Source organism: Callorhinchus milii, unplaced genomic scaffold (assembly GCF_018977255.1).
Source record: "Callorhinchus milii isolate IMCB2004 unplaced genomic scaffold, IMCB_Cmil_1.0 Scaffold19, whole genome shotgun sequence".
NCBI lineage: Eukaryota > Metazoa > Chordata > Chondrichthyes > Chimaeriformes > Callorhinchidae > Callorhinchus > Callorhinchus milii.
In genome coordinates this window covers 5,621,893-5,864,168 of record NW_024704760.1, presented here as the reverse complement: position 1 = coordinate 5,864,168, position 242,276 = coordinate 5,621,893, and the positions used below count along the sequence as shown (strand labels likewise).

The 242,276-nt window shown below is 40.5% G+C and overlaps 9 protein-coding genes and 1 non-coding gene across 17 annotated transcripts; 6 read left to right on the top strand and 4 right to left on the bottom strand.

Moving 5' to 3' along the window:
• Nucleotides 1-7,730: 7,730 nt before the first annotated feature.
• Nucleotides 7,731-12,261, top strand: LOC103179125 (peptidase inhibitor 16). Its single transcript, XM_007894237.2, has 5 exons — nucleotides 7,731-8,026; nucleotides 8,906-9,124; nucleotides 9,806-9,915; nucleotides 10,687-10,775; nucleotides 11,846-12,261. The coding sequence occupies exons 1-5, from the start codon at nucleotides 7,868-7,870 to the stop codon at nucleotides 11,941-11,943; spliced, it is 675 nt and encodes a 224-aa protein (XP_007892428.1). The 5' UTR covers nucleotides 7,731-7,867; the 3' UTR covers nucleotides 11,944-12,261.
• A 52,456-nt stretch (nucleotides 12,262-64,717) lies between these two features.
• On the top strand, nucleotides 64,718-64,789 carry trnav-uac. Its single transcript has one exon. It is a non-coding gene; the product is annotated as a tRNA-Val (tRNA).
• A 19,222-nt stretch (nucleotides 64,790-84,011) lies between these two features.
• On the top strand, nucleotides 84,012-103,501 carry LOC103179126 (crystal protein). Its single transcript, XM_042342254.1, is given in 18 exon segments — nucleotides 84,012-84,170; nucleotides 86,636-86,854; nucleotides 87,153-87,262; nucleotides 87,802-87,890; nucleotides 89,090-89,143; nucleotides 89,645-89,839; nucleotides 90,541-90,570; nucleotides 91,036-91,065; nucleotides 91,809-91,838; nucleotides 96,233-96,355; nucleotides 96,358-96,503; nucleotides 97,288-97,489; nucleotides 98,645-98,778; nucleotides 99,008-99,135; nucleotides 100,114-100,232; nucleotides 101,035-101,175; nucleotides 101,896-102,065; nucleotides 102,569-103,501. Coding segments are annotated over 18 exon segments (2,541 nt in total). The 3' UTR covers nucleotides 103,031-103,501.
• A 3,536-nt stretch (nucleotides 103,502-107,037) lies between these two features.
• Nucleotides 107,038-120,008, top strand: LOC103179127 (leiomodin-1). The gene is made up of 3 exons (XM_007894240.2): nucleotides 107,038-107,562; nucleotides 113,796-115,187; nucleotides 116,822-120,008. Exons 1-3 carry the CDS (start codon nucleotides 107,296-107,298, stop codon nucleotides 116,846-116,848), a joined length of 1,686 nt encoding a protein of 561 aa, XP_007892431.2. The 5' UTR covers nucleotides 107,038-107,295; the 3' UTR covers nucleotides 116,849-120,008.
• Nucleotides 120,009-125,515: 5,507 nt separating this feature from the next.
• timm17a (translocase of inner mitochondrial membrane 17 homolog A (yeast)) lies at nucleotides 125,516-131,231 on the top strand. Its single transcript, NM_001292526.1, is given in 6 exon segments — nucleotides 125,516-125,558; nucleotides 128,118-128,217; nucleotides 128,546-128,609; nucleotides 129,319-129,447; nucleotides 129,914-130,024; nucleotides 130,793-131,231. Coding segments are annotated over 6 exon segments (501 nt in total). The 5' UTR covers nucleotides 125,516-125,532; the 3' UTR covers nucleotides 130,864-131,231.
• A 1,641-nt stretch (nucleotides 131,232-132,872) lies between these two features.
• Nucleotides 132,873-143,613, bottom strand: rnpep (arginyl aminopeptidase (aminopeptidase B)). Of its 2 annotated transcripts, none has more exons than XM_007894242.2 (11): nucleotides 143,027-143,607; nucleotides 141,997-142,137; nucleotides 140,189-140,340; nucleotides 139,477-139,593; nucleotides 138,006-138,241; nucleotides 137,233-137,346; nucleotides 136,820-136,932; nucleotides 136,086-136,194; nucleotides 135,124-135,348; nucleotides 133,935-134,077; nucleotides 132,873-133,201 (listed from the first exon to the last, which is right to left on the bottom strand). In XM_007894242.2, exons 1-11 carry the CDS (start codon nucleotides 143,399-143,401, stop codon nucleotides 133,055-133,057), a joined length of 1,872 nt encoding a protein of 623 aa, XP_007892433.2. In that variant the 5' UTR covers nucleotides 143,402-143,607; the 3' UTR covers nucleotides 132,873-133,054.
• Nucleotides 143,614-145,319: 1,706 nt separating this feature from the next.
• inava (innate immunity activator) lies at nucleotides 145,320-184,331 on the bottom strand. 7 transcript variants are annotated; one of them, XM_007894245.2, is made up of 11 exons: nucleotides 184,207-184,331; nucleotides 180,270-180,342; nucleotides 165,519-165,654; nucleotides 162,999-163,123; nucleotides 162,366-162,485; nucleotides 160,394-160,619; nucleotides 158,369-158,422; nucleotides 156,852-157,113; nucleotides 154,473-154,622; nucleotides 152,486-153,218; nucleotides 145,320-147,584 (listed from the first exon to the last, which is right to left on the bottom strand). In XM_007894245.2, the coding sequence occupies exons 3-11, from the start codon at nucleotides 165,571-165,573 to the stop codon at nucleotides 147,498-147,500; spliced, it is 1,812 nt and encodes a 603-aa protein (XP_007892436.1). In that variant the 5' UTR covers nucleotides 165,574-165,654; nucleotides 180,270-180,342; nucleotides 184,207-184,331; the 3' UTR covers nucleotides 145,320-147,497. The 7 variants fall into 7 exon arrangements, with proteins under 7 accessions (XP_007892436.1, XP_007892439.1, XP_007892438.1 ...); XM_007894248.2 differs by lacking the exon at nucleotides 180,270-180,342; XM_007894247.2 differs by lacking the exons at nucleotides 180,270-180,342; nucleotides 184,207-184,331 and adding an exon at nucleotides 181,425-181,525.
• Nucleotides 184,332-200,362: 16,031 nt separating this feature from the next.
• gpr25 (G protein-coupled receptor 25) lies at nucleotides 200,363-201,669 on the bottom strand. Its single transcript, XM_007894305.2, has one exon. The coding sequence runs from the start codon at nucleotides 201,667-201,669 to the stop codon at nucleotides 200,539-200,541; it is 1,131 nt and encodes a 376-aa protein (XP_007892496.1). The 3' UTR covers nucleotides 200,363-200,538.
• A 4,735-nt stretch (nucleotides 201,670-206,404) lies between these two features.
• Nucleotides 206,405-222,288, bottom strand: LOC103179132 (protein FAM107B). The gene is made up of 5 exons (XM_007894250.2): nucleotides 222,077-222,288; nucleotides 214,376-214,412; nucleotides 209,384-209,552; nucleotides 207,807-207,951; nucleotides 206,405-206,603 (listed from the first exon to the last, which is right to left on the bottom strand). The coding sequence occupies exons 1-5, from the start codon at nucleotides 222,098-222,100 to the stop codon at nucleotides 206,484-206,486; spliced, it is 495 nt and encodes a 164-aa protein (XP_007892441.1). The 5' UTR covers nucleotides 222,101-222,288; the 3' UTR covers nucleotides 206,405-206,483.
• A 3,078-nt stretch (nucleotides 222,289-225,366) lies between these two features.
• Nucleotides 225,367-230,660, top strand: tmem167b (transmembrane protein 167B). Its single transcript, XM_042342271.1, has 3 exons — nucleotides 225,367-225,446; nucleotides 229,685-229,816; nucleotides 230,348-230,660. The coding sequence occupies exons 1-3, from the start codon at nucleotides 225,437-225,439 to the stop codon at nucleotides 230,428-230,430; spliced, it is 225 nt and encodes a 74-aa protein (XP_042198205.1). The 5' UTR covers nucleotides 225,367-225,436; the 3' UTR covers nucleotides 230,431-230,660.
• The last annotated feature ends 11,616 nt before the right edge of the window (nucleotides 230,661-242,276 follow it).

The following is a 242,276-nucleotide window of genomic DNA, read 5'->3' as shown; positions in this document are numbered from 1 at the left end:
TCTTAGCACAGACAGAAAATAAATTAAATTAAAATAAATTGGGACGTCCTCCCGACGTGAAAAGAGCTATATCAAATGCAAGAATTATTATTATTATTATAAAGGCTGGCACCTTCTACTCTGCTGTGATGTTGGACAGACCATGGAGGGAGGGAGGGAAGGAGGGAGGGAGGGGTGGGGGAGGGAGGGGAGAAACCCTGTCAAACTGTTTAGCTTTAAAGTGAAATAGTAAATTAATCAAATGTGGTGTGTTAGCTTGGCTCAGTGGTAGCACTCTTGCCTCTGAGCCAGAAGGTTGTGGGTTCAAATACCACTTCCAGCGGAACTTGAATTTGCTTAGTCTAAGCTGACGCTCCAATGGGAGGGGCTGTCCTTCAGATGAGATGTTAAACTATGATCTCGTCTGCCTGTTCAGGTGAACGTTAAAAGATCCCACGGCACTGTTCGAAAAGAGAAGGCCGCTTCTCCCAGCGTCCTGGCCAACAGTCCCCAAATAAAATTGGTCACTTGTTTCATGGCTGTTTGTGGGTCAATGCTGTGCCCAATTGTGCTGCTCCGTTTGCCTATAGATGCGCAGTTACTCCACAGTAAAGCATGTGAAGCTCTTTAACAAGTCCTTCCGAGGTGATAAAAGGTGATATCAAATGCAAGGATTATTTATATTATTAAATGGCAAAAGAAGTAAGTTGTTGTTTTTAACAGTTCAGGAACTACAATCGTTCCAACTCCAGCACCTTGGGATGTCCTCCTGAAGTAAAAGGCACAAAATAAATGTAATTTGTTGTTGAGGTACATACAGGGTGTTCACGAAGTCCTGCTACATCCGTATTTTTTTTCTACAGACCCAACGACTGAAATTTGGGAGAATGATGATAATTGTAATTAGAAGTAGTTCATTGTATTCAGTACAAGTATTTAACTGTATTTTGACGTCCAGAGGATCGGTGTGTGTGAGCGCCATCATTTTCATGGCAGATAATGATCCGTTGCCATGTTCGGTGTGACATCTTCCGTGGATGGCATAAGGAGGAGGTTATTGGTGTCAGACATTGTTACACTGGAATCATCTGCAAGAGAAGATAAAAATTCATTGTAAGCCAAGAAAAAATGATAATAATAATAATAATCCTTGCATTTAATATAGCGCTTTATCATGTGTTCGAGACATCTCAAAACGCTTCACAGAATGTAATGTCTGCATGCCCATGGAGCAGGCTGCCCTGTACACACTGGCGGTGATGATATCGTGACCAGGGAACCTGCAAACTCGATTGGATATTCGTTTGAACAGAGTCTCAATGTCTGTTAGAATGTTGCCTCCGTCTTTGCAAGTTATTGTTTCAGTCATTTACCCCCAACACGTAGCAGGAACTGCCTCACAGTTAAACTATGTGGTGGTCGTCCAATCTGATGAAAACTCGTTGTCTGTAAGAATGTGTATTTTGTGAGTGTGAGAGTACAAGGGGATAAAACATCATTCTATTCGCCTTTTTGACTACTGTGGTACAAAAAAAATTGTTCCCCTAATTGTAGCTTTGTGGGTGTTTCATTGAATTATCTTTACTGTAGCTAATAGAGAAGGAGTCACAGCCTCTCATTAACTAAAAGTACTATAATTATTTTTTGGATCCAACTACTTCATGTCTCAACACTGAATCATTTATTTTTTGTTACTTGGACACGCAATTCTCTGGTGGAGTAGTTGGTTACCTTTGTTGGACATGACAAGACTTAATTATAGCATGTAATTTTGTTCAGCACCTTAATTAAATCCGATCTAATTTAATTTAATTAAATCCCGTTGGGTGGAATTCTGGTTTGTAATGGCTTTAGTTGTTTGTCATAAAAATGTCTTGACAGGTGGGAACTACAACTATTCTCGAAGGCCAAATGTGAATGGTTTAGTTGGAGTATTGTATATACTATGATTTTATTTATCATATTGTGTATAATATCATAGTATATACAATACTCTATACAACTATGTATACTCTATATAATCTGTAAACTTGATAAATCTCTCTCTTCCGTATATATATATATATGGAGACATTTCAGATATTTATTTCTGTGGGTTTGCGATGGAAAGATCCCTATCTCCCAAAGAGCTCATGTGTCAATTATGAATTTCTGAGATTTTTTGTAGGCTTTTCACGCATGCCAGCAACAAAAGGTTCAGAATTGTGAATGAGTATTGTTTATTTCAAATAATTTAACACATTACCTTCCAGTCATATTACAGATTGTGTTTTGATCTAGTTTCTGTTGGTGAGTGATTCAGAGCTGGTAAACTGTAGTTTTGTTCGCCAATATAAATGATTAATAATCCTTGCGTTTGATAAAGTGCTTTATCGCATCATCGAGACGCCACAAAGCGTTTACATGACATCCAGTTCCGCACAGCAAAGTCCCACAAACAGTCGGAGAGTGAATAACCTTTTTTTTATTTGTTGGCCAGGACACCAAGAAAAACTTCCTTCTTTTTTCAATTAGTGGCATTGGATCCTGGGGTGGAGTACACATAAGGGGGTTACTGAAGAACTTTGATGAGCTAAATTTTGCAATAAAAAACCGTTGCACAACCAACTCTTCAATACTATAAAAATAATGGCAGTTACTGGGGGATGTGCACAGCGGTTTCCACAGACGTGCGCAGGATAATTTGGAACTGTAAATGTAAATCCAGTATCTTGCTCCAAATATGATAATCCTTGCCTTTTATACATCACCTTATCCAATCACTGAAACATCTCAAAGCTCTTCATAGAATGTAGTACAAAGTGACATGAGACCGTGTGTATTTTGTGGGTGAACGTGACAGCCAATTTGTGCACAGCGATGTTCCACAAACAGCCATGGAATGAGTGACCAATTTTTTTGGGGGGATTGTTATCCAGGTCACCAGAATAAATTCCTCTTTTTGAATAGTAATTTTTGCAGTCAATGAAATAACAGCAGCAATTTAAGGGATAATCCCTCACTGCCATTACTTACTGGGAGCTTGAGGAATGCAGGATTTTACAGTGAAATGAATTTTAAGCTAACAGTTTGTTGTAATTCCGCCAAATCATTGAGTTGCACAAAGGAAAAATCCACCCTTAGTATTTTCTTGTCCAGCTCCACTTACTCACAGCTGCACTTTATTATTGAGACACATCTGTGTCTTAGGGTTACGTGCACAAGGCGTAGTTATTTTTTCTCTTGTGATTTTTATGATCTAGTCACAGTCTGGATGAATATCTAATTGAAGGTATTGCATGTACCAAACTTACACACCCCAGAGCAAGATGTTCCAGTTGCACAGTTTTCAACAGGAAACATTACCTAAAAATTAGTTTCTACACTATGACTCTATCTCCAGGTCCAATTTCAAGTTTTAATCTATGAAAGATCAGAATTCATTTCCCACAAAGGAGGTTAATGTTTGTTGTCTATGCGCTTCTTTTTGCATAATTCACAGTCTTCACAGTTTTTGAAAGTGGTGTTACAGATTGCAGATTACGATGATACTTCCACCCACACGCAAGAAGTATTACACCATTCTGAACCTCACTACCTTCTCCCAATATAATAATCATCCTTGCATTTGATGCAGTGTCTTATCACGTCATTGAGACGTCTTAAAGTGCTTCACAGAATATATTGTAAAGTGGATTGACTGGGTATTTTGTGGGCAACACAGCAGTGTCCCACAAACAGTTATCGATTGAGTGACCCAAATTTTTTGTTGGAGGGATTATAATAATAATAATCCCTCAAGAAAATAAACAATAATAAATTGGTCACTTCAATCCATGACTGTTTGTGGGACACTGCTGTGTGCAATTGGCTGCCGCATTTCACCCACAGATAATACAGTCAATTCACTTTACAATATATTCTGTGAAGCACGTTAAGACATCTCAATGAATAAATGGAGTACAGGGTTAGAGCGCATGCCTTGCAAGCAAGAGACCTGGGTTCGATTCCCGGCAGGGCAAAACACTGGCCAAGTGTCCTTACTTCACATGCCTCAGTTTACCTAGCAGTAAGTGGTTGTTAGTCGATTGGGGGATCATTTTCCAGGGGTAATAATTCCATCAAAGAAACAAATAATATTAATAAATTGGTCACTCAATCCACGGCTGTTTGTTGGACACTGCCATGCGCAATTGGCTGCCGCCTTTCACCCACGACATATAAATCTGGGATTCAGATCTGGAACCGATTGCCAAGGAATATGCAGCCAAATGCACATGGAAACATAACCCTGACAGAGAATCTTCTGGGGAAAACATGTCTGTGGGAACTGGCGATTTGGACATCAAGGGAGCAGTCCAGAAATGGTACGGTGAAAAAACTGAATACACGTATGATACTATGAGCTGTACTAATGGCAAAAACGCTCGTCACAAAAACGATGTTAACCACATCTGATTCCACAGTTCCCCCTAAATTAGAAAATTAGAAACCTTTACATTGAGTCAGCAAATCCATATTAGTATTATTAATAATATTATTATTAATAATAATAATCCTTGCATTTTATATAGTGCCCTATCACATCTTCAAGACGTCTCAATGCATGACACAGTATGTACTGTAAAGTGTAGTGATTGTATTCTGTGGTCGAAACGCGGCAGCCAATTGCGCACAGGAGGGTCCCAAAAACAGTCGCGGATTGAGTGACGAAATTATTATTTATTTTGGTGGATTATTACCCCCAGAAAGAGAGAGAATGAGACTCACTGAGAGAGAGAGACTCACTCGGAGACAGAGATAGAGTCAGTGAGAGAGGGAGTGTTCCTGAGAGAAAGAGCCCGAGGGATACTTCCTGAGAAAGAATTCCTGCCGACTGATCCGTTGTAGATCAGGAGGGATGTGCGTGAGCTGGGAGTTCTTGCTTGCTTGACACTGTGTCCTTCCAAACAAAACAAACATAGAAACGAGGAAAAGGACCAAATATTAAAGTATTACTATATTAAAACAAATAGGAGAGGCCCCAGGCAGAAGTATTAAAATATGAATGTATTAAAACTAGTAGCAGAGATTCCAGGCAGAAGTATTAGGTATTAATGTATTAAAACAAATAGGAGGGGTCCCACTGCAGATCCCTAGGCACCCTGCTTAACACTTCCCCCGATTTCGAACTAGCTTCCCTAACAAATACCCTCAGCTGGTCTCTTTTAGGCCAATTGCTCATAACATTCATATCCACAGAGTACAATCTTCCCCAATAATGGGCAGATAAACGAATGGAGCTTGGGGAATGCGGAATTTTTACAATGAATTTTAAGGCAACAAGTTGTTGGAATTCCGCCAATTCATTGTGTTGTTCAAAAGAAAAATCCACCCTTAGGTTCACTTACTCACAGCTGCACTAAATGATTGAGACACAACTCTGTTTCAGGGTGTAGTTGTTTTTTTTCTGTTCTGATGTTTAAGGATCGAAAATTAATCCAAGGCATTGCATATACCAAGGTTATGTAATGCAGAGGAAGACATTACAGTTACAGGGTTTTCGACAGCTGACATTACCTAAAAAAAATTGTTTCTACTCTATGACCTGACATGCAGGCTGCCGGACTCAATTTCAAGATGTAGCCTACGAACAATGAGAATTAATTTTCCACAAGAAGTTTAATGTTTGTTGTCTGTGTGTTGTGTTGCTTTTTTATAGTTCACTAAATCTACACAGTTTCTTGGTATATTATAGATTACAACGATACTTCACAATACATATCCCACTGTTCTGAACCTCACAACCTTCTCCCCAATATAATGACAAGCCATCAACATATGTGTTTCCTCATGAGTTTCAAGTTTGACGCCAATAGCCTTCACCATGGATTCTGCCATTCTCCATACAGAAACTCTATCTTTCGAAACAATTCTGCATTTGTATTGCACGTTTAATGTTGCAGGGATAGATGATTGTAGACGTGGTCAGAGGTGAAGGTCAAACAGTTTCATACTGGCTCCATGACCTGGAGAGGTTGAGGTGAGAAGATGGAGCTAGCTGAAGCTGTGTAGGATAACCTTGGCTTTGTCACAGTTAACTTGAAGATAGTTCAGGTTCACGCATGGCGCGTGGGTTTGGTTTCTGAGTTTCAGGAGTGAAAGTTGAATGGCAGAATTGACGTCTGACAAATAATCTATCAGTGCAGCAGTTGCCTGGATAGAAAGATAAAGTTGGGTGTCAACTCCCTACATGTAGAAATACAAGTCCATGACTAGTTCTTTGTGGCTAGATATCCGACAAACAAATCCATTGCCAATTCATTTGAATTCTTCCAATTTGAATTTGAGATGGATAATAATAATCCTCGCATTTGATATAGCGCCTTATCAACGGATCCAGTCTGGTTGGGTGGTATGTGTGGTTATGGAAAAACATTTTGAGCTGGGTAATTGTTCTAATTCTGGCATGGATAGCGATAGGGGGGAGGTCTAACACATGTGGAAACCCATCTCATCACCATCTCATCTCATCACCATGCTTAAGAGTATCTGAACCAAACCAAAAATTCCATGCATCCCACCTACACATGGAAAATGAGTGATCTTGCGTTTGGAAGCCAATTCTAGGGATTGACTTAAGGAGTGGGCAAGTCAGTGGGAGTATGAGGAGGAAACTGTGCTGAATGGGTTATCCTTGCATTTGATATAGCGCTTTTCACGTCGGGAGGACGTCCCAAAGCGCTTCACAGAACACACTGCAAAGTGAATTGACTGTATATTTGTGGGCGAACGCTGCAGCCAATTGCACACAGCAGTGTCCCACAAACAGTCGTAGATTGAAAATGACCAATTTATTATTGTTCTTGGTTTTAGAGGGATTATTATTAGGCTCTGTGTGGAGTAAGGAAACTTGCCCAAGGTTTCGAACTCAGGGCTCTCGCTTGCAAAGCGAGTGCTCTAACCACTGAGCTACAGGACTCCACAAAATAGAGTTATGTTCAAACTATAAAGTGATCAAATGCATCACGGAGTGGCTGGATGGCATTGGAGTTGTTACCAGTGGAGTCCGGGCTTATGACCTGATTGAGTCAAGTGATTTGTTGGCAGCACATTGTTTCAGCGCAAATGGCACACCATCAACTCCTTTTGAAACCTGGGTTGAATAATAAAGATCCAGCTCAGCCTCTGTAGCCTTTGCTTGCCTGCTAAATGATGCAATAGATATTCAAGCTTTTATGCACTATTTTCCTTCTGCCACCAGCCTCCTTGCCCTCCAACACTCTCGATTCCAGCCCCCAGCTCACCGTGCTTGAGAGTGTCCAAACCAAGCTGAGAATTCCATGGATCCCACCAACACACACGGAAATTCCAGAGACAGATTGTTGGAATGGAATGGGCACTCTCTCCCTAGAGGGACGCAACCTGCTTACTTAATTCCGGAAAGTATTAGGCACAGGTTGGCAAGAGCCAAGGCTTAGGGACTCCAGAGCATGCTTTGGAAGTACTACTGGAGTCTAGCCAGTTAAAAATGCGTAGCTGGCCATTGATATCACTGACTGACAAGCTTTCCCGCTGATTGTTCAGTTAGGACCACCCTAACTGCTAGGACTTTGGCTTGCAGTGTTAACAGGAGCTGAGTGGGATGACTCCCTATCCCTTGTGAGTGCTCTGCCCTTTAAGGTCCTGCCAATGACTGCAGTGAACCTTGGCACGATTTGCCATAAAAATTTGAGTTTCCAATAGAGCCCTAAACTTTGTAGCGTGTTAATATTTAATCAGACTCGAAATTAATTGGACCAGTCAACAACTGGAAGGTTTTGCAATTTACAAGGTTGCTGGCTATTCGTTCCCTTGTTCCTTGTTTCCATGGGTGTGACCCAGTATAAGTTGAGCTGTGAGTTCTGCTCACATGAACTTTATTTGAGCGATGGAAGGCAGATCACTGATACCGACAGCTCTTGTGCTGCTGGTGTACTTGCTGACATTTCTCTCGTTTACCTACTGCCTGTCTGAAGAACAGAAGCAAGTCGTGAAAGTCCACAATAATTATCGATCACAGGAGGGTGCAACCAACATGCTTAAAATGGTAAGTTATTACCATGTAATAAATCAGTATACGATTTATTCAGCAGCCTTAATGCTAATCTGGGTTAAAAAAAACACCAATTGCAATGGTACATTGCAATTAATATTAATATTAATTAATTAATATTCACATTCACCGAAGCGGTAGAGTTTATTTGTAGATTTTTGTGGAAAAGTAAAGTCCTTACCCCACAGGACCCACTTCCATGCTAGTGGGTGAGAGCTGAGCAGAGGGGAATGCAGTGATACAGTAATTCTGAATAGACATGTTTCCATAAAACTGAAAACAAATATCCATACTTAAAGCTGTGCTGATCTCAGTCGTTGCGGCGCTAGAGGGCGCTGTGCGTTGCCTCAGCATCTTCAGCCAAAGTTAGATAAAAGTTTGGGTAGGTTTGTAAATATTTATTTTACATTTTTTTTTATGATTGGGTTTGACTGTATTCGTACGTTAAACGCAGCTCTCTCTCTCTTTCTCTCTCTCTCGCCTTTTGGATGCTGATTCAATCAAAACTGGTCTTATTCAAGCCTGAAAGATCCCATGGCCATATATTCAAAGAGAGAAGGTAGTTTTTCTAGCCAAAAATTGTCCAAATTACCAAAAAAAAAAACTGGTCATTCACTTAAAGGCTGGGTATGGAAACTGGCTGCCTCCTTTGCCTAGAAATACACAGTCACTACAGTTTACAGTCAATCTTGCAAAGTGCTTTGAGACATTCTTTCGGCATGTCAAGCAAGTAAGCGGCATATCAAATGCAAGGAATCTTCTTTGTTTTATTACAAATGAGTACATTTCAACTGTTATAAACATTTATACTTTTATACGTGAGTATTGATATCATGCATTTAACTAGATAACGACAAGGTCATTTGTTTTTAGTCCTGGGATTCAGGTCTGGAAAACATCGCCAAGACATATGCAGCCAAATGCATATGGGAACATAACCCAGAAAGGGGAAATGTGGGGGAAAACTTGTTTGTGGGAACTGGTAAATTCAACGTCGGGAACGCAATAAAGAGTTGGTACGACGAAAAGCCTTATTACACATTCGAAACTATGGGCTGTGCTGCAGATAAAAAGTGTGGACACTATACTCAGGTATGAAACTTCATCAAATTCTCTGAACCAATCATTTAACTTTTGTTTTGCTTAATGATCTGCAGACAGACCTTCTCCTGGATAGTTGACAGAGTTTATTCGCCTGTAGTCTGAACAGCAACTGGAGATGGACAGAGTACTATCAGTCGCTCCCCAATTGAAAAAAGTTATTTTATTCTGTTCTTTTCTTAACTTCTCTGCTTCCCTACAAACCCCCCTAATTCCTTCAAAAAAACAATAAGTGCTCTTTGTACTTGGCTGCTGCATTTCGCCCGCAAAAATATAAAGTCTGTGAAGCGCTTTGAAACGTCTCGAAGATGTGGTAAGAACTGTATCAAATGCAAAGATTATTATTACTAGTACATTAATATGAGGTGTGCTAGCAATCGGAGAATACCATTAGTCAGAGAAAGGTTCCTGTTCCAACACCACGTCATTTCATTCAAAAGGAATGTTCTGCAAAAACTTATCCTGTTCATATTTCAACTAACTACAAAAATATCAAAATATCAATTTGTACAGCGCCTTTCACGTCGGAAGACATCTAGGGTGATACTGGTGTGGACAGCAGAGTTTAGAGTGTATTCTCTCTCTGTTGGTTCTTAAATTCTGTGTAAAGAAAAGAAAAGCTTTTCAAATCCTCAACGAGTTTCGTTCACTTAATTTATGTGCTTTTTACAGGTTGTATGGGCAAATAGTAATAAGGTTGGCTGTGCCCATTACTTTTGTAAGACAGTGGAAGGTCTGGATTTGAAGGACGCAACTATTCTGGTGTGCAATTATTCACCTCCGTAAGTATAAGTATCAGTGATTTTTTTTTTTGGGTCAGCCGGGTGTCTGACTCCTGAGGAAACCCATCGCCGTGCTTAAGAGTATCCAAACCAAACTGAGAATTCCATGCATCCCACTTACACATGGAAATTCCAGAGATAGATTGATGGAATGCAATGCGCAATCTCTCCCTGCAGGACGCTTTGCCTAATTCCGTGAAGTATTAGGCGCAGGTTAGCGAGAGCCAAGGCTTGGGGAGCCCAGAGTGTGCGTTGGGGTAACTGCTGGAGTCTAACCAGCTAGAACTGCATAGCTTGCCATTAATATCACTGGCACAAGCTTTCCCGCTGCTTGTCCAGCTGGGATCTACCCTACCTGTAAGGGCTTTGGGATTGCAGGGTTAACGGGAGCTGAGTGGGATGACTCCCTGCCACCATTGACTGGTCTGCTCTTCCAGGTCCTGCCAATGAGCCAGGCTGACTGAGTTGTCATCAGCAATGCCCTGGAATACTGCAGACCCACCTGGCTCAGGAACCGGACTACCGAGACCGCCACAGATGGCTGATTCAATTCTGACATTCCAGTATCAGTGATGTCTTGATGTTTAGGCAGTTCTAGCCCTTTTTGACTGCAGAGCGCACATTATTCCGAATGATCTTCCATGAGATGTTTTTGTTTGATATATAACTAGTGTGCAGATTTTTTGTGGCATTTGGGTGACCTTGCAATACCGTTCAATATTTTGTTAACATTTTGTTAACCTTCCTACATTTTTGACTTTCCATTTCCAGTGGTAACTATAAAAACCAGAAACCATATAGAAAAGGGAAGTCCTGCAGTGAATGTCCAAAAGGATACTCATGTCAGGGGAATCTTTGCAGTGAGTATCTTTTCATGCAACAATTTGTATCTAAACATAGATTAAGTACTGTTTAATATATCTCAGCTCTGGGAATCTTTGGCCATTGAGTTTAGACATTAAGTGTTGTCATCTGTTTGACTGTGTCTTTACAATTGAAGCTACTTCTTTCCACTTATTGATCTGCACTGGTCAAGGAAGTAAACGTACACTAGAGGCTAACCAATAATCCAATATCCAATAATTTAAACATCTCAGTATCTCAACTGATCTAACTTCAATTTATAATTAAATCAGTCAGTATTGATTGTTCTTCATCTACAATGGTGTCTCAGTCCACTACTGTACAGCTCTCCAAGACCACTATCCTGCGTGAAAAGAGTTACATAAATGCAAGTGGTTAGGTCGGTGTACAGAACTCTTCAAAAACAACAATAATAATCGCTGCTTTAATAATCAAAAGAGCTTGGTCAAGACAATAATTATATTTCAGTTGAGCTAGTGAAAATAATGAGCCATTGCAAAATAGTGGAGTCCTGTAGTCTATTGGTTAAAGCACTTGCCCCGCAAGCGAGAGGACCCGGGTTTGATTCCCGGGCTGGGCGAAACGTTAAGCAAGTTTCCTTACTCCACATGCCTCTGTTTACTTAGCAGAATGTATTTAGGTTGTTAGTCAATTGGCAGATCATTATTCCGGGGATAATAATCCCTTACAAACAAAATAATAATTTGGTCACTGAATCCACGACTGTCTGTGGGACGTTGCTGCGCGCAATTGGCTGCCGTGTTTCACCCACGAGATATACAGTCAATTCACTTTACAGTATATTCTGTGAAGTGCTTTGAGATATCTTGAGGACCTGATAAGGCGCTATATTAAATTCAAAGACTATTGTTAAATAATGTACAACACTTTTAATTATAAAATGATACAGGTACACTGTGCAGTTTACTACATTTATATGTTTTAACACTAAAGACACCAATGGTGAGATTTGAATACTGATTACCAATTCTGTTCTGAAACTTAGTATATTTGTGATTGTGTGAACATAATGAGAATCTTACTATGTCATCACATGTTTCAACAGGTAACAACATGCAAGGAGGCTCCAATGGTGTGAATTTAGTAATGTTCTCTAGTACTACTCTGGTTGTTTTAATGTTAGTAGCTTTGTATTCCTTATGAAGCAAGAAAGCAGTGAAAGAGAGGTTTGGCCCACCTAATAAATTATATACATTTAACTTAAACCTTAAAAGGTTTACTTGGCTCCTGTTGAATCTGCATGGATCTCCATCAACAATGTTATCAAATCACTTCTCTTAGCCTGAATCTTGTTAAGTTGCTGTTAGTTCTTACATCAAAGTAATTTTCAACTAAGTTGAACTCTGTAGTACAAATGTTGAATAACATCTTCACTCTGTTTCACTTGATGCTTGATGACAATAGATTGTTGCCTGGATATAGATGTTTGAAATAAATAATAAATATTGTCAGTCTGCGGTATACATTGTGTTCCTTGATTTTGTCAATGCTCTGCTTGCCGGCCTGCCTAGCTCAATCTTCCAACTGATCCAGAACTCCACAGTCAAAATCCTTTCCTGCTCCATGAACATCAACCGCATTCCTAATAATAATAATAATAATAATAATCCTTGCATTTGATATAGCGCTTTTCACGTCTTCGAGACGTCCCAAAGCGCTTCACAGAATATACTGTAAAGTGAATTGACTGTATATTTGTGGGCGAACGCAGCAGCCAATTGCGCACAGCAATGTCCCACAAACAGTAGTAGATTGAAAATGACCAATTTATTATTGTTTTGTTTTTTTTGGAGGGATTATTATTAGGCTCTGTGTGGAGTAAGGAAACTTGCCCAAGGTTTCGCCCTCTGCCTGGAATTGAACTCAGGTCTCTCACCTGCAAAGCGAGCGCTCTAACCACTGAGCTACAAGACTCCACTGTGCACAAATTGGCTGCTGTGTTATTCACAAAATACACAGTCACTCCACTTATAATAATAATAATATATCCTGGGAAGCACTTTTGGACTTTCTGATGTGAAAAGCCCTACACCAAGTGCAAGATTCTTTACGGTATTATTCTCCCCAAGGTTTACGTGCTTTTTATTCCCCTGCATATTGATTTCAATCAAGATCCTTGTTCTAACTTTAAAGTGCTTCCAACACTCCTGCCTCCAAAGCTGCTCTCTTGAAACCCCTTTCATTCCCTGTCCATTCCCTCCACTTTGCCATAATGATTCAAGCTTGCCCCATGGATGACTCCCTAGTCCCCATTAATGGGTGAACTTTCAGTTTCACACTGGATATAACTGCAACTTGATTAAAAAAAAACGTTTGGCACTCCCAGTGATCTGATTTGAGATGGTGATAAGCTCTTGCATTGATGTGGTTAGTTGGGCGTTGGATAAAAAGGATTGGTGAGAGATGAGGAGACCCACTGGGGAGGATTCATTATTCTGAAACACTCTCATTACATTATAAAAGGATTGGAAACGAATTTGTGCTTTGATCAGGTCAGAGACTTGGGGCATTGAGAAAGCTTTGGGGTGGGGGGGTAATCTGTGAAAGCATTTAAAAATATTTTAAAGGATGCAACAGCAGCAACTCAGTTCAGTTTGCACAAACCACACTGGAATAAGACAAGATAAGATCAGGTGCACAGTTACTTCACATGGTAGCTGCTCAAAGCACGAGTTTATTCACTGTGTAGACTGTGCTGAAGACTCTGTTAACTAAAGTGTTAAGTTTCTGCTCCTCTTTCTGTGCATCTCTCTGTTTAGACTTGATCTCTGATAAAACACATAGATGCACATGGCATCTCTCTCTCTCTCTCTCTCACACACTCTTCCCTCTCTCTTCACTTTGACCCACAACATCAGGGCTTTAAGTGAACCACAAAGTCAAACCATTTCAGCATTAACATTTCATTAGATGCCACAATTGAAATGATGCATCATAAAGTGGATGCGTCATGGCTTTCACCAATAAATAAATATAGAGAGATATCTATATATATATATATATACACATAGAGAGAGAGAGAGAGAGAGATATCTCCCTGTTGTTGAGCTCTAGTTTGTTGCCTTGATTTATTTTTTTTTGTTTGGGGGGGTCAGGGAATCGCCAAAGCAATAAGAAAACAAAATTAACTCAAAGTCAAACTCCAGTGTTGTCACTGGATATTGGATTTCCGATGGTCAGCGAGTCACTGAATGCTGTGGCTCTCATCAGCACCATCACCATCCTCCTCCTGGTACCCCTCCCCTCGTCTGACAGCAAACTGCAAGCATTTGAAAAGAAAAAGCTGGTCAATGTCCACAACAAGTACCGTTCGATGGCTCCTGCCTCCAACATGATAAGGCTGGTAAGGATAAAATAAGATGAATTAATAACACCCCAGAAAGGTGGCTCTTGTTTGCAGCTGCAAACACCCAACGTTATATTACCTCCTTTTGCTACACTCCTGATGTTGCACCCATGAGCTGCCACTTTTTCCTGCAAAGGCACTCACTGCACTTTTTTTTGAATTATTACTATTATTTATTACACTTGTCAGTAATTCACTGCGAAGCACTTTGCAACCTTTCAATTTCCAAAGCCCTGCATCAAATACCAGATTATTATTACCACTCTCATGATGATTAGTATCACTGTGTGCCCATCTTTTCGAATTTCTTAATAGCTTTTCAGATAGTTTTACCCAGTTTTTTTTTTGCAAAATCACCTTCTAATTCTCATCGTGAATGTTCAATATTTGTGGTTTAGTCGGCAATGTGTGGCAGTGCCTCTCTAACAGCATTCACTTCATTTCTAATTGATCTAATTCTTGAAAGATTTTGAAATACTTTTCTGATGCGAAACGTTCCATCGTCACGTAGTTGTAATAGATTTCCATAGTTAAAGACAACTTATTCCAATCAATCAAAATATGAACAAAATCCGATTCTGGTCGTAATTTAATAAATTGCAACTGATTTATATTCCATTTATTATTAGTTTAGATTATTAGATAATATTTAGATAATGTTCAGCAACTCTATTCCTATTTATATATTATATGTTGTTTGTTTTTTAGAGCTGGAGCTACGAACTGGAAAATATTTCTAAAGAATATGTAGCCAAATGTGCATATGAATCTAATCCTAACAAAAAGGAAAACATTGGGGAAAATCTATTTACGACTTTTAATCGTTTCCGACCTAAAGCTGCAGTTGACTACTGGCACGTTGAGGGTGATAACTTTAATCTAAATAAGATGAAATGTTCCAGTGGCAAAGACTGTCGCAGATATATGCAGGTATGAAATATTGCTCTATTCTCAAAATCAATACAATTCAATCTCTGGTTTCATTGCTGAGCTGACCTGAACTACCACTGGTCTTATTTGTAGTCCAGGAGCTGCCACGAGACTGATAAAACTACTTTACAGTGGTCTGAAAAGCTTCACACATTTCATCAGGGTTGGATAAAACACAAAAAATCATTCCCTGGTCTATGTAATAGCAGTTAGTTTTTATTGCGGCCTTTTCAGCTTCTCTGTTGTTCACCAGAGCAGTTATGTGATGTGTCAAACGGTATCCATCAATGATGCTGTTGCACTGAGACTGCTGGCTTTCCTGGAGAAATGAAGGAGATGTTTCCCCCCACTTTTAACACCGTAACATTTTTCTACCGAAAACTCTTGGAAACAGCTACCTTAAACTAAGTCAAAGTGGGAAACATACGGACAAATCGTCATGGAGCTCCTCAGGAGCACACCAGAGTGCCATGTGCCACTTTAAAAGATGCTGTTCTACAATCCCTCTGTACGATTCACGTTGATATTTCTCTCCCTGATTTGACTGATAGTGAGCTTGTCTCTAGTGAACAAGATGTACCATTTGTGTTCATTACGTATAAATTTTCCATATGGGAGTCCTGTAGCTCAGTGGTTAGAGCACTCGCTTCGCGAGCGAGAGATCTGGGTTCGATTCCCGAGCAGAGTAAGTTTCCTTATTCCACACGCCTCTGTTTACCCAGGAGTAAGTAGGAACCCGCTTGTTAGTCGATTGGCGGATCGCTTTTCCCGGCGTAATAATTGTTTCATAAAAAAAATTGGTCACTCAATCCACAACTGTGGGATACTGCTGTGCGCAATTGGCTGCTGGGTTTCGCCCTAAAAATGTACAGTCAATTCACTTTACAGTATATTCTGTGAAGCCCTTTGAGACGTCTCGAAGATGTCATGAGGCACTATATAAAAAATAATAATTATTATTATATTAAGAATTAAGCATTCTAAATTAAGAGTTCCATATTCAAATATCAAGAGATTTTTAATCCATGATGGCACAACTATTTTACTTGGTGCCTGAACAAGTGATTGGGATAATGAAGTAATTACTCCTTCAAGACGATTTCTCCTCCATTTCACTGCTGAACAGTGTGAACAATTAACAGTAATTGAAAACATTTTAGCGACTGCTTTTTCAGAAAAAAACCTTTTGTAATTCATGCCCTCGATTTACAGTGGTGTATTACTTCACAGGTTGTTTGTGCAGCTACTGAAAGTATTGGGTGCGCTTCACTTTTGTGTGACACAATTAAAGGGACGAGCTTGGTGAAATCAACTTTGTTGGTGTGCTACTATTCACCTGGGTAAGTAAGAGCATGAATGATGCATCTACCGTTAGATATGAAAAGAGTGTGTAATATGAGCGTTCAGATAAGTTCTACAAAATACAGTTGTGATCTCGCACTGCTTGCTGTATGATCTCAATTAACCATATTTTGTGATTTGAAGTCATGTTTCCATTCTTCACTATTGTAAACCTACCCTGTGTTTTATTGTATTGAAGCAAATGAAGCACGCAAGACAAAGTTAAACAAGGTGTTCCTCGCTGGGCAATCAACGGGAAACGTGTCTGGCAATGCTCTCTCTGCGAAGCTATCCAGGGTTCAGCTGGCTAAACTCCAGCAACCGTTCCCAAGCCTTGGCTCTGACTGACCTAATAGTTTGGAATATTAAGCAAGGAAAGGGCACGTTCCATTCCAAACACAAGAATTTCCATGTGGAGGTGACATTCTCAGTCTGGTTACTCTTCAGTGTGGGGATAGGTTTCAGCGTATATCAGATCCAAAAGAAAACGTATTTGGTCCTAAGACTATGGAACTAAAATAATAATAATAAGCATTCTGTAAAGTGTCTGATGGGATATTGAGAGCTTACTTTCTCTGCTGTATTTCTATTTCCAGAGGTCACCAAATATGTGAAAAGCCATTTAAAAAAGGATCACGCTGCAGCAAATGTCCAGTGTCAAAAGAACTGTGTTTTAATCGTCTTTGTGGTGAGTGTTCCTTTACCCAACACATTTATATATCGGTTCAATAATAGTGTTTCCCCTGCCTTTAAGGAGATCAGGAAATACATCTAACTTTAGCCCGTAAGACAATTTAAGACCATAAATAGACAGATAGATAGATAGATAGATAGATAGATAGATAGATAGATAGATAGATAGATAGATAGATAGATAGATAGATAGATAGATAGATAGATAGATAGATAGATAGATAGATAGATAGATAGATAGACAGACAAGTTTCTGACTTGCACTGTCATGAGATTCCCCTGGCGTGTGACCCACTACAGAACCTTGCTCACATGTAAGCCAAGACAATTTTGGTTGGATATTTGATACTGAGAGGGCATTGAACTCAAGTCCAGTTGGGTTTTTACTGTACAGCATGGTTGGCTTTACATGCGTATTTCCTTGTAACAACAACAAAACAACAAAATTGTATTTGTAAACCATCTTTCATGTCGGCAGGACATCCCAAGGTGCTGAACCACCAATAACTTGTATTTATATAGTGCCCTTCACGTGGGATAGTGTCCTGGATTGCTTGGCAGTGGCAGAGTCTGACCCACCAGAATGTTAACGATTTGTAGAAACAGTAAATAAATTCTGTAAACCCACTCCTTATTTTTGACCTCAGTACATTGTTTTTTTTTAAAATGCTGCAATACTGGTAACCTTAATGCTTTCCTTCTATTTCAGGAAGGAGTATCGTGTCAAGACCTGCATTGTTTCCGATTTTTATTCTGCTGAAAGTCGCTGTTTGGTATTCACTATAAAGCAGCAACAAGATTGCAGTGATTACAACAAGAATGAATCTGCTCCCAACATGATTTTATTAGGCTTCCCTGGTGAAGGATTTTCTTTCTTCCAGAGAGAGAGTTTCCGCCATTCCTTTCAGGCTGTTTATGACATTAAAATATTTTAGATTATTAGAGGCTGCCTGAGAAATGAGTAGTCGTGATCTATACCGTGAAATGTTTGTCTTTACTCTGGCTGCAGTTATTTGGAAGTTAGTCCTCAGGTAATGCTAGTATTTTGGGACCAAATTTTTTTATTTTTAAGATAAAAGTATTATTATAAATGTTATTTAAATTAACAACTTCTATTATGCATTTTTAAACATTCCATGGTTATATAGTGTAGGATATATTATATAATATATTATAGGATCACTTTTCCCGGTGTAATAATCCCTTAAATAATAATAATAAAAATAATAATAATAATAATAATAATAATAATAACAAATCGGTCACTTAATCCACCACTGTATGTGGGACACTGCTGTGTGTAATTAATTGTCTGTAGCGTTTTGCCCACAAAATATAATCAATTCACTTTACAGTATACTCTGTAAAACGCTTTGAGACATCTCGAAGACGTGATGAGGCGCATCAGCAAATGCAAGACTTATTATTACTGTAGTTATCATAATGTGCAGCAAATCTACAATATTTTGCCTGTGTTTTCTCACAAATATTGTGTCAAGATGACACAATCTTGACAACAAAGGAGTAAACTTCAACGTTGGGGTGATACAGCTGTGCAATACTGAATGCAAATGATTTTGAGCTTCAAACTAGAGGCAGCAAGAAAAAAATTGATAGTTTTGTGACAGCCCCAAAATGACTGTTATAATAGCCCAGAACACAGATCGTCTCTCACAGACAAATACCAACCACACCGAGGGAATCCTTGCAGGACATTTCATGTTGAGAACATAACAATTCAATTATAAATTATAAAATTATAATTATAAAAAATAACACAAAAATTCAACAGATCAAAGAGGTCATTATTCCCAGAACCGAGTTGAACATTTCGTTTCTACAACAACAAGAACCAGAACAAGTCACACTATTAAGTTAACAGTTTGGTGTAATATACTCCAGTATACATGACTGGAGCAATGCAGATTTTTTATATATATATATATATATATTTCTTTCTTGCTACGTATGATACTTACAGTCTGATATTTGGTAGAGAACGAAAGAGCTGTAATTGCACAAAAAAATAACCTATTCCCAATGTGATTCCCAGATAATAATAATTATAAAAATAATAATAATATGGGTGAATATTAACAGGATGAAGTATTTTCCTTGATTTCATTCACTCCCTGAAATGCAGAACATTGTCACAAAGCTTGGGCTTTAATTATTATTAAGCACATATATATTCTCTGCCCAATGTTATTGATCTTGGGGCTTCCTGATCAGCAGGAGACTGGATACAAGGAATCGATACACGTATGGATCAATCGTGGGAGTCACTGGTCAGGTTTGATTCAACCCACCAATATTATTGGGAGTCCTCATTTTTTTTTCAGATGGAAGTGTTATTCTATTTTTTAAGATATAATAATCTTTATACGATATAAAGTTATACTCTTCCAAATCCCTTTGCTCCTTTGACCCAAAAAAAAGTGCTCCTGGAAATGATGTTGCAACTACCAGGAGCTGTTTTTTTTTTTGGTGTTGTGCTTCAAGAGATGACAAGAGAAAATTCCTCCTCGATTTAAGCCATTCGCAAACACTGCCATTGACCCTAACACTGTGCAAAAAAAAAAGATTACCCGTTGCAATACCCAAACCTATTGGCTTGAGGTTCCCCCCCCCCAAAAAAAAATAAATACCAATTTATACTTCAATTGCCTGTGTGCAAAAAAACAATCCTTAACTTTAGCAACGTTGCATGTGTCAAATAATTGGGCAGATGCATCATAAAGTGGTCACGTCACGGATCTGCAGGATATATAACATGATTTGAGGTGCACCTGCAGGGTTGTGGTTCAGATCCCCCTCTCCCCCATATGTGTGTTGCATTTAGAGATTTTTCTTTAACCCCACCACCCACCACCACTCTCCCCCCAAAAAGAAAGTTCATCCGTGTTCCAATCAGGAGACATTGGATGTGAATTATGCTGAATAAGCCATTGAGTTTCCCTGTCCTGGTGCTGCTGATATGCATCTTAGTCATCTCCTTGTCCAACTGCGGAAGAATGAATTGGAGAGACAGAGATGACCTGTTGGACAGCCACAACCTTTATCGTTCCTTAGCTGCTGCCACTAATATGTATATGTTGGTAAGTTAGATGAGAAGGTGAGTTGGGATCCAAATGACTTAAATCGGGACCAGAACAACATATTTGTTTGGCTGTACTTACCGCCAGGATCTTTGCTTGGATTACAACAACTCTCCAATGGATGGCTGACCAGGAATTGGATCCTACCATGAGATATTTAATGCTTACCTTGAACAGGCAATCCTGCCCTGGCTTTAATGTCCCATTCTAAGGACTCCCCCGCCCTGACCCTAACCCCCACCCCTATATATTTATTTGTTACAACAAGTTTTCGATCATTTATACAAATAACACATTGCCAGGATGGTGATTGAACCAACTGAATTTATTTATGAAAGAAATATGAATTCCTAATGAATATGTCAATTGTATGAATTCTCATTAATTATGTGCTCAACTATTTTAATAATTTATGAATTGATTTACTTCCAGGAATGGGACAAAACGCTAGCAAAGGCAGCTGAAAAACATACAGCCAGATGCATTTATGAATTTCTTGAACGACGTGACGTCGGACAAAATGCTGCTGCATTAAGTTCAAAAATATTCCTTCCAGATTCAATAATTGAAAAGTGGATGATCCAAAAGCTTGGATATAGTTATGAAAATGAGACATGTACCAGTTCCTGGCAAGTGTGTTTCGACTACTTACAGGTAATTACAGAATTCTATTCATAAAGATGTACATTTTGTATTCAATTTGATTGCTGGTCGCAACTAATGATCTGCTATTTTCCGTAGCTACATCCCATTATATCAAGTGAATGTTTAGCTGCCATTCAGGAAGAGGAGTAAACAAGAATTTGAGAAAGCCATTCAACCTATTGAGCCTGGTCCACCAGTTAATATTATTTTGGTCGATATTGTAATCCCAATGTCTCACCCATTCCTCATAACTTTCAATATTTCTACTGCCTAGGTATGCGTCTTTCTCTCTTTTAAGCTTTCAGCCACTGTGCCCCAAAGCTCTGGAAGGCTCCCCCTCAATCCCTCCATCTTGCCCCCTCTTTCCCCACTTTCAAATCCCACCTAAAGACCTTCCTTTTTGATTTACAGTATATTCCGTGAAGTGCTTTGAGACATCTAGAAGAAGTGAAAAGAGCTATATCAAGCGCAAGAATTATTATTATTATTATTATTATTATTATTATTATTATTATTATTATTATTATTATTATTATTATTATGCTTACGGTAACCTCCCCCCTCCCTTTCCCCTCGGCCCCATGTTTCGGGGTCAGACTCCTCCACTGTCAAGTGTTCTGGGATGCTAACCCACGTGAAGGATGCTTCGTAAACGCAAGTTGTTGTTTAAACATTCTTATTGGTTACTACTGATTGGACCGCTACAGTTGTTTTGGGGACAGAGAATTCCACATCTTCCCACATCTCTCTGTGAAGAAATGCTTCCTAACTGCAGTTACAACTGATTTTAAGAAATTTGATTTTACGAGACTATATTATATCTGAATGTATCCCTCTACCAAACCAAAAAATGTCAATTATTTTCCATTTTGAGTACCTCAATCAAGTCACTCCATTGTTCTAAGCAATACGACCCCAGTCTAACCTAGTCTCTCATCATAGCGTAGACCTTTTAGCCCAGCTTTTAGTCTAATGTCACTTGAAGGACTAATATAATTCTTCCTAAGATTGAGTTCCCAAACTGAAAACCCGAAACATACTCCAAATAAGGTGTTGTCTTCCCGTTACAGCATCAAACTGTTTCTCAAATTAATGTGGCCAGCCTTCCCTTTCCAATTATTAATTATGTAAATAAATGGTTCCCGATCCCTGTTCCCAAATTGCCCTTCACAACAATGATTCCTCATGCCCATCCTCCTTGGCATTTTTGGAATAATTATTTTAATTTTTTTCAACGCTTATATCTTTACTACTAATTATCCAACACAGTCCATTCTGAAACGTTGCAGTGTGGAGTCCTGTGGCTCAGTGGTTAGAGCACTCGCTTCACAAGCGAGAGACATGGGTTTGATTCCCTGCAGGGCAAGTTCCTTATTCCACATGCATTTTTAACCCCGCAGTAAGTAGGAACCCAGTTGTTAGTCAATTGGCGATCGCTTTTCAGGGGCTAATAATTCCATCAACAAAAAAAATTGGTCACTCAATCCACGACTGTTTGTGGGACACTGCTGTACGCAATTGGCTGCCACGTTTCTGCCCACAAAACACAGTCACTCCACTTTACAGTATATTCTGTGAAGCACTTTGAGACGTGATAAGGATTGTATCAAACGCGAGGATTATTCTTATTTCTTTTCACACTCGTTTATCTGGTTGTTACTGTTTTTCCTAAAATTGAGGATCTTCCACACTGCTCTCCTCTAGACTGTCTTTAGTGCCCGGGACATCTCCGTCATGTAACATCTGCGAGCACAGTTCCATTAGACCTTTGTTGTTGTGGTTTGATGTCATACTCCGCCATTATTCAGTGCTCCAAGTCACTGCCCCGAGTGTAGTGCACTATTTAAATATAAAATATAGTGCACTTCAAGGGATTTTAGTGTTGACCTTGAATGATGCTGTCTCGCAAGCTAATATTATTATAATTAGGTCTGTTACGAACAGTACTTAGACCTTGTTGGCAATTGAACTCATTTCTAGTATCAAACTTTTCTAGTTTCAAATTTCCATTCAAGGTTTAGTTCCGTAAATTATGTAATTATTTTTAGGTTGTTTGGGCAGCAACTCAGCGAGTAGGATGTGGTAAGACTTTCTGTTCAACATTGAAAGAGTCCAGCTATCGTAAAGTATTTTTCGTTCTATGCCTCTATTATCCTAGGTAAGCATGAACATCAACTAAGAAAACACCATTAGACCTTTTTGAACCTTAAGTAATTATAGAATACTTATCCACTGCATACTTTTAATAAAACTAGTTTTTGGATAAAATTTGTAATCGTTTGATATTGCTGCATGATATACAATTGATTATGATATCTTAACATTATAATTCGAAACACCGTTCCTCTTTGACTATTACAAGTGTTTAATATTTGATGCATCTAATGTCAGTAACACAGTTATAAGCTATAAAGAACTGTATTGCAACGTTCTTCCTGTATCATGTCAGACAACAGATTTGGCAAACAAATTGATATATTTGTGCAATATTTCCTTCTCAGGGCTAATTTATCAGGCATAGTGCCATATAAAAAAGGAGTTGCCTGCAGTGCATGCCCATCCACTTACACGTGCATTCGAAACCTTTGTGGTGAGTATCCAAAATGTTAAGCAATTGAATAATGCTTTTTGCCTGGACATTGAATAATCTGAGAATCTATGAATTGACATTAGTTTACTTCAGGGGTTTGACCCTCAATTGTCCTTTCTCCCCATATCCGTGCCATGACCTGCTCTGCCTTCCCCCACCTCCGCAACGTTGCCTGACCCCGCCACTGTCTCACACCTCAGGCTGCCGAAACTCTCATCCACGCATTCATCACCTCAATGCTCAACTACGGAAACTCTCTCCTTGTCGGCCTCCTCGACTCTTCCCTCCCCAAGCTGCAGATCATCCAGAATTTTGCAGCTCATGTCCTCTCTCACACCAAGGCTCCGTGACCCCAACAGCTCGCCCGACTCCACTGGCTCCCCATCCCTCAGAGGATAGAATTCAAAATCCTCCTCCTCACTTTCAAGGCCCTCTACAGCCTTGTCCCCTCCTACGTCTCTGACCTGTTGATCCCCTATCAACCCGTCCATTCCCTCCGCTCAGCAGGCTCTGGCCTGCTCCAGGTCTCCCAACCTACCGTCTGCGGCCGGGCTTTCAGCCTCTCTGCCCCCACCCTTTGGAACTCCATCCCACAGTCCCTTCGCCTTGCTCCCTCTCTTGCCTCCTTCAAGGCACAACTCAAGACCCTCCTTTTCGTCTTCAGTTCATGACATGACAGGTGTTCAGAAATTTATTTTTTGAAGCAAAGCACTCAGCATGATGATCAGTAAATGGGTTATAGTTCCCCCATTCATGGTTATAGTATTAATATCACTATAGGAGGCTAACTAAGACTTCTAAAACTGTAGTTTCTCCAGTTTAAAAAAATGTTTTTTATTCATATGTTATGAATGACTTGTTATTTTTGGGTCCCCAGAGGTTGCCATATATGCAATGGGTTTAATAAGCTGTACTACCAATCTACTGGGCACTTTGTTAGAAAATATCAACATAAAAATATTGCATCTCATTATGTCTTCGAGACGTCTCAAAACGCATCACAGAATATACTGTAAAGTGAATCGACTGTATGTTTTGTGCGCAAATATCAAAAATAGTAAAAGTAATGCTGGAAATAAATGTAAAATAGAATACAGTTGGAAGTGAGCCAGGTCAACTCTGCCATCTTATATGCAGAGCATTTTAAGAACTTATGCAGAATTGTTTTAATTTTAAAAAGGCAGTAGTAATATAAGGATATTACCACTTTTCTTTCCTCTTTTTTCCAGCAAGGGGTTCAGAGGACACAGACAATGTGGAGAAAATAACACCTTTTGTTATTTGTGTTTTGCTCTTTATGATGTTTGCTGTTTGGTATTCGGCTTAACTTGAGACGAAGAAATAAGCTGCAGCCTGTGTGATTTTTGCACAGTGAAGGATTTTGTGAATATTTATCGTTGTTAGACTGTAGCTTTCTGATTAGCATTACAAATCTTCAGATTCAGAAGTCCATCTGAAAAATTATCATCCTGTGAAATGATTGTTTTGCACTAGCTATTGTGCCTGTCTTAGTAATAATAAAACAACAAAATTACATTTTTGTATTAACTGTATCAAAGTGCTTCAGTTTTTTTCTGCAATATACAGTGTCTAATACAGCAATCAGTTTGCACACAGCAATGTCCCCCAAGCAAAATGTGAATGATTAATTTTACCTGGGAATTGAGCAGCCTGAAGGGAAAGGCAGTGGCGGAGCCGGGCAATGTTGCAGAGGTGGGGCAAGGAAGAACAGATCATGGCAGGCATGTCGGATAGAATGGACAATTGAGGGTCAAATAAGACGCCAAGTTTCCAGACCAGCTTAGCAAAGTGGAGTGCATATCCATGGATGGTGCTGCTGTTAGTGCCTGAGGTGTGGAGATGCTGACGGAGCCAATCTGGAGGGCCTCAGTCTCGTTGATATTCAACTGTAGAAAGTTGGCTCTCAGACATTCTGTCAGGACAGCAGTGGTCGAGGGCGGAGGCAGAGAAGCATAGTTGGGTGTCATCTGCATGCATGTGTAAGTAGACCCCATGTCTGTGGATGATGTCACCAAAAGGGAGCATGTAGATGTTGAAGAGGAGGGGACCAAAGATAGAGCCCTGAGGAACACCACACAAGACTTTGCGGGGGCTGAAGGAGAAGCTGTTCATGGAGAAAAAGTGGAGACGGTGCGAAAGGTAGGATTTGAACTATTCAAAGTCAGTACCATGAAGATTGAGGTGAGAGGAGAGGCGGTGGAGGATGATAGAATGATTGACAATGTGAAAGACAGCAGAGAGGTCAAGGAGGATGAGGAGACAGAAGGAGCTCTGGTCGCAGATGGACGAAATGTCATTTGGCACTTTGAACAAGGCTGTTTCTGTGCTATGGGCAGCACAGAAACCCAATTGGAGGGGTTCATAGAGGGAGTGGCGGTAGACAAAGGAGCTGGGAAGCAATGACTTTTTCCAGGACATTGAAAAGAAGAGGGAGGTTGGAGATGGGGCAGTAGTTGGAGAGTCAATTCACTTACCAGTATATTCTGTGAAGCGCTTTGAGATGTCTCGAAGACGTGATAAGTCACAATATCAAATGCAAGGATTATTATTAAGCACGTTGCACAGATATGTGATCAGAGGCAGTGGACTGTGGAGCCAGAGCTGTTGAAAAGACAGGATGAGATTCTTGAGTGTCGAAAATAGAATTTAGATGGTAGGTGAGTAGAGGGTCTTTGGGGGTCACTGGGTTGTGTCATCTAAGGTCATCACGTGAACGTGTGGATGGAATAGTGTGTGGAATTGATGATTGGGGCATTGTATTGCCATTTATTGCTTCAACACCATCATACACACACACACACACACTCAATACCAATTCCCCTCAATCCTGGTAATAATTACCATATTTTACATCAGCTTTACGTCAACACAAGTAAGAGTCGAGACAAAGTGTTAATTCTTACGCCAAATCCCATTGCAAACTGATGAGGTTTTATTTGGACTTGTGAATTTAATCTCTACCCCCCCTTCCCTCCCCACCACCACCCCCACAACCAACAAAAGACGATTTTTTGGGGGGATAACGTTTTTTTAAGAAAAAAACTTTTGCAGCACCATTCATTAGACACCACAATGAAATCGCCTAATCATAAAGTGAAGGCGTCATAATTTGCAAGGTGGTATAAAAACCTAACATTAAAAGGTCCGCTGGCAGTTTTGCTGCAGTTATGAAGAGGTTAATTTCCCCCACCCCTCCCCTCCTGCCCCAGTAACCTCCAGTGATTGAGACAGAACCTTAGTTAAAGTGATGGCATCCAAACCACTGAAGGCGTGCGTTCTGCTGGTGCTAATTTGCTGGTTAAACATATCCCTATTGACAGGATCCCTGACCAGGATTGAAAAGAAGCAACTGATTGAATCGCACAATATATATCGAGCCAAGCCTCCTGCCTCCAACATGCGGGAATTGGTAAGAAGAGTAATGTAAACCATGCGTTCAGAATTTCTGCTTCATTTTCGCCACGTATTGGGACGCAGTTGTCAGGTTTGATGTCTCTATTTCATTGTTTTCAACAACACTTTAGGTGTGGGACAAGGCGATGGAAAACGCTTCCACTGAAATTGCCCTCCTCTGCCCATCAAAGCGTAATCCTGGACCAACTGTAGGGGAAAACATCTTTTATTCCAGTACCAGATTGGATATAGAGATAGCAGTGGGCACCTGGTATGAAGAGTCAAATTACTATTCTTATCCGGAAGATCTTTGTGAACCAGACAAAAAATGTAGCAGTTATAAGCAGGTCAGAAACTCCATCCGCTTCTCAAATCAAGAGGTTTCTTTTGTTTTTCTGTTTGGTTATCAAATCTCAAGACAGACCTTCCATTTGGAGTTGTCTGAGACTCAGAGCTTTGTTCTTATTGTGCAGTAATCAGTCATCACAGTGAGTGTGAGTGAGTTTAACAGGAGGAGGGAAGAGAAAGTTAAAAGGCAAGAGAGAGTGACACCCCAGGCGAAGATACGTGAATGGATGGAGATACATAGAATGTATAATGTAACTAACAATCCTTGCATTTGACATAGCGCCTCATCACATCTTCGAGACGTCTCAAAGCGCTTCACAGAATATACTGTAAAGTGAATTGACTGTATATTTTGTGGGTGAAACGCGGCAGCCAATTGTGCACAGCAGCGTCCCACAAACAGTCGTGGATTGAGCAAACAAATTATTATTTATTTTTTTTTTGAAGGGATTTTTGTTAACCCCCAGAAAAGCAATCCGGCAATTGATTAACAACTGGTTTCCTACTTATTGCTAAGAATGTAACTGACTCAATGGGTGTGATGGAAGAGGTAGACCTGGAAAGAACAAGTGTATTTGCAGCAAACTGAAAGAGATAAAGACATGGACTAATGAGAGAGAGAGAGAAACAGAGTGTATGTGGGTGTGGGAGGTGGAAAGAGGGAGTGCATTTGTGAGAGAGAGATAAAATGATGGGCGCAAAGACAGAGTGGGAGACACAGATAGGGTAACCTCTCACGGCGACTGGATAATCTTAGAGAAGAAGACAAGAGGCAAGAAGTGAGGGAGAGAATTACAGAAAGACACACATAGACAGACAAGACAGACACTCATTCAGAAACAAAGTTTATCACACTCACAACCAACAGATCATTCCTACAAACCTTGGTTCTTATTTAAACCTCCTCACTGTTGCCCCTCCTGAGATTGGCCACTTACTTGTACAAGCATTTTCTGTAAATTATTTATGAGTTGTGGCCTTGCATACTATTTCGACCGTATTTTCTGTCGTCGTATTCTATTCCACAGAACATTTTAACAAGTTGACAGTGGAGATTTTTTTTCACAGGTATATGTTTTTTTTACAGCTTGTTTGGGCCGAATCTGAGAAACTTGGTTGTGCACATCACACTTGTCCGGCCCCAAATATAAATCTTCTGGTCTGCCATTATTTTCCCAAGTAAGTAAGATTAGCAACAACCTTGACCTCCTGTACACCAAGATATATAACATCCAGACTTGTGGTAGATAAAAAGAATACATCAACACTTGAAACTACAGGAGTTAATTACAAGGGGCAAGAGTAAAGTTGAGATATTAGAGGTAGATAATTGAATGGATTTAATAAGATGAGAAAGTAATAAGGGAACAAAGAGATGGGAGAAGAAAGGAGGAAACAGTCACCCATTATATGATCTTTATGTTAATTCTAGGAGCATTAGAAAGTAACTGTGGGTATTAGAAGCACGATCAAAAGAGCATTTGCTGCGCGCAATTGGCTGACGCATTTCGCCCACAAAATACACAGTCGATCCAATATATAGTGCATTCTGTGAAGCGCTTTTCGGCACCTCGAAACCATGATCGAACACTATATCAATTGCAAGGATTATTATTATTACCTGGTGGTATTCACAGAGGCTGAAATGAATGGTCCTGGGCAAGACTGGGAGATAAATATGTCAAGATGCGGAATGTTGAGAAGAGATAGGAAACCTGGAACAGTAGGAGATGGCAATACTAATCTAAATGAGGATAATTATCAGCTAAAACCACTATCGATATAACTCATAGTACAGAAATGGAAAAGAATATAACAGTTTCATCTGGCGTATTTTATTGATCTGAGTGATAACCTAGCGAGAAATTGTTATACAGTACACAGATCAAGTCATAACTAGCCCCGTTTTTCTGATAAATGAGGGGCAGAGAATTTGGCAACTTCTTTGACTTTTTCTACGATATTTCTGTTTTCAGGAGTGTTGAAGAACGCAAGCGGCCATATATAAAAGGATCTCGGTGCAGTGCATGTCCAGAGAATTATAAGTGTAAAAATGAACTCTGTGGTGGGTTAAAGAATCTGTTAGATCTAAACATTAAGTGAGCATTGTTGCCTCTCTGGACATTGAATACGCCTTGGGACGTCCTCCCAACGTGAAAGGCGCTATGCAAATATAATCTTGTATATATATATACCTGTGTGTTGTGTGTCTTCAGCTGATGTCTGAATTAGTTGGTTGTCATTGGCCATCGCTTAAAGGGTTTTATTTTGGTTCAAAATGTTTTTCTATAATAGAAATGCAAGCTTCCAAAGAATTTTGATCATCATTTCTTTAAAAAAATTAGTTTTTGTACCTAAAGGCTTAAAAATCCTTGAGAAAGATTTTTCCTCATGTGCCAGAGAATGGCTCAATTGTAAACTGCTTCAGGCTCAATTATGCTAGAGCCATCAGGTAAATTGATTGGGATAAAGTGATCAATTCCAAGTTGCATTCTCGGTGATAAAAGGTTATTTATTCTCCAAATTATCTTCCCTGCATTCCTGAAAGCATTGACTTGTGCTGCCAAGTGGTTCCATAAGGTGCTAGTGTTTCATCAACTGAGCTGTATTAAGAATCTACAGAGAAATGCTCAGAAAATGACAATGTAAACAATGTTAAAACAACTGGAATTGAATATAAGATTAGCATTAGTTAAAATGATAAAGAGACTGGAAGAGTATTGAGCTGGAGCAAAGAATCTCCTTTCGAGTCTTATGCTATCATTTCTACCAAACACTTTTGTTTTAATCTGAAATTTTTCTTTAAATAAAACCACAATATGAGGACCTAATCACTTTATTTTGTTTTGTTTTTCAGTATCGAAGAATAAGCCAAATGGGGCAAGCAGTGTTAGGAACAGATCAATGCAATTTGCTCTTTGTATTCTGCCACAAATAATCACAATTTGGTGTTCAGCATAAATAAAGCATTCATTGGATGAAGAGTGAAAATATTGATTGTGATTTTGTTATGCTTCCCTTGTGAAGGATTTCCTTGAAACAATTTACACTCTTACTGTTAGACTGTCTATTTTGACTGGCATTAAAGTTCCTATATAATAATAATAATCCTTGCATTTGATATAGCACCTTATCACGTCTTCACAGGATGTACTGTAAAGTGAATTGACTGTATATTTGTGGGCGAAACTCGGCAGCCAATTGCGCACAGCAGTGTCCCACAAACAGTCGTGGATTGAGTGACCAATTTATTATTTTTTTTGAAGGAATTATTACCCCCGCAAAAGCGATCTGCCAATCCACTAACAACCGGGTTCCTACTTACTGCTAGGTAAACAGAGGCGTGTGGAGTAAGGAAACTTGCCCAACATTTCACCCTGCCCGGGAATCAAACCCAGGTCTCTCACTTGCAGTGCAAGTGCTCTAATCACTGAGCTACAGGACTCAACAATCCTAGAAGTAGAGAAAGCGTTACTCAGAATTAGATACTCTGGACCTAATCTGATTGGATTTGAATGCCAAAAGTGTTTCACAAACTCACCTCATCTGATAAACTATTTAAAAAAAACACAACTTTTGGATCCCTCATTGAAGTATTTGCTAATACTCCAATATTATATGAAAGAATCAGTTACAAATAAAAATATCATAGTTTAGCGCCTATTTGCGATAATTTACTTTGTGATTGAACAACTGAGCCATCACAATATTACCCACTAGTATCACTTGGTGAACTGCATTCTCTTGTGAAGCATACTTGGGCCGAATTGAAAAGGTTCTTCCTTGTTTAGGATAACCAACACAATATCCTAAGAGATATTCATAGAGTAAACGTTTGCAATTTTTTAATTGTATCTTCTTTGTGATTCCTTTTCTGATCCAAGCACACAATATTACATTAGCCCCCTCCCCATCCCCACCCCCACATCCCCACCCCACACACACGCACACACGCACACACGCACACCACCAACAGCCCCACCCAAAATGGAGACAAAAGAGAAGATTTGTGTCGTATTTATAGAAATTATGAGGAAGTGGTTAGACTCCTGTGGAACCACGTGGCAGCATAATCAATGCCTTCGGGAATGCAGGGGAGATAATTTGGAGAAGAAAATAATTAATATGTTAATAAACTGTAGCCTTGTGTTGGTTTTAAGATGGAGGTATGAGTTAAAGCGTTGGGGGAGTGGGTACTTCATTCATCGAATGCCTCTGCACAATTGAGTGAATGGAGGATGGGTCTTAGTGAAGCTTAAGGTGCTGCATGAATGGAAAAACCATGGGGTCACGGCTCTGCGGGTGTGGAATAGGACACATGATTGGGTTTGGGGTGAATAGGGTGGATCTGGAGTCTAAGATTTTGAGGCGATTGAATGAGTGGGAGGATTACTTTTGGGGGCTGAAGATTTTTATGAGGTGCTCATAATGATTGTTAAATGAAAAATGTTACTCTATCAGCTTCTGGTCTCCTGAACTCTAATGTATCTGATTGTCCAGAAAGAGTTCCTCCAAGTTAGTCTTGAGCTGTAGAAATGAATACATGTTTAATTATATTTCAAGACTTCCTGGGAATTCACATTAGCAAAGACGGAACAGGTCTCAATCAGCACTGATGCTTTCAAATACGATTATATCAAGGGCAAACCATCATAGGGTTAGACACTAAATGTACAGCAAACACACAACTTAATGAAGTAGCAGTGTTTTTACAAGTTGTGTACCAGCAAAAAAAAATGCAGACATCATAAACAGGTCTCGTCATTCATTATGTTCAAACTTATAATGTTAATGTGGGTTTCCTGTGGGGAGGTTTTTTTTGCCTGATGTTTACAACTGTTTTTTGATAGCCATCCAACAGGAAATTTATTAGAGGATAATAATATTGATGTAAGCCATTTCCAGAAGGGTTTTTTTTGGCCTGGTGTTTGTAACTTTGATCTCCATCCAACAGGATGTCTGAGGATAATAAAATGAGTGCTATTCCACTACGGTCGGTTGCTGTATCGCTATTCATCTTGTTAGCATTCCCAACATCTATCTGGCCTCTATCTGCCGAACAAAAGGAGCAGATTGTAGCTCTCCATAATCAATATCGATCCTCGGCAAATTATGCTTCCAACATGCGGAGAATGGTAAGGAGAGTTGTCAGCTATAATATAATATAACTTTGAATTCTGTGTTTAACAATAATAATCCTTGCATTTGATATCGCGCTTCTCATGTCTTTTTGACATCTCAAAGCGCTTCACAGAATAGACTGTAAAGTGAATTGACCGTATATTTGTGGGTTGAAATGTATTCTAATGGTTTGAATGCTCTTAAGTATGCCCTAAAGCAGTGGGTTTCTGCATGTCTTAGACTCTGGGCTGACCAAAGAAATTACAACTTCTTGTGAATCAAGGCCAATGTTTGTTTAGGTAGGGTGGGAAATTCAATTAGATATTTATGGTTTTATTCACTCAGATTTTATAGATGGAAATTTCATTTTGTGGGGGTTGGTAAAGAGCAACATATTTGTAACAGATAAGTGAAATTACTTTTGAAAATGTTTTTATTTATAGAGATGGGACACAAGACTGGAAAAGATGGCGAGGAAACATGCACAAAAATGCATATGGGAGAGTGGCATTAACAATTATTCAACAGTTGGAGAAAACATGCATCTGAATAAGTGTAACCTTAATATTGAGAAGGCAATCCAGGTCTGGTACAAAGAAATTGATAATTATGCATTTGATTCAATGAAATGTTTTAATAAGAAAAAATGTGGACACTATAGACAGGTAAGAAAGACAGGGAGGAGTGACTATAAGCAGAGTACTCAACTTTATTTAGACCTCATATTAATGATGAATTATGATACTTGCAGGTTGTTTGGGCAAAAAGTGAGAGAATTGGCTGTTCTTTCAAATATTGTGAGGAAGTGAATGGTTTGAAGGCACAATACGGAAATCTTCTGGTGTGCAAATATGCACCTCGGTAAATATAAGTATTTAAAATTGTGTCCATCTGAAGTGTAAAGTACATTATTACATATTAATAATAATCCTTACGTTTAGTACAGCTATGCGCAATTGACTGCAACGTTTCTATAACAAAATATACAGTCAATTCACTTTACAGCATACTCTGTGAAGCGCTTTGAGATGTCTCGAAGACGTGATAAGGTGCTATGTCAAATGCAAGGATTATTTTTACTATTATAAGCACCTTTCATGTTGGGGGGATGTCTCAGAGCACCAGGATACTCTGTAAAGTTTAGTGACTGTGTATTTTGAAGGAAAAATGTGGCAGCTCACAGCAATGTCCCACAAATAGCCATGAAATGAATGATCAATTTGTACTTGGGGGATTGTTGGTCATTACACGAGAGAAACCCTCTTCTATTTTTGCTAGCTCCAAGGGATTGATTTTTGTGCCAAATCATTCTATGTCATTTCTATTCCCAGAGGTGATCTAATTGGACAGAAACCATATCACTTAGGAACTCCTTGTTCTCAATGTCCAAGGGAACTCAAATGTCGTGATAATCTTTGCAGTAAGTATCTTTTTCTGCTAACTTTTATTTTAAATTAATTGGGTATAATTTACCCCTTTCATTTCAGATATCTGAGGTTCAGGATTCTGTTGATTGTTATTTGCCTAGGCAGAGAGATTTCCTCATCAGTTAAGAATAAATGGAAAGCAGTCGAGTATATATTATACATAGTCTCTATAGGTTTATTTTTGGCTCAACAGAGGCTCCAAGGGGAAGAAATTCCATTATAATAATAATAATCCTTGCATTTGATAGAGCGCCTTATTACGTAGCTGAGACGTCTCAAAGTGAATTCATTGTATATTTTGTGGGCGAAATGAAACCATGTAAATGAAACTTGACTGCTTTCCGTTTATAGAGTTACTAATGAAATCTAAGGGCAACTAAATTCTGGAACACATACATTGAAAGTTATTGCAAGTTCAAGGAATTCTTTGCACGAAACAATGACTACAATCGCGCTGGCCATTTCGGAGTACAATTTACACCATTGTACAATTTAAATAGTTTACAATGTAAGGAGCTTACTGAGCTCATCTCATTTTTTTCAACAGGTCGGAACAATGGACAGATGTCAGCACCATTTTACAGGAGTACGTTTATACTTGTGACCACGCTTGTGGACTGGTATAAGACATAAAGAGTGAAAACAGATCGCATCAAAAACAAATGCTCACATGATGTACCGCTTTCCTGTGGACTTTATTCAAAGCATTTACTACCTGAAACCACGCTCCTATCCTTCCTGTTCAAGTGGACATTAAAGGTCTCAGGACCATTTTAAAGGAGAAGAAGTCAACAATTGTAGATCTAAATAAAAAAGAAATAACTAAAATAATAATAACTGAATCCACGACTGTTTGTGAGACCCTACTGTGCGCAATTGGCTGCCTCGTTTTGCCCACAAAATATACAGTCAATTCACTTTACATTATATCTTGTGAAGCGCTTTGAGATATCTCAGTGATGTAATAAGGCGCTATATCAAATGCAGGCATTTTTATTGTATTATTAAATGACTAAATCTCGTTATTATGACAATTCCCCAGATAAAATGGATCATCTTACTTCATGGCCGTTTGTGGGGCATTTGCTGTGAATAAATTGCCTTCCCCATTCATCTTCAGTTTGCGAAGTGCTTCCAAACGCGGAACTATGATTTATTATTCGCTAAAAAGGCTTCTTTTGGATGTAGGATTTGGTTCTGGTCATCCAAAGAGTCCTGGGCTTTGCTCTGAGGTTGTAAAAGTGGCTGAAACCTTTTCACTGGTTGCCAAAATGAGTTCAGTGACAAGAGCAAAAAAAAACTTTTCAGCCTTTGTGGTTTATTAGACCACAACAGTGAAGTCGCATCACAAAGTGACAGCGTCATAAATAAATCAGCAACGTTGTGGGGAGGCTTTGAAGTGTTCCCAAGGCATCTCTCTGGGGCAAATAAGTCACAGGACACTAGTCCAAAGGATGCCAACTGAGACACTCAAATTATCTGCTCTCCTGCTGCCTTTCATCTCTCTGTTGACATCTCCCCAGTTTTCCTGTGGCTTTCTGACCTACGAGGAGAAGGTTTTAGTGTTGAACATACACAATGAATTTCGTTCAAGAACACCTGCCTCCAACATGCTGAGAATGGTAAGAGTGCAAGAGGGAAATTCGAGTTGGATCACAATCAAGTCGTGTTTTTTTTTTTCCTCTCTTTCTCTCTCTTTCTCTCTGTCCAGTTGTACGATTGCAGCTGACAATACACATGCATTCACCTGCTGCAGAGTCTGTCTGTGTTTCAGGAGATTCACCAGCAAATTTTTGCAGTGGAATTGTAGTTTTCTGGGATAGGGAGTTCATTTTTTCTAAAAAAAAATGTGTAAAGTCAATTTTCACTATTTGCTCCACTGCAAATATAAATGATAAACCCCCTCAAAAAAAAATAACTTTTTTTTTAACTTTGAAAGAGAAAGGGAAATAGGGAATTAACAAAATATGGTTTTGGGGGTAATCTGGACATTTTCAGAACAGAAGGAAAGCAAATCGATATCAAACGACGATTAACAGCAATAAAGATTGGTGTCTGCTTTGAATTTTTCCATGTGGCATATCTCTGTAATTGTATTAACATCTTACATTCATTGAGTTGGGGTTTTCCATGCATTTTGTGCACCAGCTCTTTTTGACGTTTCCTCAATTGAAATAATTTTATTGCAATAAAATTATTTCAATTGAGGAAACATAGGCGTCAGATACATAACGAAATCACTCACTTTGTTTTCAGCCTCTGTTAACAAAATGCCACAGAGAACACCTCAAAACATCATGTGCTTTATAGGGGAGGTTCAGTGGGATGAATAATGTGGACAATGAATCTAATAGGTTCTCAATATCTACCCTTTACATTTATTTTAACAAGATTAAATATGCTTAATCATTTCCGATTCATCAAATTTAGACCTGAAGGTTATTCCAAATATAAATCGAAAAAATAAAACTATGCTTTCTCCCCCTCTACGCCTACAGTAAACCTCACATAAATCAAATCAGTTGGGACCATACATTTAATAAGATTTATGCAAAGTATGAGTTATGTTCAAACTTGTCTGGAATATAAAGTCTTGAATGTGATTTGGTTAGATGTATGATTTAGGCGATTATCTGATTTATACAGATCAGACCTAAGCAAATTTTATTGTATTTGTATATTGTACTAACCAATGCATTGATTCAATGATTTCTAGACCTGGGACAAAAAACTGGAAAAAGTGGCTGAGACATATGTAGCTAAATGCATATGGGCACATAACCCTCACAGAGGACTTGTGGGAGAAAGTATGTTTGCAATTACAGAGGATTTGAATATTAAGGAAGCAGTCAAAGCCTGGCATTCAGAAATTCGACATTTTTCATTCGAAGAAAATGCATGTACTCCAAATAAAGTTTGTGGACATTACACACAGGTATGAAACTTGATTCGGTTCTCAAAACCAGTCAATTTCTATTTGGTTTGTTACTGAGCACAAATAATCTATCATATAACTTATCATAATGATAATCCTTGCATTTGATGTCATCTTAAAGCGCTTCACAGAATGTACTGTAAAGTGAATTGACTGTATATTTTGTGGACAAATCGTCAATTGATGTGTTCGCTGATTTTATATGATCTTTACAGATTGTCTGGGCAGATACGGACAAATTGGCATGTGCTAAACATTTTTGCCTTAGATTGCAAAAAGTGGATTTACCACATACAAATGTGTTCCTGTGCAACTATTCACCCATGTAAGTACGGTCCTCTGTGCAAATCTCATTCTGTTCGAATGAATGACATCATATTTCACACTGGAGACATTTTTACACAAAATGCCTTTGCATAAATTGTGAAAGATAAACTAGATCTTGGACACAGGATTACAAAGTAACACAGGAACTAAACTAATGAATGAGGTGTATCCATGGATATAATTCAATTGACAGTTCTGAAAACATTTGTTAAAATTCCAAGTTTGGCAAGTCAAAAACATTCATGGAAGTGCAATAATACAAAATGTATTGGCAGTTGGATTGAAAAATGACTCAATAGCAGGAAGCAGAGGGTAATAAATTGCTAATGTCAACTCAGGACAGCATCCATTGAAATCCCACAGGAGTCTTTTCTGACTACTACTACAGTCAATTCACTACAGTATATGTGAAGAGCTTTGAGACGTCTTGAATTTGTGATTTGGCGCTATATCACATGCACGGATTACTATTACTTATTCTGTTTAGGAATGATTTGAAGTGGAGCAGTTCATGGAACAATATAAAATCTATTGATGATACAAAAACAGACGGAACTAAAGATTGTTATTATTTGCACAACTTATTTGTGTTTTGTTAACTTGCTATCGAAAACTGCTGGGTAAGAAAATTCTGTGAGCTTGAAGGTAAATAATACTAATCTTTGCATTTGATATAGTGCCTTATTACATCTTCGAGACGTCTCAAAACGCTTAACAGAATATACTATAAAGTGAATTGACTATATTTTGTGAGTGAATACACAAATACACGAGCTACCTATCAACCTATAGCACATCTGGGTAATTCCTATCCCATACTTTAGCAATTTCTAAATTTGAAATGGAAATGGCATGAAGCAAGAGTTATTTTTTCCAGGGTTTTACACTCCGTTATCTGGGAATAGAAATAATGGCCCCATATTTAAAATTGCAAAGATCTCAGGCAGGATCAGATATTGGATACCGAGCAAAAATATTTGGTATTAAATGCAATTTCTTGGTAAATAATGTCACATTTTTCACTTCATTGAGTGAAAATCTGGGATCCAGCATGAATCCATGGGGGACATTACTCATCACTGATTAATTTCTGACAGAGAATGTAACAACCTATTCTACCTGAATATCTATTTCCAGAGGTAATATAGCAAAGCAGAAACCGTATATTGAAGGACTTCCCTGCAGTGCATGCCCAAGGGAATACTTTTGTGAGGATGAATTATGCAGTGAGTATCTTCCTGTAGCAAATTGGTTATCGCAATCACCTCACAATTGGGAGGACCTGGGTTTGATGCAGGGCGAAAATTTAGCCACGTTTCCTCACTCCACACATCTCTATTTACCGAGCAGTGAATAAGAACCCGATTGCTGGTCGATTGGCAGATCGCTTTCTGGGGCTAATAATCCCTCCCAAAAAATAAATAAATAGTTTGGTCATTCCTGTGTGCAATTGGCTGCTGCTTTTCGCCCACAAAATATACATAAAAAACATACAAACCAAATCCTGCCTGTGGCTTGCCATTCAGAGTAAAAGCTGGAGTCATTAATGGAAACCTGCACAGAATCTGAGAGGTTAAGGTCAGAGGAAGATAAGAGAAAGCGAGGGGGAGAGTAAGGAAGGAGTGCATTCAAAGAGGTCATTGCGGAATAAAGGTTTTTCAGCACAAGACTATCAATTGAACAAGACATGTGGAAAATTGACAGAATCCGGCTTGTACTCCGTGTTCAGAGCGAAGTTGGACAATCTAAATTCCATTAAACAATCCAACAAACAAAACACATAATTGTACTACACCATTGTTATCCCTCCCCTTAGTCGCCTTATATTCTCAACGATCCCCTTTATTTATCCCCTTTTATTTTTATTCCTGTCAACCATTCCACACAACACTGTGTAGAAAAAAAATAGTCAAAATTGTTTGGGAAACTCCCACACAATCCAAATGTGGAAATGGTAGAAACTACACTCCAGTGAAAAAGAAAGTGCCATACAGAGCTCTAACTTAGTTCTGATCCGTCACAGAAACACCTCTTAAGCAAGTATTTCTTCGTGAACATCAAAGATCTGGAACATTTGTGGAAATATACTGTTACTTTAAAAAAAGTTCCATTGTGAGGATCTTAACACTTCCATCCTTTACGAACAGGTATCAACACGCCCATTGGTGTTATTGGTAGGTCATCTGTANTTTTTTCTTATTGGTTTTGTAATCTTAGGAGTTTAGCTTTTAGAACGCTAAGGGTTTTATTGACCTCCCGCATAATTGAACAGGAGAGTGTCGTGTACAGCTGTAGTTTTTTTAAAAGACCAGGCAGAATTAGTTATTACTGTATTTTATATAGAAATCCTCTAATTTACTGAAAAATCATACGGAGTTCATAATCATAATAGTTCAATTCTGTTGTTTAATAATGCTGAGAATATTTGACAATAATATATATTCATATATATCTTTTAAATATTGCACTCTGAGAATTTTCATACTTTCATTCTGTTTTTCTGCAGATCGCAATGCCACTCATGGTAATTCTATTGGATCTCTCTGTTCTGGGAATTGGAATGTTAGGAGTTTGGGATTCAGTATAATAATAATAATATAATGATAGTAAACTTTGCATTTGATATAGTGCCTTATAACATCTTCGAGACGTCTCAAAACGCTTCACGGAATATACTGTAAAGTGAATTGACTGTATATTTTGTCGGCAAAACACAGCAGCCAATTGTGCACAGCAGTTTCCCACAAACAGTCGTGGATTGAGTGACCAAACTAAATTATTATTATTTTTTAAAAATTTATGAAGAGATTATTACCCCCAGAAAAACAATTTGCCAATTGACTAAAAACCGGGTTCCTACTTATTGCTAGGCAAACAGAGGTGTATGGAGTAAGGAAACTTGCCCAATGTTTCACCGTGCCCGGGAATGGGTTGGCATCAGTCTTGTCAGATAGGCATTTCTTCATCACTGAAGACAATTGAGAAAGTGGAGTCTTATGCATCAATTTCTGTTTCAATTCTATTAGTTTTCTTATGGATCCGTCGTGCTTCTGGCACTGCCTGTGGATCAATGGCACGAAACCCGAATGAAAATGCCAGTTTTGCACCTCTGTGTAGCATTTTTCATTGTAATACCTTGGAAAATACAATGCTTCCACCAGCACTGCACTGGAATTTCACCCTAGACAATGAGCTCAAAGACCTAAAGTGGGGTTTGAACCCACAGCCTTTTAACTCAGAGGTGATGACTTGAGAAAACTGACACCAACCCAGTAATTTTGGGTTGGTGCCAGTCTTGGCAGATAGGTAATGACTGAGCCAGGCTAACAGGTTTCGTGGAAACATGTAAATTCTACATAATCAAGGTTTTTATTTTTTTATTGTGATATATACTTTTACTATTTAAAAAAAATTATACTGTGAGTATTTTAATACTTTTATCCTATATTTCAGATGGTACCAATCGCATGATTGATGGAAAATTGGGACCAATTGTTCTGGCATTCGTAATGTTAACAGTTTGGTTTCTGCCTGAATTAGAATATTGATTGCACGGAAAATGAATGTTACTCCAATGTGAATTCCTTACAAATTTCTCCAATTGAAGATTTTTCTTGTACATTGTTTACGTATATGCTGTCAAACTATGAGATCTTTACCAATATTAAAATTATTTGCCCGTAAAATATGAATTGGATTGTTCTAAATGTAATACTAGTTGAATTTCCACATTTTGACCGCAAAAGGATTATTAGGATTATTATTATTGACCAAAGCAATTGAAGAGCAAATTGCATTTTAGCCCTGTTGCTGAAACCATCACTTCCCGGCTGGACTATTCCAATGCCCTCCTCGCTGGTCTCCCCAGCTCCACCACACACAAAATTCAATTAATTCAAAACTCTGCCGCCCGGATACTCAACCCCACAAAACTCTCTACCCCCATCACACCAGTCCTTGCCAGGCTCCACTGGCTCCCAGTTACCAAACGGTTCAATTTCAGGACCCTCTCACTCGTTTTCAAATTCCTTCATGGTCTCGCACCTCCCTACCTCTCCAATCTGCTTCGCCCCATTCCACACTCCCTCACGCACCACCCACTGCCTCCGCTCGGCTGGCTCCGTCGTCCTGTTTGTCCCTCGTCCCCTCCGCTCCACCATCGGTAGCCGTGCCTTCAGCTACTACACCCCAAAACCCTGGAACTCTCTATCCCAATCCCTCTACTTTGCCCCCTCCCTCCCCACTTTCAAATCCCACCTAAAGACCTTTATTGATTGTGCTTACGGTCACCTCCCCCCTAACTCTCCCCACTCAGACTTCACCACTGTCAAGCGCTCCAGGACCCTACACCGGGTGAAGGACGCTATATAATTGCAAGTTGTTGTTGTAATAGTGAATTTGGTGTTACTCAACATTCCTGTGGGTGGAATGAAGAAAATTTAGCGATAAGCTGTTAAAAAGGAAAATCTGAAAATATTTAGATGCGATTGATTTGGACTTTTTAATACCCCCAAAATATTTGCAGTACAAATAAAACATTGATAATAACTTTGTCAGTTTTGTTGTTTTGTAAAGCACCACCATTATATGGACACATCATAAAGAGGACATGTCATGATTTTTCAGATGTTATGACCTAACCATTTCATCATTGGTGTTGCCTACAGTTAAATTGATATTGTCAACTCAGGTTTGGCACCAGGTCAAACTATATTGGGGGGAATAGACTGATTTTGGAGTTGGTGGTCAAGGCTTTATCACGTTTGAGAGACAGTCAAAGCATTCGCATATTTTGCTGAGATATTCCAATGCATATATAAAAAACACTATTATCCCCAGAATTTCCGCTAGCCATTGGATGAATAATGACAGTTAGATTACCACCACTAGCTCTCTTCCTGCTGTCCCTTTCCCTGTTGATCCTTTCCCACTTTTGCTATGGTATGGACAAGCAATTAAAGAAGAACATAGTAGGAATGCACAATAAACTTCGATCAGAAACTCCTGCCTCCAACATGCTGAAAATGGTGAGAGTAAGATAGGTTGCCTTCAGAGTTGCTCCAAAATATAAATACAGTAAATTACTGATAACAAGGGAAAAGGCATAAATGCACAAAAATTGAAACTGATACCTTCTCAATGATTTTATGCCTGATTAATATTGTATTGACTGTTTACTGATTTACCAATGCATCGTTCCATTAATTTCCAGCGCTGGGATAAAAATCTGGAAAAGATCGCGAAGGATTATGCAAGCAATTGCATTTGGGGCCATAACCTTTACAGAGGATTCGCAGGGGAAAACTTGTTTGCGAGGGCTGAAAATCCAAGTTTTATGGAAGCAATCAAGAGCTGGTACTCAGAAATTCAACATTTTTCACCGGCAATGATGACCTGTGACTCCGATGAAACCTGTGGACACTATACACAGGTGCAAAAAGTATTTAATTCTCAAAATCGATTTCTGTCTGGAAACACATGTATAAAACAGTCACTATACATATCAGTAATTGCCTGTGAAATATTTGGGACAACAACAAGGGCTTAAGATATTTTAAATAATTGAATGTGATTTTTACACAGGTTGTATGGGCAGACAGTGACAGAGTAGGGTGTGCTGAACAGCACTGCCCTGTAATGAAAAATATCGACTTGGAACCGACAACCTATCTAATATGCAACTATGCACCACCGTAAGTATGATTATTGGTGACAATTTCAACAATGACTAAGCCTAGCCCTTGTATATTGGAAATCATATGTCTAAGATTAATTTTGCACATTAATCAATTTCTGAAAGATAAACTAGATGTTTGGCATGAAATTATAATACAAGAGTTATATATAAACGTTAGCGTTATATTTAACAACAATAACCTGCATTTATATAGCGCTCTTCACGCGGGATAGTGTCTTGGAGTTGAGAAAACAGCTTAATGCTGTGATGGTGAAAGTTAATGCTGAGCTGGGACCTGAAGGACCTAAAAAATTTAAGAAGATACTAAAAATAACTGACACATACGTTTGGAGTTTCTCAGCTTGCTAGCTTGATATGTGGAGCAGGACAAATACTCGAGTTTACATGGGAGTAATAAATGCTCAGAGAAGTGAAAAGGCATTTCACTCGCTGTAGTCAACTGTGGATTTATAGATCAAAATATCACAAAATTAGTTCAGATGAACTCATCTAAACTTCCAGAATACTCACTCTACAGTTGTTTATTTCAGTTGAAAAATCACAAGTTTCAAAGTAACCAACAGTGATGAAAAGCAAACAATTACAGAAGTAAGATGAATCTTAGTTGATACGTAAAACAGTTAATACTTTACAGTCCTAAGAGGAATGAAATTGGATCACAATGCGGCTGATTCATTTTTATAGAAATGACAACAGAGACTGAAGAATTTTCTGTCTTTAGCCCCATTAGTTTATTGATTGCAATTCTTTATTTAAACAAATCTCTGAAAGTCTCACTAACTTCTGGTCTTCCCTGTACCTCTGATATCTATGCGAAAAGGAAGAACTGAAATGTCACTAGTTGGCTTTCTTTCTGCAAAGTGTCTGACAGATAATTTAGGAACCTATCAAATTTTCTTTTCATTTTCTTATTTCTAGAGGTAATATTGAAGAAGAGAAACCATATCTATCTGGACCTGCTTGCAGTAAATGCCCAAAGGGATATATTTGTGATGAAAAGCTTTGCAGTGAGTAATCTATCTTATTATAGGGCAGATAATCTAGGTTTATTCTATTTTCTTGGCATCCCTGACAGGTCAGAATATGGACAAATGTTAATAGCCTCAATTATTTATTCTTTTATTCCTATTTGGTAAACACAAAATCAATTTTGTTTATGAATATCATGATTGTTGTTTTGGAAGATGGAAATTGGAGATTCTGCAGGTAATTGTAATTAAGTTGTAATTAACATCTAACTGAAGCTGCTTTGAAAAGGACAGTCCTACAATGTAAAGCAAGAAGAAGACAAACAGATTTTGAGTTGGTTGTACTTGAGAACAGGAATTCTTCTTTGATACCAAATTCTTATTCAAGTACACTAACAATTTCAACATTTGTGGAAACAAAAGAAATTCTGCTGTGTAAATTAAGGAGAATTTTTGACTACAATATAATATATTATTTTCCAACACGATATCACTGTGACAATCCTAATAACTTTATAATGTGCGCAATTGGCTGCCGCATTTTGCCCACAAAATATAGTCAATTGATTCTACAGTATATTCTGCGAAGCGCTTTCAGACGTCTCGACGATGTGACAAGGGTTATTAATTTAATTCTGTTTTCCAACAGGTTTTAGCAAGTCCAATGGCATTGGTGGTGGGAAAATGGCACTCTTCGTTTCTGTTCTAAGCTTTATATTGCTTGCAGTTTGGGATTCTGTGTAGATCAAGGAATGCTGATTGCACGAAAATTAATGCTCTTTCAACTGATTTTTTGAGCACTTTCAAAATGAATGATTACATTGGTGTTACATTTGTGTTTTTTTCAAACAGTAAATTTTCAGCTTGAATGTTTAATTCATAACATCATTATTGTGTAAGCATCATAAAGTAGATGTGTCATGGTGTTATAATTATAAAATTGCTGTAAGGGGTATTAGCCTTATTTTACCTGGGTTTCCCACGTAGCCTGTCCCATTAGCCCCATTAAATCAATGATGGTGACCAATTCAATGAGATTGATTCTCACGTCGGTTGCTCTGTTAACATTGTCCTGGTCTTCGCACGCTTTGACTGCGAAGCAGAAAGAAGCGGTGAACTTTCACAACTTGTATCGATCGAAGGAAGGAGCCGCAAACATGCTGAGAATGGTAAGAATTAAATCAAATCAGATTTGCTGCACAGTTGCTCCCATCGCTGAACAGGGATTAAGGGTTGAAATATGCAAAAGAATAAACATGATCTAATTTGCTGCTACATTGTGGTGAAATGACATGTTTTTGCGAAGGAAAAGATTTGGATTTGGTCCATAGTAGCATCAAATTGATTCTCTTTTCCTCCCTCAAATGGTTATTTCCTACTTCCTACAATATTTGCATGTATGTGAAATACTGAAAGGAGTTTTTTCGCTGCTAAGGCCATCGCTCAAAACCTCTTTTTCCCCCCACATCTGATGTGGTGTTACATCATTGCTTTGTGAGTTGCCTCATGTCTGCTTATATCTTTACAATTTGTTTTAGAAATAAACTTAAAAAAAAAACTTTTACCATCTATCTGCCCCATGTTAGAAACAGAAAATATACTGCGATGCAAATACTTGTCCACTGGAGAGAAACTTAATATGCGAGTTATCAAGTGAATTAAAAGGCACTAATCTGATTTATTCATTGGGTGACTATTATGACTAAAGTATATTTTTTCAACTTCTTCCAGTGAGGTCTGATCATAAACAAGGTACTTCGGTGGGTGATGATGGTATCAACAATGATTTTTAATCAATTCTCTCTGTTCAGATCAGATAGATAATAATACAATTACAATTTGGAATGCAATTTCAAACAAATGGATAGATTTGTCAACTGCTGTGTTCTCACTGAATCTATGTTTATTTATAAATTGTCTTTCCTCATGCCTTGATACTTTTTATGTCTAGATCTATGATACAGATTTGGAACAAATCGCTGCTAAATATGCAGCAAAATGCAAATGGGAGCACAGCGAAGGTGATGCAGGGGAAAACTTATTTGTTAGTTCAGGTTTATCACATGTTACCGTTGAAAAAGCTACAAAATCCTGGTACGATGAAATCGTCGACTATACATTTGATACACTAGCTTGTACCCCAGGCAAAATGTGTGGGCACTACACACAGGTAAGAAACTTTATTTAATTCTAAAGATGAATACATTTCAGTGTCATGTGGCAATTAATAATAATCATTGCATTTCATATAGCGCCTTATCACGTCTTCAAGACGTCTCACAGAATGTACTGTAAAGTGAATTGACTGTATATTTTTATGGGTGAAACGCGGCAGCCGATTGGCCATAGCAGCATTGTGTTTTGAATAACCAAATTATTACCCCGGGAAAAGCAATCCTCCAATCAACTAACATCCAGGTTCCTACTTACTGCTAGGTAAGTAGAGGTGTGTAGAGTAGGGAAACTTGTCTAACTTTTCGCCCTGCCAAGAATCTAATCCAGATCCTCTCGCCAGCTAATACAGTAGCTTTTTAGTGGTAACTTGCTGAGATTGACAAAACATATTTCAAGTGAGGTCTCAATAACAGTGAGGACGGATGAGAATTTTTGGCAAGTTATATCTCACAGCATTACTGCATCAAGATGTTTATTAAATGTGTCTAATGTCCTGGTCTCAAGCGACCTTGATAACCCAATCCAAACATTAATCATCCCCTGAGTCAAGCAAAATTTCCTGCGAAATTATGTCTCTTTTGAAGAAACATCCACAGTCAAGATGAAAATTAGTAAAAATGTATTTACTGGTTTTATGTGATTTTCACAGGTTGTGTGGGCAAACAGTAGGAAAGTAGGGTGTGCCATACACAAGTGTCCTACAATGAAAAAGTTACCAACCTTCAAAGATGCAACATTTATAGTATGCAACTATCTCCCCCCGTACGTATGCATATTATCAAATATCCATATTAACGACCTCTAGTCTTTCTGGATTGTAAAGTATCAACATATATAATATATATATAATATGTAATTGAGACAGGATGTACTATAAAGTATAGTACCTGTATTTTTGTGGATGGAAGTAGAACAGCAATGTCTCACAAATGGCAATGAAGCCAATTTCATCTAGGGTCTGATGGTCGGGACATTGGGAGAAACTCCCTTCTCTTTTCAAATTATGCCCCAATGGGATCTTTAATGTCCATCCAAAAAGGTACAGGGGATCTCATTTTAATGTCTCATTCAAAGATGGCAACTCTGGCAATGCAGCATTCCCCTGAACTGGGAGTGCCAGTTTAGATTACATGAATTCCAAGATCCAACAAGGGGCTTGAACCCACAATCTTCTGATTCAACTGAACCAGGTTGACACATGAGCTTATGATATTATATCTAATTAAAACACAGTGAAAACCAAACATGTCAATATCAGTCTTTACTTAATAAGGTCCGTCATGGAATGTGCAAACTTATTTGAATTACTCTACCTTGTTTTCTATTTTCAGTGGTAATTATATTGGTATGAAACCATATAAGAAAGGAGCAGTCTGCAGTCAGTGCCCAACAGGATACAAATGCAAGGATAAGCTTTGCAGTGAGAGCTTCTTTATATTCCTTAATCAATAGTATAATTTAAACATTGGGTTAATAATACCACTTGCACTGTTTATTATTCTATCTAACAAGTAAGCAATTTGGGGCTAATAGAAGTTTTGACTATGAAGTTTTTCTTCCATCCGTTAAGAACAAATGAATAGCAGAAAAATGCCATTGCTTTTTGAATTTTATTTTATTAAATGGCTCAATTATACTATAGCTACTTTGTCAAACATATGCCAACAATGTTTTATGAACTTGAGTTATAAGAACATAAGAATTTGCTAGGCCAAAGAAGGCTCATCTGGTTCACTTTCCACCATCCTGGCAGTCAAATGACTTGTCATGTCAGAAACTATATATTGTATCTTGAGATATTATTTCCTAACAAAAACCCGTTAGAAACATCCCTCTGAACAAGATTACAAGATAAGAAGATTTGTGTGGGTGAACATGGTCATTTGGCATATCTAATCTAATTCCTCCAGAATACCCAATTTACCATCCTCCCATTGCAGTATCAAACTGCTTTTTAAATGAGTCCAGTGTCCTGGCCACAACCACCCTTCCTTGCAAACTGTTACAATCATTAATCTGGATGAAGGAAAGCTTCCTGGTATCAGTCTTGATATTGTCCTTTCCAACTCCAAATCTATGTCCTCTTGTACTACTGTCTTGGTGCGTTCTGAAGAATTGTTCTGAGTTTACTTTTAGTCAGTTGTTTGGTCATTTATTTCCTCTTGCTGCCTCAATGATTATATTTAACCAAACTTAATGATGTTGCGAATATCTAGCAGGAAAGCACTGCTTGCAGTCAGCTGTCATGAAAACTTATCCCAAACTACATGGAAAAAATAGCTAGGATGGAAGACAAGTTAAAAGAAAGAGCATCTGAACTAGAACGTTCCCTCCTTCATTGACTAAAACCTAATGCAAGCATTTAGTTGTAACACCCAAAATATTGGGCATTAGATAGTAAATTCTCTTGCATTATTGAGATAAGAATTTGTGATTTTAATAATGAAATAAAATGTAATAACTTGCAAGACTGCATTTATTCAATCTTTAAGCTTTCATTCTAAAACAGCTATGCCTGGTGATATCGAACACAATAACAGTGACGGCAAACATAATGGTAAATTGCAATTCTTTATTTTATTTCTGACATTTGTAATGTGGCCAGATGTGCATTGTTTATAAATCAAGAGAACAATGACAGTGTTGACAATACATACATTCCTCCTTGTCCCCCGGATCCTCCGCCCCCCCATCGGTGGCCATGCCACTACACCCCAAATGCTGTGGAACTCTCTACCTCAATCCCTTCGCCTTGCCTTCCCCCATCCCAATTTTCAGATGGCACTTAAAGGCCTTCGATGGTGCCTATGGTCACCTTCCCTCTCCCCTGGCTGGGTTTCAGGCTCCACCACTGTTAAGCGCTCTGAGACACCATCCAGCATGAAAGGCACTATATAAATGCAAGTTGTTGTTGCAATCAATTACCTGTGATCAATTCAAAATTCCCATGGAAGTGTATTTTAAACTAACTACTAAAAGTATGGGGAGAATCAACAACAATAACAACTTGCATTTATCTAGTGCCCTTCACTGCCTATAATATATGCCTTGTTATTTTAGCAACATTGCAATGTGCCAAACCTAATATTTTTATCCGATTTTCAACAGGTAATTCAGGCAACTTCAAGAGATTGGAAATTTCTATTCCTCATCTAATCGTTTTGGTTGGAATGTTAGCCGCTTTGCAATCTGCGTAAATCAAGGAACATTGAGGGAAAATTAATTTTCTCTTGCATTGGAATTTTCCAAGGCTTCCCTAATTAAATATGTTTCTCTTGTGGAAGGCTATATAGGTGTTGTCCAATAATTTACTAGTCATCAACATCATCATCATCATCATGAGTCCAGGCTCATGATGTCCGAAATACTGATTGTCCAGCGCTTTGGGAACCCTCCCAATGTGAAAGGTGCTATGCAAATATAATTGTGTTGTTGTCACTAGCAGTAATGCAATTTGCATTAGAAATATTGTTCGACACCACAAATGGGGAAAACGTTACATTGGAGCCAATCAACTGATAACGGGGTTCCTACTTGCTGTCCATTCAGGCTGATAAACAGAGACCTGTGGAGTAAGGAAACTTGCCTAAGGTTTCACCCCACCCAGGAATCGAACCTGGGCCTACTCACTTGCAAGGCAAGTGCTCTAACCAGTATGCTACAGGACTCCGTTCATTACCCTTTAATGTTAGGGAGTGAATTCTATTTAGCTCCATTCTTTATCGGTGTCTCTCAATTCTTCTACCATTATAGAACTACAAAAGAAATCAAAATTAAGTGAGATACTGTATAAAACAAAATTCTATCTTATATATAGGTGACAGCCTATATGGTAGCACTCTGGCTTCTGAATCAGAATTGTCGTGGGTTTGAGACCCAGCACTCAGCTTAGCCTGACACGTACTGCATTGTTCAAGACTTGGAAAATCTAAATGTATTGTTCGAGGTACCATCTTTCAGATGAGATGGTAATCCAAGGTCACGCCTGCCCGTTCAAGACGATGAAGATCTCAAGCCATAATTTGAAAAGAGGAGGGAGTTTTGTTTTGAGACATCTTGCCAATGTGAGAAGTGTAAATTGCATTATATTGTATTTAATAAGATGTCACAATCTCGATATTTTCATTACAAAAGACCACAACTTGGCTTACCATATCTGGCCCACCGATTTTCTTCATTCATATGGAACTCATGATCAAGATATACACTCCAGTAAATCCAGTTTGTTTGAAATTCCATCCTTCGAATGAGGAATTAAACCAAGTTCTTATCTTGGCTGTCCTGTTCACATAAAAATTCAGTCACTATACACTTAAGAATAAGAATTGTGAAGTGCTCTGAGATGTTTCAAAGTAATAATAATAATAATAATAATCCTTCCATTTGATATAGCACTTTTCATGTCGGGAGGACGTCCCAAAGCGCTTCACAGAATAGACTGTAAAGTGAATTGACTGTATATTTGTGGGCGAACGCGGCAGCCAATTGCGCACAGCAATGTCCCACAAACAGTTGTAGATTGAAAATGACCAATTTATTATTGTTGTTGGTTTTGGAGGGATTATTATTAGGCTCTGTGTGGAGTAAGGAAACTTGCCCAAGGTTTCGCCCTCTGCCTGGAATTGAACTCAGGTCTCTCTCTTGTAAAGCGAGTGCTCTAACCACTGAGCTACAGGACTCCACGATAAAAAAAGTGGTAAGGAGCTATATCAAATGCCAGTATTATTATTAATTTTATGAATCCTTGCATTTGATATGGCACCTATAACTTCAACACCTCTCAAAGGGCTTCATGAGGAATTATTCCAAAATGCACACTCACTCTGTGTTTGTAGCCAAATAGCAATTAATTTATACCCAGCAAAAAAAGTGAATGACCTATTCACCTGGTTGACCAGGACGATGGGAGAAACTCTTTGCTTCAAATAATCTCTCTGTGATCAGCATCCTGGATTCTTTAACTTCCACCTGAAAAGTCAGACAGTACCTCACAAAATAATGGCACATTTTGTAATGTTACAGTTCAAAACTATTTAAAACATTGAGTTTTGCTTCAACCATATTCCTTTGTGTGCGTGTGTGTGTGTGTCTCTCTCTCTGTCTCGCAAAACGTGAACTACTTTCTCTTTTCTTGTTCTCTCACTGAGCTGTTATTATAAGTACCCCTTAGACCATTGGTTAAGGGGGGAGCACTGCACAGTTGGTTGTACCATCTTTCAGACGAGACTTTAAACCCAAACTATGTTTCGGTGAAATAGGAAGATCTCATGGCATTATTCGAAAAAAGACGAACATGGTCATTCACTTCACGGTTGTTTAAGTGTACAGATTGATTGCAGAATTCTCTTACAGATCATCGATACACTTAATAATAATAATAATAATCCTTATGTTAACATATCATCAAGACGTCCCAAAGAACTTCACAAAATTTACTGTAAAATGAATTGACTGTATGTTTTGTGGGTGAAACACGGCAGCCAATTGCACACAGTCCCACAAACAGTCGTGGATTGAGTGATCAAAATATTTTTTTCCCATGAAGCGCTTGAGGCACCTCAACAATCAATAAGACGCTCTATCAAATTCAATAATTATCATTATTATTATTACAAATGACTAAATCTTGTAGGGATTGTCATTTTATTTTGTTGCAAATTACCAGTAAATGTTTAAAACTTTTGCAGCTTGAAAGTTATTAGCTATCATTTTTAACTGTAAGCATCATAAAGCAGACAATGTGTCATTGGTTTCCTAGGCTATGTATATATCATTGCTGTTAAGAGGTCATCATTTGCCTTGTTTTTTCCCTGGGTACTGTCAGTCTAATTAAATCAATGATGGTGACGAACTCAATGAGATTGGGTTTCACGCTGCTGTTCCTTTCTCTGTTAACATTTCCCTTGTCTTCACACGGTTTGACTGACGCAGAGAAGAAAATGATAGTCCGTTCCCACAATGAGTATCGTGCAATGGCTCGTGGAACCAACATGCTGAGAATGGTAAGAGTGACATCAAATCAGATTTGCTGCACAGTTGCTCCAAAACAGAACAAAACTAGACCTTGGTTTTGCACTGCATTTGCACAAGCACCGCTGAGCAGGGATTAAAGGGTTGAAATATACAATGGAATAAACATGATCTAATTTGCTGCTACATTGTGGTGAAATTATATGTTTTTGAGAAGGAAACAATCTAGATTTGGCCCATAGTATTGTAAAATTGATTCCCTTCCATTTTTTCTCCCACAGCCCTCCCCACCCCACCCCATACACCCTATTGTTGTTTAATTGTTTTTAAAATACTGAAAGGAGCTTTTTTTTGCTGCTCGGGCCATCACCCAAAACTTTTCACCCCACCTTTGATATAATGTCAACACTTGCCACTTCATTCTTATGTGAGCTTCCTCATGTCTGCTTTTATATCTTATGTAGTTTGATGCATTTTGCCCACAAACTACTCAGTGAATACACTTTACAGGATATTCTGTGACACGCTTTGAAAAGTTTCAAAGACGTGGTAAGGTGCTATATCAAATGCAAGGATTATTATTATTATTAACTTTACAGTTTGTTTTAGAAATAAACTGAACCCCGCTTACAATCTGTCTGCCTTGTGTTAGAAACAGAAAATATACTGCGGTTCAAATATTTGTCCACTGGAGAGAAACATGATCACAATGTGCATGTTACCAAGTGAATTAATAGGTTATTCTGTTTCATTGATTTATTGGGTGATTATTATGACAAACCCTGTGAGCAATGATCTAAATCAATCGTGGCTGTTCAGATCAGAATTAATGCTTTTCTAAACTACTGGTTAGAATTGCGACTGATGTGTTCTGACTAAATCGGTGTCTATTTAGATATAGTACTTCCTCGTTCATTGATACTTTTATTTCCAGAGATGGAATCCTGAAATGGAAAAACTTGCTACTGATTATGTCAAAAAATGTAAGTGGGGACTCAACCCTGATCGAGGAAAGGCTGGAGAAAACATATTTCTGAGCTCGGAGAAGATAGACTTTCCCGTTGCATTCAGAGAATGGCACAAAGAAATCCACGATTTTGATTATAAAAGCTTTAAATGTGCACCTAAGAAATCATGTAGGCACTACACACAGGTATGAATCTTAATAAATTCTGACGATAAGTCGATTTCCGTGCGATTCAGCAACTGTGGGGCACAACTAATGGATCTTCAGTGAAAAGCTAGGAACTTGTTGAGACTGACAAAACTTATTGTGGAGTCCTGTAGCGTGTTGGAGTAGAGAATTCGCCTCGCAAGCGAGAGGACATGGGTTCAATTCCCAGCAAGCCAAAAACTTGGTCACGTTTCCTTACTCCGACTGCTCTGTTTACCTAGCAGTAAGTAAGAACCTGGTTGTTAGTCGATTGGTGGATCGCTTTCTGGGGGTAACAATCCCTTCAAAGAAAAATAATAGTAATAGCAATTTGGTCACTGAATCCAAGACTGTTTTTGGGACACTGCTGTGCACAATTGACTGCCTCGTTTTGCCCACAAAATACACAGACAATTCACTTTACAGTATACTCTGTGAAGCGCTTTGAGACGTCTCAAATATGTGATAAGGTGCTATATCAAATGCAAGGAATATTATTATTAATATTATTATTTAAAGTGAGGTCTCAACAGCAACTAAGACAAAACAGAATTCCTGGCCAGTTATATCTCACATCAGGAGAACATCTCAAAGTGCTTTACATTGCAATTGGTCACCCGAGTTGAGAAAAACATTTCAAATCATATTCAAGATGTGTTTGATTTTATTTGTGTCATTTCCATAGATGGTGTGGGCAACGACTTATAAGGTAGGGTGTGCTCTGAAGGTATGTTCTCAAATCCTAATGCAAAACATACCAACTCCTGGAGAAGCTACATTAATAGTGTGCAACTATAGCCCTAGGTAAGTAAGATTTTCCACATTAATAACCTCTAATGTTGCTGGATTGCAAATGTTCCTAGAGCACTAATGTTTTGACCAATTGCCTGTCAGGCATCAAGTTCTGGATGACAACTAACTTTCTCCATTTGAATGTGTGCAAGACAGGTTTTCCTGCTTGGCTCCTGTAAATGCCTTCTCACCTCAGATCAATCGACACGGATGCACACTGCACCTCACAGAACCAGTACTGAATCTCGGTGATGTTCTGACCCACTTAGCATTCCCCCACCCCCACAACATTGACCACCTCCGCCACCACTACTTCTCCCCTCAACTCCCCTCAATGTATTCATCACATCCAGGATAGACCAACCCTCTACACCAAGTCTCTGCTCACCAGACTTCCCAACCCTTCCCTCTGCAAGTTGCAGACAATCCATAACAATGCAGCTCGAATCCTCTTCCACACTGGGCTCAGTGAGACTATCACCCCTATTCTCGTCCAGCACCATTGGCTCTCCATCCCCCAGAAGATCAAGCTCAAGATCCTCATCATCAATTTTAAATTTCATCAGGGTCTTGCCCCATCCTATCTCTGCACCCTTCTTAACTCATACCAACCCGCTCGGTAGGCACTCGCCCCTTCACGTCCCCCGCCCTGCCCTGCCCACCCTACAATGAGTGGCTGGGTTTTCAGCCGATCTCCCCCATTCTCTGTAATTCCATCCCAGAGTCCCTTCGCTTACCCCATTCCCTCACCTCCTTTAAGATCCATCTCAAAACCTTACTCCCTGACACCATCGGTATCATCCTTTCATTAAAAGGAAGTGAAAAAAGTGAAATTTTTTAATGAGCCGTGTTTGACAGAGAAACTTATTTGAATTTCTCTGCCTGATTTTCTATTCTCATAGGTTACGTGAAGATCGTGCACCATTTAAGAAAGGGAAAGTCTGCAGTGAATGCAAAGCAGCTGATCCATTCGAACCAGACCCCGTCACTCAAGCTCCAGTATCTCCAAATCCATTGCAACCAGGTCCATTTCCAGGTCAATCCAATCCAGGTCAAGTCCATTCAGTTCAATTCAAAAAAAAAGGTGCAAAATATCGTTGTCGGAATAATCTTTGCAGTGAGTGTTCCTTTATTCCTTATTTCCTATTCAACAGTTACTTTAATAATGGCGCTCATCTGTTGCTTATTGTATCTAATACATAAGTCATTGTTTGCGAGGAGGAGTTTAGACAATGAAGTTTTTCTCCCTCGCTTAAGAATAAATGAAAAGCAGAAAAGTGCCATTGCTTTTCAATTTTATATCATTTAATGGCTAATTAAGCTATATTATGTTTATGCGTGGAGGAGGTAGAGAGTGATGGAGAACAGCACTTTCGGGTTATTTTTGGCTTGCAGAATGGCCTGCGAATAGAAAGCAGAGTCACCCAAGCACAAAAGCCCATTACTGATCTGTGATTCCAGATGATTCATACAGTAATGATAAAATGATAAAATAGGGTTACTCGAAAGATGAGATCAAATGGGCAAATGGATGCCCTCCCTCTATCCTACTCTTGCAATCTTGTGATCATCCCACACAAATATGCTTGTCTGTAGCATTTTCAAGAAAAACAATGCATTGTTTTCTGCATTTGAGGTCAGAAATTCTCAAAGATGTCAGTCTTGAGATCACTGTCCTAAAATTAACGATCAGACATCATTTTTGAAAATTCTTAAATTTGGTCTTATATTGGTATTATTCTGCTGCTTTTAAAAGGTCTGAACGTAATAATTTTCCAAAATGCTGCATCACTTAATGGTTTAAGCTAATGGTCCAAAGAGTAAGACCATAAGAATTTTGAGGCCTCATTTGTGTCCTCAATTATTTGGTTATTTACTTCCAGTTGATGGGTCATTGATGATTTTATGCCAATGCCAAACTAAATGTTTTTATCAATATCTAATTTTTGCACTCTGTAATTGGCAATATTACAGTCAGTAATATTTTTATTAAAAATAAAATATACAAAGTATACAGTCAATTCACTTTACAGTACATTCTGTGAAGCGCTTTGAAACGTCTCGAAGACGTGATAAGGTGCTAAATAACAATAATAATAATCCTTGCATTTGATATAGCGCTTTTCACATTGGGAGGACGTTTATTATTTTTTTTGGTTTTTGGAGGGATTATTATTAGGCTCTGTGTGGAGTAAGGAAACTCGCCCAAGGTTTTGCTCTGCCTGGAATTGAACTCAGGTCTCTCGCTTGCAAAGCGAGTGCTCTAACCACTGAGCTACAGGACTCCACGTTTTATTTCTTTAAAACAACCAAAACATTGGACATTTGTGTAAGCAAAATAAATTCCAACTAACCGATATAATAATTTGTGATTGTACAATCATTAAATGTCACAATTTTCAAAAACGCATTGTTTCAATTCTAATTCTTTCGCTCCTCTACAGCTTTACCCACTGATTTCATCGACAAACAGGAGAAGAAATTTGGTAAGAGCGGAAATAGTCAATCACAACTCTTTGGTTTCTCTTCTGACATTCCCTCCCTCCCTCCCTCCCTCCACTGCTAAACCCCCTCATTCATATCCTCATCATGTCCAGCCTTGATTATTCCTGTGCCCTGAACTACACACCGGTCAAAATGGAACCTTATAAAAGGGTGCCAGCAAACTGTGTGAAGCACTTTAAGACATTCAACCGACGTGAAAAAGTCAAGTCAAGACTGAGCTGGTAATCGAGCACCTGTTTCTGATTAAAAAATCCCACGCAAGTATTTTTCCCCATCTACTAAATGTATGGAACAAAACTATGTGGAAACAAGTGAATTCTACTCTAATTCTGATGAGAATCGCTGACTAAAACGTTAAATACTATTATTTTAGTAAAGTTGCAATGTGCCAATCCTAATACTTTCATCCTATTTTCAACAGATTCTAAAAGCAGCATTGGGAAATGGAGACTTTCACTTACTCATCTGATTTGTTTGGCTGGAATATTAACAGCTTTGAATTCTGCATAAATCAAGGAACATTGTTTGTCGCAAAAATAAACGTTCCTCTCTTTGTAATTTTCCAAGTCTTACCTAAATTAAGCATTTCTTTGTGTGGAAGTTTATACAGGTGCTGTCTAATAACGTACTAACGGTAATGCAATTTGCATTAGAAGTATAATTAAATGTCTCACCTCCGAGATGCGTGCTGGGCGTTATATAAATGTCAGTTGTTGTTGTTGTTGTTGTTAAACACCGCAAATGAGGAATAAAACCTTGTGACTGCAGCCAACTTGCGCAACTGATTTCAATAATAAAGAATTTCAGTCTGCTTTGATACACTTAAGGATGAAGGCGGCAATCCACAGATGTCTGCTGACCAAAACAAACTAATGGGATCAAAATGATATGTCGCGGCTGTTAACACGCGGGATCGAATTTGCAATTTGCTTTTGCTAGAGCAATTAACTTCAGCAATAAAAACTGCAACTTACCAGCAGTAGTTTGCTTCCTGAACCAAACCGATCTCAAGATTCTCAAGGCACTGTTGATGGCAGACAGGCCAGCCTGGCTGATCTGGACTTGGAGGAGCAGACCAGTACACAGGGAGCAGGATTCTTCCATTCTTTGCATAAGGCAAAGTCAAAATGGTTTGGGTGGTACCAGCGAACAAGAAGTGGAAAGCCTGTAGTAACGGCAAGCAAGCTTCACATTTTTAGCCAATTAAATTTCAGGAGGATTCCAATACAAACTCTGGGGTCCCCAGCACCAAATCTGCGCCTCACGTTCACCCCACAAGGTACACAGTCACTCCACTTTACAGTATATCCTGTGAAGCACTTGGAGAGTCCTCCTGCCGAGAAAGGTGCTATGGTGAAATGCAAGGATTATTTATTACCACCTGTAACTCGTTGCAGCTACGCTTGCAACCAAAGAATCCCATATGGAATGTAAATTTTAGTGATACCACTCACAAACCATTGAACATGCCATAAACACAAATGAATAATCGCAAGACTTTTGCCACGTGAAAATGCCACAATTAATTGAAACAAAAATCATAACGTCTGCACGTCATGGTATTTTGCAATGTAATTGATACCTAAAACCTTGATGTTGAAATCCGGCAGCATATTTTCCTTAATCCAGAAACACGCATGGGGGTAAATAATAAGAAAGTGAATAATTTTGGTAGTTGCAAAAACCCTCCGCGATATAGCAAGTAATGTGTGAAAGGATGGGCTGTGATGGTTCTGTTAGTTTCTCTATTCTCTCAGTCTTTCTGCGTCTTTAATCAGGGAGAGAATAAAGAAATCCTGGATGCCCATAATGTTCATCGCAAAGTTTAACTTTTGCAGGTTGAACGGTTTATTAAATAGCATTGTTAACTGTAAGCATCATAAACTAGATGTGTCATCGATTTCCCAACTTATGTATATATCATTGCTGTTAGGAGTCATTTGCCTTACTTTTCCCTGGGTACTGTCTCATTAAATCAATGATGGTGACTAACTCAATGAGATTGGGTTTCACGCTGCTGTTCCTTTCTCTGTTAACATTTCCCTTGTCTTCCCACGGTTTGACTGCCGCAGAGAAGAAAATGATAGTCCGTGCCCACAATGAGTATCGTGCAAAGGCTGGTGCAACCAACATGCTGAGAATGGTAAGAGTGACATTAAATCAGATTTGCTGCACAGTTGCTCCAGAACAGAACAAAACTAGACCTTGGTTTTGCACTGCATTTGCACAAGCACCGCTGAGCAAGGATTAAAGGGTTGAAATATACAATGGAACAAACATTATCTAATTTGCTGCTACATTGTGGTGAAATTACATGTTTTTGAGAAGGAAATGATCTGAATTTGGCCCATAGTATCGTAAAATCGATTCCCCTTTTAACTCCCACCAAATGGTTATTTCACCATTCTTAAAATACGTGAAATACTGAAACAAGTTTTTTTGCAGCGAACAACACCACTCTAAATTTTTCACCCCACGTTTGATGTGGTGTCACTACATGTAACTTCATTATGTCAGCTTCCTCATGTCTGCTTATATCTTTTATACAAAAAGATGCGAAACGAACAAAATACACAGTCATTCCACTTTTCGATATATCCTGTGAAGAGGTTTGAGACGTCTTGAAGACGTGATAAGGATTATTATTAACGTTAGTTTGTTTTAGCAATAAACTAAACTCAGTGGTTAGAGCACTCACCTCGCAAGCGAGAGACCTGGATTCGATTCCCGGCAGGTCAAAATGTTGGGAAAGTTTCCTTACTCCACACGCCTGATAATAATCCCTCAAGAAGAAAAAAAATAATAAATTGGTCGCTTCAATCCACAACTGTGTGTGAGACACTCCTGAGTGCAATTTTGCCCACAAATATACAGTCAATTCACTTTACAGTATATTATGTGAAGCGCTTTGAGACTTCTAGAAGACGTGAAAAGCGCTTTATCAAATGCAAGGATTATTATTTATTATTATTATAAACCTCCCTCTGCCTCATGTTAGAAACAGAAAATATACTGCAGTTCAAATATTTGTATACTGGAGAGAAACATGATCATCATGTGCGAATTACCAAGTGAATTAATAGGCTATTCCGTCGAACTATGCAAACTCCCTGCTTGTCGGCCTCCCCAACTCCTTCCTCCAGAAGCTGCAGATCATCCAAAACTCATGTCCTCTCCTGCTCCAGTCTCCATGACCCTATCAAACCCATCCTCACCCAACTCCACTGGCTTCCCATCCCACAGACCACAGTCCCAAGACCTCAGCCCTCACTTGCCTCCTCCCAAGACCCATCTCAAGACCCTCCTTTTCGACAGTGCTTTCAATCACCTTCTTTGCCCTCTGCCCTCCACCCTCCCCAATCCCGACAGCCACTTCAGGTCTGAAACACTGACTGTCCAGCATCTTTGCACATCCTCCCGATGTGAAAGGCGCTGTACAAATGTAATTTTGTTGTTGTTGTTGATTTATTTATTGGGTGATTATTATGACAAACGGTATCAGCAATGATCTTAAATCAATCGGCAATGGCTGTTCAAATCAAAAGATATAGCATTTTCTCGTTCACCTATACTTTTATTTCCAGAGATGGGATGCTAAAATGGAAGAAATTGCTTCTACCTATGTCAAAAAATGTATTTGGGGGCACAATCCTCAACGAAAAGGGTCAGGGGAAAACATATATGTGAGTTCGGACAGGGTGACCTATTCCAAGGCGTTCAGTGATTGGCACAATGAAATCAAAGATTTCGATTATGAAGAAAATAAATGTTCACGTGGGAAAAGGTGTGGGCACTACATACAGGTATGAATCTTAATATAATTCTAGCGATGAATGGATTTCTGTGCGATTTAGCAACTGTCGGGCACAACTAATGGATGTCCATTGAAAAGCTAGGAACTTGTTGAGACTGACCAGACTTATTGTGGAGCCCTGTAGCGTGTTGGTCAGAGTATTCGTAAGTAAGAACCCGGTTGTTAGTCGATTGGTGGATCGCTTTTTGGGGGTAATAATCCCTTCAAAGAAAAATAATAGTAATAGCAATTTGGTCACTGAATCCAAGACTGTTTTTGGGACACTGCTGTGCACAATTGACTGGCCTGTTTTGCCCACAAAATACACAGACAGTTCACTTTACAGTATACTCTGTGAAGCGCTTAGAGACTTCTCAAATACGTGATAAGGTGCTAGATCAAATGCAAGTATTATTATCATTATTTAAAGTGAGGTCTCAACAGCAACTAAGACAGAATAGAATTCTTGGCGAGTTATATCTCATGTCAGGAGAACATCTCAAAGTGCTTTACATTGTGTCTCGGCACCCGAGCTGAGGGGGATGTCCATTATTAATTATTAGTAACCATTTCCTGTTCAACGAGAAAGCCATTTCAAATCATATTAAAGATGTGTTTAATTTTTGTGTGTGATTTCCATAGATAGTGTGGGCACTGGCTGATAGAGTAGCGTGTGATAGGAAGGTTTGTTCCTCTGTCAAAAACACACCTCTTCCTGGAGAAGCTACATTAATAGTGTGCAATTATCTCGCTATGTAAGTAAAACTTTCCACATCAATAACCTCTCATGTTGCTGGATTGCAAAACGTCCCTGCACAACTAATGTTTTGACCAATCGCCTGTCAGGCATCAAGTTCTGGATGAGAACTGACTTTCTCCATTTGAATGTGTGCAAGACAGGTTTTCCTGCTTGGCTCCTGTAAATGCCTTCTCACCTCAGATCGATCGACACGGATGCACACTGCACCTCACAGAACCAGCACTCAACCTTAGTGATGTTCTGACCCACTTAGCATTTCCCCCACCTCCACAACATTGACCACCTCCGCCACCACTACCTCTCATCTCACCTGCTTATCAATGTATTCATCACATCCAGGATAGACCAACCCTCTACACCAAGTCTCTGCTCACCAGACTTCCCAACCCTTCCCTCTGCAAGTTGCAGACAATCCATAACAATGCAGCTCGAATCCTCTTCCACACTGGGCTCAGTGAGACTATCACCCCTATTCTCGTCCAGCACCATTGGCTCTCCATCCCCCAGAAGATCAAGCTCAAGATCCTCATCATCAATTTTAAATTTCATCAGGATCTTGCCCCATCCTATCTCTGCACCATTCTTAACTCATACCAACCCGCTCGGTTGGCACTTGACCCTTCACGTCCCCCGCCCTGCCCTGCCCACCCTACAATGAGTGGCTGGGCTTTCAGCCGATCTCCCCCACTCTCTGTAACTCCATCCCGAAGTCTGTTCACTTATCCTCACCTCCTTTAAGATCTCGAGACCTTAATCTTTGACACCTTCGGTATTCATCCTTTCATTAAAAGGAAGTGAAAAAAAGTGCCTTTTTTTTAAAGAAACAGTGTTTGACAGAGAATCTGGCAACTTATTTGACTTTCTCTGCCTTTTTTTAAATTCTCATAGTAACCGTCGAGACCGTAAACCATTTACAAAAGGAAAAGCCTGCAGTGAATGCAAATCAGGTGCTCCATTCAATCCATTCGCTCCAGATCCATTCAATCCAACAAGTGTAAAATATAGTTGTCGGAATAATCTTTGCAGTGAGTGTTCCTTTATTCCTTATTTCCTTTTAAACAGTTGCTTTAATAATGTCGCTCACCTGTTGCTTATTGTATCTCATACGTAAGCCATTGTTTGCTAGGAGCAGTTTAGATAATGAAGTGTTTCTCCCTCGCTTAAGGTTAAATGGAAAACCATTCCTCTGCCGCTTTTAAAAGGTCTGAACATAAAAATTTTCAATAATGCTGCATGCTCTTAATGGTTTAAGCTAATGGTCCAAAGTGTAATAAGATCATGAGGAATTTCAGGCCTCATTGTGTTCTCTATTGCTGAGTCATTTACTTCCAATTAGAAAAAGAAAGAGCACCAAACCATTAATATCCTCTTCTCTAATTGATTAAAACATCTTGAACAAGTATAGTGAAATTCTGTGAATTAAATACTCAATTTGACAGCGAAAATTATTTAATAACCAAACTATTCAACAATTCGTTGTGGAACACTGTTGTGCGCAATTGGCTGCCAAGTTTCGTCCACACGATACACAGTCAATTCACTTTACAGTATATTCTGTGAAGCGCCTTGAGACGTCTCGTAGCATGATAAGGCCCTATATCAAATGCAAGGATTATTATTATTCGTATAATCAAACTAAACATAAGAGGAGACTCATCTATCTCCTGGAGCTCTAGAATCTATTCAATAAACCCAATTGTTCAATTATCTGCTATTCAATTAACCGAATTTAAATTTTTTTTAAGACAACCAAAATATTGGTCACTCGTGGAAACAAAATAAATTCCGTCTAACCGATATCATAATTCGTGATTCTACAATAATAACATTTTCCGAACTGCGTTGTTTCAATTCTAATTCTTTCATTTCACAACAGCTTTGCCCACTGATGAGGTAGACGAAGAGGAGAAGGAAGCTGGCACTGGCACTGGCCCGAGTAAATCACAACTCTTTGTTTCTCTTCTGACCTTCACAATGTTGCTAGATTTGCATTGCATTTGTTTACGAATCATTAGCAATACTTGCACTCCAGTGTGATTTGATTTTAAGGCTTCCCTGATGAAGAATTTTTGTGTATGATGTTACGTAGCAGGCCCGTCAACCTCTCAAATATCTGCTCTGATTTGCTACAAATTGACCTTCACAGATGTTCCAGCTCTTGTTTGACACCCAACTGTCTTTCAAGTCCTACAGGAATCCTGTAGCTCAGTGTTTAGAACACTCGCCTCGCAAGTGAGAGACCTGAGTTCAATTCCCGGCAGGGCGAAACCTTGGGCAAGTTTCCTTACTCCACACGCCTGATAATAATCCCTCAAAAAAAAATTGGTCGCTTCAATCCACGACTGTTTGTGGGACACTGCAACTGGCTGCTGCCCACAAATATACAGTCAATTCACTTTACAGTATATTCTGTGAAGTGCTTTGAAAGCATTATATCAAATGCAAGAATTATTATTATTACTATTATTATTACATCCAGCCCTCGATCGCTCGCTCGCTCGCTCGCTCGCTCACTCACTCAGCCTACCCTCACCTCAGCAAGGTGAATGAAATGCAGGTATTATTGCTATCAAAAGGGTGCCAGCAAACGGTGTGAAGCACTTTGAGACATTCAACCGACGTGAAAAAGTCAAATCAAGACTGAGCTGGTAATCGAGCGCCTGTTTCTGATTCAAAATCCCCACGCAAGTATTTTTCCCTATCTACTAAATGTACACAACAAAAACCATGTGGAAACAAGTGAATTCTTCTCTAATTCTGATGAGAATCGCTGACTAAAATATTAAATGGTATTAGTTTAGCAAAGTTGCAATATGCCAATCCTAATATTTTCATTCTATTTTCAACAGAACCGACAAGCAGCATGAGGAAATGGAGACTTTCACTTCCTGTTCTGACCTGTTCGGTTGTAATGTTAACAGCTTTGGATTCAACATAAATCAAGGAACGCTGTTCACAGGAAAAATAAATGTTCCTTTCATTGCAATTTTCCAAGGCTTATCTAAATGGAGTATTTCTTCTTGTAGAAGTTGATATAGGTGTTGTCTAATAACTTACTAACAGTAATGCAATTTGCATTAGAAATATAGTTAAATATCTCACCTCCGAGATGGGTGAGGGACGTTATCTAAATGCAAGTTGTTGTTGTTGATTAAGCACCACAAAAAGGGAATAAATTACAATGGAGCCTTGTGGCTGAAGCCGACTTGTGCGACTGATTTCAATAACAAAAGCTTTCAGTCTGCTTTGATACTCTTAAAGATAAAGGTAGTCTTCTGCGTATAATAATACTACTACCAATAATAATAATCATATGTCAGATACCCTGCTGACCAACACAAACTAATAGGGTCAAAATTTGCAATTTGCTTTTGCTAGAGCAATTAATTTCAGCAATAAAACTGCAAGTTACCAGCAGTAGTTTGGTTCCTGAGCCAAGCAGATCTCAGTATACTCAAGCCACTGTTGATGGTGGACATGCCAGCGTGGCTGATCAGGATTTGGAGGAGCAGACCAGTACACAGGGAGCAGGGACTCTTCCAGTCTATAAGGCAAAGCTGAAAGAGTTTGGATGGTACCAGCGGACAACAAGTGGAAAGCCTGTAGTAAGGGCAAGATATATATCTTTAGCCAATTAAATTTCAGGAAGACCCCAAGGCTTGGTCTTGCCAAACCTGCGCCTAATGTTCACCCACAAGGTACACAGTCACTCCACTTTACAGAATATCCTGTGAAGCACTTGAGCATCCTCCTGAGATGGCAGGTGCTATGGTGAAATGTAAGGATTATTATAGGTAAAGATTATTATCATGCATTCCTGGATAAAATGGGCATGTTATGTATCTGAAAGTTCCCGTTCAGATCTCACTGAGAATGAAGAGTAAGTAGAGTCCTGTAGCTCAATGGTTAGAGCACTCACTTTACAAGTGAGAGACCTGGGTTCGATTCCCGGCAGGGTGAAATCTTAGGCAAATTTCCTTACTCCACGTGCTCCTTACTCCTTAATCTCTCAAAAAAATAAATAAATTGGTCATTTCAATTCACGACTGTTTGTGAGACGCTGCTGTGCGCAATTGGCTGCCACATTTCGCCCACAAATATACAGTCAATTCACTTTACAGTATACTCTGGAAGCGCTTTGGGACGTCTAGAAGACGTGAAAAGCGCTATATCAAATGCAAGGATTATTATTATTATTAAGATGTGAAAAGTGCTGTATCAAGTGCAAGGATTATTATTATTATTATTATATTATTAGTATTATCTGTGGCAAGAGATAATGCACTCCATTTCAAACAAAGGAAAATTGCTGTGTGTATGTGAAAACAAGGTTTATGTTTATTATTAGTAGTATTATTATTATTATTATTATTATCATCATCATTCTTACAAAGGCTTTGGGGCTCCTTTAATTTTGCTACAACTTTATTTTTGCCACCCTTGAAACTTTTGCAAGACTTTTTTGCCACGTGAAAATGCCCACAATTAATGAACAAAAGCATCACAAAGTCTGCACGTCACTGTGTTTGGCAATGCAATTGATACCTTACTGCCTTGATGTTGAAATCCTGCAGCATATTTTTGCTTGACTTCAACCCTGATACACGCAGCCTGTGGAGTGGGAGGTGAATTAAGAAAGTGATTCAAATTTTTTTTTTAAAAAAAGAAGGGACTGCAAAGTAGTTGGGGAGGGAGGAAAAGAAGAAGCAACTGGGATATGGCAAGTAAGGTGATGGAGTGGGCTGTGATGGCTCTGATTGCTTCCATGGTCTCTCAATCTCTCTGCAGCTTCAGTCAAGCAGAGAAAAAAGAAATCTTGAATTCCCATAATAATCATCGCAGAAAAGCAGGTGCCTCTAACATGCTAAAATTGGTAGGAACATTTCCTTTACTTTCTTTCTCGTTTTGGACCCCTACACCCTCACCCCCCAAAAAAAAAAACAGCCCCCCACCCATCCCCACCACCACCAGCAATCTCTTCTTCTCTGGAGGAGAAATTGCTGGATAGAAATGAATATTAAATTATTTTTAATTTTTTTTGGGGGGTGGGTGGGTTTGTTTTTAATTTGCTAATCTTTTGCAGTTGATTTAATTGTTTGTTTTGGCCCAGAGGAACGACCTAACGGTTTAATTGCAATGCACTTGCATTTGACGCATAAAATGGATTAAAATAGCTGCGTAACACAATACATTTAATTCAAGAATTATCCCCATCAATAACTTATGTTGGGCTTACTTCTGCAGCAGATAACACGTGGAACATGATTAAAACATGGAAAGAAATATTCACTTTACAGTATATTCTACGAAGCGTTTTGAGACATCTCAAAGATGTGATGAAGCGCTATATCAAATGCAAGGATTATTATTATTATTATTATTATAATCTATTCAGACTGCTATTCAGTCTGGATAAATTTTTCCCCCAAAATGTATACCCTTTTTAAATGGTTACGAAGAGTAACAATTTCAATGCAGAGCTTTCAATGCAGATCTCTTTTAACAACGACAACCAAATGTATAGCGCTTTTCGTGTATCAGTGTTTCGGACCTTAGCTGGGGGTCGGGATCAGGGAGGGTGGAGGGCAGGGGGTGGGGGAAGGAGGGTGATCGAAGGCAGTGGCGGGAGAGGAAGTAGCGAAGCTGGGAAACAATGACAAAGGAAAGGGAGGTTGGAGATGGGGCGGTAGTTTGAGAGCAGGGATGGGTCCAGGGAGAGTTTTTTAAGGATAGGGTGATGATGGCCATTTTTAAAGGGGTGGGAATGATGCCAGTGGACAGGGAGAGGTTTATGATTTCTGTGAGTAGAGGGCTAAAGAGGTGGAGCTGTGAGGTAAGGAGAGGGGTAGGGATGGGGTCGAGGGAGCAGGTGGTTGGTTTCATGCTGGTTATAGTGTTGGTAAGAGAGGAGTGGGAGACATGTTCAAAGGTGTGGAGGGAGGGATGGGTAGGGGCCAGGGTGTAAGGGGGAGATGGGGTGGTAGACGGAATGGCAGAAGCAGCTGAGAAGATCTCCTTGACTTTGGTTTCGAGGAAGTCCAGCATCGCCTCACAGTTATTGGAGGAGAGGTTGGGCAATGTGTGAGAGTATGGGTGGAGGAGCCAGTGAAGATAGCAACAGTCGGTGAAGATGGCAATTCAATGTGAAGGTAGCAACAGTATTGATCTTAGTCTATTCAGGTACAAAAATGAATGGAGAAAATCTGTTCATTCACATGCATTTGTTTTACTATTCTCCTTATGCTGTGCCTACTATTGATTAATGCTAGGAACACAGGAACACGAGGAGACCATTTAGCCCCTTGAACCTGTTCCGCCATTCTATTCGATCATGGCTGGTCTGTACCTCAACTCCAATTAATTTGACTAATTTTCTGTTTACTAATTAATTGCTTCTTTTATTTACAGAAATGGGATTACAAACTTGAACGTGTTTCTAAGGGTTATGCTGCAAGATGCATTTGGGACCACAACCCTAAAAGGGGAAAATCAGGGGAAAATCTATTTGTCAGTACAGGTACAATACATGCCGAGACCGCAGTCATATTCTGGTACAACGAAATCTCCGATTACACTTTTGATACTAATAGTTGTGTTCCAGGCAAAATGTGCGGCCACTACACACAGGTATGATACTTAATTTTACCTTACAAAATATACAGTCTCTATCCTTTACGGTAAATCCAGTGAAGCACCTTGAGATTCCTCAAGGATTATTATTGTTATTCATTTCATTCTCAGAATGATTGTTTTCCAGTTTTGTTTCACAACTGAGGAATGCAACTAATCAATAGTAGTTTTGAAGTCCTGTGGTGTTGTGGTTAGAGCACTCGCCTCGCAAGCAAGACAACCTGGGTTTGATTCCCGGGGCAGGGCAAAACCTTAAGCAAGTTTCCTTAAACCACATGCCTCTGGTTACCTAGCATAAGTAAGAACCTGATTGCTGGTTGATTGGCTGATTGCTTTCAGGGGATAATAATCCCTTCCAAAAAAATAATGATAATAATAAGTTGGTGACTGAATCCACGACTGTTTGTGGGACACTGCTGTGCACAATTGTCAGCCACATTTTGCCCACAAAATATAGTCAATTAATTTGCAGTATATTCTGTGAAGCGCTTTGAGACATCTCAATGATGTGATAAGGTGCTATATCAAATGCAAAGATTATTATTACTATTATTAATGCACATGCAGATAAGGATAGCAACAACACTAACATATTCAGTTCTGGCTTGTCAAATGATTGGATAACATCACTACTATTAAGACTGTTGGGATTGAAAACTTCTTGAGGTGGTCAAAGCTCATCCCATATATAATATCAATAATAATTTGTGTTTAACTATTGTGGCATCAGGAACCTGCTGTGTAGGAAATCACTCAGGCAGAACTGTGGGTGAGCTTTTCTCTGGATAATTTTGCTTTTTATAAGATAAAACCCTTTCAAATCACAGGTTTATTGCTTTTAACATCTTTTTACAGGTCATGTGGTATAACAGCCAAAAACTCGCTTGCGCTAAACAGTTCTGCGCAAAAATGAAAAAGTTGAAAGTTAAACATGCAAATTTTGTAGTGTGCAACTACCAACCACCGTAAGTATTATTGAATCTCCATATTATATTTTTAACCCTTCTGTATGTTTATGCAACAGATATTTTTATAATGGATATATTCTTGGGTACATAACACGTCATTATTATCCCTTACTACTTCATATTGCATATGCTGTTCAGCACTGACAAGCAAGTAATTCATAGCCATTTATATTCCATCGTCAGGTTAAATGAGGTAACCCTTATACTGTGAGAAATATTGCACAGCTTGAACTACTTGTGCGAATTAATGGACATCCTGCAATAAAGTACACCAAAGAAATAGTATGAAATTCAACCCTTCCACCCCTTGCTGTTTACTCCCAGCTCTTTCAAACTTGCCTCCTCAGAGAGTTCATAAGCTACGGTGCTGAAAATCTACAGTTAACACATATTGCACTTCAACCAACTCTCTGGAAATGCATTTCTGTGGTATTGGTGGTAAAAAAAATCCTAATGTCTTGAGATCGTACTTTCTTCACAACAAATTGTACAACTATTTTGAATTTCTCAACCTTTTTTTTAATTTTTCAGTGGCAATTACATTGGAGTTAAACCATTTCATAAAGGAAAAGCCTGCATCAATTGTCCAAAGGAGTACCAATGTGACGATGGGCTTTGCAGTGAGTACCACAATATTCAGCATTTTGCCTTAAATATTGGTTGTACTGTCAGTTCTGTACTGTCAGTTTTGTACTGTCAGTTCCGGATTACATTCTAGATAAGAGGAGCAATAACCCCTCCCCCACTCTCCTGCCAACCTTCTGAATTTGTGACATATCCTGATTAATTGCCCGCACAATATACAGTCAATTAATTTTACAGTATATTCTGTGAAGCGCTTTGAGACGTCTCGAAGACATGATAAGGTGCTACATCAAATGCAAGTATTATTACTATTATTATATAACAGCACAGATGTTATGCCAGCATTTCTTCCCACCCACCCAACCCTCCCCCGGGCCGCCCCAAAAAAACATACTGAATATGTGTGGAAACAAATACGTTTTGTTGTCTGGTTCAAATGAAGATTTTTATCAGAATATTTTAGCAAGATCGCATTGTGATGATCCTAACACTTTCATTCTATTTTACATCAGGTACTGGGAATTCCATTGTCATTAAAGGAGGGAAATTGGAAATCTTTATTTCGTTTTTGACGTTCACCATCTTGCCGCTTTTCAATTCTTTCTAAATCCAGAACTGCGGCAGGAGAGGCAATAAAGATGTGATTCATTTAGTTCTTTCTTGATAAAGGATTTTTTTTAATATTCGTTTACTCAGAAGTTCATCAATAACAGCAACAACCGACATTTATATAGCACCCTTCATGCGGGTAGCATCTTGGAGCATTTAACGGTGATGGAGCTTGATGCTGAGTCTGGGAGAGGGGAGAGGTGACCATTGGCACAATCAAAGAGAAAGGTCTTCAGGTTTCATTTGAAGCAGTTAAGGAGGGGTGGAGGCAGAAAGTTCCATAGTGAGATGCTGAAAGCACAGCCACTGATGGTAGAGCAGGGGGGATGAGGCACATGCAAGAGGCTGGAGCCAACTTACCGAAGGTGGCGGGTAGGGAGTGAGGTTTAAGTAGGGAGAGGTAGGAAGATGCCAGAGCCATGAAATGATTTGTTCACGAGTGTGATGATCTCAAAATCGGTCTGTTCTGTGATAGGAGGCAGTGGAGCCTGGCAAAGGTGCAAAGTTTTGAGTGGGTGAGAATATGGTTGGCAGTGTTTTAAATTCTCTGGATTTTATAAATGATGGAACTGGGGAGACTGGTGAAGAGGGAATTGGAATAATGGAGGCCGAAGGTAGGAAAAGCAGAAAGTCAAAGCAGAACTTTCAGTCTCGTAGTTCAGTGGTTAGCACTCTCTCTCCCAAGCGAGAGGGAACTCGAATTTAATTCCCCGGCGGGGTGAAACCTTAGGCAAGTCTCCTTACTGCTAGGACTCTGTTTACCAAGCAGTAAGTAAGAACCCAAATGCTAGTCGATTGGTGGATCGCCTTCTGGGATCTTAATCCTCAAAAAAATATATATTTTTTGGATGCTGAGTATTTTAAGCCTAATGTGAGTTATCAGGAGAATAGGAGAATGTCATATAAAACGTCAGATGAATTTCAGAGTTCAGCACATCACTTCTAAGAAGTTTTAAGATACCCCAAAAATGAGTCAGTAATACTTGCGTTTGTTTTGGTTTTTTTTTTTTTAATATGCAGTCGATGGTCTTTCTCCCTCATTTGGGGGCTTAATTTAGTGAATCAACCCAAAACCTACAACTTGCACAGCATCAGAGTTTTCATTTCACACCATAATTGTGTTAACAGCATCATAAAGTGGACGTGTCATGGTTTCCTTGAGAGGTGTATAAACTGGTTGAGGTTAGGGTTGGGGGATTAGGTTGAGGTTATGAGTCCTTGTTTTGCATGGCTGTAGCCTCCTGATGCAAATAAAGTCATCGATTCCGAGAAGCGTCATCACACATTGGATGAATGATGATGATTAATGCTATGAGATTGGCCACTATCCTATCGCTGGCCTGTGTGCTATCATTGCCCCAGTCTTCCTCCTGCTTCAAGGTGATCGATAAAAAGGAGATTGTGAATATCCACAATAATTATCGCATGAAAGCCGGTGCTGCTAACATGATGAAGATGGTAAGAGTAGCAATAAGATTAAGATGTTCCTCACAGTTGCACCAAAACAGATTTATTTGCAAGAGACGTGTCTTTTACTTTTAGACATTTTATTTTTTATTTACAAGAGACATTTCATGACTCAATTACCATCAGTAATACTCTTGCATTTAATATTTTGAGTAATATTGGACTTTAGGGAGGGAGGGATCAAATCCATTTAATGGCTTCATTTGAATATTGTATCCTAAATTTGATTTCTTCTTCTTTTATCAAAACACTCACGTCACTAGAACCGGTCATACAACAACTCCATATAATATGTATGATGAAATAATCTATTTTTTCCCCCAGTTAACACCCTGATCCCACAAGCCATCTCCTATCAATAACTGATGACAGTGTCACCGGGTTTCTGCTTCAGAAAACATGCGGACCTGACCTCTAAGGTGTTCTGTTTCATATGAGGGGGAATCCAATTAGTTTCTTCCAAATACTTGCGAGGAACTTTTTTCATCCTGCCGGAAAGCTATGGTGTGGTTTAGTCCAAATGTTTCAGAGGCAGATATTCAGAAAGCGACATATTCTGACTTTAAATCCAATATTTTACCCTCCATCACCCCTAGATGTCACTAAGTGTGATCTAGTGGAGGCTGTGAGTATCAAAAGCAATCCAAGTTTAGCTAGAAACGCTAAAAAGAAAACAAATAAAAAAAACGATTTCTTTATTTATTTTTAATTGTTGTGTTCAAATTCGACATGTGCTATATTGCCACGCTTTTGCATTTTGCATGCAACAGTTTTTTAACAATGCACCTGTTTAAATTGCTCCAACTGGGATTCCTCTTAACACAGCACCCTCAATGGTTCAGGAAGCTATTAGCATTAATCTTAATTAACACAGCCTGGTCAAACCCAAACTAAATGTGATCTGAATTTAAATAGGGAGAATTACGACTGTTCTTTTGCTTTGATTCTGTGCCCATTTATATTTTTCTTTTTACTGGTACATAAATTCTCCTATTTATAGAAATGGGATACACAACTGGAGCAACTTGCTAATAATTATGCTGCAAAATGCATTTGGCATCACAATGCTAAAAGAGGAAATACAGGTGAAAACCTATTTGCCAGTTCAAGTACAGGTTCAGGTATCATTGCAGCTCGAAGCTGGCACCGTGAAATCAATTATTATAACTACGATAAAAATGATTGCGTTTGGGACAAGTTATGTGGAGACTACACACAGGTATGAAACTCCATTTCATTCTCAAAATGAATAATAATAATAATAATCCTTACATTTGGTGTAGCAACTTGTCATGCCTTCGGGACGTATCAAAGCACTTCATAGAATATATTGTAAAGGAAATTGACTATTATGTGGGTGAACAGATTTCTATTTTATATGGCTAATCAGGAACACAACTAAATCTTCAATTTACAGTGAAACAGATTTCTGAACCTGATACAACTTATTTCACATGTAATACAATAATAACAATAAAATTACATTTGGATAGCACATTTCACGTCGGGGGGACGTCCCAAGGTGTTGGACAGACAGAGTTACAGACCCGAGCTAAGGGTTGGGGTGGGGGAGGGTGGAGGGCAGGGGGCGAAGCAGGGAGATCGAAAGCACGGTCGAAGAGGAGGGGTGGGTCTTGAAGGTGGCAAGGGAGCGGGTGAGATGGAGGGACTGTGAGATGGAGTTCTAGAGGGTGGGTGCAGATTGGCGGAAGGCCCGCCCACCGATAGTGAGACGAGCAAGGTGGAGAACGTGAAGCAGGCCGGAGCCCACTGAGCGGAGGGAGCGAATAGGATGATAGGCAGTTAGGAGGTCGGAGAGGTAGGGGGGAGCAAGACCGTGGAGGGCTTTGAAGGTGAGGACCAGGATCTTGAACTGTATCCTCTGTGTGATGGGAAGGATGGGGGTGATAGAGTCGTGGAGCCTGGTGTGGGAGAGGACATGGGCTGCAGAGTACTGGATGGTCTGCAGCCTGTGGAGGGAGGAGTTGGGGAGGCCGACAAACAGTGAGTTTGCATAGTCGAGCCTCGATATTTACACAATAGAACACATATTTACTTCCACATCAATATGGGCTGGTCTTTCATCCTAATGTCTCTTTTGGTAATGATTTTCTGTGATACCGTCCTTCCAAGTCGCATTCAAGATGTCTTAACTATTTGTATGCGAGATTTACAGATGGTGTGGGCAAACACTACCAAAGTGGGATGTGGCAACCATTTCTGTCCTCAGCTAAAAAACATAAAAATGAAACAAGCAAACTTTATTGTGTGCAACTATTCACCTGTGTAAGTATGAGCGTTACTGAAAATCTCCACACCTCTAGCCCACTGTATTGCAAAATGTCATAAGCAAAAATTATACTGCATGTTTAAATGAGATCATTTTGTTCTTCGCTAGAATAAGTGCAATGTGACGTGCATTAACAAAATGGTATTATCCTTTACCATTTGGGCTCTGCTGTTGGTCACAAAACCCGATTGGGATTTATACCTGTGGCCTATGCATATTTCATCATCAGTGTATTCAACCAACCCTTAAGTAAATATTGCATTTCTCCCTAAAACCTGCACTGCACACATCCATGGTTGTTGGCGAAGTTGACAACAAATCACAGTTCCACTGGAAATTCACATTACTTCCCTCAGAGCCTTCACTGTTGATATTAGTGTGCTTCACAACTGAAATAGCATGAAATAAGTATTGTTGGACCATTCTTCCACCCCCACCCCTGCCCCACCACATACTATTTATTATAAACACCTGAAATCCTGTCCCTTTCCTTCAGAAATTTCATAAACAACAACTTGCCCCTCATACAGGATAGTGCCCCAGAGCACTTGACAGTGGCGGAGCATGATGCTCCTTGTATAAGCATACATGCACAAAAAATCTACACATGAACACATCACCTGCCTGGAGTGTCACATTGGAACTTTGTCCCACTGTTATTGATGGCAACAAGACAATGAAAAACAGATGTATCCAAAGCAGATTTTCTTTCTGTAGTTATCCATGGGGAATTAGGCGACTTGTTTGAATTTTTGTAACATATTGTCTGTTTCCAGTGGGAATATTATTGGTATGAAACCATTTGAAAGAGGACCTGCCTGTTCTGATTGCCCAACAGGAACCCGATGTCAATTAAAGCTCTGCAGTGAGTGTTCCTTTATTCAAGTGTTTGATGTTGAACATTGGTTGTACCACACATTTTTGCATTACACCCACATGCTGGGCAGAATGATATTCCTCCAACTTACTCCGCTATGAAGGTGTAACGTATTCTTGCATTTGATTGCATTGGAGTTACTTCATGCCGAAAAGACATTTTCATGTTTCATTTCAAACACTGATTGTTTTCAGGCTTTTCACTCACTGGACTGGTGGTGGGGGGGGCATGGGGAGAGGGAAGGGGGCAGCGAGTAGAGTTCCGAGCCAAGCAAAAGTTGGAAGCCAGTTTGGTTTTTCGCACGTTACAAAAATGTAAAAAATCCTTGCATTTAGTATCATTGGATAATTACTCAATTCTGATAGATGATCGCACCATAGAACTGCAGAAATCTACAGCACCAGAAGGCCATTTGGCCTACTGTGTCTGTCTTTCGGTTTTTTGTCAGTACCTATTTACCTGTCCATTCACCATACTCCGTACACCTTTTTATACATCTAAACGAAGTTTATTATTTCAGCAAGATAGTATTCTCCTACCTCTCTGACCTGCTGACTTCCTACCAACCTGCCCCTTCCCTCCGTTCAACGGCTCTGGTCTGCTCCATGTCTCCCGTCCAACGCGCCTTACCATCAGTGGCAGAGCTTTCAGCCTCTCTGCCCCCACACTCTGGAACTCCATCCCACAGTCCCTTCGCCTCGCTTCCTCCCTTGCCTCCTTCTCAGTCACCTTCCCACCTCTCTGCCTTCCCTCACCCCTCCTCCCCCATGCTCGGGTTCTGACCCCTGACTGTCCAGCGCCTTGGGACGTCCTCCCGACGTGAAAGGCGCTCTATAAATGTCATTTTATTGTTGTTGTAGTCTGACAATTCTAATATTTTCAATTCTGTTTTACAACAGGTGCTGGCAATTCCAATATCTTTGCTGGGGCAAAATTGGGAATCTTTATTTCTGTTGTGACATTTGTAATGTTGCCAGGATTAGGTTCCCTGTAAATCAAGAGGACGGTGGTGACATCAGAAATAAACAATTTTAATTTGATTTATTTTAAGCCTTCCCCAGGAAAGTTTGTTTCTTGTAGCGTTTATAGCGGGGCTTCAAACTCTCACATTGTTATTACAAACACATCCTCTCTTTAATAATAAGAATAATAATCCTTGCGTTTGATATAGTGCTTTTCATGTCTTCCAGACATCTCAGAGCGTTTCACAGAATATACTGTAAAGTGAATTGACTGTAAATTTTGTGGGCGAAACGCTGCAACCAATTGCGCACAGCAGCGTCCCACAAACAGTTGTTGATTGAATGCCCAAATTATTATTTTTTTCTTGAGGGATTATTATCAGGGGTGTGGAGCAAGGAAACTTGCCCAAGGTTTCGTCCTGCCAGGAATCGAACCCAGGTGTCTCGCTTGCGAGGCGAGTGCTCTAACCACTGAGCTACAGGATTCCACAATGCATGATTTTCAAGTCATGGATCAAAATGTACCTGTTTGACTGCATTTTTGGTAACCTTTACCCTCCCCACCCCAGGTCTCATCCTCAACTCAGTTCGCGATTCACCATTGTTAAGTGCTTTGAGAGGAACAGTCTTCCCCCCTACACAATACAATACAGAATTATATTTTTATCATAGGATCATAGAATCGTACAGCACAAAAAGAGGCCATTCGGCCCATCAAGTTTGTTTCGGCTCTTTGAATAGAGCAATTAATGTCAATCCCACTCCCCGGCCCTTTCCCCAATAACCCTGCAAACCCGTCCTCCTCAAATACCCGTCCACCACGTTTTTAAAAGTAGTTATCGAATCGGCCTCCACAGCCCTTTCAGGCAATGCGTCCCAGATTCGAACAACTCGCTGCGTGAAAAAAATTCTTCTCACCTCCCCTCTGCTTCTTTTAGACACTATTTTGAATCTGTGATAGTGCCTTTCATGATGGGAGGACATCCAAAGGCACTGGACAGTCAGGGATTTGACTGCCCCTTTCCTTCAGAAATTTCATAAACAACAACAACTTTTATTTATATAGCATCATGGTCATTGGACCCGAGCGGGGTAAGGGAGGGTGGAGAGCAATTGTCACCTGCTTGACTGAAGAAATCCTCCAGCCAGACCCCATTAAAGAAGCTGGGCTGGTGCCCAAAAGAAGATGAAGCAGAAAGCTGAATTAGGGTGTTAGTCTTTTTTAATTGTTCGTAACGGGATATGGAGAGAATCATACAGTGCTCTTGAATCTTAAGAGTACAGTGCAGCTTTTCCCCATTTCCGTGCTTAAAAGCACAAGCGGAAATTGAACCCTCCCTTTGAAATGTCCACAACTTACAAAGACTTCCTGTTCCAATTCAAGGTCTATACATGACTAATTACGCATGGTTTCCTACACAGTCTATTATCTGTATGTAAAAACGCCGCTACAAGCACACACGTTTTTGCGGAAATTTGGATTGTTCCTTTATATTACGAAAGGTGATTCCACTTAAATTTCACTGTGGTCAATGATGTACCGTCCACACAAAATTCGATAGCGCAGTCACCACACTCTACTCTGCTCTTGTACCTCCATAATATAGTTGGGGAGTGCTCTCCGGAAATTCCCGGTACTTGCCATCCATCTAGAGAGGGCTGATACCTGTGTTTCACGGATGTCAAATGACCAACTGGTGATCATCCTCCATAGCGTGAAGGGCGGGGAGGGGGCGTGGGGGAGAGGGCAGGCTATATAAATGCAAGTTGTTGTTGTTAGGCAAGGAAGCCAGGCTGCTATTAGCTTAGTGGAGGGAGCTTGGCCATTATAGTCATTGAAGATAAGGAACTTCTTCCTGCTATGCCTCATGGAATTCAGCAGGGAATGTTTGCTTTGAAAGTGAACCTTGCAAACATACTTCTCATTTGTTTCTTCCAGCGTCCCTGCCGCTTCCTCCTATTTCATGCCTGCCATTCCCTTCACCTCTCCCAATGGCAGTCCAACCGGCAGCCAAGCAAGCCACCTCAGGCTTGTGTGAGATTTTTAATGGAAGCCACCACCAAAAAAGATAATGATAAGTTGGGTCACTCAATCCACGACTGTTTGTGGGAACTCTGCTGTGCTCAATCGGCTGCAGCGTTTCGCCTGTAAAATATATAGTCAATTCACTTTACAGTACATAATGTGAAGCGCTTTGAGACGTCTAGACGACGTGATAAGGCGCTGTATAAAATACAAATGCAATATCGCTGGGTTAAAGCAGCAAAAAAAAACATGGGACACTGACTGTTCCCCCCCCCCCCCCCCACCTCCAACACACATTGGCCAAGACACCCAGAGAGAGAGAGAGAAAGAGAGAGAGAGAGAGAAACTCCTTTCTCTGCCAGAACTTAGAATGGCACAGATAAGGAGGGACATGTGGAGCTGTAAAAAAAACTCAGCCATTTGGGGCAGCAGTGTTTTGGATGGCACTTTCATTTGGTCTTGTGGTTTTGCAGTGAGTTTATTTTAGTTCAGTCTGTGGTCACTAAAAAAAAAACCTGTGAAATGATTCAGCACCAACGTTTTCTTGAGCAGCATAAATATGGGGGTGGATCATAAAGAGGTCCACGTCATCTCAATGTTGCACAAGAGGAGGGTGTGAGGGCAATGAGTTGGTATTTTGAGCTTGGTTGGTGCCAGTGTTGGACAGCCATCAAAAAGAAACCACAACTGCCACATAACCATTGGATTCATCATGACTTTGATTCCAGTGGGATTGGCCATCACATTTGTGCTCATCCTCCCCCTGTCTTCCTGTGGCTACAATAAAGACCAAAAGCAAGAGATACTGGATTTGCACAACAAATACCGCAGGATGGAAAACGCCTCTAACATGCTAAAGATGGTAGGAGCAAAGCAAAAGAAGAATAACATTGGAAATAATACTATTTTTTTTTTAAAAAATTGTAAAAAAAAAATGCATACCTTCGCTGAAGATTGGGATTGCAATCGATTTTTAATTTGTAAGAGACTGAGATGTTTTTGCTCACAGGATGGGTTGCAGATGGAATCTGATCTAATATCGAGAGCAGCATTTATTCCCCCAAAAAATTTAAATCCCTCCTCTCACCAGGAACTGATTTGAGTTTTCACTGTTGTGTTTCTGCTTTTGGAAAAAAGCAATTGACCTGACAGATGTTTGGAGAAAATAGATTGATTGTCCTCCAAACTTTCTTCCTCGTGTCAGGGATTTATTATTCCATTTGTCCAAATTCACAGAATAAGATGCATTTGTCGTTTTGTCCCAGTAGCAGATTTTCACCCCCTTCACACCCCCATCCCCCCCCAAAAAAGCTACTTCATCCTGAATTTTAAAACATTTTGATGCCAACACCACGAATGCAATTTACGAGAAGTCTGTGAGTGATTCCACAACGCAATTACTATCCAAGACTGAAAAAAGTAAACGATGTAAAACTTTTTTAAATTTTTTTTTTTTTTTAATGACTCCAATCATCTTTTCTGATGTTATCGCACGTTGCTGTGGTATCACTCACTCACTGTACACGACACTTCGTTGCAATTGTAAGTCTAACTCCTGTCTGCTGATTTTTACACTACAATTAGGAATAAATTAAAATCATTGTTTGTTTGGAAACAGAAAAGAATCTTCGAAGCAAATAAATATTTTTCCCATTTGGTAGAGACAACATCTAAACTGGAAGAGATCAAGTAGATTTATAATAGTGGTAATACTCCTTACATTTTGTTGCATATTAAATTTATTTATCTGTATTAATATATTTTTATAGGCACTGTTCAATCTGCTTTGCTTATTGGGTGAAACTTGCATTCAACAAACTATATTTTTAAATAATTAAAATGAGGATTGCTCCTAAGACAAATGTGTTGGGTCTTTAGATAATGATTCACGTTTTTTTTAAAAAAATAAAAATAAAAGAATGAGCAACTCCGAATATAAAAGCTGAAAATTTACAAACACTTGTCTTTTCTTTCCTGATTCTCTGTACCTTTCTATAGATTGTATTTAATGATATTCTTGATTCTTTTATGTCTAGAAATGGGAGCCGGCACTGGAAAGAATGGCAAAGCACTATGCAGGAAAATGTATATTTCAACATAATCCAAAAAGGAAGAATGCTGGGGAAAATTTAATGGCCATCCTGAGTTGTTCATTTTCTACAGGAAGGCCAGTCAGAGACTGGTACAATGAGAAAGTGTTTTATTCCCACAAGAATAAAAGATGTGATAAAGGCAGAGCTTGTGGTCACTACACACAGGTATGAAACCATTTAATTCTCAATCTGATCAGATGGATCTGATAGCTCAGTGGTCAGAGCACTCGCTTTGCAAACAAGAGACCTGAGTTCAATTCCAGGCAGAGGGCGAAACCTTGGGCAAGTTTCCTTACTCCACACAGAGCCTAATAATAATCCCTCCAAAACAAAACAATAATAAATTGGTTATTTTCAATCTACGACTGTTTGTGGGACATTGCTGTGCGCAATTGACTGCCGCGTTCGCCCACAAATATACAGTCAATTCACTTTACAGTGTGTTCTGTGAAGCGCTTTGGGACGTCCTCCCGACGTGAAAAGCGCTATATCAAATGCAAGGATTATTATTATTATTATATGATTTAGCAACTGAGAAGCACAGCTAATAGATTTTCAGTTTTCAGCTGTTTCCTGACCCTCACAGAACATTCCTCTTTTGCCTTGAGGATGTAATAATAATAATCTCTGTTAAGTTAATCATTATGCTGCTATATTGCTATGCATTTTGTCGATAAAGGGAAGTTACTGAATATTTAGTACCTCTGTAACATTTTCTGTTGTGATATGTGAGTGTCAGCAATTTTTTTTAAAAAAATGTCTGTTTGTGTCTTGTAATTACTTTAACATCCTTGAAAATGTCTTGCAATTGGATTAAAAGCCGTGTTTGTAACTAGATGGTCTTTGAATGCAGAAGTAAGCCAAAAAAATGGTGTCTGTGTGTGATAACCAGGCGGCTTTGTAGTTATAATTGAACAAACATAGTAAATAAGTTGGATACAAATATAACCCAGAGTCGATTTTGCTTGTTAGAGCATATTTGAGAAGAAACCACAGTAACTCTGATTGTGTTACTTTCTTTTTGTGTCTTTGCTGTGCCGAGAAAAAATAAGTTGAACTCTACCGTTGTTCTGACCTTGATTAACTAGTGTCCGAAACTCTTAGAATCAAACTTCAGAGTCAACAAGAATGAGGAGCTGTTCCTGTTGTGCATTATTTCAACAGGGAATGTATTCTTTGAGAATGAACCTTGCAAATGTACTTCTGATTTTTGGTAAACGTTCTTTTTTAAGCCTCAACTCTCCCAAGTAAAATTCAAAATGTGTTTACTGTGTTTATGTAACTTTTACAGATGGTTTGGGCAAATACTTCTCAACTGGGATGTGCTACAAAGTTTTGTCCCACACTTAAAAACGGTGGAAAGAAATTAAATATTGTGGTGTGCAACTATCGACCTCCGTAAGTATGAATTTTACTGAAAATATCCATTTTTGTCAGAGCTTACCTTAAGACTTTCCTGTTCGACTGTAACGTTTCCCCTTTCTCCCCTATTCAATGGCAAACTGCCATTGTTGCATTAAGAGCACTATATAAATGTGAGTTGTTATTGTCTAGAGCCTCCAGTTTGTAAATACCATGGAATAATGTCCATGGGGATGGGCCCTGAGGTGCGGAGCCAAGGAGGGAGGACGAGAATAAAATGGAAACCCTTTCCCTTCTTGGGCAAATTATCACAGCTGCTGTGATTAACTAATCTTATTTTGCCACTGAAATGGAGTGAAATGATGATTGCCAAACCTGTCACGCCCAAAGTTGTTGTGCTCTGCTCTTTCAAACTTCTCTCTTCAGAGAGATTGCAAACAGCACTGCTCACACTAAAAAGTGACTACATGTAAAACACACCAGGTTGATCCCTCTGGTATCAGTGTAGAAGTACAGAAAAAATTGCTTCCAAAGCAAGCTGTCTGTGAAGTGACTCAAGAGAATTTGTCACCTGGTTCGCTTTCTAACATTGTGTCTATTTCCAGAGGTAATCTCAAGGGGAGCGGCCCATATAAGCAAGGACCTTCTTGCTCTGAATGTCCATCAGGATACACCTGTGAAAACAAGCTTTGCAGTAAGTTCATTCAAGATTTTGCCGTTGAACATCAGTCCAAACAGAATCTATGCATTGAACACATGCCGATCAGAACATAATCCTCCAATTTTCTCCCCTTTGAAAAGTGGGGACATGCTCTGACATTTTGGTTTGCAATGTCGCCAATGTGGAAAGACCATTTTTCTGCTTGGGTCCAAATCCCTGCCTGTTCAGCACCTTGGGGCATTTCTCCTGACGTGAAAGGAGCTTTACAAATGTGATTTGTATTGTATTGTTTTCATGTGTCACTCCAGACAACAATTATTGTTGGCCTATTCAAATGAGGGGTTCTTTCTCATTTCTACAGTACTCATCATTCCCTTTTAAGTGCAAAGATGAATCACTAGAATTTAAAGAAGAATAATTTTCAGTAGCTGAGAGAAGCAAAAAAGTAATGCTTCATTATCTGAATTTGAGGCGTGGAATTTCACATGCTCGAGGCTAAAAAGTCACTCTCTTTACAGTGGTTTAAAAATTGGAAAGTCAACTGTGATAAAATTCTACCCAAGACTGCAATTATAGGAATGAGGAAAACAAAGCTCTGAGTTGATTGTTATTGAGCACAGGATCTTACATGAATGATTACAAGGTCTTTTATGCAAGTGTTTCACCCACAAAGTATAGTCAATTCACTTTGCAGTATCTTATCTGCATCCACTGTACAAAAATTACTGAAACAAGTAAGTTCTACAGTCTATTTGAGGTTAAGATTTTTTGATTGCAATATAAAATATTATTTTAGCAAGATTGTACTGCAGCAATCCTAACCATTTTATTCTATTTTACACCAGGTTCTGCGCATTCAGATGTCTTTAATGGAGGAAAATTGGAAATCATTATATCTGCTCTGGCACTTGTACTTTTACCTGTTTGGGATTCTCTGTAAATCAAGAGAACTGGCATGCATTTCCAATAAAAAAAATAATTCGATTGTGATTCACTGCAAAGGATTCCCTTGTGAAGGATCATTCTTGTTCAAGTTCATAGATGCTGTCAAATGTATAAATAAATCTTTACCACGTTGTGCGATTTAATACAAAATGGGCAGCGTTAAATTGGGATGAGCATTGTAATTGGGGAGCAATTTGCACTGTTGAGCGGTTAAGGCATCTGGAATTGCAATATGCCAGTATAAATGTAGCCGTGTGAATTCGTTTCACTTCTGTTCCAGAGTTGTCTTCATCTCTAAAAAGATAGAATTTTCAAGCGTTAATCTGGATCCAGGTTGAATTACACTTCACACAAATCCAACAGAATTCGACAGCACAGTCGGAAAAAAAACCTCTGCCACGACCTCCTTATAGTTCTAATGTAACAAGCTAAATATCTTCAGTTCTAACAACTTGCATTTATATCACACCGTCGATTTGACAAAAATATCTGGAACCAGTCGGGAAAATGTCTCAAGGTACTTGGCAAAGACAGAGGAAGATGGACAAAGGCGCAGTCGTCTTTGAAGCTGGATTTCGAAAGACAGGAAGAGAGAAGACATCCGAGAGAAGTCGGATGACAACGGGAAAGGGTTACACTGCCCAACAATCCTGTATTTTTTTTAAGAAATTGGGTCTTTAACGTTCAGATCCTGGAATTTTGATCACAGAATGTCTATCCAGATCCTGTTCAGAGTTGGTGCTGGTGGGGAGATCAGCTCTGGCACAATTGATGTGATTCTCCTTTATCTCCAAAAGATATTCCAGAGCTCCTACTGCAACTACTCACTGGAAAAATGCCTTGATTACTTTGATCCCTGAACTTGTATTTCAATTACAATTCTGTGTGGTTCCCTGTGAGCTCCCAAGTGAGTAAATTGGCTTTGTGTGTGTGTGAGTGTGTGTGTGAGTGTGTGAGTGTGTGTGTGTGTGGGATCTTCCAACAATTACTCACATTCATTTAAATCTTTTTTGGAAAAAAAATTCCAAATGGTCCAAATGCACCAATTTTTTTTCTCTCCCCCTCTGCAGATGCACCAATGCTTTAGTCACACAACACCCCCCCCCACCCCCCCTTACCCCCCCCAATATATGAATGTATCTATTTATCATAACGTGGAGTTATCCCTCAATTTCAGTGTTTCCAGCTGCGATGTTGAGCTCAATTTAACGAAACTAGAGACTGGTATTTTTTTTTTTGCATTTATTTCAACTTATTCCTTTGGGGGTTTTTTTTTAAAAAAAAGAGATTGCCACCCAAAAAAAATAATATGTATATATATATATATATACATATTATTTTTTTTGGGTGGCAATCTCTTTTTTTAAAAAAAAACCCCCCAAAGGAATAAGTTGAAATAAATGCAAAAAAAAATATTTTATAAATATTTTATAAATATTAATATTTTATAAATATGTATATATATATATATATTTTTTTTTAATTTTATTTTATATATATATATATGCATTGCAATTGCCAGCTAAGCTCTGCAGAGTTATTGTGCTATTCAGACACTCAAATAAAGTGCAGGCGTCATAAAGTAAAGCGTCACAGTTTCCACGGTTATATATTAACACGTCTCCTGGCTCTTCCCTCGGGGGTTATTTTTTTTTGCACACAGAGAAGAAGGGGCATCACATCAGCTCAACGTTGACTGGATGAGCCATGGCAGCCAACTCACTGAGGTCGCCTGTTGTGCTTCTCCTCTCTCTGCTCACCTTCCTCCCCTCTGCCTGGGGGCTGAGCAAACAGCAGCAGAATAAAATAGTGGCTGCCCACAATAAATACCGCTCTGAAGTTGCTGCCACCAACATGATGAAAATGGTAAGAGTAGGGGTGCTGGCGGGTGCTGGCGGGTGGGGGAGGCTACGTTACCCCCACGCTCAATTGTCATTTATACAGCGACGCCGTCACGCGGGGCGGTAGGGTCCCAGAGCGCTTGACGGTGGCGGCCCGAGACGGGTGGGTGGGGGTTGGCGGGGTGGGTGGGGGGAGGGTTCGGGGGGGGGTTCGGGGGGGGGGGGGGCGGGAGAGATGACCGTAAGCACGGTCGAAGAGGAAGGACTTCAGGGGCGATGGGGGAGGAGGTGGTGAGACGGGGAGGACGGGGGTGGGAGAGTGTGCCCGAGCTTGGGGCTCGGTGGCTGAAAGCGCGGCCATCGCTTGTGGAACGGAGGGCACGAGAGACGGGCAGGTTTAGGCACGAATGATTATCCATTTTTTAACAAAAAAGGCTGAATGAGTAGATTGGGAATGGAATTGGAGGACGTAGGAATAAATGGATTAAAGTGAGGCGTTAATAGGATACAATGGTTTCTCCGCTACAAGGGTGATTTGTGAAATCGGTGATGGAGAAACCTTGAGCTAAATTGTTCCGTGCTTTCTCATGATCTTATTTACAGTAGCTAACTCATTAGGTATTATTTTCAAACAAAATGAACAGTTTATCCAAGAACGTTCCTAACCATCTCAGGATCATTCCCCATCCAAAGATCACCACTTCCTGCGATCAGGGGGAAGTGATGTTCCCTCGGGTGAAGGTTGAATCGAAACTTTACGGTTTAGTTTCCCAGGATTTTGTAGAAAACGGGTGAATTTATTGCCACCTTTTGAGAAAGAGAAAGATAATCGTACCCATAATAGAATGCTCAAGTGAATCAACATTCAAAAACTAACAATAAATAAACATTGCATTTTACAGACTAAGAATACCAAACCCCAGCAATTCTTTATTTGTAAGTCACTCTTTTAAGTGGGGGAACATGATTTCTTTACAGAGAGTAATTAAGGTTATGTAAATGCACAGGATTTTTGAAAAGGAAAATGGCACATCAGTATTTACTGATGACTTGTGCCTGGAAGTCACAAAATCACCAAGTGTATTTGATCAAACTTGCAGAAATAAAATGAGGACTGTGATTAATAGAATCACAGCTCGACGTTTCTTTGAAATTAAAAAAAAACACACAGCTGTGAGACAGAATTACAGTTAATGGGAATAAAAGTAGTCGTTTGGAGATGGATGGGAATGAGCATCCGAGATATTTTAAATTAATTTTTTTCTTTATGCCAAAGAATTTGTAACCCTCTTCTTTGACCGCACCTTTGGTCAACCTCCTACCCTCCACGCCCTCCATCCCTCCTGATCCCAACCACCGAATCAGGTGCGGATCACTAACCATCCAGTGCCTTGGGCATCCTCCTGACGTGAAAAGCTCTATACAAATGTAATTTGTTGTTGTTGTTTGTGACTAAATTTATCCCCTAGAGACAGGTTTTCAGAATTTTTTTTTTAAAAGTGTGCTTTTGATATTTCTATGACTAAATGTTTCTGTGGAGACCTTTTTTTTGATTGAGGTTGTAATCAATAACAGTATGCAAGGGCAGAACAAAATGGTAATCAACTCGTTCAACAGTACTGATGACCAGAAAAATGTTTACATCAAGAGAAGAAAACAAGCTAAAAGAAAACAGTTAAAAATCAGGGACTGGCAAAGTTCTGTTTTCTTTGAGGATGATGTGATATTTTCCATGACATTATGATGTCGCTTTGTGTCACATCCTTGTCAACTTTGGCAAGATTGTCTCACACCTGTTTATTCACCTAACTTGGAGAAAAGGCTCATATCATAATATTTATCAGTCATTTATCAGACTGATTCATCAATAGGGTGACTGTTGTATTGAGCACATTCCCCAAATAGATCCTTTAGATCTGTTGTATGTTTCTGTCAGCTACAGTTTCTTTCTTGTATGAGAATATATATATATAAACACATATAATAGGGTGGCATCTTGGCTCAGTCATAAGGTTGTGGGTTCAAGTCCTATGTTGGAACTTTGAACTCACAATCGAGGTTAACACTCCAATACAGTGCTGTAGTGTGCTGCGTTGCCGTTGGTGCCAACCTTCAGAGTAGACGTAAAACCAAGGTCCCATCAATCTGCCTGTTCAGGTGGACGTTTAACATCCCAAGGCACCATTCGAAAAAAGAGAAGGGAGTTTCTCTGGCTAACGCTCTCTCCAGATAAAACTAGTCAATCTCTTCGTGGCTCTTTTTGGGACATTACTGTGCGCAAATTAGCTGCCATGTTTGCCCACAAAACACACCATCACTACACTTTACCTGTGAAGCTTTTTGAGACGTCCACCCGATATGAAAGGTACTATAGCAAATGTAAGGATTATTATTTATTATTTTAGAAACTCATTTATATTCGGCATTCTATACTTAATTAGCGATATTCTATTAAATTATGTATTTATTTATTAATTTGCTTATTTGTAGAGCTGGGATGTGAACCTGGAAAGAATTGCTAAGGAATACGCACCAAAGTGTGTGTGGGTCCACAATTCTGGAAGAGGACGTACAGGAGAAAACCTGTATGCGACCACTGAGAAATTGAATGTGGAGGAAGGAGTGCGAGCCTGGGCGAGAGAAGCAAATTATTATACTTATGAAAGCATGACTTGTGAAAAAGGCAAAATGTGTGGGCACTACACACAGGTATGGAACTTTATTTCGCCCACAAAATACACAGTCAATCCACTTTACAGTATATCCTGTGAAGCGCTTTGAGACAATACAATACAATGCAAAATGGGGCGGCCGGCCAGGGGGATGTGGAGCAGGACGGAGCCTGCTGGGTGGTAGGGAGCGGACAGGTTGATATTGGGGCGTTTCAAGAAGCAATAACGTAAGCAACTTTAAGCCAGTGAGTTTAAACCTCTGGGATTTCCACGGGTAGGAGGGATTCATGGAATTCCTAGTTTGGTTTAAGCACGGTGATGTTTTCGTTTTACAGGTTATATGGGCCACGACTGACAAAGTGGGCTGTGCTGATCAGTTTTGTGAAACAGTGAAAGGCCTGCCTTACAAAAAGCTCTCTTTTCTGGTCTGCAACTATTTACCTCCGTAAGTACGAGTATTGGTGAACACTTTTGCCATTGCTGCTTCTTGCCTGCAAACATTACATGTGGTAATGAATGATAATGTTCAATTATATCCTTTAAATTCATAAACTACAGGGTATCGCTCTGACTGATGATGGGTTTGATCACTGTGATGATTCGGGAACGGGATTTCCCATAACGGGGGGTGAATTTAGGTAAATTCTGGAAGCTTAGAAATATCGAAACAGGACTAGGCTATTCAGTCCCTCAAGCCTGTTCCACCGTTCTATAAGATCATGGCTGATCTGTACCTCAAGTCCAATTATCCAAACTTGCCTCATATCCCTTAATATCCTGACTTATCAAATTCTGTTAGGAAATGTCACAAATGTCTCCCCTAGAAGCTCACATCATAAAAGTATACTAAACATATCATCCTGCTGTAAGTACCGCAAGTAAATATTGCAGAATAAAGCAAAGAGGTAAGGGTACACATTCACCCTGCAAAGTCCCCCTCTAAGGTTGGCAAAGTTTTTTGATTCTATCATATTTCTATTTCAGAGGTAACATATTGTACCATAAACCATATAATAAAGGAACTCCCTGCAGTGAATGCCCAGATGGATTTACATGTCATAGAAACCTTTGCAGTGAGTATCCCTTTGTGCAACACTTAGTGTTGTTTGAGTACTGCTGTGTTCCTTATGTGTTAAGAATCATATTGAAGATGTTCTAGATTGACTATTAGTCATTTTCCCATCACTTAAAATAAATGAAAAGCAGTGAAGTCTCCATTATGCAACTATTGGTGGTTTCAATCCACAACTGTTTGCGGGACACTACGGTGGGTAATTGGCTGCCGTGTTTTGCCCACAAAATGCAGTCACTGCACTTTACAGTATGTCCTGTGAAGCACTTTGGGATGTCTCAAAAGAGGTTTTCAGGCACTATCAAACGCAAGGATTATTATTATTATTGTCATGGCTCAGTTGTACCAGTGATTATTGCCCGTGGTAAAATAGTTTGTACATACAATTATTCTGCTGACATTCTGATATTCTGCGACAATCTGTTGCCTCTGAAATAGAAGTGCTTTGAGATGCGACACTGTGTGGAGGGTGCTATATAAGTGCAAGTTGTTGTTGTTGTTGACATTGTGTACTCATTTTGCAAAATGTAAATAAATTATGAACTGGCATCCAAATGCTAGATATCATTTCATGTTAGATTCTTCACTAACCTTACAAATCGTAAAAAACATAGATATGTGCAACATATTAGGAAGCCACATGGTCTCTTTTTAGATGTCAATGTTGGCTCCTCCATCAAGCCACCCATGCTAATCCCAATTCCCTACTCTTTTCTCATACCCCAAAGTACCATCTTCTGCGGTGTGATTGACCTTTTATATATATATAATACCCCAATTGACTCTTCTTTACAATTTAACTATATCATAGAACTTTACAGAGCAGAAGGAGGCCAATCAGCCCATCAATTGACAGTGGCTCTCAGAGAAAATTGTGCATTTAAGCCCATTGCCCATTCCTATCCCCATATCCCTTCACGTCTTTATCTTTCAAATGCTTTTTCACTTTCCTCTTGAAACCCACAATGGACCCACCATCTTACTTACCGTGGCATTCCACGTCCCAACAACTCTGTAACTGGCCAAGTTACAAAGAAATGTGTTGAACTGACCACCTTTCTTAATGTTAAACATAAATTAATGAACGTTATTCGAGTAACTTCTACTATTCCGCTAAGCATTTTAACGACACTCCCCGATTTTGTTTATTCAAACATTTTCAATGTGACGACCTTAATACTTTCGTCCTATTTTTAACAGCCGTTGCAAAGAAAGGGAGCAAGGGAAATAAGGAAAAAGAAGCCAACAAGAAAGGTAAGACTTCAACAACAACAATAACAACCATTTGCATTTATATAGTGCCCTTCACGTGGGGTAGCGTCCTGATGCACTTCACAGTGACGGAGTCTGACAATGAGCCAGGGGGAGAAGAAGGGGGGAAGTGATTAAAAAGGAAGGTCTTTAGGTGGGATTTGAAGGTGGGGAGGAAGGGGGCATGGCGGAGGGATTGAGGCAGAGAGTACCAGAGTTTTGGGATGTAGTGGCTGAAGGCACGGCCACGGATGGTGGAACGGAGAACACGAGGGACAAATGGGAGGCTGGAGCCAGCTGAGCGGAGATAGTGGGTTGTGGAGCGGGGGTGGGGGGTAAGCAGGTCAGACAGGTTGGGAGGTGCGAGGGAATGAAGTGATTTGAAAACGAGGATCAACTTCAACACTGTTCTCCAGTTCTGTCCTGATATTGATGAGTTGAGTATATGTGACAGACTTGATATTCCTGTTTGGTATTCCCTTCAAATCCGGTTCCAATCAAAAGACTCTGCAGTATACCAAGCCACTATTGATTGTAGACTAGCCAGCGTGACTTCTCAGTGGGACTTGAGAGGAGAAGACCAGACATTGGAAGCTCGGGAATCCTCACACTTTGCTCCTGTTAACCCTGCAAACCACAGCCCTAATGGTTACAGTGACCTTAGCTCAAGAAACAGCAGGAAGCTTTTTCCAAGATTGGGTGAGACCAGACAAATAGAAATTTCCGTGCAGTTGGGTTTGGATACTCAAGCATGGCGATGAGTTTCCACGTATGTTAAAACATCACCCAAATAAAACATAGCCGACATAAAGCCAAAGCAGTGTGGAACAATAAACTTGACGTTGTATCCTTGTGACCTCTCATAGCCCAGGCACCTTAAACTGCAGCTGACATGTAGTGTTTCCACCGGTTTCATCTGAAACTCGGATTGAGTTTTATGTAATTATGCTGAACATTTTTTAAATACGAAACATAATTTAAATATTTTGCTATAATTGAGGACCTTACACGTTACATCTTATTTTGTTTCACCCACAAAATGTGCAGTCAATTCACTTTACAGTATATTCCCGTGAAGCGCTTTGAGACGTCTCGAAGAGGTGATAAGGCGCTATATCAAATGCAAGGATTATTATTATTATTATTATTTTCAACAGGAAATAAGGATCGGGAAGAGCATGGTAAGAATTCATCGCTGTTCTCTTGTTATGTTCTAATCCTTGTACTATTAACGGTTAATATCTGTGTTTCAAGCAATAGATTGGTGATTACTACAAAAATGATTGTTCTCTTGGTGTAAACGTCAAGCTTCCTAGTGTGGGAGTGTTTTTAATATCATGTTAATTTTCTTTTTAAAAAGTTACAATATGAGGAGCTTATAACTTTCATCCTATTTTCAGAAAATACTGAAATAGAAGCAACCATCATTGGTAAGAATTAAGCTCTATGTTCTCTTGCAACTCCTTTAAACATTGATCGTTCGAGGAAAATATAAATCACATCTAATTCCGTGTACTGTTGAACGTGTTGAAGGCTGCAGCATGAGCATCCTACCGGCCGGCCAGGTCCCTCACACTTACTGCCGCACCATTGGCGGTCGGGCATTCAGCATCTCTGCCCCCACACTCTGAAACTCTATCCCGCAATCCCTCCGCCTCACCCCCTCTCTTGCCTCCTTCAAGTCCCATCTAAAGACCTTCCTCTTCAACAGTGCCTTCGGCCACCCTCCCACCCCCACCCCCCCTTGACCTCCACCTTTCCTGACCCCAACTCCCAGCTCGGGTCCATAAACCCCCGATTGTCCAGTGCCCTGGGATGTCTTTCTGACGTGAAGGGGGCTATACAAGTGTAATTTATTGTTGTCGTTAACACCCTTATGTTTTTTTTCAAAACAGAAGAAGGTGTACATTATACTACCGTCCAAGGTAGGAATTCTCTCATTCTGCTCCCACATTCCTAATTCTACACCAATTTGCATTTTGGCTCAAGTTAAGAGAGCATTGATTGCAGCAGGAACAAACACACTTATTGTGATGTTGCCTTTGTGTTGCCAAGTCTTTGAGCTTAATATTAACTATGAAAGCAGTTAGGAAGGAATGTCGAGGTTGAACCCAGTTCAAAAGAAAGAAATGTCTGGCAGAGCGCTTGTTTCGCCCACAAAATATACAGTCAATTCACTGTATGTTATGTGAAGCGCTTTGAGGGGTCTCGAAGATGTGATAATGTGCTATGTCAAATGCAAGGATTATTATTGTTGTTTGTTGGTTGATGTTGATTTTTCTGATTAATCCTGGATGAAGTTTCGCACAACGTTCTTACTTCTTTGTCACGACCATAAAACATTGAACGTGGTGGAAAGTGTAAATGAGGCTATCTTTTTATTTATTTATTTTTAAATTTAATTTTTATTAATTGTGCGCAATTGTCTGCTGGGTTTCGCCCACAAAATGCACAGTCCATTCACTTTACAATGTATTCTGTGAAGTGCTTTGAGAAGTCTCAACAACGTGATATGGCTCTGTATCAAATGAAAGGATTATTATTATTATTATCATTATTATAATCTTGTCTTCTATGGTGCATATTGCTGGCTGTGTACCATTTTCTTACTATAGAAGGCTACAGTGTAGAATCTAACTAACTACCTTCATCGTTTTTGTTTGAACAGCAAAAAAGACACATGATGTTACCATCAAAAGTAAGAATTCTACACTGTTCTCCAGCTCTGTTTTTACACTGTCTATTTTATGGAAACATAGAAACAGGAGTAGATTATTCAGTCCCTCAAGCCTCTTCTGCCTTTTTATAAGATCATGGCTGATGTGTACCTCAAGTCCAGTTACACACCCTTGCCCCATATCCCTTAATACCCTGACCTAACAGATATCTATATAAAAACATCAGTTGCAAAGAATCGGTGTGATTTTTACCTTGTTGCCCTGATGAGAATTCTTCTTCCTGCAATTTAGTGAGGTATTACTAGTACCAATTCTTGTACTAAATTTGTACTGAATTGGAGAAAATTAGTGTTGTGTCAATCAGCTCTTTACTAAGTATAAAGTACAAAGGATGATCCATCGAACTTTCTGATGCCTATTTCATTTTTACCTTTCAAAATGTTCCATTAGCACGGCTTTAATTTAATTTAATTTAATTTGCACGATTCAGCACCTTGGGATACAAAAAGGCGCAATACAAAACTAATTTGTCGTTTGTTGTTGTTGCTGTGTGAAGCCAAAGCCAGATGAGCCAACACACCTGATATTTTGTCACCTATTTTTCTCATCCCAAATATGTGGCCAAAACGTCCTTACAGTTTTATAAGACCACGTTGTCTTAAAATGTAAGATCGCACAGGATTGTAGGCAAAAAAATCTTACATTTTGTCTTGATTTTTCCATAGTTCTTAAAAAGAACCAGCTTCCATATTAGCTTGAATTCAGGAATATTGCCCAATTATGTGCACTCTTAATTGAAAGACGACAGATAAACTGCTGTAGAAATACCTATTTAAGGCTACTTTATAGAGATTTCAGTGTGAGGAACTCACCTTTCATCCTACAGGATTCCTGTAGCTCAGTGGTTAGAGCACTTGCCTCGCAAACGAGAGATGTGATGCCCGGCAGGGCAAAACCTTGGGCAAATTTCCTCACTGCACACACCTGATAATAATCCCTCAAGAAAATAAAAACAATAGTAAAATTGGTCACTTCAACCCACACTGCAATTGGTTGCAGTTTCATTTCGCCCACAAATATACAGTCAATTCACTTTACAGTATATTCTGTGAAGCGCTTTGAGACATCTAAAATACGTGAAAAGCGCTATATCAAATATAAGAATTATTATTATTTTTCCACAGTTATCAATGGAAACGGAAGTTACTACACATCTGCTGGTGGGAAAAGGGTACCATTCTCCGGTTCTGTGCTGATACTCGTACTGTTAGCAGTTCTGAATTCTGCGTAAAGCAAGAAAAGAGCAAGAACATCAGCAGCAAGAACGAATGTTCTCTCAATGTGACTTTGTCAGATTTATCTCTGATCAGAGTTACTGCTTGTAGTAGTTTACAATGGTGCATCCATCAGTAGGAAATGTAATGATCATGACCGGATATTCATATTCTAAAAGTTGTATAAGAGAATGTTCATTTCTCAAGTCTGCTGGTTGTATTACTTAGTTTACATGGTTATTTTACTTAGATCCGAATGTCGTAGGTTGCAGTTTAATATTCGTACATCAGGTCTCCTCTAAACCTCCGAACCATAAACAATAGCTGGTGCTGTGTACACAGGAACATGGGAACATAGGAACAGGAGGAGGCCATCCAGCCCTTCGAGCCAGTTCCGCCATTTAATTAGATCATGGCTGATCTGTACCTCAACTAATCCTTTCAATCCCAATTTCCCGCTTTCTCCCCATATCCCTTAATACCCTGACCTACCAAAAATGTAGGTCTTTGAATAATGTGTACATTGAACACAGTGATTGCTCAAACTTTAATTCTCTACCATCAAAATCCGTACAATGGTGGGACTTCAACACAGCCAGGAACACACGTATTCTCTAGGCAATACCATAAATGTTTTGTCTACAGGCCAATGATCAACCACTCCAAATACCAAGTGTAAAATCTTGAACACAGCATATATTAACGATAATGTTAAAAACATGTTCAACATATTGAAATCTGAGAAAAAGTGCTGAATTTTAAACATGTATAATTACGCTGAAAGTATGATCGCGCACAAATTTAAATTATCCATCGGTAAGTCTTCCTACATTGTAGAGAATGATTTGAAAGCAATATGTAACAAAGTTTTGTGGTATTTTATCAAAGGTTATTGAAAGTCGAAGTACTCTTCTGCATCACAGATCTTAATCACCATCAATTTGGGGATATCATCTTAAAATTTCTATTTGGAGTAGGCAAAGGTGTATTTCTTGTGAAGCTGTGTTGGTTGTCATTTAGTTTATTTGATTTTCCAATGACTGAAGTCAACCCAAAGGCTCCGTGATTGACACATGTGGTTTGATCACCATTCCTGAATAGGGGAACCACCATTGCTTGTTTCCAGTTTGGTAAAATCTCCACAATGTTAATTGATTTGCTCTACATGACTGTCAAATTCACGACTGTTTGTGGAACGCTGCTGTGCGCAATTGACTGCCACGTTTCGCCCACAAAATATATAGTCAATTCACTTTGCAGTACATTCTGTGAAGCACTTTGAGACGCCTCGAAGATGTGATGAGACTTTATTATCCAAGCCAAAGATTATTATTATCGTTTTACATATATCTTTCCTTCTTCTCTTCCCAAGTAGCCTGGTGAACAATCACATTGTGCAGGAATTTTTTTTCAATCCGTTAAAGCCATTCAGAATGGCTTTACCGAGTTAGCAAGGTAGTTAAAACCTAAAATTTTGCCAAGATTAATCCTCATAAAATTCAGCTTTAAACTCTTGAGTACTAAAGCACTTCCTGAATGCCTTTAAAACCCATCTGGGATAAAACATAGAAGTAACATTTCGAGCCTCTTTGACTCATTCGGATATTAATGATTTTGTAAAGGAAGGTTGTGTGTGCTCGTTGGCACAAGGTGTGTTGTTTTACAAACCCAATCAAAAGGCATGTGGCCAATACCGAGGGTCAGCCTGGCACATAGATGGCCCTCTTGTGTCAAACGGTTGTGGGTTCAAGCCCCTCATCGGGACTTGGAATCACATAGTCTTAGCTGGCGCTCCAGTCAGTGCTGGGGATGTGTTGCATTGTCAGAGGCGCTGTCCTTCAGATGAGATATTAAACCGAGGTCCAGTCTGCCTGTTCGGGTGGACAATAAAGATCCCATAGCACAATTCCTGGCCAACAATTCCCCCAAATAAAATTGGTTATTCACTTTGTGGCCGTTTGTGGGACATTGCTGTGCGCAAAATTGGCTGCCTCGTTTCGCTGCCAAAAAAACATACTCTAAATCGGTTTACAGTATATCCTGTGAAGCATCTTGACGACATGATAAGGCGCTAAATCAAATGCAGGGATTATTATAACAGAATGGTGCAGCTTTTTGGGGAAGGCTATGTGGAAGAAATAAACCGACATGCTGCATGTGGGGAGAAATAAATACTGTTACAATCAATAAATGTTCGAACGTGTTCTTTTTGTCTATGTGCAATTCATTCCGTGAGATGCAACTTACACCGCGTAACACTGGCTACATTTCCGAATATTGTTTCGAAGTTAACAGTGCTCTGGTAACTTGCCCAATTCCAATAATCTATCTCTGACGTTTTCATGCGTAAGTGGGATACATGGAACTCTCAGTTTGGTTTGGATACTCTTAATCATGGTGATGGGTTTCCCCATGTGTCAGACACCCGGCTGTCCAAAGAAAAATTGTCATTCCAGGCTCAATAGGGTGAATGCTTTTTCTCAGCACTTTCGTTTCTATGATTCTCAGTGCAAACCTGGATTAAACACCAGGTGATATTTCCCTACCCTTTCCTGGATTACTAACAGCAACTATAACACACTATCTTTGCCTTGACTGCAAGTCACTGTCTGCAGAGACCGGGAACACAATCTGCAAACATCAGAACTGTATTGTTTTGTGCTGAAAAACGTGATCCTGTGAAACAGTTAATGTTCTCTACACTGAAGTGTTCTTTTTCATTGCTCAGGAATGAATCACGCTTCTAATCTCATTAAATGCTGAAAATTCCTTACTTTGAATATATCTGCTCAGCTTATTCTTCCGCACTACTTGATCTTCTTGTTTGTCTGAACTATGTAGTGCAAGTGAACCGGTGTACCAAGACAGTGTAACACCAGTCTGCAAATAAACAGGTAAAGAAATATCTTTTAAAATATTTAAAGTACTTAATTTCACAAGGGTGTGATTGAATGACTATTTAATGAGTTGTTGATGATTTATTTTCTGACCAAACCAGTCTCGCTTATAAATCTACTTCGCCTGAAGATTTGTAAACGGTACCCATCTTTTCTCAAATCGCCATTATTTTCTTCTCGTTACCCATTACAGGAGGGGTTTGCGTTCAACACACAACATGTTTAGCATCCATTTGCTCCTAGTAATCATTGGGACAACAGCCCTTCCAAGTGTCGGGACGTTTCAGCATGCTAAAGGTCCCATTGTGCGAACTGCCTTTGGCCTTGTGAGGGGCACTCAGAACTCCAGGTCACAGAGTTTTTATGGCATCCCTATGCAGACCCACCAACCGGCCAGTACAGATGGAAGTATCCTCGCAAGCTGTCACCGTGGATAGGAATATACAATGCTCTGTACCCCCGAGCAGGATGTACCCAAGTCTGCAATCAACCTCCTTTTGCATGCCCTCTGCAAGTAAGTGGCTTTCGTACCATTTGTCTGAATATGACCAAGTGAAATTGGTCTCTTCAATCCACGGCTGTTTGTAGGACACTGCTGTGCGCAATTGGCTGCCGTGTTTCGCCCACAAAATATACAGTCAATTCACTTTATAGTATATTCTGTGAAGCGCTTTGAGACGTCTCGAAGGCGCGAGTGATAAGGAGCTATATCAACTGCAAGGATTTTTATGTTGTTTAAGGGGACATCACTTTTACATTGTAAAATCTGGTTCACAGGATTTTAACTTTTTTAAGTCACTTCAGGCAATGGCATAGACAACGGCTGGGGAATGAGGGGGTCGCTAATAACAACTCAATTACTTTTTTGTCTGTTTGTTTGAAAGCCTGCATGATACTTCTAGAAATTGTGCATAAGAGAACTTGGGGATTGGTATGATAGTTTTAAACGCTTGAAAGTAGAAAGGTCTTGTTAGAAATTATGTAATCGGGTCAATGTTGCCTATTTTTCTAAATATCTTTTAGCCACAAAGTCTTCAAATTCATGTATATTGTATGTCATTAGTAGGGATATAAAGCATCCGGAAAGCAATTGACAATTTCCTTCGGACCCAGGAAGAACTCCAAGTTGGTTCTATCCACCAGGAGACACTTAGTGAGATAGAATCCCAGTCTTTGGTAAGATCAGTAGAGAGACAGAGTGAAAAGTGATGAAAGTTGTTGTATTTGTCAGTCTGTACCGATTAATATCATTGATTTCTGATGACCATGTCTACAGTGTTTGCTTCTTTCAAACCTAGATCAGTGAAGACTGCCTATATCTGAATGTCTTTGTGCCCTTGGCCGTGAATGTGTCTTCCCTTCCTAAAGTGCTTCTTCCAGTCATGGTGTGGATTCACGGGGGCAATTTCAAAGATGGTGCGGGCTCAGCTTTACTGTTTGACGGAAGGTTTTTTTCTAACCTGACTTACACCATTGTGGTCACCATTAACTATCGACTGGGTAAGACTCTCCTCGTTCATTTCAATTTAAATTCTTTAAATTAAATTCACTTCACAGTATATGCTGTGAAGCGCTTTGAGACGTCTTGAAGATGTGATAACGCGCTATAGCAAATGCAAGGATTATTATTATATTATTATATTGGTCAGATCTCGATCTGCAAAAAGCATCATTACACTAGAATTGTTGAATCCAAGGGATTGTTTTGTCCAGTGTCCGAAAGTCATGGACTCTTTTATCCAACATTTAGGTTTGAATGTGATCCAGTGAGAGAGAGGCTACTGTTTTTGTTAAAATGTGCCTCATAATTCCTTTTTCATTTGTTTGACAAACAATGTAGTGCCAGTGATCAATAGCGTTGAAAACTATTTTCCGTAACATGTTTAACACAATTTTACGTTGGTTCATTACGTGCACCTTGAACTTTGTATTAATTCCAAAGTGTTTGCACATCACGGGATCCTTTGCAAAGATAATAATCCACATTCCTGCAGCTTTGCATACTTCCTGGTATTTAGTTTATTCTGCATTTGAGAAGTTAATGGCCTTGTACCAGCTCCCAGCCATGCAATTTTTGCCAACGTCCCACAAACAGTCGTGGATTGTGCGACTAAATTATTAATGTTGTTATATATGCAGGTTCTACCCCTTCTGTTCATTAAGTGCTTCCGGATTTAAAAAATATATATTCCCTTTTCGTTATGTCTTTTTTCCTTCCTGCAGCACCAAGGTTTTGTGGTGCAACAGTGTCTGCGAAATTTTTTTAATTAAAAGATCATGACATTAGTTGGCAGGACGGGATGCATTCCTTTTTTATACAGAGAGGGACATTTATTTCATAGACCTTCACAAAATAAGATTAGTCCAGCAGCAGAATTTGGATGGAGAGAGGTTTGAGGAATCCCATAATTGGCAGCGCACAGTAATAGTAATCCTCACATTTGATATAATAATAATAATAATCCTTGCATTTGATATAGCGCTTTTCACGTCGGGAGTCCCAAAGCGCTTCACAGAATAGACTGTAGAGTGAATTGACTGTATATTTTGTGAGTGAAACACAGCAGCCAATTGCGCACAGCAGTGTTCTTGTGTATTATAAAGAATTGCAATGTACCTTCGGGAGGATAATCAAGTCGTACTTTGCTGTTTCAGGAGCCCTCGGCTTCCTTGTCACAGGAAACAATCCGGAAACATCTGCTACTGGAAATTATGGGTTTTTTGACCAGCAAACAGCACTCCTGTGGATCCAACAGAATATAATGGCCTTTGGTGGTGATCCAAACAAGGTTAAGAAGTGTATATGTGTGTGGGGGCGAAATCTCTGCAGTAAATGTTACATTTTTGATTTGAAGATAAACCAGGAAAGGTGACACATTTTATTAACATCCTGGGAGTACGTGAGATGAGGTTCTTTTCTCTTTGTTTTGTCTGACTATTCAGATCATCAGCCTTAACGTGAAAATAAGAGTAGTGCAAGTTCCTGTGATTTCTTACTGTTGTATCATTGCACTGTAGGTGACACTATTTGGTCAGAGTGCAGGGGCTCAGTCTGTGGCTTTGCACCTCACTGTACAGAGCAGTGAGCTGCTATTCCAACGAGCTATTGTGGAGAGCCTTCCATTCTCACTGCGTTTAAAAACAAGGTACACTTTACATTTCCTAAGACAGTATGTCTGACTGGCTCATTGTCAATTTCTCTTAAGGACAACATCAATCCAAGCAGAAGGTGCTAAAAAGTCTTCTCCCTAAAAAAAACAATCTAGATCAATGAACGAAATGTAGAATGGGACAATATCCCTAAATTATTATTATTATTATTATTATTATTATTATTATTATTATTAAATAATGGGTGTTTATGTTCATACCAATGATTTCATTCAACATTTAATAGTCTGGTCAAAAATACACAATTAATTATAAATTTCAGTACTTCTTGCTTGACTTATGTTTGCTCAAAGGAGGTAGAGCATGAAAATATAGAACTAAATATTTATTATGTTAAATTACAGGCAGATTGCTTGCTAAAGTCCGCCACTGGAGGTTCCCACTGAGCTAACAACATATTGCAGCGTCCTCAAGTGACAGAAAAGTAAACTGCAGTAATGACATTTGCTACAGTAATTGCTGTATTTTTTGTAGCTCCCAAATAAAGGGGAGGTTGGTTTCAAACTTGTGAAATTTTCAATTAAACCAAACAAGTAACTTTGACGAAAGATGTGATTGTGTTACAAGCAACTGTAATAGTACAAGCAACCAATGTGAGTGATCGTTTATTTCTGATAAGAAAGAATAAAATTTGGTTTCATTGAAAATACACTGAATTGAAAATATGAAAACTGTGTTGGCCAAATATCTCAGTTAGTTTGGTGAACTGAGATGTGGGAATCATAACCTATTGTTCCTTTTAATAAGGTATCAAAAAATAATACAGAAGCTTTAAAACCCTTAATAAAGCACATGCTCATTATAAACATGCTGCAAATATTCCCTTGTGCAAGTCTATCCCCAACGCAATAGTAATTCTATACACAACATTTGATAACACTTGATATAAATGAAATTGCCATATAGGGAAGGTGAGTTGTAACACACCGTATTTTTTTTTTCTCTTTATCCAGGACAAATGCTATTAAACTGGGAGAATATTTTTCAAAACTCGCAAATTGCTCCACACAGGGTCTGGCTTGTTTAATGGCCCTGACACCAAATGAGATAATTGCAGCCCAGATTAAAGCAGGTAAACTCCATTTCACTATCAGACATATGATTTGAATAGGAATCACACAAAAGGTAGCCAGCCCATTATTGCCCTGTCGAGTTCTACTTGTTAGAGCAGTAATCCCACCATTGAGAACAGGGGACAAATAGTATATTGCGCAGGCGACGTTTGGAATCAAAGTATTGATAATAAGGCACTGCCATGATATTTCTTCTTAAAAGAAAATCAGTGCTTTGAAAGCTTCACGAAAAGGGATGCTGTAAATTGTAGACATTGAGGGAGAGGGAGTAGAGATTAGGAGGGTTAGATTATAAACACTGCACAGACTAGTCAGATTATAAACACTGCACTGCACAGACTACTGTAGAATCCAAATGCAAGTTCAGATAATTGATTCCTAATTGAAATACACATCAAAAGCCTTAACCCTGCCTATCACTGTCAGACACTGATTAACCTGCTGTGGATTTCCCAATAGTTTTTTCAGATTTCTAGCATCTAATAATAAAATAATAATTTGGTCACTCAATCCACGACTGTTTATGGGACACTGCTGCGCGCAATTGGCTGCTGCATTTGGCCCACAAAATATACAGTCAATTCACTTTACAGTATAGTCTATGAAACGCTTTGAGACATCTCAATGACGGGATAAGATGCTATATCAAATGCAATGATTATTATTATTATTATTATTATTATCTGTATTCACCTTTTACTTTTCTTCTGTTAACACGGAGTATATGAAATTGTACAAATTCTATAAAAAGTGTCAAAAGGTGTTTAATGCGTAATTTTGGGGGTTTACTTTCCTGACCAGCGAGCGAGGACATAAATCCATTTGAGGTAGTGGAAGCATTCCAACCCTGGGGGCCAAATCTTGATGGAGAAACCATCCAAGAGGAAACTGTGTTGGCTTTCATTCAAACCAGATGGCAGAAGGGAAAACCCATTATGTTAGGTATGTGTACACAGGTATGAAGCTCTGGCAATTCCAAATGATGCATGCAGCACCACGACAGATTAGGAAAACAATGGAAAGAATTTCTGTTGTGCTTTGCAATAGTTTTCATTACAAAATACTGGTTGTCAGACCCGTGTTAGTAAACTGAGCCCTGATAGTTTGATTGTCTTGCATGGCGTTTGTTTTCTGGAATCTGACTACAGTACTCCCGAAATGTAACAGCAACTCTCTCCTTAAAGCAAAGAGGTAAGAGTTCAAATGAAGCAGAAATGAAGATATTCTTGTAACATGTCAGATTGGGTCATATGGGGGGGGAAAAAAATGGACCTTACTTGAATATATTGCCTATTTTAGAGATCAATATATTTTATGCCAATATGAACCTAAAATTATCAGTTTCAAACTATTTAATGCATCCTCTTTGAAATTTGTTTTTGACTGTTCTCAACCTTCAGGTAAAACTATTTGACTCTGTATGAAAAAAATCACTTTTAAATAGAATTACTTTAGAGGTGCAAGTTGTTGTGTTGTTATTACCGTATTACACCATCAAAACATTATCCCCAGTAATGCTACATTGCATGAATAAAAGCAGCCATCTGGAACCATTAATTAACCATTAGCAACTCTCAAACGCTTTGTGGGCGTCCTCCCAACGCAAAAGTCACTGCATAAGTGTTGTAAATTGTATCCTGCGTTGTATTGTTATTTTTTCAGGAACAACCACAGAGGAGGGAATCCTATTCATATATAAGGCTCTTTCAAGTCCCGTGTCTAAGGCTGCATACTTTGAATACTTATCACTTGTGTTCAATAGACACGCTCCTTGGATCGTTCTCGAATATCCCCCTCTCCAGACACATGATCAGCGCCAGCTCCTTGCAAAGGTAAGGGATCAAAATGCATCTTCACAGTGGCAGTCTTAACAGTAAATGTCATCTGAATAAAACTCAACCTTCTTTTTCAGTGTTGCTTTGAATAAATTTCAGAATAGTAACCTACAACAACAACAACAACAAATTGCACTTGTATAGCACCCTTCACATCGGAAAGACATCCCAGGGCGCTGGACAATCAGGAATTTTGGACCCGAGCTGGGAGTTGGGGTCAGGAGGGGTGGAGGGCAGGGGGTGGTGGGGTTGGGAAGCTGGTTGAAGGCACGGTTGAAGAGGAAGGTCTTTGGATGAGACTTGAAGCAAGGGAGAGAGTAAGGAGGGAGCGGACAGGCTGATAGGGGGTTCGGAGTCACAGAGGTAGGGATTCTAATGTATTCTTGTATTATAATATACAGTATAACCAATATACAGTATTGTAGAACACAGGATAACCAGTAACAAGAACTCTGCCTCCTATAATGTTCATCTTTAATTCTCTGATTTTGTTTTCTTAGGTATCCGCTGACTACGTCTTTCTTTGTCCAACACGGAAAGTTACTCAGTCGATCACTCGTGTGGGCAGTCCTGTTTGGCTTTACGTCTTTAGTTATAAGGCCTTTGCATCTAAGGCCTGGGGAAACAAAACATACTGTTACAATCATGTCTGTCACGGGTCTGAGCTGCCATTCGTGTGGGATACTGTCAGTCTTATGAACTACACTTTCACTCCTGAGGAACAAACACTGGCGAATTATATGATGTGTTTCTGGGGTAACTTTGCTCACCATGGTAATCCCAATTCCCGTAAGGATCATGGCAAGTTCTCTGAGCTCTGCACTCTCCAACCAGTAATAAACTGGCCACAGTACACACTTCAGAACTCCTGGTTTTACTTGAACTTCACATTGCCACCTAATGTTCAGGGAGACTTCCACAGAAAACACTGCGATTTCTGGGACAAGCTCAACATTTATTAGTGCGTGAAGTCTGCCAAATCTGATGAAAAAATATTTTAGCAGTGAAATATGCTTTTCCCTGCATCAGAAAATTGTTCGGCCAAACACAATCCATGCAAACTGAGCACCTTCAATTCAATGTGTTCCTTGACAAATAAACAGAATACAAGAGAGAGATTGTCTGGTGGCTGAATACAAGGTCTTGAATATTTCCACGTAATCTGAAAATTTGTGAAGCAATAAATCAGGATTTACATCCAAACAATATAGGAACAAGACTGGAAATGTGTGCAATGCACATTTAGTACCACTAGTCATATCTGATGCTTTTATAACTGCTCGTTTTTGTAGTCGAGAACAAGTAACACCACAACAAATCTTGTTTTGCTGTGTCTCTGTAGAGTTTTTATATTATAATATTTTGATTATTGTTATTACTAAATCCCAAAGTAGTTAGAGTTGCTACGGAGCAAGGACGGGTAATTGGACTTGAAGTACAGATGAGCCATGATCTTAAAGAAATGGTGGAACAGGCTTGAGGGACTGAATGGCCTACTCCTGTTTCTGTGTTTCTTTGTCTTAAATAGAGTTCACGAGTGCCTTGAACATAATTTTTTTTTAAATGATTGACATTTGAGCATAGGTAATTGGTGCATGTATGAGGGAAAAGGGGTTAGGAAACTTGTGGAGTATGAACAACAGCGCAGACTAGTTGGGCCAAATGGCATGTTTCTGTGATGATTCAGAAGATTTAAACATTTTATTTTTACCCACATGCATGGGTACCATTGCTTTATAAGAAAGGAATGACGGCATTTTAAATCTCGGGGTTCAAGCCAAGGTCTCTTAGATAAAGGAAACAGCTTTATATCCATTGTGTGTTTACATTTTCCATATAAGGTACAGTTAAGTAGTGGAATGGGCAGCTTTCGACCAGCAAAGTTTAACAGCATAAGTGCCTGTCGTATGGAAGAATCTACCTTTCACAGTCAAATGTCCTCTACAGTTCTTACGACAGTACTTGAAAGTCACCAAGTTCCAACCTCCTCAAATGTAGAACTCATTAAAATAGAACGCTTGAACAGCACATCAAACTTGATTTGCTTTTCTAAGACTTTGCTTGTACAAACAGCAAGGGGATTTAACTAAACCATGCAGAGCAACATCATAGCTCTGGTATTTCCAGCATAAGCAATCACAATATCCTTTTGCGAAAACGGTTTTCTTGCATCATTTACAGTCAATCAAGTGTAACCTTGTTCTTGTATTCCTAAACTAACACGATGTCAAAAACAACATCATTTGTCTTTGGTTTTTACTCATCGGCAAGTTTACTATTGACAGAATATCAGCAGCACGAGTTGGCTAAACAGCTGCACTAACTCTTCACCTTTAACAAACCCTGATTTGAATCTAGCCCAGGGGAAGCTGAACTGCTCCACTTACTGACAGCTGTTGACTGTCCTTCGTGAACCTAATCCGTTCAGTTCATTAGGCTGGACAGTGTAGAAACCTGTTCATGGGACTAAACCTCATTATGTTGGGTGTCAAGTTCTACCATCAAGTCCAGAACAAAGTGCAGTGTCCATGTTATTATCCGATATACATAAGAGCAAGATTGATTTAGCTTGTGTTTTTTTTGTGGGTTCTACGATACTTAATCCAACTTGCAAGAGAGTAATGCTATAGTACAGTGCAGCCAATGTATGTATTGTTCTCCTTGAATAATATGGTTGTCACAAGTAAAGGTGCACTTTAACATTAAGATCATTTCATCAGATTTTAACTACAATAAGACAAACCTATTGCTCATCCACTAAATGAAGAAGAATGTCAAGAGTAGGAAATAGGGAGGAGTACATAGCTCTAATGGGTGAGCAAGTACTGTCTCAGGTTTAGTGGGCTAAATAGCCCCCTTTTGTGCTATAATTTCTACACAGCACTGCCTCGTGCATCAATTTCTCAATATTGGCAGCAGCATAAGAGAACAGTGAGAGGAGAAAATAACCTGAAAACCAAGACATTGTCTTTCTTCACAACATGAACAGCCAGGAAAGTGATTGATAGTATCTTGATCTTGTTAACCCCAGCGAAGACTTGTGGACTGGAGTCTGCACCAAAAACCTGGATTAACTCCTGTTTGAAATTGCACAACATTTAGCTATGAAGATCCTTGAAGCCATATACTGTGTTTCCTCACCTCGGGTTCCTACAAACTCAGTCAACCATATCGGTGAGTCAAATTCCCCAAATTTCCAGATCATACAAAAATACAAAATTAAATTTGTAAAGCACCTTTCATGTCGGGATCATGTCGGCTTGCACACTTTCGCGTTTGGGAATCTATCCGAAATATAAAAGAACCCTTACAAATATATTTGCCCCAATGAATCGAAACAAGATTCATTTCTTGAATAGAATTATTGTGTAACGCTTAGACATTAAACCCGATAGATTTAAGAGAAAAGCTAAGACACATAATTGACACATAAGTCATGTATTTAGCGTTCAGATTTGGCAATCGGACAACTTTAAGTTTGCTTTTAATTTCTGCCATCTACTTTTAGAGTTACTAAATGTATTATTAAACAGAAGCATCAACTGTTGTCCCACCTCTCCAGGAAACATTCTGTCTGATCCCTTGTGAAGTTTATTTTCAATTTCATTTCTTCCTTCTCACCATTCTTCCAACCTGATAGCTCAGTTGCTATTCAAATGGGAAAGCTTCCCTTTTGGGGAATTGGCTCACTTTTCCCGTGCCTAATAAAATAGTATTCGCTTTATCCTTCACACCTCCATATACGTACTCATCAGACCTATGGACTTTGCTGTTGATTCACCAAGTTATCCATCACTTTAACATTTCCAGCCTTGTGCCATTCGGGAAGTTCATAACATACTAGTTCATAAATTCATAAGCTATTTTGAACCTGCAGTAAAAAACTTATGTTCAACAGAGCATTGAATAAGAACCCCCCACCCCTTAATGATCAGGTGAGAATAATGAATAATAATCTCTGAGGTGTGTGTACATTGGAGGTTTACACCTCAGGTCATGCCAGGACAAACACTAGGGTTATATTCTCCACACAGACTTCACCCACCTCCCCCCGCATCCCTTCCTAATAAGCACACACACCACACAATCCTCCAGATTAATTAGTCCTATATTCATAACTATTTGTGGGACTTTGTTGTTTGGAACAAATTGGCTTGTATGTGTGCATAAAAAACAGTCACTGCACGACAGTAAATACTGCAAAGCATTTTGAGATGCTTTGATATTAGAGTTACAATAAAAAATTCCTTTGGTTTATTCAACCTCTCTTAAGTTAATTTCATCTTCCTGTAAAAAACAATCACTACAATTTACAATATATCCCATGAAGCGCTTTGAGCCAGTTTCCAGATGTGAAAGGTGTTATCAAATATAAGGATTATTATTATAAGTTGAACAGTTCAAAAGTATTTCAGATAAACAAATTGGAAACTCCACACAAAATATTTTCTATGGACTTTTCACAATATATAGGGCGATGTAATAAAGATTCACCACAAGTATAAGTTTGGGTTAATATTGTTGGCAAAAACTCTTTACTTTGAATTGGATTTGAAAGAAGTAAGAATTGTTTAAACATCCAAGATATAAGCTTGAAGATGAGTGCAGTGACCAAATTTAGTGCTTTTGATTATGCAATGTTATTGCTTTTTGTTCTGCTTCTCCTTTTAAACATTTTTATAGTATTAATTAAACATTTAGTTCTGCCAACTCCTACATTTTTTTGTGTGATTTAGTTTTGCTGTTCTTCTTCCTATTGCCTTTCAAGGCTAAATCTGCTGGACTAAATTTGGTAATGCAACTGCTTAGGATTCCTTGGAATGTCCTCAGAGCACAACCTAAATTGATTGGCTGTATCGCAGACTCTTTCACTGCTCAATGGCTGTTCGGACGCTTAGTATTCAAATAAGGCTTGGAGCTGTGTCTAAATGGAGCAATCCCACATCAATCAAGCTTATCATTTCAAGCTCTGTTGCTACATCATATAAGTATCTCTTGCATTCTGGCTTGGCATTTCAACATCTGCTCTGTGGGACAGTCGAAAATAAGTCAGTCTTAAGACTCCAGCTATAAAAAGTGGCCGAATTGGAGGTTTAGAGTCATTTTTGGTTGCATTTTTTTGAAACGACAAGCACCGTTCACAACCGAAGATTTCAAACGGCACACGCAAGCTGCAATTTTACTTTTTTTTGGTTACTTTTTTTTTAAAAAAAAGGAAAGTAGAAAAATGTCGCGATTTAGGAAACAAGAATATAAGAGGCAGGTGAGCGAGGACCCAGACATCGATAATCTGTTGGCAAATCTCTCTCCGGAAGAAATGCAAGAACTGGAAAAAGAGTTGGATGTGATGGATCCAAATATGCATGTTCCTATCGGATTGAGACAGAGAAATCAGACAGACAAGCATTGCACAGGAAACTATGACCGGGAAGCAATGCTCCACTACTGTGAGAAAGCAACTAGGAAATTGATAGAACGAGAGATATCTATTGACGTGAGTTCATATAATTATATTCTCTACTCATCAACGAGTCTGTTTTTATATCTTCAAAAAAGAAATGTGTTGATTCTTTAAGTCTCTGCTGTTTCGAAACGTACTTGAATTCCTATCTGCTTTCAATACGTTCAACAAGTATTGTTTCCAAGGAACTATTCTTAATGCTGTATTCTTCATCTGCATTCCTTTAGTGATTTTTAACATTGTGTTTCTAATGTCATTTTTAACTACTCAGTACACTGGTGCATTGAATGCTGTGTGTATACATGGACATCCACCTGATGTGAAAGGCGCTATACAAACGTAATTTGTTATTGGTGTTGTATGTGCATGTTTATAACTAATACTGAAGAGGAATAATGATAATAATCCTTACAGTTGATATAGCACCTTATCATGTGTTCGAGACATCTCAAAGAGCTTCACAGGATATACTGTAGTGTAGTGACTGTGTGNTTTTTGTGGGTGAAACGCGGCAGCCAATTGCGCACAGCAGTGTCCCACAAACAGTCGTGGATTGAGTGATCATATTATTTTTTAAGAGATTATTACCCCCGGAATGCGATCTGCCAATCGACTAACAAGCAGGTTTCTACTTACCGCGAGGCAAACAGAGGCTTGTGGAGTAAGGAAACTTGTCTTAGGTTTTGCCCAGCCCGGGAATCGAACCCAGGTCCTCTTGCTTGCGAGGTGAGCGCGCTACCCACTGGAGCTGTAGTTTAAAAACCAAGAACTCACTGGTTCAAATCCCAGTCAATGCTGAGTTTGCTGGTGTTAACCAGGGCTGCTTAATGAGGTTAAATTTTCCCTGATCAATCACACTGGGTTCATGTCCCCTCTTCATCACCCTCTATCGGTAATGTACATGTGTGGCATCTGATGGGAACAAGTCATTCTCAACTGTGATGTCCTGCACGGTCAAGTGTTGTACTGAGGCTCACACATGAACAGCGCAACAGTTAATTGACTGGAGGGCAAACAATGCCTGTGGAACCGCAGAGAGGAACATTAGAGAAAAATAATCATACTTTTAAAAAGAGAAATAATATCGTAAAATGTTTCAAAACATCCGGTGACGTAAAGCTAGGGCAGCACTGCAAATATTGGAGCTTCAAGTTGATTAGGAATATGGAAGAGAGCCTGAACTTGATCTCAGTGGTAATGTGCATCCAACAACAACAACAACAACTTGCATTTATATAGTGCCCCTCACTCAGTGCAATGTCCCAGAGCGCTTGACAGTGATGAACAATAACGAGCCGGGCAAGGGGAGAGATGACCACAGGCACGGTCGAATAGGAAGATCTTTAGGTGTGACCTGAAGATGGAGAAGGAGGGAGCAGGTAAGAGGGATAGAGAAAGAATGTTCCAGAGTTTTGGGGCGTAGTGGTTGAAAGCCAGTTATCTAAACCTCATCTGCAGTACAAACAGAGGGCTTTGCCACTTATATTAACCACTAAGCAACTTATGAGCCTCAAATCCAACTCAGTACCAGGAAAATGTAGACACACCAGGAGCCGGACTTGATAGTAAAACTCCACATCCTAATTTATTATTGTTAATGTTGTTCCTGAATTACATCATTTCTAACTTACATTTGTTTTAAATATCAGTAGTGATAGGGATTAAACATTTGAAATTCAGAACTTCATTTGTAACCATAAAAAACCCACGTTTCATTCAATCTGGAGAGAGTCTCTCACAGTCAGAATAATAACTGAGATATACGTTACTATGAGAGAGACTGAGTGTCCTTGATTTGAGGCTCACTTCAGATCTGGCCAGCTTCTCAAGTAATGCTGAGTGAGCAAGTAATCCTAACTTGTTTTGTGGTTAATATGAGTGGCAAAGCCCTCTGTTTGTACTCTCAGGTTTACCAGCACAGGATTCCTGCAATCTATTTACTGAATGTAGACAGAGGCCAATGAAATAATACTTCACGCTAAAACGTCTATAACACCCAAGACTTCCTGTAGGAGACTTGATTGACAAGTGTTGATTTGGGTTTTCTCCTGAACGGTCCATGATAGAACCATTTCAAGTGGGTCTAAGTCCTTATAAAAAGGCAATGTTCCATAATTCCTGATTTGACACTAATTTTCTGAAGCACCTGACTGCAAAAGGGCTCAATCTGAACCTTAGAATGGCGTGGCCTTATCAAAATTATATAATAAATATGTGAAGCATTTTGTGATGTTAATTCTATGTGAAAGGTGCTACTCAACAATAACAACAACAAATTACACTTGTATAGTGCCCTTCACGTAGGAAAGATGTCCCAGGGCTCTCTAACGTCTCAAATGCAAGTTACTGTTACATTCTGCATTAACATGCTGAAATTAGCAATATGTTTGAAGAGAAGGAAAAGAGTAACTTGGACATGCTCTCTAAAACAACTTCTATTGTCTTAGAAAGAAAAACAATGTTTTTTTCATGGTCAGGGAGAAACCTTAGGCAAGTTTCCTTACTCCACACGCCTCTGTTTACTAGCAATAAGTTGGCACCCGGTTGTTAGTCAATTGGCGGATCGCTTATCAGGGGTAATAGTCCAGCAACAAAAATGTGATCACTTAATCCACAACTGTTTGTGGGACACTGCTGTGTGCTATTGGCTGCTGTGTTCCGCCCACAAAATACACAGTGAATCCACTTTATAATATATTCTGTGAAAAGCTTTGAGACGTCTCAACGACGTGATAAGGCACTATATCAAATGCAAGGATTATTATTATTATTATTATTGTCTTGATCTGAGCAACAGGATAGTGCAAGCAAAGAGTGGAAAAAATTGGAGCATGAAGGCAACATAACTAAAGCCTCATCTAAAACTTATCAGAGCTATCTGAATATTTAGATGTTCTAATAGTTGAGATTTGGGTGACCTGTTGGCTTTTATATACTTGAAAATACCTGCTTTATACATATATATTGCGCTGTCCTTGATTGTTTCAAAATTTCCTTCTTGCCAGATTCATATTAGCAGTTTCAGAAATCTTGCCCTTTCACGCTAGCCTTTTATGTCTCTGCTACTCAAGTATCCTATTTATCTCTTTTAAACATTCTGATTCTGCTGACTGTTGCTTTACACACTATCGCTTTTAAGGATATAGCAACAGGCTTCAGCGTGAACACAATAGGAGAGGCCATTTGGCCCATCAAGCCTCCTCCCACACACTGTATTGCTTCATGTCGTTTCGCCCACAAACATACAGACAATTCACTTTACAGTATATTCTGTGAAGCGCTTTGAGATGTCTAGAAGACGTGAAAAGCGCTATATCAAATGCAAGGATTATTATTATTATTATTATTATTATTATTATTATTATTATGTCAGTATTGGAATACTATCTGTTTCCATTATAGTTTCCTGGTCTCAAATAATGTTCATGAGAATCATTTCAACAGCTATTGACCTGCCGTGTAAACAAATACACAGTCATTGAACTTTACAGTATATTCTCTGAAGCACTTTGAGACGTCTCGACGACCTGATAAGGCACTATATCAAATGCAAGGATTATTATTATTATAATAAATGCTTCCTGGTGTCAGTCTTGAACGTGCTCTTCACAATTCCCTTGCCCTGCTGCCCTTTACTATACCCCTCTATCTGAATGTATTGTTCCAATTCACTCTCATAAATGATGTGCTTCTCCATGTGGAGACATCAGATATCCTGTATATGGCCTGAATTCTAACCTCCCTCACTATCCACTGTTCCCAAACTGGAATATTTGACTGCAGATGCGAACCTTGCATTGGTCTTGGTTTAAACTTGTGTATATATCTTGGCTTTTATAAACCTTTTCTCAAACAGAATGTTTTTGGCTGGCCTCCCATCAGAAGCTGTGTTTGACTGTGCTCTGCAGGGTTTATCCTAATTAGGATGGCTATTCTACGGCTGTGTATGTTGAACAGTCCATGATTAGTTCCAGCCAACTTCAACTTAAACTCTGCTTCTCTGAACCATTGTCCATTTTTTTCCAGTAAAGGCAGAGGAAGTACCAGGGAGAAACTTGAAGGCACATAAAAGGCTTTTACACAATTTCTCCTAAATATACTCCAGATACGTTTAGGAATCAAGAATACATATTCTGCTGATTGATACTAACATTTAGCGATATTCACTGATAAAGAAAGGAAATGGCTTCCCATTAATGTTGGGAACTTTTTTGACCAGGGCAATCTTACCTTGCAATTCAGGCTAACCATCTTCATAACAATAAAAATAATCCTTGCATTTGAAGATGATAATAATAATAATAATAATAAGCTTTGTATTTTATATTGTGCCTTGTCATTTATTGTCTCAAAGATCTATCAAGATCTAAAAAAAACTGGTGGAACAGACTTGATTAACTGAATGTCCTCCTGCTGTTTCTGTTTTGCCATGTTTTGAATTTCTGCCCCATCTTTAGTTTCCAAGTATTATGTCTCATTGCTTCAGAGGGAACGGCTAAAGTTACTCAGTAAACTTGTGACACCAAAACAGTCCCATCCCATTCCCTAGGCTAGACGGGATTGAGTCTCTGCCTTATCACGTTGCGATGTGTTCCTTTTGTCAGCCAACGTGCTACAATTCTGGGTCAACTAATATTGGAATATCTTAGTTAATTATAACTGATACTCGTTAACAATATCCCACCCTTCACCAAAGAATTCACAGGAGCCTTTGACTGGATGGAAAATGATACATGCCGAAGTCAAAGGAAAGATTGCTATTCCACAGGAGTACTCTGTTGGCAATTCATTTCATTGCCAGTGCCAATCTATATTTAGGTCTAAACAAAATGCCTCCCAGATGATAGTAATCTATATTTGCACTTGTCCTGGTCTCAGCTGTGTATGAACTTTAGGCGATATGAAACAGATGGGATTGCACATAGACAATCAAGCAACATTTTTAAGTCACCAACCATAAAATGTGAAAAAGTAATAATCGGGTATAGTATTGACAATGACTGGTGTCCTTACCAATGTAGCAACCAGCGCCTTGGGATGTCCTCCCGACGTGAAAGGCGCTCTATAAATGGAATCTTGTTGTTGTTGTTGTTGTTGATTATTTTCATGTTATACATTAGTGTCAGTGTGCACCACTGTGGGTTTCATTCAATTGAAATGGGTTCATCATGTTTCCAAAACTTTTCTTTTGTCAGGGAGAGAGAAATAGCATGCTTCATTTTCATCATTCTCTCCCTCCCTCCCTCCCTCCCTCCCTCCCTCACTCACTCACTCACTCAGATGGTACACTTGATGTGCTTTGATGAGTCTTACTTCTCCATACCCTCCTCTTATGCAAAGAAATAAAAAAAAAATTTTTAAAAAGATCTTCAGCTGGACACGGCATTAAAGGAAGTTTCTCCCGGTGTCTGAGCCAACAATCCCCCAGATAAAATGTGGTCATTTACTGTTTAATTTAAATTCAACTTTACAAGGGTCAGTTCCACTGTAGGTTCAACAAATCATAACAAACTATTTTTAACAAGTGGCTATTGTATTATGGAGGTCCAAAACGTATTACATTGGCTTCCCATGTCTGATTCTAATCTGTTTGTTAGCAACATTTAGTTAGTGTAGGTTATTGTATCCCACTGAAATGTGGGAAATCTGACATGTCACAGTATAATTACAAAGCACTGATTAGAATCAAGCTGCAGAGAAATAAAAGCTCCTTTATAAGCAACAGACACTACTAACAGCTACAATCTCCTCTACTCATATTCTGTTGATAAATAATGCTAAGTTAGAGACTTGGAGTGCTGTAGCTCAGTGGTTAGAGCATTCGCCTCGCAAGCAAGAGACCTGGGTTTGATTCTTGGCAGGGCAAAACGTTGGGCAAGTTTCCTTACCCCCCACTGCTCTGTTTACCTAGCAGTGAGTAGGAACCCGGTTGTTAGTTGAGTGGTGGATCACTTTTCTGGGGGTAATAATTCCTTCAAGAAAAAAAAATTGGTCACTCAATCCACGAGTATTTGTGAGGCACTGCTGTGTGTGATTGGCTGCTGCCTTTCAGCCGCAAAATATACAATCAATTCACTTTACAGTATATTCTGTGAAGCGCTTTGAGATGTGATGAGGTGCTATATCAAATGCAAAGATTATTATTAGTATCATTTATTTTTCAGCATGAATTACTTTTGGTATTCAAGTGTTGAGTGTGCAAATGCTGGGTTTCCAATGGTGTTGCCTATTTGGTTTTAAACTTCCTTTAAATTACATTCTTCTAGGAAGGGCAAGCTCCTGGTGAAGTATGCACAGAATCCACATCTACGGAAATCCACAACAAAACGGATACAACGGCAACCACAAACATGGGTGAAGAGAGGCCTGCGAGAAGATATGAGAAAGTGGCGAGTGAAAGAAAAGAGAAGGAGAAGGAAGAAATAGAGAAGAGCAAAGAGGTAAATGGAAAAGAAGGAAAGGAGAGCAGGAGCGCGGAAATAAAGGAAAAGGAGAAAGACCGAGAGGCAAAAGGGGAAGAGAAGGCAGACAAATCTACTCGACCCAAAGATGAAACGCCAAAGGCAACCTACAAGGAAGGAAAGTGCACGAGGACAAAGTGTGAGACGAAAGACAAGGGTAGTGAAAACTGCTCCGCCTCTTCCAAGGCAAACTCAAGCAACTGTTGTTCAACTCAGAGTAAGGATTCCCCCAGCAAAGAAAAACTTCAACGGGAGAAAACTGAACCGAAAGCTCCAGAAACACAAGCTCCGGCCTCGACTATTTTTGATGAACCAATAGAAAAAGTGATGAGCAATGACCCGGCAGTCACTGAGGTCAATTTAAATAACTCCGAAGGGATTTCCAATGATATCTTAATCCGATTTGCGGACGCTTTGAAAGAAAACACCTTTGTGAAGACCTTCAGCTTTGCAAACACCCGCGCTGACGACCACGTTGCTTTTGCTGTTGCTGGCATGTTAAAGCTAAACAAAAGTATCACAAACCTCAACCTGGAATCGAATTACATCTCTGGCAAAGGGGTCATCGCCGTCATGAGAGCTTTGCAGCAGAACAGTGTCTTAACAGAGTTCAGGTTCCATAACCAGCGCCATATATTTGGGGGTCAGGTCGAGATGGATATCGCTAAACTTTTGAAGGAAAACACCACCCTTCTGAAGATGGGCTACCATTTTGAGTTGGCAGGACCTCGGATGACTGTGACCAACCTGCTGAGTAGGAACATGGACAAACAAAGGCAAAAGCGTCTGCAGGAGCAGAGACAGGGTCAAGAAGGGGACAAGAAGCAAGGGCTTGAGGTACCAAAGCCACACGGGATGCAAAAATCACCAAAAGCGTCCCCTCAATCTTCTCCTAGAAGCTCACCTTGGCCATCCCCAAAACCATCTCAGAGAAAGGCCGCAGTTCCCACTCCACCACCGCCTCCTCCCCCTCCCCCTCCCCCAGCCCTGCCTGAAAAAGTCAGCTCGACGACACCCAACCACCGATCGAAAGGCAGGAGCACGAGAGAAGAAAACGAAGAGACCAAGAACCTAAGAAATTCCTTGACACCCGTCTCGGAGAGAAAGCTGGAGGTCAGAGGGCCAATTCCGGAGAAGAACTCAAGAGATCAGTTTCTGGCTTCCATCCGGGCTGGCAATATCAAAAAGTTAAAGAAGGTAAATAACTTGGTTTCCAGAATTGATTATTCATTTGTTTTAATGCAAATCCTGTAGCTCAGTGGTTAGAGCACTCGCCTCGCAAGCTAGAGGACCTGGGTTCGAGTCCCGGCAGGGTAAGTTTCCTTACGCCACACGCCTCTGTTTACCTAGCGGTAAGTAAGAACCCGGTTGTCAGTTGATATGGCGAATCACTTTTTTTCAGAAGTTAATAATGCCTTAAAAAACAATTGGTCACTCAATCCACCACTGTTTGCAGGACACTGCTGAATGCAATTGGGCACAAAATACACCGTCAATTCACTTTACAGTATATTCCGTGAAGCGCTTTGAGGCGTCTCGAAGACTTGATAAGGCGCTATATCAAATGCAAGGATTATTATTTTATATTATTATAAAGACATTCACAGTCCTATATATGCACTTGTATGAAAAAGGGGAAAAAAAGGATAGATACTTGAGATCTATCTAATAGGTGGTGATTTTTAATGAGATTCTTTGATAAGGAAACTGAGTGGAGAATCTTTTTAGTAGGTGGAAGTATGTCATGCACATCATCACATCAACTCCGAGCCACTTCACCCTGAAAGTACTTTGTGTTGGAGTTTGGTGTGACATACCTCTAGTCATTTAAAGTACAAGTACAGCTTCCAAAATAGTGTGTCCGCACCACAAGCAACGATATTGCCTACATTTAGAACAGTTGTGTGGAATTCCAAAGACATTTGTGTTACTCGTGTAATTGTTCAGGTGTTAAAAATGGAACGATCTTTTCAAGTCCACTCGCCATCCTCCTTAACTTCCCCTCACCACCCCAAATAGCATCTAAAATGTTTCTAAAAATATACTCTCTAATAATCTCTTAGGAAGATTGTCACTGTTTCTGGCTCTGCGTGTGTGATTCAATACAACGATAACAATATTTAGAAGCAACCAAAGTGATGCAGCTGTTGCTATTACTTGTGGTTCCCAGTGAGGGCTAATTTTACCACTACCAATAATGGGGTCTAATTTGTTAGTTGTGACAACCTTGTGCAAAGAAAATTACAGGTTAACTAATTATGTAATTAGCAACTAGGGCAAGGGAAAAAAGCAGCATGGGTTAATGCTCTTGATTGCTATCCAGAAAGCCTTGCTGAAACATACGTGTATGTAAGGATGGATGAGTTTACAATTACACAGTTGAATTGGCTGATGGCATGTGTTGTATGGGCTCACACACAAAAAATGACTACTGTACTTGGCTGATCAGAGTTTTTAGAGGAGTAATGGAAATAGTAACAGCTTCTATTTTGCCTCATCGGCATCAGATTAATACATATTAACTGGAGGAAATAACAATAATAATCCTTGCATTTGATATAGGCGTCTTTGAGACGTCTCAAAGCGCTTTACAGAATACACCCTAAAGTGCATCAACTGTATATTTTGTGGGCGAAACACGGCAGGCAATTATGCACAGCAGTGTCGCACACAAGTTGTGGATTGATTGACCAAATTATTATTATTATTATTAGTTTTAATGTAATATATTTAGTGGTGCTTAATTTTTTTTACAACGTAGAGCCACAGTGTTCATTATGGTATAATACATCAGTACAATTTCTAATAAGACTTATTTTCATTGGTTTTAGGTTGCGGTTCCCAAGTTACTGCAATGAGGAGAAGAAACTGCACCAATGTCCACTACTGGAGGTTTCCCAATAATCTTTTTGTAAACCCAAACTTATTACTTTCGCCAAAGCATCATTGTCGTTATCACTGATCATTCACAAAACGCATTTGCAGGCTCTGTGACTTAAAGATGGCAGAATTTCTAAGGGTTTTTCAAGTGCGTTTCATTTGATTGCCTCTTCTCTCCATATCTTCACGTCACATGTTGTGCACAATGACAGTGAGCAATTCTTCTTATGTTACCTTCCTATTTTCTGTGCTTTCTGTCATTAGAGGTTTGGCAGATTCCTTTTGATTAAATGTGGTTATTTCCTGATATAAAGTCTATCGCTATTCATATTCGACCACTGTTTTCCCTTCAGAGCTTTCATAAAACTTTCATCTCAGCTGGTTTCAGTCTTTGAAAGAGGTCTCCACTTCTGTTTCCACTTTTACCACAAGTCACAAAGAATCCAAGAACTATTAAACCCAAAATACCGACGTTTGCAGTCTTCAGTCCCTCGTTGACATAGGAAAATACAGAGAGCTGCAAAAGGAGACAAGGGAAATAATATAGAAGGCTAAGGGGGAAATATGAAGCCATTTGTTTAGCTGACATACAGCTTGGTCGATTTTCTCAATCTGAATCTATTTATCCTTCCACTTGTACAAATGATGCCTTATAATTCTAGTCATGTAGTGGAATCATCAAGTTAATAACCAGAGATAAGGTCTTTCACTGATTGTTAATGGGTACTGCAAACTGAAACTGCTATTATTGCCTGTGTCTTTTGAATACCTTATGGCTTTTCTTTTGCAATGATTATTTTTGTTTAAAAAATAAGCGCATTTGTCTCAATCCCAGAGGATTTGTAAATATTTGTGTCGTTCAGCGTCTGTGTAATATTTGAACAAGTATTAAGTGAACGTTTGTAAATGTATGCTGCACATGCTATCAACAGATACACCAGCCACACAATAGCCATGTACCTCCCATACTTGCCTGATGCATCATCTATTAACAGATCACTAAAATCGCAATAAACAGCACAATACAAATACTGACCATTTTTCTGACTACGAGCAGCATGTTAGTTTTTTTTTACATGATAAAAGCAATATTTGTACCAATGTATAATATGCCATAGTGTTGTCCTTTTAAATATTTTGTGATATGATAATGTTGGCACATTTGATCTCAAATGTAAATCCATATGCTTCACAGGAAATGAGAATTTTGAAGTTAACGTTACAATCTCTTTAGCAGAAGCTCAGGATTGTCGCTGTATGAAAATGTTGATGCTGGTGGAGCTGGTGAATTAGATTGGGACAATGGTGTAACTGATGATTCAGAGGGATACAGAGAGCAGCAAAATAAAACCAAGAAAATAACAGAGAAGATTAAAAGGGAATATGAAAAGCCATTTGCAGATGATATTCAAGGTAACAGCAAAGCATGTGAGAAAGACGGCAGTAAAGAAGGAAGCAATAGCAGACACATGTGACAATAGTAGAGGATAAGGATGTTCTAGAATTGTTGGACGAATATTTGGGCTTCAGTCTTCATGGTGGAAAAGGAGGACAAGATACAGGAAGTTTGTGAAAGGTTAGAGTTTAGAGAAAAGGGTGAACTTAAAGACTTAATTATAAACAGAAAAATAGTACGGAAACTAAAATCAACAAGGAAAAGAATCGGGGAGACTTAAATCACTATTTTCCCCAAATTCAATTTATTCAGAAATTGTTCCAGGTGATTGGATAGAAGCAAACGTCTCAACAACAACAACAAATTATGTTTGTGTAGCGTCTTTCATGTCGGGAGAATGTACCAACCCAAGGCGCTGGACATTCAGGGATTTGGACCCGAGCCGGGAAGGTAGGAGTAGGAAGCTGGCCGAATGCGCGATCGAAGAGGAAGGTCTTGAGGTTGGCTTGGAAGGAGGCAAGGGAGGGAACAAGATGAAGGGACTGTGAGGTGGATTTCCTTAGTGTGGGGGCAGCGAAGCTGAAAGCCCAACTGCCGATGCGGGGACATGGAGCAGGCCGGACAGAGCCTGCGGAACAGAGGGAGCGGACAGGTTAATATGGGGGGGAATAAAGCAAGCAACTATAAGTCAATGAGTTTCACATCAGTGGGAGGCAATTTATTGAAATCTATCATCCGGTGCAGAACAAATAATAAAGCATAAATAATCTGCAAAGATCAGGGAGAGTTAACACGGGTTTGTTTGATTTCAGTTTTTCTTCCCCACCATCCACCATTCCTAACTTGCAGACTGTGGTGATTTATGATAAGAACAAATATAATACGATTTATAATAAGATCAAAGTTGCTACACTTTGACAAGAGGCAATTTTCCCCCTCCCCTTCATTTCTATGTGACGCTTCATCCATTGTATCAGGCAAAAGTTGACTGAAACCACTGATCTGAATTAAATATGTTTGAGCAATAGCTACTTGGACTGGTATCTGACTCATGACATTCTGGTTAGCAGTCAAATCCCTCTCCAATCCATCTTGCAGTTATCTCCAACACTTTTCAACTAACTAACCAACTAACCAACTAACTCTCACATCAGGCCAGATGTGTTCCTGCATCGTGGCAAACATGAATGGAGGAGGATGGATGGCTTCTTACGTGGAACAAACACCAACATGGAAAAATGGGCCGAACGACCGCCTACTATATTGTACATTTCCACGGTTTTATGAGGAGTATTTTTAATCAACTTAGATGTCAGTCGATTGCAATGTAAATATATATTACCACCTATGTTGAAAGAATGCAAGCAACGGCCCTGGCATTGCTGCGGTGTTATTGCGTTACCATAGTACCAAGTGAACTGAAGAAAGAATAAAGTTGCTGAAGCTGCTGTTGGGAAAGATGAGGTCACTGATGTTTGCTTTAGAGAGGGGGAGTAAAAAATGGGAACATTCCACTGGCGGCCTGCCAATGATCACCCTTAAATGGCAACCATTCCTGCAAAGACCGTTTAATAATGGCTAGCAAATTGGCAACGTCAATCCAGGCTTGTTTATCTTTGCTGGTTATAAGGGCCGCCATGACACAGCTCTTGTTCATAAATATAATTATGATCCGGGCTGATGGAGAAGACATTTTTTGCAGCCAAGATTTACTTCAATAAAATTCCTTGTGTTTTGAATTATATGTTTTCAAAATTCGCAATTTGATTTCACATATTACATACACTCTTTGAACTGTACTTCAGTCATTCAGTGTCATTTCGCACAGAATTTTCAGTTCACGGCAATCAAATGCACTTTATTAAAGCAAATGATTCAAACATTCACAATTAACATCTCGTACGAAGGATGGCACTTCCAACAATGCAGCCTCCACTTTGTTGGAGTGTCAGACTAGACCGTGAGATCAAAGTCCCGATGCGGGCTTGAAGCCACAACCTTCTAGCTTAGAGGTGAGAGAATGCTACCAACAGGTGGGCTGATACCTAGAACACCTGTAGTTTCATGTAACTCTGGCCCATGTGCCCAAAATATTAATTTGGTCATTCAACCCATGACTGTTTGTGGGGACGCTGCTGTGCGCAATTGGCTGCCGCGTTTCGTCCACGAAATACATAGACAATCCATTTCACAGTATATTCTTTGAAGTGCTTTGAGACATCTCAAAGACATGATAAGGCACTATATCAAATGCAAGGATTATTATTATTATGTGCTCCAATTGACCTGATCAAAATAAGATATAGGTGGTTGTCTAGAAGATGAAAATCTATGGTGTAAGCTCATGAGTTTGAGGTCTGTCCCATCATTTCGACCTGTTTACTTTTGTTAAATAAGTTCTGTTAGATCTTTCATCAGATTCTTGGTTAGAGCTGAACACTGGAATATCCTTATCACTGGCGAGACCAGTTAACAACACATTAAGCTGAATTGTGCTTCTTGTTGACAAGACTTCGAACGACAGAGGTGATGACCAAAGTCCAGACCCTGTTTCTACTGGCCCTGCAAGCAGAACAGGCAACACATCGGATTACAGCAAGTGCGGACAAAATGGATTTCTTGTTCGGAAAAAAATCTTAAAAGGAGACATGCTTAAACAAATCTGTTGGGTCGTTTTTCAATTTGATGTGATATACCACTTCATACTAAGATAAGTAGTTGATTTTCCAGAAATTGCAGAAGCATTTTGGTATTTTAATTCTGGAATATCACACAGAGAGGAAAATAGGAGCGCATGCCAAATCCTCAGTACCACCAAAATGGCTATATTTGGGCATTTTGCTCTGTAAACTCCAAAGTTCATTCCTTTGCCATTCCAAATTATGGGATGGAGGCCAAACCACCGTCCCTTTTACTGCTGGTACAGCTTCACTGAAGCAAAAACAAAGAGAAGCAAACAATCTCTAAGACGTAAGCCAAGAGAAGAACCAGGCTTCAGGGGAGCAGAACAAAAAGCAATGGAAATATTTACATTCACGGCCGCGACGCAGTGAAACATCAGCAAAATATAATCACAAATTTGCGCTTCACGATGCGGAATTAACACGTAAAATGCTTCATTTTCTCTGTGGTGGTGTAGGTTTGCTTTAACCCTTTGTTTGCTTAGAGCCTGCGATCATTGCGAAACAGATTTTCTAAAAATTTCCAACATTGTTCTTGCAATGTGTTTAATAATTATCCACACGCCCACACTAATTAATCTTTCGTATCTAGGCAAAGAATCACTTGGACACCAGGTGTCAATGTCAATGAGTTTGGTGGCACTCTTGTCTCTGTTAGAAGGTTGTAGGTTCACGCTCCTCTTTGAATTCAGTCGAGGCTGACTCTCTAATACGGTGCTGTAGGTACCTTCCTTCAGAGATAATAAACTGAGATCACGTCTGTCTGTTCAGGTGGACATTAACAATTCTACGGCGTTACTCGAAAATAGAAGGGAATTTCTCCTGGGATCGTGGACAACAAACCCCCCAGATAAAACTGATTATTCACTTAATGGCTGTTTGTGAGACATTTCTGTGTGCAATTTTAGCTGTTGCATTCACCTGCAAGGTACAGTCAGTCACTTCGCAGAAAACCTTGTGAAGCGCTTTGAGACATTCTCTTCACGTGAAGGATGACATAGCAAATGCAAGAATTGTTATCCATGACAGTGGTTAATATTTGGGGTTTTTGTACAACAGTGCACCATAAGAGAAAGAAGTTTTCTTCAGCAAATATATTTCCCCTGAAAAACGACTGTGATGTTTATAGCTTATACAAAAGTTGGAAGTTAAGAGTCACATCCAGCCAATGTTCCTCATCACAACGCATTGATTTGCTTTGGTCAATACCAGGGAAATGTACATTTGTGGCATAAAGTACAGCTGATACTACGTTAAACTAACCAGGAGAATGGATCGTGAACTTAGATAAGTTGTAGTTCTGCCAAATATAACTGTTGTGTCAGTTTTAAACACAGTTACCCTGACAGCAGTGCCATAGAGTTTTCCGAGTGCACTCTCCTTTGCAGTAAGTTGAGAACAGAGGTCATGTACAAAATGCCATGTCTTTAAATATTTACGAAATAAGAAAGAATCAATTGGGTTGTCCAAGTTTCTTTCTATTTTGTGAAATGTCAGCATCAAGTGGACAAATGTTAATAATAAATAGGAATGTCTGTACAGTCTTAACCATCAATGCATTTGATCAAGAAATCACCTTTAAAAATCGACTTAATGTTTTAAATGCATGGCAACAGCATGTGCCCATATACAGACATGTGTTTGCATTTTAGGGCATACCATCTTTTGGTAGTGCTATCTCACAATTTCTCCTTTTTTTTACATTAAAAGCATGTTCTATTTCTTCTAGACCTGAGATCCAAAGCATAGTGGAGCTCTGACCAAATTACTCTTTAAGCTGCCATGGGTATCACCCTTCTTCCAGTATTTTATTAATCCTTTCAGTAAAGACTTTCCTAAAAAGGCTGTGAAATTATTTAATGTAAATAAAAGAAAGTCATATATTCCGAATGGTCCCGTCTCACATAGAACCAATTGCGCAATCATTCCTGTCATCTGGGCAAATAGTAAATTCATGAGAATATTAATTTTGCGATTTGGGTATTCGGTGTAAATATAATTTCAATGATTTTTCAGGAACAAGAAATGGTAAGTAAGTTGGTAGGCAGTGATTTACCGTACGCTCCAAGATATTGTTGAGGCAGACATCCAATCCATTGATTGCTTTTGTTATTTTTCAGATCACCCAACAGCCAGGCTCATCTCCTATTGGGAAAACAAGGGCAATGTATCTGCCTAACCTTTTTGAAGACTTTTTGTTGGGTGGGAGTTGGGGGGGTGGGGGGGATCAACCAGGTGTGGAAACCCATCACCATGCTTAAGCATCCTGCTTACTTAATTCTGGAAACTCCTTCGTAGTAGTAGTTCCACTCCTTCGTGGAAAGTATCAGTTGGTTGGCAAAAGCCAAGACATGGGGACCCCAGAGTGTGCGTTGGGGTACTGCTGGTGTCATTAAAAACTGCATTTGAAGACTAACAAGATACATGTTCCTGAATCCCCTGTATCTGGATGTGGACAGCAGAACTACAACAGCTATGAAAGGAATGAAAGCAAACCATGTGGAAAATTTTAAATCTAACCAACAGTTGGTTGGATGCGAGGAAAGCACCTCAAAACCACTTGATTGCATTTATCAAACGAAGGGATCATTTAAGCGACTGCTCAGGTCACTGAGGAAAATAAATCAATTTGTACAAAAGTTTTCGTTTGTCTTCTTCCAAGTCAGCCTGAGAAGCATATTTAAAAAAAACAGTTAATGAGTTAATTAATAGTTGCATTTGATATCGCACCACATCATGACAAAGTGTTCAAACTGCTTCATGGATAATTGCTGTAGCAACTTTGCACAGTATAGCGATTGAGGCAGCAAAGAAGTACCTGAATAAGATAAGTACAGTGCAAACTGACAAACACATATCTGTCTGCAAGAAACCTGCTTAAATAAATTGTAACAGCTTCATATTTAACTGCTTAAAAACACTTTGGTTCCGTGTTAAAGAAAATCAAAATCTGTTTACAGAGGCGGAACAAGTAAGCAAAGCTATTAAATGTGAAATAGCGCCATCATCGGGGAGTTTGAAATAAGAGCTATTCTGTACAAACGCCGCAGTAAATATTACAGCGCTGCGTCCAAAGTTTAAACCAAAGCGCTTCACAGAACACACTGTAAAGTGAATTGACTGTATATTTGTGGGCGAACGCGGCAGCCAATTGCGCACAGCAATGTCCCACAAACAGTCGTAGATTGAAAATGACCAATTTTTATTATTGTTTTGTTTTGGAGGGATTATTATTAGGCTCTGTGTGGAGTAAGGAAACTTGCCCAAGGTTTCACCCTCTGCCTGGGATTGAACTCCGGTCTCTCACTGGCAAAGCGAGTGCTCTAACCACTGAGCTACAGGACTCCACAAAATGACAGGTTGCGGCTCTCTTTTCTTTTGGAAGGAAATGTGGAAACGGTGTGTTGTTTATTGTTACTTTTAAGAACGATAATAACTTATGTAACTCGGTGGCATAGGAATTTGCTATCAGGCGAAAGAAGACCATCTGGTTCGCCTTCCACCAGTCGCTTGACGTGTCGTGTCCCAAACTTGTACACACCGTATCCCGAGATAAAGGTCTTCAAAAGGAAGAGGGAGGAGGAACGTTTTGCGGGTTTAAATCAAAATAACATCCGAAACAAAAAAAATTCGGATTTTTTTCGGCTTTTTTTTTAACCCACAAGTTAGTAATAATAACAATAATAACAGTAATAATCCTTGCATTTGATGTAATAGTAATAATCTATAATAATATTCGATAATAATATAATATTCTAATAATATTCTACATAATACATAACATTATATAATAATGCATAATAATAATGTATAATAACATCGTTAATGTATAACAATATAACAGCGCTTCGGACTCGCGAGACAAAGCGCTATATTATTGTAATATATCATAATATAATTGTAATTGCAATAATATGACGCTTTATCGCGCGAGTCCGAGGTGCCTCGAAGCGCTTCACGGGATTATACCGCACGGTGTAGTGACTGTGTATTCTGTGGGCGCGGAGCGCAAAAAAAAACGTTCACAAACCCCACCCAAAAAAAAAAACCCACACCCAAATCTGACCACTGCACCCGCCCCACCAGGACCCGGGAGGGACCTCACAGGTTGACCGCTTAACTCCACACAGAAAGTATCAGCCAGACTTGGTGGCCGGTGACCACCCGCCCGGCCACCCAGGACACGCCCACTCAACCAGGACACGCCCACCCGCCCACCCAGGACACGCCACTCTACCAGGACACGCCCACCCACTCGCCCAGGACACGCCCACTCAACCAGGACACGCCCACCCGCCCAACCAGGACACGTCCACTCAACCAGGACACGCCCACCCACTCGCCCAGGACACGCCCACCCGCCCAACCAGGACACGCCCACTCAACCAGGACACGCCCACCCGCTCAACCCCAGGACACGCCCACCCGCTCAACCCCAGGACACGCCCACCCGCTCACCCCCCCAGGACACGCCCACCCACCCGCCCGACTCGGCAACAGCGCATGCGCCCTGCCCTTCCTCGCCGGCTGCCGCGGTCGCGCAGGCGCGGTGGCGTCCGGCGCTGTGTGACGCCAGAGGGACAAGATGGAGGAGTACGCGCGCGAGCCGTGGTGAGTGAGTCAGGCTCTGATGGCTGGTGAGGCCCGTGACGGAGGGCGAGGGCGAGGGCGGCGGCGCCGCTCCTGCGAAGGGCTCGGACGCGGCTCGGGCCTGGTTATAGAAAAGAAGCGCCTTTTCCCATCCCCGGAGCCCGGGGCAGTGGGAGGCCGGGCCGGGCCTCGCCGGTGTGAGCCGCGCGCGCGCGCGCACACGAGCCGTCCTGGTGCCCTTGAGATGCCGCGGAGGCCGAGCGACTCGCTGCTGCCTGTCTGCCTGTCCGTGTAACTTCACCCCCCGAGCAAGTCACCCCCTTCTCTCTCTCTCTCTTCCCCCCCCCCCCCCAGAGCAAGTCACCCACTCTCTCTCTCTCCCTCTCTCCCCCCCCCCCCGAGCAAGTCACCACTCTCTCTCTCCCGCCCCCCCCCCCAGAGCAAGTCACCCCTTCTCTCTCTCTCTCCCCCCCAAGCAAGTCACCACTCTCTCTCTCTCCCCCCCCCCCCCAGAGCAAGTCACCACTCTCTCTCTCTCCCCCCCCCCAAGCAAGTCACCACTCTCTCTCTCTCCCCCCCCCCAGAGCAAGTCACCCCCCTCTTCTCCCCCCCAGAGCAAGTCACCCCCCTCTCTCCCCCCGAGCAAGTCACTACTCTCTCTCCCCCCCCCCCCGAGCAAGTCACCCCCTTCACTCTCTCTCTCTTCCCCCCCCCCAGAGCAAGTCACCACTCTCTCTCCCCCCCAGCAAGTCACCACTCTCTCTCTCCCCCCCCCCCCCCGAGCAATCCACCACTCTTGCTCTCCCCCCTCCCCCCCCCCAGAGTAAGTTATCACCTTCTCTCTATCCCTTCCCCCCCTCACCGAGCAAGTCACCACTCTCTCTTTTTATCTCTCCCCCCTCCCCCCCAAAGCAAGTTACCACTCTCTCTCTTTATCTCTCCCCCCTCCCCCCAGAGCAAGTTACCATTTTCTCTCTTTATCTCTCCCCCCAAAGCAAGTTACCACTCTCTCTCTTGCCCTCCCCCCCAGAGGAAGTCACCACCCTCTCTCCTCCCCCCCCCCCTCCTCCCCCCCACACACACACAAAAACCGAAAGTGAGGTCAAGGGTACTTGTAGCCTTGTCTGATAAATATAGTCGTCCTTTCATTATGTCTTCGAGATCTCTCAAAACGAGCGCCTAATAATAATCCTTGCATTTGATATAGCGCTTTTCACGTCGGGAGGACATCCCAAAGCGCTTCACAGAATATACTGTAAAGTGAATTGACTGTATATTTGTGGGCGAACGCGGCAGCCAATTGCGCACAGCAGTGTCCCACAAACAGTCGTGGATTGAAAATGACCAATTTATTATTGTTTTGAGTTTTGGAGGGATTATTATTAGGCTCTGTGTGGAGTAAGGAAACTTGCCCAAGGTTTCGCCCTCTGCCTGGAATTGAACTCAGGTCTCTCGCTTGCAAAGCGAGTGCTCTAACCACTGAGCTACAGGACTCCATAGGCTTCACAGGGATGTACCGTAAGCAAATTGACTGTATATCTTCCGGGTGAAACATGGCAGCCAAGTGCGCACAGAGGTAGCCAGCAAACAGTCGCAGTGCATTGAGTGACCCAATTATTATTATTATTGTTCATTAAATTGTGTAGAAATGTGAAGTGAATTGCAAATTGTATTTATAAAATGTAAATTGATGTATATTTTGTGGGTGAAACGGGGCAAGTAGTTCATGTGCAGCAATGCCCCAGAAACGGCCATGGGCTGAGTGACCGATTTTATTTGGGGGACTGTTAACCAGGACAGTTGGAGAAACTTCCTTCTCTCCAGTAGCTTTCTCTCCAAAAGCTCCAGACACCGAGGTTCCGTCTTCCTGTTTAAGTGGAGGTTCAAGATCCCATGGCACTGTTTGAAAAGAGAAGGGAGTTTCTGGAACTCTCTCCCCCAAAAGGCTGTGAATGCTGGATCCATTCAAATTTTCAAGACTGGGAGGTGGATAGATTTTTGTTAGGTCAGCGTATCAAGGGATATGGAGCAAAGGTGGGTAATCGGAGTTGAGGTAAAGATCAGCCAGGACCTAATTGGCAGATCAGACTCAAGGGGCTGAATGGCCTACTCTTATTCCTGTGTTTTTCTGGCAAACAATGCTGTGTGCCATTGGCTGCCGCGTTTCGTCCACAAAATATACAGTAGATTGACTTTACAGTATATTCTGTGAAGCGCTTTGAGACGTCTCAAAGGTGTGGTGAGGCGCTATATCAAATGCAAGGATTATTATTAAGTAGCAGCTTGGGACTTCAACACACAACCATTTGACTTGCAGGTGAAAGTGCTACCAGCTGAACCAATCTTATCTGTTCCTTCTTCATAGCTCGTCTATCCAAAACTGGTGCAAGGATTATTATTGTTATTATTATCATTCTCATTCTTCTCTACTGCTTCTGGAGCATGGGTAGCACTTATGTCACAGAGCTCCGGAAGGGTGAGAAAGTTAATAGAAAATTTGTAAAAATATTGTTTGTTTAAATTGTTAAATAAATGTTCTGAAGTACAACTTCCAAATAATATACATTTTCTCTGTTTTAGCCCCTGGAGAATTGTTGATGACTGCGGTGGTGCCTTTACGATGGGTGCCATTGGTGGTGGCATTTTTCAGTCCATTAAAGGTTTTAGGAATTCTCCAGTGGTATGTAATTTCCCTTTCCTGATCAAATTAAGTGCAGTAAATTTTATATTTCTTTACATGCTCTGCCGGGTATCAGGTACATTTTTAATCATTAGGTCTTTGCAAATATTAAATATAAAATGTTTGTTAGCGGCATCTACGTTTTAAATTAATTTTATATCATGTGCATTAAATGTTTAATATTTTCTAACTTTGATACCTCTGCTACATTAGCAAGTATTTTTGCAATATGTATTTATTTGGCATTTATTTTTAGTGTTTGTTGCGGTAGGTATTTATGCATCTTTTAAGTTGTTCTAAACATATGTTAACTTTTTTAAAAACACAGGGAATGCGTCACAGACTGAGAGGAAGTATGACCGCAGTTAAGACCAGAGCTCCACAATTGGGAGGTATTTCATTTTTTTTGTCTTTGTACAATCTTTGCATAAATTGTACTTTGTTTATAAAACTACAGATAGATCATTTTGCCAACCATCAGAAATGTTTGCTATTAGCAGCAAACTACCAACAATCCTATTGCTTCTATTGTTGAATATTGAGATGTGCAAGTAATCCTAGCTGCTACAGTAGTACTCAGCTATGAAATAATCCCACGAACAAATTGCTGTTGCACCATTACAGAACTTGATTGGGCCAAAGTCAACACGTCAGATGCCATGGGGAGAGGAAATCTACCTAGTTGTACATTCGAATGATCATCGTGTTTAGATCTCAGTGTTACTAAGGTCGGGTTCCTAATCCTCATGAAGACTTAATTAGTGTAAACGTTTGAGGATGAGCTAATCTAGTAATGGCAAATTGGTTTCATTTTAAATTACTTCAAATTATCTTTTAAATAATAGATGAAAGGAAAATGTTGCAGAGATCAGAAGTTTAATAACCTCTTGACTGCAAAATACTTTAGATATCCAAGCAATGTTTTTTTTGAGAAAAAGCACTGCTAACTCAGTTTAACCCACAACTAGCAAAGACAGAGCTTACTATTTTGAGTTCTAATGAAAAGTTGCTGAAGAATTTACACCCACAAATATCTTGTAACAAATTAACAACACTGTTCTGACTGTTTTCCGCTTTGCTTTTCTCTACCTGTGTATTTAGGGAGCTTTGCAGTTTGGGGCGGACTTTTTTCTATGATTGACTGTGGCATGGTGAAGGTTCGAGGAAAAGAAGATCCATGGAATTCTATAACCAGTGGAGCCCTAACAGGCGCCATATTAGCTGCAAGAAGTAAGTGTGTTTTTCACAGCTGTGCAAGAGTTTGACTGATGATCGATATAGGGCAAGGATGTATGATCAGTCAAGATGTATGACCCATTTTCTGGAGAAAATATATGCATCTTGTAAATAATGAAATGTGTAAAAATAGCATCGAGTCCCACTTGGAGACTGAGAATCAGTGGAACTTCTGCTTTTCTTAAAAAAACAAACTAAAATTAGAATTGGAAAAGCAAATTTAATTTTATATGAAGTCTGTAGGATGTGGCCTTGTTATAGATATGGAGTATTCCTAGAAGACTATTTCTAATCCAACAGGCTTACTCATCTTTTTCTGAGAAAATTAACAGCATACTGCTGAAAATGCTGTGGTGTGTGTCTGCCTTGTACAGAGATGGGTAATTCATGCTCAGAACGTGTGCACTCTTTTTTAAGTACATGAACACTGTATATTCTTAAACTGAGCATTTTTGTTTAGATGGTCCAATGGCAATGGTAGGCTCAGCTGCTATGGGAGGTATTCTACTTGCTTTGATTGAAGGAGCTGGAATATTGCTTACACGCTTTGCTTCAACACAATTTCCAACTGGTAAGTTTGAAGATGTAATATTATTTCTTAAAATGTACATTACAGTGCCCCTCTTTGGGTGAGTGTATAGAATTGATCCAGTTTGCAAACATCAATGGAAATAGCATTCAAACTTTAATAACATGGTAAAAGTTTCAAAACGGTGACAATTACTACAGTTTCAGATGTGCTTTCGACAATGCAGAGAAAGATGCTCAGAAATGGATTTCTATATAAATGTGCATACCTTGTTATTAAATTAAGAGCCTTGCCTATTTTCAAGCGATATATTAATTATTTGTGCACAGGAACCTGACATACCCAAAAAAACGATACGTCAGCCCCTTTTGCACTTTGAATTGCCCTTTTATATTTTATTACACTGTTAAAGAAATAGTACTTTAAATAGATATTAATGGTGACTCAATGTCATGAGCATTTTCTCCCAAAACAAACTAAGTCACATTTTTCTGTGAATAGTAATTGTAAAAATGTGAATTTGTTTTATATGTTGCAAAAAGACTGCTGTATGCTATGCCAGGATGTATCATTGTATCTAAACTAGGTTTAGTCAGCTGTAATTTGAACTGGAAATGTTACTTAACCTGCAAGAACCTGACATCCTCGGTGTGAGTGTGTGTAAAATGGGGAAATGAATCGTGCTTAAGAAGCTCATAATTGAATTGGAAGGGGGAAAAAAAAGAGGAAAGCAAAGAAAGCGATGAAATGACTGATTGCTGTTGCAGAGAAGCTTGAGAGTGCTCCAAAACTACTTTGTCCCTTCTACAGGTCCACAATTTGCAGATGACCCTAACCAACTACAGCCTCCACCATTTAGCGACTACAGACAGTTTCAGTGAGAAAGCTAAGATCAGTGTATTTGTGAATGCTGAAAGACTACTGTCATCAAGAAAGAAAACACTGGGAACTTCCTGTGAACAACATACTTGCAAATATGTAGTCATTGGATGTAACCTATCNTTTTTTTTAGCGCTGTTGTGAAGTATTGCAGGGTTAATGTGGTTAGCAAAGGCCATTGGAGCAAAGCTAGCATTTAAAATGTATAAAATGGTTTTCTGCCAGTGACCTTGTAATATATGTATATACAGTATATGCCATTATTTTATCTTGGTATAAAGGCCTTTTATCTGAGTAGAATTGTTACGTGGTCTAATGTTATTTTCTGTGCCTGAGTTTTCTCTAAAAGAGTAAAATTGTAAATTGAATGATAATTGCTGGAATTGTAGTGTGTTTTTTTCTGCATTTCAAATCCACCCAGAACAGCCAGTGACTCTTCCAAGAGATAAAGCTATCAAATTATATATATATATTAAAAATACCGAGCTTTACTAGGCCTCAGTTGGGATGGCAGCGTTATTCCATCTCAACACTCAACGCTAGTGAAGAAAAAAAACACATTTGAAGTGTAACTCAGAAGCGAATCCTCCCTGTAGGATTTTAAATGTCTTAATTATTTAACCAGAGTTTACAAAATAGCTGGCTTTTGGGAAAGACTCACAAGGTCTTAATTGTAAATTGCAATGGAATAAGCGTGTTAACATTTGAACCATTTATAGTATGAATTCAAGGCAATAGATTTGGGGAGAAGAAATGTTTCATGTTAGTTTCAAAGCCAAATTAAATAAAAAATAAAATAAACATTAGTGTTCGAATCTAATGTTATGTAAAAGATGCTGTAAATTTGAGTATCACTGTGGTGCTCGTTTGGAACTGTAGGAGGTAGGTGCCAATTCACCATGAAACCAAATTAACATGATGAATGAATCGGTTTGTGGCGTCAGTAATGTGGGGTTTGAGTTTATTTGAAACCGTCACCGATGATATGCACCTCGCTAGTAGGAGACACATGATGCATCCTTAAGAAATGATTAAATGTTTTCCTTTTTATGGGAGCTTCATTGTTCGGGCTGTCCATTCCTGTACCCGATGTCCATGTCTTGCTTTTGACGAATCGATCATTTTGTGTCTGGGATTGACTGCTCAAAATTCACTCCATAAATTTGACCTGAAGTTGAAACTAGATCCCAAAGGTGAAAGGATAATTGAATGTACTGCTACTGTACTTAGGATTTAAATAGTGACCTTTGCCTACACCCATTGAATATGATCAAATACTTCCTATCTACAGGTAGAATTGTTCTATTTTATATTGTGCTTGCTTTAGCTGGACATTTGCCAAGGTATTCATCTTTTTGCCCCTCAGGAAACTGGACCTGATCATAGAAACACTTCACTTATAACTGATCACTTAATATCGTACCAGAAAAAATCATGTCTGCAGGCCAGACAACGTCTCCAGGCCGACATTAATCAATTAATTAAATTGATCTATTCTAGTGCACGGCTGGCAGCGTGCTACATTGTTGGACGTGTTGTACTTCAGCCTCTTCAAGTGGATGTTAAGGATCCCATTATACTTCCAAAAGAGAAGGGAATTCCTGTTGTTGCAAACAATCCTCCGCATAAATTGGTACTTCACTTCATGCCTAGTTTTGGAAGAGTACACTGTGCAAATTGGGTGTCACTTTCTACAAGTTCAGCCACTACACTTTACAACAATTCCCCCCCAGTAAAGTACTTTGAAATAGTGATGTATCCAATTCAAGGGTTATAGAAATTATTACCGATTGACTAAATACCAAACTACAAATTGATCTATTCCTCAAGCTACTATTAATTCTATAAACGGACATCCACTTTATTATAATATGATTGCACAAAGTAGTGGTGGCTGGAATTATTAGGTTTAATTCATAAAATATTCTGAAAAATACCCATGTGTGTACACATAGGGTTCCTATAAGCACTGCCATCTGTGCTAAATTTATAGATGACCAATTCACAAGACAAAAGTGAATGAAAGTTTTATAAACATTGCTTACAAATTGCAGAGCATTGATCACCTTCACAACTGAAAACAAATATTCTAACTTTGTACAAGAATAATTCGAAAACGCCTGGCAAGCCGAAAATCAACATTCACTCTATCCTGAGCGTTAGGAATTGTGTTTGGTGCTGAGTGGATCCAGTTCAGACCAAAATTCTTTTCACATAATTCTGCACATTTGAATGGAGTTGGTTCTTTGTAGCTGTGAAGATCTCCTGTGCCAGTTTACGAGTCGTGTCAGTTCCACCCCACATGGCTCGGTAAACAGGAAGAGTGTACTTTTGCTTTCCCTGTCAAAATAAGAAAACATTTGCCAAAAGTTAATTTTATTAGCAAGCGTTCTTGTGGTTTTACCACCCCCTGCCCCATCTCTTTCGACAATTTTCTGCCTTGCAGGTAGGTAATTTAACTCCCCACCCCCTCCCCCCCACTCCTTCTAAATGTGGTACATCTCGTTTCCAGTACCTCCTCCAAATGGGAATTATATGAGCCTTGAGAAGAAGTGCCATCAGGCTATTTGACCACTTTATCACTGCCAAGCTTGATGATAGTTTTCACTCTATGTTCAGAGATGTGCAGAGGAACTGATGCCAATTTCACCATCCTTTGTCCCACGTTAGCTATATTCAGCTAACCCGGGACATACTAGAATTTTTTTTTAAATGTTAAAGTAACTGATAATTTGCAAAACTGAAACTGAAATTTAACACTAAATTTCACAAAGAATCATAGAGAAGTGATTAAAGTTGTCTAAAGGTCTCCTAAACATTTCAATTTCACAGTCTTTATTAGATCGGTTGCCAAAAAACATGATTTTTATCCTCCAGCACGCTTTGGCAGAAGCTGCTCTTTGTATCGTATCTTTTATAATAGGTTGAAAAAAAAATTGATCTTACAAACTGATGTCTGGTGACGCAAATGCCTGCTGTAATTCCAGTGAGCATTCCAGGTCACAAGTCTTTCATTGTGAAGGATTGTGATACATAAAAATGTGAAAAGGACGGTCACAAGAACATAACACACCTGACTGTGGAGGAAATTTCTGAGTTCCTCAAAACCTGGCTCGAAGTTATTTTTCACAACAATCTGCGCCCAACGAAGACGCAGTTCAGCATTCTTAGCCTGAGATATCTTTGGGTACGTGTCAGACAGCTTTGCCAAGTTTCCTGTGAAAGCAAACATATTCTACATTTTGTTCCCACTGCGAATTATCAGCATTTTTATTTAAAAGTATTAAACTTTTTCCTGACGATATTTGGTGGAAAAATATCGATCGGCAGTTATATGTAATGGAAATAACAGCAAATATGGTGTCACTGTAAATGAAAGGTATAATACACGATGCAAAGTAACTAGTGCTTTAGCCAAGTGAAAAAAGTATTACCGCATTGCAGTTGTCTATTTAACATTCCTAGTTGACTTATTATTCCTGATGTTTCCCATTGTTAGATGCAACATCCTCACATTTACCTGCTGAATTTGAGGTCAAAGCAGGTCAGAATAATCATTGAAGGAGAAGTGCAAGAGTACACAGGTAATCCACTGCGTTTAAGTCTATAACGGTAAACTCAATGACCTCACTCCCCCCAATGTAAACTTGTATGCAGCAAGGCACTACTTGATACTTTATAATAATAAAATGCAATCCTTTCATTTGATGTAGTGCCTTATCATGTCGTTTAGACGTCTCAAAGTGCTTCAGAGGATATATAGTAAATTGGATTTACTGTATTTTGTGGGCAAAAAATATAACAAACAGCATTTGGGTTACATTTCTGAAAGGTTATGAACTTTAAAGAAAGATTTACTTGTGCCCCGTTTATACTGCTGGAAATGAATTGATCAGCAGGGAATCCCAATTTACATTTATCCCAATTCATAATCATATTGAATGAGGACTGAGGAGAGTTTTGCACACAGAACAATAGAATCATAGAATTTTATGGCAGAAGGCTATTCAACCCATTGCGTCCGTGCCTGTGCTGGTTCTTGTAGAGAGCAATCCTTTCAGTCCCCTTTACCTGCACTTACCCCTAAAGTTTACCCCTTTTTGCATGTTTAGTCAGTTCCCTTTAAGAGAACAGCGTAAAGCTTAGGTAGGATAGACTTTGTCACTGCTACCCCTCTTGAGCTTGATGTCAAGTGTTATTTACGATATGCTTTGAGGACAGATCACGATTAATGTCAGAGGTGTAATTATCATATTCTTTACCTCGAGGCAGAGGAGATATTTCCACCACTTTATCAAGGAAGTGCACAATCTGGTAGGTCTTCCAAGAGGAGAGATCAATATCTTTAATAGCATCACTATTCAGATCTTCAGCTGCCCAGAGAGATGCCAAGGTTTCAGCCGGTTTCATCAGAGTAAGGCCAGGTGAAAGATCTGGGAGATAAGGTGGCCATCCAGGCTTGTTCAGCCAGCAATCAAATTCATATCCTAACATCAAAAAAGGCCATTAGACTGTTGGAATAGAGCAGCTCAGCATATTGTTAACACTACTATTCAAATACTCATATATAGCCACTCTTTAACCTCTATTTCCCTCGATTGACAAGTAATAATAATAATCCTTGCATTTGATTTAGAGCAATTCTTCAGAACGTCTCAAAGCTCTTCAAGCGCAAAGTCACATAAGCAAAACATGTGCCNTTTTTTTCATGGATTTCGACGAGGGAAAACTACTGACCAATACGTCAGAACTTTTTGTTCTTAAAAATAGTACCATGGGATTGTCACAACTTTCTCTACCCACCAGAACAGGCGGGAAAGATCTGAGCTCAAAATTTCATTTGAATGACATCGACGGCAATTCATCTGAGCTGGAGTATCAGCCTAGATTAAGAGCTCATGTGGGACCATTCTTATTAGGTATATTTATGATTTTCTTGCAAAATCTGTCTAAGGATCTTGTTTGTTTCTTCGTATTTAACAAAGCCATTCAGCAATCATTAATTACCAGAACATGGGTTTTTTCAGGTTAAAAGCAATGTGTTTTGAAGCCATTTATCACAAGTGTCATTTAAGCGATTGATTGGTAGCACTGTATTCGAAAGATCAATTCCTAACCTGGGCAAATGCTTTCATAGCAAGACGAATATCAAAGATATCAGCAGTTGGAATAATGAAATATATTTTGCATAATTTCAAAGCATTAGTGGAGAAATTTGCTTTACCTGGTCTTTTCGCAACATCCTTTTCCTTCAACTCTGGGAAATAATCTAAATAAAAACTCAAAGCATCTTCTGCTACAATGCTTTGAAACTTGAACTTGTTTACATACGCCTGCAAAGAGAGAAATACATTAAGCACACAAACAATTTTGTCATCACTTCGTAGAGTTAAAAGTGTGCAGGTTCTCAGATAAATTTGGACAATCTGAAAAATGCAAAATGATCAATTGATTTAACTAGTATTTTGGTAATGTAGAGGCTTGAGTTTCACCTAGAAATCAGATTTACAGTTATTTGGTATTATTTATAACTTAAATTATTCTAAAAGGAAAGACAAAATTCCCCTTTAATATTATTAGTAATATTGATATTCCTTCATTTGATACAGTGCCTTTCACGTCAGGAAGACGGTTCAAAGTGCTTCACAGGATTTTCTGTAAAGTGTAGTGACTGTGTATTTTGTTTAGAGCTGTCCCAACTTATGAATCAGTCAATACTTCAGGACAAAACACAGCTTGTAATCAGAGGGAGGGAGCCAGGGAAATAAAATTATTGCAAGGGGAAGAAACTTTAAAATAGGAAATCAAAAAGTGCAAACAGCATGAATCAAGCAATGGTTACAAATTTAAATATCTTGTTTGCCCCCCACATTAAATCTCCCTGCAAACCATCTGCTCCTGAACACAAACAAAAGAGGTGACCAGTTCATTCAATCATTCATTCATTGGCGTTCTTACCTGAAGGAAAGCATCAAATCTGCTCTGATCGCCCACGAGATGAGCTAGATATGATACAAAACAGTAGCCCTTCTCATAGGGAGTTTCGTTGTACGTGTCATCAGGATCAATACCTACAAAGAAAAAAGGAGTAACAAAATCAGAGAAGGTAATTTCTCCATAAAATTAAACTCCAGCATTAGGAGAACTCTCAATGAAATATTGATAAGCACATTCCAGTTGCACAACTCTTTTGTGCTTTCACAGTGAAAGATTTTTAGAAGTGTTCTAGTTAGATGGTTAGCACTTTTAATGTTGTGGAACACAATAAAGAAAATAACTAATTGGGCCGTGAAAACTATAAAACGTAAGTTTCACCAAAAAACGTAATTCAATTAACAGGCCTAAATGGAGTATAGAGTCTGAAATCTTACCCGGTTCAATTTTGACCTTGAGTTTGTTGAGTGGGTGATCCTCCCCAGTATTATTCATATGTTGACGGAGAAGAGCTCTCCCTGTGGCAGCCTCAAGGCTAGTGTACGCTGCCCCTGAAATATAAATATGTTCTTAGGATGTGGTGGTATCACAAAATCAGGATTAACAAACATAATGATAAAACTCCTTGCATTTGATACAGCGCCTTATCACGTCATTGAGACGTGCTCCACAGAATATATTGTAAAGTGAATTGACCGGGTATTTTGTGGGTGAAACACAGCAGCCAATTGAGATTAATCAATGACAATCAACTAAAAATCGATAGCGACCGGGTCAATGTGTGCTGCGTTAATAAGAGCAGTTCGACATCTTTGAGACGTCTCAAAAGCGCTTCACAGAATATACTGTAAAGTGAACTGACTGTATATTTTGTGGGCGGAATGTGGCAGCCATTTGCGCACAGCAGTGTCCCACAAACAGTCATGGATTGAAGTGAACAGTGTATTATTATTATTTTTTTTGAAGTAATTATTACCCCCAGTACAATAAAGGAACAAGTCCTCATTCTACATGGCAGACTCCATTACAGTAACCCACAACACCATCAAACCATATTCTGCACTGATTTCAACCTGTTGTCATTTCACGTAGAATATTAACCCTCAGAAATTGGAGGCTGTGCTTGCAAATTGTTCGTTTTAAAAAATATGTACAGTGTTTTTCTAAGATTTTAAAATCAGGATTAACAAACATACTCGAAGAGGCATACCGTATATTTCGGTGGTAATTCTCCGCTGAGCGTACATCGTAAAACCCTCATTGAGCCAAAAGTCCCCCCAGTTGGCATTTGTGACCAGGTTCCCAAACCAGCTGTGAGAAATCTCGTGGATGATGACGTTGGCCAGTGAGCGGTCACCGACCAGTAAACACGGAGTCAGGAAAGTGAGGCAGGGATTCTCCATCCCACCGTAAGGGAAAGACGGAGGCATGAAGAGGATGTCGTACCTTAGGGTATCACAAGAGATGAGTTACATCGAGAAGAATTCAATCAAAAGGTCAGGGTACCCAAGCAGGGTGTTCTAACCTTTTGGATGCCCTATTTGAGTCACGATGGTGGGCCACATAAGCAATACGTTTAATATTATTAATTGACGAGGTTCTTTTGCCCTCGCTGTGCCCTCCAGCTTGTTAATGAGCTGTGAAAATGATATTCAAGTCAACTGGAACCAAAGTTAGCAAGTGCGGTATTGTGATCTTCAGGTGGAAATCAGAATCACCAGGTCAAAAGTGACACCCTAAGTCAGCTAAAAAAATGCCTTTCCTCTTGTCTCACCCATCAGCTCTGTGAGCCCAGCCCATAGGTAAAACAAACAATCCCCTTATTCAGCACGAATCTCTCTCCCTAAGCAACACCCCAAGATAAAAATAAAGGTGGAAACATTGCTGTTAGTTGCAAAGGAATGGGAGTTCTTTAAAATCAACTGCACATGGTTGAGATGCAGTGATATGGCGTAGTTTGACTTTTCTGTCAATAAGTAGGTGCTAAACCTCAAGGGCATATTCTGTGGGTAGGCTTCAAAATAGGTCCTTAAACTGGATAACTAGTCGGCATCACAGTCAGTCTGATCCTTCCCATTATTTGTCACGCACCCAGACATGCACGCACAGGTACAATACAGCCTAAGGTTCACTTGAAAAGCAAGTAGAAGCTCCAGGCTATTTCCCTCCCTAACCCAGGAATGCTGTGGCCAAATGGTACATCTGAATAATAATAATAATAATCCTTACATTTGATACAGCGTCTTATCACGTCTTCTGGACGTCTCAAAGCGCTTCACAGAATATACTGTAAAGTGAAATGACTGTATATTTTGTGGGCGAAACCTGGCAGCCAATTGCATACAGCAGTGTCCCACAAACAGTCATGGATTGAAGTGACCAATTTATTATTATTTAATAATATTTATTATTAATATTATTATCATCATCAATGCCATCGCTGGTGAGGGCATCAAACCTACAATAAATGAGAAACAGCTGTTCCCCATCCAGTCCAAGGTTTGAGATTTGATAACACATTTAACGCAAACAAAAAAGAAAAATCCCAGATAGCCGTGTGAAGGATTTTGTCTTATCTCCGGGTCAAAGGGTTTATGGACAGCCACTCATGTCTCCTCCACTTAATAACAGTCTTACACAAGGGTATCCATTATACTAAATACATGATCAGAAAGATTTACCTTCCCCAGACATACGGTCCAAACAGCTTCTCGCCAACGGTCAAGAATTCCTCAATCACACCATCGTACTCCTCCTTCGCAAGATGTAACAGGCAGGGTTCCGTCCAGACTCGGCTCCTGTACCAAAAACGAGCTGCTGTTAAAAAGGTCTTGCGTATCAAGACTGACTTAGGAACATGTACCTTATCTTTTCCCCTCTAAATACTGAGGCAAATCTTTTTTTCCCCCCCCAAAAAAAAGTAATGTGTAATCGGGGTCAGTGCCTATTGATTCACCACGCTTCAAAACGTGCTGTGTTGGTGCAAGACAGACTAGTTTACATATCCTTTTAAACTATAGGACTAGTCAAGTGGTCTTTTTCTAGTTTTATACATTCCCATGTTCCCTTCTGTCTTTCAAATGATCTCTTCAAATTAGACTTTACTATAATAATAATCCTTGCATTTGATACACGTCTTTTTGATCTCACGTCTTCGAGACGTCTCAAAGCGCTTCACAAAATATACTATAAAGTGAATTGACTGTATAATGTAGTGCATTAGTTTCTCTGAATCAGACACACCCGTGCTGGATTACCATACAAGAGTGACTTCTTGCACTCTCTGGGCTGTTTGAACTGATTGCATGGGAAGCAGAGGACTTGCAAAAGCAGAACAGAAAGTAGACTCGAGATACTTGCTGTGCAGCCAAAATGCAGAGATGAGTCACTCACCTCGGCCCAACCTCTGCAGACACAATATCACCAACAGCTAAAGCAATCAGATAAGAGGGAACGGGCTGATGCATTTTGAAATGGAACGTGTTTTCCTTTGCATCGTGCTCCCATTCAGTTGCGCTCATGACAGCGGTAAATCCTTCGGGAACCTAGAATGGAAACAGTAAAGCGCACATCGAAGTTGTTAGAACAAATAATAATAATCCTTACGCCTGATATAGTGCCTTATCATGTCTTCTAGACGTTTCAAAGTGCTTCACTGAGTATACTGTAAGGTGTATACACTGTTATATTTTGTGGGTGAAAGGTGGCAGCTAATTGCGCCCAGAATCACTCCCACAAACAGTCGTGGATTGAATGGCCAAATTATTTTTTTTGAAGGAATTATTATCCCCGGAAAAGCGATCCGCCAATCGACTCACTAGAAGACGTGAAAAGCGCTATATCAAATGCAAGGATTATTATTATTATTATTATTATTATAACAGCCAGGTTCCTACTTACTGCTAGTTAAACAGAGGTGAGTGGAGTAAGGAAACTTGCTCAACATTTCGCCCTGCCCGGGAATCGAACCCAGGTCCTCTCGCTTGTGAGGCGGGTGCTCTAACCACTGAGCTACAGGTCTCTCAGTCAACAAAGGTCTGGGTCCAGCTTCCAAATCCACAACCACTTGCTTTACCTTTCAGGGACACATTTAAGGAAAGTTATATGTACGAAAGTTAAGAAAAAAACCTAAATAATTGAAATTGTGCTTCCTGACAAAACAATCGTGACACGCAATTATATTCAGGACACGATGACATACGTAAAAGCGACCCAAATGCCACGAATGGTTCTGCTTGTAGTATTTAACCTTTCGAGGGGTCGCAATCAACAACAAAAGGAAACACACCTTTAAACAAAAAACATACAATGTTACCCAACTAGACTGTGCCGGTATTTAATCTCCACGTGAGCTTCCATCCATCCTATTCTTCCCTCTTGCACCTCTCTATTCCCTTCTCTCTTTCTCTCTCTCTCTCTCATGTATATAACCTACAATCCTTCACACAGATTCGATAATTTTCTTTTAAGAAATAACATTATGGGATACAGAACATGGGTAGTTTGGGACAATATGTGCGAGCGACCGCCAGGAAGGTGGAAGGCGAACTAGATGGACCCTGCCTGGTCTTTTTTTCGTCCAGCATTTCTTATGTACTAAGTCTCTGCTTAAATCCGTTGGTACTTTCTGCTCCAAACCACAGCTTACAGCAGTCAAATTGAGAGTAATTTCAGCACGACTCTCCCTTCCAAATGAGCTGATTGATAACAGAAATATAACCGTGTGCACTGACTGAACAACCAAGATGGTTAATGCCAAACAGCATCGTGCCTATAAATACTGATTTAGGAATCGTCCCGCTCTGTTGATTTCATGACCTTTTCCATCGGTATTGGCTTTACAAATGCAACCCTGCAGCGCCATTATTCAGCATTATTTGGATCTAGCTGTAGATAAAATTACACACAACTATTATATTAACGGGCGGCACGATACTCCCGACGAGAAAGCAGGCATAGATTAACAGTTTCCTGAACAACAACTTGCACTTATGTGGCGCTCTCCACACCGGCTATCGACTCCAGAGCGCTGTAAGATGAAAGGCGAGACACCATTTCGCAATGTCCCTTTTAATTATTCTTTTTGCCGCGTTTTTGAGTCTTGTGACTGTAAATCAGCCGTTTGAAACGAAGGGTGGAGGGGGAGGGGGAAGGGGGCGGGGGGTGGGGGTGGCAAAAGAGAATCTTTTCACGAGACTTACCTTAACGGAAGCAGAGTAGGTGCTCTTAACAGCAGGCGTATCAAAGCAAGGGAAGAAGGACCTGTTGCAAACGGCCTGTCCTTGGGTGAAAAGATACGGCTTCTTCTTCCCTGCCGTCTGCTCAGGGTCCAGCCAAACAACCTGACGGAACAGACCGACGCGAGGATATTAAGACATTACCTGCGCTGCGGGAGAGTGGGTGCCGGAAGGGTGGACGCGTAAGGGGTAGGGGGGAAAGGGGGAATGAGCTGACGTGGACAGGAAAATCCAGATGTAAAGGAGGGAAAGGTTTCTCTTTCCGGGTGGTTTGTGGCCGACGAAGCCAGGACATCTGAAGCAACAAAAAGTATGATGATAATAATAATATTAATAATAATCCTTGCATCGGATACAGCGCCTTATTATGCCGTTGCGACGTCTCAAAGCGCCTCGCAGTATGTACCGTAAATCGGAACAACTGTGCATTTTGTGCAGCCGCAGCGTCCCACTAACAGCCACGGAGCGAGTGACCGATTTTATTCGTTGGGGTGGGGTGGGGGGGGATCGTTGCCAGGACACTGACCAGGAGGGCGGCCGTAGGCACGGTGGAAAAGGAAGGTCTTTAGACGGGACTTGAACAACAAGGGGGCACAGAGACAGAGGGTGTGTGTCTGTGTGTGGATGTGTCTGTGAATGTATGTGTGTGTGTGAGTGTGTGTGTGTGATTGTGTGTCTCTGTCCCTGTGTGTCTGTGTGTGTGTGTGGGGGTGTATCTGTGTTTGCATATGTGTGTGTGTGTGTGTCTGTGGGTGTGTGTGTGTATGTGGGTGTGTATGTGTCTGTGTGTGTGGGTGGGATGAATGTGTTTGTGGGTGTGTCTGTCTGTCTGTGTGGGTGTGTCTGTCTGTCTGTGTGGGTGTGTGTCTGTGTGGGTGTGTCTGTCTGTGTGGGTGTGTCTGTCTGTCTATGTGGGTGTGTCTGTCTGTGTGGGTGTGTCTGTCTGTCTGTCTGTGTGTGTGTGTGCGCAGTCGGCGCTGATGCTCTCACTCACCCCGGGGCCGTCGGTGGCGGTGTAGCGGACAGTGACCTGCAGCTGGTCCCCGGGGAGACAGGGGGTGGGGAAGGTCACCTCCAGGGTGGAGCCGTAGCCGGTGAAGGGGAGCGTCCGGTGCTGGAGGGGCACGGGCTGGGCAGAGCCCGGCAGCCGGGCGGACACCCCCGGGAGGACGGTCAGGCTGGGGTGGGTGTCCAGCCGGAGCTCAGGGCAGCCCAGCAGACAGCCGAGCTCCAGCCGCACCTCGCCCTCCAGCCGCTTCCCCTCCAGGTCCACCCGCAGCTCCAGGTGCAGGTGCCGGAGCTGGAAGTGTCGGCAGTTGGACGAGGTGGCCACGTCCTGGACCATCCGGGAACACAGCTCCGCGGCCATCGCTCCGGCTGAGGCCGCGTCTGTGTCTGAGTGTCTGTCTCGGTGTCTCGGTCTCTGTGTGTCTCTGTCTGTCTCTCTCTCTCTCTCTGTCTGTCTGTGTCTCAGTGTCTCTCTGTGTGTCTCTCTCTCTCTCTCTCTCTCTCTGTGTCTGTCCGTATGTCTGTGTCTCTCTCTGTGTCTCTCTCTCTGTCTCAGTGTCTGTCTGTGTGTCTATGTCTCTCTCTGTGTCTCTCTCTCTGTGTCTCAGTGTCTGTCTCTGTGTCTGTGTCTCTCTGTCTCTCTCTCTGTGTCTCAGTGTCTGTCTCAGTGTCTCAGTGTCTGTCTCTGTGTCTCAGTGTCTGTCTCTCTCTCTCTCTCAGTGTCAGTGGCTGAGCAGTGACTGCCCCCCGAGGCCCCGCCCCCTCTCTCTCTCTGTGTCGAGTTCCTGTTTCCGGCTTTGCTTTTACTGCTCTAATGTTACACACAACACTACACCCCATATACACACCATATACACAGCACATACACAGCACCATATACACACCATACACACATCCCCACATACACACCCTATACACAAATCCCATACACACACTCCCCCATACACACAGCATCACACACACACACCCATACTCCTCCCCCCCCATACACACACACCCCTATACACCCCCCATACACACTTCCTTCCCCCCATACACCTATACACACACACACCCCTACAGACATCCCCCCCCCACACACACTCCCCCCACTACACATACACATCCCCTACACCGCCCCCCCCCCCCCCCCCCACACACACACACACACATCGCCTACACACAGGCCCCCCAAAACACCCCCCCTATACACACGCCCCTGCATACAGCCCCCCATACACACCCCCCCTCCATACACACTCCCCCTATACACAGCCCCCCATACACACACCCCATACACACACACCCCACACACACACACCCCACACACACACACCCCATACAGACACCCCCCCCCATACAGACACTCCCCATACACCCCCCCACACACACACCCCCACATGCGCACACAGCCCCCCTATACACCCCCCTACACACCCACACACAAACCCCTATGCACAGTCCTATACACAGCCACCCATAAATGTGGCTATACACAGCCATTCCATAAATTCACTGCCCTCTGAGTGAAGAAATGTTTCCTCAACTCTGTTCTAAAAGGCTGACCCTTAATTTTAAGGCTGACCCCTGGTTATAGATTCTCCCACCGGGGAAACAGTCCCTCGGTGTCTATCAGCCCTTTAAGAATCTTATATGTTTCAATAAGATCAAATGGAAGGATTATTATTATTATCATCAGTAATAGAGGCTATTTTGAATTGCCAGCTCCGCTAAAAAACACATGGTGTTGTTCATCCGTGGCGGTCTCTCGTCTCCGCAGTATTCCAGGGCACTGCTGACGACACCGCAGCCCACCAACCTTTCTTGGTACCTGTGCACTGTGTACTTGTGCTCAAAACTGATAGGATTTATTGCATCCCATCACTCACATTCTTACCTTTTCAGTACTTTTACATTTGTTGGGAGCTCCCGTTGTGTCGGACAAATCCCTACACTTTCTCCCGCATTATGTTTGGCAACGTGCTATGATAAGACATGGAGTTAAACTACTTTAAAAGCTCATCGAAATGAAAAATACACAAGTGACAGCTAAGTAGAACAGATCATTGCGGACCCGTTAAAAGCTAAAATAATAAAAACAAGTTTGTATCATTAATAGAAATGTGTTTATTATGTTCTGTTGAGAGCCATTCCATGTTTTCCAATATTTTAAAATATCTTTTGTACAAAAAAACATACAATTCCGACCCCCTTCGTCTACAATTAGAATTTGAATCCGCTTCCCTTGATTGTGTGTGTGTATATATATATACATTATTAAAAATTGACTGTAACATACATTAAAGAATGATCATATTTATTTACTAAAAGGTCAGATATTTTTAAATGTTTGGCAGCCTGTTCCAAAGGTATACACACAACCGATAAACAGATAAAGAACAAAACTGACTGCTGTAACTCTCAAAGGTACCGCATAGAACAAAAAGTTGCAGTTTCATGTCAACAGCCGGTACATGGTTTGAGTTGAAGTGTAAACAAAGTCTTGATTAATTCATGTAAAGTAGAACGATGGGTAAACTTCCGAGTAAAAGTGTTTCCTGTCAAATCATTTGAAGATAGTTTTTGGACCACCTTCAAAGCACTCCATAACTTGGGAGCCATATAGTTAATTAGTTATTCAAGTCGAGGCTTTATCTGGGACCTTGCTCTGTGCCACACGTCTTCCCACAGAAAATAGTTTTCCCACAGAAAAATCACTACGCTTGACAAAAATGACTGTGAAGCATCTTGATGAACTTCGACAAACGTACAAAGCAATTTGTTTCCTTTCATTGTAAAATCTTAATGTTACGGATATATTAACCTTGTGATTACATTTATTGTTTTCTCAACGTGGAACCTAAGTTTCTCCCTGCACCGTAACCATAACCTTAAGCAATTTATTTTGTCTTGTGGTACAACTTTCTTCTTCCAGCTTCCAGCGCCCTGGGATGTCTTTCCGATGTGAAGGGCGCTACACAAGTGTAATCTGTTGTCGTTCTTGATTCCTGACAGTGGGAGCTGTGCTGTGATGGCCCTCACGTATACAAAAAGTGGATTTCCTGAAAGATTCCTGACCAGTCTTAAACCTTTTCGAGTTTGGGGCTCTTCTCGGGATGACAGGAATGCATTTTTAGACAACAGGAGCAGATTCTATTTAAGTGAATTGAAGTTCTCTCAGCCTATGTGCGATTGAGGAAATCTGAGTTGATAGAAACTGAAAGCTTAACATCTTATTTGACATTTTATTTACAGGTTCGTTCAGGTCACTGAGTGGGCAAAAGTCACTCTGTAACGGCCATGTGATCTGTACCTCATCCACTTGGGGAAAATATACACATATATATATATATATTCTTTTAAAATCTGCACTTCGACCTAAATAGAACAGTCTCGCCACTAACCAAACCGATCAGACTCGTACGTGTCAGAAGAATTCACTGATCGTCCAAGTTTAGTGTCCAAAGTCATTCACACAGTGGAATAACCAGACTTGTCCTGTCCTCCTTACCTCACAGTGGAAGAGTCTGTGAAACTGAAACACCAGGGAGTTTTATAATGGCTTCTCGAGCTGAACTCTTCCTCAGGTAAACCTGCAGTGTTCTCCTGGAGACTCAGCTCTTGCATAGGTTATCCTTTTGGGAGAGTTCATCAATGTATAATAGCTTATTCAGGTCTGTCAATGTAGCATTACTCACATAACAAATGCTCTTTTCTGCAGGAGGATGTGTTCTGTACTGCACCACGCACTTTCAAGTAGTGAATCAGTTAAATGTGGGTTTAAATTGCAATTCTTGCCTGTGTTCCAAGTCTTGCAAATTGTCCGTATAACACTATTCATAAGTTAAAATTGTAAATGCATCTTAAACATCTCCAGAATAAATTTACAAAACTGCATCAAAGGGAGAAGAATATCGATTAGTCCACTTCAATGAATTCACTCAGGATAACTCCTTTGATACGTTAATACATTTGGTGTTTAGTTATCTTTAATGGGATTGTAACTTTATAAAAGTACGCTGTCATTGATTAGGCGTTAAGCTTTTGTTAATAAGATAACTAAGGAGAACATAAATAAGAGACATGTTTAAAATGTACCAATAGGCAACGAGTTTGAAATCTCTGCAGACGTTCAATATACCCTCTCGGTATACTGAATAACCCAGCAAGCAGTCTATAAAGTTAGCACAAGAGATGCAGGAGGACTTTGGAGGGTTAAGACCAGGAAACCATCAGGTGTGGACGAAAGCTGATTTTAAATATTAATAGTTCACCTCGTGAATCAGACTCATGATCTGCAGTTTGAGTTCCCACAGCAAGCCTGGACTCGGCTTATTCCTGCCAATGGTATTGTGCAATTGAACAGGTTTGTATCAAAGGTTGCTGTTCCAGGAAATGTGCTCCCTCGCTCGCGCCAGTGATTGTTACGCTGACACACTTGACACGATCTGGATTTTCAACTGGCAGGAATCAAGACCTCAGAACTGGCTTGCAACCTCGGACTCTTCTGTCATGTACCACTTCCTCTGCTGCGGATGATCAGGGGCATTTTGAGATAAATGTCTCTGCGGATTCGAGGAGAGAGAAAAAAAAAAGTTCAAAATTAATGGCATTTTCTTCCGGGAACATCAATAATACCAGTAAAACAGTAATACTTTTCATAGGCGGATGTTGGGATCAAAATTGCAGCTGTGATGTGCTAAACAGCCTCGCTGTCACCACTCTCACCTGTTGGTTCAGAAGGTTGTGGGTTTAAACCTCACCCACATCAGGGACTAGGAGCTCATAGGTGAGGCTGACTCTCCAGTGCAGTGTAATGGGGGGAGCACTGCATTCACAGTGTCAGGTGTTGTCGTTCTGACTGTCTGCCCGTTCTGACGGATGTTAAACATCCCGTGGCATTATTTGAAAAGAGAAGGGAATTTCGCCTGGTGTCCTGGCCATCAAATACCAGCAGGAAATGGTCATTCACTTCATGGCTGTGTGTGAGACATCGCTGTACACAAATTGTCTGCCGTGTACACCTACACTTCAAGAAAATCCTGTGAAGTGATTTGAAATGTTCTGATGTGGCGATAAAGTGCTATATCAAATACAAGGATTGTTTTTATTCTTGCTTCAGGTCCAACCATTGCAAAGACCGGTCAGCAGAGCAGAATAATTAATCACGCGTTAGTTAGTGAATCAGTATTTTTGAAGTTCCAGAGTTCATTGACATCTTTGACCTCCGTATGTTGTAAGAATATTCAGCTTTTTATGATGGTGCAATAGTTGAACAACACTGTCGACAGTACTATTAGTGAACCTCAATGAAAACACTATGTTCTTCCCTCTATCCCTATTCTAATCTAGATATAGCCATCCAACTACAAGGAAATAAAAATCATCAAAATAGGTGATACAAGGACAGAATGTGAAAAATTAACTCATTTTCCTCTCTCCATAGATGGTGCCTGACCTGCTGGATGTTCCCAGCGCCTTCTGATTTTATTTCAGATTTCCGGCATCTGCAGTATTTTGCTTTTTGTTTTGGTGCTATCTGGGATGGTTTCTCATCTCTCAGTACTCTCCAGCTCAGAAACAGATTCCAAAGATAAACATTTACAAGGAGGAAGAGGACACTGTCCAAATATCAGCACTTTTGACATTTATAGTAATCTCTGAACTCAAATTGAACTGGACAAAATGTGTCACATTTTCGTTATATCTGCCTCAACCCGAATCAAAAGATATTCACCAAACCCGTGTGTTTTACATCCTACCCACAATAATCTCAGCAGTAAGTTGAATATACAGCAAGTCAATTTACAGTTTGGGTTGAGGATTGTTGTATGAGTAATAGTAATCCTTGCATTTGATAAATACTGGACATCTCCAAGTCCCGACTGAATTCCGATTTCAGACTGAATTCTTTTCCCATTGCGGTCTGATTTACAGAGCTCTTTTTTTAAACTGTAAGAAATTTCATTAGAATCAACCAGTGGATTGAGCTGGAGCAGAATTCCCGTGGGTGGATGTGGTGGACTTCCCATTACCGGAAGGAGTCTAGATTTTGCTCAACGCTAATCCCTCATCAAGGAAGCCCATTAAGACATACCGTAAATCAGAACCACAATACAGCGCTCGTCATTTCACAGCTTCAGCTGTTTCGAGCACATTCCAGAATCCAACCCTGTGCTGACTGGAAACAGCCACCGGGTGTCATCCAAAGGGACATCAACAGCTCCAAAATTGGCTGATTTCAGATTAAACTCAAACAAAGGCACTAACTAGGTGGGTTAAGACACTGCAGTTTCGTCCACTTAGACCTGGCTCTCAATCGACCACAAACCGACTGACTGGATCCTCCAGGAATCCAGTTTGGACAGTCTCAACCAGTTCCTCTTAAGGCACTGTGATTTGCAACAAATTGGCAAACACACTCAGTGACCATAATGTTGATTGATGCGGAAAGGAGAAAAATCTGTTCTGCTGAATTAGGTGGTGTTCTTTTTGAAGCCAGAGCACAGCAGAAGGAGCTTAAAACTCTGAGGAGGCGTCCTGTACTACTCATCTACAAGGGCACTTCGTTGGGATGCAGGTTGTGGGGGGTGGGGAGGACCAGTTAATTCTCGAATTATTGAGCAAAACAGTGCTCTGAAAATATTACGATCTTCTTTAGAATAAAACGAAAAAGAAACCGGCCTCTAATCTTAACAGGTGAATTCCTGAACCGCACGCAGCAAAGGGAAAGAGTAAAGTAAATGACCCTTGAACTGGAATGTGAACTTGGGATGTAGACCATGATATGCGCCAGTCACCTGTTTCAGTCGCCCTTCTTAGAACTGGTTAGTAAGGACCTCTGGCAGCATCAGGTTTGCTTTGTTCGTGTCGCAAAGGTGTCACCAAGAGGGTGGATCCCATTAGAGTGAGTGCAGCAACACAGCCCATCTACTGAACATCATGACCTCATTAAAGTATGCAAACCTTATTTTTCTCAATAAATTCCCAGGGTGTGGCAACACATTAGTTTTCACCCAGATTTCAGCAGCCTCTTTAATCCTGTGACAGAAACTACATATAAAGGCATGATGAGAGGTGCCTGTGAGCAAACTGTGTACGTCGAATCCTATTTAAGTCACCTGGGAATACACATGAAAGTAAAGGCCCATTGTAGTCTTTCTGGCTGATCATGAAATAAAAATAAATCATAAAACTCTTCTAAGATAAATTATAAATTTCTCTTATACTCTCCCACTGATGTTTACTAATTTGCAAAAGGAAATTGCCCGTCTATTCAGAGATAGCGGGTGAAAAATGCAGGATTTAAGGTGATAATTGGGACATGGGACGAGGAGAAAGTATTGTGTTTGAACATCAGCACTAATGTGCACTGCGCTTGCCAAATGCCATTTGGCTCCTTGTTATGCAGCAAATAGTTTTGTTCCACCATATCTGCAATCTTCTCCAGCCCTATATCCTAGCCAGCACTCTCTGCTTTCACCCCGATTGATTACTCCCTCTCCACTGCCACAAGTCTAAGCACGTAACTACCAGGATCCTATTTATGCCTCTCTTTCGTAACCACTTTGTCTTGCTATTTCTCCATCTTGTCGAAAAGTCTCTTTGATGAAGTCACCTCTCCCACGTCTTACTCTATGATCCCCACTGTTCCCACCGTTAAGGACTTCACCATGTTCTTTTACGGAAAGAAAAATATAATATTCCAGACAGTAGATGAAATAAACTGGAATTGGAAAATGCTGGAGAAACTATTGATTAACAGTGGCATGTTCTAACCTGCTTTTGCATTCTACAAGGCAAGGCTTCGAAGAAACAAAGCACTACTAGAACAACCAGTAAAAAACCCACATCATTTGAAGTGACGTGACAGCCTGTATCTGGCACTAACCTGCCTGAACAGGGGCATTTTCTCTACTTTGAAGTAAACTTTTGATTGTTCGACTAAAGGGTTTCAAGGTAGAACCTGTGCCAATGAAGTCTGAAACGTAGCATTTGTAAACGAAAGAAAATGTGCAGATAAACAACTCTATGAACCAAGGTGTGCTACAAATTTGACTAAAATACATGACGCATTTGTTTGCAGTTTGATTACATAGAATCTCCATATCTATAATTTATCCCATTCATGTTCTCCTCGAGAAACTGAAATAAAACACCAGCAACTCTTTCCTTAAAGGTATTATTGGTATCTAGTTTATAAACAGTGTTTATTATCGTAGGCCACAATCTAAAATCATAAGTAACAGAAAACTGAATAATGGAAAAGAACACAATACCAGAATCACACACATTGGGTTTAATTACTTAATTAATTAAATATTAATTTACTATTAGTTAAATAAATGTAATTAAATATTAATGAATTACGTAGAATCCATACATCTGCAATTTACCTCATTTATGTTCTATTTAAACCTCGAGGAGAACATAAATTAGGTAAATTACAGATGCATGGATTCTATGTAATTGAACTGCAATGAATGAATCTAATTTAATTGCATAGAGAGGAGGACTATTGCAATCAGGTACAATACCCTGGTCATAAGATTTAAGAATACAACTGTAAAAATGGTGGCTGCATTTTACTAAGCTTTCATGTATCAGTGTTTGGGTTATGTCAACACCTTGGGACGTTCTACCAATGTGAAAGGTGCTAATATAAATGTAATTTCCCGTTGTTGTTGTTGTTGTCCCTTTTCATCCAAGCCAATTCTGTTTTAAAGGTGACAACTCATTGATGGAGTACAGTTCAATGGATGCCGAGTACAATCCCAAAGAAGTCATTCTTCAAGTGTAAGCTTGGACGATGAACTGGGCATCTAGTACCTTAATAACATTTTTACATACAATTGTTTTTTAGCCTTAATCATGCAAATTGACCATTGGGACATTGTGCAAATAATTACTTTCAAATTGTGATACTTAATTTGTGGTCAATATTACACTGATTGCCCCCAAACTGATCTTTTAACTTCACACACACACATATATAATATATATATATATACACACACTTCATAGAGAGATGTTATCAGGAACAGGGAATATTTCAAATTGTGCCTTCTGGCAGCTCATTATCACTTCTAATTCATTATGTAGCATCCACACAACTGTAATTTACCCCCCATTTATGTTCTCCTTGAGGTTTTAGAACTGAACACCAAAACTAAGTCGATTACCTTTCCTTAAAGGCAATATTGGTTTCGAGTTTACTGATAGGAACGGTGTTTATTAATGTTGGGCAGGTCACAATCTATGATCTTGGGGTAGCAGAAACCGCATAATGGAAAGGAACAAGTGGGTGCTGGGGTATTGAAGAGCTTTGCGACGTCTCGAAGTCATGATAAGGCACTATGTCAAATGCAAAGGTTATTATTATTATTATTATCTCGATTTTGGTTCACTCAGTTGCTAAAACTCTTGCCTCGCAAAGCCTGGCTTGAGGCCTTGTGTGTAACCTCACCTGAACAGGGCGCACTGGCCATCGAATGTAATGTTCTCGACCCCTGCTCTGCCCGTGTGGGACGCGAATGGCATCGCGCCTGTCCAGCGAGTGGGGTCGACCATTCCTTCTCCTGCTCCGTTCGTGCCACGATTTCAGCTCCTCCGATACGACTTCCCTTATCAGGCCTCTGTTGGGGTATTCCTTCAGCGAAGGCGTTCGCACTATCCTGCAGTGCGACGGAGTTATCCTCTGCACCTGGAGCGATGCATTCTCATCGTTGTAACGGCAGTCCCTGTAGAGCGGATGTTGCAACTGTTGTGTGGTGATATACTGTGGCTTCGGGGCACCGCCCCACATATGGGCCATTGCATTTACATCTGGGTGTTCAACGGCCCTGTAATAGTGGAATGAGGGGGTTGGATCGTGGTAAAATCCATCATCATTCCTCAACTGTGTAACGTATCTTCCTGTGCCTGCAGGACAATTGTACATTTGCCAATATCTGGGTGCTCCTGGATCATACTCATGAGGCATTGGAGCGTAGTTTAGAGTTGAGATGCCAGAGCTATTAGACTCTGAGCTGGGGTACCCACTCATGGAACATGATACAAACTGTGGGCTATCAATTGGTTTATTCCTAGTAGAATAACAGTCTGGCACGAAGACGGTGTAATTTGAAGGTCTTCTCTGGGGCAATAGACTTCGACCTCTTTGTTCAGAAGGTGCTTGCAACTGATTCGCGTCCACATACCTGTTTATGGCGTCAAGCAAGAAAAATGAGGGACACAAGTAATTAGTTCACATTGACCTCATTGAACCAGTCCAGCCATTTTATTTATATTTTTTCTGCAACTATAAAGTACATTAGTAACTGCAGAAATTGCTGCGTAAGTGAGGGCAATCGCAAAACGGAGGCCGAGCGTATTATTTATACACTCGGGGTAATTAATAATTAGATCAAATAAATAATTAGAACACGGCATTTGCTTGATTACACCCCCATCCTAGTCCGTCAGTACAAAGACTAATTGTAAATTCAGCCTGAGATCTGCTAATTCAGCGCAAATCAGGGATTAAATCTCAATCCTTTCTGGTTTGAACACTGCAGTGGTTCCAACAGGCAGTGCAATTATCCAATGAGTCATGGGGGAAAAGAAACCGGTGTCTACATAACCTTATAAGATCCCCACAGATTTAATTACTGCTTTGTGTCTCTTTGGTAGCCTTATATTCACCTGTGTTGCCTCCTGTGTTTAAGGTGTTGTGGAAGTATAATTGTTTTTGGTTCGAGTACATTAGACTTTCACCAGCTGCAGAAACATCCATAAACCAAGCTGGCAGTTTGTTTACCCTTAATTGCAAAAGTTGAGAGTTTTGAACTAATCCCTTTGCTGGCAGGTGGTGTTCTTTTGATGTGTCTTGTGGGGTGTCTGTTTGAAGTTCTTTTGCAGGTGTACGTTTTTTTGAACACCTGAGCCCTCACTACTTTGGTGTTTTCAGTCTCAGTTATTCCATAGCTATTGAAAGCTAGTCCCGTCTTTGTGAAACCCTGCACTATATAAATGCAAGGTGGTGGTGTTGTAAATTTCATATATAAATTACTTTCGCCCACAAAATATCCAGTCAATTCACTTTACAGTATATTCTGTGCAGTGCTTTGAGACATCTCAGCAACGTGATGATGAGGCGCTATATCAAATGCAAGGATTATTATTATTAGTTATTAGTTTCATATATGTATGTAGATAATAATAATAATCCTTGCATTTGATATAGCGCCTCATCACGTCTTCTACACGTCTCAAAGCGCTACACAGAATTTACTGCAAAGTGAATTGATTGTATATTTTGTAGGCGAAATGCCTGTGTCAGGCCGTTCAATGTAGAACTCATCAACGATTGTGACTGAATAACTCACAAACACTACAGGACGAGTGAATTAACCGAGTCCCCCGCAGAGCTCTGCAACCAACACACACAAACAAACTGTTTCGCCCCCACCTACCTGGTTTGATGGTAATTTCGCCCCCTCAGGTCTGGGGTTGGTGGGGCACTGGATGAGTTGTGATTCTGGTAGGCGAAGCTCCTCATTGAATAATGCGGAAACATTGGAAAATCACCCATCAAAGATTCCGATGGAGTCACTGATGGGCTGCTGAAAATTTTAAAACAAACAGAACTCATTGGTGATGGAAACTCTCGACACATGAATTGTTCCGCGGGTGGAGTGAGAATTGTAGCATTCGTTAGACCCACATAGAGGTTGGTGCAAGGAACAACACTTGAGATCAATCATGCACATGGGCCTAAATGTTTCGATGACTTCACCAAGGCAACGCCAGGGAGTTTAAGTAATCAAAATTGTTTTCAAGGAGAAACACAATTTGTGGCACAAATATTAGTTTCCATATTTTTGGGACTAAACTCTTTATGAGCGCCACACATCAGAGTCAGAAATGTGAGAAATGCTTATTTTTCACAATCAAGACTTTCTTGTCACGTGTATAGCTCGTATTTTATTTAATCAGTAAAACCAAACCCTGTGAAAAGATTTGAGGCATTTCAACAACCCAACAAGGCGCTCGCTACATATGTAATGCGAGTATTACTATTTTATTGTTACACATTCTAACCTATTTGATAACAATCTTCTTATTATGTTCTCTATTATATGTTATCTTGCTTATGTTTGCACGAAAATGAATGGCTTGACATGACGCGAAAAAATAAATTAATCTTTTGAGCGAAACTAGCGTGGAATCCGGTAATTGTGAGCTCTGTTATTGCAGACTTTTCGTTAAAACAAGCTATTTCCAGAATCCAGAATCACTGTTGAAGTTTCTTCGCGGGGTGTAGAAGAAAGAGCACAGCTAAGATGAACCCCCATCAAAAAGAGAACTAGCTGTTGTTTAAAAGGACTTAATTTATCACCTGCTGGAAGCTGTCTTTATTACTATGAACCACTTTATACAGATTCTGCTTCCAGGTTTGCTAATGGAAACTTTGTTATCGCAAATTTCAATATTTGCGCAGTGTTACTGCTTTACAGAGTGTTCTGGAGAGAATGCTGGAATGGCAGATTCAAATCAATTGGAGTCAAAAAAAAAAGCACGAGACCCTGCAGTGAAGAATGTTAACCACGATTCTCTGTTATGAAATGTGGCATTTTTATGCCTCACTCGTGTCCGAATCTTCAACAAATCACTCGAAACTGGAGATTAAAATCATCGCAAGGGTTAGTTAGATGCTGAGCTGCTAGTCGTTGTAAAAAAAACCTACAATAGTAACTAGCCAGAAAGTAAATGTGGGATTGGTGTGGAGATAGTGTTGCCAAGTAACAGCTGCAGTAAATCTATCCGTTTGGCAGACATCAGGCTGGTCAGATGTCATTTGTTCTAGGATGTATTTCCAGACTCAATGTACCTTCTGTTTCGAATGGTATCTTACGTGAATAATTTGTTACCAATTGTTAATGTGTGTGCGTTGATCCTAATAAAACGCATTGAAGAGCAACATATCGAAGTCACGTTTGTTAGGTCAGACTCAGCCACTGTGAAGTGGCGCTATACAAATGCAAGTTGGCGTTGTTGCAGTAGTAATACTAACGCGTGACATAGCACCTCATCATATCGTCAAAACGTTTCAAAGCGATTCCCGGGATTAACTGCAAAGTGCAGTGACTGTGTAAGCTAACGCAGTAGCGCATTCTGCGCACAGCAATGTCCCACTCAATGGCCGATTTTATCTGGGAGATTGTTGGGTCGGGACACCGGGAGAAACTCCCTTCGTTCCTGAAATAGTGCCACGGGATCACTTTGATGCCCACCTGAACAGGCACAGGCGAAACCTCTCATCTGACCGACAGAACAGAACCTCTGACAATGCAGCATTGCATTGGAATGTAAGGCGAGGCTATGTGTTGGCTCACTGCTAGAACACAGCCAAGCGCTTGCAATCCAACGTAAAACAGCAGCATTACTCAATACTGACTTCACACACCTCTCTCAACCTGTGTCAGTGGGACTGAATCACCAGAGACATTTCAAAACTCTTGGCACATCATGTGCAACAGCTTTGCACACCATAAAACCAAAGGTGAAGGATTCCCAAGATCCTATCATTTTCAGATGCTTAGAAACCTATCACCCAAAACAAGAAGGATCCATAGAAAAACATCCCACCTTTGGTTTTCGATACTGAATTTCTCTTTCATTTCTCTTGGGACCTGAATTTTTGAACTTTGCTCACCAGTAACAAACACAAAGTCCACCTACTGATTGATTGATTGATTAATGGAATCAGATTTGAGGCATTACATCAACGACGTTAATAGAATCTGCCTTGAAATTGACCGATCTACAACGGTCAAAGATCCAAGCAATACCTTGATTTGCTGCTTGAAGAAGAACTTCTTTTTTCTTTCTCATAGGGTTCGTCAAGGCTAGATTCCTTCCACGCCTTGTTTGCAATGGGCGATCTTTCATAGTCACTGTTCCGATAACAGTGCTGGGCGATTCCTTCCAGATGCTGGGGTGGCAATGGCCTGAAGGGCGGCAGCGAGGGAATCGGTGAGCCGCGATTCTGTGGGAGTTGCACAGTTGATAAGTGTTCTACAGACGAATGAGGGCCTTGAAGACGCACGTCATCTGCCAAAAAAAAAAAATTATACATCAAGGCTACGGGACAGGAATGGTTCGTTTTTTCGGTCACGCTGAAACACTGAAGAATCGCATCACGATTTAACGTCTGCTGTGCGCAATTGGCTGCTGTGTTTCGCCCACAAGATATACAGTCAATTCACCTTACAGCATATTCTGTGAAGCGCTTTGAGACGTCTAGAAGACATGAAAAGCGCTATATTAAATGCAAGGATTATTATTATTATTATTAATACTAACGACAGACAAAAACTAATACTGCTGCAGTGAACTGCTTACAGAATAATCAATTCAGTGTTATCCAGTCTAGTCACATGGCAAAAATAATATAATTCCCTTCTCATAAAAGTCTATAGGTACTTTTTGGAAACTTTAAAGAAAGTCAGAGTTACAATGAATGTGTTCTTCACGCTAGATTTGTTCGTCCACGCAAAATACAGTTAATTTACTTTACGGTATATTCTGTGGATCACTTTGAGATGTCTCTAAGACGTGATAAGGCGCAATAAATAATATAAATTATCCTTGCATTTGATATAGCGCCTTATCACGACTTTGAGACATCTCAAAGCGCTTCACAGAATATACTGTAACATGAATTGACTGTTTATTTTGTGGGCGAAACGCAGCAGCCAATTGCGCACAGCAATGTCCCACAAACAGTCGTGGATTGAAGTAACCAATTTAATATTGTTACAAACCTACACAGCTATATCAAATGCAAGGATTATTATCATTATATTATTAAAATAGGAAAATGCATAGGAACGTCAACTGGGCAATTGACTATCAGGCTGTGTTCTCAAAGGTTTAACTAGGGTTTAAAATGTTGCAATCGCAATCTGGACTCACAAAGGAGTTGTAAAAATTGAATCCTGTCACGAGACAATTTCACTCAAATACACCTGAATCAAAAACACTTCAGAATCCACTTCTCGACAGCTGGTGTGACACACTTTACTTCCTTATTGAGGAATCAAATCGTTAATCACCGCACTTTAGACCCCAACGTTTGCATTAGTCTACACGTAAAAATTGGCACGAGCTCGTGCTGTACCCAACAAGAGTTTGGTGTGATTCCAGCCCCAAAGCCAAACCAACCGCATTCCAAAAGCACACGGGTTTCTCATAGTTTGGAAGCTACAAGTAGGGACTGTTCCACATGAATTCGGCTCTGCCTGGACTCGTTCAGCTCTGTATGTTTGCTGGATGTGAGACAACTGGTTTGTTGTCTATAACTTACCATCTTCCAGAACCGCTGCATCTGACAGGGAACTGTCATCGGAAGCACTCAATTCTAAAAAAAAAAAGACCATCAGGGTGTTAGGGAATTAAGGTTTTCGTACCATGAAATGAAATCTTTTCAAAATTGTACTCAAGCAACACAAAAATACCAATTGAGTTACAATTCGGAAAAATAACCTGTAAAGCTTTGCTAGGTTGGGAGAAATCTTGCCTCGGGTCAGAAGCAGAAATCCCTCATTGGGGCTTTGACCTCTTTGGCTGACAATCCGGTGCAGAGCCGCTTTGTCGAAGGCGCTGTTCTTTCGAATGAGAAAGTAATCCAAAGTTTGGATGCGATTTAAGATTTGACAATATTGGTCGCACGTCGTTTTATACTATTTGGGCCCCTCAAGGTATTGATTTCTTCACAAATGCTGATTGATGGCCAAGCTAACAGAGTGTAACCCACCTTGCTTCACAGATATGACTCTATCTCGACGACAATGTGACTGACCTTTTCTTTATTCCTTTACTCTAGTGCGTTTTAGCATTCCGAATCGCAGCGTTCAGTAATGTCTGTTAAGATGGCTTCGCTAGTGGTTGTGAAAAACACAGCACTGACACAAGTTGACTTATAAGAAGGACTGAAGCAAACTGCAGGTCTGACGCATTTCAATTTTTTTTTTTGGCCTGCTCGTTTTACAGCTAATAGCTCCACTCCTCAGTGGATTCGACCTGTGACATTACACTTTCTTGTTGAGTGAGACAAACGGAAACACTGGAGAACACGAAACACAGAAAAGAAATGGCCTTAGGACAGAATGGCTGATTGTCTCTTGCGGGGGAGGGGGTGGAGGAGTGTGGACTGGAACCCCAGGGCTCAAGTTGAGAAAGCTTTGTGATTCCACAATGTCACCACTGTGCAACGTTTTATTTCTGCGCAGTCCGTACGACTGAGCACTTGTGGTGCCCTGGTGATACTTTAAAAGACTCCAAAGCTGCACAGACGGAATTGTGGGAACAGCCTCCCGCTAAGATTTCCCACAAGTTTCTGGATGGGTTCCCGTGTATCGCAATTACCAAGACGAGAGGGATTCTTGAGCACCAGAAACTGAAGCTAATTAGCAATTGTCGGAAAGCGTTTCATGCCCGTTCAAATCGACCACGTCTTGCAGAAAATGAGAGAATCTCAGTAAACGTAAGGTTGCCAATCTTGTGCAAACATCGTGGGAACAGGAAAAGTAACCCAGCAACGATTATGAAGGCGGTAAGATCAGGTTCGATGATATGAAGTGTGGTATTTCCCCTCTGTTTAAACGATGAGCTTGGCACCAAACAAAATTTAGGCAAATATCGTGCGTGGGAGGGCAGCATTGTGGTGGGTAAGTTGCTCAAAGTCTTAAAACAACCACTCTGATGATTGCTTTACTATCAACTGGGGGTGCTTAAATGCAGAACGGTTGTCAAAAGAAAATTTGCTGAACAGTGTATATGGTTTTAAAAGCTTGGCGGAGAACAGGGTAAATTGAAGTAAAGTAACTATTATCAGCAAGATTATCCAGCATTGTTTCTCTTGAGTGTCGAAACAGATGGAGAGAAGATCTGTTAAATGTATTGTACTTATCGGGTGGGGTGGCTAGATTTAAGAGGGTGCGGTGGCCAGATTTAAGAGGCTCAGTGGGAATCAATATACAAACCTTTACCTTCATCATGTTTAGTTAGGAGGTGGAATGTCACCTACAGTAGTTATTTCAAACTTTCAGCTCGACAGCATAATGCAAGCGCTAAAATGACTAATTGTTCAGAGAATCAGTAGGATCGCTTCACCATTGTCACTTACAAAACAGTTCTTGCTCGTTAATATAGAATTCTGACCATATTTAGAAAGTACCAGTGAAGGTTGGCATATTCTAATCTACAGCGTGCAAGTTAATGGGCACGAACATAGTCTTTGCCGGTGTCAGCAAAATTTCACTGCTGACTGGTAGCTACACGTTTGTGGTTTATGATTTCAGGTTAGTCAGGTTTTAAAATTGTGTCAAACCTTCTAGCACGTTATTCAACTGGAGGGGACTCCCAACCCCCTTGATTCTGTATTCCTTTAACGTTTGCTTGATATCCTTGAGCTTTTTTTGTTCCTTCGTAAAGATGTTCTTTCTTTGTTTTCTTATCTGCCTGGTGAGGTTGTCTTCTTGGGATAGACGTTTAGCTGCTTCCACAAACTGTAATTGTAACGCAAAATCTCTCTCCAGGGAACTGAGTTCAGAATCCTGCAAAAACAATGACCCAAATTGAAACCAATGGCATTTGAGCTTTTCTTCATTCTTGTGCGGCGAGTAAATACTGTTCCCTGGAATAGCTTGCATCCCCCTTTACCTGGTCCTTCATGATATCATTTTGGGCTTCGCAAGTCAACAACAACAACAACTTGCATTTATCTAGCGCCCTTCACGAGAGGCAGTGCCTCAGAGCGCTTAACAGTGGCGGAGCCTGACACCGAAGTGGGGGGAGGGAGGTGACCGTAAGCGCGATCGTAGAGGAACGTCTTCAGTCATGATCTAACAACAACAACTTGCATTTTGTAGAGCGCCCTCCATGCCGGGCGGCGTTCCAGAGCGCTTAACAATGGCGGAGCCCGATGCCGAGCCGGGGGGAAGGGGAAGGTGATCATAGGCACGGCGAAGAGGAAGGTCTCCAGGGACAACCTGAAAATGGGGAAAGAGGGGGCAAGGCGAAGGGATTGAGGGAGGGAGTTCCACAGTTCGGGGTGTAGTTGTAGCCACTGATGGAGCGGAGGATTCGAGGGGCAAGGAGGAGGCTAGAGCCAGTAGAGAGGAGGCATTGGATAGTGCTGTGAGGAGAGAGGGGGTTGGAGAGATAGGGGGGTGGCCAAGGCATGGAGGGACTTAAACACTAGAGTGAGGATCTTGAAGTCGATACAATGCTCTGTGATAGGGAGCCAGTGGAGTTTGGCAAGGACTGGGGTAATCGGGGTGCAGAGTTAAGTGCGGGTGAGAAGGTGGATGGGGAATTTTGGATGAGTTGAATTTTGTGAATGGCGGAGGAGGGGAGACGGGCGAGGAAGATGTTTGAGTAGTCCAGATGATACGTGACAAAGGCGTGGACAAGGGTTTCGGCAACTTGTGGAGTGAGGTGTTGTTGGAGACGGGCAATGTGGTGGAGGTGGAGGAAGGTGAGGGGATGGAGGGGGCAAGGCAGAGGGATTGGTGGTTCAAAGTCAAACTAATCAAAACAAATCATTGCTTCCCTCAGAATTTGGCTTCAAACTAACCAAACTATAAATACCTTTGAATTTTGCATTCCAAGGTCAATTATGACTTCTGCATTTAGACATTTCTGTGTGAACGTTTGCTGTTTAGACAGAAACTGCGCAACTAAATAATTTCTATTTAAAAGGCACTCCTAAGAGCTAAGGTTCATCTCTTTTCCCTCTCCTAAAATTTAATTTAAAATCAAAGATGAAAGACACTAATTTGGGCCCTGTAATACCCAGAGGGTATTGTTTGTGTATTGAAGCAACAGAAGATAAGAAATATTGCATAATCCAGAGTTCTGTTCTGTTTCTTTGAGGCCCAGGGTTTTTTTGCTGAAAATAATTGCTATCAAAATTAATCTGTTTGATGTGCATTTACCATGCATGCCATATTGCTTTTAGTAAGAGATAGGTGTTTGAGCAATGGTGATTTGCAGAGATTCAAGAGCTAAAGTTCACTATGTTGTAATGAAAAATAATAATAATAATCCTTGCATTCGATATAGCACCTTATCATGTCGTTGAGCCATCTCAAAGCGCTCACAGAATACACTGTAAAGTGAATTGGCTGTGTATTTTGTGGGCGAAATGCGGCAGCCAATTGTGCACAGCAGTGTTCCACAAACAGTCGTGCATTTTGTTGGGCGGAGGGAGGGATCATTAGCACCACAAAGCGATCCGCCATTTGACTAACTTACTGCTAGGTAAATAGATAAAAAATACGTTGAAAATAGCATAGTACCTCTCCTTCAGGCACAATTTTCTCGTCCAATTTGAACGTTGTACCTATACGTCGTCGCACAATTGGTGGCTCTTCACCTTCAGCTAATGGGTACTCTTTAGGTAACTTCCCAGTCAGCTCCTGAGGATTAAATACATTTAACACATTAACAGTTAAATTCACAGCCATAACATAATATTTTTTGTGTTTGTGGCAACCACATCAAATTGGCATATAGAGTAATTAAGTAAAAAGCATCTCGAAGATGGAAGAAGCCACCTTGGAACATTTGCAGTGCTTTGGGGTAAGAGCGGGGGAGCGGGACTAGTTGGATAGCTCTTTCAAAAGAGCCAGCACAGGCACGATGGGCCGAATGGCCTCCTTGCGTGCTGTAAGGTTCTGCGATTCTATGGTTCAAAGAAGCCACATCACAAACATTTAATAAACTAAGTTCAGGGTTTGAGGTTACAGAAACAGATCAAACTTTGGTTTTGAAATATAACATGCAGAGCACATTTGCCCCAAATCGTACTTGCACTCTAATGACAGAGCTAAACATTTTGTCGTCTTGTTGTTAATTGAAGGTTACTATATAGCTATAGTGAGAAGAACATTTCAATCCAAATCCAGAGGGTGTTGTTTCTTGATACTCACAGCTTCACGCAAACACAGCTTTTTCAGCTCCTTTAAATAAGCCTCCAGTGTTTCTTCCAGCATTTGCTGACGTGAAATGACAGAACAATGCAGATCTTTCATCAGGGACTGAGGGCTGTCTGACCCTGTGAATACAAGGCCACAGTTAAAAAGTGAAGATAATGAGATCTAAAATGTAGGGTTGGGGACAGACGAGCAAAGACAGTACGCCATAGTGCGAGAAAACTCCAACTCTTCTGGTGATATAATTTGGTATTTTCAAGAGAAGAGGAAGAAAGAAATGAAGGGGAACCAACATTGGAACTGTAATTCAATGATCAGCAAAAGTCATCGAAATGTTCTATTCTATTTTGGGTCTGAAGTGACTCGCTGTTACTAAGGTGCCACTCCCCTGTCTGTACATTTCCATGTGTTCTGTATTTGGATAAGACTCAGCCATTACTCTTTCTATATGCAATAATTACAAGTTAAGACTGGATCCGTGGTGGGAAGAACAGAGAGAATCTGAAGTTTTTATTTGAGCGATTGTTAGATTAGCCTAGACGTTAAACTAAGAGGTCTGCCTGTTCAGGTGGATGTTAAAGATCCCTTGGCATGGTTTGAAAAAATGAGGAGTTTCTCCCCGTGACCTACGACGCTCAATGTAAAATTGTTTGCTCGCGGCTGTTTATGGGTCATTTCTGTGTGCAAATTGCCTACACGTAAATTGTACTTTTGAAACGTTACGAAGCACTTTGAGGCATTCTCAACATTGTAGCTGCTATATCAAATGCAAGGATTATTATTGTTCCTCCCACAAAATACACAGTCAATTTGCTTTACGCTATATTCTGTGAAGCGCTTTGAGACACCTCAACGATGTGATAAGGCACTATAGCAAACGCAAGGTTTATTATATTATATAATACAACAACAACTTGCATGTATATAGCGGCCTTCACACCGGGCGGCATCTTGGAGCGCTTAATATCCTGCGAATTTATATACGATAAAGTTTACATTGTGCAGCACGAAAGCCGCATCATTATTAATGAGGAAACAATGGGCTGCAAAGAAGAAACAAGAAAACGAGGATTGAAAAGTCGACGTGACTGTATAGGAGACACCATGTAAAATTGCAGTATTTACTGCGAAGCCTTTTTTAAAAAAAATACTGTGCAAATCCGGTCCTTCTAGGTGATTGCACAAGCCTCTCAATCTGCAAGTCCCAGCATGGCATTGACAGCTGAGGACTGCCTTTTAGTCACAATTCAACAAGGAAAAAGCAAATGCAGGTTGCCACTTGTTTTCCAAGTATGTTAAGTTTCCAAGGAATTTGCAAAATAATGAGGTCCCCTATTATTAGGTCGAAGCTAATGGAATTCTGTGCACCTGTGAGCATTTGACATCATCATGTATGTTGTCATGACCCGTGTAATGTAATGTAATAACATCATTGGTTCCGCTCGTGTAAAAGAAACCCAACATGAATGGGATGTTTCCACTTTGTTGGTGAGTCTATAACAAGCATAAATAATAACAATAATAATCCTTGCATTTGCTATAGCGGCTTTCAAGTCGGGGGAGCACTCCAAAGCGCTTCACAGGACATATTGTAAAATGGAGTGAATGTGTATTTGCAGACGAACGAGGCAGCTCAATTGCATACAGCAATGTCCAGCAAAAAACCCGAAACGAATGACCTTGTTTCAAAGGTCGGTGACAATGAGGAACTCACTTCCGGAAGCAGTGATTGAAGCCCAATTAAATTCCTTTTTTTTAAAACCGTGATGAATGTAAAGGAACAGCACAATATGCAACAGAAACCTGTTAATGATCACTTAATGGACCATTTGTTTAACGAGAGTGTTTACTCAGACACCAGCTCATTCTCTGCCTTTTCCTGTGTTTGCTTCGTGGGGATGAATGATTAAAAGGTACATTTCCCTCCGTTTGTGCTCACAAAGAAAGTTCTTCCACTGCACTCGGATTACAAGGCAAACATTTCTCAAAGGGTTTATCAAGGCCGAGGACTTAAAAGAATTCAACTCCATCATAAAATTTTAGCTTCAAAGAACTGAGGTCATAAGGTTTAAGCTTTGACTTTTTGGCCCTCGTCTGTAAATAGAATAGCATTTCATTTAAATGAACAAGATGCATTCTCGGATTCCTACTCTTTGAATTTTCATATCTCTGTGACCAAAGCCATGCCTAAAAGAAGTAGAATATTCAGTAAACTACAGGAAAGTGAAAAGTTGTATCGTTGAAAGTAAATTTTTGATATTCCTTGCTCTTCTAGGATGGCATATCCCCCGTTAGCATGACAAATGCTGTGAGCAGCATTTTGTAATTTCATTCACGCCACTTGATCCATCTGTGGTTGAATTTGTACAAAAAGTGAAAAGTAAATCAAATGCGTTCCACATTCTCACCCAGCTCTGCCTGAAGCAGTTCCTGCTAAATTCCCTAATGGATTTGAGTCAATCAAATCACGAATATACCAAGTAAATTAGAAAACAAAACGTGTAGAAGCAGGATTACCTGACTGGAGAATGACTCCACTGTCAGAATCACTGGCTTCATCTTTACTTTCCATCTTCAGTGTGAGTGCGTGTAATGGTCCACTCTTCCTCAGGCCCAGGAGATTATTCCAAGTAGGGTTTGATTCACCTGCCAGCTGCATAAAAATGAGAGTTATACATTGCAATACAAATCAATATTTATACAATGCCTGCCTGTCACATCCCGAGTGCTGAACAGTCGTGGCTTGGCACCCGAGCTGGAGGTGGGAGCTGAGGGATTTGGAAGAAATAATAATAATAATCCTTGCATTTGATCTAGCGCCTTATCACATCCTCGAGACGTCTCAAAGCGCTTCACGGAATATATTGTAAAGTGAATGGACTGTACATTTTGTGGGCGAAAGAGGGAAAGGTGGGACGAGGTAGGTCGAAGAGGTAGGTCTCAATATGGACCTTGAACGAGGTGGGGAGCGATTCGTAGGGAAGTTGAAGATTATAAAGTTTATCATTTTTTCACAAACATGCATTTAAAATAGAGAGTGATGCTCTACATTTCAGGGATATTGAGGGGGAAAGAAATCCCCTCCCACAAGTCACGAGGTTAACCAAATCCAGGTGAAACCCACAAACCTTCACCAATCCAACAACGAACCATGCAGCTGTGAGTGAACAAACCATGGAGTTAAAAGCTTGCAGATGAATAAGTCTGCGTGAGTGTAATATTATACTGAATCGACATGTCTCATCGTATTTCAACTGCATTGACTGAAATGCTTTGGGTGAGAGCCACATATTCAGTACTCCAGGTAGTGTGAATTTTGCAAGTAAGCACTCCACAACAGTACAAAACACACACTAAATTAACAGTTAATTTTGCTAATTTATTTTCCTGTACCCACATTTTGTCCTATCTTGTCTGCGGAGGTCTTTAAACATGGGTAGCATTTTTATGGGGAATTAACGACATACTTTTGCCTTACTTTGTGTTCAAAGACACACAGTAAAAAGTTAATTATGGTTAATTACGCAACGATTTGGGTATATTTCATGCACAAGATCCCTTCTCCAAACCAAAAATGTAATATTGTGCCATAAAAATGTCAATCAGCGTAAGTCACATATATGATAATTCTCTGAATAGCACCATTGTCTCCAACACATCGGTATCTCAACCACTGTGTCAGCCTGACAGAGGTAGAATCCGCATTAGCTTTTAAGTGGAAATTTGATAAATCTCTGAAAAGCAGAAATATAAATTGGAAATAACACTAATAATCCTCACATTTGATAGAGGGCCCTATCACGTCGACGAGACATCTGAAAGCACATCACAGGATTTTACTGTGGAGTGTAGTGACTGCGTATCTAGGCGAACAGCAATAGCCCACAAACAGCCATGAAATGAATCCTACCTGGTGGATTGTTGGTCAGGACACCGGGAGAAACTCCCTTCTTATTCTGAAGAGTGCTGTTGAGATCTTTAACGTACACCTGAACAGGCAGATGATACATCTGTTTAATGTCTCAGGGAAAGGGCTGCACCTCCAATAATGCGGGTGAAAACCCAGCCCTGCATTTGGAGTGTCAGCCTAGACCATGAGCTCAAAGGATTTGAGATGGGGCTTGAACCCACAACCCTCTGACTCAGACGTGAGTGCTACCAATCGAGCCAGGCTGACACCTGGCTCAGTCGGTAACACTGTCACCTCTGACTCAGAATGGTGCTGTGATAAAGGGGGAAAGGCAGGAAACTGGGATCTTTCAGAGATCCATCTTAGTCACGTTGGGCCAAACAGACTGCTCTGCGCTGTCCATTTTTCTATGACTTTATGAAAAGGAATCAGGAACGAATTACTCATCCAGCTTCCTGGCAATGTCAACTAAGGAGTGGCAGTTAAAACATTAGACATTTGTACACAACAGTTCATCGCAATCTCCCAATCAAGAAAGATAGTTGGTGGGAAGAATAAATTTGGTGGCCAAAATAATTCAACAACAACAACTTGCTTTTGTGTAGCACCCCTTAAGCAGCGTAGCATCCCAGAGTGCTTGAAACGAATTCTAGCAGAGCAAAAGTATAAGAAAACCACATTTGCTGAACATCTTCAGCGTTAGCTAGAAAAGCTAATCGAGGCCACCATCTCTGAAGTAACCTCAAACGATAATAAAAATAATAATAATCTTTGTATTCGACATAGCGCCTTTCACGTCGGAAGGACGTCTCGAAATGCTTCAGGTGAAAACCACACGTTTAATAACCGAAGTCATTCCTCACAAGCAGGAATAGCTAAAAAGGATGTGTGGTAAACGGAGTGAATTTGGCACACGTTTGATACACCCAAGCCATTAGATATTCAAATAGTTACAAACCGTAGAGTTTGCACACGGTGACAGTAAGCGCTGATAAAAACGCATTCATTAGATCCAACTGTTCCCCAACCCAAATAGTTGCATGTGATGAAATCTGATGCGCTGCTGTTCCTCGTGACACATGGCCCTTAAGACACGTCTGGTGCCTGTACTGGGTCACTTCAAGCGCTTGCTGGATGATCGTGTTGTCTCTTGTTTAGAATACTCCTCACAGCAGGCAGCTCGGCTTCTCAATAACGCTCTGTGCTTGTCCGATTTTCTTGGAAGGTGTAAACTGATCTGTCGGCTGCACCAGGAAATTGGAAGTTCTGATCCAAATCGTGACAGCTGTTTGCACCAGTCTTATGCTTGAGACAAGCTTATCATGGCCAGAGCGCTGAATTTCTGCATGAAAATGACTTAAGTGTAATAATCCTTGCACTTGATATAAGCCTTTCACGTCAAGAGGTCGTCTTGAAGCACTTCACAGGATATACTGTAAACTCCAGTGACTTTATATTTTATAAGTGGGTGCAGTGGCCAATAATGCAGCACACGCACACCCTGAGCATTGTATTTGAGTCTCAGTCTAGACCGTGAGTTTAAAGTCCCGAGTGGAGCTTGAAACCACAATCTTCTGATTCAGAAGCGAGAGTGCTACCGAATCAACCAGACTCACACCTGCACCTCCGTCAAGGTCAAAAAGCTTATTTCTCAGTCTGTCTTTCAAATAATTATGACGGGTCTCAGTGACTCTAAAGCTCACCACATTCCTTCTCCCTCAACACACACACACACAAACACTCTACACAAGCACACGCACACACGAACACGCCACACACACACACTCACACACATACACTCCACACACACACAAACACTCCACACACACACACACACACACACACACATTTGATGTTTTATCTTCTTTGAATATAAATCAGTTTATTTTGCCTTGAATGAAATTGATGTTTAATTTCCAGCTTGGATATATCTGCCATTCCTGAGTACTTTCGTTCATTTGTATGACTTTCAAACTTCAACAGAATGATGAATGAAAAGCAATTCAACTGCCGAAGTTGTTGACGGTTATTAAAGAGGTTGGGAGGTACTGTTTCTCTCTGCATGTTGAAAACCGGGATAATTTCAGCAGTCCCGACCATGCGATCTCACACAATGGCCTTGCTTCAGACATCAAACTGATGCATATCACAAAGATTAATGGTAAGCTTGCATTTGGAATAATATAACTAAGTCTTTCAATCAGGCACAGTGCCGATGTATAAAAGAAGTTAAGTCAACAACAGCCCCGTCAATCATCAGGCGAAAGACTCATAAATTCCCATCCCTTCTCACACTCAAGAAATTATACTGAGATGTCACAGCAAACTACTGCCGCGGATTATTATTGGCACGAAAGGAGATTATGATGGGGGAGGTATGCTGGGGGGAATAAGGCACAATAGTGCAGCTCTAGCTGGGTCTAATTCACAGGATGTCTGTCTGTGTCCATCAGCAACCTTACACAAGGTTGCTCCCTTCCAGCTCCCTGCTTGCAGTGACAGTGAAAGGTAAGTGAGTCGTTTTAATGCATCAGGAGTTGCTGACAATGTGATGGTGGCAGGAAGCATTCTTGCAGTGCTGACACAAGCTGGCTACAGGAGAATAGTTTCCGTCCATTCCCACCAACAAAAGCATTCTTGCCACCCACTCCACCAAATGCCTAGCTCCCTGCCACCCCCTCACCAACCCATTTCTAAGTATGTTACTTTCAACTACGAAATTCCTCCCAGACCATAAATGCATATTACTCAAATCTAAACGCAGAACACATCAAATGACCAGCGGTAATCATCTACTATAAGCACTAAAAATATTTCACTGTCAAGAAGTCTTTGCTGAAAACAGTTCTCATCAGACATTCAGTCCTCCTTTATAGTGTTTCAGTAAAACAACAACAAGATTACATTTGTATAGCGCCTTTCATGTCGGGAGGACGTCCCAAGGCGCTGGACAGAGTACTGCATTTCAGACCCGAGTTGGGGTTGGGGGGGGGAAGGGAGGGGAGGGGAAGGGGGGTGGCCGATGGCATGGTCGAAGAGGAGGGTCTTGAGGCAGGACTTGAAGGAGGCTAAGGAGGGGGTGAGGCGGAGTGACTGGGGGAGGGAATTCCAGAGGTTGGGGGCAGAGTGGCTGAAGTCTACAAGTCACCTAGTACTGGAAGCAACTATAAAATAATGGAGACTTGCCCCTTTAGATATTGTCAAGACGTGTGCAGCGTTGTAATGCCCTTATCGCTTTAGTTGCTGCCTCTTTGCTTGCCGATCTATCAATTTATCTATCTAGCACTCGCCTCACAAGTTATTATTGTTATTGTGAAAGGTGAGACCATTATAACACATTACCACTGAGAGATAAGTCTTGCCTCCCAGAAATGTAATCAGCTTAGTAACAGGATATGACAGGAGTGACACCTGTATTACATGTGACTTTATCAATGTTTAATCATTGACTTGAATCAATCTTTGGCTGGTGACACAATGATGCACAGAAGAACTATCATCACACAACTGTCTAGGCTTGATTCAGTGTTCAGCAATTTACACCAGCTCTTCTCTACACATAAACCAGCCATGAGAAGTGAGAACCAGAGCCGAGTATAATCATGTCCTCGAGCTTAACCCACTCTCGTACACACATTCCAACAGACTATTACAACAACACAACAACAAGATTGCATTTATAGAGCGCCTTTCATGTCGGGAGGACGTCCCAAGGCGCTGGACAGTTGGGTCGGGACCCGAGCAGGAGGGAAATGGTCAGGGTGAGGGGAGGGAAGGGAGGGAGCGAGGAGAGGGTAGAGAGTCGAGAGGGATAAGCTGGATAAGCTCATTCTGCTTTCAAACGCCAATTCTTGGACCCCTCAGCTCCCTCCCACCATTACTGTGGCTAAGGTCAATTACAGAGAGAACATGATTCACCTAATGGCTCACTTGAGAAAGCCACTGTCCATTATCTAAGCTATTCGCACTGGAACATCCTCAGGTTTGCGCTCAGCCTTTGCTGCGTTACTTTATACAATCTCAAGTGGGGGTATTCTTTCATTTGAGAGAAATACTTTTCTGGTTCCTTCCCCTCTCAGTGAACATTTCCATACAAATAACACAGGGGATAAAATTCTGTTTTGTAATCCAAGACTAAACATTTCAACCTCATCAAAAAATAAGCCATTTGCATTTTCATGTCTTATTTTCTTCAGTGTGCGATACCCACCCATATCTTGCTCGGTAACCGAATCGTCATAGAGGAGAAATTAATCTTTATGAGCTTAGCTCTCCCGATTTATCTACAACAAGCCATACAGCATTTGGAACGCAGATTCACACAAGGTGCAGCTCGGAAACAGGCCCTTTGACCCATCGAGTCCAGCTCGTGTTTATACTCCCATAAGATAAAAATCGCTCATTCACTTAATGACTATTTGTGGGATGTCCTTGTGTGTAAATTGACTGCCACGTTTGACTACAAAAATACACAGTCACTACACTTTACAGGGAATCCCATGAAGCACTTTGAGAGGTCTTCCTGAAGTGAAAGACGCTATACCAAATGCAGGGATTATTTATTTTCTAATGTCTGTAGCTCCGAGGGCTTGGTTGGTCACAGCATCAGCTTTGAGATTGAAAGCTGTGAATAAGTAATCTAATCTTTTTTCTTCATACTCGCCCTATGTGTCTTTGAAATACAGAAAAACCTGTAGATTCAGGAGCTAATACCTCAATGAGTAATTTTTAGTAATGTCTTCAACCCTCCCAAAGAAAGTTTGGGAGGGTTGGTTTGGTAGTAAGAAAGAGGATTAAAATGAATCATTTTGTTTAGGTGGACACACTGAAATAATTCAATTGTTAATAAAGGATTATAATTCAGTAATTATGTAAAAAAAAAGCATGGAGCGTCTCAGTGAATTGCCCAAACAACTTCAATTTGAGTGGCGCTAATTCAATTAATGTACTTCTGGTGTTTCTCCCCCTTCAAAGAATTAGAAACGTGAGGAGACCATTCAGCCCTTTGAGCCTGTTCCGCGAGTTTCATTGTCCATATCAGATCTTTTAATCCTTGCCTTTGTCTACCCCTTAATGCCTGTACATCCCCAGTATCTCTCTGCCTCCCTTTTAAACATCTCAATTGATTCTATCTCTAAAACCGCCTTGATGGTGTTTTGTTCATCCAGAAAATTGGATCTATTCCGATCATGGTATCCAATTCACTGCTCGAACAAGGGATGGAACTGTCTATTAATAACATCCACTTTTCTTTCCAAAACCCTTTGTCTTTCTACCTCTCTCGCTCCTTTCAAAAACCTTCTCCCATTAAAAAAAAAGGTGAACATCTTTTAATCTCTTATTTCCCTGCTTGGTCAAAATGATGACACAGTATTTATAATTCAAGCGCTTTGAGACATTCTTTTACGTGAAAAGGTGCTATTCATTTACAAGATGCTGATACCCAGTGGTCGAAAAAGTCTGCCCATTCATCGATCCTTTTCCTTGATGGTCAAATGAACAATTCGTTCACACTGTACAGTCCCTACGAATTGAGCGATGTTAATCCAACCAACATTCCAGCAAAATGCAAATCTGTCATTGAAATCAATTCAACTGATCACACAGGTAATTAATTCTTAAACTCAAGGAATATTCATATTAAATGCAACACAGTTTTACACAAGTAGTGGCGCCTCAATGCTTTCAATCTTGTTAAAACCTGAACGTTTTCAAGCAAGCGCAAGTCACAGTTTGTGACGGCCCAACCTACAGGTATGAACAATAAATGAAAATATGAAAATGAAGCTATAATTGCAATGTTATGCCAAACCTTCAACTGTGGTAATTACTATTGATTTTTTTTGGTGAGCTTTTTATTCAGTTTGACTTGAAATGGAAATATCCAGCACCGAAAAGCACAGATATGGCTATGAACAATTTGTTCCTTTCAATTGCCTGAAAACAAAAAAGCAATTCAAACAGTCAAATGTTCCCAAATCCTCACCAAATCCTCCCTTCATCCTTAAACATTTGTCAGCGAAACCCACTTTCCATAAACCACTCTTGTGGTAACTTTAATGATGTTTCCATCACAAAATTCATGTTTAACCTGCAAATACACAGTCAATTCACTTTACAGTATATCCTGTGAAGCGTTTTGAGATGCCTCAATGATGTGATACGGCGCTGTATCGAATGCAAATGCAACAGCAAGATTAAACACACGGTAACTACTTTGCAAACTGCCTGTCCCTTAAAATATCTATTCCTATTTTACCAACAGAAAGCAGTGTTTCAATCAATGATTTGAAATGGCAGGCACATAAAGAATACACTCTTAAGGTGTGTCTCTGAGATCAAACAGTCTGTAACATACACTTCAAATCTAAATGTTCTTACCTGTTTATATAATCAAGTCTTTAATCACAGACCTAGATTCACCAAATAAAGTTATCCAAGGAACCAACGGGGAGAAAATGAAAACTTCTTTTCTCAAGCGAAATCCTCGGGCAAATAAACAGCTGAGATCTTATTCACCGTCTCTTACGTACTGTCTTGAAAATCACATACCTGTTGCAACTTGAGTCTGAGGGAGGAGCAAAGCTTAACAACGCCTTCTCAACTCCAGATCGATTCAAGTAAAACTTCAGGATAAAACAAACAACACTACTAGAACGCAGCCAACAATATTTAACAAACTCTTGCCCCATCCGTCACTGTCTACAGTAATTAGTGAAAGAGTGCAGTCCGTCTTGCAAGTCCTTCTTAACTAGGTTATTTGTTCCTTTTTCAATTAACAACTACAATTTAAAGGTGTGACCCACCCAGTTAGTTCTGTACAATGTGGTGTGCCAATGCATTCCACACGGCACAGTAATATAACTTCTCTGTTACTCAAACCAGCCCACAAAAAGTCTTACGCAATTTTTTTTAAGGTGGCTGCAGACATTTCTCCTGAAAAAAAATGATGCCCTGCTACATAAAACCCACTGCGTGGAAACATATTTTCAGCTCGCAGTGTGTCCCTGCTGACTTGAAAACATGTTTTATCTTCTCGTTGACGCAACAAAACTTCAAAAGCTATTGTTAGTTTTTTTAACCTAATTTTTAGGCAGACACGATCATGAGATAAGGACCATGTATTTGTTTAGTGCCAAATACACACCCAATAATAATTATAAAAATCCTTGCATTTGATGAAGCGCCTTTTATGTCAGGAGGACCAACTGAAAACGCTTCACGAGATTTACTGTGAAGTGTAGTGACTGTGTACTTTGTTGGCCAACACAGCAGCCGCCGATTTGCGCACAGCCATGTCCCACAAACCTCCATGAAGTGAGTGACTAATTTTATCTAAGGGATGGCCAGGACACCAGGAGAAACTCCCTTCTCTTTTCGAATGGTGACATGGGATCTTTTGGTGTCCATCTGAAGAAGCAGACGGGATGATGGACGACGGTTTAATGTCTCATCCAAAGAATGGCACCTCCAACACTGTACCTATCCTAATGCTGCATTTGGAGTGTCAGTCTAGACTATGAGTTAAAAAGTCCCAACGTGGAGGCTTGAACTGACACCCCCATGACTCACAGTCAAGGAGCTACAGTACTAACTGAGCCAGGCTGACCCTCAAGTAACATCAGCTCAATTATTTCTGGTTGCATCCAATGCCTGAGGTGGGGCTTTGGGAAAAAAAACCAAGAGAATAGATGGAATCAGGATTAAATTCAGTCTTAACGCGGAAGCCAATTTTAAACAGTCCCCAAAAAATAACTTTGGAAGATTAAGGCGTGACCCTGAAATCCTTTCGAAGCACTAAACAATATCACGATTGTAATGTACAACACTGTGGCCCAACACAGCCAGCTCTTGAGAATTGTAAGACTGTAAAATACAGTTAATAGGTATACCTTGTTCTTCAGGAACCATAATATCTTGCATTGTATTCAGTGCTTGAATTTATTAAATTGGTCACATTTTCTGAATAATAATAATAATCATTGCATTTGATATAGTGCCTTATTGTGTCTTTGAGACGTACATACTGTAAAGTGAATTGACTGTGAATTTTGTGAGCGAAATATACATATATTTTATTATTTGGGTCTCATTTTTTTTCCCCTCCCATTGTAGGCCCCTCTCTTCAACAACAACCTCTCACCCCTCGCCCCTGCTATACACCATTCTCTGTCGATGAGATCAGGCAACTGACCTGAACTCAGACCTCTGCCAATCCATCTCTTGAACCGACTATTGGGACATTGTCCAGTGTGACTCACTGTCTGGTTTCCCTTTGCCTCCTATATTCAGTGCCTTGGCTTTTTTCGGTGCAGACAGTTCTGTGTTATAATTAGATTTGCTGAGGTGGAGAGGTCTAAGCAATGGTTACTGAAACAATGGACTGATTGAAGGCCATGCAACAAAAGGTTTGCATTGATTTTTTGACCATTGATTTGGGGTGCACATTTTGCTGTCTCCAACCAACTACTTGAACCATTATCTCAACGTCCTGTTCAACAATCCTCCAGATAAAATTGTTCATTGTCTGCTGGGTTCACCGACAATACGTACAGTCACTACACTTTGCAGGAAATCCTGTGAAGTGCTAAGAGATGTCATCCCGACACGAAAGGTGCTCGATCAAATGCAAGGAATATTTTATTATTACATTATCAGTTGTTCGGTGAAATACGACTTACCATAACCAGACCTCAAATCGTTTCGCCCACAATATGTACAGTCAATTCACTTTACAGTGTATTCTGTGAAGCACTTTGAGACGTCTTGAAGACGTGATAAGGCGCCAGGTCAAATGCAAGGATTATTATTATTATTTCAGTTGCGTTTCCTGAAAAAGGGCTGAAAGAGAAATCTAAATAAACAAAAGGACTTGACGTTGAGGATTTTAAAACATGTTTTTATCATTATGTTGGACTCCTCAAACATATAACAAACAAGCAAGCAAGCAAACAAAGTAAAAGGTAGGGTTTTACCATTGAAGAGACAGAATCAATAAAGTATCTCGATGATTTCAATGCTTGAATTGCGATGAGTGAAAATGAACTGAAACTGAACTGGGGCCGTTTGACATATCTCTGAAGTTCAGAATTTCACTGATGTTAGAAGCCAATCAATAACACAAGCACTCCATTCTGTTACAAGGACACTGACATTCTGCAAAAATACCTAGGGACATGCTGTTATCTTAGTCGGCTAAATTATCTCCTGTAAATATTCTGAGACTCATGACAACTGAGTCACACAATATATTCAGTAAATAAGAGGGCTGATTGTTGACCTCTGGTCACTCAGCTTTGGTTTAAATTGCATTCACTGGGATTAAAGCATTCACTGAGGTTCACACCAGCACCAATTTAGCACATTAATTCATATAGATTATAGGGCCATTAGGGATTGGATTGTGACCAGTTTTTGTGTCACCCTGCTTCTGTATTAAAACAATTTAATACTCTAATGCCCGATTACATCAGGCACACATAGGTATAGGTACTGGGATGAAAACCCACCCTTGTACGTAAACGGACAGAAATTCCTCATTTAGAAATCAGACAAGGTAGTATTTACTGTTATAATAATCCTGGCATTTGATATAACGCCTTATCACGACTTCGAGACGTCTCAAAGCGCTTCACAAAATATACTGTAAAGTGAATTGACTGTATATTTTGTGGGCGAAACCCGGCAGCCAATTGCGCACTGTTGGGAGGTACAGAGCCAATAAAACATCTGATGATTTCACTGGTTGAAATGTGACTGAGAGAAAACTAACTGAAACTGAACTGGGCAGTTTCACAAAGCGTATCTCTAAAATGCGGTGGATCAACTGATGGAGGAGCCAATCAATAAATAACACAACCCCCCCCCCCCACCTGTTTGTGGGACATTGCTGTGCGCAATTGGCTGCCGCGTTCGCCCACAAATATACAGTCAATTCACTTTACAGTGTGTTCTGTGAAGCGCTTTGGGACGTCCTCCCGACGTGAAAAGCGCTATATCAAATGCAAGGATTATTATTATTATTAAGGCCACTTGTATACACACTACCCAGTCAGGAAACAAAGGAACACAGATATGTGTCTGGCTGCTGGGTTCGCATTTCAAAAGCTATATTTGAAATGAACATAAAAACAGCAGGAACGAAAACAGAGAGAGCTGGGAAAACTCAGCAGGTCAGGCAGCATCTATGGAGAAAGGAAACTGAGTCAACGTTTCAGGTCCGCGACCCTTCGTCAGAAGGGTCTCTGTTTTCTCAGCTCTCTCTGTTTTTGTTTCGGATTCCAGCATCTGCAGTATTTTGTGTTTTGCTCATGAAAACAGCAGATATTGTTACATCTATTCATTTCGCCCAAAAATATACAGTCAATTCACTTTACAGCATATTCTGTGAAGCGCTTTGAGACGTCTAGAAGACATGAAAAGTGCTATATCAAATGCAAGGATTATTATTATTATAAATATCAAAACAGCAACATTGAAGTGCAGTTTACAGAACGTGGCTTTCTAGGAAATGAAATTTCTCCGAAACATCAGCAACAAGGAACCGATGCCCTTTAGTTACTCATTTGCATCTTGTTCTCACAAGATACTCTTTAAGAACTTTTCTTTCTGTTTGTGGCAATAGCAATGTCTCGTTGGTGGGGAGAAAGTGTTCAACAGAAGACACTCACTCCTTAAACCTCAAAGATGATGGGGATCTGAAAGTCAGATTTGAGTGATAACACATAAATTATTTGAGGACCATATTGGAACAGGTACATGTGCCATTAGTAGTCTTGTTGACCATCATTAAGAAGCATTACAAATGATGTGCAATCACTTTCATTGGTTAATTGTATAATTAAGAGCGCCTGTATGTGTTGAAATACGGCCCTGGGGCTATTAGCCCAACTCGCATTTTACATCCTAATCGAGCGAGAATTCACAATATTCTTCGACGGCTATTCTATTGAACCCTGGCCTCCTACCTTCCGTAGACAACACTCCCTCCACATGCACACACAATCCATTGATAAATTTCCTTTTAAATGTAGTCAGAGCCCTATCTTAAGCCAGGCTGGTCTCCAACTGTGTATTGAAATGGCATTCAAGGGAATGAGTGCGAGCTGCTCCAGTGGAATTTTCCTTGTTCAAACCCTGCCCTGAACAAGCCACTGAACTCGACTTCCTGCTGTCTCCTTGTTGATAACTTTAGATCTCTTCCCGTTCTAAGCATTGCCAAAAGAGTGTTGGCTGATCGTTTAAGATATCTTAAACTAGTGGGAAAATCAATCATTAAGTGCACAGATTCACTGCTGGTACAACCTGCAGAGAATGTCTAGGTAATAGTGCTTCAACCAGCAACTGTCAATGAGGGTCATACATCAAAAGAGCCATTGTAACTGGACTGATTTGCATCGTAACGTTTCAACACACTGGTTGGAATAACCCCATTCTCCCATTTATAGTCAATGAGGCAAATTCAGCCATAATGTAGTCATCATACTGTTGTAATCACTCTGCATTGTATGGCTCCCTGAGCAGTGAATAATAAATAGCCTGTTTTCGGTGCGACTTTGTGGGTTTTAGGCATTATGAAGGGGTCAACAGTCTGCTAGGAAGGAATGAATGGCATGAAAAAGTTAAAGAATGAGGAACGAGGAAATAAATTTCGACTGACTGCTTTCTTCCAGAAAACTAAAATGTCTAGTAGAGGCGAATTAGACTGTAGGGAACTTTGGGATCTCATTTGCAATGTTCCCTAATGGGTTTCCTTAGAATCCCGTTATAATGTCAACAATGCAGTTGAGCCGTTAGATTGAGGTCCCGTCTGTCTGTTCAAGAGGACATTGAAGATCACATGGTACTATTCACAGAGAGAAGGGAGTTTCTTCCTGGTGCCCTGGTTATGAATCCCCAGATAAAATTGATCATTCACTACATGGTTTGTGGGACCCCTAGTGCTGTTCCCAGATTGGCTGCTGCATTGACCTGCAAAATACACAGTCACTACCCTTTGCAGGAAAAGCCTGTGAAGCACTTTGACTCGTACAAGGTGCTTTATAAAATGCAAGGATGATGATTATTATTATTGGTAATTCCCATAGACACACAGGAACTTTGCTACTGAAGTAAATTGAGTCAGGGTTGGGTTGGTTAGCAGAAGAACCAGTTCCTGAGGGTTGGTTACCAGAAGAACTACCTCATTTGTGTAACTCAAGTTCCTTAATAAGGAATCCCATTAAAATTCTTTATTAAGGAATCTTAGAACTCAAATTGGACCCCGTTATAAACTATCTGGAGCAGAGCAGCACATGGGCAAATTCTAAATAAAACAGGTCAACTTTGAGTTAACTGTGATTCATGAAACATTTCATGCGCTGCATTTCTCTGTGACTGTGCAATTTCTGCCACTCCAATGTGTTCATGTTACCATGAGGTTAAGTTGTTGTAAATCTTTGCACGTTTCCTGCCGCTCTTATTGAGGAAATGCATATGTGTCCCTTGATATTACAATGTGTCTCTCTCAGACATAACTTTTAAGCACTTAAAGCTTAATACGTCAAAGGGTTTATGTAGCATCATAAACTGTGACAGCAACAGGGGAACAGTTTATGAATATCATCTCTTTAGCCCACAGTGGGCTGTATGTATCCTGGGAAAACCCTCCTCCATACGATTTACCCCATTTATTAAATGCAAGATTTACGAACAAGGCACTTGGCTTTCGATTTTGTTCAGGTCATAAGAACATTTAAAGCATGGAACAAGAAAGAGCCATTCATCCCACGTTCCATGTGTAATTTGCCTCATTGTGGACTCTTTCCAAACCATCCAATCTCCTGAGAGAGCCAACTAATAAAAGCTCCAAGTGAGCTGAAGCTCTTGTCAAATTGCTTCCCAAACCCCAACGGTAATTAACTGAAAGTTATGGACATTAATGCAACCACACAACCTGCTGAACTCAAGCTCAACCATTCACTCCTCTATCATCAAGAACAGGAAACTCTGCCGAGTGCTTGAGTTGCCAGTGCTGCAGAATTTAATAATAATAATAATCCTTGCATTTGATATTCCGCCTTATTGGGTCGTTGAGACGTCTCAAAGCGCTTCACAGAATATAGTGTGAAGTGGATTGACTGTGCATTTTGTGGGTGAAATTTGGTCTATTGCTGTGTAGGATGGATTCTACAACAACTGCAGTGACATTCAATGATCTGATTTCAGTCCGGATCACCGGACCTTCCGAGATGTGTTGGGAATATCTCCACAGGCCAACTATGCAGCACATAGGACATCGGCCTGTGTAGATGTGCTGAACGCGAGGCAAACATTTCTGTCCGTACCCCTCGCAGTCTCCCCAGAGGCAGCACTGTTACCTTGCTGAGAAGCTGCTGAGGTCAAGGCTGCTTTCCAAGACAGAGATGTGAAGGTAGGTGCATCATCCATCTACTGTGAACACAAGAGAGGTTCAGATGAAGAAGGCATTTTATCCACTTGATCTCAAACCCTCCTCCCATGATGGCATCGAGGACAACAACAACTTGCATTTATGTATCGCCCCTCAGGCAGGGTAGGGTCCCGGAGAACTTATGGTTTTCCAGGAACTCCATGGTTTTCAATCCCAGCACAGTAGCAGTGAGTTTGAACGAAGGATTTCATAGCGAATGAAAACTGGTTGCAGGGATTAAGAACCAAAAGCGTCCTGTGCACAAAAGAATTAGAATCAGATTAACTTTCATGGCATTCCAACTGCATGCATTCCCATGGTTTCCAATTGCCGAGCGACTACATACAAACTCCTACAAGCTTTGTCGCTGGTGTTATTTTAAGTCTTTTTTTCCCAATATATCCAAATGTTAAAATCAAGCCTGCAACGACAAAAAAATAACAGAGCGCCATTTAAAGGTTTAACGATTCCAACTCACAAATAAAGTCGACAAGGTACAGTGATAACATCCCCTGCCTCACACCGGCAATTCAAACCAATCACTTTGCGGTTTTGCTTCATTTAGTGAGCATTGTGGAGTGTTAAGCTTTACGTTGTCCCGTCCTTCAAGCGCTCTGAGACGCTACCCTACGTGGAGGGTGCTAGCTAGATGTGTGCAAGTTGTTGTTGCTGTTGTTGTAATTGCTTTGTGGCATCTGAACGAAGATGATACCCACTAGTGTGTCGCCTTACAGAGGGGGGGAATGTCTGTAAGTAAGAACGTGGGATGGGTTTTTCAGTGTCCAAGCACTTGCTTTCTTTCGATTTATTTGACGTTGAGTTCTGAGCAGCCCCCGAGGAGCTCCCTGTTCGTCCCTATCAAAATAAAACAAACTACAGGACTAAAGGCACAATAACAACTTTGTTGAACATTCACATTTATCTTAGAAGGTCAAATAGGCCATAAATGGCTAAGCCTTCAGATAAAGCAGCACAATCTGTATCTATGTGTACCCTGAGCACAAAGTCTCTTTGTCCAACAGATGAGGTGGTATGTTACATTTTATTTCTCTACAGCAACATAAGGAGACATATTCACAACTACCTTTGTGACTGGTTTGCGACAAATCCTCCCACCGGTCTAGATACTCGTTGTAGAGACAGCCTCCTGTCTAGCCTCCTGCCTCCTCCTCCCTCGCCCTCTCCACTCTACCATCGGCGGCCATAGTCCTTTCATTCACTACGCCCCGAAGCTCTGGAAGTCCCTCCCTCAATCCCTCCGCCTTACCCCCTTCCCTCCCCACTTTCAAATCCCGCCTAAAGACTTTCCTTTTTGATCGTTGCTTACGGCCACCTCCCCCCCCACTCCCTCTCTGCCCCTGGCTCGGGGTCAGACTCCGCCACTGTCGAGCCCTCCGGGAAGGGCGCTATATAAGTGCAAGTTGTTGTTGCTGTTGTTGAATCCGCTTCCAAATAATATCACAAACCCCGAAAAACAAACCTGAATTCTGAAAACCCCGTGATTGCCGTGCAAACAGCAACATTTCTCTAATAATAGGTTGTGCAGTTTCAAGGATCGTGCAATATTTTCCAATTGTTGATTCACTTCACGGCTATTTTGGGGGACGATGCTGTGAGCGAATTGACTGCCACTCTCGCCTACAAAAACGCGCAGTCACTACACTTCGCAGTAAACCCTGAGAAGCACTTTGAGCCATCCTCCCGACATGACTGGAAGGCGCTGTGTCAAATGCAAGAGTTATTTATAATAAAACCCTTTAAACTATGACAGGGAGTGCAAACGCTGGTGCAGTAGAGGGGGCCAAACTCAAACGAGCTGCAATGTGGTTCCTGGACTGTGATTATGAAGTTATTATTCTGTAATTACATTGCTATTCGTGGAATTTTTCTTCAAACTAATGAAGCTGTCAGAATGTCAGCTCTTGAAGGTGGGGGTGGGGGTGGGGGGGTGTCGAGAAGTATTGATGCATAAGGTCTAGGCACAGATTCGGATGAGAATTCATGGCAAAGAGGACAGAACTGCATCCATGTGTGAACTCCCCATTTTCCAGGTCAACTGATGTGCTGGGGCTAAAATATTAATACACATCAGCCATGCAAATGAGATTTGTGAGTGTTTCAAGCGCAATGACCTCAGGTCAACGATGCAAATAATATAGTTCGATTTCTATATTTATTTAAATTGCATTTTCGTTCCAACGTCTCAAACTGTATCCAAAATGCAGCTTTGAGATGTGTCGACAGTAGAGGCATTATATCAAATGCAAATATTATTATCACCATTAATAGCAATAATTACTATTATTATATGAAAATCATAAGCCTCTGTTCTACATTTTTACATAACTTCATGAAACATATGCAGCATGTGTTCAAGGGAAACCTGAATGAACAAAACAACCACAAGTGTGCATTTTAATCAAGAAAACATTTGTGTGTGCTTCCATTGAGATTCCAGCCATATACACCAATTAACATCTTGTTTCTGCTCTCCTCTCTCCTCACCACCACCAACCCTCACCCTGACCAAGTTCAGATCAAATCCAGTAACTAGCACATTTGGACATCGCTAAGAATCTTGTAATCATCTTGAAATGCCCGATAGGACCTTCTCTGTATATTGTTGTTATTGTAGAGGACCCTGTCTATATATTGCATTTCCCCCACAAAATATACAGTCAATTAACTTTACAGTATATTCTGCAAAGCACTTTGAGAAGCCTCAACAATGTGATAAGGTGCTATATCAAATGTAAAGATTATTATTATTATGACTATTGTCATCACCACTTGCATCAAAAAGTTCATGAACATAAAAGTTAGCTACGAGAAAAACAATTAAAATCTTTTATCTTAGAAATACATCTAGGAAACAGTAAGACATAAGGAAAGTAAACATACATTAAGGAAACAAGTTACCTGGGATGTCTGATGGTAAAGGCACTGATTCCATAGCCAAATTGTGATTTTCAGAACCAAGTAATAATAATAATAAGCCTTGCATTTGATATAATAATAATAATAATAATAATCCTTGCATTTGATATAGCGCTTTTCACGTCGGGAGGACGTCCCAAAGCGCTTCACAGAACACACTGTAAAGTGAATTGACTGTATATTTGTGCGCGAATGCGGCAGCCAATTGCGCACAGCAAAATAAAGTACTAACAAACTTATTTGGCTCTGGATTAAAAATCATGAGCCTGGGCATGAGACAGTTCATCAAAGAGGTTGAGATTTTACCAGAAATGAGGGTAAAATGTCATTATCCACCCTCAATGTGAGAAAGATTCCTGTTAGCAAAACTGCTGGCAGTGCCTCATTGGTTCTTAAAAGTGCCCTTATAGTGAATGCAATGAGGTTTACCATCCACTGATGCTGTAGTATTATATGTAAACCATTCATGTGATATGACTTCAGGGCATTTCATAGGGTCAGGTTTGCTGACATTTTTCTGTTGCATTAAGATTTCAGCCAAGCCAAATCTCACCCGTAATGAACAGTCACTGAGAAAGGACAAAAGGCTATTGTGCTTAAGAGCGAAACCTTAAAACGGTCTTAAATGTAATCTCCAATCTGGGATTTATTTTACAGAGCTGTGCAGAACTGCTGAATTGGCTGCACATCTGTTGACAAACACACACGTGGAAGGAGTTCTCTGCAAGGATTTTGCAACTTCTGAAAAGCTCCAGTCTCAAGCCAGATGTCTCACAAAATAACACTATCGTGCAATCTTGTGCTTTCAGACTTCCACAGTTACAAACAGAGAAAGAGAGAGCGAGAGAGAAACAGAGCCTCAGAAACACATCTGCCTTTACAAGAAAGTGTACCTTACAGTGGAAATCCCTCGCAGCAGCAACACTTACCTGATGTGCGTGTGAAGTCAGTTGAAATAAAGTTTTGCTGTGAACTCTCGTGACTTTCCAAGAGCTCCACGCTCACATCACTGAGTGAAGGCATTCTACCACCCAGTTGTTCATCTGCTGCATCCCAACTGGTGTGCTTCTAAGGACATCTGTCTTTGGGATGTGCCATGTATGAACAGAGGGGCTGGCTGAGAGGGGGTGGGTGGGTGTTAGCAATGTGTTCAGCTACTCATGTTCTGTTACCGAACTGCGCACTTAAAAAACAAAGCCAAACCCAAAGCAAAACTGCCCCAACTATTCTGTCCAAAGCCCTCTGCCGAGCACCAGAAAGAGTCGTTTGATTGAAACACGAGCTGCAAAATGGTCTCTCTCTCTCTCTCTCTCTGTGCCAAAAAAAGTCCTTTGTTCCACAAAGAGCAGAAACTCATTGATCGAATGGGTTCCTTCAAGCAGCACTTAAGTCCCCTGGGGTGGGGGGGAAGAAGTTGTTCTACACCCCCCCCCCACCACCACCTCCTATCACCACCGCCACCGCCCCCTTTTCAAATAGCCCTCTTCGATTCCCAGAAGAAAGTTTTTTTTTGTGTGAAGAACGGTATGGAAGCAGATTTTTTTTTGGTGCAAAGGTGTCTGTCACCGCGATCCCGGGGCTGTGAGTGTGAGCGGAGGAAGCGGGTGAGCGGTTTTGTGAAGGAATCAGTCGACGAGTTTCGAAAAGTTACAGCGTTTGCCTGTCTCCTGCACAACACTGCAACTCTCTCTCTCTCCCTCTCTCGTCTCTCTCTCCGGAGGAGGATTTCACGGAACTTCTGTCCTCGCGCTCCGAGGGTGGTGGTGGTGGTGGTCACGGTTGTTGCCGCAACAACCACAACAACAGCGACAACGACGACAACGACGACAATAAATCACATTTATCTGGCGCCTTTCTCGTCAAGAGGACGTCCCGAGGCGCTGATCTTGCGACAACTGGAAGTCGCAGTCAACAGCAACGACGACAACGTTCGCGCCCATCGCCCAGCGGTAGCGTCACGGACTCCTGTCGAACCGTCGAGTCGAGAGAGCGAGCACCTTGACGATGATGATGATAATAATAATAATTATCCTTGCATTTGCTATAGCGCCTTATCGCGTCTCGACGCTCTTCACAGAATACACCGTAAAGTGAATCGATTGTGTATTTTGTGGGACAAACGGGGCAGCCAATCGTGCACAGCGGCGTTCCCCGCATTGACGCGCTTCCAAGTCGCGATGTGGGGCTCGAACCCACAGCCTTCTGACTCAGAGGCGAGAACGCGACCACAGAGCCAGGCTGACAAGCTCGGGGAGACTGCAAATCGCAGTCCTATCACATCGAGAGAGCGAGGACCTTTGATACATCTATTGTATCTCGACAGATAATCACAGCATGCCAAATGGTCAAGAGAATGTCGGAGGTGGGGGGTGGGTGGGGTGGGGGGGGTGGGAATGGAGGAGGAGGAAGAAGGGGGCATTAATGCATGGCAAGAGCTTGCATTCCTTCCAGAGGTCCAACCAGCCAATTGCCAGAACGCTTCATTTGCAATAACACAAATAATTGCCAGGACACCCAGCAGTTTTCCGTGTAACCTAAAACTTTGTTTTTGTTAATAGAACAAACGCCAGAAATGATGTTAAAATTTTCTTGCGGAGGAACTGGATGACAAATGAATTAATTGCCGTTTAACGCTTTCTTTGTTAAAGACATAAACTTTCCAGCTTTTAAGAGCTTGGCTGAATCTCACGCTTCACCGGCAGCTCTCGATCTTCTGTTCCAGCTTTAGAAACATGAATTATCCTCATAGTTAATCATTTTTATTCATCGTATTGCTTGACGTAGACTTTGAAAGTACACAAAACACATTGAATTCAATTTTTCCGAATTCATCAGACTTTATAAACTTGCCTAAAAATGTTCTCTTTAGTTACGTAATGTGTTACCTTCACTTTATGATTAAAAATCACCATATCTCTCAAACACTGGTGGTCAATGCACAGGTTGTTCTCTTACTCACCAACCCCCCCCCCCACTCCCCCCCACCCCGATAAGAGACGACAGAGGAACTGATTCAAGCTGTCAAAGATGCATTTTGATGTCACGTCGAACATGATGACGGATCATTATCTCATTATCTGCCGTGAAAATGATGGCGGTCACTCACAGCCATCCACTGGACGTCTAAATAAAGTTAAACGCTTGTAACTGAATATAATGAAGTACTTCTAAATACAATTAGCATCATTCTTCCACACGTTTCAGTTGTTGTCTGTAAAAAAACCACGCAGGGGTAACAGGACTTTGTGAACACCCTGTACCCAGCCCTTTTCTGATGAACGTTGCCGATATGGTCGAATTCAAATGATTTCCGCTTTCTGCGAACATGCAGCAACAACAACAACAAATTGCATTTGCAAAGGGCCTTTCACGTCGGGAGGACGTCCCAACGGCTGGACGGTCAGGGATTTGGACACGAGCAGGCGGGTTGGGATCGGGGTGGGGGGTGACGGGAGTGGAGGACGGGGAGGGTAGGGGTAGGGAGGTGGCCAAATGCACGGTCGAAGAGGAGGGTTTGGAGACGTGCTTTGAAGGCGCTAATTAAACACTGCACGATTCAGCATTCAGCATTTTCGGTTAAGGGCAAGTCATTGTACAAAGAAAATCTTTACTTGTATTCCCGGATCACCACCTCACTATTTATTGCAACGTATTTTAAACTGGGCACATACAATACGATGACTGGAGTTGAGATGCGTAACAATGAAAAATGGTGAATAAAATAGAATTCAAAGGCTCCCATAGCTTGTGTTGACCGTATCATTTATCCAGAGATTCAATCAGCCTGACGTGTGAATCATTCTCAGCTGTTAGCTGTAACGCCAGGCTCCCTGCACCGTATAACACGCAGTCAAGCATTTTCAAGCGGATTTGAACACTTACTTTGGAACATTTTTGTTCGACTTAACAAGAGATTCGGCGCATTTTCTCCATGAGTGAAACTCAACTGGAAATCCAACGTTATTAGGCAACCTCCACTACTGTTAATGCTCTTTGCAAATAATATTTTTCACATCAATTGGGATATCAGCTGGTGTGTGGGGCCTGTCTTTTTGATATAGAGGAGCTGTAGGTGTAGACCCAGAACTTTTCGTTCTGTCCAGAACCAGTTTGTTTTTCTCTTTTCTCGTCTTGCCATCATCCGGATGGTAGGTTGGTGGCACGAATCACGGCAGCAAAGGCACGTGATAATAGTAATAATAATAACCATAATAATCCCGGCATTAGATATGGCGACTTATCACCTCGTTGACACGTCTCAAAGCGCTTCACAGAATATACTGTGAAGTGAATTGACTGTGCATTTTGTGGGCGAAACGTGGCAGGCAATTGCGCATATCTAATTGGGTATTTCAATCAGGTTGAAACACGTAACAAAGTGGGACGCTGCTGTGCGCAGTCAAAACGTCTAATCTACAAACCGGGTTGACAATCCACAAACAAAATTCGCAGCTTGGTGTTAATCGATGCCCTTGATTATGTGATTAAGGACAACAATTGATTATGTAATTAAGGACTACATTTATGTAGTGCCCTTGACGCGTCTCGGAGCGCTTAGACACCCAACAACCCACGCAGAATCTTGTGCCAGAAGATTGCTTTGTTCTCCGACAACTTGGATTCCATGACAATCCCGGGCTGGAGTATGCTCCATTGCCCCCAGCTTTGTCAGTGTCTCTGGAATTGAGGGGGAGCGAGTGAACCTGATTCCTGTGGGGTGTATAAAGCTTAGGTATGTAACAGTCTCTCCAGCAGTGCAGATCAGAGCTCCAGTGCCTCTGCCCCAGCAGTTAATTTCATTCCAGTTCATTTAAAATCCGTTCTGAAGACACAAGAGTCTCACATTGCTGAGACTAAGAACCTTCGCACTGGAACTAAACAGAAACATTTACATTTTTTTTTAATAAAAAAAACTTTTCTTTCAACTTCCCAGCAATGAGAGAGAGAAGGGAGCGAGAGAGAGAGAGAGAGAGCAACTGCAAATATAATACTTCACCACTGTGGCCTTATAAATGAATACAGAACGAAGTATTATTCTTCCTTTTATTAGATTGGGCTTACATTAAAATGCTTTTTAAACACAAACCCGATGCGTGTATTTGGATGCGACGCTCGTGAATTTTATTTTTTCGTGCTCGACTGTAATCTCAGATATAAAGTGATACTGTACAGGACTTGATATAGGAATAAGGAAACTAAATACTGTGCAGTCTTTATAGAGGAGCACCTGGGAACTCTTGATTGAGTGATTGATGTGTTGGAGCCAGTCTGTCTGGAGTTTGGGTGAAAAGTGTTCAGTTTCACCTTTGCACAAGTTCTCCTGAGTGAATGAGCCTCTGCTATGTTTGCTCTACAATATATATTCTGGATTGTTTTGCTGTGAAACACACTTTTATCAGCAGCCGTGGTTATTTATCGCAAGTGTGTTGATTTGGCTGATATTGTCCTGGCTCAAATATTTGTGACTTTGAGACCAAACACCAGGATTTGAGTTTATAATCTGGTGCAGTACTACAACAACAACAACAACAACAACAACAACAAGATTACATTTGTATAGCGCCTTTCACGTTGGGAGAATGTCTCAAGGCGCTGGACGGTGTACAGGAATTCAGACCCGAGCTCGGGTCACGGGGGGAGAAGGGAGGGGAGGGGAAGGGGTGGCGGCCGATGGGATGGTCGAAGAGGAGGGTTTTAGTACAGAGAGAGAGAGATAGAGCTACATTCTCAGAGGTTCATTGCAGAAAGCTAAAGAGAAGTCCTGTTTGACTGTTCTGGTAGTTTCAAACGGCATTAAGATCCCATTCTAACTATTTAATAGAGCAGGAACTTTTCCCAGTGTCTGGTTAACCTTCTTCAAAATACAGATGAATCTGTCGTTCCTTTCATTAGCTGCTGTGTCTATCTATTGAACGACAGTCATCTACACTTGAAAAAAATAAAACTCATCATGTCAAGTGCTTTGAGATGTTTCGTTGTGATACGGCAAACATCAATATTATTAGTAGAAAGTTCGAACAGACACAGTACAGTAAGTCCGACATGAATCTGGGTGTTCAAGTCCATTTGTGATTCATTTGTTTTACTATCACATTGACTGGGCCAGGGACAGTTCTTTTGCCCCCTACCCTTCCCCCTCCCCACACCGTGTTACTTTAAACAGTGAAGTCAGAGAACTTGGTTTGAAGTGACAAAACACCCGCAAAAGAAGGAGCTATCTTCGAGACCAACAGTGTGAGGCTGTTATCTACACGTACAATTTTGCTGTGTTACCAGCTTCTGCAATTTCACCATTGAGCAGGGCGATCATATTTTGTAAAACAATACCCGTATATGTGCCACTTTTCACAGGCAAATAAACCCTGACTGATTTCTCCTCCCAGCCCAGAGCCAATGAGGGTAATTGTAGCGCTGACTGAGATCAGTGCTCTCAGCACCGGATTGTGATTCAAAACTGCGTCCTTCTATGCTGTGCACCTTAATAGTAATAATAATCCTTGCATTTGATATAGCGCCTTATCACGTCTTTGAGACATCTCAAAGCGCTGCACAGAATATGCTGTAAAGTGAATTGACTGTATACCTTGTGGGCGAAACGCAGCAGCCAATTGCCCACAAAACAGTCGTGGATTGAGTGACCAATATTAAAAAAAATGTTTTAAGGAATTATTAGCCCCAGAAAAGTGATCCGTCAATTGACTAACAACTGGGTTCCTACTTACTTCTAGGTAAACAGAGGCATGTGGAGTAAGGAAACTTGCCCAACGTTTTGCCCTGCCCAGGAATCAAACCCAGGTCCTCTTGTTTGTTGATTCTAGACCATTCAGTGCCTTGAGAAAGTGCATTTCGTTCCTTTAAATAGTGTTGTTGAAACCTGAATGCAGATAGTGTGCTTTTCGAATCAGTTTAAAGTGTGTGTGTGTTGGGGAGGGGGTGGGGGCTTATATTTGTAGATGTTCCTTTAGTATTGAGGTTTGCTATTCAGAGCAACAAAACTGGTGAATTTCCTGTGACTCATTCAGTGACTGTGGAATCAAAGGACAGATGGTTTTGTTTCCTCGCCTTTGTGTACGTTTGCAAAGACGAGGCATTTCCTTGTTTTTCCTCTGTCGGCAGTGGAGTCCTTGTGGAAAATTTGCATTCCGAGTGCCTTGCTTATCTCTGGAGACCCAATATACCAAACAAGTGCCTTTGCTGAGTCTCTCAGCCGATACTCTGTGTGAGAGCGGAAGGCAATTCGACTCTATATTTAAGTTAAAAAGAAAGAAGTTGGGCTTCCAAAAGTGACGTGAAAATCCCTGTTTCACTCACAGTGATTTACAACGGCATCGTTCAAGCGGTGAAGCTCACCATAGCAGCTGATACATTTGTAAAAATAAACCAAATTCACAGCACCATCCGCCTTAAATCAGCACAACTGCCACTTTGACGACTTCAGGGTGTGTTTGTCAGTAACGACAGCTGCTCTTTACAATACAGGCCGAGGTGCCGTACTTCAGGTCCCAGTGTGCGCTTCTTGCTTTGGGTCATAAAAACGACCCAAAAGAGTGTCCGATTCGTGAATCGGCAGGTGTTTTGTTAGATAAATGTCTTTTTTTTTCTTTCTTTCTCTTGTGTTTTAAAACAAAATGAGTTCCATTCTGGATCCTGGGCAGAGATGGCCATAAATAAGGGCGGTGGTGTGCGTGCTGTTTGTTCTGCTTAGGGTTAACAGATGGAGAGATTTGGCTAACATTTGGCTGAATGGGAAATGTTACTAATAATCCTTGCATTTGATGCAGCGCCTTATCGCATCAGCGAAATATCTCGAAGATCTTCACAGGATTTTACTGTAAGTCGTAATGACTGTGTATTTTATAGGCGGACGCAGCAGCCAATCTCCGCATAAGTTATCTTCCACAAGTGAATGATCAATTTTACCGAGGGGTTTGGTGGCCAGCACATTGGGAGAGACTTACCTTCGCTTTTTGAACAGCGCACTGGGATCTTTGAGGCCCACCTCAACAGGCGGACACGACCCCAGTTCAATGTCTCATCAGAAAGATACGACTTCTGACAGTGCAGCACTCCCCTGGCACAGTGTTGAGGTGTCAGCCGAGACTGAGTTCAAAGTGCCAAAGCGGCATTGTGCCTAACTCCCTATCCATCTACCCGCTCCCTCCGCTCAGCTGGCTCCGGCCTGCTTCACGGCCCCCTGCCTCACCCGGCCCACCATTGGCAGACGGGCCTTCAGCCATTCTGCCCCCGGCCTCTGGAACTCCATCCCGCGCTCCCTCCGTCTCGCCCCCTCGCTTGCCTCGAGACCCGTCTCGAGACCCTCCTCTTCGACCGTGCATTCGGTCGCCCTCCTTCCCCACCCTCCCCGATCCCGACCCCCAGCTCGGGTCCGAAACACTGATCCCAGCATCTTGGGATGTCCTCCCGACGTGAAAGGCGCTTTACAAATGTAATTTTGTTGTTGTTGAACCCACAATCTTCTTATTCAGAGGCAACTGAGTGCTACCGACTGAGCCAGGCTGACACTGGGGTAATGAATTCCGCGTCACCTATCTTTAATTATCTAATAACATCTTGTTTTAAATCATAACCGTAGTTATTTTAGGATACAAAAAGAATAGCCTGAAGCATTTCTTATGTCAGTCAGGTTTTAAGCTCTATCTGATAAAGGGTCGTAGACCTAAAACTTTGACTCACTTTCCCTCTGTTTTTGTTTAAACTCCGTCTCCCTGGCACTAATTAATGGAGGATATCACGAACAGTGACTGTTAATGCCCAGGAAATTGTTACGAGATACTGCCAGTAACGTGTCGTTTATTCGGATTTACTTTAAAAAAGAGGGTGAAAGCAGAAATGCTAAGCGTGAACCAAAAGACCCTTTTTTATTTTTACCCAGTGATTGTGTTCCTGACACTCTGCTGCACATTGTTGAGATGATTGTGCTTTTCAATACCACGTATGTAAATAATCAGCCAAGGTGTACTTTCGAGTGTATTAGTAACACTAAACTGACTGGAAGGAAAGGCCAGTCTGGTGCCAGACTTTGCAGTGAAGGCATCACTACACTGCAGCAATCGCAGTCTGATCTGCAGATGGTGTGGGTGCAAATACCTCAAACGGCTTCCTGTTTAGTGATCCTGGTTGTAACACTACGGCTACAATTAGAACTGCTTTGCTGAACTCTTTCGTGCAGCTACCAGCAGCCATCCCAGTCCGATCGAGCCCTCAGCCACTCTTGCTCCCTCGCTCTCTGGAACTCCGTCCCAGAGCCCCTCCGCCTCACCCCCTCATATCTAGCCTTTTCTGTCCGCGCTTTTGTTCGACTTTGGCCCCCCTCACTGCAGTCAGCGGTGCGAAGCTCTTTGAGGGGTCTTATTCACCCACCCCATCCGCCACCCCCCCCACCCCCCATCCCCCCACCTCCCCCGACGTGAAAGGTGCTCTGTGTAGAAGTGTGAATTGCTGTTGTCGGTTAGCAAAAGGGGGGGTGAATGTGCTCGCAGGACGCTGTGTGTGTGTGTGTGTGTGTGTGTGTGTGTGTCTGCCTGTGGGAGAAAGTAAATGTGGAGTTACAGCTGCCCAGATTGGTGCTGTTGTTAACCCTACCGACCCCAAAGCATATTTCGCTCACCAACTTCAATAGGAAATTCTGGTACAGAAAGTGTTTTTTCTGAAAACAAAATACATCTGGGGTGCACGTGACATTTTGTTCTGATGGTTTCTCATTCCCACTCACGTTCACGTCCTCTGTTCAGTTCCCCCTCCTTCCCCCCCCCACCCCCCACCCCCCATCCAACCAAATTGCTATAAAACTTCAATTATTCACACAGTGAACGACTATATTAATAACCAGTCATAAGAACATAAGGATTTGCCAGGCGAAAGAAGACCAAGGTCCATCTAGTTCGCCTTCCACCATCCTGGCAGTCGCTTGACATGTCCCGTCCCAAACTATACACCAATATATTATTTTCCAGCAAAAATCTATCTAATTTGTTCTTGAAACAGATTACATTTTCTGCTTCCACTGTCTCCCTAGGAAGCCTGTTCCATAGTCTTGGCCACGCAACATCCAGTCTAAACACAGTACAAGCTGTGTGTGTTGTTCCACCACTGTCGATGAGAGCCAGTCAATGGGATTCACTGATAGCGACTCCAGAGTAGCAAACCAATAAATGGGGAATCCTAGTAGCCACAGTACATTGCAGTCAATCTGACAAATGTCACCGTACGATGCAGGGCTGCAGTTAACGGCAAAGTTTCTGTTTAACGGTTCTAAGCCCATCACAAAGCAGCACTTTTAGCCCCTTGTTGTGAGGAAGTCCCAATGGAAATAGAAACTGAAGAGACTACATCGTGCCTGTAGTCCAACTTCATTGACAGTCTTGGACTACATTGTGCCTGTAGTCCAACTTCATTGACAGTCTTGGACTACATCGTGCCTGTAGTCCAACTTCTTGAATAGCCTCCTTCTGTGCTGTGCGATTTTGTGAATCTGTGATTCTCCTGAGCTCTATTTTGCAAAATTCTGGAAGGATTGACAAGTAGGGAATCCAGAATCCCGATGTTTCGCAGCTGGAAATTCCGCTCGGATGCTGGTTTTACGGGACTCAAAATTCCGAGGGCAGAGTGCCAGAAACTCGACCATGATACATCCAGAATTTGTTGTTTCCAAACCCTTTGCAAACCCTCACGTTAGACCACCACCAACCCTAACCCTACTCACCCCACAAGAATGGGCTTTGGATATTTCTCATCGCAGTTTAATAACTGCCAATAATGAATGATAATCCTTGCATTTGATATAGAGCTTTTCACGTCTTCTAGGCGTCTCAAAGCGCTTCAAAGAGCACACTGTAAAGTGAATTGACCGTATATTTGTGGGCGAAACGCGGCAGCCAATTGCGCACAGCAGCGTCCCCACAAACAGTCGTGGATTGAAGTAAACAATTTATTATTTTTCTTTTTCTTGAGGGATTATTATTAGGCGTGCGGAGTAAGGAAACCTGCCCAAGGTTTTGCCCTGCCGGGAATCGAACCCAGGTCTCTAGAGTGCTCCAACTACTGAGCTACAAGAACTCCAGCGCTGATTCCGGGCCTTGATTTCACTCAGTGGCGAGTTTCTGAGCTTGTCATTCCGAGCGTGAGAAAATATTTGATCGCGGATGGTGCGTATGGTTTGTGGGCTCTGCAAAGGTTTTCACCACTTCCTGTACTCATTAAATGCAGCCCTCGTTGCCGTATGAGTGTATGGGAACAGCACAGCGAGCACCGCATTCTAGAGCGAATATGAGTAACCGGCAATCAGTTGGTTTCACTGCTACTGTAAGGGTCAAGGGGTCACCCTTTTATGGAACGGAAAAAAGGGACTATTAACTCGGCTTTCATTTTGATTGGATGTGAAAAGTGGTACTATCAGAGTAACGGTTTTGGGGCACCCAACCACCCTTACCCCTGAGAAGTACTTAAGGGCACTAGCTTATAACCACCCATAACGACATGTTATACCAGTTTCACCCGGGCTACGCTGTGACTGTAGTTCTAATGAAATTCACGGTTGCGGAAGCAATGCCGTGTTGCTGAGATCCGGCTACATTTGCCCCAACAGGAGAATCGGACCCGCCTCCATCGCTCTCTCGTGCTCTCTGTCTCTCTCTCTCTCTCTATTTCGACTTTCTCTGTCTAAGGTAAGGGTTCCATCCTTTTACTTTGGTTCGTATTTTGTTTCGTTCGAAAGCGATTGCGGCTGTGTTTTGAACACCCCATCCTCCACACCACCCCAACTCATCCGAAGAAAAGAGTGATGTTTCTTTCACTCGGGTGACGGAAGGCACGGTTGAAGAGAAGGGTCTTGAGACGGGTCTTTGGGAGCGAGGCAGAGCAACTATTAGACGAGCTGGGATTCTTCAGTCTTTAGAAGAGGCTCGGAAGGGGACTTCTCATTATAAATGGGATTGAAACAGAACAATATTTTAAGGGGCACTAAAACAGTAGAACAAGAAGACACAAGTTTAGAGTTGCAAAGGGCAATTACAGGGCAGACACCAGCCTGTTTGTGGGACATAGTTGTGTTGCAAAATGTCTGTAATGCCCATTTACGAAAAAAAAGCACTTTGCAGTAAATCCTGCGATAGTGCTTTGAGACGTCCTCCCAACGTGAAAGGAGCTACACATCAAATGCGAGGATTAGTATTTGTTTAATGCGAATCATTTTACTTGAAATCGGTTACCAGTTGTTTCTGGAGTTGAACAATTTACCAATAGGTGGCAGGATTGGGCAATAGGCAAATCTAAGTCTTAAATCATTTCAACATTTTACTGGTCAGTCAGATGTCTGTCACATGTGTGGAAAATCACCACCGGGCGTACAGAGTATATAAACCAGACTTAGAGTTCGACATGACGCACATACAAATTTTCCTGAGTCTAGAAAAGAATTTGCACCTTCTTCCTAAGGCAACACACCTAATTCTGGAGAGTATTAGTTGCAGGTTGGGGAGAGCCAACACCTACCGACCAGAGAGTGCATATTGAGCTACTGTTGGAGTTTTACCAACTGAAACTGCATAGCCTGCATTACGATGACTTCCTACTGCTTACCCAGTGAGTTCCACCCTACCCATTGGGGCTTTGGCTTGCAGTAGATGAGAGGAATCAAGTGAGGTGACTGGCTGCCCCTCCCAAGTCCTACTGGGTGGTTTGTCATCAGAATAGAATACCGTAGATTTAGATTTCAATTAGATTTTAAAAACTTTTAAAGAAAAGTCATGTATATAATAATAATAATAATAAGGTCGTGCCTTCGGCCTTTCTGCCTCCACCCTCTGGAACTCCATCCCATAGCCCCTCTGCCTCTCCCCCTCCCTTGCTTCCTTCAAGACCTGTCTCAAGACCTTCCTTTTCGACCGCGCCTTCGGTCATCTTCCCTCCTCCACCTCCCTTGTCCTCCACCCGCTTTCTGATCCCAACCCACAGCTCAGGTGCAAACCCCTAATGCCGTGGGATGTTCTCCCGATGGGAAAAGTGCTGTATAAATGCAATTGGTTGTTGTTGTTGTTGTTGTTGCTTTAAAAGTGGTTTATAATGAACCCTCTCAAGTTCAATATAAACGATTACGGGAACTCCCTCCTCATCGGCCTTCCCAACTCTACCCTTCACAAGCTGCAGATCAGCCAAAACTCTGCAGCTCGTGTATTCTCGCGCACTGGGCTCCGTGACCCCATCACTCCCACCCTCGCCCGACCCCACTGGCTCCCCATCCCCCAGAAGATCGAGTTCAAGATCCTCGTCTTCACTTTCAAGGCCATCCATGACCTTGCCACCGCCTACCTCTCTGACCTACTGACTCCCTACCAACCTGACCACTCCCTCCGTTCAGCGGGCTCCGGTCTGCTCCATGTCTCCCGCCTGACCCTCCCTACCATCAGTGGCCGGGCTTTCAGCCTCTTTGCCCCCACACCCTGGAACTCCACCCCACAGTCCCTTCGCCTTGCCTTCCTCCCTTGCCTCCTTCAAGGCGGGTCTCAAGACCCTCCTCTTCGATCGTGCCTTCAGTCGCCCTCCCACCTCTCTGCCTGTCCAGCGCCTTGGGACGTCCTCCTGACGTGAAAGGCGCTCTATAAATGTAATTTTGTTGTTGTTCTGTATCACACTGTGTTTTTTGCGTACCTTCAAAATAGTCATGAATGAGCAAACGATAAAAGTGCAGAGATTGACAGCGTAGACCTTAATGGTGTCTGGGGAACATTTACTGCTGTTCAAATCCGAAAATAGATCAATCGAAAGAATTTTACTTTGCAGTGTGTTCGTGCAGACATGCAATATGTGACGGCAATACGCTTTTGTGACCACAAGAGGGTATGCTTTGTGCTACAATGAAAGCAAACAGGGCAATAGTTCTCTTCACTTATTTATTACGGTATTTGTATTGTTCCAAGCAGTTTTGGTTCAACGCTGAATTTTCGAAGTCAAAAGTAATCGGAAATGTTTGGAACGTTTCTCCATTCGCACTTGCTGTTGATATCTGCTGAAATAACCGAATTGCTCTTCTTCTGTTCAGAAAATGTGCAGTATGCTTTCACTTCATTATGTTTAAGAGTTGAGAATATGTATGTTTGAATTTACATATGCAAACACTTATTGATGCGAATTTCAATGGTTGCAAAGCACTCAATCACCAAATATTATAATACTATATTGAACTTGTTTTCCAAACATGTCAGACACCTGCCTGACCAAAACAAGTTGGATATAGTATTCTGATTTTTAGTGATCGAGTACCATGGTTAAGGGTATCCAAACCAGACTGAAAGTTCCACATATGTGTGTTGCCTTCAAACAGTTTGGTTTGGATTAACCTGTGTCTGGAATGGAATGTGACCTCTTTCCTGTAAAGCGGAGTCATGTAGCTCAGCATTTAATAATAATAATAATAATAATCCTTGCATTTGATATGGCGCTTTTTCCCATCTTCTAGACGTCTCAAAGCGCTTCACAGAATACACTGTGAAGTGAATTGACTGTATATTTGTATATTTGTTTTTAAACCGTGTGATTTGCCTTCTGTGATTTGAAAAGAAAAAAACGCTGCAAATTACTGTTAAATTGCTTGCCTCAAATTTATCAGAAGTGAAGGAAATAAATGCGACAGACAGTTGAACGTCGTGCATTTAGAGCAAATCAAGACTATATAAAATCCTCGCAATTATAAGACAAACATCTGATTTATAATTATGCATTTATGTTTCTCCCACAAAATATATAGTCGATTCACTTTATAGTATATCCTGTGAAGCACTTTGAGACGTTTTGAAGGCATGATAAGGCGCTGTATCAAATGCAATGATGATTATTATTATAAACTCAAGTTAGACATCAACGTTGAGATCATTTCAGTTGGAAAAGAAATTATGGATCTATTATCCAGGTTCCTGTTGAATTCAATAAATCCAACCTGTGGCTAATATTGTAATCTCTGGAAATGAGTAAAGCAAGGTGCGTCCCACCAGGGAAAATATTAATAATAATCCTTGCATTTGATATAGCGCTTTTCACATCTTCGACAGGTTTCAAAGCGCTTCACTGCAAAGTGAACTGACTGTATATTTGTGGGCGAAACGCGGCAGCCAATTGCGCACAGCAGTGTCCCACGAACAGTCGTGGATTGAAGTGACCAATTGTATTATTGTTTTTTTTTTGAAGGATTATAATCAGGCGTGTGGAGTAACGAAACTTGCCCGAGGTTTCGCCCTGCTGGAAATTGAACCCAGATCTCTCGCTTGTGAAGCGAGTGCTCTAACCACTGAGCTACAGGACAGTTAGAACACTCGCCTCGCAAACGAGAGACCTGGGTTCAATTCCCAGCAGGGCGAAACCCTGGACAAGTTTCCTTACTCCACACTCTTGATAATAGTCCCAGTAAGAAGTTGGTCACTGCTTGTGGGACACTGCTGTAGGCAATTGGCCACTGCGCTTCGCTCACAAATATACAATCATTTCACTTTACAGTGAAGCGCTTTGAAACGGCTCGAAGACGTGAAAAGCGCTAGGATTATTATTAATATTTTCCCTGGTGGGACGCACCTTGCTTTACTCATTTCCAGAGATTATAATATTAGCCACAGGTTGGATTAATTGAATTCAACAAAAACCTGGATAATAGATCCATAATTTCTTTTCCAACTGAAAATGATCTCAACGCTGATGTCTAACTTGAGTTTATAATAATAATCATCATTGCATTTGATACAGCGCCTTATCATGTCTTCAAAATGTCTCAAAGCGCTTCACAGGATATGCTATAAAGTGAATCGACTATATATTTTGTGGGCGAAACATAAATGTATAATTGTAAATTAGATGTTTGTCTAATAATTGCGAGGATTTTATATAGTCTTGATTTGCTCCAACTAGACGACGTTCAACTGTCTGTCGCATTTATTTCCTTCACTTCTGATAAATTTGAGGCGAGTAAGTTAACAGTAATTTGCAGCGTTTTTTTCTTTTGAAATCACAGAAAGCAAATCTCATGGTTTAAAAGTATCCATTCACAGTCATTTTAGTTTTGCGGCAATTTTTGATAGCTGCAGCCCGGACGTGAATCTGAACTTCTGATCCAGAGTGACTCAATTTAGGAATAATTTCATTTCTAACCTTTCATTCTTACCTACTAGGTGGGTATTTTTAGCTTGCAACCAAGGGCAATCAGGGTGGCACTTTAACTGTTTTCACCCACTTGTCTTTCAATGTCCTTGTGATGGTATGGGAATTGGGAAAAAACAATAGTTTCAGCTGTGGTGCCTGTGTAACTCCAGCAATTAACCCCATCGCACACTCTGGGGTCCCCCCCCAATCCTTGGCTCTTGCCAACCTGTGCCTAATACTTTCTGGAATTAGGTAACCAGGATACATCCCTCCAGGGGGAGAGAGTGCGCATTCCATTCTAACAGTCCATCTCTGGGATTTCCACGTGTTGGTGGGATGCGTGGAAATCTCAGTTTGGTTTGGATACTCTCAAGTGTGGCGATGGGTTTCTGCATGTGCCAGACGCCCGGCTGACCCCAAAAAACAGAGTAAACGCTTGGGCAAAATTGCCACCTCTATGGAACTGTGCAACTAAGAAGAAGCGATTCTGTGTTTTTCACAGACTCTTACGACTTTTGCTTTTGTTTGGACGTGAGTGTTACTCATTCCAATGCTGCTTTTCTGGATTACACATTCCTGGGGTAAAGGTGAGATATTCAATTTAGAACTTGCAAATAAGAGCAACCAACAGCGGCAAGTAAAACAGCGTAAGGGGAAAAACCTATGTTTGTCCTCACCTCTTTAGTTTGATTTATTGTTTTTTGATTGTAAGCTCAGGGGAATTCTTAAAGTTTGTCAGTTAACAGCAACAACAGAAACAAAAAGGATCCAGAAAAGTTTAAGAATAATTTCTGATTGACCTTTATTCAAAGCATCAAAAGCTGTAGAGCTAACAAGCAGCTGTGTACATATGCGATATGATTTTTAAGACATTCATTAAAATGTTGCGTTCTTATGAAGCAAAGACGAAAATTGTTCTTTGACCAGATCATTCCATCTGGTCAAAGGGTTTTACGATTGTGCCGAAAAAAAGAGGAAGAGAAGTTTGGAGAAACTTCAAACACAAACTGCACAGAAATTGGTTTGGGTTTGTTAAGATCTGTCTGCGAGTTAGGTGGCATTTGCTGGCTGTTTCTGTCTGTTATTCAGTTGGCATTTGCTGGCTGTTTCTTGTCTGTTATTTAGTACGCATTTGTGGAACGTTTCTGACTCATTCCATTGATATTTCGAGAGGCTTCTGACTGTGAGAGTGAAGGCCACCTCAGAGCTTTAAGTGTTGCGATGCTCCCAGCAGATGTCGATGAAATGCTACTGGCTCGACTCCTAGTGCCCCTAAAGAAGTAATTAGCCAGGCAGGCAGCTCTCCGTCTGAAGTGCCTGTCCAGGGAGATATAAATGATGGGGTTCATGCAGCTGTTCACGAAAGCCAAGCAAGACGCGATGACCAAGCCTTGGCTGATGGCCTGGGAAAGCGCGCAGTTTGGGATGATGCCCTCAGATTGCAAATACAGGTCCACAGCTTTGAGAACGTTGAAGGGCAACCAGGACAGAACGAAAGTCAACACAATGGCCACCACAATCTTCAGGGAGTTTTCTCGCCTCTGGAAAGTCTTCTTGGCCTGGTCGTAATGATCTCGCAGCCTGACCAGAATGGAGCAGTAGCAGAACACGATAATGATGACCGGAAGACCGAAGGTGATGCAGATGGAAGCCAGGCTGAAACCGCGGAAAAATTGAGAGCTCTTGTCATCGACACAATAAGACTTATTTGTCAGGATGAGTTTCCTGAAATAGGCGGAAGGAATGGCCAACACCAGCGAACCGATCCAGATAAGAGCACAGATCTTGATCGCGTGTCTCTGGGTTCTCAAGTGCCTGAAATCCAGAAGCTTCACGATGGAGAGATAGCGGTCAACGCTCATTGAGGTGAGGAAGAAGATACTGGAATACCTGTTGACGCCAATGATGTAGCTGCTTATCTTGCAGACTTCACTCCCGAAGATCCAGTCATGGTTATTGCCGGTCGACACTATCCAGAAAGGCAAAGTCAAGACAAACACCAAATCTGCCACAGCCAAATTGATCACAAAGGTATCCACAGGTCTCCTGGTTGTCTGCTTGAAGCTCGTAACTATGATGACGAACAAGTTGCCAAAGAAACCAATGATGAAGATTAAAGCGTAGACAGCAGAGATAGAAACGTTAGCCCAAGGTTCAAATTCATGAATACAGTCCACCGCCTCTGTATCATCATCCACATAGTCGTAGTCATAATAGCTAGTGGGGTTGGAGATGGTAGTGTTGGTTGCCATTCTCTGTTACACCCTGTTTCTTTCTCACTCTAAACCCAAACTGGAAAGGGATTCAATGAATTGAAAATTTCCCTTGTTGAAGCACTTGATGTGACAAGGTTCAACCGAAGGCACAACTTAATTTGTCCAGACTTTGCAAACAAGTCGGAGGCGATTGATTGCTCTGTGTTTGAGACAATGCAAACGAAAGCCTCTGTAACAGCTTCAAATGTGGGCTCGTTTTATAAAGGGAAGGCGGTAAAGTTAACCCATCGCTTGGTTGGTTGAGAGGCTACGCTTACAGGATGCAGAAGAGAGAAGGGAAACCACAAGGTTGATCCTTTTGAATGACCTTGAGATACAAGGGATGGTTCTGAAATATGCTTTATGAAAAGTGAATTAAAAGACCCACACCAAATGTAAAGTCAAACGAGAAATATCACATTGAAACACAGAGTAATTCTCCGTGTTATGATAAAGTAGATGAAGCCACACCAAGACTAGTGACAGAGAACTATCCTAATTAAAGGAAGAGATCATAGTTTAGTAAAAAACTAACAAGAAACTTTAGAAAGTGACAAGTAGGTTGTTGTGTAGACACATACCATGACCCTTACGAGAAAGATTACCCCTTCATACCACTGGCTAAGCTACCAGCAAAGACTTTGGAGAATATGTTTTCGTGCCCAAGTGATGCCCTAATTCTAACCAGATCAGATTAAGGTTGATAAAGTGTTCAGGTCATAATTGGGATGGGGTTTAGTTTTGGAATATATATAATTCGGCCATTGGCAAAATTTAACATTGAATGATTAGGAATTCGATACCTCACAAAACTTTTGAAATTGTTTTTTTTTGCTTTTGGCAAAGGAATAACTAAAAGACGTCCCATGTCTCCAATTTCCAATTGATTTGAAAATCCTTGTATATTTGCATTAGATAGAATGCCTTTCACAATAAGGTGGGGGGGGGGGAGGGATGTCTCAAATACTTCCCAGGATTTACTGTGTTTGATGTCAAACTAGACTAGAACTCCTTGACTGGAACTCTTTGTTTATTGGGAAATCATCCAAGTATCGTTTTGTTTTGCATTAAATCACAAACTTTCACTCCAGCGCAACGTTTAAACGAAAGCTACAATATCAACATTTGTTTTGATATGTACAACTTTCGTATCTTTTGTTAAACTGTCCCATGTTTTGCTCCGTTCAACAAGACACAAAAAAAGATTTATTCTAATTGCAGAAAACTGAATCTGAACAGAACAGTTTGTGGAAAAACAGTCTTTTGTTGAGTGATTTGAAATTGTAGCCTTTGGACTCTTCAAACTAAAACGTAACGTAACTCATATCTTATACCTTTGTATCTTTTTACAACTATTTTTAACAAATTTTCAACTGTTTTTGCAGCTCTTCAGTGATTTACAAAACAGGAAGTGGTGAATGCAACTCAGGACGAGTGCTCTGTTGAAACCTGAATAACGATCTTAAGAATAACATGACCCCTTGGTTGCCTTTGGCAATTGGGTGTAGCCTGACCTGTAAATGCACAAACATCAACTCTCTGTGCAGCTCAGTGACATTGCATTTTATCCATGAATACCTTTTAACCCTAAAAAATGGATTTTCTTTATTGTGCAATTTTATAATCGGAACAATATTTACTTAACGCAGCTCAAGTGATCGTGCAATATATCATGTGATAGGGTTGATTTCCGCACATCAGCATGCTTTTATAACAATTGCTCACGTCTAATTTTATGTTGAAATGTCTCAAAGCTCTTCACACCTTTTTCCTCGCTCTAAAGCTGTTTGTGGTTCATTGCTCAGCGCAAACTGGAGTTTCTCTTACAAAATGCACAGTCACTCCATTTTACAGTATACCCTGTGAAGCATTTTGAGTCGTCTCGACGATGCACTATATCAAATGCAATGATTATTATTGTAAAGTTTACTGACTGTTTGTAGGCAAATCAGGCAGGGTTTCTTCACACAGCAATGACCCACAAACAGTCAGGATGTAAATAACCAATTTAACTGGAAGACTGTTGCCCAGAACACCAAGGAAAATCTCCCACATTTTCCAAGTAATGTTATGAATTCTTTATCATTCATCTTAATAAGCAGACAGGACCTTGATTAACAATTCATTTGAAGGATGAATACAGCACTCCTCTAACACTGCACTGGGGTATTCTAATCAACAGTTTTCTGTGTGTTTCTTTGATCAGTCAGGTGTCTCATCACCATGTACAAACCAAACTGAGAGTTCCGTGCATCTCACTTACACATGGAGTACTGCTGGAGTCTAACTCTTGAGGGTGTTAATCAACAGTATTATGTGAAATCCAATTTTCTCACTCTAATGTAAAGAAAATGCTAGAATAGTTATGACTGGAATCTTGTCCTCGCCTCAAGATATCTATTTACAATCTATAATGTTCTCTGCATTTGATGTAGCACCTTATCATATATTCGAGACATCTCAAAGTGCTTCACAGAATATACTGAAAAGTGAATTGACTGACTTAGCATCACATAAGAATTTTGTTTGGTATTCAACCCCGTACTGTGCTGTTTATCTTTAGTCAGCTGGATGCCTGGCACATTCAGAGACCCAAGCCCCGTTTAAGAGTATACACATAGGCAAATTAGACATCAAATGGAGTCCATGGATACACAGATAACACATGAGAATGAGTGAAATGTAGGTGCAGTTAATGTAAACTAGATTTTCAGATACACAGATTGAAGTCTGTTGAGATATTTCTCCACAATGTTAACCAAAGTGTTTAATGGTGCATCAGTAACTTTCTGCAATTGATCTTGAGGGCAAAGTAATTAAGACATCTGAACAGTCACTTGCAATGGAAACTTTGCAAAGTTAGCAATGTCAGAAACTGCAAATATCTGACATATTCCTAAAGAAGACACCATTTTATTTAGCTCCAGAAATAATGTCTGTATAAATTACAAATGTTTTTGCATGAAAGGATCTCTTAATAAAGCAGCTCTTCTTTCAAGTGTACTTCTGTACTGTTAGGATTCTTCAGTCCTTGCTAGATTCAGATAAGTATTTATGTGCAAACTTATTTATGATCTACTTTGAGTATTGTTTAAACTAGTGTGGGTACTTTTCTTCTGGAGGAAAAAAAATAATTTTACCCATATTCTACGCGCCTTTTTTCTGCCCAGTCAAATGGAATTTAGGTTATTCTCATTTCAAAGCTGATTTTTCTTTTATTTCACTCCTTTAAGTCTTCTCTCCCATACATATTCTTCTTCTCCTCCTCCAAAGGTGAAAGAACCTACTCTAACCTTATCTGTTGCCACTCAAAGTTGTGCTCCTTGAGAGAAGCCAATAACTATTTTAAATTCCCTACCTCAAATAAACTTTCAAACCTTCACTCAGCCTCTCTCCTGTTGGCAAGGCAGAAGGAGAAATGTATTTTAATAAATATGATGAATATCCACAAAGGCAACTTCCTACGATGAAATAACCGACAACAACAACTTGCATTTATATAGCGCCTCAGAGGGCTTTAATCGCACAAAGCTTTGATTTTAATACATCTATAAAAAGTAGCTTCATAACAGCACAAATCAAGACAGACAGCTCCAGTCATGCAGTGAAATGGGTTACACACTGCATCTATGCACAATGGCCTATACATCACTTATGTGTAGATAACTCATCGGCAAATCACAGCTGAAAATACATGGGCAAAATAATAATATCCACAGGTGCATTCTTTCCATCCAGATACAAACTGAAATATACAAATGTACAAATAAGATCAATTATATATATATTTATTAAGTATAAATTGTTACAAGTCTTCAATCATTCGCACATTCTCTTTCTGCCAGCTCCTACCATATTGCATAGGAATTATCTTGATTGACATGCAAAAACAATTTAGACACTATGAATCTAAATTATAATAACGATCCTTGGATTTGACATAGCGCCTTATCACACGTTGAGACATGTAAAGCGCTTCATAGAATATACTGTAAAATGAATTGTATATTTTGTGGGCAAAAACTCAGACTATCTTTTGAACAAGTTACTAAAAGCTGAACGTTTCAACCGATGTTAAAACCACCAACTCAAATGGATGAGCAATTCACTGGGCATTGGGTTGGGAAATTGTTTGTACTCAGTTACAGATGATTCTCCTCAATTTAATAGGAGGATACATATGAATTGGATGATCCCAATAATGTTATTGGCTGGAAAAAAAAAGTTATAAAATTAAGTCACCTAAATGGCAAAAGAATTGGCAGAAATGAAGGCATGGTTGAAATGAATGAATTCATTCAGAAATAATAATAATACTTGCATTTGATATAGCGCCTTATCTTCAAGACATCTCAAAGCGCTTCAGAGAACATTCTGTAAAGTGAATTGTCTGTATATTTTATGGGCGAAATGCAGCAGCCAATTGCGCGCAGCAGTGTCCCTCAAACAGTTCCTGGATCGAGCGATCAAATTGTTTTTTAGAATTTATTTCAAAGGAATTATTAACCCAGAAAAAGCGATCTGCCAATCGACTAACAACTAGGCTCCTACTAACTGCTAGGTAACCAGAAGTGTGTAGAGTAAGGAAACTCGTCCAACATTTCGCCCTGCCCGGGAACCAAACCCAGGTCCTCTCGCTTGCGAGGCAAGTGCTCTAAGCACTGAGCTACAGGACTCCTTTTAAATAAATGAGTGGAGTTTTGACTTACTCAATGGACATCCGTCTTTGGTGCAGTTTCTACATTATATAACAGGCTTTTAGAAGTACTGAAGAGGCACAACACGTCTTGATAATTCCAACAAATGTGTGGCTAAGACACTCGACTGTCCTCTGCATCACTTGTTAGCTTTGTTCTTCTCAAGCTTTCTTTGACTTTGACAAACTCTGGCACATTTTCCTGCTCTTCTGTTTTCTGTTGTTCTTGTTCATACTGTAATGAATTTTTAAAAAAAGCAAACTTTTCTGAAGATCACGATAACTATCGATTTCAAACCATTTAAAAGCTGAATTATACCATGCACACAAAGTAATAATACCTTATTTGTAATTTGAGTCTCATTAACGGCTGTAACATTTTACTTGGAAAGTATACTCTTGATTCAATTTGAAATCTCTGCAAAACAGATCTTTAATAAGTTTTTCTAAGAAGTGCTGATGCCCAGGAGTGCAGATAAGCAAGAAAAGAGATTGATTGATTGCTAAATGAAAAATAATAAGTAAGAAAATTAGCAAAACATCTGTGGTCAGCCCTGAGATAAATGTGTCAGAACCAAATTGCTATTAAAAGCAGTGCAGATGTTGTTGAAATTCAAAAACTTGTCAATTGTAAGGGTGTAGTCACTAATCCTCACAAACAAGCTCTGTAAAATATCTGTTACATCTAAAGGTCAAACACCATTGAGGTTGCAAATCTCACCTCTGTTCAAATACACTGAACATGTCGCCATCATAAGAACAGCTATTCATTGTCAACTAACTACATGTATTTTCTGGACTGTAACTCAGATACATGGCCTCAGTACTTTCATTGACAAATCTATAAAAGACTATAATTATTTAGACTGCAAACGTTTGATATTGTGCATTCCCATTCTTATACAGAAGTGTACCGGTATCTGTGCTCTCTTTGGGATTACAATTAAAGCCTAATGATCCATATGTCCAAAAGAAAATCTATTTGAAATGGCATGGGAGATCTAACTATGTGTGATCTCTAGCAATTAAAACATCTAACTGAAGACAGAAGGCACTGGAGTCATTTTAAAAAAAATCATCCCTCCGAAGAAATTGGAAATGGGGTAATTATTGGGAAGGCAAATTTCTGCAGTTTAATTTTGACGAGATTCAAACCTTGTTAGATTTAATTACCAATTGAGATAATTAGGGAAATTTATTTACAATGCAACCAACGTAAATGGTAAGATACATAGAGTGATTTAAGGAATAGAAGAGTCACGCAAATTGCACGGACAGAATATTCAGTTGCATGGGGTAGTGTCCCGGAGTGCTTCACAGTGGCGGAGTCTGACAACGAGCCAGGGAACGTGGAGAGGTGATGTAAGCATGATCAAAGAGGAAGGTATTCAGGCGGGATTTAAAGGTGGGGAGGGAGGGGTAATATAGGAATGTATACCTGCTCCAATATTTGGTGTCGTTTCTTTAGTTCCTGTTCAAAATCAGATTTTGGCCTCTGCGCTTCTTCCCTTTCTTTTTGCAGATCATATTTTCTTTGTTCCATCACCCGCTGAAGTTCAGGTTTGTTCTGTAGCACAGAGCCTCTGGGGAGAGAAAAGTATAAGTTTTTACAATTGCACCAAATACGCGTCAAGTGAATAAGTTTCTATGAAAAATGTTAAGTGTGAACCTATCTGGAATTTTATTTTACGTTTAAATGAAGTAAAAGATAGCTTCGCTGATACAAAAAATGTTCTTGTTGAGTAACTGTAAGAAGAACCGAACGTTTTTTCTCAGGTACACGATGCACCAATTTTTAGATGGTTTCTACGGGTGTGAAAAGAGTTGGCAGTTAAGTGAAGACAAGTCATATTTCAGTACCCACAGACTTACAGCTACAGTGGAGGCAATGACATTGATCACGAGGCTAGCTGGCATTTGATTTTTGTTTTCTTCCCCCCAAAGAAACTTATATCAAAGGATCCATCAACCAGTTGAGAATAAGGAAACCATTGCAGCCCCATATTCTGGAAAGCTTATTTTCCCACTCGTCCAGTTAATTACTTTTAAAAATGCAGGTATTAAGCAAATAGCGAGTAACACTGTATAGTTTGCAGTTTTTTTTGCAATTCTATATTATAGTGTGTGTTGTGTGTGCATGTGTATATACACACATGCGTTGGAGTTGAGGGATATCATTGAATGGAGGGCTTTTACATTTGTACCCTTGACTGTCTGTATTGAGTATCTCCAGATGATTTGTAATATAAATCCAAAATAAACCCGTTTCTATTCTTCACCTCAACTCTACTCTCACTAGAAGCAAGACAGCGTCACCAAACATGCTTTTCTATGATCCATATTACAGAGCAATGATTTAGCTCTCAGTAAAGTGGTAGGATGGGAATAAAAAGACAAAGTAAGCTGTCAAGGTTTAGATGGGATTCAGGGACTGGAAGACATTGCCTTCAAATTGGGAGCAGTGATCAGTTCTTTGTGCTAGGGTTGGGTTTTGGAAGTGGTCTGGAGTTAATGTAAAACACTCTGAGTCACTACCCTACATGAGGGTGCTATATAAATGAAAGTTGTTGTAGTTTGAATCTTTCCTTATCCTTTAGTTGCCATTACTTCTTTTTAGAATTACCGTATTGACCTTTCAACAACAGCTAAAGGGAACTAATAGTTCCCAGGCTCGTCAATGTTGAAAGTTTTCACCTCATACATCATGATCCCGGACTGGTATATATGACATACTGATAGTTCTATCAATGTCAGATGTGTGATAAATAAACATTGATAAAGAAATATTGAAAAAAGTATGTGTTCTATTTTCTCGTTACCCTGGCTTCAGTTTATTCCTAATTTAAAATATTTCCTGTCCCTGTCAACACTTTTTGAACAACAAAAATAACAATTTGCATATTTGGTTAGTGCCCTCACATGGGGTGGTGTCCCAGAATAGTTTTCAGAGTCTTAAGTGACTCATTTAAAGAGTTTTATCTTTAATAAAAAACTCATCCTTCTGATGAAACTCACCTCTTCTGGCTCAGCAACAACTCACGGTGGAGTTCTTGATAGTTCTTAGAATCTTTCACAGGGTTATTGAGCTTTCTGGGTTTAATGAGCTCAGTATTATCATTTGAGTGAGCCATAGCACCTCTATCTAATTCTGTTCCTGCCCCCCTCTCACCAGCCCAGGCATATCCTGTTGGTGCAAAAGAACGTTATTCAGACATACAAACCACTTAATGCCCAAACCAGCTGCAATGTAATTTAGCTAAGACATTAACAGAGGCAAATTTTATATTAGAACTTTATTTTAAAAAAGGAATTAAGCTGTTTTCACTCTGTAATAAAGTAAATGTGATTATTATATTATATATTGTTATTATATTGTGATTATTATATCTATATTATTTGAAAGAACTGCAATGGAAACGAGATGGTTTCCTTTGATTATAGTCACAGAAATAATAAGATCATATTCAGCATATTTAAACAATCAAGCAATGCTGATATGACACAACTTGAAACAATCGTAAATCCTATTGCAACACATTAAAAGGCTTGAAATTGTGATGAAGAGAAAATATACTGTTCTTTAAGACCCTAAATACCACCTGGTGTTAAAGCTGACGGTAATTAACTGGTGGAGCAGCTTACAAGGAAGTGTGGTCGAGGACACTGGGCTGGTTTGAATAGCAACTTGATGCTGGGATGGGTGGATGGTAGAGTGGATATTCTGGAAAGAAGATGACATCAGATGGGCTGAATGGGCTTTTTCATCTAAATTTTTTTGGGGATATCCAAAGTCTATTTTCTTAAAATTTCAGCAGATGCAGAATTTTGGCAAATTTAGAAATTCGGTTTTAATTTGGTCATCTTTCTTCGTTTAATTCTAGATTTCATTTACTTTTAAAAATAAGTGAAATCTAGGATCACTTTTTAGTTCTTTTAAAATGATCCGTGGAAATTTGGCTTTAGAATTAAGACTAAGTTTAAGAATTTGCCAAAATTCTGCATTGTTTTTTTGATATGGTTTCTCATGTCAGAAAGATGTCTCAAAGCACTTTGTAGGATATATTGTAAAGTATAATGACTGTGTTTTGCAGTTGAGCAAGGCAGCCAATTTGTGCAGAGCAATGACCTACAAACAGACACTGGTGCTTATTAACCAGAACACCAGGAGAAACCCCCTTACATTTTTGAATAGCGCTATGAGATCTTTAAATTCCACCCGAACAGAAAGATGGCAGGACCTTGGTTAAAGTCACAACCAAAGGACGGCACATCCAATGATGCAATCCTCTCCTTACTCACTCACACTGCATCTGACAGTCCCTCCAACTCCCCCCTCCCTTGTCTCTTTCAAGACCCATCTCAAGACCCTCCTCTTCGGTCAAACTCCTACCATTACCCTCTTCGCCCTCCTGATCCCAACACCAGCTCGGTTGTGGATCCGTAACTGCCCAGAGCCTTGGGACATCCTCCTGACGTGAAAGGCGCAATACAAATGTAATTTGTTGTTGTTAGCCTATTGAGCACAGTCATGGGGTTTTCATCCATCGATTCAACACCGCACTACAAATACAATATTACATATAGAACAGATAGTTGGAACCACATTAAACCACAATCAAGCTCTTGATTCGGTTTGATCAGTTATTTTCTACAGAGGTTAATAAAACCACCTTAGCTCTCCCATTCCGAGAATCTCTCTTGAAAGCAGAGATATCCAATTTAGCGAAACAAGCTCTTGTTCACCCATCTACTTTGTGTAGTTTTTGGTGCCAAAGTCACATAAATAATGCAAGCTGAGACTGTTCTCTGTCACACTATGAGTTCCAGTGGGTGTAACTGTTAGAATAAAAAACACTCAAGCCGACATCACTGAACGGTGGTGGTACTGGTGGTATGTTGTTTGTCAGGAAGCAAAGCCACATCTTCTACAAACATGATGTGCGTTATCAAACGAAATACACAACAAAGTAATGAAATCTAGAATCACTTTTATTTCCCCCGACCCGAAAAAGGCTTCTGCAAGAGTAAACACCGATACAGATTTAAAAACAAGATGAATCAGTTTGTTTTGTTGTGCTCACTCTCTCTCGCCACCACACACCCTCACCAGCCATCTACCCAGTCATCCTCAACATCTTTTTCTTTAAATAGGATAGGACGCTGTAACCTACAGACATCTGAATGCAAATGGTTACTAAAGTTAATTGTTTTTCCAACCAGCCAAGCTTCTGAATCCCAGCACAGGTCCCAGGTCAGCTCTCTAAAGATAAGAAAGTCATCACTGGGGAAGTCTAAGCGACAGGCAATGTATTTTGCAAATGGAGTATTTTGGTAAGAAAGTTTCATGTCAGACAGAAGTAATGTTGAACTTTAAAAGAGGGTTCTCCGCTTGGAAGAGATTGCAAGGCAGTCATACATAGACCTTATAAAAAGCTCACAAATGGAGCACAGGCCAAGGTATTGTAAAACAACTCCAAGGTGACGGGTTACAGAACAACATTGACAGAAGACTCAGAGCAAGGAATCAGTCCACTTTCATAATTTCCTATTTTTGCATGTTTCATTTCGTCTCAACCCTTTCTTTCGGTTAGGAAGTCTTTGATGTCTCCTTCAAAGGTCTAGTGAAAGGACTGAAACCGTACTCTTTTGAATTCCGAAGCAAGTCACAATTTTTCGTGGAACTGCGTCAAAGGATAAAGTTACAAAATAAAATTCCAGAGTAAGGCAGCAGTTAAACCTACGGGCTTAGGCACTCACAACCGCACAAAGCGCAAGGAATGTTGCTGTTCTAGAAACTAGGGTTGTTTTGTTCCCCACAAGCCCAGACTTGCATACCTAAAAAGCTACGTAAAGTTTAGAAATGCAGGCAAGCGCTGAAAATGAAAAGATAAATAGCACAACAGTTACTATGCAACACAAAGGCCTTTCCACGCTCTTTCCCCAATCCAGAGTAATCAGAAATGCTAATGCTTCATTCATCTCTCTTCAGTAACCCATATGCTGAAACGATTATTGCCAAAACTACAGAAATGTGCAATTGTAGTAAATAAAAATGACTATTTTCATTCTCAAGGTTTTCATGGCTACAAGCTTTGATCTGAAGGGTAAGCAATTAACGCAATACTTATTGACCGAAAACAATTTCATCTTAAAAAAAATTTGATCACTCAACGTACAACTGTTTGTGGGGCACTGCAGTGAGCTATTGGCTGCTGCATTTCGCCCACAAAATACACAGTCAATCCACTTTCTGTGAAGCGCTTTGAGATCTCTCGACAACATGAGAAGTTATCCTGCGTGGAGGACGCTATATAACTGCAAGTTGTTGTTATTGTTGTAGTTCTGCCAGATTAATTTTTGCCATTTAGTGAAGACAGAAAGAGAGGGGGGAAAGAGGGAGAAATGTTAGCTAAACTTCTTCTGTGGATTATTATCTAGTAATCCTTCCAGAGTGTTGGATTCATTTAAGAAACATCTTGATGCTGCAATGGCAGGACAGTAGAATGGGGCATTTTACAAGAATGCGATCAATCAGACTGTACATCTCTTACAACTTCAGAAGGACCAGATCAGCCAATACTCACTGCCAGCGCTCGTAGAACCACACAAAAACAGGAAGCAGTCAGAAGTGCAAGGGGCAGCAATTTTTGGAGGGAGATGGGTTCTTTAACTGTTATAAGAATAGACGCGCACCCAGTTTAAAAGTACTCTGTGTAGGTCTCCTGATAGGACTTGACAACCTTATTTTCCATTGGTCTCTAAAGCCATTTGCAGATCTTATCCAAGATTCATTGGGTTCTCAAACCAGTATGTGTGGGAGAATTAAACCATTGAGTGCATTTGTTTTTGCAATCATCTTCCCTCTTATTCCTGGGTACACCAATTTTCCCACTTAATCTAATTCCCAGAGCTGCTTCAGTTAATAGCCTTCCTCCCTGGACTGTGGAATCAAACGTCTGAAATATTTTTTTCACACTTAAAATTGGGTTATTTCCTGATAGTTCAATTGAGTCTGGCTCAACAAGCCTGCAGCAAGAGGTTTTATCATATTCAGCTGGAGAAGGGAATATAATGCCTTAACTCCACGAGGTTCCTAAGTTATCAGTGTCTAAGGTGCAAGGTGACCATAAAATATGTGGAAGCAATTTCAATGTAATAATGTCATCTGGGGCTTCAGTTAAAGTTTGAGACTCACCTGAACCACTTGATGATATTATTGCTCTCGGGTCACACGTGGATCTCCAAAGCTTAAAGTATTGAATCAATTGTCTTTCGATTACATTCAGGTGTCAGTCTGCCTCAGCTGATAGAACTCTTGCCTCTGAGTCAGAAGGTTATGGGTTCAAGCCCCACATCGGGACTTTGAATTGATTTGGCTGACAACACTTCAGCCCTGGGGATGATCTGGGTTATTGGAGGTAAGATTCTGTCTGCCAGTTCAGGTGGAGATTGAAGATCCTGTGTCATTACTTGAAAAGAGAAAGGAGTTTCTCCTGGTGTCCTGGCCATCAATCCCACCCCCCAGATAAAACTGGTCATTCACTCATGGATGCTTGTGAGACATTGCAGTGTGCAAATTAGTTGCTGCGTTTGTCTATAAAACACACAGGCACTACACTGCACAGTAAATCTTGTGAAGTGCTTTAAGCTGTTTTTCTGACTTGAAAGGTGCTATTTCGAATGCACTAAGTTTTATTATTATTGCCAATGTTCATTCAATGTAAACTATGTTAATGTCTCTTGTTATAACTTGCAGATAACCATCAACCGAAATGATTTCATTTTGTATTTTGTACATGTTGAAATGGCCATATGTTAAATCTGTGCCAATAAGCATGATAAAGATTATTAAGATTAATTAATTTCTTATGGGTTGGATGTAGATGGGGATAGAAGTGGAATATTACATCTGTTGTCTGAATTGAAACAAACTTACTGTGGCTCAAATGTATTAAACAGATCTTTCGAAGCAAACTTACAGAAGATGTAAACAGCACTACCACTTACCTGATCTTGTTCCATCCCGCATGCTGCTGCATCCAGACTGTAGAGGTTGCAAAATAACCAGATTGAAACGGGGGGGGGGGGGAAAATTAATCAGATTAATGCACAGTTAAAGCAAACTCTTGATTTCAAACCATAGCAAACAAGTCTGCATTGTTCAGAGGGCAGTTTCACTTTGCAGCCACTTTACTGTGTTTCTGTAAAAGACAGCACAATAACACACGGATGTCTTTATCTTGTTAATGAACGCAATGGTCACTTCAGATTTTATTTTCAATCATAATTTGAATGCTAACTAAAATGAAAGCTATAGAAGTACATTTCAAACATTTGGGTTGGTGGAGAGGCAGTGTTGACAACAAGCCAAGATTTTCTTCTCATGATTCAGATCTGCTTCCCCTGTGAATTCCCTAATACAGCATTAATGCTCTCTCAATAGTATTTCTAGCAGTATGGAAGGAAGCAGAAAGAATATGATGAAGTATAAACCAAGACTATGTACAGTATTAGGAACAGGAAGTTCACATTGCTATGGTTGCAGATAATGGGAGAGTGAACAGTTATCTGAAATTTGAGATTATATAACAAACTTTAACAATCATAAACTTAACTTAAAACAAATAACTATATTTATAGTGTTGAAGATTCTCCCTCGTTCCAGCTCTTTGGAGTAAGTTATTTTATATAATATGCATTAATGCAGTTTTCGATCTGAAACATTGACCCACTTTCCTCTCTCCATAGATGTGCCTGACCTGCTGAATGTTCCCAGCGACTTTGTTTTTTGTTTCAGATTTCCTCCATCTGCAGTAATTTCCCTTTTATGCATCAATTAGGATTGTTTGTTTCCCATTTTACAACTTGCTAACTGTCTGCTATCATTAAGGAATTTGTACTGTGGATGTAAGAGTCAATGAGTCATGAACTTTGTTCTATTACTTGTTTCTCTTGAATTGGAAGAGTAATTCCATTATGTTTTCTTGTAATAAAGGGTAATGCTTTTTGGTAATGCTTGGGCTTTTTGTTTCTGAATCACCTCTTTTCCTCTCATCTAACCTAAGACACTTTTCTGAGCAAAATCCAATTTGTTGAGTAGGTCGGAGATTTGTTTTGTGTAGGGGCACACAATTCAGAAATGCTTAGAGGACTGTGCAGAGAAAGTCAGCAATGTGCATTAAATGCTGTGAACTTAAGTGGAACTTATGTTATCACTCCCATTTATCCTCCCAGGCTGTGCTACCAATTATCAACATAAAATCTGCACTGTTAACATACTGCAGCCCTGCTTGGCAAGGTCAAAAACAATCTCCCATTGAGTGGAATCACCAACCGTGAACAATCCTGCAGTTAAAGAATGATTTAATGAGCTCGAAGATTGCTTTTACCTTTGGGTTCTGGATTGCACAGAAAGAACGAAGAAAACCTCTTGTGTTTCCTTTTTTTGTTGTAGTGGTTGCTAAGCGAAATGAATCTCCATTATCCACAGCTTACCGTTTGCCTTACTTACATTTGGCATTAATTGACAATTTAAATTTTAAAAGAAGGAAAAAACAGTAGAGAATCTGTTTAAAATGTTAGATTTAATTTTCTAATGGGGCAGTAATAATCCTTGCATTTGATACGGACCTTTTCATGTTGGGAAGATATCTTGAAACACTTAAGAATTCACTGCAAAGTGTAGTGACTGTGTATTTGTAAGCAAACCACAGGCACCAATCGACCTCTGGTGCCCCACTTGAATAACCCCGCATGAGCTTTAACCGTGATTTCTGGTGGGTTAACTCACAAACAAGGCTGACACTCCAATGCAGTGCTGATGGTCTGTGGTGGGGGCGGGGGGAACAGGCTCGATCCTGTCCTTAACCCAGGTTTTCATACATTCACCTTCCAAAAGAGGTCTCTAAGTAACAATTAGGAGAGGGAATACTGGTAGATTTCACCTTTCTCCCCCCGCAATGATTAAAAATTTATGCTTAATCACAAATAATCAACTTTGAGTAATTCTAAGTAGCTAACTGCAAGAGATTGAAAATGATTCATTTTAATGGGCAATTTTGATCTTTTATAAATTCTTTCTAAATTATAAAGCCTGTTATAGAACTGTACTGTACAGTACAATCTCCTGATGCTACAACAATGATTTGGAATCTCTCCATTGAGAGTAGCACCAAGTTAGCACTCAGTGATCAGTCATTTACTAACAGGTCATTTAGTGCTCTTTGGCCATCACTATTAAATTGCCTTTCAAAGAGCGAGACGTAAACCATACGACATTTCTTTCCATCAATAAATACAAGGCACTCCTTGTTCTTGAACCAAATTGATGCATTAGCTTTTCTCGCTCTAAAATGTAGAGTATTGTGCTTTCTAAAGATGATCTAGCATATTTCCCCTTTTGGTGAACACCTCATATTGTAGTTTGATTTTGTCCTTATGAATACATCCAGATTATAGAACAGATGGAAAATAATTTTAGTTCGCAACCTCAAAATTATTACTTCAATCTATGAAGGCGCTCATTTTTTTCAGTTTTTTTTTGCTATCTGGTTTGGCTTGAAAGATTTTTCTTTCTGTATGTCTTAAAACAAATCGAGGTTTTCACCTTTTTTTTGTGTGGCATTTCTCACTTTAATGATCCTTTTATCTGTATATTATAGATTTATTCCACAAGTTGGAAAAGCTCATCGTTCATTTATACAACTGCCTTTTTTTTTTGGCAAACTGTAAAGCTTTGGACTAAAGGGACAAAGTGTAAAATAAATTTTGCTATTTATTGTGCGGCAGCCTGGTGCAGTGATAGCATTCTTGTCTCTGAGTCGGAAGGCCGTGAGTTCAAGCCCCACTTCAGGACTTGGAATCACATTGTCTAAGATGATGCTCCAGTGCAGCGCTGGGGGCTGTTGCATTGTTGGAAGAGGTAACCGTCCTTCGGATAGGACGTTAAACCGAGGTCCCATTTGCCCGTTCAGGTGGGCGTTAAAGATTCCATGGCACTATTCGAAAAGAGAAGGGTGTTCCTTCCGGTGTCCTGGCCAATAATCTCCCAAATAAATAAAATTCGGTCAATCACTCCATGGCTGTTTGTGGGACATTGCTGTGAGCAACTGGCTGCTGCATATCGCCCACAGAATACTCAGTCAATCCATTTTACACTAAATCCTTTGAAACGCTTTGAGACTTCTCAGCAATGTAATAAGGCGTTATACCAAATCCAAGGGTTATTATTATTAAACTGTAAAGTTATTTCCAGTGCTATCTGTATTTATCCACGACACCTATGGTCACTTCCCCCTTTCCCCTATCTCGCTCGCTTGGTGCCCAATCCTGTCTTTTGTACAGGACTCCAAAACGTTATCTCTTGTGAAGGAGGCTAAATGCATGCAATTGTTGTAATATGTATTGATGTAAAACGTGTTATTTTGAACATTTGTAGCACTTGAACAGTCAGCACTTGAATTTCAGCATTGTCTGGGTGATGTTCTGTTTTCCTAAGGTTAGAGTTAAGGTCCAAAAGTGAGCCTTTGTTCTGTTTTTCTTTGCCTTTAAAGTAGTCGCTAGATTTATGATTCACAGAGTCAGAGAGGCTCTCTATTCTCAGTCACAAGATAAGAAAAGCAGCATGAAGTTGGGGCGGTGTAATGGCCACAGAAACGTTTCTGCGTTGGCTACTATGAAATATCACTGCCCTTGTGAAAATAAAGTAAAAACAAAGTATAGATTACTGGCATCCAGGAAGCAATTTTAATTATAAAAGTGCTAATTCAAAGGTAACTGCAGCAGACTGGACAAAGCTTTTGTTTCCTATTTTACATAATACCAGATAGAGATTTGTTCCCTATTTTTCATAACACTACATACAGAGATTTCTAAATGGACTATTTTTAAACACAGGACCTGACAGCCTTTGAAAAACGAACCCATTAATCAAATGGATTTCTGTTAGCTTATTACCGGAGTAAAAACAGCAGATGCTTCTTGCCATGAGATTAATATGATCGACTTAAAGGGGATTTCACTGTTAATCAATGTAATTGGACTGTGCTGTGAAACCACGCAGTCTGAATGCAGTAGTGGCCACAGCTCAAACTCAGTTCCCTAAATCTAAAATCTCGCTTTAGCATCTGCTTGTCTTCTTGATATTTATATGAAGCGGTTGTTTTTCCAGTGAATCTTAAGCTGCTAAACTGATTTTCCGCGCCGTGTCAACGGGCAATCTAATTATTCAATCCATTTAAGGAAACAGCAATGACACTTATTGAACTGAGACGGGGATTTATCAATACACTCAGCCTTCACGACTGGGGAATAGGCTGATGGTTTACACTGGTAACATTGCATTTCCTGACACACGCGGGTACCTTTTGTGTTGTGTTCATTTAAAATTGATCATCGTATCTTCCTTCTTTTATCCAGCCTTCGGTTCTCTCAACGATTCTCAATGAATAGCTGGAGCTATTTAATTAATATAACAGGCGGGCTGCTAAAACTGCCTTTATAGTACTAGCTATTTAGTGAGCAAACTTGAAGCAAGTTTCGTGATGTGGACCACGGTCTCAATCTGAATCTCAACTCGCAAGATCATCTCAATGTAGCAAGTGAATAACATTGCCCAGATGACAATAAATGACAGAGCTTGGAGCGTTAAAGCATTCAGTTTTCCTGGGGTATAGCAGGGGGAGGGGTGCGTGTGTCCCACCCCATCTTTGTGAGAGGCTATCCATACGTGAAAGGCACTACTTTAATGCAAGGTGTTGGCGGTCGGGCATTCAGCATCTCTGCCCCCACACTCTGGAACTCTATCCCGCAAACCCTCTGCCTCATCCCCTCTCTTGCCTCCTTCAAGTCCCACCCAAAGACCTTTCTATTCCACCGTGGCTCCATCCACCAACCCACCCCCACCCTCCTTGCCCTCCACCCCTCCTGACCCCAGCTCGGGTCCAAAAAACACAATTAACCAGCGCCTTGGGACGTCTTTCCAATGTGAAGGGCGCTACACAAGTGTAATTTGTTGCTATTGTGATGCAATGAGAGGACGTAAAATAAATTATATAAAACCCCCAAATGAAATAAGTCACAGGGCAGATCTCCACAAACAATGTACCGGTGTTGGTGTTTGGTATCTCAGTCAAACAAATGAATACGGGGGTTTGTTTAGGTTGGCATAGCAGCCGGTGAGCTGTGCGAATTCAGCCGTGGCATTTGGGAACTACGTAAGTGTTTGTAAACCGAAAATGCTTAATCTGTGCTTCTATAATAAAACAGAGTGGATAACAGGCGTGGGGATCGAGGCCGCGAGTAGTTAGCTTTAAAGACTGCAAATACATGTATTTGCCTGACTCGCGTTCAAGATCTATTGATCACGCTCACGATTTTACACTGTTCAAGATTCTTATTTGAAATATTACGGGCAGAACTGGGAGGTGTGGCGACCTCAGGTGGTGGTGGCAGGCAGTACTATTACCAAACTACAGGTACTGTACGTTCTTCCTACGTTCGGTGTGATTGTGAAGGAAACGGTAAAACATAGTAATATAGCTCAGTAATATAGATTACTTGCATCCAGGAAGCATTTGTTCAACCAACTGCAACACTATAATAGTAATAATAGTAATGATGACAATAATAATCATAATAATAATAATGATAAGAATCATCCTTGCATTTGATATAGCACCTTATCACATCATTAAGACGTCTCAAAGCGCTTCACAGGATATGCTGTAAAGTGCAGTGACTGTATATTGTGGGCGAAATGGAGCAGCAAGTTTGCACGCAGCAATGTCTCACAAGCCTCCATAGAGTGAGCGACCAATTTTATTAATAAACTGGTTGTCGTGTTAGCCTTATAACATCAAAATCAGCTAATAAATTGGTCTTATAACAACAACGTCAGTGAATCCACTGGTGTGAGTCGAGCCACAAGTGGAGACAAGTCAAAGCTGCCAGGTGCAGCTCCAGATATTTTTGCTATACTGTAAGCAATGATACTAAGTTTACTGTAGGAGACAAAGTATATCTGCTACTCGTCTGCCTATTCAATTCCCCATTATCCCCGTTTCTCCCTCTACTCTGAATACAGCAATTGTATTATCATATCATGGTACAATGCTTCCTGATAGCAAAATTGTGGATTGGGAGAGACAAAAAAAATAAAATTGTTTAAACTGCAAAAAGCATATATTTCAAATTGTTTTTGTTTTACATGTTATTGTTCCTCTTGTTTATAAAACAAAACCACATTCAAATAGGGTGGTTTTCAGAGAGTACAGCTGTGCAGTGTGTAATGAGTGTACTCGCACTGACAATAAATTCATCTACAGTAGTTAATTGTTCAACTTCACCAAATGTTAGTCGGACAACATCGATGTTTATACATCAAGCCGTCCGCAAACTCTCAAAGTAAACATCCTACGTTGGAGAATTAACCACAGATTCAGAAGTAAGGACAAGTTTAAACAAATACATGGGATATTTGTACAAACGAGATTATAAGTAAATATTCTGAAGCATTAATGTTTCCAATACATCATCACCTCACAATGCCAAGTAAACAACATGACTGAGTGCACAAGAATAAAATCGTGGCATTATGAAAGTGATTTTTTTCTGCTGCGGTCTCATTATCTGGGAGCTGGATTGAGGCTGTCCAAACAAATTACACTTTGAGATTCCTAAAAAAGCAATCATAGAGTGAAGAAACTTTCATCTGAACCGTCTGGATTGGATTTGTTCCCAGCAAACACGGTGAAGAATGGCAATAATGCGGAATTAAAGGATTCCCTCTGCAGCAAGCAATAGCATCTAACACTTGATAAGGCACTATATCCAATGCAAGGTTTATCATTATTATTGATTCAACCTTAGTTACCGAAATGCAAGGAGAGTTGGTTTTCCACGAACACATTGAATCATCTCTCGGACCACAACATCGAGTTGATATTGCTTGTTAGGTTTATCATTTATTATTACATACGTTTCTAATAAGAATTGTTTGAACAAATCTTCATTTCAGCAAACTATAATTAAAACATAACAACTCACTGCGACATGACTAATTTTACTCATTTGGATTTCAATCAATAGGGCTTGAGCCTAAAATCCATGCACAATAAGTATGATAAGCATTGCTGTGCAGTTTCAAATGCTGAGTTCTTATTTTAAAGCCGAATAGATATATTATGAGACCAGCTTCTTTTTGCAGTCTGTTGGAGATTGCAAAATTTGTTTTTTTCCGCAATTTTACAGAAATGAAAGGACAGAAATTGGCGAATTGTTTTATAGATAATATGGTCTTGTTTTTTTTTACAGAATCGCATTTGCAGCAGAGATATACTGTATTTTGTTGCATTCAATTACATTTTCATACTCATAAGCTGTAACAAGATGGGTAATGAAACGTTGACTTTAACATACTGGCCTAACAGACCACTAGACCATAGTAAAGCTATGTCTGGCAAAAATTAATTTACCGATGCCTAAAGTACGTTTAATATGTATTTATGATGCAATAACTGAGATTCTAAAACAATAAAGAATTAGCAGTCCAAAACAGAGATGTAAAGTAAATGCCCAAAGCAAATAAAGTGTACATTTTTGTTGCATGTGTTTCGAGAAAAGAAATATCAGGTAAGAAAAAGTGTATGTATTATCTGTTGTCAACTGCAAAATAAACTGAGTACAATTAAATACATTCACATTGCTCACCTTTTTGCCTTGAGATCCTCCCATGGCTTAAAACAAATAGACTGATTGATTATAGAACCAATCTTCTCCCTTTTCTCTTTATAGGCAGAATCTCATTCAGAAACTTTTTCCTTTTTGTCATATGCTTATCTGATAGTTAGCAATCCAGGCTGGACGATCATGATCCATATGATACAAATTCCCGCGACACTCCTTTCTGGAAGGAATCTTAAACAGTCAAAAATCAATATTGAACACACAACAATTTCTTCATTCGAGGTAAAGTGATCAGTTTTATTTCCAACGCTCACATTCAATCTGTCGTCGCCTCGTGGTATAGACAAGATTTTTCATTGGAAGGCTCCTTAACATGATCAACATCTATTGTTGGACAGTCGTGTAATCGCATTAGGTCGTACACATCATTCCACAGTGGGTCTGTTGCAGGCAGTGGAGGCATGAAACACTGGGATTATGTTAATTGTTCTTGACAGTGCAAGATGTCACCATTGAATGGTGCATTGAAATGATGAACTATAAATCTCTCGCAGGCCAACCCCCTAACCCATACTGGCTGTGGCTAAACATTGCACAATCATTCACTCCCTGAACAGTCACCAAAACAACATTGCAAGGAAAATATACAGTTGATTTCTGCCTCCTTTTTTAAAAAAAAATTGCAACCAGTTTGCAGCTACTTGAACTGTTTCTCTTGTTTAAAAAAATTAGATATTTCTTAAGATTACACAGGCTGTTTCCAGATTGTTTTTTTTCAAGTACTTTGAGATTGACTTCAATAAACATTATTAGGTGCTAACAATAGCAAACAGGATATACAACAACTAAATATGAACGAGATGCCTGAATATGAAGTGGTGATAGCATTATTGCAGCACAGATTTCATGTGTACAGATCAGGTATCTGGAACTTAATGATTAAAAAAAAAAGCACAATTTAGCCAACAACAACAACAACTTGGATTTATATAGCGCCCTCCACGCCGGACGGCATCTCAGAGCGCTTTACAGTAACGGATCCCGGCGCCGAGCCAGGGGGGAGGGGGAGGAAGGTGACCAAAGGCGCGGTCGAAAAGAAAGGTCTTCAGCAGAGACCTGAAAATGGGAAGGGAGGGAGCGAGACGAAGGGAGTGAGGAAGGCAGTTCCAGGAACGAAGGCAATGGGTACTGTTTTGAGGAGAGAGGAGGTCAGAGAGGTTGGGGGGTGCAGAGGAGTGCAGGGACTTGAAAACAAGGGTGAGGATCTTGAAATCAATCCTCTCTGGGATAGGCAGCCAGTGCAGTCTGTCAAGGACTGGGGTGATCGGGGAGCAGAGTTTGGTGTGGGTGAGAATGTGGGCGGCAGAGTTTTGAATGATTTGGATTTTATGGATGGTAGTGGTTGGGAGACCGGCGAGGAGGGCGTTAGAGTAGTCCAGCCGAGAGGTGACAAAGGCCTGGACCAGGGTTTCAGCAGCTTTTGGGGAGAGGTATTGGTGGAGACGGGCGATTAGTCGGAGGTGGTAGAAGGCGGTGCTGGTGAGGGACCGGATGTAGGGGAGGAAGGATAATTGGGGGTTGAACCTGACGCCTAGGTTGCGTACGGGTTCGGAGAGTTTTAGGGGGATGTCAGGTAGGTGGAGGAGGTGAGAGCCGTGAGATTTTAGACATTGACGAGAGCCAAAGAGTATGGCTTCCGTCTTATCAACATTCAGCTGAAGGAAGTTTGCGCTCATCCAGCCCCTGAGATCCGACAGGCAGGGACTGATCCGGAGGAGAGGGATTGGTTAATGATGTCAGCCAGTAATGGGCAGAGGAGGGGGAGCTGGGTGACCAGTAACTTGTTGGGGAGGGGGTCGAGGAAGCAGGTGGTGGGTTTCATGGAGATGATGGTGGGTGAGAGGGAGGAGGGAGAGATGGGGAGGAAAGAGTGTAGAAAAGGGGTGGTGGTAGGAGCAGATGGTGAGAAAGGTGAGGGGGACAGAGAGGGAGTGGTGGTGGGTGACAAGGTGCAGGTGGATGAGGCTGTCTGGCGGATGTTAAGTATTCGGCTTCACCTTCCCCCTCCCCACCCATCTCGGCATCATGCTCCGCCACTGGCAAGCGCTCTGGGACGCTACCCTGCGTGAGGGGCGCGAGACAAATGCAAGTTGTTGTTTGTGTATGAAGCAGTTTGTAATTAGAATAAAGTGCACATTCAGTCAATATTAGCCAGTCAGCTTGAAAGTAAACATTGTTAACTTTCAGAGGAGTTTCTACAAACATAAAAAAGTGAGGTTAACTGAATTAATAGGAAATGAAACTTGGCAAATCAGTGATTATGGTACAATTTTGTGGAAGATTGTACACATTTATAGATATTGCAGTTGGAGGTTGAACTAATGTTACAAAAAAAGTAATGGTATGAAAGGATTAGGACCACAGTATCCGAAAGGGAAAAATAGTTAACATTGCAGGCAAAGCACGTCTTCGGAAACCATAACAAAGGGTGAACCTATTCTTCTCTGACTGCTACACTGCTGATTTCCAATAGTTCTGCTATTTTTTCGTGAAAGACGATTGTGTTCATCTCTCCAGAGAAACATGCGCCCAAAAGAGGCCAAAAGGCACGAGGCTGGGCGGGTCCAGAATTTTATTTTGCCTTCTTGACACAAGCGGAAACCCATCACAACGGTTTGGCCGAAGTTCGCTGCGAAGGGCATCATCAGTGACAATAATCCTCGCGTTTGATCTCGCGCTTTCCAGGTCTTCTCGACGCCTCCAAGCGCTTCACAGCACGTGCCGTGAAGTGCATCGGCTGTGTGCGCGGGGCAGCCGATTGCGCCCGGCGGCGTCCCCGCAACCAGTCGTGGATTGAAGCGACCGAATTATTATGGGGTCTTTTTTCTCCCCCCCCCCCCCCCCCCCCCCTCGGATGGGATTATGATGGGCGGTGCGTCCGGAAGAACGAACGTTTACCCCCCTATCCCCGCCCCTTGCCCCCCCCCCCCCGAGTGGAAAACAACGCCGACAACAACGCCGCCGACAACAACGCCGGCGGCGGCGACAACAACGACGACGACCCTCGGATCGTTGCTAACAGCGATTTATCGGGTCCCCAGAGAGGAAAAAAAAATAAGGTCACCGAATACAAGGGTCGTTATGATCAATTATTATTATTTATTACTATTATTACTACTGTCACTCAGGTCCTTCATTGCAGGGGAATGAGGACCAACAACTCCAGGCCGGAGTAGTCGAGCGCGATGGAGGGAGCGCGCGGATGGAGGGACGGATCGATGGGCGCGGGGATGGATTGAGTGCGCCTCGAACGCGTCATCACCGAGCGCCGGGGCCGCGGGGCGGCGCCACAGGAGCGAAGGAGAGAGGGAAACCGCCGCCGCCATGACAAACGGTAACGGCGGCCGCTCGCTCGGCCCGGCGCGGGCGCGCGGGGGGATGGGGGGGGAGGGAGAGAGAGAGGGAGAGGAGAGGCATCTCCCCCCCACACCCCCCGCCATTCCCGGCCCCTCCTCAGCGACATCGGGCCCGGAGGTGGGCGGGGCCCCGGCCTGGGTTTGAGGACGTGGCCGCCGCTGGAGGAGGCCTCGGCGGAGGCGAGTGAGTGAGGAGGGGGGGGGGTGTGTGTGGGGTGAGGGAGGTGAGGACTCCCCCCCACTTGTCCCCCTCCCTCCGCTTCACCCCCTCGGATGACGTCTCTTTAGGCCAAGGCTGGGGGTGGGGGGGGTGGGGGGGGGGGGTTGGTGTGTGGGGTGGGGGGCGTACGTAGTAGTGGGGGAGCTGGTGGTGGGGGGGAGGGGGTTAGTGGTGGGGGGTCAGTGTTACGGATCGAGTCAGTGTTTACGGAAGTGCTCCACTGATTGACAGACCCTGTGGTCCAATAGGCGACTCACCGCCTCTTCCTCAGTTCTCCCCCCCCCCCCCCACCACTGTATAATAATAATAATAATAATCCTTGCGCCCCCCCCCCAGCCCGCCTTCGGGACGCCCTCGCAGCGCCTCGCGGGCATGGACCGACAAAGTGACTGTGCGTTTGGCGGGCGCAACGCGGCGCAAGCCAAATCCGGGCCCCCGCACGCCCGGCCGGGGGATCAGGCGAACGTTTGACGCCGACCTGCTTTTATTAGCGGCGCCCGTCACGCGGGGGTGGGGGGGGGTGGGGGTGAGCGTCCCAGAGCGCTCGACGCCGGAGCGGCGGAGCGCAGGGCAGAGCCGCAGGGAGGGGGGAGACGCGGGCACGGTCCAATAGGAAGGCCCTCGGGCGCGAATTGAAGATGGGGAAGGAGCGGGCAAGGTGGGGGGATAGAGGAAGAGTGTTCCAGGGTTTTGTTTGGCTGCATTTCACACATACACACCGAGGTTCAGGGCTGTCTGTCACCCTGACACTGTCAGCCCCGAGTATTCAATTACAGGGCTCCAGGCTCACCCTGAATCAAGGAACGCCTTCCTATGAGCTGTTTAACCAAGTTCCCCTGTCTGCCTGTGAGGGTGGACATTAAAGATCCCGCGGGGCTATTCAAAAAGAAAAGGGAGTACCTCTCTCCCAGTGTCCTGGCCAACAAATTGGAAAAAATATTGGTCGCAAATTCCATGGCTACGCGCAGACTGGCTGTCGTGTTTTGCCAACAAAACATACAGTCAAAACTACTTGACAGTGTATCCTCTTTATGCAAAGGGTGGTGAACATGTGGAACTCACAACCAGAAGCTGTGATTGAGGCAGAAAACAAATAATGCATTGAAGAAGAAATGTAATACATGTATACGTGATTATGAAGGAGGGAACAGGGATTTGGGAAGTGGGTTAACATGGATGGACGCAAGTTGAGTTTGGGAAGTGGGTTAGCATGATAAGTATACACACAGGCTTGGACTGGTTGGGCTGAATGTCTTGTTTCTTTAAATCTATAAATCTCAAGAATTATTAGATCTAAATATCATCCGGGTCAATAGACATATATTCTACTATAAAGTACTTCGTAGATTCATAGTGGCCTTTGATCATCATATAAATTCCTGTTTTAAGTCAAATTGCCTGCAGGAGGCATCAAAGATCCTTCTCCATTAATGATGAGGAACACGAGTGCATTCTTTTACAAACACAGTATAAACACCAGAGCTCTTGTATATCTATCAGTTGCTGAACAATAGAGGTGTGACAAAGACATTGGATTAGGTTACCTGCTGTGCTCCAAGCCAGGAAATGGATTGTGGCACAGAAGAACAAACTAACACAGTGATACGTGTGACAATATAATGAGCTAAGGTAATGAACTTTTCCATGGGTATAACATTCCCAAGCATCAGCAGTACCACAGTGATTTCTACCCAGCGCCACCCAGAGAGAGCTGGGTTCGATTCCCGGCAGGGTGAAACCTTAGGAAAGTTTCCTTACTCCACACGCCTGATAATAATCGCTCAAGAAAAAAAACAATAATAAATTGGTCATTTCAATCCACGACTGTTTGTGGGACACTGTTGTGCGCAATTGGCTGCCGCTTTTCGCCCACAAATATACAGTCAATTCACTTTACAGTCTATTCTGTGAAGGGCTTTGAGACGTCTAGAAGACGTGAAAAGCGCTCTATCAAATGCAAGGATCATTATTATTATAATTTAAAAAGGACGACTATCCATTTAGAAGTGTTGCTACAGAGCTGCCTAATCTGCTGCAAATAGCAATGGCAGTGTGAACCATGGCCGCAAGACACCTGCTATGTATTCAGAGAGTTTTAACAATGTGGTTTTGAAGTTGAATTCACCGCTGACCGGGGATGTAGTTACAAATGCATTTGTACCACTACAGATAAGGTTACAGCATGTAGCATATTAAACTGGCATCTGTTTCTATAAAAATGGAATATACTGCGAGTTACTGTAAATCAAATGAAATAAACCCCAGCACATGGTACAGCGCTGCAGTACTTTAAATCACATCGTTCGATTGTTGTTGCTTACTAACTATTCGCACAACACCTGCTGCGAGCGCCAAAGGAAACTTCTCTGAACTGGAATCCAATGCGAGTTTATACTGCACATTTAGCAGCGGATCCTACAGTTTTGCAAACAAATCACCTGTGAAAACCAGAAGAGATGTTGGGGATTCATGTCGACAACATTATAGAGGTAGCCGCTAGCTGTTTTAATGCAAAAAAAGTAAATAAGAATTGTGACAACGTTTTTGGAAAACCAGCAACTTAATAATGTAGCAGTATAAGATAGGAAAATATCTGATGAACCCACATGAGCTGCATGCAATAGGCCTACAAAATGGCCAGGCACCAAAATAGCAGGGCACTTCATGATTTGTGGATGAATTAAGTGTTTCCAGATGCAGACAAACATCCTAGTAATTTCCGAGCAGAAGCAGAGAGAATCAAATCCAGCAAAAATAATGCAATTTTTATTCCATTTATCTTGCTAATTTTCATCTTTCTTCCTGTGTAAACATGGTGAGAATATTTATACTTCTCAGAAACGTTTAAAGGTTTCATTACAGTTGGAACATATATTTATACTGAATTAATTAACTGCCTGAATAATTAGTTAGCAAAGCATTGAAAGGGCAGCTGCTTCATCACGCATAGGCTTTTTCACAGAACCTCAGCACAAAGTAATATGTTTTTAATATTATGCTTAATTCGCAGCCTCTTCTCAGTTTTACATTTACATAAATCCAAATATTTGTTTGCAAAAAGTACCCGCTCCTTGACTCTGAAGATTAAAAGCTTTGGAGCCCAGAAATAAAACAATCCAGCAGTCTGGTGGAGTGCAACGGGAGTGATACTCACAGTAGTTTGCTCTTTCCCAATTTTTCCTCCCGATTTTTCTCCCTTTGTCCTCCTCTGTGTCACAAGGATGACTGCATTCTAGAGCGAGAGGTTGTTGTGACGCAGGCCAGAAAAGACTTGGACGCCTTCCTCGGCAATTCACTTAGAGCAATTCATCAGTCACAAGAGAACGATAATGTGAGTTCAGAGACAATATAGGATCATTGTTGAAATTCATATGGGACAAGTAACAAACCGGGATGCTTCTATAATTGATGCACCATCACAATACTACTCTCTCTGTTTCTCTCTTGCTTTTGTTCCTTTTTAGACTCAAAAAGATCCTAAAATGATGATAGACTGGTTCTCTGTTCAATTAACAAAGAAATCCTGCATTTTCCCAAAGCTGATATTTGTATACTCAATGAGGTATCTCTTTGTTGACTGATGTTTCCTTTGATGTTAACACAATTTTCTACAACTGAAGACGTTCTTGTCATGAGACAATTTCTTGTCAGACTGAGTCGATGGTGTTTCAAAACCTGAGCATCATCAGCATGTTTAGAATCCACAAAAATATACAGTCAATCCACTTTACAGTATATTCTGTGAGGTGCTTTGAGACGTCTCTAAAACATAATGAGGCGTTATATCAAGTGCAAGGATTATTGTTATAAATCAAATGTTAAGCATGAAATAATAATTTACGATACAGTTTAAATAAAGACACTTAATGCCGTTTCATGGTAAAATAACTTAAACCTATCTGGTTGATTGATGGGTCATACAAATTTTGTCTCATCACAACCTTGTAATTTGTTTAGGTGGATGAATTAAGCAAATCTTTTTTTTTTGCTTTACAGTATATTCCTTCGATGGCCTGCTGGTTTTTGGCTTGCTTTTTATATGCACCTGCGCATACTTGAAGAAAGTTCCACGACTAAATAAATGGTTACTTTCGGAAAAGAAAGGGGTATGGGGTGTATTTTACAAAGGTAAATCAAAATAAATATTATGTTTGATAAACACATTTTCGTTTGATTTAAAATATAGGAATAAAAAAGTACATTCCTTGGAAATAAAAGATAATTTGACCATATTTTGATTGTCTTCTTATTTCTTTGAGTATTGATTAGTTTAACAGCTTATTGTATTAGTTAACAGGTTACTGTTGTAAACAAAGAAACTGGCATATGATATAATGTTGGTCGCAGGGCTTGTCCAATACTAATCTTGGGTAGGGCGCAGGAGGTATATGGAGTAGACTGATGTGACTCCTTCACCAATTATTCCTGCAACTCTTGAGGGAATCACTGTATCCTCTCCTCTCACTGCCTCCCCATATTATCAGTCATTCATTCATTGGGCCATAAATTACAAGTGTGAACCATTTCCGCCTCTATAGCCACTTAATTGTCAAAATTGCAGTGTCTTTAAATGTGTCAGTTTTGTTTCCTTTTTTTAAACATGAGAAAATGCACTTATGTCAGCATTATTCTAAAGAAAACATTTTTGTGTTCTTACAGCTGCAGTAATAGGAACAAGGCTTCACGTACCAGTGGCGATGTCCTGCATTGTTATGAGTGTTTACGTTTTGTTTATTAAATGACTACGTTAAACTGGAAGAAGAATTTAAAAAGAGCAATATATTATATTTAGCAAAAACGTACATGAGGATTAAAATCAGATCAGACAATGTTCTCTTTCTGTAAGGAATTGAACACTATACTATTTACCCTCTTGTCCTGGAAGGTGAAGGGCTTTGGAAGCAACACTGACAGATGGAGAAATAGTTTACTGCTGGTGTATACATGGTTCATAATAAATCCTGTTCCTTAATTCCAAGGTGTGTGCTTATAGCATATTTTCTGTTTCCTTTGCAAACAGCAACATCATGAATGACTAGCTAGCCAGCGTTCTTTGCTTATTGAGTTGTGGAAGGAAATATTTATGTAATTGGTATTCTCTCTGTATTTTTGTTTAATTGAAATACTCCTGTAACAATAATGGTACAAATGTTTTTCTTTTCCTCAATTCTGCTGTTAATAAAATATTGAAATTTCCATTTTAAAATGCATATTTTTGATTTTATTTCTGTGAGGTGGCATATAATACATTTGATTGTTTGTATGTTCCGAAAATACATGCGTATATTATACATTTAATGTTTTTAATTTTGAATGTGGCGCGGAAGTTCATTACTTTTGTTTCCTTTTATATCTCATATTGAAGATGCAGTACATTCCTGGAAAATATTAATAGTCATGAATAAGAATGACCACAATTTCATGCCGAAACAATAACAACAACAACTTGGATTCATATTGCGCCCTCCACGCCGGACGGCGTCTCAGAGCGCTTTGCAGTAACGTATCCCAGGACCGAGCCAGGGGGGAGGGGGAGGAAGGTGACCAAAGGCATGGTCGAAAAGAAAGGTCTTCAGCTTAGACCTGAAAATGGGAAAGGAGGGAGTGAGACGAAGGGAGTGAGGAAGGCAGTTCCAGAGCCTCGGGGCATAGTGGCTGAAGGCACGGCCGCCGAGGGTGGGGCGGAGTACTCGGGGGATGAGGAGGAGGCCAGACCCGGAGGAACGAAGGCAACGGGTACTGTTTTGAGGAGAGAGGAGGTCAGAGGTCGGGGGGTGCAGAGGAATGCAGGAACTTGAATTCAAGGGTGAGGATCTTGGAATCAATCCTCTCTGGGATAGGCAGCCAGTGCAGTCTGGTAAGGACTGGGGGGATCGGGGAGCAGAGTTTGGTGCGGGTGAGAATGCGGGCGGCAAAGTTTAGAATGATTTGAATTTTATGGATGGTAGTGGATGGGAGACCGGCGAGGAGGGCATTAGAGTAGTCCAGCCGAGAGGTGACAAAGGTATGGACCAGGGTTTCAGCAGCTTTCGGAGGGAGGTATTGGCGGAGGCGGGCGATGCGTCGGAGGTGGAAGAAAGCGGTGCTGGTGAGGGACCGGATGTGGGGGAGGAAGGATAATTGGGGGTCGAACCTGACGCCTAGGTTGCGTACAGGTTCTGAGAGTTTTTGGGGAAGGTCGGGTAGGTGGAGGAGGTGAGAGCCATGAGAGTATGGCTTCCGTCTTGTCAATGTTCAGCTGAAGGAAGATTGCGTTCATCCAGCCCCTGAGATCTGACAGGCAGCTGACAGAACATCAGGGGGCTGGGGGTCGCAAAGAGAGGTGGAAAAATAGAGTTGGGTGTCGTCTGCATACATGTGGAAATGTACCCCATGTCTGTGGATGACATCCCCAAGAGGGAGCATATAGATCAGAAAGAGGAGGTGGCCAAGGATAGATCCTTGGGGGACCCCGCAGGTGACCAGGTGAGAGCGGGAGGAGAAGCCGTTTGTGCAGATGTACTGCTGGCGGTTTGTGAGGTAGAACTCGAACCAGGTGAGTGCGGTCCCACTGAGGTGGATGACGGAGGAAAGGCGGTGGAGGAGGATGGCGTGATCGACTGTATCGAACGTGGTGGAGAGGACAAGGAAGCTTTTTTTTAAGGTATTGCCTCATGAAAAATGTTCATTTGAATATTGCTGCCAGCCTTAATGCCTTCTTGTCTGAGGGGCAGTACGTGAATGTGTCCTATGGATTGTTCCCATTCTTCAGAAAATGGAAAATGTGTACTGTATTTTTCAACTATTATATTATGTATTACTCATTTCCTAAGAACTATTGGGTGAGCAATTCATGATGTATCTAACTGGTGGCTTTGATTATATGCACTAACTTATTCAGCTCATGTTAGAACACAGTCAAAGTGGTGACTTAACGGCTGTTATTCTTGAAAACAATTTCTTTGTGCCTCCTTAAAGAGAAGACACTTTTGTATTGATTGCATCTAAGACTACCAATCTCCTGTCCAGCATCTAAATTTCAACTGTACAGGTTTGAAATGATGAACATAAAACAGAGATTCATTTAACTGTATTAATATCATGGTTTGCCGTTACAGGGAGAGTTTATTTGGTGAAGTTCTGTTCCTCCATCCTCAAGGTTGTGCAATGTAATTGTCTTATGCAAGTTCTTAGTAGAGCTTCTGTGTGCAAGCAGCTCACAAAAAATTAACCTTGATGAAATTACTTTTTTTTATTGCTTTATGACTTGACTTCTTTTACTTTTTAAGGTTTCTCTGATATTTGGGGGCTTAACAATAAAATTCACAGAATACAGTATATTAAAAACACACCGTGTGGTTGGGACATGTTAGGGCTCGCATTGCATGTCAGAAACGTATTCGGATCTAAACCCGTCCATAACACAAATCTCCACAAACAGGTCGGTTCCACTTGTGGAGATTTTCATCATGCTCATGGTGATGACATGTTTATCAATTAATATAGGCATTTTAGATGAGCAAAGAAAAATAGCATTAATCAGCGTTATATAAATGTAGTTGTTGTAGGAGTGAAATGCAGTGTAAAATACGCTAACGTCATGAAAGAAGTGATATTCGCACCTTCAATTAATTGCAACCGAACTCAGAAATATGGAGTCCATGTGAAGGCGAAACAAAATTCCTGAAAAACACGTGGTAAAAGAAATAAATTATATGGCTGCAGATAAAACGGAAAGCAAGTAACAAATTCCCTCAAGCATTAAAGAGCCCCCTCCCCCATGATTTACCGGTGTGGGGGTGGGGGGCTGGGGGGTGAATGACCTCTGATCCTTAAGTCACAAGATACAGGGGATATTTTGCTCATAATTTTATTATTCAATATCAAACAACAGCTTATGATTTGCACCTAGAGAGATGAGAGCATAACACACGTGCAGCACACAGGTACCACACCACCAGGAATATGCAGTAAAAAACTAAATTAATACCTGGGACGAGCAACCGGAGCTATGCAGAAAAGCAACGAAAACTGTAAATGTACATACTGAATGCAAGAAGGCTCAAGCTAGATCTTACTAAGATTGGTAAGACCTGCTACTAAATCTTGGTAAGACTGGAAGATTCCAAAGGATTTGGATAGAATGTTATGTTTGACATATCTACAAGGAGGCATATATTGTACTGAAAAGCAGAAGGGAAAATGGGAACAGAAAGTTTAGGTTTATCTGTTTTAGTGAAGACGACCCGGGTTTGATTCCTGGGCGGGGCGAAACGTTGGGCAAGTTTCCTTACTCCACATGCCTCCGTTCACGTAGCAGTGAGTAAGAACCCGGTTGTTAGTCGATTGGTGGATCGTTTTTCCGGGGCTAATAATCCCTTTTTTAAAAAAAAAAAATTTGGTCACTCAATCCACGACTGTTTATGGGACACCGCTGTGCTCAATTGGTTGCCGCGTTTTGCCCACAAAATATTCAGTCAATTCTCTTTGCAGTATATTCTGTGAAATGCTTTGAGACGTCTCGAAGACGCTATATCAAATATCCATATATCAAGGTGCTATATCAAATTAAAGGATTATTATTATTACAATGTGTAATGCAATGTCCAGGGGGCAATAGAGATGTACAGCTTTAGTAAATCCAATTTGGAGCTCAATAGATTTTTTGCATATATAATTGGAGATTGAAGGGCTCGAGAGAGAGAAGATGACTATAATATTTTTTGGTCTGTGGGACTGGCCAGATAGGATACAATGGTCACAATGTTCTTAATTTGTTTTAACTATAAGGTTTGGGTTCATTCACGTTTAACATTATATTGCTGTTTCTGAGATGACATTGCTGTCTTTGTACATTGCTGTGTACCACTGACTTGAATTCACACAAGAAAGGTTTGGACAAAAATGTCCCTTGGTCTATTTCATCTCATTCCTTCCCTACCATCCTCCCTTTACAGCATCAAGCTGTTTCTTTTTTTAAATGAGTTAAGCAGCCTGGCCTCAACTAAGTTCCTTCATAACTAATTCCAGTTAAACACCCTCTGGGTAAATACTTATTGGTGTCTAGTCTAATAGTATGCACTGACTTGGCACAGTATTACAAGACAACCTTTTGCAAATAGAACATTACACAATGTGTAAAGATCTTTAGCATTTCACCACTTTTCCAAAATTCTATATTGTATTATGACACCCAACAGTTGGTAGTCGGGGAAAAAACGTTCCAAGTTCAGAGACAGATGGTAAAGGTTAAAAGGAGACAAAATGGGGAAGTGAAAATTAAAATAATAACACTGCTCTGCTGAAATGTAATAAAGTCAATGTTAGGATGAGTTGGAGCAAAATCATGCAACATATAAGTGCATAACTAGCTCGGCTATAGCTTTGATTTAGATGATATTCAAATACTAATAGAAACAACTATTTCTGCTGATGTTAAAAGACATTAACATTACAGGTATTCCTTAAAACTCCAAATTCATGGGACTACTTTTCTGAAAAATGTGACATTTTTTGACAGGTAGATACAAGACTGTACACAGAAAATACTTGTGCCAAAGAAGTATAAATAAAAGTGACAGAAGGTAGCAGCAACAGCCAAGAGATTTATTGAGGAACAATGTTATGGTTCCACCTCAGTTACATTCTCTTCTTGAGCATGTACAGTACTGTATTTGTAAACTTATTGAACCTATTGCTTGTGCGCTTGCCTGGAGCAAAAGGGTCCCTCTAAATTGAGTAGGCTAACACTGATGTTGAGTTTAAAACCTCCTTTACTTCCAGCACATTGTACTCTCAATTGCTGTTTGGTACAGAGGTAAAAACATGAATTGTCCAATGTAGCTCTATCCCGAATGCCGGTGCCAACACACACATAGTGAGTTAGAATCATTCAGTCATACTCTTCATATCTATAGCATTATATATTGTAAAACAAATAATTTAAACAGTAACAGAATTGGCCTTGAATACAGGACTGTTACTATTATTGCTGTGATGGTTGCATACTGTAAAACCCATTGAATCTTTGAGCAAATCAGGGTTTACTTCCAATTCCTTAGAAGATGTTTTTGAATTCCCACTGGTTCGTTTTGGAGATGATAAAAGCTAGAGAGAGACTCCGTGTACGTACTGTACATGGTGCAAAAGCTATTGAAATGGGATGCCTTTCCAAGATTTGTTTAATCCACCAGTTCTAAAGATTTGGATAGCCGTATGCAGTGTTCCAGACTGAAGCATCACTCATTTGAATGCATATCTTCATATACATACGTTTCACCCACAAAATATACAGTCAATTCAATTTACAGTATATTCTGTGAAGTGCTTTCAGATGCCTTGAAGACATGATAAGGTGCTATATCAAATGCAAGGATTATTATTATTATACATTAGACTATATAAACCGTAAGTGTTAATACGTTGTTTGTTCCAGCAAAACTAGCAAAGAAGACAGGAAATATCTGTTTCCAATTTGTAACTTGACTGTACAGAACTACAATAAATCTGAATTACTTTTGGTGTCTGCTGGTAGAGGGCAATATTGAGTAAAAGTATTGCCATATAAGGAGATTTCCCTGAAGATTGCAGTCTATACTTACAGCTGTTTGCTCTGCTTTTCCAAAATGTTCATGTAGATTGTTGAGATCAGGTAACTAAACAGTCAATTAAGGATGTAGTTTGGGATATAGTAGATGTCAGTGCTCTTGAGTATATTGTTCCTTAGCATATGCTGCCTGCAAACAAGACTTTTTTTTTAACCATCAAAATCTACAACCACTAAGCATTGAGGTTTTTTTTGGAGCATTAATTTCAAGCATAACATTCAAACAATAGGAATCACAACCAATCGCAGTCACGACAGGATGAAAAGACGTCAAGTCACAAAAAGCAGAAGAGGAAAACGCCAACCCACGAAACCGCCAATGTACAGCACACTGAATCTCCAGCTATTATTATCTCCAAAACGAATAGGTTGCACCAAAAGAGAAATGCCAAACATTTACAGATGAGTAAAAGTCGAGCCAGCTTTTGCACAGAATTAATTTTCATTTTAAACTCCCTACAAATGTATGATTTGGACCCCCAAAAAACCCAGGACAGACAGCTTCAACTTTAACTGGTTGGTTCAGTATTTTTGCTCACCAAGGAAGGATAAATCCCTTCCGGGGTTCGTTTCCCTGGAAGGGTGAAACGTTGGCCATGTTTCCTTACTCCACACGCCTCTGCTTACCTCTCAGTAGGTAAGGGCCCGGTTGTTAGTCGATTGGCGGATCGCTTTTCTCTGGGTAATAATCCCTTCAAAAAAAATAATAATTATTTGGTCACTCAATCCATGACTGTTTGTGAAACATTGCTGTGTGCAATTGGCTGCCGCGTTTCGCCCACAGAATACAGTCAATTCACTTTACAGTACAGTACAGTGCTTTGAGACATCTAGAAGACGTGATGAGGCGCTATATCAAATGCAAGGATTATTATTATTATTATAGGAAGTGACTTGAGCATTTAGATGTTCAGTCGGTCAGTGTTGCCCAGTTTAGAGTGTGAGAGTTTTCCATTTGGAACTTTGGCATCAATTGGTATTCACCCACTCATTTCTCTTTGCTTTTTTTTCCCCCCATGTTGTAAACGTGTAAAGAGAGGACATAACTCTCTCTACAAATGCTGATTTTGCTACTTCCAGTTAAGTTGCTTTCATTTGTTGTGAACCTGTCTTGTCAGAGAAACCTTGGAGACATTTATTTTTACAATACGTAGAGCAGGCGGCTTGGAGTTCATTTAGGACTGGAGGATCCTCAGTCTTCTTGAGAAATTGGCATGGACCAGGGATTGAACCTTGGACCCTATGGAACTGTATGGCTTCATCTCTCATCAGGGTACTTGTCTTCTTGGCGATTCTTTGAACATCAGAAGGGACAGTTCTATTTCAGTGTTGGAGAAAGCAATGGAACACTCCAACCACCGTGGGGAAGATTCTTGTATTAATAGATCGACATCCATCACCAGAGTTAGTTGATGCCAAAAGCAGCATTAGTACTCTAATGAAAAGTTATTTCAGTCTTAATTGTTCCAATGTTATTGCCCCAAGAATCAAAAGGTGGAAGAACTCCTTCTTAATTTAGTTGGAAAAGCTGAGAATTTTATTCACTCAAAAAACACCAAATCATTTCTAGTTAACTACTTCTTCGAGAAATGTATGGTGATATCCTGTTCCATATTGTAAAGTGAGCTATCGTACTGTTTTGTAACTGTATATTTTATTCATTATGTTAGAATATTAGAAAAAGAACCTCACCTTAGGGACAAACTAAAATATTGGTGCACATATGCTTCCCTTGCTTTATTTTTCATGGTTTAAAGTTAAAAACAAAGCCAAGGGAAGCATATGAATTTATTAGACCAAAATGAGTGACCAGACTTGACGTTAGTGCACAAATATTTTACAAGTTTCTCCCAAGGGCGATTGATGTTCCCTTTTTACACTAAAAGAGCCTCGTACTCTTTACAAGCATGTATGTTTGAGAACATTTTCTATTATGAACACTGACAAATCATTCTCACGTGATAGATATTCATTTGGGATCTGTCTTCATACTGACTGTTTCAGATTTGAAACCTGAAGCAACAACTTAGCAGAAAGCCAAAGAGTATTGTATTTCTTTCAAGAGCTCTTTAACAGAATAGCCTCAGCATGATATGGTACTTTAATTTCTATGTGACTTGACTCCATTGACCCAAGATTATTTTTGGCTTTACAAAAATACAAAAAATATAAATTGGCTATACATTAATTTTTATCTGTGAACCCTGTGTAGCCCAGAGTTCCCCCTGTTTGGAGTTTGACATTAAGGCTCCATAATGAATTACGTGTTATTTGATTTGTTTTGTTTCTTTATATTGCTTCCAAGTAATCCTGAGTTTAAACTGTGATCTGAGCAGGAGCATTTGATGGAATACGATTCTGCAAGGTTTATGTTTTGTTGAAACTGTGTTAATGTAAAAATGGAGGAGGAGTAGGAAATGAATTATCAATAATAATTCTTGCATTTGGTATAGCCTGTAACATTGAAACCGTTGCCATGACCGTTTATTTATGAGAAACACGGCAGCCAATTTGCACACAGCAATGTCCAACAAACGCCCTTGAAATGAATGGAGGCCAAAACAGTGGGAGAAACTCCATTTCCTTTTCAAAGTGTCTTGGGAATCTTTATTGTCCACCTGAACAGCAGATGGTATCTCAGTTTAACATCTTATCCAAAGTACGGCACCTCTGACATTATAAAGCTTCCTGAGCACTGACTGGAATGTCAGCCTGGACTATGAGTTCAAAGTCCCCACAAAGGGTTTGAACCGTAATTGTGTCCTATTACTCTAGCGCTGGCTGGGTTACCAACATGCAGAAACGTGCTCCAGAGGGAGGGACATATTAAATAAACTGCTGTAAAACACATATGCATTTGTAAGCAAAGTTACTCATACTTATTGAACCAAGCGACTAACTGCCTGAACCTGAAATTCATTCCTTCACCACAGCAAATTATAGTAATTGGATGAAAATGGTGCAAGTTATCATCGAGAGTCTCTGACATACTTACATGACTTACAAAGTAAGTCACATAAATGAACCTTTACAAAACAGTTCAGCGGCTGGTGGAAATTATTTATGTTCTGCGAGTGAGTTATGCTCAGGGGTATTTAAATTGTATCCCATGGATAAATTACGTGTTAAATATTTTTAGGTTGACTTTGTAATGTGATAAGAGTGTTTAATTTTATTCTATTTTATGTGGTGTCTTTTTAGTCTGTTGACTTGTGGACTGTGTGGTAACCTCTGCCTGTTGGAGAAAGATTTAGTGCACGGCACATGTAAATTCCCAGTGAGCAGAACAATTTGAACGGGGGAAATGCTTAATACTTCGGAAACATAAGGTGGTAAGGTTGTAAGGATAAGTGCGACTCAGAATATCACAGATTCCTATGTAACTGATGCTACAATTAGGATGTTATAAAAGGTGACAATGCAGAAAACTTAAAAATTGTTTTGCAGTTTCTCAGTCACAGAGATCAGGAAATGATAGTGGGACACTATGATCGCCCTTGAGCTATGGCCAGAAAATATCAGACAGTATTCTAGACCTAATTACTATCTATTGACTTATATACAGTCAATTTACTTTACAGTCTGTTCTGTGAAGAGCTTTGCAATGTCTCGAAGACGTGATAAGGCGCTGTATTAAATGCAAGGATTATTATATTAGCATAATTAGAAAAGCTGTGTGTAAATGTCACAGGAGTGGCTAGACTTGGCTGTGCATCCTGTCATGGATAAATAATCTGCTAATTCTTAATGTCTAGCCTCACATGTGAAGCCTCAGCCATTTGAATAGCTGCCAAAGGGCAGTTGGTGCATGGGAAACCATACCCGAGAGTGATTCAGTGCCTTCAGCAGAGTATGGAACTCATATAAGGCAAAATTGTAATCATCACTCCCACTCATTTCATGCAGGAGAGGATTTGGACTTAAAACCCCCATTGCCCGATGAATGTTTCTCAAAAGCATGAAAAAAAAATCCAGAAGCTACACTTGTATTAGCTCGTCTCAGCTGGTAGGCATTGCCACCGCTGGATCATGAAGGTTATGAATTCAAGACATACATTGCCACTTTGATTGTCGTCGATGCCATCCTTCACGAGACGTTTACTCTTAGACCTCGTGTGCATGTTCAAGTGGTCATTAAAGATCCCACGGCACTATTTGAAATGACCACTGTGCTGGCCAACAGTCCTCCAGATACGTTGATCGTTAACCTCATGACTGATTGTGGAACGTTGTTGTCCACAAAATAGCTGCTGGATTTGACTACAAATGCACACTTACAATAACAACAACAACTTATGCCTTATATAGTGCCCTCCACGCAGAGTAGCGTTTCAGAGCGCTTAATAGTGGCGGAGTCTGAGTCGAGGAGCTGGAGTGGGGGAGATGACCGTACACTTCCTACACTGGATAGCAATTATCTGTGAAGCACTTTGAGCCATTTTGACATATAAGACATGAAGTATCTTATTATTATTATTATTATTATTATCATATCAAATGAAAGGTTATTATTATACTTCAATTTCCATTGGTTGCATAACGAGAAACTTCTTGTCTGGATGACAGCTGGAGATGAACGGTGAGGACCGGACACCTGGGACATACCCTGTTGCTGATGCTCCGAAGTTTTGCTGTCGTGGTAGGAGGTCACAGCATCACGGATATGGATCGTAGCACTCTGGATCTCAGATCTTCCAGAAGTAATCTTGTTGAGGAACGCAAGCAAATATTACTCACTAAACATGCAGAAGAACTCGCAAGCTGATTGTGCTGTTAACTTGTGATTTTAGTACAAACTGCAAAAAGGTACCCCAATGCACAACACTCTGAGGTCCCCAAGCTCTTGCCAACCTGTGCCTAATACTCTCCAGAGTTAGGTAAGCAGTTGGCATCCCTCGTGGTAGAGAATGAACACTCCATTCCAGACACAGGGAAATTTCCATGTGTAGTTGGCATACATGTATAGAGCTCTCAGTCTGGCTTGGAAGCTCAAGCCTGGTGATGAATTTCCGCATGCGTTACACACCTGTCTGACAAAAAAAAAGTAGCACAAAGAGACAATTCTAAGTGTCTTCAGAGTCCTGTTCATGTTTCAGGGGAGGTCCACATGATACTGCTTTTTATTCTATTAATAACATGAGGATTAACTGTACTGGAATGAAAATCCCTCTGTTTTCCAAGCAAGAATTATGGGATAAATGTAACAGTACGATAACAAAAAAAGATACTTTCGACATATGTGGGAACTTTTGAAAAACATAGAAAGATCTGGTAGTTATAGAAATGTGACTTGGGTTATACTCTTGCTTTTGTTCATATAAACTTGAACCCAACTGCAGAAACACAACCAACTACACAATCACATGGTTTACACAGCAAATGACACATATGTGCACAGCTAAAATTAGACAACAACTTGTAATAAAGAATAAACACAAATGCATATCTGTAAACACTGGAAACCTTCCCGTTTAACCGAAAGACATACACCAAATTACCTACAACGCCTTGGCTCCTCAACATCCTATTGGGGTTAACCATTTGCACATGTTGTTAAAAGTGCATATGTAATACATTTTAAAAAGGTTCGCTGTAACATTTTCTAATTTTTTCAAAGTGAAAATTAAGGCTGCACGTAATAATGTCCCAAATTCTGTGAAATATTACAAAATCAGAGTAAATCCTGACCCAGGGGGAATTTCTCCCCACAATTGGGAGCGGCTGTTGACATTAGTGCGGAAGCCGCCCTATAAGAAACTTCACTGAAAATCACTTCAGACAGGCATCTATAATAATAATAATCCTTGCATTTGATATAGCGCTTTTCACGTCGGGAGGACGTCCCAAAGCGCTTCACAGAATATACTGTAAAGTGAATTGGCTGTATATTTGTGGGCGAACGCAGCAGCCAATTGCGCACAGCAATGCCCCACAAACAGTCGTAGATTGAAAATGACCAATTTATTATTGTTTTGTTTTGAAGGGATTATTATTAGGCTCTGT

What these genes read in the sequence shown, in the direction of transcription:
- LOC103179125 (XM_007894237.2), top strand. Translation starts at nt 7,868, where the DNA reads ATGGAAGGCAGATCACTGATACCGACAGCTCTTGTGCTGCTGGTGTAC. An exon ending in AGTGTGGACACTATACTCAG is followed by an intron (nt 9,125 to 9,805) that starts GTATGAAACTTC and finishes TGCTTTTTACAG; the next exon opens with GTTGTATGGGCAAATAGTAA. An exon ending in ATGTCAGGGGAATCTTTGCA is followed by an intron (nt 10,776 to 11,845) that starts GTGAGTATCTTT and finishes ATGTTTCAACAG; the next exon opens with GTAACAACATGCAAGGAGGC.
- LOC103179127 (XM_007894240.2), top strand. Translation starts at nt 107,296, where the DNA reads ATGTCGCGATTTAGGAAACAAGAATATAAGAGGCAGGTGAGCGAGGAC. An exon ending in AACGAGAGATATCTATTGAC is followed by an intron (nt 107,563 to 113,795) that starts GTGAGTTCATAT and finishes ACATTCTTCTAG; the next exon opens with GAAGGGCAAGCTCCTGGTGA. An exon ending in ATATCAAAAAGTTAAAGAAG is followed by an intron (nt 115,188 to 116,821) that starts GTAAATAACTTG and finishes CATTGGTTTTAG; the next exon opens with GTTGCGGTTCCCAAGTTACT.
- rnpep (XM_007894242.2), bottom strand. Translation starts at nt 143,401, where the DNA reads ATGGCCGCGGAGCTGTGTTCCCGGATGGTCCAGGACGTGGCCACCTCG. An exon ending in CCGCCACCGACGGCCCCGGG is followed by an intron (nt 142,138 to 143,026) that starts GTGAGTGAGAGC and finishes CTGTTCCGTCAG; the next exon opens with GTTGTTTGGCTGGACCCTGA. An exon ending in GGATGTTGCGAAAAGACCAG is followed by an intron (nt 135,349 to 136,085) that starts GTAAAGCAAATT and finishes TTTTGATGTTAG; the next exon opens with GATATGAATTTGATTGCTGG.
- inava (XM_007894243.2), bottom strand. An exon ending in CGAAATTACCATCAAACCAG is followed by an intron (nt 153,219 to 154,472) that starts GTAGGTGGGGGC and finishes CGCCATAAACAG; the next exon opens with GTATGTGGACGCGAATCAGT. An exon ending in GGCCAGTGCGCCCTGTTCAG is followed by an intron (nt 147,585 to 152,485) that starts GTGAGGTTACAC and finishes TCGAATCCGCAG; the next exon opens with AGACATTTATCTCAAAATGC.
- gpr25 (XM_007894305.2), bottom strand. Translation starts at nt 201,669, where the DNA reads ATGGCAACCAACACTACCATCTCCAACCCCACTAGCTATTATGACTAC.
- LOC103179132 (XM_007894250.2), bottom strand. Translation starts at nt 222,100, where the DNA reads ATGGGAGGATCTCAAGGCAAAAAG. An exon ending in GAGGATCTCAAGGCAAAAAG is followed by an intron (nt 214,413 to 222,076) that starts GTGAGCAATGTG and finishes CAACCTCTACAG; the next exon opens with TCTGGATGCAGCAGCATGCG. An exon ending in GCGGGATGGAACAAGATCAG is followed by an intron (nt 209,553 to 214,375) that starts GTAAGTGGTAGT and finishes TTGCACCAACAG; the next exon opens with GATATGCCTGGGCTGGTGAG.
- tmem167b (XM_042342271.1), top strand. An exon ending in ATGGGGTGTATTTTACAAAG is followed by an intron (nt 229,817 to 230,347) that starts GTAAATCAAAAT and finishes GTGTTCTTACAG; the next exon opens with CTGCAGTAATAGGAACAAGG.